The following is a 288,103-nucleotide window of genomic DNA, read 5'->3' as shown; positions in this document are numbered from 1 at the left end:
TTTTGTGCTCCAGTCATAGGTATGACTAGGAGAGACGATGCCTGTGGGTAGATTTTAAATAGGATCTTCTATCAGATATACATGGCTTGCTCAGATCGGAATGTTCTCTAAGCCATTTCTGCTGGAACGCACTTGGGTTTAATACCTTCCAACGACGGTGTTTCCAGTTTGAACTTAGAGTCACTCAGTGTCTCCTTCCTTTCATAGAATTTGTTTTATTATCTAGGTTGGCATCTGCCTGCACCACTGTATTGCAAAGTCCTGAAAAAGCAACGACTTGGCCTCCATTGTCTTTTGTGTGACATCCAGCCCTCTCTCTGTAACGATGTTCCCTGCCGAGGGCCATGGAGGGTCCACCCAGGCAAATGCTCACCCGGGATACGGGTCTGGTGAGGAAGACCAGATACCAGGGGTAGAGACCAGAGGATGCCAATGTTGAAGCCAGATAAATAGTCTGACCTGTAGTGCCTGGTCGGGAGGTTGAGATGGAAACGTGGGAAGGAATGGAGCAGGGAGAACCTCAGCCGTAGTGGAAGTGGGTTAAGGCCCAGGAGAGGCAAAGCAGAACCAGACATTTATACTCCACAGGCAAACACTTATCTTACAACTCCCTCAATAGAAACTTCAAATGCTGCCAGTCTCACTCTAGTGGTTACCATCTTGTCTATGTACAAGTATTCATTAATTGTTTTAGGATTTTTTTTTTCGTATTTCAAAAAAAAAAAAAAATGAGCAGAAAATGGAAAACTGCAGTGTACTTATTACAGGAACAAAAAAACACCAGTCTTTTTAAATTGTTGCACAGAGCCGCTCCATAGGCCAGAAGTGGTGACTTTAGCTCAGCCTACATTTTGCTGAACTCAAGCTGCTCAAGCTAGGGTCCAGTTTTGAAAAGTAAAAACAAAGTTTAAAAACATAAAAATTGCTGCAACAACATCTTCAGAATATGTTAGTAAAAATAACAGTAATTAAAATTTTAATCTGCTTAGTTCTCTTGTATAACAAATTTCCTTAGAGCATGTGAATGTCTTCGACTTTCAGATATTTGAATTTCAAAGGTTTTCCAGAGATTTATTACATAAAATAAAAGTAGGGGCTCAGTGTAAAACTTTACAAAACCTGAAATATCACTGTATTAGGCCAGTGGTCCTCAACCAGGGAAAATTTTGCCCCAAGGAAGATAGTAGGAGGTCTAGTGGCATCTTTACTTGATGACTGCTACGTCCGATGACCATGCTCAGCCCTAGGGCTTCACGATCTTCCACTGGGTGACACATACCTGTACTCCCAGCAGCTCAGGAGGCTGAGGCAGGAGGATGCAACTTCAAATCCAGCCTCAGCAACTTAGTGAGACCCTAAATAAACAATAAAAAGGGCTGGAGATGTGGCTCAGAGGTTAAATGTCCTAGGTTCAATCCCCGATACCAAGATAGATAGATAGATAGATAGATAGATAGATAGATAGATGGATGTAAGGCTCTTCTTACCTTGCAAACATAAATATTTTTAAAAAGAAAAAGATCTTCTACTAGTTCTCCCTATAAGGCAAAGCAAGAAAAGGCCCCTTCGGAGAAGTTCCTGGGGACATTGGGCTTTCCCTGAAGTGGCACGGATCATTTCTTCTCACCTTTCATTGGCCGATGTCAGTATCTAGGCCAAGGAGGGTCACGACATGTAATCTAGCTGTGTATCCAAAAAGTGGGGACACTTAATGATGTCCTTCCTCCCAGCTCTGCCCCCACGTCTTGTCTCTGTGTCTGACAAAACATTCCACCCATGGATGCTTAATAACAATTAGTTAATAATATTAATGACCCAAAGAAACTGGTATTAAAATAAGACAATATTTCCTTTTTTAAAAAAAATAAGAACTAGAAGAATCAAAAATTAATAATCAATATGGGAATTTGAGGTCATCTATAAAATTTATTTGGGTGTGCTTCACAAGAATGAAATTTAATAGTTGTATAACTAGATTTTGTGAGCCCTATTCCTAAAGCACAGGGGGTATGTATTACTTCATGTTTATTTCATACTTTATATTTTAGTTAACATAACCTATCTTTCTTTTCTAATTCAGTATTTCAGTCTTCATGAATTTTTGAGTTGCTTGAATTTTTAAGTAAAAATCTTGTGGCATTTTTACACAAAGAACAAAATCATTTTACAAAATTGATGTGAGATCCAGTAGTAGTTTTCTATAAACATTCTTATCCACAAGAAATGCAAAACAGCACCCATGATCAGCAGCATAATGTCAGTAGTTTGACCTTTTGATATCTTTGAAGCTTCTTTTAGAAAAAAAAGGCAGGGAGGGTTAACTTATTACACCAAATCCCAAATGTCAGCACTCCAGAATCTTCCAGGCCCAAATGAATGTCTATTTCCAAAAGGGAGAGGTCTAAGCCTATAACACCAACAGAAGGTAAGTCAGATGACCAGGCCACCATCATGCCATCCACCTGTGCTGACATCATTCTGAAATTTACACCTGGCTTTAGGTTAGCGATGGATGGCATATTGATCAAATATAGCCTGTTCAACACCATCAATTGTCTACTTCCCCTTCATTCTTTTCTGGCTGCCAAAGTTCCTCTCACTAGTGGATTACGTATGATACGCTAAGGAGTCCATCAATAGTAGAGAACAAGGTGTAGATAGAATGTGGTCATGATGAAATGGCTACATTCCATTGCAGAGATGATCAAAATACAGGGTGCCTCATAAATATTTCTGACTCATTTGCTTAGAGGGATGGAGGTATTTATAGTTTGGAAATGTATGACAGTTAAAAAAAAAAGCATTACAGTTTATTCTGGTCTATCAAGTAGTCTTTTGTTAAAGTAGTTTTATGGGTAGGTTTAGAACATTAGTAATGCCATAAATGCCATCCAGCCCGTCCGGGTTGTTTGGGGCAGAACTGTTTCTCAATGAGCTAACTGCCTCTCACCAAAGATACTGAGTTCTATTCAGAGGTCCATATGTGACCTTGGTCCTTGTCTTTTTGAGATGAATAATGATAGTAATGGTAATGGGAGGAGCTTCCTTTATTTAAAGAATTTCAATGAAAGGATGAAATTTTAAAAATTCTCTAAGCAAAACTTTTCGGTTTGATCAAGGAACTGAATCTATCTCGATTAGCAGGAGAATCACATTGCATCTCATGGAAATACCAGGGGAGACCCGTAGAGATGTTTTTCTATCAGAATCTCTTTGGTAGAAAGTTTACAACATACTCTTTAAAAATTGTATGGCCACTCTGAAACGTGGAACTCTATCAAGCACATCTGTTTTGCGTCCAAATTAGGCTGGAAACTCCTTGATACAAGACATGGCAGTTCCGCTTTGGAACCAAGTGGCTTGGATCTCAGTAATGGCTCTGTCCCTCATCAGCTTTGTGGCCCTGGGCAAGTCACATAGCCATCCTGGGCATCCTCTCCTGCTCTGTAGAATGAGGATAACAAAAATACCTCCTTTGTGAAGATTAAGTAAGTATTACAAATAATGTTCTGCACATTATAATCCCCTGCAAGTGTTGGCTCCTGCTGTGACCATTGTCCCTCTGTCTGGTCCACACAAGGGTCAGCAAAATATTGCACCATAAGAGGCAGTTGGCATGTAATTATTGAATAAATTGGCCATCGTGTATTTTTATACCGTTGTAGAGACATGTAGAAATATGGGCAGGATCAGAAAGAAATGTGTGTCCAGTTCATTAGAAATAAAACACTTGCTAAGTAATTAAACCTTAATTTTCTCTTATGTAAATGGTTCCAAGAATATTCTTAGAAGATTGTTACATATTTATAGCCTTCTAAGTAATCTGTACTTCATAAAGCACAATAGGAACCAGGTGAGACTTTTTTGCTCACAAAAAACAAAAGCAGTTTAGGCAAGAGAAGTTTTACCTATTGGCACTCACGGTCACTCTGAGGTCAGTCACACAAATGCTTTGGAAGCTGGAGAAAACTGAAGGAGTGAGGCAGGGGCTCCCAAGAGCAGCTGATTTTGAATCTCAATCTGTCAATAAAAAGAGTCATATGACTTAAAAAAATCTTTGCAAGAATTAGGAGCAACACAGGATGAGCAGTCGAAAAAACATCAGGCATTCAGTAAATGGCAGGTCTTAATAATCTGTGAGCAATGACACTTGAAGAATGACAGCACTGGTTATAGGTGTGGTTCACACACTCCACCAGCTCTGCAGGTGTCCTGCAGGGCACAACACTGAGCTGGGGGTGGGGTGGGGGGGACAGGGTTGGAAAGCATACTGTGTTAAGCCTTACAATTGTTAAAAGACAACGCATTTCCTAGACAATACAAATTGTCAAAGGTGACCAATAATGAGCAGAAAAGCAGAAACAAAGATCAATATTAAAAGAGAATGTGGCCAGGCCTGCTTCATCAAACCCTTCAGGAGAAGCAATAACACAGTGAAAAACTCAAAACTATCTTCCACAACAGATGCTTGATAAACACTAGGTACCTCAGTGGGACAGTATGGTACTTACAAATTTTTAAATCTAGAACCCAGCAGATGGGTCTGCATGACACAGTTTAAACAAAATTGAAAGGCACGTGCTTTTTGAGTCCAGGCCCTTGCATACCAATCTGTGCCCAGCTGCCCCACCCCAGCAGATACAAGACATGGCAGTTCCGCTTTGGAACCAAGTGGCTTGGATCTCAGTAATGGCTCTGTCCCTCATCAGCTTTGTGACCCTGGGCAAGTCACATAGCCATCCTAGGCATCCTCTACTGCTCTATAGAATGAGGACAACAAAAATACCTCCTTTGTGAAGATTAAGTAAGTATTACAAATAATGTTCTGCACATTATAATCCCCAGCAAGGGTGGGTTAGAGAGTGGCACAGCATTGGTGGCTTCTGCAAGCTAGCATTCCTCTTCCTCCAAAAGGACTTCTGACAGTGACCTTCATGAGGAAACTATGGTGATCCCACAAAGCCCTGTTTTCTCACACCACCATCAACCCTGAGTGTCTAAGTTCCCGCATGAGTCCACAAGTCCTTGGATCCTCTGAATGGTTTGCTAGCTGGTTAGGAAGCCAAACACAGAACTTAAGCAACTTCTTAAGAAAGGTGTGTGACTTGTGGTGTAATTTTTATCAGTCCTCAAACACAAGATATTATCTGTTGTCTGGTTTTCCCTTCCACAGAAGAAATGGAAAAAAGTACAAAATATTCGCATGTAACAACTTTCAAAGAAGTGAAAAAAAAAAATCTAGGTTTCAGTTCAGTTCACAAAACTAGAAAAGTTTTTATAAATATTATCACGAAAAATCAAAACTACAAGTCAACATTTCCAAAACTGTCATTCACAAACCCCTGTTTCTAATACATTTAATGGATGGTTTACACAAAGATTTTATGATTAAGTGTTTTAAAACAATACTACAGAAGGTTTCCTTTCTTGAAGATTCCTAATATATTTTCACATATAAGGTTCTGACAAGTCCTGCAGTAAGGAGAGCAATTTAACCAAGAATTTCCCAAGCTTATCTGACTATAAGCAATTGCTCCATAACGTCTATAAACTGAAAATAAGAAATAGTGAAACAGCAATGACCAACTTAATTTGGAAACATATCAGCTTTCATGAAGACAACGGATTTAGACCACATCTTCTGCCCCAAATATGAATGATGAATCTGTAATATCTCTCGATAAATCCAACAGATACTTATATGATTCTCCGCATGTACACTTATGTCTTGAATTACTGTTCAGCTGTTTCCAAGTGTCTATTACTTCCTTAGTGTCATTTATATTTCCAATTGATTTATTTGTTTTTTTCCATTGGCTCCAAGAGTCACAAAAATTCAAAGAGTTGGAACTTGCCCCAGAGTAAAAAGGTCATCATTGTAGGGTTAAAAAAAAAAAAAAGAAAAGAAAATTGTTTTCTGAAATGTCTAAGCAGAGTTTCCCCTATCTTCGACATCCCGGTACAGAACTACATGGAGTAGATTGGGTTTCCAAGAAGGATTATCAGGCTCATCTCTACCCTCTGTAAATAGCCAGTGGATCTCACAAGACTCTTGTACAGTTGGTTCTTTACCCCACGCCATAGCTTTGGTGCCTACCTGCTGGCAGGGAGGGCTTGAACTGCAGGTACTTTCTGGGGCCTTCTCAGAGATGCCGATGAGCATTGCTTCCTGACCCCAAAGTGAACAGCAGCACAGTCCACCAGATGGCTGGCCTTTGGCAAAGGAAAGCATCCATTATGCAAAACGTACTGCACTATGAACATCTTGGAATGAAGCAAATTGAAAGTTATCAAATACTACTACCTTCTATGCACAAAAATTCTGGGAGAAACAATCTAAAAACATTTTGAAATGCAACTTAACTTCAGTTATACCAAGCCATGATATTTTAATAAAAGATATTGAAAAATGATGAGTCCTTACTTACTAGAGAAATAGAATTATTGTATGTCATATATATATATATATATATATATATATATATATATATATATAGTTTATTTATTTGATATACAGCCAGCAAAACTTATAAAATTAACCAGCTAATTTCCAAATCTTGTAAGAGGGCTTAATATTAAAAATTCAGTATCTTTAAAAGGACATAATAATCTCAGCTGAATTTCTCCTTTGGCTTGATTAAAAACTGACAGAAGTTACTAAATTCAATTATGACCCCCCCCCCCAAAAAAAAACTCTAATATTTAGAAAAGTGGACTTTCCAAAGTACAGTATGGACTCATTAGCATAGTTTAGGGTATCTCTTTGAAAGTTGCATTGTTTGTATTGTTGTTATTTTAATCACAACATGATAGTCATAAAAATATCCACTTACATACGTGTTCAGCTACACTATTTCTTAAACCCAAATCAAGCATTTTAATTTTTCATTTTAATGGAGTTAAAAAAGGCTAGCATGCTAAATCATATACTATTCAAAGACATAATAATTATCACAGCAGTATCATATTTTTTAAGAGATACCCAATATGTTAAAAGAGGGTTTGAACTTTGTAAGGATATTTGCAATAAGTAGACATAGCCACTTTTACCCCAGAATCATAGAATCAGTTCTATTTATTTTAAAAAGATAAAAGCTACTAGACACTAGGTCAAAAAATACACTGAACTTAATAAGTTAAGTTTTCAGGCTGCCAACGTTCACTTTTCCAGAGGAGTTCATTCTACTGGGGACGCCATGCAGACACTGGAGGATCTCACTCCAGTCAACAGGAAACCATCCTGTCTTCACCTGTCCAGCGAAAGCTCAGAGGCTTAGACAGTGTGAGGAGGCTCCCTGGGAAGGCTGTGAGGAACAGCAAATGGGAGACCAAATTGGAAGGCGGACCAGGAAGAGGAAGAGGTTCACCTTGACCAAGTCCTCGGCCGGGCTTCAGTGGACCCTACGGGGCCATCCAATAAGAGGGCCCTACAGAGTCCTTCTAACTTGAGGCCGGGGGACCAGGCAGGCCACCAACCTGCACATGGCCTGTCACCAGAATGTGTACCACCCTGTGGTGGGCAGGGTGGAGCCTGGGCCAGCACGATCCCTTCTGGCCAAGGCAACGTCTGGGGAGGGACCCCGCTGTGAGCTGTCAGCATGAGACAGGACTGAGGAATAAGGGGCCACAGGGCGCATAGCATGCCCACGGCCAGTCCCTAGAGTGGGATCTGCTACCAACCATGAGGGTGAGCCCAAGTATTCCTAACATTAGCAACAGGCAGTGAGAAACCCATTCCAGGCTGCCCACTCAGGGATGTCCAAAGAAATGCCATCATGATGGAAAGCTGGAGTATAAGCTCGAGAAAAAACGAAGTAGGTGGAATGCAATCCTGAGACAACTGACATCTGTGGAAGTCTCCGCTTCGGTATGTACTTAGATCCCCCCTAGAAACTCACACAAACCACATGGCACCACGCACACCTTACACACCATGACCCCTCCATCAAGAAAATCTAGTCTAGCAATAGCTCCTGGTGAGAGAAAGGACATCACTCTGCCGAATAGATAGCAGGGAAGCTCTTTCCATTCTTCCTTTTGCTCAGGTTGGAACTAAAACCACACTCTTGAGATAATATGAATACAATACTTTTCATTCCCTTCTTGTTAGAGTGTGCTTGCTACTGAGAAGTTCCTGCTTCCAAGCACCAATCCAAATGAAATATAAAATGTCCACACCTTTTTTTTTCTTATTCCTGTCTTTACTGCCTCTCAACTAGAATGTTCTGCCACCATCTCATACCGAAAATGGCTCCTGCCTGCCTCCGCACCAAATTTACTGAGAGTTTTTTCCAAATTATCAAGACAGATAAGATAGACACGTGATGTTCTCAGTAAATCCCTTCAAATAAGCCTGAAAGCAGAAAACATTAATGATTTTTAGATCACAAGTACAAAATGATAGCAATCCAATCTTTTTTCCTCCATTTATCTATCGCTGTCCAGTTAGATTGATTCTGTGTCTTGGCTGCCGTGAATAATACTTCAATGAATATTGGAAAGCAGATAACTCCCCAATAGTAATTTCATTTCCTCTGACTATACTCTGAAGTGGGATTGCTGGATCATGTGGTGTTTCCATTTTTAAGTGTTTGAAGAGCCGCCATACTGTTTTCCATAGAGGCTGTGCCAATGCACATCTCTGCCAGCAGGGCACCAGGCTCCCTCCTCCCCACTTCTTCACTAATCCTTGTCTTATCTTGTTGGTAACAGCCTTCCGGAGTTGTATGAGGTGATAGTCCACTGTGATTTTGAATTGCATTCTCCTGATAGTTAGTAATGTTGAGCACCTTTTCATATACCAATTGACCATCTGTGTTTCTTCTTTTGAGAAATGTCTGTTCGGTGTCAGCCCGTTTTTTAATCGGGTTATTTGGGTTGGTTTTTTTTTTTTTTTTTTTTTTTTGCTATCGAGTTTGAGTTCCTTAAATATTTTAGATATTAACCTTTTATAAGATACATTCTTTGCAGGTATTCGCTCCCATTATGTCAGTTGTCTTTTGATTGAGTTTGGCACAATTTGGGGTAGAATTGTAGGTGGAATATAAATCATGCATTTCTCTTTAGAAAACTACTCTTTTTTTCAAGGCTGAGAGTTTCCAAATCATTCATAGACCTAAAACATATTGAAAAGGCTATTAATCATGAACCATATGGTTTCAGAACAAGAAAAAAACATTAGGTCACCTCATTTGCCTACCCATTTACAGGGAGAGTGAGGCAGAAATGGGACACCACTGGCCAAGAACATAGAACTTACTAGCAGCCTCTGCCCCACAAGACCCCCATTCCCCAACAGTGCTCCTTGTATAACCAGAAGCTCCACCAACATTTCAGGAAGTTTCAGTCTGTTCTTGTTTCTACCTTCACTGTAATTAATTAATATTTAATCTGGTCAGAGACTGTGGATCCTAAAGTCGTGGTCAACACTTAAGCTGCTGTAATGTATTGTATACAATACAGGAAACTATAGCCAGTTTTCACATATTGGACAAACGTGGTTTTATATTCTGTATAATCTATAAGGCTGGCAAATGGGGGTACCTGGTCATAAACTTTAAATGCATGAAATCTAAGTTCTTTATCTAGGCTCCAGGCCATGGAAAGAGCTGGCTCCAGGAGACCCACGCTGAGGGAACTGGCAGCTCTGAGAGCCTCCAGCAACGTTCTGCCTGCAAAGCGCTTTCTAGCTTAAGAGGTTGCATGGCCCAAAGCCAGCACTGAACATATAGCTCAGAAAAATTAAAACCAGAATGAAGTTTAGAAATCTGTAAAGTGTTTTCAATGTCTGGCTGCAATTTTCATTGTGGCTTTTTCCACTTTATTCAAAACAGAATTTTGTGTTAGGGTTTTTAAAGAAGGAGGAGGGTGTTCATAACCATATACCGTCCTAAACCCCAAAGCTCTCTCTACTTGTTGCTGTTTGCTTGTATTCTGAATCTTGCCAGGAAATGCATATGTGTGTGTGTGTGTGTGTGTGTGTGCGCGCGCACATGCTCATATTTCACATATTTTATGTATTATCTATGGCTGATTAGCTCATTCTGTGCTTATGAAACCAAGGTTAAAAGTTCATTTGCAACAAGAGTCAATTCACCTTTCACTCTGATCTGTATGGTATTCCTGGATGATATTCCAGAATCCAACTAGTCACCTAATAAAAAAAAAAAAAAATACAAAAGTGAACAGTCCTGTCCTGCTTCTGCATAAGTCATCTTTCATCCAGAGGCCAGGCACATCTTCTTTACACAAAAAGGCAGAAGCACGCACACTGCTTAAAAACCAAGTACATTCCAGCCCCAGCCCTCAGCCCCCATCCCAGGATACAGTAATGGGATGAAAGATCTAGTCTCTCCTGCCTGCCATCTCAGAGCTCATTCTAAATTCCATTTCTTCTGGGAAGCCTGTTGAAATTTCCGCTCATCCTGATTTCTTTCTTCTCTGAGCTTCTGCTGCACTTAGAATGTGTAGCTGAGTGTCAGTCCACCGACCCAGGTATAGCTTGCTTCTGTTTCCATCACTCCTGCAACACTCCTGGCCTCCTTTTCCCCAACTGGACTGCAAATGCTTTGAAATCGAGACATTTTCCTTATTCTCTGTCGCACATACTTGACAGAGCGGTCACTCTAATGCCACGAGTATCATGGCTCCTAAGCAGCTGAGACACAACACGTAGGGAAGACAGAGCAGTTTCAAATAAAATTTTGACTGAGGATTTTGACCAGCACATATAAAATAGTAAGTAATGTTGTTACCAAACCAGGCCTGTTTTGCCTGCCGCATGTTATCCCCATCAGCGAAATCATGAGCTTTGCAAAAGAGAAAGATCTTACAAGTTGGTCAAGCAGGTGGAGACAGGCAGCAAGTCTCAAATCCATCTTCCTGAGGACTGGGTTTGGGGATATTTATGGCTGAGGCCTGGGGACAGGTGACTGGGTCACACTTCATCAACTGCTACCCTCAGTTGCCATTTTCTACAATTCAAAGCTTAGGAACAATGCTGGCACCGCCTCAGAGACGCAACTTATAGTCAACTAAGAGCAGGGAGCAGAGAGCAGGTAAATTCTAGAGGGTCAGCTCAGAAGCTACAGGGAGGGTTATCCACGTTTTCCTTCAGTTTAAATATATTCATACATCAATATTCAATTCATAGTCAGTACATAACATCAAGTAGGAAGCACAAATTATAATCTCCACATATGCACAGGGGAAAACTAGATACTAAAATATGAAGTTCAACCATATGAAATTGGGTTGCTAGAGGATGTTCCACTCCCATAAAGTTCATATGGCTACACCTAATATTAATCATGCTTGTTCTAGATGCAGACATTACAGGTGGATTAAAATAGCCTTGATATTTCAGGGTGCTTTTCTATTTTCCTTTAGTGAATATTTTTCAATTAGAAAAAATTAAATTCATCTGATTTCTTGAGTATGCTAATAAGGAATTTTGTTTTAAAACCTGTGAAAACATGGCTCAGTCACAGAAGTCTGGCATCCAGCCTCCCAAAGACTTGCTCCGATATGCTACCTTCGCTCGGGATGAGCCTCCTGAAAAAGGTGCTCGTGGGTGTCTAACCCCCTCTAGTGAGCAGACTGCAAACCTGCAGCTCATTCCTGTGATTATTCTTTGATTTGAAAACAGAGGACCCTGCTGTTAATGCCGGCATTGTTTCTAAGTTTTTAATTACAGAAAATGGCAAGGATAATTTCCTAAAGGAGCTCAGTTTTAATTTTGTCCTGAAACAAACGAATCTGGTGTTTCAGTTATTAATAGATCAAGCCCTTGCCTTTAATTCAATTTAATCACAAAGACTCAGAAGATAGAACCTCGGTGTTTTAGGACCTCAGGGTTAATTGGGTCTTCTGCCACCTTTGTAACTTCAGTGCAACCAGGCTCAGGTACCTACTGACCCTGTCACAGGGACGATGCCATGTGATAGGCAGGAAGAGCCAGCTCTTACAGTCTAGTACGGGAGGGTTAGGGGTGACTTCAACGCTACACAATGGAGTGGGGGGGGCCTGTGCAAATGGCTGTTAATGTGGGTGTTTATTCAGAAATGGATAAATGTCCATCACTGCAGAATTTTAGTGTGGAGTGTAGCTGAGACCACCAGTTGGTCCTTGGCACTTTATTTTTTGTTTATTTATTTTTTAAAAAAATAATGATAATAATAAATGACAGTGGAATGCATTACAATTCTTATTACAATGTATACAGCACAATTTTTCATATCTCTGGTTGCATATAAAGTATGTTGACACGAATTCGTGTCTTCATACATGTACTTTGGATGATGATGTCTATCACATTCCACCATCCTTGCTAACCCCCTGCCCCCTCCCTTTCCCTCCCACCCCTCTGCCCTTTCTAGAATTCATCAATTCCTCGAATGCTCCCCCTCCCTACCCCACTATGGGTTCTTGGCACTTTAATTAAATGTTACTCTTCTGCTGAACTTGCGCCGTAAGTTCAGATGCACTGTGCAAATTTCAATTTGATGAAACAAATAAATAAATGAATATCAAATGGTATTCATTCATTTATAATTCATACTTCACTCGGTTCCTAAATTTATTACCCACTGTCCTCTGGGTTTTAATTGCATCTGGCCAAAACTTTGTGGACACATTCACAGAGTCACCCTTGCCAGGAGGGTCCTGCACCGCAGTCCTCACATCCCTAGCTTCCCTGACGCTAGGGTTCTCTGAAATACAAGCCTCAGTCCCCAAACTCCCACCTTTCCCACTTCTAATGGTTCCATAGCCTTTACTTTGATCTTATTAGATGTAATTCACTGTGCTTCTGATATAGAGGAATTAAAATGTGTTAAAATGGGAAATTCCCTGAGGAAAGTGGATAATCTCAAAAAGGAACATGTGTCTGTTTGCAAGTAACTCTAAACCAAGGCAGAGTGTTAAGTGCTCCCTCCAGGGAGCAAATACAGCTATGGAGCTCTGTGGAGGGAGTGCGGTCATTCCCAGATGACCTGAGGGACAGGAGACACTTGATCTTGGTCTTAAACAATGACCCAGCTCAAATCCTTTCTCTGCCCATCCCCTCTCCCAGTCTCCTCTGCAGCCAGCTTTCTTTCCCTTTCCAAATGCCTCCTTTCCTGTCACCCACCACTGTGAGGCCGAAGCCAGGGACTGGACAGATACCAAGGGTGAGGTGGACCTGGGAAGAGGGAAAAAGGACAAAAGAGCCACAGCCAGGAGAACAGAAAGACAAAACTTGTCGTGTGCAGACAGGACTCCGACAGGGACAATGGAAACCTGTGTGACGTCCTTCTCTTAAGGTGTAGTTTGGTGCAGGCCTGGGGTGAGGGTGTCAGGAACATCAAGCAACCTATGCCAAGACATTTATGTGCTTAGGGCTCAGGTTAAGTATGGCCTTCTTTCTGCTGAGCTTTAGGGCAGGAAAGAAGAGCTTCCTGCAGGTACCCCCTGATCGCCTGGCTCAAGGAGGGGGCCAGCAAATTCCAAGCTGTGCACCCAGGCTCACTTGATTTGTATCATGATGTTCCACATAGACTGGGAGAATAGGAGAAAAGCCACCCTCTTCAAGTAGGAATAGGTTGGAATTTTTCTTGAATATCCCTATTAACTTCCTTTCATATCAGATAAAACCATGGAATAGATCTAAACAAATAGCCCTTCAAGGACACAGCACCACCTTACACCCTTATAAAACTACAGAAACCCAAAAGGGTCAAAACACGTGGGGAATGAGCCAGCACCCTTCGGTCTTTGTTGACACCACTTTTCCTCCCTGGTCCCTGCCTTGGAAGACACCCTGGTCTTGACCCCTCCACCCTCCATACCCTCAAATTCTGCCCTGAAGAAAGCCTTGGACTTAAGCCTTCCAATTACTCTCCAGGTACCATTGAATCACAGTCCTCAGTTTCTTGACCTGTAGAATGGAAATAATGACGCAGCCATGCCCGGCTTGAGTTCTGAGCAGTACTTTGCTGAGAAATTTTACTACTGTGTTGTTGCAGAGTAAGGCCATCCACAGACACCAAAGCCACTGCCAGAGTCCCCGGTCACCAGTTTTTGTGATCGCACTGGAAGGATTTCATACAAGTCACTCAGAATAGCAGGCCTGCGTTTATCAGAAGGGATAGGAAAAGAAAAAAGGGAACACTCTCAAGGGAGAAAGAGAGACAGGAGAGGGACAGCACACCACCACCCACCCACCCCTGCCCTCCTGTTTTATTGGAAGTCCCAGGAAAGTCCCAGAGTCCCAGCCAGGTCCACCTCTTGACTTTTGACAGACATCAGGGTTGCATCAGACTTTCAAGTCTTTAGTGAGCACGGCCTTGCCCTCTGAGTGAGGGATTTCACTATTTATGTGTAATGCAAACCATCCAAGGCCACTCTGGGACACCCAGGCCCTCACTGTCAGGTTCCAATTGGAACTTGTTCTTACAGATCCTGTGTTTGGGGAGCTTTGCTTATCATTACCCTGTCTTCTTGAGTCCTGGAATCTGGACTGCATAAGGCCACAGAAGCCCCTCCCGCAGGGTAACTTGTGTTCTTCTCATGACAGGGAGGAGCTTTGGACTGTTCTTCTCCTGCAGAGAGTAGGCTGCCACTGAGGAATGAAGCCTATCCTTTTGACTTAAGCCTGGGAGGTTGTATCAGTCTCAGGAAAACCACCCTTCAACAGAGAGCAGGTGGGGTCAGCACAGTGGGCCTGATCCACAAAACCACACCCAACCTCAAATTCCCACCACCTGGCTAGGTCGGCCACCCATCAGGTGCACATCCTAGAGAGTCCTTACACTACCCTGGACATTGTGATTTAATCTAGAGACGATGAGATCAAAAGACGCAGTAAACACAGAGGTCTGAGGCTGCTGAGGAACATGGATGCTCTTTTACAGTACATTTTTCTTTGTAAGTAGGAAAATACTCTAACAAAAACATATAGTGTTGTAAATACATAACCAGTAGCTCTGTGGTGTAGTATCATTCATTATCAAGGACCATGTGCGGGACAAGCTTTCTATGCTCTGTCTTACCTGGCCAGTGGTTCCTAGGTCTGTTTATCTCAGCATCACCACAAACCTGTGAGTACTGGGTGGTGCTGTGTTTTTTTGTTCTTTGTTTTTAAAAAAGAGAGAGAGAGAATCTTTTTTTTTTTTTTTTTTTTTTGGTAGATGGACACAACACAATGCCTTTATTTTTATGTGGTGCTGAGAATCGAACCCAGGTCCTGCCTGTGCTAAATGAGCGCTCTACCGCTGAGCCACAATCCCAGCCCCAAGGTGCCATGTTTTTACCATGGCTGGGTGGCATTGCTGGATGGTAGGAAGTTTTCAGCTTCCTTGTAACCTCATGGGGCCACCGAAACGCCATCATATGTCACAGGACTAGAATTGCCTTACAGAAAGGTTGGGAAGGTGACCTGAGATGGTGTTTATAAATTCAGTGAGAGGCTCTATGTCCATGATTTTAAGTGATGTGGCCTGTATGCACTTGGAAGAGTCCAGGGCACAAATGCTCTTCAGCCCCTTCTTTGCTTTCTCCCTGGTGTTGTTATGATTTCTACTATTGTGTAAGTTAAGAATTAGCACGTGTGAAAGTGATTTATAAGCTGTAAAAAATCAGAGCAAATGTGGTATTACTAATGACTTATTTACTCCAAGGTGCTATCCCTTGCAGAGATATTTGTACTTTATTTGGAGACAAAGTCTTCAGCTCAAGTTCATGCTATAATGATGCTAATTCACACACTTATCCAGTGGGTTGGGGAAGAGAATATAGAAAATGGTAGACAATCTCTTCGGTGTACCCCAAGGATGGAGAAGAATTTGGAAACTAAAGCAACTTGCTATGTAAAGGAAACAGAGCAGTTAGTTGGAGAGAGAAATTGGTCTGAATAATTCCTCATAAAATAGTATGCTATCCTTGATCTTAGCCCAAAGGCTGAGAAAAGGTTATTTAGGTTCCTCAGTTATAACCAATGTAATGTTCTGTAAGAATCCTTAAAATGGGCAGAGCTCTGCGTTGAACAGGAACAAGGCATATATGAGAAATCTCTGTGCTTCCTGCTCAATTTTGCTGTGAACTTAAAACTGCTTTTAAAAATAAAATGTTTTGGACAGAGATGTGGCTCAGTGACAGAGCTCTTGCCTAGCGTGCTCAAGGCCCTGGGTTTGATCCCCAGCACTGTAAAATAAAGGTAAAAGCATAAAATGCTTTTTTAAAGGCTGTATTAGTGTTTGAACACCTCAGGTCCCTGAATCTGTACCATCATGTCCTTGGCACAAGTGTGCAGACTGAGGACAGCCTCAGTCCCTGGGTGCTCTGCCTGCCTGCCTCTGGCTGTGCTCTCCCACCAGGCAACTGGGAAAGGACGGTTCTCATCCAATATGAGGATCAGAATCATTCACTATCATAGTGCTGATATTCTATGCCCAGAAGTGGAGGAGAGAGAGCAGATGCAGCTGAGCATGAATCACGTGCTAGACGGGGGCGGAGGCCTCCCTATTCCTACCACTCCAAGCACCACACTCCATCATGGTGACGTCCGGCATTTAGGTTGGGGTCTAGAAGAATGTGAGTCCCTGCATAAGTAGCTTTATAGGCTGTTTGAAGGTGGGGAGGTTCAGTAAATTTTGCAACCTTGATAGTTGCCAATCAGGGTTGTAAATATTGCAATACTGATTCCAGCTGATGGCGATGAAGAACTTTCTGCTTCCTGTACATGGGTAAGGAACCAAGGGTACAGATCATGCTCTAAAATAACTCCAGCAGTTTTTGTTCCAGGGTAATTTATTAAAAATACCAATGTTTAGATACAAGAAAATAAATAAGGCTCTGGTCCTTCTCTTCTGAATGCCATTCATTTTTGTCCTCTTTTTTTTTTTTACATAAAAAACCTGAAAGCCAATTTTAATTTATTTGACCCAAAATGTGTTCTGCTCTGCTCTGAAGAGGATGCAGCGAAGCCTGCTGAGAGGGATACAGACACCAGGACATGATGCCCCATGAGGCAGAAACCGTGCATCTAGACATCCATGAGGTTCATGCACCAAAGAGCTCAACTACCAGGTATTAAGACGTGATGTTCCAAAAAGACCTGCTTACTTTTTTCTTAGCGCATTACAGTTATACATAACAGCAGGCTTCATTCTGACCTATTAATAAATGCATGCAGCATACTTTTCTCTGCTTTGGTCACCAGTTAAGCACCGTCCTTCCTTCCCCCACCCATCTCATTCCTCTATTCTATTAAGACCTACTTACTTCTGCCTCTAAATCTGAAGGCAGTGAGCGTGTGTAGGTGGGGGGACTATATATCAGTGATCCCCAGATCTGACTAATGTTTCAAGTCCCTCTTCCAGATATCCTGATTTACCAGACCAGGATAAGCACTGCCCATGTGAACCTGATCATCCTGGTTTCAAATCTAGGATCTTCTGATGACATTTTATGTCCGTTTCAGTTCCAAGGTCCTCATTGCTGTGAAGGACAGCCCAGAGCAATAGAATCCGTTTCTGCTGGGCCACTTGTCTTCTCAGCTGTCAGAACTGAGAGTCCTGAGAGTTTTGAAAGTGATCTACTTGGAAACAGACATGGGTAATTTGAATGCATATTGTGTACACATACGTAGACAAGCATTAGTAATATACACAATCCAGGGTAATAAGATGCTGTGAATGCTGTTTCCAAAAGATATTCACAATTTCAGTCTTTCAGAAAGCAACATGTGGTAAGAAGACTTTTGAAGAAGCACATTGACATTTATAATCATCACACAGAGAACCACATCATGCTTCATGTGGCTGATCTGCTTTGGCTGGAGCAACTAGAACACAGAGCATTGTCATGTGTCTCATGTCCAAGGAGCCAGGGTGACTAGGAGCCAGCAGCACGTGCTCCGTAAGGTGGATGGAAACAGTTGACAACACTGTCAAGGGCAAGCCTCACTCCAGGACACAAGCAAAGTATAGCCGATACCTTCTTGTCGTTGCTCATGTCCGTATGGCCCTAGGTCTCTGCTTGTCAATTCAAATCATTCCTTTCCCATGGATCTCGTACTTTGATCCTTATGCAATTTTCTGAAACTCTTTGGGGAGAGTAGCTTAATTTATTTCAGAAATAAAAATAATAATTTTCACCTACTGGCTGTGAGCAGATGTCTATTTGCATGTAAAGCCCCACAGAATCCACTCCGGGGATATGTTGCATTTATATAAATTGTAGAACAGTGCTCTTCAGCCCCAGGACCCTCCTTCGGGTTTCTGTGGCCATCTCTGCTAGCACCCTTCTTAACTTCTTTCTGTGTGAAGCATTCCTGGTAGACACTGGTCCACAGGCTGTGTCCTCTCCCCAGGTTGGACAGAGGGACTGTCAGACCACAGGACTGGAGCTGACATTGATGTCAGAGATCTGAATTGTCACCCTGACTCTCCTCCTTAGGGGAAGAGGACACAGGACAACAGAGAAATCCACTGCTGGGCTTTGAGCCCACCAAACAAGCATTCAGATGGCTCCTTAATTTGGACCTGAGCTTGGCACACTGATGGATTCCATAGTCCCTGGGTGTTCCACCAACATTGGGTGTTCCACTGTGGAATCAGGTCTATCATGATGGGAAGGTCAATCTGAAGCCTCGGGAAGTGCCTCCCTCGAGTGAAAAAGTAACTCGTGGCAGGGGATGGCCGAGGCCAGTGCCACTTTTGAGGCTCCATGGGATGCAGGAGTGGTGGTCTCCATCATATCTTCATTCAAGTCTCCAGTCTGCCCCTGCAGACACCAGATTCTCGACTAGACTGCTGAAGGCCTGTCCACGTCATAGCACCCCCTGCAGCTGCTGTGCCAGATGTGGTGTTTTCTAGGCAGATTGACACAGCCTCAGGCATACAGTATGTAGCCATTGATTTGTCTAATGCTCTATTCCAATCAGAAGAGGAAACCATCTGCTTTCCGTGCAGCGGGCAGCAATGCATGCTGATGGTTTGCTCCAGAGCAATGTGGACTTCACTGCTGCCAGTCACAACGTCTTCCAAAGACATCTGAACCACCAGACATCCCACAGAGCCACTTGATCTAGTATATACATGACATTGTGCTAACTGGGTGGGCCAGTTAGGGGTCCAGCCTGCTGGAGACCTTGGTGAGGTTCATGCATTAAGGAGAAGGTAAGCCTGGCAAAGAGCCAAGGAAAGGGCTGTGTTGGTAAATACTTGGTTGTCATGTCACACGACTAAACCAGTCCGGGTCACTCCAAGTGAATTTGGGGAATAAAGACCCAGACACAGAAAGTACCTTTTCTTTGGGTTCAGTGACCACTCCTCAGCTGCTGCTCCCACAAGGGGGGCAAGGCAGGCAAGAAAAAGAGCAAGGAGCACGTGCTGAACCCTTTAATTGGGGAGAAGCCATTCAGATGAGTCAAGGTCAAGTTTCAGGGAATGGAGCCTAGCTTCCTGATGTCTTGCTGGTAACAGATTGACTGATATCTAGGAAGGCCACGCCCATCTCATGCTGTATGGGGATTATAGGCAGAGCAAGCAAAGAGACCCTTATGTCCCCGGCCCAAACAGAGGGCAGCATTGGTTCAGCGCACCCTGTGTGCTCAGTGTTCATAGTTCACACACCCAGCCCGTGGCTGGCTTGCCAAATCTCCACATTCTCATCGCTCAAGGCTAAGGGACACTCAGCTCCTATGTAGCAGCTCCCAACACTTGATAATTGGTCAAAGTCTCCGGTGGTGAGGAGCATGTCCATAGGTCCTCTCCAAAGTGAAAGACAAATGGTACACGTGACCCGGTCTGCCCTGTGGGGTCAGCTTTCCCCTACTGTAACCCACACCTGAGATAATCAGCTTGCAGAGAGAAAGGGGCTATTTGGGCTTACAGTTTGGGAAGTTTCAGTCTATGGTTGGCTGGCCTGTTGCTCTGGGGCATGTGGAAGAGCAAGGGGCATGCCCCCATTGACCTAGGACCCCCGCTAGGCTCCACCCCTTAAAGGCTCCGCCACCCTCTCAAGCTGAGGACCACACCTCTACCACAGGTCCTGTGGGGACATTCTGGCTCCACACAGTAGCCATCCTGAAGTCGGAGTGGATGCTTTTGGTTCTGGAGGCAGCGTGCTCCACATGGGGAAGTCCTGCTCTAGCCCATGTGCTAGATGACACGAAAGGCCACCCAGCTGGAGTGGGGCCCAGGGAAGGAGAGGGCTCTGTGCAGGTGCAGGCAGGGGCAGCAAAGAGCCTTGCCACTCGGGCCTCACGCATGGGAAGACCCTATGGTGGTGGGAGAAGAGGCTGTGGGTGTGCAGAGCTCAGAGGGACGAAGACCACACAGACCAAGGTTCTGGAGCTGGGCCAGGCCACGTGCAGGGAAGAATGTGGCTCCTGCGTGCTCTTGGGATCCAGGAGAGGAGGAAAGCTTGAACATGGGGCACCTGAGCACCACCCATCCCAACCACCCAGCATAAGCCTGCATCCCCTCAGAGGCACAGAATCTGACATAAAGTGAGTCCAGCAGCAAGTCATCACGTGAGGGAACCGCGCATCTGGCATCAAACATGAGCAAGGTCAGAGGCCCCAGCAAGTCTCAGGAACAGATGGCTCCTACCCCAGCCCTTGTCCACCCCATTCCCCCTGCTCCAGTCCACAGCCACATGTGATCGCATAGGTGGAGCTGACCACCCACAGGGCGGTGCAGTGGGCTGGCTCAGTAGGTGGCACAAGCCAAGGCTGAACCGTGGCTCTGTGACAACCTCAGTCACAACAGGCCTTGAAAGAAAGGTCCCAAGTGCCCTGGACGACATCAGAACCAGGACTCAACCCAGCCCTTGGAATCAAGCAGCAGCAATATCTAACCCACGCAGAAGTGACTCTTATTTAATTGACCAATGCCCAGGACAGCATCGTTGTCACAGATGTGCATTATCTGGCAACTGCTGTCCTTTCCTGCCTGAGAGTCAGACAGCTGAGTCACCCTCCAGCTAATTGCAAATGATGCCCCTTAGAAGCCCAGATCCCTTCAGTTTCTAACCCATGTCCTTGCTTGCGGGACTGGGCTTTTGGTCTCCCCTGACTCAATACAGAATAGGCTTGCAGACACCACAGGCAGGTCAGGAGGCACACTCCCCACCGTGCCCCCAACTCCCCCATACTCCCCCCCCCCGCAAGCCTCAGCAACCAGGGCAAGGCCTCTTCCCCTGTCAGTGACACCAGGTGAAGGAGATGGAGCTACCTTAAGACAGCCCCTTTGGCAAACTGACTTAGAAGGGCATTCCATGCCACACGGAGGCAGAGGCTGGTCCTCTGGATCATACCCTCCAGCCTCAGCACAGCACTTACTGTGAGGGATCCCAGCCAATCAGCTTTCCAGTTATGACTTGATTTCACTTTACACTTTTGGAATGCTCACTTTTCAAACCCAGGCGAATGGACAGGCGACACACAGCTTTGTGTCAGGTTGTTGCTCTGTTAGAGGACTTCGTGTCTGACACGGGCTGCTTCCCCAGTGAACCCCTCCTATCTGACCCTGAGGGACAGCATTTGACCTTTCTGTAATCCATCCAAGAGGCTGTGCACCCCACATGAGGAGTTCAAGAGAAACTCACAGGTGAACAGAATCGTGAAGTTCATCTAGAATACTCTTTATGTTTTGAAAATTGACAATCTGTTTCCTAACTAGAGGCTGAGATTTCTGCAAGACTCTTCAGCCAGAGGGCAGGACATACTAGAAGGAGTACCACTATGGCAATTCACTTGGCCAAAAAGAGGTCATGGGCTAAATTAGTTAGCCTGCCCCGGAAATGCAATCCCCTGTCTCCCACGATTACTACCTCCCACAAAGCCTCAGCTCTTTTCTGAGGTCACTGACCCTCTGTTCTGTTTTTGGTGTCCCTCTGGTTGGTTAAAGCTGCTTCTTCTTGTGTGTAGTATCAGGGTCTTAACAAAAGAATTCAACTCAACTATGCTAGGTTCTTAAAATGCAGGGGTTTTTAATTCAAGGACTTTTATTATAGTCCTTGGAACACATAGCATGCAAAAAAAAAAATAAAATAACAGATCAACAACTACAGGAAGCAGCCACAGAAGTGGGGGACAACAGGAAAGAAGTGGCATCTCCAGTTGCTCAGAGCAAGGCGCCCCTGGAGGCACATGCCCCAGCAACCTGGCTGGAATCTAGCTGTGCCACACAGGTAGCCCTGATCTGTGAAGGAACTGCTACGTAGTGGCTGCTGTCAGATAGTTCTAACAGGAGTTATTACTCCTGAGAAAAATAGTGTCTGAAAAGAAGCCAGTTCCGTAGCATTGTAAGAAAGTTCAATTTTCCCTCTGAAGTTTCAGGGACTGAGTCTGAAACAAACTGTCAACAGAGATTAATAGAAGAAAATGCATAAAAATGTGTTTGTGTGCACATGGGCACAGAAGCATACAAAATAGGAAAATTAGAGACAGGCCAGATGGTTGAAGCTTAAACAGCTCTTCCTGGGGGAGAGGGGGAATACTCTGCCTAGGGGAAATGGGGCTTTGTAGGCGATCTTGAAGGGTTGTAAATTATCCCTGGGGGAATTGAATGGAACAAAAGAACAAACAGCAGCCTGGGACAAAGTTTCCCTGGGGTCTGAGCGTAGAGGTGATTTCCAGTCTCTTCTGCAGCAGTTAATCCTTCCCAGTTAATGAAATTCCAGTCTCTGGAGTGAAGGTGATGTGTGATCCTCTCTGGTGGATCTAGTCACCACAAAGATAAGGGAACTTCAGAGGCAGCTTCTATCAGGGCTTCAGACGGGAAAGCAAACCCAAGGAGCTTGAGATGGAGGGAAAGATGAGGAGGCCTTAAGTCTGAGACCCTTTCTCCAGCTCAGCAAAACACAAGCAGTAGGTCCTCAGGTTACCCACGAATTCTGTTCGACTTGCCCAGGAACCAAAGTTCCCGTAACCCCCTTCGAAGGTTTGCTCATTGGCTGGAGTGACTCACAGGGGTGAGGAAAGTACTTTACAACTACTGCCCCATTTATTATTAAAGGAACAACCAGATGCAGAGGGCACAGTACAGGGAAGGGGTGTGTCACTTCCAGACCCTCTCCCTGCACACTTGGAACTCTCCCAGCAATCTGGAACTCTCTGAACCCTGTCCTGCTGGGATGCACTATGCAGTTGTCACTGTTCATTGGTGACAACTCAGCCTCCAACCCCTCTCTGTCCCCCAGAGGCTGAGGTGGTCTGAAATTTTCTGCCTCCTAGTCCTGCGGTTGGTCCCCCTGGCACCAGCACCTACCCCTGATGCTATCCGGGGCTCCCGGCTCTTAGTCATCTTTTTAACTGTACAAAAAGTCACATTAATTCAGAGATTCCAGAAATTTAGGAGCTATGTGCTAGCAAACAGAACAAAGACCAAAAATATGTCTTTATTGTAATTCATATTAATAGCAACTAAAAACCTTGTTATGCTGATAAAAGATCATTCTGCATACTCATTAAAGCACATTGTGGTAGTAGGCAAAACTTTGTAACCTGGTTCTAATTACTGCATGTGATTAAAATAATAAAAAATCATTTCCTCGAAAACATTCTGTAATTGAGATTGCTCACTCAGCTCTGACTTATTCTGTCCCAACTTGTCTGAACTAGTAAGGTTCATGTGAAGGGCAATAATTCTAAACCATTATAATTACACTGATTTTGTTCAGACTTGTCCATACTAATTTGACTGGTAATGGCTTTTGTCATGGCTTTAGGTTTTATTAACAGTACAAGTTGCTACTATTTATGGAGTCAAGAGTCTACCAAGTAACTTATAAACATCTCATTTCATTGTCACACCTTATCTATGAGGCAAGTATCATTGTTCCCATTTTAAGGATACAGTAGCAGTTCTGAAAATTTCTGTAATTAAATTCATGGAAGTTTTTCAGGGATTACTCTGATTTTTAACAGTAACCTCTGACTTCTGTGCCATTATAGATATAAAATGGAATTATATTAAAAACAATCCAGCCAGGTGCAGTGGTGCACCCCTGTAATCCCAGCAGCTTGGGAGGCTGAGGCTGGAGGATTATAAGTTCAAAGCCAGCCTCAACAACTTAGCGAGGCACTAAGCAACTCGGTGAGATCCTGTCTCTAAATAAAATATTTTAAAAAAGGCTGGAGATGTGGCTCAGTGGTTAAGCATCCCTGGGTTCAGTTCCCAGTACCAAAATAGTAATAATAATAATAATAACAATAAAATAATAATCCAAGCCTGGGGCATTGGCACAGACTCGGGAGGCTGAGGCAGGAGGATTGCCAGCCTCAGCAACTTAGTGAAGCAGAAGCAACTTGGTAAGACTGTCAAAACAAAAAGGGGGCAGCTGGGGATATTGCTCAGTGGTAAAGTACTTCAGGGTTCAATCCCAGAACAAAAAAAAAAAAAATTAAAAATAAGAAATCTAAAAGGACACCAGGCAAAAAAGGTCCTTTCCAAATGGAGCACAGGGAGCATTCTCCTGTGGTGGCCATAGCCCCCTGTCTGCCCTTCCCATCATCCCTGTCTATTCTGCTGATTCCTCTACTGGTTATGAGCTTTGTTTTCTGGCTTCTCTGCATGGCTGCTGCTGTAGGTTGAATCTTGATCCCCCAAAAGACATGTGAAAACTCCAACCCCCGGTGCTTCCAAAGGTGACTCTCTTTTGAAATGAGCTTGTTGCAGGGGAAATCAGTCAAGATGGAGACAAGCTGGAGCTTGTTTACTCTGACTCACGGTTTCAGAGGTCCCGTCCATGGTCGGCCCACTCCATGGCTCTGGCCTGGGGTGAGGGGGAGCATCATGGCAGAAGGCCATGGCACAGAAACACCCTCCACTCTCGGAAGTTGGGAAGCAGAGAGCGCAAGGGGCAGAGGCCTCGGGGAAGATGCACCCTTCCAGGGCAGCCCCAGTGACCCTCCTCCAGTCACACCCACCTGCCTACGGCTACCACCCAGTTGGCCATTCATACTAGGATGGATTTACTAGGTTACAGCTCTCACACCCTAATCATTTTTCCTTGAACTTTCCTGCATTAACAGGAGCTTTGGGCCATACCTCACATCCAAGCCATACGACTTATGTCCTTGTAAGAAGAGGAGAGGACAGAGACACAGAACTCCGAGGGACGACAGAGACACACCTGCAGAGAGGCAGCCGTCAGCCCAAGACCTCTACAGACAAACAGCCTCCACCAGAGGCCAGGAAGGGGCAAGGGGGTCCTGTTCGGCTCTGGGACACCTCCGTTTCTTTCTGCTAGCCCCCAGAACTGTCAGAGAATGCACTTCTATTGTTTTAAGCCACTCAGTTTGTGCATGTTTTTATAATAGTCCAGGAAACTATCCAACCTAGTCATTTGGATTGGGTGTTGGATATTGTGGGATTTTTGTCATATTCCTTTAAGGAGTACAGGACTTTGTTCTAGCATGTGGTTAAGCTACTTAGAAACAGTTTCACTCTTTTGAAACTCGCTTTCAAATTTTCATCAGGAGAAACAATTAATCTGAGGCTATCTTAGCTCTGCTAGGATGGTAACACCTCCTTTGAATGCTTCTCCATGCCCAGGTCTTACAAGCCTCCCCATCTCTGGCTGATGGGACTATCAACACAGCCCAGAAAGAGCTCAGGGGTCTCTGAAGGTCCCCCTGGCCTCCATAGCACCTCTTCTAGGTACACAGGTCAGTCCTTAGCCAGAGAGGAGGGAGGGCCTATGTGCATGTCTTGGAACCCCGCAGAGCGCCTTCTCTGGTTTTTTGTCTCATAAATTCTAAGCATCTTTTCTCCCCAAATTCCAATTTCTGTCTCAAATCAGCAAGATGTCGGGGCAGTTTGGGTCCCCTTCTGCACTGCAGCCTGGAAGTCACCTGTAGGCCAACCTGGATCGTTGGGGGACTCTTCTATCGGCAGTCCTTGCCTGGGAGGTGACAATCATCTACTGCCTCTTTCCCAAAGCCTGGAAACCTGTGTGGCCCTCCCTTTTCATTTCATTATTTACTGGTTCAATGAATCCAGTCCCTGTTACATTATTATAGCTGGAAAGAATGTTATTTATTTTTTAAGTAAACAAGAACATGATGTTTTGAGGAGTTACATGGTTTTCCTTCTTAATATCTGGAGGGCACATCATGCCTTCCTACTGTACACTAATGTGTCACATTTCAGGCATTTTTTTGGCACCAATACATTTTGCTGTGAAGTTTCCAAGAAAAATAAATCAAAAAATTAAAACAGAGCCTGGTAGATCAGACCCAAGGAACCCAATCTAAATAAACATCATGTGTCACTGATGACTGTCAATTACAATCTGTTGGCAGAAGCCACATTCTGTTTTTTAAGTGATTTTATCAGTCAAACAGAATGACAGGCTTCCCAACAAGATGACAGGTGCAAATTTTGTGATTCTCATTTTTTGATGAAAATGCCTCAAATTCTTCATGTTCTGGTTATAACCAAAGCCAGGCTGGTGCACATACAGATATGCATTGGCCAAACATTAACAAGCATCACAAAGAAGCTCCTATAAATTCCGAGTAAGCTCAAGGACATTCCTGCACCCTGGATCTCTAAGGTTTCCTGAAAGTTCCCTTGTGTCAGTCACAGTAACACTCCAGAAGCAGGATTCTGTTTGCCTTGAGGCTGTCAATCAGCCAGAATCCTCTTAAGCCAATGGAGCAGGAGACCACTTAGGGGCTGAGCTGAGGGATACGGAATACGGGCTCCCCTGGCTTTTACCCTGTTCAAGCAAGGGCTGTTGCCAATGCCCCAGTCAATGCGACCTTACATTTCACAAAGGAAAGCCCATTTCTAACATTTACAATAGGACAACAGGTGCCCATTTTTCTCAGAATAGCACAGTTCTGACATCCAGTTCTCGGGCTGCCACAGCCTTGGTCTGATCAAGATACAGTAGAGATCCATGGTCACCAAGTCCTGCATGGGCCACTGCATTCCAGCAAAAGCTGACCCCTGTGACACTGATTAGGGCATGACTCTCCCCTTAGATTTGAAACCAGGAGTAGCCAGCATACACCAATTTCATAAAGGGGCTACGTCAAGGCAGATTAGATGTCTTGAACTCATGATGCCCATTAATTGGCACTTCCACTGGCAAAAAGCACATTTTCATTATACCAAGCACCAAGAGAGTAATTTCTTAGAAGAATTTTCTTTTCCTTTAGTTATTTTTTTCTTTCCTTTTTATGGCCACACTACTGATCTATTCTTAGTATCATGTAACACGAATGTGGAGGACCCTGGACATCTCCCATGAAGACAGCAAATGCTATGGTCCACGGGTGTCTCCATCTGGATAAGTATCCCCAACATTCTGTGTGCTGAAGGCCCAGTGGACAGACTGCAGTGGTAGTGGGAGGGGTGGAGCCTAGTGGGAGGAAGTGAGGTCACTGGGGGCGGGATCACAAGAGGTATTCACCCCTCCCTCTCCTGGGTCTCCTGTCTTCACTGAGGTGGGCCACTTCCTCCACCAGGATCTCTCACCATACTCCCACTGCCTCACTATGACTCAAAGCAGCAGGCAAACTGTCCCTGGGCTGCAACCACCAAAACTGTGAGCCAAAATCAATGTTCCCATTTTCTAAATGGATTATCTCAGGCCTTTATTAAATAAAGGCAGAAATATCATACCAGTTTTTCTTAAATTTAAGTAAGTGCCCCTTAAGTACTTAATTTTTTATTTCTGTGGAAAGAACTAAGGGGGGGGAATGGCCTTTCTACAAAATCATAAAACTATTAAGCTATAAATTATAGAATAAGAACAGAATATCATATGTCAATCACTTTTATTTTTAAATGCTCTTTTGTGGGAATAATTTATTGAATGATTATGTTGTGAATATAGAAAAATTACTTTGCTTTAAAATGCAACAATGTGTTTTTTATAAAAATGGTCAGTTACAAAATATTATTTTGTTATATACTGTTTTTTTATTTTTGTTTGCTAACATGTCAGAGCCAATAGTTAGACATAGACTTCAATGTAAAACTTATTGATTATACATGAGTCAACAGTACTCCCCACAGACACCACTGCCAGGTATTATTAATCCATAAAATACTGCTCTGTCAAGCCGTGTCATCTAGGGAGAGTTGTAAGAAGAAACTCCCTTGATTTTTTTTATTGGGTTTTGTTAAACAATATTTCCAATGTTCATGACCTTCAGAGCATAAGGTAACCAAAATGTGCTAAAAAGGTCTTTAATCAATGTTTATGGCAGCTCAATTCACAATAGCTAAGCTATGGAACCAACCTAAGTGCCCTTAAACAGATGAATGGATAAAGAAAATGTGGTACATATACACAATAGAATATTACCTAGCCATAAAGAAGAATTAAATTATGGCATTTGCTGGTAAATGGATGGAACTGTAGACTATCACGCTAAGTGAAATAAGCCCCCCAAAAACAAAGGCTGAATGTTCTCTCTGATATGCAGATGCTAACATACAATCAGGGCCAAAGGGGAATGAAAGGAAGGGAGGGGGAATGAGAAAAGGAAAGACAGTAGCATGAATCGGACATACCTTTCCAGTGTAATGCCACATCGTATACAACCATAAGAGTGGGAAGCTATACTCCATGTATGTATGATATGTCAAAATATAATTCATCCAACATGGTCCCCATAACAACATCAAATCTCATAAAACATGCAGTCTATGCATCCGTTCACTGAGAAGACGGACTAAATTACTGTCATTTCTAAAATCAATGTAACTTTTTAAAGTTTTGAGATATAACTCACATGCCATAAAATACACTCAATTATTTATTTTTTTTAATTTGTATTATGTATTTAATTTTTTTCAGTTTTGTTGGGGTATTACTGACAGATAAAAATTACATTGGAGGTACACAATATGATTTTCACATTGATTTCCTAAAAGATTTATAATTTCATTCTTCCACATGTGGATATGGGCTTTATCTATCTAGATTTTCCTCAATGCCTTTATGTTTAAAATAATTAATGATAGGTGTATACTTAACTACTGCCATCTGGCTTTTTTTTTCTGAAATTTTTGTAGTTTCTTCCTCTTCCTGTTTCCATTGTGATTCATAGATTTTTATGTGATGGTGCGCTCGGATTCTTTTCTCTGTCTCTTTCATGTATACGAGGCCTTTTGTCTTTATGGTAACTGTGAGGCTTATATAAAACATCGTAGAATTATAATGGTCTCTTTGAAGCTGACACGACTTAACTTTGATACATTCAAAAATTCTCTATCTTTACTTCCCCCTGACACGCACATACACATTTTATGCTATTGATGTTCATGCTTTATATATTTTCATCTTGTGTATTAAGAAATTGTTGTAGGTATAGTTATTTTTAATTCTTTGTTAAACTTTTGTACTTGAGATAAAAGCACACCAGTGTTACAGTAACAGAGTATTCTGAGTTTGATCATATATTGACTTTCACTTGGGAGTTCTGTACTTTCATATGTTTTCATATTTATAACTTAACCATCTTTATCACACCTTTGTTTCTAAATGATGGCTTTGCCCAGCATAATAACCTTGAGGGACCAGGTTTTGTGTTGTTTTTCTTTCAGTGCTTTGAAGGTATCTATTTTCTCCAGCTTTCAAGATTTCTATTTTTTTTTAGGTTTTAATTTATTATATTATTATTTATTATAACATCATTTCTTACAACAACATTAACCAAGGGAAAGAAATAGGTCTTTGCTTCGAGTTATCTTCAATCCAATCATTGGATGGAAACAAAATATGTGGTTTCTCAGAAAATATTAAATGTGTAATCAATGAGAAAAGTTGGTCCATCTGAAGATTTGAGGAGCTTTGAAACTCTGATATTTAACATCAAGTTTAAAATACAGTATTTAATGCCAATGGGAGAGTTGCAACAACTTCTGAAAATTTCCTCTTGGATTAGAGTGACCTGGCATGAGGATGGAAAAAGAAACTGGAAAGGATTGCAATAATCAGAATATTAATCTTAGGGGTCCTCCCACCAGAAGAAACAGGAAATGTCTTTTCAGTTTTGTGATCAAGTTATTTAAAAAAAAAAAAACACAGTATTAAAAAAAAAAAGCACAGCATAGACTCACAATCTCACTTCAATTGAGAAATCTACTAACAGCCTTACAGATTAATCTTGCATGTGACAAATCAATTATTGCTTGCTGTTTTCAAATTTTCCTTTGTCTCTGGCTTTTAACAATTTTATGATAATGTGCCTAAGGATGATCTTGGGTTGATCTTGCTTTGTATCCTTCCATCTTCATGAATCCAGATGCCCTTGCCCTTCCTAAATTTTGTGAAGCTGTCAGCCATTATTCTCTGAGTTTTTGCCCCTTTCTCTCTCTCTTCTCCTTCTGAAATTCTTGTAACATATACATTGCTCTCTCTGCCCTTGATTTTTGTTGTTATTGTTTCTCTAAATGGATAATTGCAAATGTCCTATTCTCAAGTTTGATTTTTTCCTATTCTGTATGATCAAGTACATGGCAAAAACTATTGAATCTCACAGTTCTGTCATTAGACTCTTCAGTTCCAGGACTTGGTTTGACTGTCTATCCTGTGCCACTAACACACTGTCTTGATGACCATTGTCTTGTAATTCTTTTGCAATCAGGAAATGTGAGCCCTCCCGCTTTGTAATTTTTCAATATTGTCTTAGCTATTCTGGGTTCTTTATAATTCCATATGAATTTTAGAGTCATCTTTCTACAAAGAATTCAGCTACTTGTTTTAAAAAGATAAGTAGCCAATAAACTACATCATACCTCAACACATGAATGACATTTTAAAATCAGGCACACCGACTCCACAGAACAGGGTCTTTGCATTTGGGGCAAGGGCATATAAGAAAATGGAATTTTTTTCAACCAGGAAGATATAGTGCCATAAGACAATTTAATCATGTCTTCCTGGACAAAGGATTAACCTGTAAACAATCAGGGAAATGTGCTCAGATGCTGGGGGTAAAGGCCAATGAGGATCATTTACACTCATTGTCTCCTCCACTGCCCCAAACCCAGTCTCCTCACATAGGTCTAATGCAGACAGTAGATGTATCACTTAGGAATGCTGACTCCCACCAGTCACCTATAATCCTATTGACTCAGGAGGCCCAGTAGGAGATGGCAAGTTCAAGGCCAGCCTCAGCAACTTAGTAAGGCCCTAAGCAACTCAGCAAGACCTGTATCTATTTTAATATTTTAATAAAATATTAAAAAGGGCTGAAGTTGTGGCTGAAGAAGTGCCCCTGAGTTCAGTCCTGTTACTGAAAAAAGTGTGTGGGGGGGAGGCTGAAGTAGCTCAGCTGAAGGACACTTGCCCAGCGTGTGCTAGCTAATTTTTACCTATATTTTAAAACTTAGAGATAACATTGAGAAATAACTTGAATGACCCCATGCCTCTGATATACATAGTTGGGGAACATTGTATTTCAGGCTCTTCTGTCTGGTCTTCTTCAAGGAGGTAGGGGGATCACTACCCAAAATACTTGCTTAGCAAAAACAACCTGCATTTCTCATGATCTGCCACTAGGTGGCATACACACACCTAACTAAACCTAGGGATTTCAGGGAGAAACCAGATCTGAGGTGAAGAAGGCCTTGCCAGGTCAACACACCCTTGGTGACAGAGATGGAGGAAGGCAGGGCAGCTGCAAATCAACGTCCTTTTTACTTTCAAGAAATGATTGAGAATATTATCACTTTGGCCATGGTGCAGTGTATTTAATTCCTAAGGTTGTAACATTACAATTAACTGTGCTGCTTAAAACAATAAAAACCCATTATCCCACAGTTTTGGAGGCTGGAAATCTGAACTCCAGGTGTCAGCAGGGTCTTTCTCTTCCTTGGGCTCTGTTCAAGGTCCTTGATGGGTTCAGGACACACTATGCCAAAACAGGGCACCGTGGCATTTGTGTTTAAATTGCAGAAGTGTTTAAAGTAAAAGCAAAGGCAGTTCTATTTAGGTGCAGAATAGATTTGCAAATCAGGACATGGGCTCACCTAGACCAGACCAGTGTTGCAGCAAAACTGGGCTTGGACTTTCATTAAGCCTAGCAATTAGAAACTGACCCCACAAATGGGCCTCGTTATCATAACAAATACCAGAAGTAATCAGCTTACAAAGAGAAAAGGTCTGTGTGGGCTCCTAATTCAGAGGCTGCATCCCAGATCAGCTGGCCTGGTTGCTGGGGCTATAGGGGCACATCATGGGGGCAGGGCACTGATAAGCAAGACCACTCACCTCTTGGCTGGAGACAAGAAGGAGAGAGAGGAAAGGGCTGGACCCACAGCCCCTGGGGGGGGGGGAGTGGGCACACCCCACTGACCTGAAGAACTCCCACTGGCGCCCCTCTTCAAGGTTCCCCCACCTTCCAGTCACACCATGCTGGAGACCTAGACAATGCACAGGCCCTTGGGGGACTCGAGATCCAAACTACAGCAAATGCTGGTCAATTCTGTCAGTCACTGGAATGTCCACTTCAAGAGCTAGTCACCCTGGTACTTGTGAAGCCTCGAGGCACGGTTGGGCTCCATGGGGCGACTGTGGGTGGGGCGTGCTGTGGGGGGGCGTGCTGGGGGGGTTGCTGGGGGGGGAGGCAGGCTGTTCAGGGGCAGGCTGTCTGTGGGGCAGGCTGTGTGTAGGACAAGCTGTCGGGGGGCAGGCTGTCTGTGGGACAGGCTACCCCAGGCAGTCAGATCTCTGAGGCTCCCGCAGGGCTGTGCTTTCTTGGTTATTCTGCAGCCATCCTGATTTATTGGTATTAGAAGATCTCTCTTCCTCTCCTATTTGCTCCCTAGAAGCAGGTTAAGACCCTCGTTCCAGAGATGCCCTCCCTACCCCCAGAGAAAGGAATACCCAGGGCACAGAGAACCTGAACAAGCAGGCTGGCCACACGGGGCCCCGCTGGGCACCTTAGGTCCTGCTGGCTCCTCCACTCTCTGCCTCAGCCATCTGCCTTCCACCAAGCCTGGCACAAAAATACTCGGGCGCACCTCTCCACTGTCACATAAAACATCAAATTAATGTGTGTTTTTCTCTTTTTAACTTGTCTTTCATTATCAGTGTGTAGGGAAGTTTTAACTTCACTCTTATTACACTGGAGTTTGGATAATTTTGATCTGTGAAATGAACTGACAAAATTCAGATTAATAGAAAAAATACAAATTCATTCCCATGCATAAGGACGGGCGCCCGGCACAAAGTCAGACTCCCGGGCAGGCAGGGTGCTGGGCCTGACATGGAGCTAGCACAGGCACAGGGGTCCTGGGTGGGGAGGAGGCAGAGAGGTTGGGGGAGACTGGGGAGGCTGGGGAGCACATGCCCAGCTAGCAAGCGATGAGATGCAGGTGAGGTCTCCCGGGTAACAACCACCTCAGGTCGTCTCCGTCTGGTCCTCGAGCTTCTTCCTATGAAAAAATCTTTCCTTGGCAGATAGAAAGGTCTGCTGCACCCAGTGTTTGCTAACACAGAAAGAAGAGATTTCTTTTCTTTTAAAAAGGGCAGCCATGCAGAGTTAGGCTGGTTTCTGCAAAGGGCTGCAATTTCTCTAAATAACCAACTTGAAATATGCCAAATAAATACATTTGGGTGAATATTTTTATCACCCTCAGATGCCTCCACCATACACCCAGAGATGGGTGAGGGAAGCTTTTTCCCTACCCCGCCTCCTAGCTACCGGTGGGTGCCTGCACCCCATCTTTCCTGGCCTCATAGCCACACCTTCCACTCTGCCTAGGTCTTGGTACAGAGGTCTCCTGTCTCATGTGACCTTCTCTAGGACATCAGCCATTTGATTTAGGGGCTGCCCTCATCTTCACTACATCTGCAACAGCCAGGTTTCCAAATAAGGTCACCCTCTGAGGTTCCAGGTGGACGTGAACTTGGGGGAACATCTGTCTGCCTCAGGGCATTACTGTGAGGATTAAACAAGTGCAATGCACTAGTGTCTGGCAAATGTCATTATTTATTACCATCATCATCATCATCACCATCATCATCATCACAATCATCATCATCAACACCATCATCATCATCACAATTCAAAAGTGGGGCTGGGGATGTAACTCAGTGGTGCATACCAGCATGCACGAGGCCCTGGGTTCGATCCTTTGTGTATGCACACATACACACACACACACACACACACCCCAAGTGGGGCCTCATACTTCATGCTTCACACCAGAGCCTGAATGAGGAGCTGTCTGGTAGCACATCCACGCTGTGAATGCTCCTCCTGGAGGACCTGGGCCTCTGTTTCTTGCCCTTCTTCTCTAGGCAAGGCCCAGGGCCCAAGAGCCTTCACTTTGTTCTCAAGCGTTGCATGATTTTATTGGATACATGTCCAAAAAGGACTTGGCGTGGCGGCATCCTTGTGTTCACCCTTCACCATCTTGGCCCAGAGGAGGTCTGGGCCACAGGAGCCCAGGAAGCAGGGGTGTTTGGGTAGATGATGGCCAGGGAAGGACCAGACGCAGCTGCCGTCCTCTCCCCTTGATGGAGAGGCAGGTGGAGTCTCTGGAGGGTAGCAGAGGCTATGCAGAACAATCCCACTTGGGGACAGAAACCACCAGAGCAGCAGGTGGATAAAAGGACTTGCAAAGATATGTGGAGGGACGGCCAATGGCAGCTGGATGGCCCACGGTATCCAGGCAGAAGCTGTGACTAAAGAAGCAACGGTTGGGGAGAAAAGTCTCATCCAAGCCCCCAGGTGGTGGAGACACTGAGCATCTCTACCAGGTGCCCCCAAGAGCAAACGCTGCACCCCTCCATGGACCCACTCTGGCTTCTCCCTCCCCTATCTCAGCAAAGTTTCCACCAGCAAGAAGCAGGGGACCACTGGGACCCATCCTTTGTCCTCAGGAGAAGTGCCTCTGCCTCTTCCCATTGGCTACTGGGTGAAGTCCTGGGCACAGGACACAAGGCCTCCACGGTCTGAGCCCTGCCCACCTGTCCATCTGCCTCTCACTCCTAGAAGTCACTTACCCACCCTCTGAGGGAACAACTGAGTGAACATGTGGGTGAATAAATAATGCATCCCCACAAACCCGGAGGTGAGGCACTGCCAAAGGAGCCAGATGTTTTCACAGACCTGTCAGACACCACCGCTGAGCAAAGCACTCTGGGGCTCTCTCATTAGATGGGCAGCCGTGGGCTTCCAGGATCCTGTCCCCAGGGAGAGTGAACATTGTTCCTGTCTCTGTCCTGGGACAGCATTTCACACACTGGTATTTGTTACATGATGAGATTTAAGTTCCCAGCCCTGGGGTCTTCAGGTCTGCATTTTATTCCAAGTCAGGCTACAGATGTGAATCCTGATGAGCTGCCTTGAGTAGGGGAGAAGCAAAAATAACTGATATGGACTTCTGTTCCCGTCTTCCCAGCAAGATCCCCAGGGCAGGCAGCTCTAATGCAGGGGCAGGACCTAGGACAGGGGCTGAAGCTACATGGGAGCAAAGTGCAAGGAAAGGAGATGGGCAGGAACTGGGGTTCCTGTTGCAAAAGTCTAAAAGCCAGATTCCAGGGAGGGTGGCCAGGCCAGAAGTCATCAGAAAGGGATATAGGGGCCAGGGACCTAGTTCAGTTGGCAGAGTGCTTGCCTCACACACACAAGGCCCTCAGCTCAACCCCCAGCACCACAAAAAAAAAAAAAAAAAAAAAAAAAAAAAGCATTTGGGAGGAAAGTAATGTGATTAACATATTTACAGATTAACTTATTTTACAAATATTCCTCTGGCTGCCATGTGAAGAATGTACGAGGGGCAAGAAGCAATGCAGAGAGGAAAATATGGAGGAGGACAGAGTTGCCTAAGAAGGACAGGAGGCTGGCATGGCTGTGGAGATGAAGTGGTGGAACTCTGCAGGGTCTCCCTGTGGACTGAACTGTGTCCCTGACATGGACTTTTGGGGGCCTTGGCCCCAGGGTAATGGTGTGTGGAGACGGGTCTCCTGGGACGTGACTGAGCTTGAGTGAGGTGACAGATCGGAGGAGTAGGAGGTGCCAGATTGTTACTACCAACCCCACCAGCCCTCCCAGTGCACAGAGGCAATGACACCAGAGCCCAAGCAAAGCCCCCAGGGAGAGGACACCTGTGGTGTGACATAACAAGAAATGTGTGTTTTTGTCCCAAGTCCCTGGCACAGAGCTCAGAAAATACTTAGAACTTCTGGAGCCGTTCTGGAGAGGAGTGATGTTTGTAATTCACAGGTCACTTTCCACCACACCTGAGTTTATGCTAATGAGGTGACCCCTGGAGGATGGCGCTGGTTGCCAGGGTCCTGGTCACGTGATCAGAGGGCTGGCATTTCAGTCCGGTCCTGCTCCTGTGGAGGTCCAGCTGTCAACAGTGGCCAGTGGTGTGAGCCACTTGCCTGTGGAAAGGACCCTCTGCAGAAGCCCTGGTCAGAGCAGCTGAGAGCTTCAGGGTGGTAGAGTGTGGCATCCCCCAGCCCCACAGGGAAGAAGCCCTGCGCTGGGCCCTTCCAACCTCACATGCATTCTCATCGGCCATTCATCTCTCGACTTTGTAACACCCTTTGTAAGTAAGAAACTGATGAACACAGGTGCTCACAGTCCTGAGTTGTTAGAGCAAATTACAGAGCCCAAGGAGAGAGTCAACGGAGCCCATTTGTATCCACGTTGGACAGAAGTGTGAATAGCTGGGGATTTGCGCCCCGTACTTGGCATCTAAGCTGGGGACAGGCTGGTGGAACGGAGCCCTTCACCTACAGAGTCAGGGCCAGGACCTGGGAAGTAATGTGGGCTCTCAGCCAGACTCCAGGACCCAGCAGGACTGGAGAGCAGCCCCTGTGGAAGACCCACAAGAGTTGCGTGAGCGAAGGATCAGTGTCTCCTGTTAGCACCCTTTGCAGTTTAGCTCAGCTGACTGCAATTTAATTGAGTTCAATCCTAGGATGCCCAGTTGGATTGGAGACTCGCTTGGTGTGGAAAACACATTTGGTGTCAGAAGAAGTGTTATGTGCACAGAGAGTCAGGGCTATCTTCTTAACTGCCATCTGCAAGTCAGAAGAGAGCCCTCCAGAGACCAAGTTTGCTGGCACCTGGATTTTGGACTCCTAGCCTCCAGAGCTGTGAAAAACAGGGTCAGTTGTTCAAGCCACGCTCTCTCTGGTGCTGTGTTAGGGCTGCGAACCCTAGCACAGGCCTGTCCTGAGGGACCACACTGTGCCTGACATTTGGGGAATGCAGTGTCCATACAGAGAAGCCAAAGGGGACACACATAGAGCTATAGACCTCAGCATGTGAGAAAATCCCAGTACTTTTGGGTAAACAGGCTTATGGATAAAAGGTGTGCTGAGGGCAGGAGCCACAGCGAATCATGGTGGCGTGGAAGAACCGCAAGGAGCCCTCATGGGGGTGGGCCAAGCCGACACAGTCTTCCCCAGCCTGCCTCCTACCCTAGAAAGTGCAGAACTGCCATGGGGAGGTCCCCAGTAGATGTTCCCATCTTCACTGAGGCACATTCTCTGTCTCTCATGTTCCTTAAAGAGGCATACAAATCTCCCTACATGGAAACTTTCAGTTCCTGGAGGAAGGTAGAACAGAGGGCTATGTGTGGACGTGTCACTGAGTAGAGAGAACAGGTGACCTCCTGCTCTCAACAGATGGGTGCCTCTCACCTGTCGTCTCCGTCCTGTCTGCTGATGGCCTGAGCCCCAGGGGATGTTTTCCAGCTACTTACATGGAACATGGAATCCCAGAAAGAGAGCCATTCACCAGCATGGCATGGCTAGTTAATGACAATAAACGAGTTGTCCTGAGTGCCATCCAGAGCTGAGCCTGGACACCACTCTGGTGTCCACCCAGGGTGAGGACACTGCCTCCCCAGAGATGCACCCTCAGCCAGACTCATCCAGCTTCTAGGGATGGGCCACAGCCATCTCAGTGGCCACGCCCCCTCCCTGGCCTTCCTGCTGGGCATTTGCCACCTAGGTTCTGGTCTCACTCTCCTCCCCCAGTGCTCCTCCCCAACTTTCAATAGTAACGTTATCTGTAGCTCTTTACTGATGACAATGCTGCCTAAATTCTGTCCTAGTGCCCTCCTGTAGTTGGGGACAACATGGCCAACTCTGTTGTACAAGTGAGGGTACTGACACACTGTGTTTTAGAAAACTGTCTGCACTTCATGTGCTGACCTGGTGGCCCCCGTGTGTCTGACCTTGCCTCCCGCCCAGTACTGCAAGTGCAGGGCGCCTGTCCTCATTCACCCTGAGCTGCTGGACCCCGCAGGTGCCGCTGTCTGCTCCCTTCCCACCTCTTCCAAATACACCAGTGCCCCTGGCATCACGAACTTCCACCGAATGAGTAAACAAGCTTCCAATGAGTGAACGAGCTACCAGCATAGAAAACCAGGGAAGACTCTTCAGCATTACTCCTGGGGAAACTTACCTTCCAACACAACAGGATGATTCACTTAAACCTAATGGAGGATTTTTTGTTGAGAAAATGTTTGTTGTCTTCGTTTCCCTTTCCCAAGGCCTTACTAGAAACGCCAACCAGACCTTCCTCCCTGTACTGGTTTGGAGGTGCAGTGGGAGTCCAGGAATCTAAGTGTTTGAGCAAGTGTGTGTGTGTGTGTGTGTGTGTGTGTGTGTGTGAGCGCACTCGGGCACGGGACTCAGGGGCAAGTGATAGACAAGGCAACTCTAGAGAGAACAATTCCAGCCAGCCGCCTCCCAGCTCTTTACCACTTGCAAAAGTGGATACAAAAGCAAATATATTCTGAAAGCTTTGCTTCCAAGGGCAGAGAACAGATTCCAAGATGACCAGGACAGCCTCAGAAAACAACTCCTGGAGGTCATGTGGCCAAGGATCTGGATGCTCGTGTGTTTTACAAAAAGCCATCATCCCGGCCCGGAATGTCTCTCTCTGCATATCTACATGAACAATCACTCCAACTTCACCTAAATGGATCCAGGGCAGGACTTCTTAGAGAATTGCACTGTTGATTCTTCATGAAGCCTGGACAAAAGCCTCTCAATTTTGTTTCCCACCACCCCCCTTTATGGATAATATGCATCTACTTATCAGAAATTAAAAAAAAACTATTAAAAAATACTCTCTGTTTAAGGGATATTTACAAAAGCATTTCAATAACATGGGGTTCACTCGACCCAAACTGGATGGATCAGACTGAATTCCAAAATCATTTGACAGAGATCAACGGATTTAGATACAAACCTGCCTCTTTCACCTTGGCCACTCATTTTTGGTTGGATCCTCTTTGGTACTGGGCCCCCTACTTCCCATCCTCTTACCCCACTTCCTGGGTTGAGGAGAGTGACGTACAAGTACAGAGAGCTATCTGTCTCCTGCCACCCTCTGTTAAGGGACATCTGGATGTGTCCCTGGGGTACAGAGACTCCAGGAGTTAAATGCCACCACCACACACTGCAGAATCTGTCATCTAGATCGCCTTGGGGAATTGGGCCAAGCTTCTGAAAAATAGGATGAGATTGTCATTTCTAGGGGCCCAAAAAGCATGGTCACTGTTTCAGAGTGTTGTTTAGAACATGCAGAAGTGACATTCCTCACTGCCATCCTCCTACCACTTGCCACTCACAGCCTTCCCCAGAGGAGGTGAACTGTTGGTTGAAATGCCAGGTTTGGCCTGCGGTCAAGGTTTTGTTGAGCTGCCCAGTATGTCATATAATCAAATTAGTTGCTATCGTTTTAAAATTTAGGAAAATTTTACATAAAAAAGATTGGATTTCCAACTCCTCTTAAGAAACAGTAAGGTTTTCTAATACCAGGACATGTACTTCTGAAAATGTTACTTTTATTGCTGATTGGAAAGCCACCTTTATTTGTCCTTAGTTTATAAAATATGGTGCATCTATGCCTGATTTATCAGTTAAAAGCATTTTCACGGAGCTGAGCTGAGGGTGTCTCAGTGGTGGAGGGCCTGCCTGACATGGGCAAGGCCCTGGATTAGATCCCCAGGACCACACGTGACATAAAGTACACCCGGCTGGTGTTCACAGCTCATGCTTTGTCTTGCAGCACCATAGGACACGGAGTGGTACTTGTCTCACTGTCTCAGAACTTTCTATTTAAGTCCCAACACTGAGGACATCCAGTGATGTCCTTACTTCCCAAAGAGAAACTGCTGACGCATTCCATGGAAATTACTGGGAGGTGCAGCGTTGCTCCCTACAGGGTCTCTCCCCACAGCATCACTCCTCACAGTGTCATGGCCCCTTGGTCCCATGGGGAGAGGGCAGGCAGCCAGAGGGAAGTCAATCAAGCAAAGAGGCAGGGAGGGGGTCAGGCACCTCCACCCCCTCAGACCAAGAAAGTGGGAGCTCAGAGAGCCTCTGCTGGAGATTTTAGGGGTGCTGCAGGGAAGGGATCCTGGCACCAACGACAGACTCTCACAGGCTCAGCCCTCCAGAGAGGAGCACAGGGAGGGAGCAGCTAGAACTTGTCATGTGTCCTCTTGGGCTTGGGAGCATCATGAACACAGAGACTGGGCGGACTTCTCACCTGGACACTTATTCAGGCACGCAAACGTGACAGCTTGAGCAAAGAGGCCACCTGCACTGTCCCCACAAATGCTCCAGGCCCCAGGGTCTAGTTGATGCTGTGGAAGGTAATAGGATCTTCCTTAAGATGGAAGCTTACAGAGAACCCCAGCAGCAAGAGCTCGAGGAGAACTAGGTAATGGGGACACAGCAGGAAGCCAGCCAAATAGGGAACTGACCAGAGCTAAGCAGCACAGAAGCCCAGACCCTCACAGACAACCCTCCAGACAAAGCCTGTCTCTGGACGTCTCTCACCAGAGGGGGCTGAAGCGGAATGGGTAGGGGGAGCACACAGGGCATTGGCTTCCCTCATCCCCCAGAGACTTTCCCATGTCGGCCTTCCACAGATGCAGTGGCCTTGTGCCCCAACAGGGGACAAGGACATTCCAGAGGCCTGACATTCCCAAAGAATTCCTGTTAAGCTCTGGTTCCCAAATCCAGACTGCCTGCTGCCAAGAAGCCTCTATGTGAAGCTGAGAATGACCTTGACACCAGGTGGTGCTGCAGGGCTGAAGAGCAAACCCACAGTAGTACAGGCGCCCGTGTCCTGCCCGTCCATCTCCCTGCCTGACGATGAAGGACTCAGGGTGCGCTGGCCCTCTCTTCTCGCCCATCAGCTTCAGGAAGCTGCCCTCTCCAGCTCTCTTTGTTCCTGCCATATGACACGGTAGAACTTATCAGCCCCAGTGAAGATCCTGAAGGATCCACCTGGCAAAGAGTGGTGACCTTGAGGCCACCTAGATAGCAGGCAGGAGACGTGTCACGATGCGTACCTTTGTAAAATGCACAGTGTACTTCCTTGTCTTTCTGTTTGTTTTGGAAATTGAGAGATTGAAGATTGCTAGAGAGTTTATTCATGAAGATGAGAAAAGTCTTCAGACCTCAAGTGACCACTTTATGGTTGGTAGTTGATAACAGGCTGCTTTTCTCTCTGTGCTCACCTCCAGACACACACCTCCACCTCCACATACTTCTCTAGGACCCCTACCTGGGAGGCTCTTCTCTAGTACATTTGGAAAATTCTAGCCGTCTTTGCTTAGACACCACCTTTTCCAGGATGCCTTCCTGCTGTAATTACCCACCACTCTAACCCCTCAACAGTACGAGCCCGGACTCATCTTCACCTTGGCCTTGCAGTACTTCAGTGCTGATTTTATCTCTTTGTATTATAACATATTTATTAGGTTATATATCCATCTCTCCAACCAGGCTGAGCTCCCGGAAGAAGGTATTTTACTTTTCTCTATTTCCATAGCACAATATCAGTTGCATTAATGAATTAAAAACCCTAACGTTTTGAGCTGATTCTCTCATATTTTTTATGTCTCCTTTGAGCGCCGGCAGAGTAAGAGTTTTAGGGAGTCCACGCCTGCGCTCATGGGAATGAGCTGGGAGGCTGTCGCTGGGTTGAGCTCCTGGATGTCTCTGAAGGGAAGACAAGAGAAAGGGAATCTGCTTGCCAACAGCCCTCTGCAGGTGCAGAAGAGCCCCTCCTGGTCACAGGGCTGAATCTGGCTCTCAAGGCACTTAGAGGAGACACACAGTCGCTGGGTCACCCAGTGGCCTCCAAGCAGAAGCACACCTGACTTGCAGAGCCCTGGATGTGGGCCTTGGTGGCCTCCAAGCAGAAGCCCACCTACTTGCAGAGCCCTGGAGATGTGGGCCTTGGCTGAGTTCAGTGGGAGGCTCACCCACCTGTGTAGAGGGACCCGGTGGTCTTGAACACCGCCCCTCCTGAGCCCAAGAGGGCGCATCAACTCTATGGAGACCAACAAAGCAACAGGATTGAATGTAGTGAAATCAGACGGCCCTCCCACTATGGTCAGGCACCCCATGCATATTCCCCATCCCCACCCAACACACTAGAGGAGCTGGAGGCAGAAGTGGGAGGCTGGAGGAGGAGGAACAAGCAGATCACAGCCTACCCTGTGGACTTCTCAGCCAGGGCTCCAGTGCAAATGGGTGGAGGTTGAAAGTGGAGTTCGAACTCAACCACTTAGCACTAAAAGGTCTAAATCCTCATGACATTTGCCAGGGCACAAATAAGTCACTGATGGCAACAGTATTTTTTTTTTAATATGTAGAAGTGACTGCTATGGTTTGAATATTTGTATCTCCTCCAAATGTCATGTTGAAACTTAGCTGCCATTGTGGTGGTAGTAAGAAGTAGAGCAAGTTATTAAACCGTGCGGACTCTGTCCTCATGAATGGAATGGTGCCTTCTAAAAGGGCTGGAGGGAATATTCACCCCTTTGTGCCTTCTGTCCTTTCTGCCATGTGGGACAGAGACATCCCCTGCAGAAATTTTCGCAACAGGCGCCATCTTGAAGCAAAGAGAGCGGCTCTCATAGACACCAAACGGCCGGTGTCTTCATCCTGGACTTTCTAGCCTTCTGAGCTGTGAGAAGTGTATTTCTATTGTGTGTTCGTTATCCAGTCTATGATGTTTTTAATAACAGCACAGATAGACCAACCCAATGTCCAGACAGCAGTGTGGTATATGCAGGATGTGGCATAGCTGAGAAGGTTCGAGAATGGAAAAGGGCTTCATGTTTACTCCTATGGGTTCAACGCTGCTTAGTCAGTCAGCTACATGTGTTAAGCACAGCCACATAAGGAATAGCACAAGAATGTGCAGTGGGACCACTGGACTCCTGCAGAGGGCAAGGGAGGCTCCCTGGAGAGGTGCCATGAACCGGGTTCTGCAGAGCTCATCAAGGCAGAGGGGCTCCTCCCTACTAAAAGAAATAAGAGGATGTGGGCAGAGGTTCCACTGTGAGTTCCCAGGAGAGGAAGCTTGAGCCCTGGGTAGCGCAGAAGGAGGGCATGCAGCACAGGGAAGCAAGGTTGTGCAGAAGAGGAGGGGGGGGCTAGGTGGGCTCTGTTTTGAGAATGCTGCCTAGGACATACCCAGGTGTTGAGACCCTCGGTTCCCTGGTAGCCTCTGAAACCCAAACCACCACCTCTTGGGGAGAATGGGAAAAGTCACAGGTGACTCTCAGACCCTTTGCGATACCAGCAGCTCCCCGAGCTCCAAGGATGGCAGAACCTTGCTGCTGCTGTGGGCCATGAGACCTCCTGTCAGTCAGGATGCTCAAGTGCGAATCCTCAAAAACTCTACCCACATGGAGGAAACCACAAGGGAATTGTCAACTCGCCCAACTAGGAAGTCAGTTCTAATCTAGCAGTTCGGCAGCTTCTCAGGATGCTGAGGGCGAGGCTGGCTCCCGTGCTGCTTCAACCAACCCAGCTCCATCCTGAAGAGAGAAGGTCTCAGTGGCACCCTGTCATGGAGGGCCTCAGATTCACCCCTCCGGCGTGGGCTGAGGGCGACTCCAGCCTGGGTCAAGGGGCAGAGGAGTTGCTGAGAGGGCAGCACAGTGGCAAGTCCTTGGGTCCTTCCCGGGCTGTGCTTTTGCCTTTGAGGCTAGGGACGTACAGTTGAATGAAAATCATTTGGCAGCAGAAAGCAAACTGAGTAGACAATCAATATTTGTTCCCTACAGACTCGATTAAAGGTGTTTAGTAGGGAGGGACGTGATTGAATTTGGGTTTTGAAGTCATCTGGGCTGCAATTTGAAGTTTACAAGGGAGGAGCACACGCAGAGGGGCCTCTTTCCTAGAAAGGAGGCCTTGGCTGTATTTGAAAGTAAAATCCTGACCTTTGATGTGCTCCTTGGTGCTTATATAAAAACTTGAGGCTGTCAGGGAAGGAAGGTAAACATTTTCCTGATACTGTCAAACATCTCTAAGTATAATTGATGTGCTTTCAACCTATTAAAACCAGAGTTCTGAAAACCGTCCTGTCAACACGGGTACAATGTCTCATCTGAAGAACTGCGAATAGGTCTGTGTCATAACTAGAGCTGCAGAACGTTGACTTGCCTTCAAATGACATAAATTCCTCAGCTCCTACCTGCACTTAAATGCATAACCATTCATACACAGTCACGTGCACACCTGTGGACTCACATGTATTGCAACCGTCTGGGAAAAGCAGCTGCCCATGTTCCAGCTTGTCCTGCTCTGCTGGTCTCAGCTGCTCTGCACAAGCTACCATCTCTAGAAGGACGGGCATCACTAGCTTCCTGGGAATCCAAACCAAAGAAAAATGTGAGCCTGCATTTTGACCACTCTATTGAAAGAGGAAAGGGTAAGGGTGATCACGTATTAGTGACAGAAAGAGCAGGACAATCAGGAAAGAAGTGGAGCATCCCCAGCAAGGCCTGGCGATCTGAGCACGCGCCTGTCTCAGCCCCAGCACTGATGCTAACTGGCTCAGCGACTTCAGCTAAGTCCTGTAAACACCCGTTTCCTCATTCAGGGATAACAAGTCCTTTTCAGAGGGTCTGGGCGTCGGCGGGTGTAGACCAGATCTGTGCAGCCTGACAGTTCCCGCCCTGGCCATCCAGGCTTGGGTGGTCACATCCACCTCTGTCCTCAGCACAGATTCCCCAGAGGGAAAGCCTCTCAGTACAGCAGAGAGGGGCGAGCAGGAAATATGTGGGGCAGCTCTGCGTCTGGTTTTCGGTGATGGACCAAGAGCTGCAGCAGCATCTGCCCTCGGAGACTGGCTTCTCCTGCCGGTGCCAGGTCACAGGACGCTTGGTGTGAACAAAGAAGACTCTCTTATTACTGTCGGAATTTGTCATCCTTGATTTTTTCTTTCTTTTATGCTATGGCTTGGATAAAATTTAGCAGGTTAAACATGCCGATGTCAAATAGCAATTTGGCTCTGTTACAGTCTTCAGCGGCAGCCCCCAAAAACCTCCAGGAGTATGTATGAGCTGGGGGTTCTTCTGTCTTTGCTCTTTGAACCTTTAACACAGGTTCCCAGAGGTTTCCACATGGCCCTTCGTGGTGGCGAAACCCTTTTGTCACCTTCGAAATGCAAGTGTCCTCTCTCCCTCTTCATCTGTGCCCCGCGCTGTTTGCCAGAAAAGCTATCATTGTCTGGAGGTGTGCATTTTTAACTTGTGCAAATGGAATTATGCTGTTAGAAAAGCAAAAGATACACAAAATTAAAGGACCAGCCCGCCACAGCTCCTGTGCCACTCAAGGTAACAAACTGACCTGTGGTAAGAGCTTCCTGTTCGACCTCTTAAGAGTCACCTCCTATTTTAACAGGCTCTTCTGTCTTCAGTGCAAAACTGGAGTTGATACAGTTCCTATTACCTGTGGGATAAATAGGTAATGCCAGCAGGATGGCCCCACAGGCCTCGCTCCCAGCCCCCTGGTCTTCTTTCTGGAACCTTCCATACACTTTCTTTGATCTTCTGACCTCATATTTTTTTTCCCATTAAAATAGCACCAACTCATAGAAGTCTGAGTTCAAAAAATACCAAGAAACAGAAGCAACCCCTTTATCTTCTAGATTTTCAGGTGCATAGAGATGAAATCATTCCATATAAACAATCATATTTATCTTTTTACTTTTTCCCTAATACTACAGCATCTGCCCTTCTCCAGCGACTGCCTGGTAAGCACCATGTAAAAGGGCCAGACGACTGTCCATCACATGAGGATTTGGTGGTGCGCCTGGATGCTCAGCACTAAAACTGCTTCTGTCCACTGTGGTAATGGAGAGTGACCAGCGCACTCAGGGCTTCTCTGCCGTCACCCGTCATGTCTCGCAGTTTAGCTCAGAGTTCTGGAGATTTCTGTCCGTGTTTGTTGTTCTGGGGCCTGTGGCAAAGCAGCACATCATGGCGGCAGCATGTGGTGGCAGAACCTTGCTGCTGCTGTGGGCGATGAGACCTCCTGTCAGTTAGGACACTTGATGGTGCGAATCCTCGAGTTGCTCACTGCACAGTGACCAGGAAGCAAAGAGAAAGAGGAGAAGGTCGGCACCCCATAGTGTCCTCCCTGAATGACCTAAGCCCACACCAGGTCCCACCTCTTAAAGGTGCCCCCCTCTTTCGATAGTGTCAAGCTGAGGACAAAGCCTTTAACTCCTGGGCCTTGGTCTTTTCACATCACATCTTGAAAGCGTTCTGTCTTCTGACTCGTTTTTTTCTTCCCTTTGAAAGTTCTCCAGCTTCTCTATTGGAGACCCAGGTTGGAACTACCAAGTTCTAGGAACATGCATAAGAGGAACTTAAAAAAATAAATGCATTGTTTAATCCCAGAAAATTGGGTATTTTTAGAATGCTCCCAAAAATTCTCATGAAGAAAGGGAATGGGCTCAATTGCATCCCCCCAAATTTATATATTCAAGTTCTAAGTCTTGATACCTTACCAAGTGACCATGTTTAGAGAAGAGTCTTCAAAGAGGTCCTTAGTTTAAAATAAGGCCACTGGGATGGGACTTAACCTGATCTGAATAGTGTCCTTTTAAGAAGAGGACATCAGGACACACGTACAGAGGGTGGACCAGGTGAGACAGGAGGGGTCCTGGAAGAAGCCGACCCTGCTGGCCCCGATGACCTTGGCCTTGTAGGTTCCAGGTTGTGAGGAAGTGAAGTCTGTGACACCCAGTCTGTGGCACTCTGGTCACAGCCCCAGCACACCTGTACAGAGGACATTCTGCCACAAATATGACAGATCAGTAGTGAGGGATCTGCAGTAACAAACTGCCTAACAATCTGTGGAGTCTCATCTGTTTGTTGTATTTTTTTTCCCTTGTGCAAAGAGAATGTTTCTGAATGCAAAGTTCTTGCCGTTCAACCTCAAGACATTTGACATTTTAAATCTGTTGATTTGTCCAAGTGCATTTGAATATCATAAATAGAATCTGTTAACAGTTTGCTCATAGCCTTTGCTTTTGTATTTGTTTATCCTATAAGCCAGAGGCCCAGGGGATCAGGGGAAGAGGAGGTGGACCCCACGTGGGCACCGTGCCTTCTAAATTGCTTGGCTCTCTGACGACCTGTGCACCCGCTCCCACTACCAGAGGAGTAAGAGCGAGTTCTGAATCTGCAGCCATTCTGTCCGCAGGGCTCCTTGTGGCACTATCACAGAGGTGCCTCCCCTCTTGGGCAGTGACTTCCCAGCTTTGCCAACACCTCCCTTCTCCCAAGCCTTCCTGGGAGTCATGCTCTACAGCTGCCACCACAACCTTCTAGGGCCCTGTGGGACCCATCTGTCCCCAGTCATATGCCACCCAGGGAAGAGACAGGAGCTTTCTCCACCTGGCCTTTGCCTGGTTAAGGTAACATGATCTCCAAGCCAAGGCCACCGTGGGGCTTCACTAGCTGCTATAATATTTAGAAGGAACAGGGAAAAGAAATTTCCAAATTTCTTTAAAATAGCAACATAGGTATAAAAGTGGGGCATGCAATCCACAGAGAATGTAGTGAACATCACACATACAGACTCAGGTGTGCTAAAATACATCACAGGGTGCTTTGTGGTCCCAGTCTTGATACTCTCTGTGCCCACAAAGAGGGCCCATGACAGAGGAAGTTGCCTGTCTGTCCCAACAGGCACTCCCAGGATGGTGGGCAAAAGGCCCCTCCCTACAACTCTGGAGTAGTTAAAGAGCCATAGTGGTCTGTCCCAGGCCACTTGGCCGCAAATGTCCAAATTACCATCATGTCTTGGTAAAAGTCCATCGACTGAAACTCCTTCCTTTATAATCCCACTCATAGGATTTAGCCATAAAAATCAAGGTCATTTAATCAAAAAATAATAAATTCAAAAGATGGTAGGCTAAAAATGTTTTAGGATTATTGGGATGGCAATGTAACTATTCAGAAAAAAATAAAATTAAACAAACAAGATGTGGGCACTGGAGGATGACATAGACTGATTTCTGGAAGTAAATGGAGCAAATTCAATGGACTCATCTTAGCATAGAGCCAAGTCTAGGAATGTGTGACAGAATTTCCCATGTCTACACTAGGAAGAAGGAGCTATTGTAACCTGCACCCCACCGACCTGGAAAGACAGACATGTACATGTGTGTACATAAGCTTTAGTACATTTTTATAAATTTGCACGATTTATTACTGTCATGGTGAGTGCTGGGGATTGAACCCAGGGACTCGAGCATGCTGGGCACAGGCCCGACCACTGAGCTGACCCCAGCCAGATTTATGCAGGTTTTACATGAGCCTCTGCGTGTGAATGAGAGAAGCCTTGTCCCATGAACGCAGGACCAGGAACAGGCCGGGGGTGGCAGGTTGCCAGGATCCCACGAGACGAAGGCAGTGGGGACCCAACGCAGCAGCAGACGTTTCACATCTGGGTGGGGTACTGGGAATGGAGGACACGGACACCTCAGTGGCAGCTGTGCCACGTGTGCTGGCTGCTCAGGCCTGGCACAAAGCTGAAATGAGCCCGCAGAGAGATCTGCAAAGGAGCTGGGGGAAGAAGAACTGGTTTGTTAGTGGAATAAGATCATGTAAGAGTTTCCTCCTGCAGGATTTCTCTGCATTGACATCAATGTACAAGACATATTTCAAAACTGTTTTAACAGACTCTCCAGCAGTGCCAGGCACTGGTAGGTGAGAGAGCACCATGCGTCTGTTTGTGGCATGGAGTAGAAGGGGGTCTCTGGCAGCAGGGTGCCCTGGAGTCCACCAGCCAGGAAGGAGTCCTCTGTTGCCATTCGTCACATTCTGATGTCTCCTGCCCTGTCCTTTCTGCAGCATGGTGTCAGGGCAGGGACTCCCACATGGACGTCTTGTCCCTCTACCACCTTGGGCCTCCTCCCACCATCCACCCTGCTGTGCCACAACCTCAGACTGTGATGTGGCCCTTTCTCAAGTCCAAACAGCTGCTTCCGTCCAGGGCTCAAGCCCAACTATGGGATAGCAAGTTCCTTCTGTGGTCCTTTCCCTTGCAAAGGCCAAAGCATGCCCACCAGCAATGAGGGTCAAGTGCTGGTTCTACCAACCTGAGTAGCCCTCTTTCCTTCCAAAATGCCTTGACACAAAAATGAAGACTAATTCAATTACACTCCTCCTGGGTTTTATGTCGATAGCAGGAACAACGAGAGAACAGTCATGCAGCAGGACCATGGCTGACTGAGAGCTCTCACTAATATTAAAATTCATAAAATACATGCAAATTTTTCATTCAATAAATATTCATTGAGACCTGCCACAGGACTGAGCAGTGACAGAGCTGGGCCAGGATCCAGGTCTTGCCACTCCCCACACTCTGCCCTTTCCCCAGGCTCCTGTGGGAGCAGGGGCTGCAGTCTCCAGGGTTGGACAGTCTGCAGTCAGCACACTTAGGCAGCTAAGTGTTTTGGCAGCTCCCAGCTGTCCTTGAGGTCTGAGCTGCACAGGGCAGCCCCCCCATGCACCCACCTCTCCCTTTGTTTCCTATTTCCATACATTTAGCTGCATCTAAAAAGCTCCCCCTGGAGGAATATTTTCAGCGACTGTGCTTCTTCACACTTTGAACTGGCTTCTCCTCCACCTGCAGCCGCCTCTCTCCCCTACTGTGAAAGTGACTGAAAACAGCATGAGGCTGACAGGTTTTTGTATGGAGACCGGACACAGCATAAGAGAATGTCTGCTAGATATTTTTCCTCTTCTAACACAAGGCACCCAGCGCATCTCTTTATTATCATCGTCATTATTGCCGTCATTGTTCACCAAAAGCTTTTGTTATCCAAAAAGGTAATTCAGACCTAGGGACTCTGTTCACCAATTGTCCTCAAGTGGAGCTCTCCCAGGGAGAGATTTATACCCTAAAAATACCATTAAGATGTTTTGTTGAAGAACAGAGTAAGTGAAAAATGGATTCTTCTGGTTTTCTTTGCATATTTGAGTTTATTCAGCCCATAGCATTTTTTTTTTTTTTTTTTTAGAAAGTGGCAGGATACCTACCTTGTTTTGCTCATAGGGAAAGAAAAAAATCACAGGAGGGGGATGCAGGGCTTTAAAAATAGAGTCAGTGGCAGAAAGAGACACATATCCAACTCAACCTCATTGTCACTGTTAAGGACAAGATCGCTCATGACATTTATTAAAGACAGCAGGCAGGCTTCCCTCAGCACCGTGGTGGTAGATCAGGGGCCATGCAGTGGGGTTTGCAGCTAGGGAGAGAGGTGTGCTTCACCCTGAGCACAGCAGGGCACAGGAGCATTGTGTAGCCAAAAACAGGGGCGCAGATGGTCACAGGTTGGAAATTATCCAGAGAAACCTCGGGGGAAGGGCTCCCTTATCAGGATTCTCACTGAAGAGAGGCCAGGGTGATCAGACATCGCAGGGGAGATGGGAGAAGATGAGGAACTGGCGCAGAGGAGGGGATCCAGGCTACGCTGGCTCAGCAGCTTTCTTACTAAAATGAGACTGTGCAGAGATGAGCAGAGATCCCAAAGTCAGGGCAAGTTGAGAAGCATTCAGAGGAGCCTGGTTGGAGGAGGAGGTTCAAGGACAGACTCCTTTACACCAAGCCAAGAACAACACGTGGGCAAGAGAAGATCTGGGAGTGGACCCCTCACTGATGGGTGGACGCCTCCCTGATGGGTAGACACCGTGCCGGGCACCAGCACATGCTCTGAAGCAGAAGCTTAAGTGTCAGTCAGCTGTGCTCTTGTGAGTACTGGGGGGGGGGGGGTGTCCTCTCCGGGAATCTCTGCAAGATACCTTGCTTGGAAAACCATTCCTCCCTCAAGAACCCATTTGCATATCACCTCTCTGGTCAATGTCCCCCATCACCCAGAACTGAGTGCTTTAATCACTTGTGGAGCTTTTAAAATCAAACCCCAGGCCTCCCATCGGTTCTCAACACTGATTTCTAAATGTACCCAAAAGATTCCAGAGATCAGCCGTGTGGGGGACTCAGTCCCAGAAGACTGAGTGAAAGGGCACAGCACCACAGGTAGGACAAGAGCCATCTTCCTCCCTCCAGGGGGACTGTGTATAGATGGACAGACATCCAGAGAATGCTGAGGGAAAGAAGGACATTCTGAGCTCGTTCAAGATTGGGAGGAGCCTAAAGAGATATTCCAAGTTTAGACTGGCTCCTCTGGGGACTGAACCCCAGCCCTTGCTCTAAGGAGCCCCGGCTAGGCTAAGGAGCAAATTGACTGCAGTTAACTTCTGGCAGATTCTCTTTTCCCTTTGCACATTCTCCCCATCTTTCCCTGCTTCTCCAAAGGCTCTTGTAGGCCGGAAGCTCCCCCTTGGGTTCCCAAGTCCCAGATCAGCCATCCCCAAAGCCCACAACGCCCGGGCCTGAGCAACGTGCACACCAACCTCGAGGCCCTGTGCATGCCTGCGCTGACTCTGGGCAGGGAGTCCAACCAAGCACGGAAGCCAGTTTCCCGAGGGCCAGGAGACCTGAGTTGGAGGTGCACGTGGCTGGTTTCTGGCTGTGCAGAGGCAGAAGCCCCCTGAGTCCTGGGAAGCGTCCTCTGTCTGTCAGCGGCAGGTGCTTCTCACCTCCTTCCGCTCCCCTGCCGTCTGGCAGCCTTGGAGTCCCACAGGTACTTTCTCTAAGAGCCATTTGAATCCATAATTCAAGCTCAAGAGCACTTTTGATGTAAAAAGGAAGGACGATTAAGTTAGTTTTATCGCCTTGGGCTTCACCAGGAGAAGGGACCTGGGGAGGGAAGGAGAGACTGCACTTCTTCCTCACAGTGATGACATCTGCTGCTGGTAAAAAAATGCCCAGGGCATGGCCTGTCCCTGAGGTTCCTCCTAGACATGAAAAGAAAACAGCTCTTTCCCTCCTCAGTCTGCCAGGCCCTTTCTCCTTCTGGAAATAAGCTCTCTGCAGCTGGGCAACTTGACAGGCAGTCCTGCTACAGACCTCGGCTGTCACAGGCATAGTGCAACCATCGGGGCTCCAGGGCCAAGTGGAAGCATTCAGCACAGCACGAGGGACTCTGGGCAACGTGAGGGAGCATGGGGTGGAGCCCCGCAGGTGGGTCTCAAGAATCTGTTTTCACATGAAGAAGTCATGGCTCTTTCTACACATGAATCTCACCTTCTTAGAAAAACAGCAGGGCAAAAGCAGATGTACCTAAACCAATGTTGAAATCCTGACATCACGCACCCTCCATGTTCCCAGCTGTCCCCTTCCCACATTCGCTAAGCTGAGCCAGGAGGAAGTGTAGGAATCCTGCAGTGGGGCAGCCCAATGACTTCTCCTGCACCCCTGTCACAGGGCAGACCCTTCCGTGATCCTGTAAGGATCACATAGCTCCCAGAGCCCTGGTCTCTGAAGTCCAGTGTTTTCTTGAAAGATTAGTGATTTGAGTTAATTTGCACTTTGCTGAGCATATCATATTCCAAAGGGAGAGAGTTAACCACGTAGCAAGTGCCAGCAATGGAGTCCATCAGAATTCTGCAAAGATACTTGCTGAATGGCCAAGGCCCCTGTGTGCCAGGACACTGTCCTCAGGGATTCCAGCCACATCTGCAGTTAGTCATTTCATACCCATCTCCCTGCCACCTGTTAACAGCTGGCTGGACCCAAGAGGCTGATCTGATCCCAGAGCAGTTTTTTTTTTTAAGGCAGCCTGGTTCAGGGACACTGCCAACAGGCTCAGTGGTTGAGCAGATCACATCTCCATGCTTACTCCACCTGAAAGCCCGGCACTTCATATAGGAAAAGAATTACAATTGTTAAAGGGAATGAAAACATTCCGCTCACCAAAATAGGTAAAGTTTGTGCCTAATCATCAGGGGGCCAAAAAATGAGTTTAAAAAGAATTGATATTTGTTTTACTTTGTAAAGCATTAAAGTGATCATCACAGGGGGGAAAATAGAACTCTTTCTAGACTCATTTTATATATTTTGCTTTTTTATTCTTTGAACCTCTTCAATCTCTGCTGCATGTATCTTTTACATTTATGTTATCGAGTTAACAACACTTAACAAGTAAGACCCACCCTCTTAGTTCACTTTTACGTGTTTGCTGACTGGGGTACAAGGTGCTGTAGCAGATCTCTGGAGCTTACACATCGTGTTTCACTGAAACTGGATATGAAAACTTCCTAAGGCATTGAGTTTGAAACTCAGGGGAGGGAGGGCGAGTGTGCCATACACATTTTTTGATCTATATGTCAAAATCTGAAAAAATACACAGAAAGGGAGCAGGAAGTAGAAGGCAGTAGAAGGGAGGGTCAAGAGCAAAGGCGATAGGGTGCCTTGAGGCATGGAGCTGGAGCCTCCGTAACAAGGCAGCAGAGAAAGAGGGACAGCAGACACCTGCCTGCACTTGTAGCATCATCTGCAGAAACTCCCGAAGCAGTTACTGACTGACTTCTTCACAGAGAAGAAGACCCTGAGCTACTGACCTTCAGTTTTTCTTGATCTCCTGAAACCTAAGGAGCGTAACTGAAGCAGTCAGGTATCATCACCAAAACCCCAGGCCATGTGCCCAAAGGGGGTGCGCAGGATGCGTGTGTGGTTCTATTGAGAGATTCAAATCAAAAAGAGCTTTGAGATGAAGGACACAACTTTGCAGAAGAACGTGGGATAAACTCTGGAAGGCAGAGCTAGGAGGCACAGGTGAGCTGTGTCATAGCCAAGCCAGCTGGGGGAGGGGGCCTGGAAAGGAGACTCAGGAGGCCCCCGCATGACATTCTGAGACAAGATTGACAGGTGGAGAAGGGTCAGAATTGCTTCACAGGACACAGGAAGAAACGAGAACAGAGCATAAGCATTATAGTCAATATTAGATAAAACTTTCCCCAAATCTGAACTTTGTCAGAAGATGGGCCGGTCCATCCTCACAGGTAATGACTTGTTACCTGTGAAAGGGTCCAAGGAGAAACTGAATAGTGGCTTGGAAGTCATGATTTAAACCAATGCTGAGGAACCTTCTGAATTCTGAGAATGTCCAGAATATCTTCTACCCTCACCTTTCCTCTGTAGAGAACACCAGCTCCCCAGGCTTATAAACTGAGTAAGTTAGCTTGGCCTCTCTGGCAAATTTCCTGACCCATACATTGAGAACTAATAAATAATACAGATGTTGTGGGCTGGAGATGTAACTCAGTGGTAGAGCATTTGCCTAGCATAGGTGAAACCCTGAGTTTGATCCTTAACACCACAAAAAAAAAGTTATTAATTAATAGATGTTGCAAAGACTAAATTCAATATAGCATTTAAAATAATGCTATACAGAAGAAGTACTAGATATATGTTGACTGTTGCTGCTAAGAATCTGTTCTTCAGTTGGCTTCTAAGTGCTCATTGTCAAACCAATTCCAACAGCGAGTAGAACACGTTTTTTGTTTGTTCGTTTTGGTTTGGGTTTGTACCAGGGATTGAACCCAGGGGTGCTTAACCACTGAGCCACATCCCTAGCCCTATATTAAATTTTTTATTTAGAGACAGGGTCTTGCCGAACTGCTTAGGGCCTCACTAAGTTGCTGAGGCTGGATTTGAATGTGTGATCTTCCTGCCTCAACCTCCTGAGTCACTGGAATTACAGGTGTGAGCCACCACCATGCCCAACTTTAAACACATTTAAAGGAACAAAGAGGTTCATTCCCAGGGCTGTGGTCAACTTCCCCTGCTGGCTGGTAAGTAGCTACCTGGCACAGCCTACTCCCGGTGGAGCTCACTTCAGCTAGAGAAGCAGGTAGGCTCCAGAGAGCAGATGTGGCTGCCAGGAACGGACGAGGCCGAGCCATGCTAGGAAGGAAGGCAAGAAGTCTGTCCTTGGGAAGCCACCAGGTCCTCAGGCCACCGGTGAGGTGTGCAGGCCACCCGAGTAAATCCTTTTCATGCAAAGTGGAGCAGGACTGACCACAGGGAAGGATCTCTCAATGTTCCAGGTTTGTTGCTGTTATTTTTACAGAAAATGGAAACAGACTAGCCCTTTGACTGGGGAAGCGAAGCCCCTACAATGGTTAAGTCATGTGGCTTCAATTTAATTATCTATTCCATTTCTCTGCAGCAGCCTCAAAAATTAAATTTTTGCTTTCCTGATAGTCAATTCTACTTCAAGGTAATAAGATCACATTGGTAAATGAAACTAATACATAAGCTAAAAAATCTCATTGTAGTCAAAGATATCCAATTTCCTCAGCAAGCCTTTAGTAGCCGGAGATCTTCTAATGGGCTAAACGAAAGGAAACCAAAGATTAAAGAAGACATTAAGAAGTGCAAATTATACTGCTCTTGAGCTTTCTGCCCCCACGTAGTAGAATCTTCTTGCTTGGGCTGTTTGCTGTTCAGGGTAAGCTTGACTATTCTTATAAAGTCTTAAAAATTCCCAAATCTCAGTGACTTAACATGACAGCCATTTACTTCTCTGCTTATTGAAGTCCAGTGCAGGCCCAGCCATGCCCTGGGGAAATGTTTCCTCCAGGCCTGGAGGCTCTGCCCACCAGGGTTTGTGGACACATGCAGTGGGGGAGAGAGGGAGGAGCTCTTATGTCTTCTTATTGCTTCTCATTAAAGGAGACACATATCCCTTGATGACCATTGGCCAAAATCAGACATGTGGCTTCAACTCCCCTGCAAGAAGACAAGGAAGTGTAGGGGACACTTGGAATAACTGAAGAGTGTCACTGTCCCTCTGCAAATGGAGTACACAGTTCCAACTGCAGTGAATGACCTCAGATGCCTTGGAAATCCAACTTCAGACTGATGCAGGTACTACAGCGTCCACATTCCAAAGTTCTAGAATTTTTAACTGGGCATAGTCAAAACTCATCAAAGGCTTCCTCATGTGGAGAGAGCACCTTAGCGGTTGGATGAAGTGTTACAGAGAGCAAATCAAGCCCCAGCTTTTGCAGAAAATGAAAAAAAAATCCATCACTGCTCTTGTTGAACTTGGTCCTGCACCATGGATGGGGCACTGTGTGTGTGAGCCCTTTATCAGGTCAAGATCATATTGCTGACATGCTTTGTCTCCCCCAAATTATATCCACAGCAAAAAACACGGAGGCTTTTCCCCCACCATAAGTATTTTCCAAGAACAGTGCAGTTTTGAAAATTGATCACTTTCTAAAATAAAGATGCACTGTATCTTAGCACAAGGTGTTTTGTTTTTCTCTCTTTATTTTCTTTTCCTGAGGTTAAGTGAATAGAACTTTGGAGTCATTTCTGCCTAGGGGAAGAGAGACCTTGTTTTCTTTCCTAGTAGTGTCCTGCTGGTTGTTCTTGAAAAAGTCTTCAGGCTTGGAGTGGCACTCAGAATAGAGCATGGTCACAGCCTGAGGGAAGAGGCGTGGGTGACTGAGGAATGTGAAGTCACCCTACCAGCACCACAGCCGCCACTTGCTGGTTTTCTCACCTCCCTGTGCTTTATGTCTGAGCCGTGCTTGCTAACTTCCAGGTCCCCTGCAGTGTTCATATACTCACTGAATGTCCAGCACCTTCCTACCTGACTGCTGCCCTCATCCTGGACACCCAGAGCCCAGGTGGAAACTCATCCAACATGGCGGCTCCCACCTGGCTGGCCTCCTAGGCTGCAGTTACCTTGTGAAGATGCACTCCACCTCTATCACCCAGGCCAGTGTGGCCTGAATCTGTGAACACGTAGAACAACTCTACTGCTGGAGTTTAAAGCCCTGAATCTCATTTTCAAGCACAATTTCCAGTTATAATATTCTCACTCTATCCAATCCTGAGCCCACATTTGCACACTGATAGATGCATGGCAGGTAGCAAGCTGCTGTGTCTGCGGGTATTTGGAAAGTGGCAGGATGGTGCTCTGTCAGGGTGACTAAGTTCTACCCTGTCCTTTTGAAGAGATATGCTATTTCCAAAAGTGGAGGGACTTGGAAGCTCGGTGGCGCTCACCTGTAATCCCAGTGGCTCCCGAGGCCCAGGTAGGAGGATCGCAAGTTGAAAGCCAACCCTCAGCAATTTAGGGAGGCCCCCAAACAGCTCAGTGAGACCCTGTCTCTAAAACAAACACAAAATAGGGCTGGGTATGTGGCTCAGTGGTGTAATGCCCCTGAGTTCAATCCCTGGAACCAAAAAAAGAAAAAGTGGAAGGACTTTAGAATTCAAGGACATATCACGACTGTGACTTAAATACCTGATTCTCTAAGTCACAGGGGCCTTCCAATAAACATTCCACTTTTAAAGAACTAAAGTTCCAAAATTTCACACTAATTGATCACAAAATAATAAAAGGGATAAATACTAAAAAAAAAAAAATGTAGCATTGGCTGAGAGAATCGTGTATGCCAATTTAAATAAGTGACCACTGCTATGGCCAGTGCTTTGCACACACAAGTGCAATGTCATGCAAGAACACAGAGACTGTCCACATTAATGCAGCAGCCAATCTATGGAAGGAAACAGTGTTGCTGAGGAAGAACAGGTAGTGTTTAAGCTGGGACTTTTTAAGGCTGTATCATCCTCAATTGCTGAGATAATCTGTAACTTGCCTTGATTTTTAGAATCTCAATTTAGATCAGATTCAATCAGAAGAACTGTATTAGTCATAACAAAAAAAAGATAATGCAAGATGAATAATCCTGAAATTGATATTTAAGTGAATGCACCAAAAAGCCAAAGAGACTGAACAAACGTGTGGCATCTGGAGTCTGTAAACAGCCATCCCCAGGCTGCAGCGTGGAAAACACACTTGCCTGGAAACTCTGCATTCATTTGACTTGGCGGTGTGAAGGCTGGTGATCCACCACTGGGTCATTTATGTCAAACCCTGACAAAATGGATCTGGGCGGCCACAGCCAAGGGTCCTCGCCCACCATGACCATGATGAGAACTTTCAAGAACTCTGAAAATCAGGTCGGCAGGGGACCACTCCACCTTGCACAAGTATTGCTTCTATGATACCACCTGACCACCAACTGTCCATGCCAACAATGGTGAAACCAACCTTATTTACCCTAATAACCAGGGATTATGGTTTCAAACTACTAACATAACCTTCGGCCTTTTGCCTTTAAAAGCCCTGTCTTCTCTGCCTCCTGGGAAATGCCCGTGGTCCCCCATGGTATGCACATCCCAGACTGCAGTACCCTGCTGTGCCCAAGAAAACCTAATGCTGTGGAGGGTCCGTGTCTGTGGCTCATTCTAGGGGGATGGGGACTTATTGCTCTTTCACCTTCATGAAGGCAGACAGTCATTAACTAACCATCTTTATTCAGCCAAATGGGATGATATTTAATGAATCAAAGAATTTCTCAGACACTGGTTACCAACAGATAGAATCAAGGGGTAGAATGTTAGAAGAGTCACCAGGAAATCTTAGGACAACCTAAGAGGAGCGCACAGTGGTTTTTGTCTTCCTCGGTGGAATAAAAGGAAGTTCATAGATCACAACCAGCACTTGTAGGCCAAGTTACCGGATCTATGCACCTCTTTTCCTGAAGGTAAATACGCTGCGGGAGGTGAAACGCAATGCCTGCTGCATATCTTGCCCCAAGCTCTCAGCAGGGCTGTACTAACTGGCTCTCTATAATTCTTCCAGAACAGCAAAATCTTCATCCCCGCTGTCCTGATGAGCTAGGAAAGGTTACTAGTGATACACACAATGGACCCAAAGTTTTCTTCTCTGAAAAAGGAGTCGAAATACATCCACCCACCTCTCTGTAAGTCCTGCTCCCCATGGGAACAGTGGTCTTCTTTCTGCAAGGGACAGGGACTCCATGCAAGCCCCTTCTGCTACATCCCATCACCCAGCCAGCTCTGCCACCTCCGATTCCCAGACGAGCCACTTCTTAAAATTCACATTGACAGAAAGCTAGAAGCAAAGGAGGGAAAAAAGGATATGTCTCAACAACGCATTTGAGAGTAAAGATAGGGGAGACAAATGCTTTGAACTTGAGTCTTGAAAGGTCCCTCTCACTGAAAAGAGAGGTTCAGGGACTTCTACCCTTCGTTTCAGAGATATCCATAATTTTGTAAAAGTCCTTTGGCACCTTGTTCGGTGGATGAATGGACTGGCAACAGCTTTCTTGCAATTCAGAAGCGTGACACATGTGCTCCTGTGGCCATTGTCACATATGGCCACCAAATACTAATTAATGCAAGCATTTAAAAGGACAGGAAATGCAAGGAGAACAGCATGAGCATTCCACAAGGTCAAGATGGTCTTTAGCCCTGAACTGACTTCTTCCTCTCTGATCCTAACTCAGGAACAAAGCACCTTCATCACAGTTTTGGTTTAATCCCCCTTTAAAAAATAAGGGTAGAGCTCTTTTAAACCTGAAAAAAAAAAAAAAAAAAACTGGAGGATGATATTTCAGTGTTTGAGGGCCGTAGAGAACTAAGCAGGTATAGAGCTGTTCAGATGAGGGGGAAAGAGTGTGTCCAGCTCATTAGCTTCATGCAGTACACCCACTGTGGCCACAAAATCTTCAAGAAAGTGATACGAGACTAAAAGCCAATTCGAAACCAATGTCACAGGGAAAAATAGTCTTTAAATAAGTTGAGTTTTAAAAGGAGAATAATGATACCACTGTCTTAGAAGCAAAGCAATATTTAAAAGATAGAAACGAGCTGGGAAGAGTCTGCATTTAAAGTGACTGAACTATTTCATTTCAAGTAAGCTGGTGGGTTGTTTATGCAAACCATTAGAAGTTGCCTGGAAAATATGAAATTCTAAGAAAGGCAATAATACATGCTGTGTGATGAATTATACAAAACCTCTGAAAATAAAAGAGCAGAGACAATACAAATTTGAGTTTCGAAGTTTAAAAAAGGAGAGGTGACATCCTTGATAGAAGTCATTTTAATAATGGGTCTTTGAAGTCTGTATTAAAAATACAATAAGCAAGTCATCGTGCTTTGGAATGCGTAAGCCCACCTAGGAGTCCCTCATTAGCTGAGTGTACCAAATGGCACAGAAATGATGTCCATCCCAAAGCCAGACAGGGGAGGAACCCAGTGCTAATGACTGCCTGTCCCTAGCCCCGTGGAGCCGTCTTTGTGACCTCTCTCTTGATTGCACTGGTCTGCTCTCCAAAAATACAAGCCAGATGCCCACGGGTTCCAGTGTCTAATTGAGCTGCACTGAGCACCAAGTGACCTGGAAATGTCTCATCTAGCTTTTGTCAGAACAAATTACTGGAATATTCTCGTATCCCCTTAGGGATTGATCTATGATTGAATACCAAGGTTCGTGCAAAGTGACGGGCCACAGCTGACACCCTCTTCCCCGCTTGCAAGGGCTCTGGTGTGCCACTCTGCTGTGGGGAGGAACCAGTCCAAACTGGCAGGACTCATGGAGACACAGCATGCGTCCTGAGCCTCTGGCCCCCCAAGGGCTCCTTGTGGTGAGGCTCGCTCTGCCACTGCGTCCAAGTACCCACCATGGTGCAGAGCACAAACCCAGCAATTCTAGTATTTTTATTATCAAGTGGCTCTCATTTCACAGACATTTCATTCGTATATAGGGCTCACAGAAAGAAAGCAGACAATGGGGTTTGATCTGGGGAGACATTGGTGTCTGGTAGCACAGGCTCAGCCTGTTGCCACCTCTTGCCTCACCTCCTGCCAGGGCCCTGACGTGGGCTCCAGGCTCTCAGGAGTCTCTGCCTGCCCCTGTGCTTGCTCACCTGCAGACAGGCCTGTGGACATCTGCATACCTACTCGGTCTTGCTATTGTCCCTTGGATTGTGCACGGAGGGTGTCAAGCACAGCGCAGTTCAGCCCAGGCTCACCATCACCATCCAGGTGAAAGGCCTTCTTGACTGATTTTTATATTTTCCCCCATCCTAACTGGCCCACACACTTTTTCCCAGTTGCCCATTTCTTTGACTCATAGGTATTCTTATTAGTAGTATTTTTATTGTTGTGTTTATTACTACTATTATTATTGTACAGGGGATTGAACCAAGGGGCCCTCTAACACTGAACTACATCCCAGCCCTCATTATTATATTTTTTTTTTGAGATAGGGTCTTGCTAAGTTGCCGAGGCTGGCCTCTGATCCTCCTGCCTCAGCCTCCCTGGTAGCCAGGATTACAAGTGTGTGCCATGTCATCAACTCATAGGCATTAATTCTAATGTGTTTAAGGTCTATGCCTAGATCCATATGTGTCCTAGGAAGCATTTGTGAAAGCGATTTCAATTTACATAAATAATATTGGGCTACACATGCCAGTTTCCTCCTATTTGTGCCACTCTGGTCTACCAAGAGCCCTGCATCTGTACCATGTCTATATACATAACTTATTGGTCTGTCTCTCTAGAGAACCAGGACTAATAAGTGTCCTATAATTCAATTCAATTCTGACACTTGTGTTAGGGCAGATCCATGGGTTATTATTGTACTGGGGACTGCCAAAGCAGTCCCATACACTGTCCCTGCAGGTCATAGGTCTCCAGCTCACCCACAACTTCTGCTTAACTTGGCTGTGAACAGAAGGTTCCAGTGAGCCCTATATATGTACCCCTATAGATGTACCTAGGACAAGATCAGGGAGGGTTCTAAGCACAGCACCTTCTGCCCCATGGAGCTGGATGAGCCCCCTTCCCACCACATGGCTGTGTGCACCAACCTAGGCGCCCCTCCAACCCTGTCATTTAGGAATTTCATGGTGGCCGCATCACATAGGCATGACTAATTATGAACTAAATCTCCTACTCCTCTCTGCAGGGGGCAGAGCACAGAGGTGCTAAAAGTACAAGGTTTCTTGTCATGGCTTGGTCTTCCTTGTGACCAGTCCCCACCCAGGAGCCCATCAAGAGTCAACTCATTAGAAGAAAAGATACTCCCAACACCCAGGAAACTCCAAAGGACTGAGGAGCCCTGCATTCAGAAGCCAGGCTCAAAGGACAAGCAAAAGATGCACCCAGCACCCCTGTCACTCAGGAAGTTGCAAGGGCTTCAGGAGCTCTGACCAGGAGCTGGGGACAAAGATAAATATAAATGTATATTTTATATATTGATATTATCATAGCACAGTATCACAGGCCAAAGCAAGCGTCTCTTGTTTTATGCTCAACCTGTATGCATCTTTACTCACTGATGAACATTGTAATTACTTTGTTCTGAGTGCATCTATAAATATAATTATTTTCAGTATTGAATTTTTCCACTTATTAAGCTCACTCAGATCACAGGCCTCTTGGTGTTCAGAGGTTTTTGGTTTGAGCTTTGATTTTCATTCAATACATAGTTTGTCAGGGTCACCATTTTTTGCTTGTGACTTTATTTTGAAATCATGTCTATGGATGACAACACACACCTTTTACTAGCACAGAACTGGAACCAGATAAACCAAGTGCAACATTACATTTTTCTTCTCCCTATTCTTAAATATAAGAGTATGTAAAAAAAATGCTTATATCTTTAGATTGTAAGAGTTTGGTGTATGTGACTATTTTGCCACCTATTTCTTTTGGATGTTTGTTGATGTTGACCTCTACCAATTTCACAACTGGGGTCCATTTTACTGGACACTGAGGAACAGTGTTGAGCTACCTGATGGAGATACTTAGGCATGGAGACAGGGAGCACCAAGGGACACTGGCCTCAACCTGCCTGCTGAGCCTGCCTGGCCCTGTGGGCTGGATTGTTTTCTCCAGGTAGGTTTTGGTTCCAGGACCCACTCTCTCTCTTAGCTCCTGGCTCCCCTCCTTCCTGGCTTCAGCTAAGCCCACCCCATTCCCAGGCTTCATCCCTGTCCCTGGAAAAATCAGCAGTGCCCAGGCCCCAGGCCCGTGCTCTGCCCAGAAGGGAAGCAAGGCCCTTCAGGTGTGAAGCAAGGTTGGCAGGCTCTCCTGAACCCTGCTGCTGGCTGAGAATCAAAGCATCTCCACTGGTGGGGAGACTGGAGAGAAGCAAGTCCATTCGCCCAGGAATACGAGGCTAAGGTCCAAGAAGCTGGGGCCAGTAAGTCAAATGAGAGGTGGGAAGGAACCATCTGCTTACCGTGCAGAGTAAGCAAAGAGCAGACGTCTGAGGAGACAGGCAATGGGATGGAAATAGAGTTGAAGTGAAATTCTGAGGGATTGTGTGACTGCCCGGCTTTGCCCGTCGTAACACAGAGTGATGTGGGGGGAGGTCATGTCACCTCAGAGGGCCTCCCTTGTCCCAGCAGCAGGTCCAAGTTCCTACAAACTCAGAAGGTGTTCTCATGACCCCAACAACCTCTCCCACTAACAGACACACAGGGAACTCAGCCATTTGCTCATAATAGAGACTCAATAGTCTACATTAAACATTCAAGGGCAGCCTAATTAGGAAGGCAGTGCAGCTGTGGCTATTTTTGACATGACTCCAACACCCTTGAAAAATGTCCTTTGGTCTGCCCAGCCCTGGTCCTCGCTGTCAGTGTTAATGTCCTTTTCTGACCTCAGGAGAGCAATGGCGGTACATGTTTTCAAATTCCTCACTGGCCTCACAGAATAATGTGAGTAGTTAATACACTTTACTCCACGTACAGAAAGTTTTGGGTTTCAGTTGGTTTCTATGTAAGCTGAATTGGATCATTTTCTCAAAATCATTTCTTATGAGTTTTCGTACTGAGGCGCAAGGAGGAGGGTGGTTTCCTGAGACAGAATGGTATCATCTTCTGGGCCTTCACCAGAGAAAAGCAGAAGGCTGGTCTTAACACTTCTGGAGTCCTTTCAGTAGCCTGAATCCCATGAGAATAAAGCTCATTTTCTTCCACATACATCCACATAGAAGCATAGTAACATCCTTAGAAGTCATTCCCTGAGGATCAACTCACCCAATAAGAAAATTGCTATTAACTTATAGAACAAGGAATATTACCATGACTAAGTTACTAGTTCAGAAACTCTATGCATCTTGCAAAGAAATAAAATAGAGTTCCAAGTAGGATCATCTCAAATGCCATTGACCCAAACAGTTGGTGCCATAGAAACAGTGCAATTTCTATCCTACTGTAGATCAACCACTCAGTAATCTGAAGTGGCATTGAGAATAAAAGCATTTGTTTTGTTCTTTTATTTGGGTACTAAAAGCACTGAACAAAATCATGCAAGAAGAGCATCCTTTGAGGATGAGAGGCTGGACTGAGTACATGGTTGGTTAATAAAAATAGTCACTAAAACGAATCCCTGTTGAGAACAATGGTATGTGCTTCCCTCTTCCATCTTCTCCTTCTCTGTATGTTACGCTATCAAACCGAAATCAAGGACTAACTCAGGTCTATTTTTACATGATCTAAAGAAATATAATATTTTTAATATTATAGAACCTTTCCCCAGGTCATTAGTGCTTATTCATTATTTAAGATTCTTCTATCGAATACATTTTTAAATATACTACACATACTTCATTGAAGAAAGCACTTCAGAATTGAGTCAGTTGAAATAACTATGTACTAGGATGATTTAAACTCACCCTGATGAGTTTAAACAATATACAATTTGATTAAAATTAATTAATTCTCCAAAAGATCTCAGCAATCTAGGCGTAAAATTCTGGCTTTGATCATCACATCCAAAATCCAAGTTGTATTTCCGTTTATTGTCTCCATTTAAAATACTTCCTACACAAGTATGTTAGAATAACATGGAGTGTACTGTAATAAATTGTGTGGGTTTAGACCTTTTGAAATCCTTTATGTGCCTGTGATTTCAGTTACCTCTGGCTTATAGTTTGGCCATCAGAGTTAATGGGGCTTAGGCAGAAATTCTAATCCTGTTACTTATAAAATATGCAACTTGAGGCAAGTTACTAGGCCTTTCTGAACCTCAGTTTCTTCAGCTATAAAAGCAGGGCAATTGCATGTCCATCCCTCGGGGCTGTAGTAAGTCCTAAAAGCCATCATAAATGAAAAGGCCTGGCACAACACTAGCCACAGGGGGCGAGGTGGAGCAGTGCTGGAGCTGCCACCTCTGTCCACTCTGTCCAACATGGTGGCGTGGGCAGCACCTGGGTCCTAACTGTGCTTCTGCCACTTTTGAGCTATGTGACTTGGGTAAGTCACTGACCTATCCTGAGTGTTTCCTGATTTGCCAACAGGGTAGTAAAATCTCCAAGTATCTTACTGCAGCCCTAAAAGGGGCCGGGGCAGGCGCTGCAGGTGGGCATGGGCAGCACTGCGTCCTCCTAAGATGGCACTACCATGATGATCAGGCCCAGGACTCACCAGCTGGTAATAGTTAAAGGCCTTGCTCTCCCACAATTACCATAAAATGGCATTCCAGAGCTTTCTAAAGGAGCAGTACTTCTCTCCTCCCACCCTGTGCAGTGGCAGATCCCTGTTCCTAACCCTGAATGCAAAGCCCAGAGGCAGAGTCTTGAAAGCACAGCCCTCCTCCCACCTGGGAGATCCTGAGCCATCCCTTTGGGCTTTGTCCAGGGTTCCTGGCTACAACTCCGAGGCCCTGTTTCTTCCTAAATGACTGGCACAGTAATGGTCACATATTTGACCTTCAGTCCTTGGAGCCAGAAGTGGCTGCAGAATGGCCTCTGAGCAATCAAGGCAAAGTGTTGAGAGCCGCAGAGGCAGGGCGCCCTCTGAGGGCGAAAGCAGGAGGGTTAGAAGGGTGTCCCCCTCGTCCTGCTCCTGGGCCACCCTGAACTTTCCCCAGACAACGTGGACTGACTTTGATCGGGACCACCAGGCACAAGGGGCCGCTGTTCGGCCAGCTCGGGCCCTGCGCAGAACCCGCGACGTGAGCAGGTCCGCACTCATTGCAGCCCGTTCCTCCAGCGCAGCATTGGCGCCGGTCCTGTGGCGCTGCCATCGGGCGTTCCCTTCCAGGTCCCTTTCTGCAGGGAGAGGTGGCCCAGTGACCACCTGTCCAAGTGCAGGAGGTGAATCCGTGCGCAGGAGCCTCCAGATCCGAGGAGAAAGGGTGGCACGAGTGTTGAGAGCCATGGCCAGGTCAAGATGGTGCCTGGCATTTTGCCAGAAGGGGGGCTCCTGCTCCGCCCCGCTACTTTTGAGTTCTCGCAGAGTTTCCATTGAGTTCCCATGGAGTTTTTGAGAGGTTCCCGTGGAGTTGGCATGGGTTGGGGAATAAAGTTCTCCCTGCTTGAATCTACAAGTGGCTCCTGACCTCCCGGTTTTTGTGCCCAGCCAGACTTCGGCAGCAAAGGTCTTGTTATTTAGGTGTTTTGGACCACAGAAAGAAAAACCTCCTCTGACCTTCTGCCCTGCTTTCCCCGCCCCCTTTCCTCCTAAAGCCAGGCCAGGGAAGCTATAAATATAATATTCCCCTGCTTTTCTGTCAGAGCTGGCTGTGGAGAGCAGTGACTTGGACCATAGTCTTTGGCTTCCTCTGAGCTGTGGCTGTGCTTTGCCCTGGGAACTTTCTGTGCAAAGGTGCAGGATGAGATTGCCCAGGAGCTATGGTGATGCAAAGGTACAAACAATAATGGTCTTGATCTTGATCCCAGATACCAGTGCCAGGAGGTAGAGAAGTCTGAGCATAACAGGACATCCTGCAAGTGGTGTGATCTTCAACCCTGCCTGCCTTGCAGAGACTTTCCCACAAATAACCTTTTGTGCTGCCCCAGCTCTAAGTCACTGTTCCCCCATCAGAGGTCAGTGTCCCACCTGGTCCCAGCTTTCTCTTGTAAATGTTTGTGTGTCTTTCTTAATCCCCCATGGCCCCTCTCCAGTTTCTTGGGTCCAGCCATGCAGGTCTCAGAAGCTGGCCATAACAAAATTATCACAAGATCCCTGTTTCAGAAGGGTCCTGTGCCCTGGCCAGGAGGAGGGAACAGTGCAGAGAGGGCGGGAGGAATCTGATCAGTCTGGCCTTGCTGAGGTTCCCCACAGTCTGCGACCCCTCCATCCAGTCATGTGTCCACACGGTCATCCACCCATTCCTCACAGTTTGGGACAGCTGGATCTGGGGAGGTCCTGGAGGACAGTGCGTGTGAAGAGGGCGTGGAGGCTCTGCACCCCTCTCCCCATACCTCGCCCCTATCATCTGTCATCTGTTGCCTTTGTAATGTCCTTTATAATAAACCCATAAATGTGTCTCCCTGTGTCGTGAGCCTTCAAGCCAATTAATCAAACCCAAGGAGGAGGTCGTGGGAACCCTGACTTACAGCCAACTGGGCAGAAGCACAGATCACAAATCAGGGTTTGTGGTTGGTATCTCAAGCTGGGGGATGGTCTTGGGGACTGAGTCTTCAATCTGTGGGACTGACTCTCTCTCCCCTTGGGCAGAATTAACTCATAGTAGAGGGCACCCAGCAGGTTACCTGCTACAGGACTAATTACTCACCCACTGGTGGGGAGACCTCTCCATGCCTTCCAGCCACAAAGTGGTCCACGAGTGGGAGAGACCGAGTCTGAGCTGGTTTGCTTTTCCTTCCTCAGACAGTGTTTAAATGTCACTTTGGAGACTCTGTTATCGGGAGACTTCATTTAGCCTTTTTATCATCAAAGAAAAAGCTTCTTAAAGGGTTTAGCCTTTAACGGAAGCAAAACAAGCCAGACTCAGCCTCCTCTTCTAAAGGATCGAGGATCCTTGAGCAGGTGTAAAGGGAGGAAAGGCGAATTTAAAAAGACACGTTTCCTTACCCTGACGGCAGCGGCCTGTGTCCCGGTGTCTTAATCAGAATGACTCAAGCAATCAGTCCTCCAAGATGGACTACCCGGTGCCACGAAACTGACTTCAGCAGGTAAGCAGATACTGTCAGCTCAGGAGAATGGGCAGGTGTGAGGCTGGGGTCCCGTGGAGTGTGGGCAGAACAGCAGAGCTCTGAGGGGAAAACCAAGAGGTCGGCCAAATCTGCAGGTGACGTGCGTGTGCTGAGGAGCCACTGACCTGCCTGGCCTGACGGGGGAAGGCAGGGGCTGCAGCAAGGGTCAGAGCACCCACCGTGGGGGATCACAGTGGGTGGAGAGTTGAAGAGGGGCCAAGCTGCTATGGGTAAACAGAGCGTTCAGTTCAAACACAGAGCAAATGGCAAAGGTCATGGTCAAGCAGTTTGAAGTCCCCACAAGGTTCTGCTAACATCTAACCCTTCCAGAGGGGAGACTGACCTCCAGCCAGCTGCCCACACCCCACACATGGCACATGGTGTATTGATATGGACTGAATTGGGTCTCCCCCAGACTGATGTGTGGAAATCCTTACCCCAGAGTCTTAAAATGAGACTCTATTTGGAGATAGAATCAAAATAAAATCAAATAAAATGAGACTCTATTTGGAGATAGAATCAAAATAAAATCAAATCAAGGTTGCACAAGGTTAAGACCTAGCCCAAGATGACTAGCTGCTTTTAAGAAGAGGCCAGGCTGCCTCCATGCAGAGGAAAGAGTATATGGGGCACAGTGGGGTGGCGCCATCTGCACCAGGAGAAGCCAGAGAGCTGACACCTTGAACTTGGACTTACAGCCTTCAGACCTCGAGGACTTTCTGCTACCCTGGCAGTTTGTGGTGTTCTGTTCCGGCAACTCTGGAAAGCCAGTGCAGATATGCAGGTGGAGCTGATTCAACCTCAAAATACCAAGTTTTTTAAAAAATTTTTCTATAGCTCCATTACAAGTAATTTCAGAATCTGAGCCCCTTTTCCTCCTACCCCAGGAGTGGAGAACTTAACCCCCAGATTACCTCACTGCCAGCTGTGGGGAAGGGCCTGTGTCCACCATGTGGGGCTCTGCATGAGCTGCCACAGGCCACCACCTGGACACACCAGTACAGAACTTTTCTTTCCTGCTTTCTCCCATGTACAAAGCCTGGGAAAGGACAGTTCCCTCAGGAAGTGGGGTGCTGGAGAAGTGTCACCCCACTGCTTAAAATAAGGACAGTGCCTCACCACAAACATGCACACATTCACAAACATGCCAACACACACACTAACACACTCTCATACTAACACATTCACACACTCACACTCATACATACACACCCACACACACTCAAACACATTCACACTCACACACAATTCACATGCATTAACACATAGTCTCACATACTTGTATGTGTATGCTCACACCCACCTTCACACTCTCACACAAGCATGCACACCAACTTTGCCACACAAACATGGACATACAGTCTCTATTCTCCCACATGCTAGCACACTCACACACACACAATCACAAAATTGTTACTATGTAGAGTTAATGAATATGTGGTGATCATTTCAAAATGTATACATATATCAAAATATTACAGAGCTGGGCTGGTTAATTTTGTAGTTAAGACTCCAATTAGAACTGGTCAGCTTGGGCCAAGGTGACTAGAGTTGTCATGGCAGTGGGGACCTGAAAGTCTGATGTCATCCTGCCATCAGTCAAAAGTCGAGGTGACCTGGGTGGGGCCCTCTGGAAACTTCTCTGAGATCCCCAATAAAATTGGAGTACAGGAGAAGGACAACTCCACAGTTGTCTCTGGGAGGACCCACTCTCTCCCTTGAAAGTGTCCCCTTCCCTTTTCTCCTCCCTGCAATAAACTCATGCCTGCTACTACTCTGAGCGACATGTCTGAAACCTTTCTGACTTGATTACAAGAATCGGGGTTTGAAGGGGGGCAGGTCTTCCTGCTGCCTCAGTTTCCCAGAAGGCCCCAGCTCTGTAACATCAAGCCCCACCTGACTGACTTGACATTCAAATAAGATTTTGGACTTTAAACTTAAGAGTTGGTGCTACAGTGAACCGACTCTAGGGGACTGCTTGAGATGCAATGATTCTCACATACAAGGAATGTGTGAGTAGGGAGCCGGAGTGGGCTGTTATGGGCTGGACATCGTGTCTGCTGGGAGTGGTGAACGAATCCTTTCTTTGAACTGATCCCTGGACAGAGCTGACCCCGCTCCTGGGAATTTCTAGGTGAAATCCTCCAATTGAAAACTGCCCAGTTGATGGTGGTCTCTGTTAATAGGGAGAGTTCCATGCCTGCCACAGAATTCTTTAGTTCATAGCTTTGAGTTCAAATGCCAGCTCCCAGGGACAGAATCAGGGAGAAAGGATTCTGAACATAGCAAAATAACGACAATGTTTCACCAGCACCGCTTCTCCTGAGCCTGCTCACTTAACAGCGACCCTAGACCATGAGCTTCTTGAGCCTGCACAAAGCTCCTGACATGGCACATTGCAACCATAGAAGAGCTACAAGAGTGTTTCTAGCCCTGTAACTTTCTAGTGCACAAGAACAGTGCCTCTAAAGTCCTATACTTCTTGATTATGAGACCCTATGTCAATAAACTTGCTGGGCCAACTCTTTAGACTGTGTTCCTCCATCAGAGAGCAGTGTTCCACCTGATCCCAGCCTCTGGTCCTCATATGTGTGTGGCTTTTTCTTAATCTCTCACCACCCCTCACCGGTACCTTAGGTTCAGCTGTGAAGGTTGCATGCAGCACGTGCCCCCCAACCCAGAAAAAAAATCATATTTTGAAGCCCTAACCCCAGCATGATGGCATTTGTAGGGAGAGCCTTTGGGAAGTCATTAGATTTAGATGAGGTCATGAGGGTGGACCTCAGCTGCTCGCATTCTCTCTCTCCTCCATCCCACCCCACCATGTGAGGACGCCGGGAGGAGATGGTTACCTAAGGCTAAGAGGAGGACTTTCTTCAGCAGTCAGCAAGCTTAGACTTCTCATCCTGTGAACTGAGAGAAAATAAATGCCTGTTGTTTAAACGCACTCTATTTTACTGTTCGACATTTCGGTACAGCAGCCTGAGCAGGCTAACACAAGCACCTGCTGGGGACTGTCAGAGATGCAGACTCCAAGGCCCTGCCCCAGGCCACTGAGTCGGAAGCTCTGGGGCCGCTGTGCAGCAGCCCATGTTTTAACAAGCCCTCCCAGGTTTATGGTGAGGCTTCTAAAGCTCAAAGCATAGTTTCTATTCATCTATCGTCCTCCATCAGGAATAATTTGGAGACTTTTTTCCCTCCTAAGATTTCAGCTCTGGACTTCTTAGAACTGAAAGTGCTCCTTACTCTGCTCTCAGCAGGGTCCCTCTATTCGACATCAAGTTCTTGAATATGAAATGAGACTGCTGATGTAAAATGTGCTGAATTGTTATACCTGCTTAAAAATGCCCCCCAAAAAGTCCATCAGTATGATCTACCTGCAAGATTTTCAGACACATCCTCTTGTTTCAATTTTTTTTTTTTGCATTTTCATCTCCTTTAAAATTATGGTGATAAGTTTTTACAAAGGGTTGCTAAAAACCACATTTTAGAAAGACATGTCTCTTTGATTTATCAAATTTGTATTCATGTAGGCACAAAATTCATAAGGGAATCTGACAACGGCTTATTGCGTCAACCTCTTTCCTTGGCTTCCTGGGAGAGTCATGTCTCCATAGCAATATTGAAATAGGATGAGTTGAGAAGGAGCTTTGGTATAGAAATAATAATTAGTACTTGGTCAGTCTCCTTATGTGCTCCATGAGAAGGGCAGGAGAAGGAAAGGGGTTTTCCTAATCTCCTGGAGGACAGCTTTGCCTGTGCTTCATGCTGCATGCAGCTATCACAGCATTTGAAGTTGGTAGGACTGTCCCCCTTTAATAAATTTTAAAAGGTGGGCAAGGACAGCGTACATGTCTTGCTGAGGCCAAGCCTGGGGTCTATCACCTAGGAACCCCTCCATTTCCCTTGAGCATCAAGTGTCCTTGCACCTGAAGAAGCAGCACTGCACCCTTCAATCTGACCCCTGGGGAACACGGCCAGATGGCAAGAGGCTCCTATGGAGTGTCCAAGTCTCCAGTCCAAGTGTGTCCACATCAGGCCACTTCCTCCATGAAGGGTCTCTACCTCAGCCTCAAGATGATGCCCGCAATCCTTAGCACACTGCAGATGGCCTTTCCCAACTTGTCACCCACCCATATGGTCAAGTCCTTCTGATGTCACCCCCACCAGCTCTGCCTTCCTAAGGCAGCCTGTGCCTGGCCCTCACCAAGCTGCTGCAATCCTTGCTCAGGTCATGCTTCTTGGTGCTCCACCCCCCACAACCTCTTCCCTTTCCTGCCCTTCCTGACCCTTCTATTTAACTAGCTCCTGCCGGTCCTCCCAGGTCTGCTCTCTGAAGCTTCCCTCAATGGCCACAGCCTGAGTGGAGTACATCTCTGAGGTGTCCCCACTGTGTCTTGTAGCCCCTTCTATGGTGGCACAGAGAGGATACTGGAATTGTATGCTTTACAAGTGCTGTCTCCCAGCCATGCCAGCCCAGGATTGTGATGTGGGCTGTGGTTTTCTGGTGCTGGCTCACTGGGGCAGGATCTCCCGCACCTGGAAGCTTGGGTCCTCCTGGGAAGCAGCACATCTGCCCCTAAGTAAGTTCCACCTGCACCAGGCCTGAAGTCCCGCCTAGACACCATGAAGTCGCCTCCCCTAAGCCCTGTCCAGCACCACTTTCCACTGCTATGGCCCTGAGGCACCCAGCCCACCCTCCAGGCCTCGCCTGAGTATGCCCAAGTCTACCATGTGGAGCAGCCCAGACACACTCCCAATGGCCACCAGCCATGTCTGCGTGAAAACAGTCCCTCATCTTATCTGGCTTCTCACTTCAGCATTGCCCACTGCCAAAGCTTCAGGCACTGGTGGATGATGAGGTCTGAGCTCTGTTCTCAAAGTCAGCCTTCCACTTTGATGACTGTGAGACCCCAGAACGTGCCACTCCAAGTACATTGCTTTGGTGTGTTTCAGGAGGGTTATTCAGAGAAATTGCAGGCAAAAATGGCTCTAAAAATCTGCTCTTTTGTAAAAGAAATTTACATCTCCCTTACATTAGTAGAGTAGGCAATGGATGCCAACAGAAGGTTTTCCTCTTCTGAGCTCCCTCCCCCTTAGTTGCCTGACAACTTGGGAAACACGCAGGAAGGACAGACTGCCTGAGGGATTGTTATCTGTGTGCTAAAATGAGCTTGTTCCACCTGCATGCCTCCCCTCGACCTCCCACAACTTGCAGCCACCAGTCTCCTGCCCCTAGTCCTTTCTCTAACTTGGAACCATGTTCAAACTTCAAATGTCTGACCCGTCTTTTGAAGTCTCCTGCTTTGTGTGTGGCTCCCTGCCTTTGCGCATAATGAGTTTTATCTGGTTTCTTCCTTCTGTTTACCTGTCTACTGCAGGTTCAGTTCAGAGACTAAGGTTTATTTTATCAAAACTCCAGAGGCAAAAGAGGAGATTAAAACTTCCCTAACTGATTGAGGTTATAAATTTAAACAGAGCTTGTCCGGGCTCTTTATTCCTTAGAATTTCTTCAGTAGATTTCTCGCTTCCACGTACAAATAGACTCCATGCAGTCCTATCCCGCCAGTTATCACACTGGCCCAGAAAGTACCAAATCCCAATTTAGGCTCAAAACCGGTACCCCAATACTGTCTCGTCCACAATGCCAGGCTGGGGTAAAAATGATCAGAGAACGTGGGTGTTATTCCTCTAAATTGAAGATGGTGCCATAATTAAATCCCTCACAGAATGAGAAAAAAAATGCAGGTCTTCCAGATCCCTTTTTATGTAAAAGAGAGACAACTCAGGGCTCCAGCGGCCCACGTTCTACGTGGGCTCAGGCTACAACCTGGGCTTTCACCTGTTTTCCTTGTCGACCTTCTTCCTTCTTCCAGCCCAGGAGGCCAGGCCTACCGAGGCAGGGATGGCGAACAGGGCTGATGGAGTCAGCAGAGGAACACAGCAAGCCACTGTGTGGTCAGACAGTGGTCCACCTCTCTGGAGAAAAGCCTTTCCCAGCTCTAGCCATTCCCAGCACCCTCCAATGGCTACACCCCCTCTGCATCTGCTTAGAGTGCTTATGTTTTGACAGAGTTGATTTGGACTCCTAGAAAAGACATAAAAATTTGACCTTTGATTTCCAAAATAATCGCTTTTAAAAAAAAAGAGAGAGAGAGAGAGAAAGGTGCTTATCACCAAAAATCTTTCTTTCCCTTCAAAACTAGTCTTTGCTAGATCCAGAATATTCTGATGAGTGTCTATCTAGGAAAGTCCTACCCAGAAAGTTCCACCCTGTAGTCTGAAACCACAGACTGTAGTCTGGGGGGTCATCCACTAACAGACTAGTAACCACCAGATAAAAGTGAGGCCAGAGAACTCTGCGGCAGGGTTCAGGAAGGGCCTTTCCCCCAGATATGGAAGGCCAGTGCCCAGCTCTTAGAAAAACAAGCACATCTCTGGAGCCAGGAGTGCACTCGTTGCCATGGTACCCGCCCAGCCAGAGCCTCTGGTGCTAGAGAGATTTCACAGAGACCTGGTCCTCAGAGCCGGCAGTGACAGTAAGAGTCACCCACTGATGACACACTCCTCAGCAAGAAAACCCCCTCTGTGATGCCAGGCTCAGGGTAGACTTGACAAGAAGGGAGCTGCCATGGCTAACTGCTGTGTGCCCTTTAAAGCTGCACAATTCTTGATCACATCTGGGGCCATCAGACCCCATCTATGGAACACTGAGAGGGGGCACCTCCGTGGGTTGTCCCCCCAGTACATACTGGACTCTTCTCCCCTCCCTGGTTTTGTTGTGTTTTCTTTGTTTTTTTACCTTTAGCTCATTGAGGCACTATCTTTTATTTTCTTGGTATGACCTTAGCATCTATTTATCCAGGAGATGAGGAAATCAATGTTCCAAGATGTATGTTACCTTGCCCAAATTCTCAGGGCTAGTAGATGAGGGATCCAGGATTTGACCCAGGGCTGTCTGGTTCCAAATGAAAGCCATTCCCTGGCCCAGCAGCCTACAGTGCATCCCTGGACTCTATTGTGTCCTGGGTCAATTAGGAAAGACTTGGGCTGCAAGTAACAACAACAATAGAAACTCAGCTTCTCAGACTGTAAAGACATTAATGTAGACACAGGCAATTGCAAAACTGGTTCCAAAGCAGGATAAGGACCTGGCCTCGTCCCCTGCAGTTCACGACCTTCCTCATGGGATCCCTGGTGGTTGTTGGAAATGCAGTCTCCAGGTTTTTAGTGAGCATGTGCAGATCCAGGGCCCAGGAGCAGCTGCACAGAAAGACAAGGGGGTAGAAAAGATCTACTGCCACGTTCTGACCGCTCACCAGGGAGTGAAGTCCTTTCCAGAATCCCGCCCTGCCCCAGCTGGCTTTCTCTGAAGTTCCACTGGACAGAACCAGCGTAATGCACTAGTCTGTGAGAAACAAGCATTTGGCTCTTCAGACCTCTGTGGTGGAAGGAAGGTAAGAGGAAGTGACCTGGGAAGGACACAGAGTGGCCTCACTCTCACGTCTGTCCAGTGTCTGCCTGGCCTCCAGAGAACCACCACTGCCCGGCAGTCCCTGGGGCCAGTGCTCACAGCCTCTTCAGTGTTACCCTAAAAGCCTCCTGGCTAAGGTCCCCGCCGTGATCATCCCTGAGGTGGGAAGAGCTGGCTTGATCCCAGCTGGTCCCCCTCACACCCACCCATCATGCGTTTACCACATGCCCTTGGCAAACAGTGTGTTCCTTTCCCAGAGTGGGCACAGGGAAGGGATTCCCAATGAAGACACAGCAGAGGTTTGCCATGGTTGGATAAGTGTCCCCCTATGTCCCCTGTGTGGATGGCCTGGTCCTTAGCCATGGTGCTGGTGGGAAGTGGTGGAACCTGTACAAGATGAGGCCTAGTGGGGTGTCTCCTGACCACTGGGGGTGTGACCTGAGAGGGGACACTGGGACCTGGCCCCTTCCTCTTTCTCTTGTCCTTACCTTGAGGCCGCAGTCTCTGCTCTGCCATGTGTTTCTGGTAATGACAAGCTGCCTGCCACCAGGCCCAATGGCAGTGGGTCTACCCAGCCTTGGACCAAAAGCTCTAAAACTATGAGCCAAACTGTTCTTCTTCATAAGTTGATTACCTGAGGCATCTTGTTACAGCAGTGGAAAGTGGATTCACACAGGATCAATCATATTCCTTTCTTTCCTTCCCTTCCCCCAGCTACTCACTTCCCCATTAGCCACCCCAGGGCCATTTCAAAGGAACTTTCCACATGAGCTAAATCCCAGATGAATTTGAAATGCTATTCCTTGTCTGGAGAGAGAAGTAAGCAAACACACACAGACGCACATTCATATAGACACACAGTCGCACACAGTGGACGAAGACCCGCACACAGACCCACACACAGAGACACTTACACAGACAGACAAGACACACGCTGCTAAAACCAAGAATAAGACTGAGATTTCCTTGCAGACTTACAAACGGACTCCCTGGGAACTCAGAGATTTTCTTTGTTTCTTTTTAATATAATCTATTTCAGATTTATTGACTCGAGAAATTAAAAGATTTTCCTGTGGGACATTTTGTGCTTGCCACTTCATAAAGTCCCACACTCGGAAACCTCATTTGGAAAGCCACGGGAGGATGAGGAATTTATTTTCCATTGGTAAACAAACTGGAATGAGGCTGCACAGTGGCGCCCCTTCTGGGCTGCACTCGCAGGTGGTGGTAGGAAGTGACCCGGAGCTGACAGGCAGCATCCCGACAGGCAGCCTGCTCACCTGCCAGCTGCCAGCGGAGCCAGTCCCCACAGACCCGTCCAGGGCGCTGAGCCTCTGCCTTCTGCCTGTGAAGGTGGCTGGCTGCCCTGCTCCCAGCCCAGGCAGCTGCAGCAGCAGGCCATCATCCCTTCAGTCCCGGTCGAGTGGCCCCTAGCTCTCCTTTTAAAATGACAGACAGGAAAGCACCCCTGACGTTCCCAGCCCTCCTCCCGTTGTAGAGAATAAACACACAGCAAAGAATCCAGGAGTGGGGTTTGTGCAGGTGACAGGCACAAGTGCCTGGACAAGACGGAGCAAACCTGGGTCACAGGCTGGGGGTCGCAGGGAGAAGTGCAATTTATTTTTCAGTAAGAAAACACACTGGTTTGGAGGAGCCTGGGTAGAGCGAGCTGGAGCAGGGAAGTGAAACTCCAGCAGCAGGTTAGACCCCAGGGGGCCGGATCAGCAGGCGGAGACAGACCCTGGATTTCCATCATGCTTTTTGTTCACTCATCAACACGGTACTGTGTGTCTGGCTTGTGGAGCACAGTCCTGTGGCATTCGGAGCAGAGGCAGACATGGTCCTTGCCCCCCAAGCTTCCAACCTGGCAACCGGGCAGATTTCACACAAAGAATCACAGGGAGGAGTGTGTGGCTTGAATTGTGATGAGCACCGCAAAGGAAAAATACAGGGCACAAGAAGAAGGTGCACACAGCCAAACAGAGGACGCAGGCAGCGCCTCCAGGGAAGCCAGGATCAAGCCCAGGAAGGACGCAGGTGGGGTGCAGAAGTGGAAAAGGCTCTAGCAGAGGGAGGCCAGAATGGGAGGCAGGCTGGAAGGCCAGGATGCAAGAATTCACACATTTCAGGACAGAAGGAAGGCCAGTGTGGGCAAGAATGGCTCCAGGCAAGCTGTTGTGGCTCAGAAAACAATCCCACTAAGTGTGAGCTTGACCTGCACTGGAGGGCCTGGGAAGCCATCCTGGGGTCTCTCCAACCTCCCTTCGCCTCTTGCCCCTTCTCCAAGCACAGAAGTCCCCTGATCTGACTGAAGCAGGTGCTTCCAAAATAAATGCATGGTCTTGGCATCCTCCCTAACACCCCCTTAACCAGGGAAGATGAGCTCACAGGAGACTAAAAGCCCTCCACCCATTTCCCGGGTCCTTCTGAGGACTGCCACCAGAGACTTCACTGCATAGCAGGGTGACTTCTGCTCCTCCTGCAGTTCTGTCCCTGGCCTGTCTGCTATTTGTCACCACAGCCCTCACAGCTCAGGATCCCTCCTGCTGCAGTCTGTTCTTTGGGCCCATTCATTGCTCCTGAATGTCACTTATAACCCTCAAACTTCCGAAGCGGCCCCTTCTCTGTTCCCCTATGAAGAAGGCATTTAAGCCCCAACCATCCCTCCTTTCTTTGAGTCTTGCCTTTGATGTGGACATGTACACATTAATAAATTGCTAATCTGTCTATTGTCCGTTTATTTCAGCAGACTTTAGCCAACCTTCTTAGGAAAAGCTTGCACTTCCTACAGTGCATTGAACAGCAGAGGCTTTTAGAGAGAATTCTTCCCTTGTTCAGTCCTCAGCCATTTCCACGGCAGGAGTGTCCCACTACAGTTCATCAGCTACCATGCAGGAAATCACTCAGCTCTGAGGGCACATCCCCTGCCTTGAGCCTTGAGCCAAGTGTGAATTCATCCTGGAAAGTAATTTACAGGTATTAGTAGAGAAAGCACAGCTCAGAGCCGACTGGGGCCATTCAGATTGCTGAATACAGCAACACGTCATCTTCCCAGGGCCTCCCTGAAATCACACACTGTGACCACAGCAAATCCAGGTGCAGGGGCTGGAGGGACCCAAGCAGTGGCGTTCACTGAAGACACCAGGTCTACCTGGAAGATGCCGAAGACGGCTTGTCCCTGGCTGGCTAGCCCCCCGCCGCCCGCCCCCCATCGTGGACTGATGGCATAATGTAGGCTGAGACCCAACATTGTCTTGGCTGTCCTGGGCCTTTTGGTTTCCCTTTACTTCTGTGACCTAACATTCTTGGAACTAACAGATAAGCTCCTCAGAACGTAAGGCTAAGCTTAACGGATCTCCAACCCGGAAGCTAAGAATGCGACAAGGTCACACCTGAGATCCGCAGATGAGAGTCCCCCTGCCTGCCGACCAATGCCCCATCAGCACCTGGTGAATGTTTTGGCTTATGAGTTTCTTTTATTTGGTGACTATAAAAGTCCACGTGACCTCTTCCATGGTGAAACAGGTCACTCAGGGTCACTTGGATCAGTGCTCCTAGGCCATGGTCACTCACATTTGGCTCAGAATAAATGATGTTCTCATTTCCTTTAAAGCAGAGTCATTATTTGACACCAATAGCAAACACTCCTTCCTTTCTCCTCCAGCTGCAGACTATTAACAGCCCCAGGCAACCTGGCTTGCGGCTGTAAGATCTCTTCAGTTTTATTTTCTAATATCTGGGAACAGTTTGTATAAAGTGAGTTTTCAGGATCCTAATTGGGCCAGTCACCTATTGTCTGTTTTATTTGAAAGCCCTCCTCATTGACAGAAGAGGAAAAGATATCTTGCTTGGCAACTGTAATCCTGGATGCTGCTTAGAGAGGCAATGAGCCACCCCAAGGAACAGAGAGCCTCCTGAAGTCTCTTATATGCATTGCAAGCTCGGAGCCAAGGGATGAGCAGCCCACTAGGAAACACGGGATAACCTCCAGAGAGAACATGCTCATGTCCATCAAGCAAAAATGGGCAAAAGATTATTCATTCCTTGCATTTTAAAATCTAGGCACAGGCTTGGCATTCAAGGCTTCAAAAGAAATCCACTGCCACCACCACCAATTAACTTCTACTAAAATGCTAATGTGGAACTAGCTGGAGCACTTGAGATCTGGCTATCCCTGAAGGGAAGCTTCCAGAAAATGCAGAACAGCTCTGGGCAAAACAAGAAAGTGGACAGCACAACTCTTGCCAGAGTTAGGATGAAAGCTCCAGTTCCAAGAGCCCCCATGGACTGGTCCAGCCACTTTTCCCAAAACACCAATTGGGGAGCAGCATGGGGTCAGGAAAGGAGCTTTGTACAGCATGGCCACACTGAAGAACCGTGCATTGGAAACAGCGGTGACCTGAGATGTGTCTTGGGGGATACCTACAAGAGCTTCAGGTTTAAATGGGAGAAGGAACAAAAGTGGGGTGCATAGTTCAGCAGTCTTGGTCTAACTGGGGCTTGGTAGAGCATGTCTATGCAAGAGCCTGCTGGGTCCTGAGAAGTCAGTGTCCACTTCCCACCATGAGATGATCGCTCCTGTTCACGGAGGTAGCCTCAGTTCTGATCCTGTCACTACAGGAAGCCTTAGGACTTTTCTCCAGAGAAAACCATATTTGGCAGAGAAAACCATATTTGGCCTTTCTAGGGTCTCAATTTAAGGATATGTCAAGTGTTAGCAAAAAGAGGAAGAGCTTTGGTAGAAAGTGAAAGGAAAAGACACTTTCTTAGAGCAAAATGCAGATCCTTGAGAACAAGAAACTCCAGGGCACGTAATTAGGTGGGGTGTGTCTAATCCAAAGGGGTGGACTTTGGATTAGAAATAAAGAGCAATACTGTGCATCCCCATTTCGGTCCTGGCTAGCACGTAGGTGTCAGCTCACATCAACATCTCTAAGCCAGTAGGTAGGTGACCAGGCCATGGGCCCATAAGGTCATGGTCCAAGCAAGATTAGCCCTGAGTTTCTCGAGGTTACTCGTCTCTTTCTGTCTTGTTTCTGCTTTGCTATATCCCAGAGAGCTAGAAGCTTACAGAGTAGCCCACAGGCTGTTGGTGCACTGAGAGTTGGTTTCCTTCTGTGACCCAGGCTCCTTTGCTCACAGCCCATGAGTTACACGCAAGCAGCCCTCTCCGGGTTCCAGCAGGGGCTTTGCTGAAGTGGTGTTTTTCCTATAATCCTAAATTTCGATCTCAATCCCGGGGTAATTTCTCCCACTTAGAGACTGAACCTCATGAGCTGATCTGTCTTCAAGGCACTTGTCTTGATGCTGTCAGCCTGGAGAGGGAGATTAGCAGCCGCAGGTGACAACATGGCTTGTAGGAGGTGGGGGCGCTGCTGCCCCTTTGCATGGCTTGCTAATGCTCCTTCAAAATTGTTGGTTTCTGTTCCAGCTCACACCCTCCAGGGAGGCTCACGAGGACCAGGGAAAAACTGCCAAGTCACTCTGATTCACCCTTTTCATGTGGCCTCTAGTGAACTTGCTCATTCTAACACTGAATTCTCTGCCCAGAGGTGTTCCAGCCCACTTCTCAGAGCGTGGGACATGCAGGCTGAGCACAGGGACCCCAGGAGGTGGAGTCTCTCCTGCAGGAGTCCATCAGAGCCCCTCTGAAGGCCCCCTGGGTTCAGTGTGGGAGGCTCTGCTCTGAGAACTGCGGGTAGCAGACTGTCTTCCTTCTCAACCCTCCCCCACTGGTGCCCATGGGCCTTGCCCTCACCAAGGGGCTGTGTGAGGCCAGGAGGGTCAACAGAGGAGCCTCACCCTGCTCACTGGTCCTCTCTCCTGGTCTTCTTCAGCCACATTTTAAATGCTAACTTCTTCTCCACTCCAGAGATCCACTCATTTCTGCACGGTGGTCTCCCATGTATACCCACGTGGTTTGTTTTTCTGTTGCTAATTTTTGTCACTGGGGTCTGTCCCAACCAGGAGTGATGGAGGATACAGAGAAGCCATGTGCGGGAAGCCACATAAATGTGTTGATTTGAAATGCCACTAAAAAGCCATGTAGCAGTTTTCACCTTGGCTTTGCCCTTTACCTCTCTGCCTGCGCACCCTCTATCTCTCGGGCCCTCTGCTCCTCCACTTAAGTTCCTTCTAAATTATGTCTTTGGGGCCTTGAGCTTCTCTTATTCTTCCCTTTCCTCCCTGTTGGTAGTTTTTGTTCTCTGATTTTACATTTGAAGATTTTCAAAATTATGAAATCCCAAAAGTTTTTGGGATTTGAGCACAAATATTCGTCTAGTAGATCCAAGAACATTCTGAAAGAAATATAGTTTCATTACATCCAAGAACACTGAGATAACCACAGTTGGAAAGGGAATAAGAAAGTCTTACACTTTAATGGATCTGAGTTGTAATTAGCCTATTCATTGTTTGGATGCAAATTCAGACTCACAAAGAGATGAGCATTTCCCTTGTTTGTGCTCTTAATTCCATTAGCAAATCTTATTTTCTTAGATGCAGAAAGTCCCATTACAGAGTAATATTCATCACAAAAAATAATCCCAGGGTCTCCTATGGTTGCAAATTTTAATCCCTGGGACTGGCCCAGTGCTTTGCTGATGTGATTACAAGAAAATTTCCACACACAGCAAATTCGTGCAGTAGACACTGTCAGAGTACAGGTGTTCCTGTAGATCTCCAGCCATGATCCAGGGCAATGGTTCCCAGACCTGAGCCCATATAAGAATCTGCCCCTCCCCGAATTCCTGAGTCAGTACATGCAACACTTTATGATTTGCATTTCTAAGAAGTTCCCAGATTAATCTGCTTTGCTGATCCAGGGATCAGGCATGAAGACTCCTGATTTAAGGGACTGGAACTAACTGGAGTCCAGTCAGCCTTCCTGCACTGACACGCTGCCAATTTAAGCAATCCGTAATGGGAGCCAAACCCCTATTGTTGGAAAACAGATGATAACCAAGGTCAAGTTCATGCTAGGGTACAAATGATTGGCATCAGCTGCCATCATATTTCACCTTGAGAGGGATTTAGGGGAAGGAGGACAACAAGAAAACAGAACCACCAAGGTCAAAAGGCCAGGGAGAACATGAACACTACAACTGCACTCACACCACTGAGTCTCTCCCCCACACAGGAATGCTGGGTTTTGTCATCTTTAGGTGAAATGAGAAAGGACATCTGAAAAGTCAGGGTATGCTAGAAGATTCCAGAAGCTTGGTGCCCCAATCTGTCGGTGCTCTGTAGCTGCCACCCATACAAGGAGCACTTACACATCATTCTGCATGTGGATCTCTCCCTTGGCGATGCTAGAACCAGAGGATGGAGTGGTATTTGAAAAGAGTGTGTTTTGGTTTAGCTGGCAAATGCACTGGAAAGAGGTTCACTGGTGCAGTGGGTTCCCAAAGAGCTTTAGCTCCTTAGCACCACTATACCGTATGCACTGAGCACAATAAAGCAGTTGAGCTGACAATAATTAGGTTGCTACCTCTCTGAGGAACAAGGGAGGAAGAAAAAGGCCCCTGCTGATGTACTAGCTTGGGATAGAAGGACCTGTGCAGAGGAGGATCCCACAGGCTTGGAGCAGGCTCCAGAAGAGGGCTGAGTCCAGACAGGATGTCCATTGTCCAGAGGATCGTTTGAGCCCCCCAACCCCCAAACCCTCGCTTTCACTGGGTGCAACAAGAAAACCAAGTGGTCAAGACATGTGGGCTCAGAGACAAGTGTGGCCCCAGAGAAGAGCTACAGGGGAAAGGAGCAGCTGGGGAGCAGAGGTGTAGACGGGGAGAAAGTCACTACTCAGGACACTCTCTAGGGTCAGGGCTGCATTGCACCTTTTGTGGGCAGTTCTTAGCTAATGACAAAAATATTTAAAAATGAAAGCAAGACTTTCTACATAGGTTTAGTCTTTCAAGTAACTCTTTGGTTCATTTGTAAGTCTCCTAATGGGGGAATAGAAATGTACACACTATAATAAGCCTCATTTATAGGTTGATTATCTAGAATGCCCAGGAGAGTGGTGAAAAAAGCATAATTTCTAAACCAGATGCTAAGAATGCAGCTGCCTCTGGGAAGACTTTCAATGAGAATGTAGGCAAGAAGATTCAAGTGCGTCACATGTAGATTGGTATGGACTTGATATTCCTGCAAATATGTTTCACTGTGGTCACCAGAATGAGATGATTACTAATGTAGAGGTCAATGGTGTATTCACTACTAGTGATTGTATTAAACTATCTTGGGTTTATGTCAAAATAACTGATTTAAGGCAGTATACTATTAATATTCAAAAATAGGCTTCAGTACATGAAGAATACATAATGCATAAAACCGAGAACATGAGGGAATCGTCATACAACATCTACAAAGGGTCCGAGAAGGCAGCGGCTTTCATCTGAAGCTCTGGTAACATGTGCAATGGATTTGAGTTGCTGGGGGGGGGGGGCTACAGGGCTGTACAGATGTGTCCACTGACAGCCTCCTTCTCTAATAAGCACTGGGCCATCATGCTGTCAGAAAAGTGAATCTCTCTCTTAATATTCTGAAGCTTGTAATTGACAGGCCTGCTAAAATCCCCCAGCTACTCAGGCCCTTTGTGCTGTCACATGTCCCTACAATGCTGCGTTCTTCATCAAAATGATTTAAAACCCTCAGGCTTAACTGCTTTCATGTCTTCATTTCCCTAAGAAGGTCCTCATATCATATAAAAATAGCAAATATATGTTTATGCTTTCCTCTTGTTAATCTGTTCTTCAACATTGTGCCTCAGCCTAGAACTCAGGAAGGTGAAGAGAAGTTGTTCTTCTTCCCTTACATAACGGAAGCCCCTAGAGCCACTCTGATAAGCAGTGCTGTAACATTCTTTGTGCTTTCCCTCTTTTAAACAGTGGCGGCTCTGGTGAGAAGACCAGATGCTGGGAAGATGGAAGCATTAATGGATGGCCATTGGAAAACACCAGTAGTTGGACAGCATCGGCCAAGTTCTGATATAGGGGATAAGTTTGAATGATAGGAGAATCAGAAAAATTCTTCTGATTTTGTACAACTGATGTGTGTTGACCTTGGAAAATACATTTTTGTATGATGTTTTGTCATTATTGACATATCACTGCTGTATTAGTGAATAATCCTGGTATTAACGGGGTTGATGAGTTGTAATGGAATACTATAATCAATCTCAAGGTCATTAGAGGTGATAGACTCAATACCACTCCTATTAATGGTCCAGGGCTTGTGTTTTCTGTATGGTAAGTATACATTCAGTGAATCCTGGGACTTTTTTTTTTTTTTGAGAGAGAGAAGGAATTTTTTAATATTTATTTTTTGGTTTTTCGGCGGACACAACATCTTTGTTTGTGGTGCTGAGGATCGAACCCGGGCCGCACGCATGCCAGGCGAGCGCTCTACCGCTTGAGCCACATCCCCAGCCCGAATCCTGGGACTTAAGACAACTACTAACTCAAACTATAAGAGGTACTAAAATAATAAGTACAATGGAGAATACCAATGTCTTACTTATAGCAAGACTAATAATTCTAATTAGGTGCATTAATTGTCCATCTGTAACATTTACTGTCACATTTACTGTAAACTGCATGACAAGAAAGATTAGTTGATCACCAATATAGGACTGAGTAAAGCAGATGTTCCTTAGTAGAACATCCACCATGAGAGTTTGATTTTGTAATGGAATCCAGCACTAACGGTTCCTACTAGGAGCAGACTGCAGTTTGCATGGCTGTTGTAATTTCAGTGGTTGGGGAAAATGTCTGGTTTGGCACTCCAAATAAGTTTGTAGTCACAACAACTAAAATAAGTGACATAAAAATTAGAGATCGAGTTTGTCCGCAGGGGCTATAAATTAACTTTAGTAGACTTTAAGGCAATTAGACTAAGCACTGCTGGAATATAATTAATTAGGCAGTTGTTAATAAGATGACTTGATGAGAGGATTAGAGTTGTGGAAAACATAATCAAGATGACAACAGGTAATTCTAATATTGTGGAGTGAAGAAGGAGGCGAATACATGTTTGTTTATTTAGTAATTCCTCAAGGGGCTTGATGTTTTGGTTATTTCAAATATTTTGAGTGAGGGTGATAATGGAAAATTGGAACCAGAAAATTTTAATGGAAAGTTTCTAAATGATGTTAGAATTACTGATAAGATGGTGATAATTTCTGGTTCTATACAACAGAATAATATATAATAGGGTTCTATATTTAATTGCGGCACAGAGCATCTAATTAGAGCAATAAAAACTCTCAGTACTTAGCTGAAAAGATGAATGCTACACGAACTCCTCAACGGACATATATTATTAATGCAGATCAGCTTTTCAAATATTCTGTGTGTGCTATTTCAAGTGCTAGACATTGAATCACAATGTCAAAACACTGCCTGTTATGGTTTGGATATGATGTGTTTCCCAAAATCTCCTGTTAGTGCAGGAAAATTCAGAGGTAAAGTGATTGGATTGTGACAGCTGTAACCTAATCAGTCCATCATAATTTGAATGGACTGGGGGTAACTGTAGTCAGGTGGGGCGTGGCTAGAAAAGGTGGGTTACTGGGGTGTGCCTTGGAAAGGCTCACTTTCTCTGCAACCCCTTCCCTCCCCCATTTCCTGTCCACCATGAAAGGCGCAGCACTTCTCTACCTCTCCCTTCCACCATGATGTCTTACTTCACCTTGATCCCAGAACAATGGAGTCAGTCCCACCGTGAACTGAAACTGTGAGCCAAAATAAACTTTCCCTCCTCTGAGTTGTTCTTGTCAGGTATTTTAGTCACAGCAATGCAAACCTGACTAACACCGAAATTGATACTGAGAGTGGGGTTGTTGCTGTGACTAACCTGATTGTGGGTTCACAAGCTTTTGGGGTTGGTATGCAAGAGGAATTTGGAATAGTTTAGAGATGCAGATTGGAAAAGCTTTAAAAATGCTGTAAGCAGAGCTTAATAGGTGATTCTGGTAAGAGTTCAATGGACCAGAATGCCAATAGGAATGTGGAATGTGCTCATGAGATTCCAAGGGGAAATAAGTACTTTATTAAGAATTGGACTAGAGGCCACTTGTGTTACATTCTGGCAGGGAAGTTGTCTACATTTTGCACATGTCCTGAGACTTTGTATAAAGCTAAATTTAAAAGTGATGAACTAGTTAACCTGGAAGAGTAAATTTCAAGGCAGCCCAGCATTTAGTAGTTGGCATAGATAAACACCAGACCTTGGTGTTTAGCCATGTTTACTGTGAGAATAGGAACTAAAGGTTTTTGTTACTATTGCTCTGTAGTAGACCAGAAAAATGCTTGTAAAACTGGAGCCAATGAAAATGTGCTAGTTAAAGAGATTATGGTGACTAAAGAGATGCTGAGTACTTTGCACAGAGGCAATAGAACAGATGCCAGGAGGGCATCTCAGGAATTTGCAAGACCACACTCACCGCAGGCTTAAGGGTATAGAAGGAAAAATTCCTTTGAGTTAAGATCATGGGGGTGTCCTAGGAAGTTGTTTCACTGTACTCAGCTACCCAGGCACTCAGGAGCCCCTGAAGTTGTGATCCCAGGAGAACCAACTACAGCACAAGACCTTGGTGTTATCCAGGAGGTACTGATTCTGCAGGAGTGCAGGATGCTGAAGTTAAGGGGTCATGAAGGTTTCCACTGAGATTTCAAAGGAAGGCCTAGGAGGCCAGGCAAACTGTTGTAGGATTGGAGTCCCTGCAGGGTGCCCCTGAGGGTCTGATGCATGAAGCCATGAAAGTGAAACCAAACTGGAATGGAGATTCCAAGTATTAAGAGGTACCAGTAATGTGGACTGTCTGACAAGAAAAGGTGCTGGCTGCAGGCAGAGCCAGGCCATGTGAGGTACAACTGGCAAGAAGGGGGGCCACCTGAGCCTTTTGGAGATAACATCTCCCAGCCATGTGTCCTAGATGCTATACATGGAGTTAAGAGACCTGTTTGCCCCACTGAGTTTGGCCTTGTTTTGGCCCCACCCCTTCTTGCTATTTCTTTATTCCTCCCTTTTAGAATGAAAATGTTTAACTTGATTTTGATTTTTACATGTGCTCATGGCCAAGTGTTTGCCTTGAATCTCAGACAAGACTTTAGACTTGAACTTTGGGCACTGCTGAAGCTGAGTTTGTTTTGTTTTGTTTTGTTTTTGTGCTAGGGATCAAACCGAGGGCCTCACAAATGCCAGGCAGGTGGTGTAGAGCTGAGCTCTATCCTCAGCCCCAGTGATGGAACTGTTAAGACTATGGAACATTTGGAGATGAACTAAATCATTCTGCATTGTGAGATGGACATGAGTTTTTGAGAAACAGAGGTGGAATGTTATGGTTTGCCTATGAAATTTCCTCCAAAAGCTACTACATTAATTCAGGAATATTTATAGGTGAAATGATTGGAGTATGAGATCTGTAACCTAATCAGTCCACCATGGTTTGAATGGACTGACTGTGTGCTAACCATAGGCAGATGGGGCATGGCTAGACAAGGTGGATTTCTGAGGGCTGCCCTGCAAGGTCTCCTTCCCTGTATCCCCTTCCCCCAGCCCTGCTCCTTGTCTTTCATGAATGCAGCAGTGTTCCTTTACCCATGCCCTTCTGCCATGGCATGGCCAAGGTGAGGGCCTCACCTTGGGCCTGGAGCAATGAGGTCAGCTTGCCATGGACTGAAAGCATGATCCAAAATAAAGTTTTTTTCCTCTAAATTGTTCTTGTCAGGTATTAGTTTCATCCATTAAGTACAAAATTAATCCAAGAATTCACAAAAATAAAAACATGAAAATTAAAATATTCGTAGGTAACATTTATTCTGAACTTGATGAGTATCCGTTGTATTTATGGAAGATGATTTTGCACATAATGAAACATAATTATGAGGGTGCAGTCATGGAACCAAAGAAATTTTTCTGTAATAGGAGAAGATGTGTCTTGAAACTATCGTTTGAGTGGGTACACCCTTATAGCATAAGGAATTTTAAGCAATAAATCATTTTGACAAAGATATACAGTAACTTTTCTTAATAACTTACCTGTTTAAAAAAAAAAGTCATAGTGGTATCAAAACCAATTTGGGGAACTGAATTCTCAAGGAGCTAGGTGTTTGAGTGTTTTGAGCACTTCAGCTTTTACACAGGCTGGTTCTTCACTTTTTTTTTTTTAATATACTCATATTTATTTATTTATTTTTATATGGTGCTAAGGATCGAACCCAGTGCCTCACCCATGAGGGGCAAGTGCTCTACCACTGAGCCACAGCCTCAGCCCCGGTTCTTCATAGTCTTTTAACGTGCATATATCATGTTTTAATCACATCCACGTCCCTATCGCCCCCTCACGTCTTCCCCTTATCCTGCTTCCCTAATAGACTCCTTCTCCTCTTCTGCTTTGAGGTCTTTTTTTTTTTTTTTAGTTGTCATACATGAGAGAAAACATACTTATTCTTCTGTGTCTGGCTTCTTTTGCTCAATCTCCAGTTCTATCCATTTTCTGGCAAATGTGATTTCATTCTTTATGGCTGGTTCTACAAATGTTTGATATACTAGAGGAGTGACCTCTTGCTTTCAGGCAAATATTTCTCCAGTTATAAATATCATTAGGAATCTGTTGTTGGTGAAATAGATGCTCTTGTAGATGAGTCAGTGTGTCTTGTAGTAGATGCGTGTAGAGGACACATACTACGAAGTCTGTGTATTAACATGGCATACCACAAAGATTGAGAAGTATATCAGGGGAAGAGGTATATCACTACTTAAGACTATCACTGTAAAGTGGCTTCTGGCTCATGTAACATGTAATTTACAACTTGAAAATAAAGTTAATCGGTCCACAAAACCATCTAGACAGAAGGTAGTGTAACAGACAAAAACTTCCTATGTATTGCTGTGATATTAATGGTACGTCACATCGGCTGGGCCACAGTACCCAAATATTTTGTCAAACACATCTAGATGTTCCTGTGAAAGTATGTTTTAGATGTGATTTGCATATTTAAAAGTAGACATCAATAACCAGATTACCCTACATAATGTGGGTAGGCTTTATCCAATCAGTTGACAGCCTTAGAAAAAAGACCAAGTCCCTCAAAGAAAGAGGAGATTGGCCAGTCAACTGTCTGGACTAGAGCTGCAACATCAACTTCTGTCTAGCCTCCAGGCCATCAGCCTCCTGGCAGGGCAGTTCAGGAATACAGGCTGCAGTTAACACCGCAGTCCTGAGGTAGATTGCTTCTCCTATGAGTGCCACAGATTTAATATACTTGCTGGCTTGACATTCATTTTTAGGTCTGACATGAGTCTTTTGGAACTGAGTTTTAACTCATCACTTTTGGCCACATGAAAGCGTGCTCCTCCTGTACGGTTGTGCGAGTTGCATTATTTCCTCATTCCACTGAACCAAAACCTAGTCCATCCCACAGCTGCTGACCACAGTGAGATTTGGCGGTCAACACCAGAATCATCTGGATAAGTCTCTGCTTTCATGCATGCTTTCTTTAGACCAGCCAGGCCACACACTCCATGGGGAGGCCTAAGGGTAACAGGTCTTCTCACTCTTACTCCTGCTCCCCTTCTTTGTGGAGCACCCAGCAGCCCAAGGCTTCCCACTGGCCCTCCCATTGGCACCCTCAAGTCATGCATTTCTGCTTTGTGTGTCTGGGCCTCAATTCCTCATTGTGTCCCACTCAACCATCACATCCAAGCCTATTTCTATCCCAGTCAAGGCTCTCCCAGAGTTCTGCCATCCTGGCACTTGGCACTCTAAGCAGAAGACCTCAAGCTCTCCACACAACAGAGATAAATCCCTGCAACAGAGAACTTCATGTTTTGCTCGTAAGGCCTTCTAGTTGATGGGCTTAGGCTCACCCACACTATCAAGGGTAAACTTTACTTAAAAATCATCTACAAAATATCTGCATGGCAACTCTGATATTAGTGTTTGGTTAAATAACTGGGTGCTATACCCTCATTGAGTTGACACAAAACTATCATCATAACCACCAGCATAAAAAAGAAAAATAAGGCCTAAGACTTTCAGTATGTATCAGAAAGTCATTTCATAGTTTTTCTATGTAAACTCACAACTTAGCTCAAGAATTTTTCCCTTTTTTTAGGAAAACAAGGGTTATGTAGCAAATGTGAAATATGCTATTGTGTTCAGGACAATTTCCTTGGTAAATATCTGATGTTCATATAGAATACATTCTGAAAGTCCACTTGATGGTTTTTCTCCATTATTATTGTATAATCAAAATGTTATTTTGGTTTTCTCCCAGCCATCTTGGAGAGTCCACACCGGCTCTTCAAGACCAGCTTCCAGAAGCCTGGTGACACCTTCTCTGTCTCTGTCCTGGGCACAATTGCTTTTCATTATCCCATCATTTACTGCAAGACTTTTCTGTATCTGTCTTTCTACCTGGTAACTAGAGCCAAAAAGGACAGGAGACAGGTTTCCTCTACTGGAGTCAGTGATTTGTCTTCTTTCTCTTTCTTAAAAAAAAAAAAGAAAAGAAAAGAAAAAAAATACCAGATGCTGGACACTTCATAAAGTAAAAAGATTTATTTGACTTAGGATTCTTGTGACTGGAGAGTCCAAACACCATGGAACCACGGTGTCTTAGTGGGGTGGCCTCGCTTTATAACAACCCACTCTCATGAAAGCTAACTCACTCCTCCAGACCAGCAGAAATCCCTTCCAAGCACAGCGCCCCACGATCTCATCACCCTTCACCAGCCCCTCCTCTTTAAGGTCCCATCCCCTCAGCAGCATCACACTGGAGACCAAGCTTCCTGCACAGAGGCCTTTGTGAGACACACTCAAACACATCCAAACCTCAGCAAATCCTACCCAGAGTTCAGATGTCTCCCCTGTCAGATGACACCCAGACCCTCTGCTGGGGTCCACCTTTGTCTCCTGGGGGCTGGACCAAGACGCATTACATTTCATTCACTTTACTTTCTCAAAAGCACTGTCTCCAAGTAAACCACTGCAGAGAGTTTCACCATGAACTTGGCATCCTCTTCATCCCCTGTAAGGCTGAGGACCTATTCTACAAACTGATCTTTCCTGTGGGTTGGCACGGGCATTTCAGTCCACAGGAATACCTCTCTGTTGTATTTCTGGACTCTGAACTTGCCAAAGCTATTTCACATGTACATTTACACTTGACCTTCACAAGCATGCTCTGTGAAAATAAGCAGAGTGTACATGGTCGTCCTACTTTGCAGATGCAGAAGAAGAAACTCAGAATTCGCAGCCACTAGTTGAGGACCTTAGCCAAAACTCAATCTCAGATCTTAGGACACCTAGCCCTGTGTTCTGCACACTATCCCATGTCCCACACTGTCTCCCAGTGCTGCTCGCTCTGTTAACCATTCCCTGAAACTGGGCAAGGAGCATTCAGCCAGGGATGCACACTGACAGCAGAGCAGCCAAGAGAGAAACACCAATCAGCCAAGACCATCGCAGCTAAGGTCAGGTGCTGCTGGAATAGGACACTCGTGCACTGAACGTTTGTTTTTTATTCTCCCTCAACTAAAAATTCCTTTTGTTTTCCTAGTGTCTGTCAAGGCACACTGTGGCCTTCAGGAGATGAGCAGAAGTTGTACATCACTATCCCCAAAAAAAGAGACCTCAATTCTGACCATGTTGGTAAGGAACGACCAGAGCCTGAATTTTGTTTTTACAATAACTAGAATCATAACAGTGGGGGAGAATGAGAAATTTACCTACTCCAAACTAAAGTGAATTCCCCCAGTGCTCTCCCCTTGTTTTGATGTCATGATTTCCCTTCTAATTGATCTCTTCCTGAGTCTGCCCAACACCAGGACTCCATATTCACCACCAGCATCAGCTCCTCCAGTACGAACTCACCACAATCCCTCCCCAGAAACTTCCCTTCTGTGCTGTAGAAACACAGCTAGAGAGGAGAAAGGGTGAATTTCTTCCCCAGAAATCTACAGTAAGGTATTCTTTCCCCCCTGTTTCAATTTTAGTTATTAGAGAAAAATCATCTCAACCCATTCAAAATGAAACCATAAGAATAAATTCATGGAAAGAACACTAATGAATAATAGGCATTATCAAAGAAAAATAAAATACTCTAATGATCATTCCTTGCTTTTAGCAAGATTTTTTTTTTTTACTCAAAAGAAAATTTTAAAAGTATGTGCTTTGCAAAGCAGAAGTGATTCATCTTAAACCTCCAGGGTGAAATGACCCATACCATTTTATCATTTCAAATGAGTAGCCATGTCTGAAATGATGATAAAATGTCTTGGTGAAGCTAAAACCCTAGTGCACCACAGGGAGAAGTCCTATTATTTACCCTTACATCCAACTGTCCAGCATTTTTCCATCCTTTCACCTCCTATCTTTTCCCAGTTTGCCAGAATGAGACTCCTTTATGAAAACAAGTGGTCAGATGTGGGCAGGTATGCCTCAATTTGCTGAATATGAAAGATGATCAGTAGGGGAAAAAACTCAAATATCTACTTTGAACCCCTTGACACCCACTCTCCACAACTCAGGATACTGACCGTGTTGGTAAGGTATGACCAGAGCCTGAATTTTGATTTTACAATAACTATGATCATAACAGTGGGAAGGAGAATAAGAAATTTACCCACTCCAAACTAAAGTGAATTCCCCCAATGCTCTCCCCAATACATTGTATTTTGCAACCTTCTTACATAGGCAATTTAGAATCTTACAGGGATTATTTTTCTGTTTCTCCTTTATTCCTGGATAAATCCAAGGTTTGCTGGCAATGAATTCTCCTGATTATTGTTTGCCTAAAAAAGTGTATTTCACCTTCCTTCTCTCTGGTGATATACAGAATTCTAGGCTGGCAAAAATATTTTGTGGAGTACTTTAAAAACATTCTCTAATTATTCTCAGCTTTTATTATTTCTTTTGAGCAGTCTGCTGTCAGTCTTACTGTTGATCCTTTGAAAGGAATGGGTCTTTGGTTCTCTGTTTTTAAGGTATTCTCTTTGTTTTGGTTTTCAACTATAGTACTATGTTACTGAATAAAGTTTGAAAATTTTATTTCATGGAACTAATGGAACTCCATGAATCTATAAATTGTTGTACTTCAAAGATTTTTGAAAACTCTTAATCATTAGATCTTCAAATATTATTTCTGAACATTTCAATTTTAAAACCATTCAAGAAAATAAATACTAAAGAAATATACTTAGTTTTAATTCCTTACTTTTTATTACATGGGTTATTACTCGTGTTGGTACTCATTAACATTTTTCTCTATTTTCTTATTTTGATGCCATGATTTCCCCTTCTGATTGATCTCAGGAAGAGAGTCTTCTCAACACCAGGACTCCATATTCACCATCAGGATCAGGACCTTCTGCTGTGACAATAGAGGACCTGGACGGAGACACCACACACTTACCACCATCTTCAGGACCTTCTGCTGTAACCATAAATAGAACTAAAACATGTTCTAGCATACTCAAGAGCTGTCATAGAAATAGTTGCAATAAAAATGAAAGTCACACTTATAGTTCTTTCTGAGAAAGCTCGAAGGGTCCATTATTCCTAAGAAAAGGAATAATAAAATGTGTAAGAAATAACAACCATCTTTAACTCAGAACAGTACTCATTGTTTACCATAAAAAGCCAGAAATCAAGAAACAAAATTTCCTATACTTAAAAAGGTAACATTGTAACCCCCCCAAGTGTCTTTTAAAACTTCTATGGAAGAGGTGCTTTTGCAACATATGAAAAATTTATAAAACTGCAATGCGAGAGAATATAAACCCTACATTTCTGGGTTATTGATATTCCGAGGAGAGCTAGGTTCACTCTGGGCAAGTACATACAAGGTGGCAGCCGCAGCAGTGTTCACATTTATTTAAGTAATTTCTCCCCCTTAAGGAAAATACTCTGCAACAGCATTGGGGCAGTGAGGAAAAATTATGCAAGTTAAAATGACTTCAAGTACAAAAGGGCTTGGGAACTCTCGAGAAGAAAGCATGCATCACTGAAACCACAGCTTAGCGGCCCTGAGGACACCCTTCCCCAACAGGCAATGCCTGCTCCCCTGGCCCTCAAACATGGGCCCAGCCACTGCTCTGCTGCTGTTCTCAAACATGGCCCTCCCTACCTCAGAAAACGAGGCAGAGCTTAGAAAAAGCTGAATTCATCCTGCAGACTGGAGGTCGAGCTGGCAAGGGCTCGGGAAGTGGACATCAATGCCTCCATAGAGAAAAACATGGGCAAATTTAGTACAAGCTTTCCTCATTGACTCATCAGGAACCAAAAATAATTTTTCCCTTCCTAGTTTCTTGTTAGTGAGCTACAGAGCCCCTTGAATATTAGTATTAACTATCTCCTCCAATTATACATTAAAATACGAAATTGTTTTAGAATTCCTAGCTCCCTGCTATTGTCTCCTCCATGCTCTGCTTTCTGCCAATAAGCATAGCACATTAAACATTAAACATTAACTGAGAAATGAGAAGGTTTCTCTTGAGCACCCAGCACAGTGCTGGTACTCAGCACAACTTCCCAGGACATGAGAGACTCAGAGTTCCTTAGAAATCCAAAAGAATGGCAAGGTCTGGATATAGTAGCCACTAGGAAGCAAGAAAAATTACTGAGACTCATCTCAAGGTATGTTTACAGCACCAGACTTTTAGCACAAAATGGACAAGCAGAGGAAATACTGTTCTTCTTCCTGGACAGAGGCAAGAATGGCCAGACTGAGATTTTTTTTTTCTTTCCCCTGTGATGGAAAGGCTTCTTAGCAACTAACATTTCCAAAGGTTTTGTTGACCACTGTTGACTAAGGGAAATTCTGAAAAGGGCAGTCATTGAAACAAACCAAATGGCAAAATAGCAACTTCATTACATGTAGCCATTTGGATTTGGATTTTCACTGAAGGTTATTTCCATCATCTCCCCTTACCCACCCTCACAGCTCTTCCTTCCCTCTTCCAGGCAATAAAATTAGTTGTTTTCAGAATATTCTGCATGAATATTTTTCTTTCTGTGAAGAAAGGAATTGAATAAAATATTATAATTGACAAATCTCACTTGGCAAGAGAGTGTGCACATAAATTACCATTTTTGATGAAAGCCCCCAAATCCTTTTAGTTTCCCACTGAATTCACTCAGTGTTCCGTGTGTGGATACATTCAGAGGAACAGTGCGCTTTGAAAGTGCCTCTCTTCATGAAGGCAGTTTTAAAAAATAATTCCACAAGATGATTCCAGCTTAAGCCTCCTTTGAGCTTTAGAGCTTAGAAATAAGATCCAATCATAACCACCTTCTCCTAAAACGGCCCAGGCAAAAAGCCCGAGGGAGAAAGGACCCAGTCCCTAGCCCATAAGTGAGGTCATTCTGCTCAAAGAGAGTCTACACTCTCTCTGTGGACATCATAGACATCCTTGGAAACAGTGCAATAAAAGGAACAGGGCCTGGATAGGACTTGGGAGTGGACAGAACCACAGTTGAATCCAAGCTCTTCAGCAAGGTCAAATCACTCTTGACCTTGCTCAGACCATTTACCTTACCGAGCTTCATGTTATTCATGAAGATTTGCCTCCTGGGATGTGTGAGTATGTGAAGACCTGCTGGGGCCTGTGTCCTTTCCTTCCCCCACTCCCCAGCCACGGCAGGCTGGCAAGCAAAAGAAAAGACCTCCAAACTCAAATAATGGTTCTTAAATGACACCAGGTCTCTGAAGCTGTAACCATGTGTGTCGGAAAATACACACACACACACACACACACACACACACACACACACACACGTTCCTGAAATTCTAATGTTGGCTTCTGGTGGAAAGGATAAGCAGTCCAGTCCAGATCCAAACTGTCTTACTATCATCCCACGAGACACACCGAGTCCAGAAGCATATACAAAACAGACCCTGTCCTCAGACCTGCCTTCTCCTGGGGAGGGCCTTGGTTCCTAACACAACCACAGAGCCACTACCTCAGAGATGGCAGAGACGCCTCCTCTTCCTCTGATTCCACCTCATCTTCCCCAAGGATACTTGGTGCCCAAAGTAACTGCTCTTTAATTTTGCACTTTTAGAATAAATGTTTTTGTTTTGTGCAAGGAACCATCCCTGCACACCATCAAACACCATCTCAGCAGCTCTGGGGCAGAATAGTCTACTGGCAGAGGCCAGGAGGGAGGAAGGAAAGAGGTTTTCATAGACGACCTCAGGTAAGACACATTGTTTTCTGTAGTGAGCACTCACACTGCCCAGAAATCCTGTGGGCCTCTCCAGTGTGGTTTTAGGCAGTTTTCACCAAGAAGAAAGGGTGGAGAGATGCATCTTGCTGTGCCCCAACCATGGAACCTTCTCATAGAGGCGAGGTTCCCCCTCAGCCCACTGGGGTGTCTCCACAGACCCTTTGTCTGCACTGTCAGTCCTTAGACTTGTTACACAGGTGTCCAGGACCAAGAGTGGGTGTGATCTGAGGACTGCTCTGTCACCAACCCACTGTCATGCACACTCACCATCGCCCCACCTTCCAGTATACCATTTGCAATAGCATGTGAATACTACTGGCCCCAGATTAAGCTCTTTGTAAAGGGTTCTCGTTGTTCTTACCTAGGAATGGTGGACACCCCCATACATCTCAGGAGGAATCATGGAGCCTCCAACTCTCCACTCTGGGGCCAGCAGACTCACTTTCCCAATGTGCATCTCTCCCTGTGCCTAGCCAGAATCATGGCGGGCACTTGGCTTTGAAATCCAGTCTGCTAACCGCCCCGTGGAACATAAGGTCTTCCTCCTGAGACATGGAAGATCCTCCCTCTATCAGCTCCCAGATGAAGAGCAGGAGGGTGTGCCGAGCCCTGGGTTGACCTGATCTTCAAGTAAACTTTATTAACTTGAAGAAATCCAAGCTGGCGTGTTCCATCTGCATGTTAAGTTCAAGTCACGTTTAGTTCATGTCTATTAAACGTCTAGCTTGCTGACGCCTCTGTAGGTGACAATGCATTTTCATCCCTAATGATTGAAACTCCCTTGGTGGTAAATAGCTCTCAAAATTTCTTCCTGGATCAGAATGCACCAAGAGAGAAATCCTTAAATTGCCAAGATTTTATTTTTCCTGAACTACATTGGTATGAGTTAGGGAGGGGTTTAAGCCTCTACTGCCTCCAGTGTCTTACCAAGATTTAGATATCTACCCCTCAGTCAGCGTGGATGAGTTCTGGGGGCTTGATTTCCAGATGAGCTACCTCTGGGAAAATATCCTCCTCCTCGAGTGCAGCAGACCCACTAGCCTCATCTGTCACCTCACTGACCATCATGAGAAGTGGAATTGCCCTGAGAACCCCAGGCTCTCTCCACCCCTCGTGACTCGAGTCATCATGCACCACCCCAGCACTAGGGGGCACTCTTCACACAGCCCACTTCTGGAGCTGAACCATCCAGATGCTGGCTTTCCCCTTCCTCCACTGCCCACAGCTCTGAGGCTTCCCTGGAGGATTTGCCCGCCCTCAGCCCAAACGTAGCAGTGAGGAGCCTAGCCAGACAGATCTCTCTGCAGCCTCTGGGCCTCTGTCCATGGCCAGGCAAGCCTCCTCCCTCCTGGCCTTCTCAAACCAGGCTCTGATTTTCTTCAACAGGAAACAACATCGTGACTCCTTTTCCAACAGCCTAAGGCATTCAGCACCTGCAGCATGGTGTATTGATCTACCTTCACTGGTTTGTTGACCTTTAAAAGCCTGCCTTCCTCCATCATCCCGGTGTTCATTACATGTACAGAGCTAGGAAGGGGAAGGGGATGGAGGAAAAGCACACCCTTCCACTCGCAGGATCTTGTTCACCATTTTAAGACATACGCTAACCACGTGTATTGGTTTGTACAGCTGCTGTAACAAGGTACCACAAACCTGGTGGCTTCAACTGCAGAAATATTTTGACTCACGGTTCTGAAGGTCAGAAACCTGAACCAAGCTGCAGAGCAGGCCTGGTTCCTTCTGGCAGCCACAAGGGAAGGAGCTGTTCCAGCCACTCTCCTTGGCTTGTAGATGGTCCTTCCCCTACGGCTCCTCACACATCCCCCCTTGATGAATGCCTGTCTCTGGGTCCAAGTCCCTCCTCTGTAAAGACACCATTATATGCAGGTTGGGTGCACTCTAATGACTTCATTTTAACTTGATTATTTCTATAAACTACTCCTTCTCTTCAAAAACTACTTCTCTTCAAAAACTCTTCAAAAACTCCTGCTTCTTCCATTGTCCTTTGAACAAATAAGGTCACATTCTATAGTATTAGGGTTAGGACTCCCTCCTAGGGACCACACAGTTCCACCCATAGCACTGCTAATTTGCATTCTGTTCAAGAATCCTGAAGATCTTCCTGCTACATCCCTAAGACTCTAGTGACAATTAGAAAAAAATCTGATTCTTATACTGAGAGTCAATCAACAACAAACACGCAACAAAATGTACTCCCACCTTCAAACACGCCTTACTGATTCCCTGATGTCTGTAATTACGTAGACTACAAATGTGCTCCTATTCCCAATTCTAGATTAGATGTGGACTCTGGCATCCTAAAGCTCGATGTTCAAATGGATTAATTTTTAAAATGATTTCAGTGGTTTTCCAATTATTACACTGATAATATTATGCATACTTATGGAAATATTTTTGAAATTTATTAACTCTAATGAATTAACAACATGTGATGAACGGATTGAGTTGCCAGTAGGAGCAAAGCTGCACACAAAATGAGCTCCGCTCCTGCCAATGATTTTCTGTTTTTCATTGCCTGGACAGTTACCAGTTGCTTCTGGATCCAACCAAGACCAGGAAATGACCGTTCATGCATGTACCCACTGGAGCTTAGGGCTGAGAGGGCTATGCTGCCTTACTGACTTTTAAAGTCATATTTAGTAGGAATTGAAAATTTTCACCTGCTATAGAATTGTATTCTTCAAAAACTACTCCTTCTTCCATTGCCCTTTAAACAAATGGCACCATCAGAAAAATCAAGCCAGACAAGCCACAAGGCTTTTAGAAGGAGAATTGGTTTTACTCAGATTTGAAATTGGTTTTACTCAGCTCCTCAAGCTGAGTCTCAGAAGATCCTGGAACTACCTTTGGCTTTCAGCTTTCAAGGCTTGAGAAAACCTAAATCCCACCCCCCTTCCCATCCCCACATCCCCTATTCTAGGAGGATATTATTATCTTTTCATAAAAGTCTATTCTTTCAGTTTTCCATAGAAACCTAAAAAATAATTCTGGAGATTACTCTGAAATAAAAGACCAGTGATAAGAATTGATGCTGAGAAGCAGCAGGAGAGTTTTTTCTTAACCTTTGGGGGGACAGCCTGAGCATTTAGTGATCCAGTGATTCAGGAAGGGCAAGGCCACCTGAGCCTCAGGTAGCCTGAGCCTTTGGAATCAGGTCAATTCTAGGTGGTGAGATGGGTGGGGTGCAGGATACCCCATGCACTCAATCAACAAGGAGGCATCTTGGAATGTCCAATATCACATTGGGATTGACCCCTTGGTGCTTGTGAGGTATGAGGCTGAGACTTGGGCAGTCCAGTCACCTGGGTCCTAAAGAGCACCCTTATTTCTACCCCTCCACCTCTACTCCGGCTCCCCATCCCCAGTCCATACCTCCTACTTTTCTGGGTTGCTCTGTGGACATGGTCATTAGCGTCTCCATGGTCTGGCATCCACTTCTTCCTCTGGAAAGTTACAGATGATGCATAGCATTTAGCAGTTATGTAAGCAATTTAGTCACCTGGATGATTTGGTGGGTGGCCTTTCAAAGGGAATGCTGACAGCACAGAGACACCTCCTCTTGGATCAGGGCTCCATGGGTTCCGGGTTCCCTCTTCACTCCCTGTTTCAGAGGAAACTGGGAAGTGAAATTGGATCCCCAACATCTCCTAAATAAGCAGATCACCCTGGGTTCCATGACCAGGTTCTGTCCTCTTCTGGTGCTCTTCCTCGGATGCTTATTTGAAGTTGGGGATTGTTTCCCTGTGGTCCATGGCCCTGGGACTGCTGCATGAAACATCGGAGCTGACTTCTCATTGACTTGCTCCTTCTCAGTCAGGGAAATGGGGACATATTTCTCATGGGCACACAATCTGTGCATTAATTTAGAAGCCAGCAAGTTTCAAAAATTAGCTGTGCTGGGGACGGCATGTTTGTAGTGAGCAGTTGTGCTCCTTTCAGGTTTTTTTCTAATGTCTTTGAGTGATACGAGCCACTCTCGGTTCTTGTTCTCATTCCCTGACCTTCTAAGGCAAGATGATGAGCAGAGCATTGTGAATCCCCAAGTTTATTTAACTTGTCTAGAGCTTCATTCTTGATGAAGACATGAGTGAGAAGGAACGCCAACCTCAGAGAAAGGAAATGAAACAGACAACATGGGGACTCACATTCTTGCAAAAAAAAAAAAAAAAAAAAAAAGGTCTGATTGCCCTTCCACAATTGCATACAATTTACACCATCACACACAGAACACTGAAAACCCATTCCAAACAGCAACCAACCCTAAAACTACTAAAATGCAACACACAGCATGGAACACATCCTTCCTGCCTATTCTTCCTCTGCCCCCCTGGTACATCCCACTTGGTATCAGAATAAAGAGTATTCATAAGATTGCCACAGATGATACTCTTCATCAGATCTCACAGGGAAGTTCTGAAAACAATGGAAACAGACACAGAATTTCAGTCAGTAATACCAATGGAATTTCAGAGACATTTAAAACTTTTATGGGGAGAAGACAACATTAAATCCAGCAGTTTATAATTAGTGAAAGATCTACTACTTATTGTTGTCTCATTTAAGAGTAATTTGTATTAATTACAAAATACTTGGCTAAATCATGATTTTCACATAAAGTTATTTCACAAAAAAAGTCAGACATAAATCATATTATTAAACATTCTTTACTTAGATAGGAATGTGAATATTTTTTCTTAGTGATATTAGAATTTTTAAAAAATTGATCTACACAAAGGTTAATTTAGATATCCACCAGCATCAACGAAAATCTTTTTCGTTCCTAATCACTCTAGTCTTAAAAATAAAGATGTTCTTTATCAATATGATGACTGAAAAGGGGTATTTTATTGTTTTATTTTTAATTTCTTTGATTATAAGTGGGAAAATGTGCTATAAATTTAATGACTATTTCCTTGGCATATATTCTTATTTGGTGTATTTACCTTCTTCTGATTGACTTGTAAGAGCTCTTTACACATTAAGGATAACATATATATTGTATTTCATATATAGCACTGATTTTTTTCTCTTAGTGGATTAATGTCTGTATATTTTAAGTATTGTTAATATCTTGAAGATAAACTTTTTCATTACGTCTCCTATGGTTTGGACCTGGAAGGTGCCTGTGGTTCATAGCTCAAGACTTGTTTGCCAGCTAGTGGCACTATTTGGAGGTATGATAACCTTAAAGAGGTAGGGCCTAGGAGTAAGGGTATGAGTTAATAGGAGGAAGGCCTGGGTTTGATCCTCAACACGACAAAAAAAACAATCAAAAAAAGAAAAGAAAGAAAAAATATGTAGGGCTTAGGGGAGGAATTGAGGTGATGGGTGCCAAGCCTCTGAAGGGAGGTAGGGACCCTATACCTTCCTCTCTCTGCCCCCTGCTGACATGAGGTGAGTAGCTCTGCTCTACCTTGCCTCAGGCCCCACAGCAAGGCACCAACCAACTGTCCACTAAAACCTCCCAAACTGGGGACCCAACCAAGCCTTCCCTTCTAATAAGTTGCTTACTTACCTCTGGTATTTCATCACAAGGATGGAGAGCCAACCCACACAACTTCAAATCTATTTCTTTTACCTTATTGTTTCTACCTTTGATATTTGGCTGAGCTGAGACTTTTCTGCCTTGAATCTATATAGATATTCACCTACGTTTTTTTCTGCCATTTTATGGTTTTATTTTTTATGTTTTACCTTTAATCCATCTGAAATTTATTTAGAATTAAAATGCAAACGAGCTACCTGCTCTCCCCGACACTCCCATATAGTGAGTTGGCCGCTGGTCAGTGATTTATTAAATGAGTCATGCTTGTAATATACACTTGACCCTCCCCATGGCTCCTCTTTAAGAAACCAAACAAAATTCCTCCTCTGAGATCCTTCCTTCAGACCATTCTACAATTTCTATTGTTTCTGTTTTGTTTTTCCTTTGACTCCATCATTATCTGATTGGGATTACGTTACATGTTGGATTTATATGAAAAAGGAGCTTGGGGATTCCACAAAACTGCATCTTCCCTTCACCGGCTTTCAGATCCAGTCTTTTACGCCCTTAAATAGTCTAGCTTTCTTAGGTGGCACTGACTGAACTAGCCTCACTGTTGGGGGTGGCTCTTTGGACTCAATGGCTTTTCCCTAGGACTTCCTACTGGAGGGATCACTGTGGAGAAAGGTGTCATGCCTGCTCTTTCTGTCCGCTCTGCTCCTGAAGATATGCACCTTGGGAAAGGACTGGGGCTGTGCCTCTGAATCCCAAGGGACTGTTTCTGTGGCTAGCTGCCAACAACGACTAAGAGAAATGGTACATTTTCATGGAGACTAGTGTCAATAGGACATGTTTGTTCCCATCCTCCAGGTTAAATGTGCCTGTGGGTCTGGCATCTTTGACTTTGGAGAGTCCTAGGAGCTTTGTGCTGGACCCCTGCAATCGGCTGCAGCACTGAAGAGAGGAGCCACTGTTTGCTGGGACACATTTTCTGTGCTTGGTTTCACCATCTTCCTGAGTTCTGTTGTTTCCGGGCTCCTGCGCACATTACCCCATGTCTTCAGTCCAGTCTGGGAGTCACTCACAGGGTATTGACCTGCTTCTCTGAGATCGAGCCTTTCCTTAGTGTTTTTGTTGTTTTGTAATTATTTTTTGTTTTCTTTGCTTCATTTTATTTATTTATAAGTTTTGGATGTTTTTATAAAACCAGTTTCCAAAAGTTTAAAAATACATATGAACTTATTTCCTATCAGTACTCCCATCAATGGTTTCTTACAACCTGACAGTAAGTGTGAAGTCCGGCACACCTGAGAGGAGGATCGTTTTCATCTCCCTTCCACCTAATGCTGTGGTTCACCCCCAGAGACCAGGAGGAGAAGAGTGGTGGGTGGAAGGAGCCCCATCACCTTCTTCTGGTCCTCGCAGGCACCAAGGGGCGGAGCACATACTATTAATAGAAGAAGACAGAGCAGGCTTCCTCACACTGCTTCAGAAGGCGGGGAATTTCATGATCCATGCAGTGCCCAGGGTCCTCCTGCCTGACCCTCTCACAGCGCCTGGCCTGGGAGTCCTGGTGGCCAGCTGAGTTCCAGAGCCAGTCTACACACTGCCTGTGCTGTTTCTCAGCAGGTGGGAAGGGGTGTGGAAATTAAGGTGTCTGCAATGATCTGGGAGAAACAGGAATAAGAGAAGGATTCTTCCAGCCACATTGGAGAAGCGAGTTATCCATTGTTTGGTGGGAGTGGACTCCGGCTCCAGAAGCAGGTGGAGATATAAAGTATATTCACACTGTTTTTCCATGCAGGCTTTGTTTCCAGAATAAAAGACAGACACTTTCCTCAGACAGCTCCATTTGCTTTAGATTTATTTGATTTATTTCCAGTTTATTATAATCATGTTAAGTTTTAGCTATTGATTGTGTTACAAGTGTATTTTCCTTTGATGATTTTTAAAAGTGGGTTAAATGGGAGTTATTAGACAACTGCCATTTGAAATAGGAGTCCCTGCTATGATCTCTTCTATGTTTTAACTGTTATTAAAGCCTCAGAAAATGTGTATAATCCTAAACTACAGTATTCATTTATTGGCCTAGAGTCTGAGAACTCGATTCTTTGGAGAAGAAGCCAAGTTTTAGTTTGCCTTTTTATAAGGGAAAACTTTCACCATCAAGCCCTGTGGCCTCTCAAAAATGGCCTATGCTATTGAATATGCATTCAGAAAAACTCTGTACGGCAGAAACTTCTGTTAAATTGTTCTGAATCTAGAGCACCATGATTTCTCAGCTGATCCATCAAGGAGAGGCCCCGCGGTCACTTGAAATGGGACCTCGTAAGTGCTCGGATGTTCTCAGGAATCAGCTGCTGTGACTGAGCACAACCAAGCTGTGGGGACTGTGGGCTGGGTCCCATGTCACAGAGCCAGTGAGCGGTGTTTCCACGTGTGGTGAACTGACAGTTGTCCACTTGGACATGGACAGGGGGCTGCCGTCCCTGTCTCTTGCTCTAAGCCGACAGAGCCTGCCTGTCACAAGGATGAGAACAGCACATGCTTCTTTGTGGCTGGGGGTGGCCACATCTCCCAGTCCTGTTTGGGGAAGGCTATCATGGGCCGTCTAGGGAAGACTTTCCTCCATGATAAAAGAGAGAGAAGATTCATCTCACCTGATTTTTAATAAATAAAAATAGCAAAGCAATCCCAACCTTCTCTTCCTGCTATTGGATGTTGCTGTGAAGGGACATGACACTGGATGCTGAGGACATTTTATAACAGGAGGGTGTCCTGGAAAATTGGGGATGACTACAGGAAGGAGAGTGTAGGGTGGAAAAAGCTCCCCATCCCTTCCTCCTGTCACCAGGGTCACGGCTGATGCTCCTGTAACAAGACAGGTGGACAAGAGAAAGCTCAACATGCATTTGATAAGAGTTTTATGTGACACGGGGACCTTCAAAGCAAAGAATCAAAGCCACAGGGGAACATGTCTTTATTTTAATTTGGTGGTTCTGGGGTTGACCATGCTCTGCCCCACAGCTCCACCACAGAACCAAACCCACATGCTTTTCCTTTTGAACATCAAGATTTGCTGTCTTCATAATGAAACAACAGACCAGGCTTGGAGTGAGTTGCTCTGCCCCCTCTCTCCTCATCCCCTGCACAATCTTCTTTGGAGTTGTAGCCTTTTTTTTTTTTTTAACTGGCTTAGTCTGCCCAGCATGATGGCTCTGTCCTGCCCTAGCTCTACCTTCTGTGTGCATGGGAACCCTGGCCTTTCTGTACCAAGTCTCTCTACAGGGCTGGTGCCACCAGCTAATGCCACCACACTTCTCACGAACATCCTGAGGGTTTTAGGAGCGTCCAGCAGGTGCAAGGGAAACAGACAACAGGGCTGCAAAACAGAAGTTTATCTCTTTTTCAAGATTTTATTTTTGAGCCAGGGTCTCACTAACTTGCCCAGGCTGGCCTTGAACTTGTGATTCTCCTGCCTCAGCCTTCCAAGCAGCTGGGATTAGAGGGACATGTGTGTCACTACCCAGAGGCAAAACTGACTGTTTTCTGCTTAGATTCCATGGAGTGGGCAGCCCTGGGGAATGGGACAGAAGGGGCCAACCTGGTGGTAACAGACCGAGTGGGAAACCCAGCAAGGCCTGGGGCAGGACCCCTCAGAAATGAGGGCAGGCAAAGAATTTGTCTGTGGCTAGCTCCTAGACAGAAAGGCAGGCAGGAAGGGTAGAGTCAGAGCTCTGCCCTTTATGGCTGGTTCTGGCTTCCACAGGGGTTCTGGCTTCCACAGCCTGCCTTGGAGAAGAAGAATTCTGGGAGTTTCTACCACTTGCTTAGGAGGAGGATGAGGAGCTTGAGAAGGAGCTTTGGGCATTGTTTTCTGAGCCCCAACAACAGGAAGCACCTGAGTCTTTGGGTATTTGCTGACCCACTGTAACAACCTTGGAACTAACTACCCACAGACCAGGGGCTGGTTCTTACCTCTGGTCAACAATGTCCTCACCTCCACTTGTGGAAACACAGACAGCGCTTCTTACCACGGATGCGACATAACCAGAAGTGTCGTGTTGTATTTGGGATGTGACTCCTGACTGTCCTTCCCCTGCAAGGTCATCATGGAAGGCTGTGTATTAAGGGATCTCCCCTAAGATCCAAGCATCCCGGGATGATGAGGCAGTGCCTACAACCAGCCGCTGAGGAGAGCTGCCTGAACCCTCCACAGGCTCAATGAATGAGAAAGACACTTCTGCTGGGTAGAGCTATGGGCGGATTATTACCCCTGCATGATGGAGCCGTCCTGGCCAACTCCACCTGTGTCCCTTAAGCCCCCTTGAGCTTGATATTCTCCTCCTGGTAGCTGAACACATCCTACTTGCTGCAGCCTGCAGGGCCAATTGACATGCAAACAATTGCTTCCATAAAAGAGAGGGTCACATTCAGGGTGAAATGACTACCTACCATTTTTGCCTGCCCAGCCTCCAGGCTCCTTCTTGCTACAACATTCCAATTTTGCTGAAGAAAACCCCTGGAGCAGACCTGTCAGACTGTGTGTGTCTTCTCAGTACTTGCTTCTCATCAGGGAGGGCTGCTCACTGCAAACCCCCAGGATTCTCTGCTTGAGAAATTTTGACTGGATGTGATAGCACAGTAGGAGCCCAGAGTGCCCAGGAGTTAAGCCCCACGAGCCCTCAACAAGTTCCATGAAGAAACGGCCCAGCTTCTTTGCTTAGTTGAGACATCTGCCAGGCATGCTCAGCCTGTTTCACGGGGAGCACCAGCTGCCTGGAGTGAGGGCTGGCTTAGGAAACCCACCCTCTGCTGGCTCATCTCCCCATTCCCCCACTTACCGTTCCTGGGACCCCTCTCAGATGAACCACATGCTCTTGAATCCTTGCTCTAGAGTCTGCTCTGGGGAACTCAAAGCAAGAAAACATCATCCTCAAATGGACCCAATCCTTTGGGGACTGTCATTCAGTCTTGGCTTCTGGATCTTGAAGAGAACTACACAAAAACTTCCTCAGAGGTTTTCTCAAAGGATCAGCCCATCAGTGCCCTCTGTGTGGACTTCCGCAGCCCCCTCCTTCACTGTCTTTTCTGAGCCAGATTCTTCAGCCCACTCCCCCATTCCATGGGTTACTCCATATCCTTTCAACAAATTCATTTTGGAATAAGATAGCTAGAATTGCTTTCTGTGACTCGAAGTAAAAAAGAAAAAAATAATAATGAATATAGATGGTATGTTAGACCTCTTTTAGCTATAAAGTCTTTTGTGATGAAAATGAATGAATTCTAAAAGATAAAAAAGCATTAAATGCTATGCATTTATTATGCATAAAATGAAATCCACAGAGATCACTTTAAGGTGCCAACATTTTCATGTTTCTTCACATTTTACTTGAAATTGTGTCTCTGGCAAAGATGTCTGGGTGACATTCTGGCACAAAGCTCATGAGCAGTCATGGAGGAGGAAGAGAAAAGCAGCCTGGTGGGGAAGGGTCACTGTGGGAGGGAGGGTCACTGTGACTGCCCTTCTTGCCTCATCTTGCTTTGATCCAAGGTGGCCACTAAGTTCCCAGTGTCCAGCGGAGTGTCTTCAATTAAACATGCAGGAGTAAAAAAGTTCTTAAGAGATTTATAAGCAAAGAAATCTGTAATGCTGTAACCATACAGAAACTCTGTTTTTTGCACTAATCCTACATTCCTGAACATAGGAATTCCTAGGGCAAAGCTGTTTAAGTATACTTTTAAAACAGGTTCCTAATACCCAAATCTGGGACACTCCAAGCAACAAAATAAATAGAATAATAGATTATAGCCCAGAAAATAAAGCATCTATTCATGAATCCATGGTGATATAAATAAATAAATTTAGTAGCATTCTAAACAAAAAATATAGAAGTAATTATGAACCCATAAAATCCTTATTTGGTAAACATTAGAGTGATAATAATCCCAATCAAGAAGCATTAGTGGACACTAAAATTAGTAGGTAGAAGTGTAATTAGCATCAGCCTATCAAAGAAGGCCGAATGTGTTCTCTGATATCCAGATGCTAATTCACAATAGCGGGGTGGGGGCTAGGGAAGAATAGAGGTACTTTGGATTAGGTGAGGGGAGTGAAAGGAGGGGAGGGGTGTGGGGGAAGGAGGATAGTAGAATGAATCTGACATTATTACCCCAAGTATATATATGATTACATTACGGGTATGATTCTACATCATGTACAACCAGAAGAATGAGAAGTCATACTCCCTATGTAGGAGGTGTCAAAGTGCATTCTACTATCATGTATAACTAATGAGAACAAATAAAAATATTTTTAAAAGATTAAAATGACAAAAAATGAAGTGGAATAATGGGAAATGGGCTATTTACATAGTCTCAACTATCTTATCACAAGATACCAAATACAAGGAGAAAATATCCATGTTATAGTCGAGAAACAAGGAGGACCCTGCTTGTCATCAAAGTTAGTTCCACCAGTACTGAGACAAAATGGCCTCGTGAGCCTCCTGACCTGAGGTGCCAAGAGGACGTGACATGACTGGAAAATGGGGTGCCCAAAGGCTTCGTTAAACATCACTTATGGGGTATCCATGTGCGTATTTCTGGATAAGGTTGGCCTCTGATTTGGTGAACTCTATGCTGGCCCTCCCCAGTGGGGGTGGGACTAACCAGAAGAAAGGCTAAGAAAGAACTCTTGTGTGTGTGTGTGTGTGTGTGTGTGTGTGTGTGTGTGTGTTCAAACTAACAGTGGCCTTCTCCTGCCTTTGGGATCAGACTCAAGACCAGAACTTACACCATGAACTGTCCTGGTTCTCAGGACTGCAGAGTCACACAGGCGCCTCCACCGACAGCTTTCCCGCCTCCTGGGTCTTCGGACTCCAACTGGGATGGTACCATCAGCTTTGCGGTCTGCACCTCTCTGCATCATGAGTTGCACAAGCCAATTCCTTATAATGACTCTATCTATCTACCTATTATCTACATATCATCTCATATTGGTTCTGTTTCGCTGAAGAAGCAAGGCTAATAATTACTCTACCAAGAAAAATTGACTCTGGGCTTTCTAAAATTGGTTCCTAATCTGGTTACGTTTCAAGAAACTAACAAGGCTATTTCCAGCAGTAAAGAGAGCACGGACAGTCCATAGCATAATGTGGTCATAGAGATACCCCAAATCTCTCCACTGCATAATCCTACTCGAGCAGTCTAAGAGACAAGGAGCTGGGTGACTACATATATGATTCTTTTCAACATTTTTGGAAACATAAAGAACATAATGAAGTTGACTGATTGCTCCTATTATCACTGGCAAAATAGTAAAAGAAATGGATGAGTTCGGGGATTCAACCTCTAACTTCAAGGGATACACAAATAACCTTGAAATTCAATGTGTGTCCTGCAGGAGACCCTTATTTTCTAGAGCCACAGGACAAGGATTCTCCCAAATTAAATGCAGAATCCTTCATCCTGTGATGAGCTAAACTCCATACAAGTTGAATTCCCACAGGGCATCCACCAGTAGAGTGAGGGCATTGAGCGGGGAATAAGGGCATCCCATTAGCTGGAATGGGGACAGGTGGGAAGGTTCTGATGAATCTGGGGACACTGAGCCTCTAAGCCCTGGTAAGCTCTCTTTGCTCCTGGAAGAGCCCTCCTGGCCCCATGGAAGTGCACTGCCTTCAGGTATGTGAGACGTTGGCCAACGGTGTACAACATGAATCTGGCCATGAGGAGACAAGAGCTAAACAGCACTCTTCAGAACCGTCAAGACCACGAGCGACAGAGCCTAAGGTCCATTCAGAGATGGGGGAGATTGAGAAACATGTCAAGTGCAAGGTGGAGTCCTGGATGGGAATTTGATCCAAAAGGGGGCGCTGCTGGGAAATGGGTAAAATCTGAATGATCCCTGTGAACTAGTTGACAGTGGTGTCCACGTTGATCCTGTTTCTGATCCTTGTGCTGTGGATGCATAGGACATCAGCACTTGGGGAAGCTGGGGAAGGGGATGTGGGAATTCTTTGTACTATTTGTGCCATTGTTTTTTCTTAAACTGTTTCAGGAAGAAAAGTTCAAAATTTAAAAATAAATAAGTCACACAGGCTGGGTGTGGTCGTATGCACCTGTAGTGCCGGCTGAGGAGGCTGAGGCAGGGGAGTCACAGGTTCAAGGTCAGCCTGGGCAGCATAAGCAACACAGCAAGACTGTGTCTCAAAAAACTTTAAAAAAAATAAATAAATCACACAAATGTGTACTGAAATACCAACTGGAGGTAGAGGACACGTGGAGGAAATGAAGGTAAAAATATTCAAAACACTGAGTAGGCCTTCTAAAATCATACTTTGTTCTCAAGCTGTGATATCACTGTAAATAACAAAATGGAAATGAAAAATTAGATGTGAAAAAAATCACAAGGCAGCACAAAGAACAATGTAAAATGACCACTTATTCAATGCATAAACATCAAACAATTCAGAGTGAATAACTGATAAAGAATAGGTTTGAAGTATTAAAAAATTGTAAATTGGAAATAAGAGAAGGATTTTGATGTATGAGTTATTTCTTTTCTCTGTCAATTTCCAATAATAAACACATAAATAAATATGTATTTCTCTGTAGATGAATATGGATATTCTGTTTCTTCTAATAAGTATGTATCTGCCCATAACTTATAAACAGAAATTTTTCTGTATCCCTACGAGTAGGAAATGGTACATAATATATATAATATATATTATATATATTATATTTATATATAATATAAATATTCTTCACTTTCCACAAAGGAGTAGGCTTTCTCCAATTTTGCTTTTCAGTGCATGGGCTATCATTTGTTTTCCTGACTCTGACAGAGACTCATGCACAGTCTGCAGGACATTCAATGATGTAAGCATGAAACGAGGGTGGACAAGTCCTAACAGATAAGTAAAAGAAATTGTGCACAACTCAGAAAACTTGTGGAAAAAAATTGAAATTGTATTCCAAAGAGAAAGAAACTGGTATGCACCTGTGGTCCCAGCTACGGGGCTGAGGCTGCAGAATCAATTGCACCTGCAGTTTGGGGCCAGCCTGGGCAACATAGCAAGTCTCCATATCTTTTTTGTTTTTGTTTTTCAGGTACCAGGGATTGAACCCTGGGGCACTTAACCACTGAGCCACATCCCCAGCCCCATTTTAAAAAATATTTTATTCAGAGACAGTGTCTCACTGAGTTGCTCAGTACCTTTCTAAATTGCTGAGGCGGGCTTTGAATCTGTGATCCTCCTGCCTCAGTCTCCCGAGCCTCTGGGATTACAGGTGTGTACCACCGTGCCCAGCTGGCTCCATCTCTTAAAGAGAAATTGATGAGCCCAATAGTCAGACAATAGTTAATAGAAAGAAGACATAATAGGATGGCATAAAATGACCATAATAATAACAGAATATAGCAGTAAAAACTTCAGTATTTATTGTATAAAAACCACTATTAAGAACTTTGCGTGTTGGGCTGGGGAGTAACTCAGTGACAGACAACTTGCCTACCATGGGCCAGACTGTGGGTTTAATCCCCAATACCTACAAAAAAAAAGAGAAAGAACAGATGATTAAACAAGCCAACTGGCTCTGCTTCCCCTGGGAGATGAAGCTTCTAATTTATAAGACTACAATGTCCTAATATGTAACTAGTCCCCAGCAGTGGATGCTGTCCACCAGGAGATGATGGAGTGGGTGTGGTGAGGTGCTGGGGGTGGGGGTAAGGAGATGTGGGGCACAGAGCCCACACCTCACCCTGGCATTGATGCTGGGTGCAGTCACCAGAGGGAAGGATTCTCCGAGACACCAGAGTGAGCTCCCGCCATGCAGACCTGTTCCCAGGATGGACTGCAGCAAGTGGGATGATTAGAAAATGGTCCTGCAGGCAGAATTTGACTTGAACTAGCATTGGCACCAAATTGGCAGCTGGGAGAAGGGTCAGTGAAGGACAGAGATTCGAGTGCTCCTAAGTGTGGGTTTAGATATTTTTAAAAATCCTTAGTTCATATATTCTGAAAACTTGGGTTCCAACATGCAGGGCTCTCTGGGGAACAGAGACAGAACAGGAAAAACAGCATAGTGGAAACATTTGAGAAGGGTTTGATCTGGGCACAGCACTGCAGGTGAATATGGATCAGGGTCCACTGGAAAGCTACAGCAGCTGGGGGCAGTGAATTAAGACTAAGTGGAACAGGCAGAGCTGTGTTTAGAACAGGCTTTGTTTTCTCATTGAGCACACAGAATATTCTTTACTTCCACAAAGGAGTAGGCTTTCTCCAATTTTGCTTTTCAGTGAATGGGCTACCTTTTGTTTTCCTGGCTCTGAAGAGACTCAGGCACAGTCTGGAGGACATTCAGTAATGTAAGCATGAAACAAGGATGCACAAGCCCTAACAGGGAGCCTGCAGGAGGGGTGCGGAATGGCGAGCCGCAGAGTGGATGGGCTGAGAAGCTGGCTCTGGGCCCACAGCTGCCTTTGACCTACAGATGCTGCACCAGTGAGGTCAGACCAATTGTCCAAGAAAAGCTGAAGATGCACGTTGTTGTGAAAAATACCTCGAACTTCTAATATCTATTTGAAACTTTTAAAGTCCTTGGAGACTTCCTTCTTAAGATGCTTGCGTCTTTTGTTGGGTGGTGCTCCCATGTTTCTTCCTTACTGGGTTCTTTTCTGCTTGTCATCTAAAGCAAGGGGTCTCAGCCCCCTTCTCTATTCCATCTGCACCGTCCAACTGGGCAACTGCACCTGATTCCACTGCATTAGCCACCTGGGTGGGATGTCCAGACCCACATCCAGCCTCACCTCTGCCAGGCTGTCAAGTGGACATCTCTGAGGAGACATCTCATGGGAATCTCAAATTATGTTCCCTTGTGGCCAAGAGGGGACTCAAGATTCTACGCTGACCTACCCATTCCTGTCCTTCCCATTTCAGAAAATGAAACCACCATCTACCAAGATGTTCACACCGGAAGTTAAAAAAAAAAAAGCCCCAGGGCTGGGGTTGTGGCTCAGAGGTAGAGTGCTCACCTAGCATGCATGAGGCACCAGGTTCAATCCCCAGCACCACATAAAGTAAAATAAAGACATTGTGTCCACCTATAACTAAAAAAAATAAATTTTGGTTTTTTTAAAGCCCATTTTTATATGGATGGTGAAATTCTATGTTTCAAGTCCTCTTCCCATTCTCAGCCACTTCCCCCCTCTTTCATCTGGAAGATCCCTACTAATCCTCCGAGAGCTGCCAGGCACCGCTGCCTCCAGGCAGAGCTGGCCACATAACTCAGGAGGCCTACAGCCCAGCCCGTGGGCCAGGGGAAATAAGTACTTGGTCCCTGATTTGGGTTTGGGTAAGAAGCCCAAGGCAGGGGAAGCTGCAGCTCGGCCTTCCCCAGGACCTCAACCCCACTGCCAGGAACTGGGGACAATGGCAAGGTGGGCCACTGAGAACTAGAGGGATTGGGCAGCTCAAGGTGGGACTGTACACAGGTGAGCAGGGGCTCCAGGTGCAGGCACCTGCTCCACTGTCACACTGGATTTCACTTATAAAACACAAATTCAAAGATAAACCAAAATATGTCCAAGGGAGGCCAGAAAGCACTAAGGCCCTGCACAGGTTCCTCTGACAGGGCCCTGGGCACACCCTTGTGTCTGGTCTTGCCTCTAGGAGACCTTCTCTGACCAGTCCCCACTTGAAGCCAGTGCCCTCTGGGCTCCCCGCTTGCCCCAGGCCTGTGTTCACCGCTGCTCTGAGCATGTGGTCTTCACATGATCTGCTACGCACACACTTCACAAAAGAGCAACTTCATCAAGTTAAGCGATTTTGCTAAATCTTTTATTTCCTAAATCTTAGTGTTGAAACTGCTTTGTAGTGGTCTTCAAGAAGCGTTAGATGACCCGACTGCCACACTAGATGAGTTGCACTCAGCCCAGGTTGACCTGGCCCTGACAACACTCCCCTCTGCAGCTGCCTCCCTTGCTCCGAGGCAGAACGCTCAGCTTTGAGTCCACAGTTGCTGCAGTAACTGATGCCGCTGGCTGGGGAGGGCTCTGTACAGCCCCATGGGCAGGAGAGCTCGCCAATCTCACACTGGCCAGACAGTACCCGAGCTTGGACAGTGGCATTGCAAAGGTTAAGTCCCAAGAGCCAGGTATGTGAACATACTACAGAGGTTGATGTAATGACAAGATCCAGAGACAGCGGACTCAGCCAGTGAATTGCTTGCTTTTCCCCAACAAATGCTGTTGTTTTCCTTGGCTCCCTGAAATGTCCTCCAGATTGGGCAACCAGCTGTGTTTGTTCTGAAGCCACAGGCAGCCTGGCCACTCTCCACCTCCTATATTCTCTCCCTCCTGCCTTGCCTTCTCTGCTGCATGGACGCATCTCCCCAGATGGCCTTCTCCAGGAACCCCAGGCCAAGACTGTTGGTACCAGCATGGGCAGTGACATCTGCTGGCACCCTGTGTATGAGAACAACTGAAGTCTCACCAGTGACCAGCTGGGCGGAAGTGGGGCTCTAGGGTAGGCCTGGGGATGTCCGGTTGCCACCGCCATGGATCAGCAGGAGGTAGTGACGATGAAAGGACTTTTGCAGTGGCTGGCTATTTATGATGGCCTTGAAGTCCCATAGCTTTGGGGCACTAATTGCTATGTTCAGACAGTCTGTGAAAGCCAGGGATGACTCTAGGCAGGTGGTGGGATGGATTATGAGTACCTCAAACAGGAACCAGAGAAACATCTGTGGGATAAATCCTGAGGACACGCAGCCAGGGGAGTGTAATTAAAGCCAAATAAGAGAATTTACTAAAATGGATAAGTTGGAACTCTGCATCCAGCCAGGACACCCGTCCTAATAGTTTGTTGAGATGAACTGTTGAGGCTTGGATTCATAACGGTTCATTAAGTTAAGGTGGAAATGCCAGAGGCCCTGGATAGGAGAAAGGAGTCAGGAAGCTCAGGGGAAGGTAATGAACACATGGGGCCTTGCGACCTGTGTTTGTTCTCCAGGGGACCAAGGACATTCCCTTCTCTAGAAATTCACTGATGCCTTGGGCTCCCTGACACCCCTGGGGATATGGGGATCGGCCAGGCTGAGGCTAGATGGCTGCAGTGACCATAATGAGCTGTGTGGCCAAAAGGGCAGTCAAGGTGCTTTGTCCCAAGGTGCCTATTACACTATAGTGAAAGGATGGTGGTTTCCCAGAGGTGACAAGGACAAACAGCCTCCTCAGCAGCAGTCCTGAAAGCACGTCCCACCCACGACAGCACTGGTGTCATCCAGGAACTTGGTAGAAAACAGCCCCACCCCAGACCCGCTGACGCAGTGTGTTTGCCAGCCCTTTGGGGATTGGGTGCACGCTAGAGTTGGAGGACCAGGGTTTGGCTTGGTTTGTACAACCAGAGATAACAAACAGAGGGGACTAGGTGCCCTGGAAGGCTGCCATTTCCAACTCTTCCCTGGGTCTCGGCCCACAGACCCAGAGCTCACGGCTGGGAGCGGAAGCTGGCTCCTGGTGACGCCACCATAGCATGCCACATCTGTCTCTAATCCTGGCTCACATGGCCAGTCAGAATTCACTGGAGCAAAGGCAGTGCCTGGACTCCTTGAGGATGGTTGCAACCAGGTCACAGCTGGTGCTATGATGACGGGGTCTTCCAGTCAGAAACGAAGACTCCTGGGCTCAAGTTTGCTCAGATGCTCCGCCTGATCTCAGGCCCACCTGTGGCTGATTCTCTAGTCTCCAAATGCACAATGGGGCAGGCATACTCAGAGGATGGCCCTTGGTTTCCCAACCTCTGAATGAAGGATTGTAATGATAGGAAGGACCCGTGTTAGCCTTTTAAGGTGGTGCCCCTCCCTTCAGGCCAAGTCAGTAGATCAGAGAAATCTCACTTCCCAGGAATGCCTTCTGTTTTCCTTGGTCTCAGTACCAAGAGAGACTTAAGGGGTTCAGAGATTTGATTCCTATAGTCCCCTGAGTCATTGCATCTACCTGGTCTCTGCAGAAAAATAAAAAAAAAGGATTGTGATGGGTGCCAGTGGACCACTATGAACCTAACCAGGGGGCCCAACTGTGGCTTCTCTGCTAGATATGAATTTTATTGGAGCAAATCAACCCCACCTCTGGCACTTAGTTCAGGGCCATTACATTACTGAATATTTTATTCCTGATTCTCCTCAGTAAAGAGAGTCAAAAGCAGCTCACCTCCATGTCTGCAAGGCCAGCCCTCGCCCTGTGTCTGTGTTAACACTCCTGAATACAGTAGTGTATTTGTCGTCATTGATCCCGTCACCTTCACATTCCACGGTGCTTCATTCAGATGGACAGAATGGTGCTATGGTGACCGGGTCACTATTGTGAGAAGGAAGTAATACACTTAGAACAAGATTCACGACGTTCTGAATATACAACAACAAAAAAAATGGTTTATTGGCTTGGACTTCATATGGCCCCTGAGATGTGAAGCACTGACTGGTGCCACTGCCTCAGTTCACAGCTGTGGAGCCACAGAAAGTCCCTGCAAACAGCTGATGGAGAGGGGAAGCTCTTGAATCCAATGAAGACATCTGGTGAGACATGCTGGGCTTCTCCAGAAATTCATTAAATGCGCCTGGCAGCAAGGGGGCTCTTAACAACAAATCCTCTGCATGTCAACCAGCCTCTCTTCTTGGTCAACCCACTGCTCACACAATGGGCTCAGGACACAGCGTCAAGATCCCACAGCAGATGGAAAGGCCAGGGCTCCAGGGCCCAAGGGGCGGAGCTAGGATGAGCCCCTCTCAGGGCCCACCACGACAGGTGCTGAGCGTGCACTCCCTCCCTCCAGCCCTGTGTGGCTGCCTACAGATCCACACCAAGTGTTTCCCTGAAAGGAAAATTGCAACTGTGTTGCTGGAACATCTCCAAGCAAGAACAGAACTTTTTTTTTTTTTTAACCAGGGGTTGGACCTAGGGGTGTTTAACCACTGAGCCACATCTCCAACCCTTTTTATTTTTTATTTAGAGACAAGGTCTTGCTAAGCTGCTGAGGGTCTCACTAAGTTGTAAGGCTGGCTTTGAACTGGCTTTGATCCTCCTGCCTCAGTCTCTTGAGCTACTGAGATTATAGGCGTGCACCACAGTGCCCAGCCAAGAGCAGACTTTCTGGACTGGGGGTTTAATTGAGACTGATGGTCATGAGGAGCTGTAGCTGAGTTGTTGCTAGGAGCAAAAATAAGTTTGCATGGCATATAGGACTTGCGGAAGTACTGCTTGGTGATCTGTTCCTTATGGGGGTCCTAAATGGGCACTCACAGCAACTGTCATATGCAAGGAAAAACAACCAAGGGTCCATGTTAGCCTCCCATTGCTATGACAAAGTACCTGAGATAAATCAACTTACAAGGAGGAAAGGTTTATTTTGGCTCATAGTTTCAGAGGTTTCCATGGCCACTGGGCCCAGTCATTTTGGTCCTGTGGTTGCACAGCATATGATAGTGGGAATGAGGGTGGAAGAGGCCTCACAGCACCTCATGGCCGCTGGGAAGTAAAAAGACAGAGGAAGGGACTGGGCCCATAGTCCCCTTCAAGGGAACCCAGATGACCTCACTGCCTTCCACCAAGGCCCACCTCCTCAGAGTTCCACCAGCTCCCCATAGTGTGATAGGCAGGGACCAAGCCTTCAATACAGGGACCTCTAGGGGACATCCAAGATGCAAACTGTTAACAAAGAACAGGGGGAGGGCAGAGGGAAGGTAAAAAGAGGGGATGGGGACTGAAATCGGGTTCCATGCATGTATGATTTGCCAAAATGAACCAACCTATAATGCTCTAAAAAAAAAAAAAAATCCAAACTACAGCTGGTTTCACTCCATCACAGATGAAGGACTGAGTCAAGCCACTGGGAAAGCCATGTAGAGCCACAAATGTGTTGGCCAAGGGTGTGGGAGAGCTGATGGGTGAGGACGAGGGGATGGTGGGTATCAGCTGGGACAAGGACCAGCCGCAGCACTGGGGGCTTGAGCTGGTTGGCATGGCTTCCTGAAAGGCTGAGCCTGACCCCTACCTGGAAGGACTGGCCCAGTGCCGTCCCTCTTGAGGAAGTAGTGAAAGTCTCTTGTTCTCATAAAAGATCTGGGACACCAGAGGACAAAATCAGACTGACCCGAGAGATACAGTTGGACCAGGTCCTCTTGCCCCTACTGGGCCCAAAACTCAGGGTTCTCTGCCAGGCTTTCAGCCACTCTGCTGTTCCTACAGCCACTGGGTCCCAGATGCTGCTGCTGCTGCTGCTGCTGCTGCTGCACATGGAGGGTCCCCAGATACAGCCTACCCTGAGCTGGCAAGATGGTGATCTGGCAAGGGTCTCCTCTCCCAGTAGCTGCCCGGAAGGCCATACACAACCTGGGGAGATAGCAGCTGGTGTCATAGGACGGACCACTCCACCAGAGGAAGGAGGAGGAGAGGACACTAGGACCATCTCTCACACGGCTTCTCTGGAGGTTCCTGCACCTCCCAACAGCTGCCTGGCTTTGCTGTAAAGCAGTGGTCACCTCAGTCACTCATCCCCTTGGTGGTCCTCTTTCTTTGGACATCCCTCCTCACCCCCAAGGACCTGTCAGCATGTTAGATTTTGTTGTAGACACTTTCTCAATGACCCTGGTTAAGATCTTAGCTATTTTAGTCCAAAAAATGAGTGATGCATGGGTGTCATATACATAGCAACATGCCTCTCTCCTCCCCATATTTTCAGCGACCATATATGCTATGTTTCTGTTTGGACGTTTGTACCAACACCAGTATCTTATTTCTCAGTACCTCCACCAGTTGGTGGCTTCACAAAGATGAGTCCTTCCTGTCATAATCCTAACACCCAGCTGAGTACCTGGCCCAGAGCAGATGCTAACTAAATGCTTATTAGAAGTCTTCAGAAAAAGCAATGGTATGCAGGGAAAAGAGGACTCATATAGGAGCTGGAATAACTTTGCTCAGCTCTTTCCTACCTGCCCATGTGATCCTGGACAAATCACAAACTCATGGAGAATCTATAAAACAAGGGTAACGTCATCTCCTCTCAATATTGTAAAGACTGAATGAGATGCAATGTATTTAATAGCCTCTTTATGCTGCAGAATGTTGTACAAATATCAGCTTCTGTTACCATAAATTACTAAGTAGACACTAAATTAAAAGGGGGGTGGAAACAGACTTGGAGACCAGAGGGAAATATGAAGAGATAAATTCAGTCATTACACACAAAACTACTGGGGGCAAGATCTCGTGCTTCTTCCTCCTTCCAGGCATGTAACCAGCCAAGATATCAGCGTGCTATTTTTTCTTTCTTGCATTTTCCCTAATTTTCTTTATTCATCAATTTGTCAGACATTCACCAAATGCACATAGGTACCAGCTATGTCTTTAGCCAGGAAAAGGGCACACGCATGGGCACTGCCCTGGGAGGGATGAAATCTAGTGAGGAGGCAGACACGCAAGGATTGATAATGGAGTGGAATCTGGGGCTTTGCAGATGCATTGGAGGACCCCAAAGAGGACTGAGCAATTCTGAATGTTGGGTGCCACTGGGGAAGAGGAGGTGATGACCAGGGAAGGCTCCCTATGGAACGGGATCCTCTGGGGTGGCCCTTGAAGAATGCAGAAGGTAAAGAAGAAACATGCAGACCAAGGCAGGAGCCACCAAGCTGCAGAAGTCACCAGGCTGCAGAAGCCAGGTAAGGGCTCCAAACAAAGACCCCGTGTGCAAGGGTAGGGACGTGACTCCGTAAGGGACCATGCAGCCATCTTCAGTGGGAAAAGATGGTCATATTTACACTGGAAAACTTTGCTTCTGTCCTCCATGGACATTGCTTCTGCTGCAGACAGCTCTTCCAGCCCGGAGAGGAGGCACAGGAGGAAGCTCTGGAACTCCACGGGTTCATCTGAATCAGACCCTACTGAGAACAGTGGCTCCCTGGGCTCAGAGCTCTCAAAGTACAACCATTAGAAGGCCTGTTAATACCTTGATTGAGATCTCACTTTTGTGATGTCCTAGGGACTGGGAGAGTCCCATATCCATTCTTCAAACAAGTGAAAATCCTAATGAGTCTAATCTGAACATCCAATGCTTTTATTAAAATTTCAGCTTCCTTGCTCCTCTAGCTCATCCCCAGAGGATTAGCATGGAATCACTTCCCTTCCTACGTGTGATCAGGAGAAGAAAGCCACACGTGTGGGTGACAAGCAGACATGGATGCAGAACTGGTCTGACACCTCCGCCATGTGGCCCCAACCACGTATGTGATAATCATTTTGAGGCTGGGTTGGCATCCCAACGTATACTAGATTTCTTTTCTTTCTGTTTTATTTTACTTTTAAAAACAGAGTCTCCATTGAATCAGAAAAAGCAGTTAAATTCTGTTCCTTTGCAAATGAATTTCAACAACTTTCTGTCAATCTCTTCTAAAATAAAGATACTTTAGGAACAAGACCTAACGATTGAAGTTTAGGGGCTGAGAACCCCCCAAGACAAAACTAAGGGCTCACTAAGGGCATAGCAGTGAGTCTCTCTTCCTCTCCAAGACATTCTTGTCCCAAGCAGGTTCCCAGGGCCTATTCAAATAAATGACCCCAACTTGGGGAAAATCAGTGGGGGTCTGTGCTCTCCCTCAACTGACTCCCCCATCACAATGTGCCAGATACTAGATGTGCCAAGGACAGCATCTCTCCCCCCTTCCCCATGTGCCCCCCACCCACCCACCATCATGGCCACCACCACCTTGCAATGGCAATACCAAATGCAAAAGGACTCATGACCTACAAATACGTTCTTCAAAACATAATGGAAACACTGAAACTACTGCTTAACACTGTGCTCTGTAGTGGAAGTTCTCTATGCTGCTACAAAGACACAGGAAGGAGAGTATGTCCCCTTGGGTGCTCTGGGTGCCCTCTCAACACTATCACGTCAACTTCAACTGTAAAAACAAAACAACAACAAACACCAAGTATTTAAAAATCTGCTAACTTTTAATCATATTTTCATGAATTCCAGGAAGAACATCATTGCAGTAATGTTACAAAAAAACAAAGAGGGACATTTGAACATGCAATTTTAAAAAATGGATTCACAGTGAAAATAATGTAAGTCAGTACTAAAATAGAGTTACTTGGTTTACTGAAGGGAAAAGGATTTTTTCTCCTAATAATCTATTCACTTGGATTTTATTATGAGAATTTTTTTTTTCATGAAAGCTTTGAGGAAGTGTTCGATTTGTGCTACTATTGTTTTCAATCTGATGGAAGTCCCTCATTCTGGAAGCCATTATTTGCAATCTATAACTTATCAGAAAATTCATAAGTACGACAAAGAGCTTGGCAACGGGGTTCTTGTTACATACAAAGCTGTTAGCAAAAATATGTAACAAAATTTTTGTAAAACAAACCATTTTGTCCCTATATACAGAAGTTTTGCTGTCTTCCAGCATATTCTAAGGGGGGAGGGGCTTGGAAGCAGCCATGCCCTCTTTGAATTCTCCTTCTGGTTGGGGTGAGGAAGTCTTAAAAGACAAAGGGAACTCTTTTAAACTTCTTTTAACTGAATTATAAAAATGTATCTGGGTTTCTCAATGTAGAAAGAAAAATGATAATGGCTTTGAACAAAGAATCATCCCTTTGTAGTTCACAGTCTCAACGGACTCAACAGTTAAAGAGAGTAAAACGAACATCTGACACAATCTGAGGACACAGGAAGGGCATTTTGGGAGTCACAAGCACACTGTAGCCAGGCTGCTGGGGTTTCACATCTAGGGCATGCACGCATCTCACAGGGCACAGTTCACAACACCTGAGGGTGGGCAGCGCCTAGGTACCCCGGAATGTCAGGGAGTCTACGTACAAACCCACACACAGGGGGACATAGGAAGTCAAGTGGAGACCAAGGTACAAGTTTAAAAATACACTGGAAAGTCATTTCAAAGCCAGGGATCACAGAGGTGAACACGCTAACGTTCTGCAGGACACCTGTAAACATTGGAAATGCAGCTTTGTGGAATTCACAGTCTCAAAAGAAAATAAATCTCTGGTTTATCGTCATTGCTTGGCTCAGTCTGCAAAACAGAACTATCTGAACAAAACTGGTCCACGTAGCCGTGGCGCAGGGCCGAGCAGGCCCCCTCGGGGATGCCGCGGCCCTCCAGGTCGCCCCCATGGGCGCTGCGCAGGTAACCTGCAATGTAGGAGCCCGTGGAGTGGCGGTTCCCGGCCGGGGCAGGGGCTGCAGGCTTGCTTCGGAGCAGCACTCCACCCCCTGGGTGGCCGCTGGGGCTCACCACCCTCTGCCTGCTGGCTTCCTGCTTCTCCTTGGCACGGCTGGCGATGTTGCGCACTCGGCTCTGACTTCTGGATGACAGTTTTCTGACCAAGGCTCTGGGAAACGCACTGGAGTCCTGCTTTGAATACAGCACCTGGCCGCTGTCTTCTTGCTCAAAGGACACCAGCTTCCGGAGCTGCTCCGTGAGTGCATCAGAAGGCCCCAAGGGCTCTGCCTTCACGGTTATGCCCTTCTTATCTCTAATGCCAGTTGTAATGAAACTCTTGCTAATGCACTGATACTTGCTCTCAAAATTGCAGGCAATGTCCTCTGATGTTAAATCTCCCAGACTTTTGGATTTGCAAGGACTTGGCAACTTTGAAGCAGGCATGGGTGGACGTGCTGACTGCTGGGACACAGGGGCATGCACATCTTGAACACTGGGCGGCTGGGACACCCAGACAGGGTTCATTTTTGCATCTGAATTTGAGAAACAGTTATGAATAAAGCCAGCACCCTGGTAGGTTAGACAAGAAAGACTTCGATTTTTGACCTCTTGAATGTGGTTGACTATTTCAGGGACAGAAGGGTGGAGAGTCTCTTTGCAGTAGCCATTTCTCAGACCTCTCTGACAGTGCTCCACCACACCCTGACTAAACTTCAGTTCTAACGGGGAAGCCAATTGACCTGTTTCCTCTCTCCTACTTTCATAGGTTGTTGGAGACAGGACTTCGGTCTCCCCATCAATTTCCACAAGGCTGCTCTCTCCAGAATTCACACAGAGAGTGGGGTCGCCTATTACGTCTCCCAACGTCAGATCAGGGGAAAGGACAGGGCTGAAGCTCTTCAGTGGTCCCCAGTCTTCTCTGCCAGTGGGACTTCTTGGAAACCAGCCATGAGGAGCATCAGGGGACCCAAGCAGCTTGCCCTCCATGGCCCTTGTCCTGGTTGTACCAGCAAGGTCATCCTCTGGTTTAACTTTAGAGACTGGAGCACCTGCTGCCTTACAAGCAACTGTCGCCAGTCTGGTGATCTCAGGCCCCGGGAAGGCGATCAGTTCAGGAGATGAGCACAGGAAGGATGACGTGGGCTTTCCCCTGCAAAACCCAGGCTGGAAGGGTGTTTTGAGGCCCTGGGGAGTTTGGCCTGACGTCAGGCTGTTGTTGGGAAGATGGGACGCTGCTGTGAAGGTAGTCTGATTACTGGACTCATCAAACTGGCCAATCAGGGCTGAGATGGAACTGCCTGGCTCATTGTTGTTTGTTAAAGTGACATTATCAATAAGATGGGAAATGTCACTCTCCTGCAGAATGGCAGTTGAGTGTAACTCGGGGACATCAGAACAGAGCGCGGAGACATCCGACAGAGAAAAGGAGGTTGTGGCCCTGCCCCCACCCCGGCCGCCCTCCAGGCTCTTGATCTCCAGGGTGCTTTGAGAAAGGGTGCTCCCCCGCAGCGTGCTTCTCCTCTCCCCGAGGCCCTCCGTGTCCACCCTTCCTCTGGTTTTCACACCACGCACATCGCCACGCTCGTCTTGTGATGGGTGAATGGCAGGATCTGGAGCCAAACGCTGCCTCGGGGAGAGGGACTTGCTGGGACAGTGGCTCTCCTGTCCATCTCTTGTCAGACTTGATTTGCTTCTCCCACCTGTGGGATCCCGCGCACCTAGCTGCTCTCCTGTGACAGACACGTGGGCAGCAGAAACAGTGGCGGCCCCTTGGCTGGTGTCTTTGTGAAGGAGAGCACTGGAGGAGGAGGACAACTTTTTGTTGAAATTTGGAAAATGTGGGTCTTTTATACTTGCCTTCTCCTTTCTTCTGCCGTCCTTATCCTCTGCTGAATGAAACAAAAAACATTTTAGGAGACACGCATCACTTTATGTACGACTTGCAAACACGTTTGTCTTGAGACAGACAAATGAAGAATGTAAATCTGTTACACTGTGACAATATCAGTATGGATTGCATAGGCTTGCAACAGTGTCTGTGTGATGGATACATGGAAAATATACTGATAGGAACTCGCTGCCGCTTCCCTTTGAATGTCTATTACATCAGCCAGGGATGTAATATGCATTGTCCAAGACACGTCAATGAGTTACCGTACTCTCATGGTGAGGATTACCTTCTGGTGCTTCCTATTCAGATTTGTACTACACAGAAGCATGGCAATAAAAACAGAACAAGACAGCTCTGTTAAAAAAAGCATTGCAGTACCTGTAAGCAAGAAGCTATAAGCTTTCAAAGTCACACCTGTATCAGCACAGAGTCACAAACAGCAACATTTAAAAACCACCTTGGCAAAAGATGTAATTTAGCCCATTAATTTCTAAGACAAGTGGAAGGTACAGTAAATGCAGGAAGCTATGAGGATCTGTCATAAAAATAAGGAAGTGTTCATCAATTCTATGTCATTACTAATATCTGATATTTTGTTGGTCATATTTTTATTTCTAGTAAGCAGATATTATATGGTGTTCTCCCTTAAGAATGGTAGGAAGATGTCAGGCACAGAAAGGAAAATGGTAAAAACCACAGTTCACAGTAACCTGGGACCTCCTTATGGCCAAGACAGCATTGAGTGAGTAATTATATTTCATCATACTTTCTATTTTGGTGGAGAGGAGGGCACCAGGGATTGAACCAGGGGTACTTAACCACTGAGCCACATTCCTGGCCCTTTTTTATTTTGAGACAGGGGCTCACTATGCTACTAGGGCCTCACTAAGTTGTTGAGGCATGCTTTGAACTCACGATCCTCCTGCCTTAGCCTCCAGAGCCATGGGGATGACAGGTGTGCACCACTACAACCAGCTTGATCATACTTTCTTAATGCCTTCTAAGACTTTTAGAGTCACCATATTCAAGAGACAATTTAACTTCTTATTGAATATTTTCCTGAGAAATTCTTTATCATAAAAATTTCTAAACCCCCCAGATTATAAACAATTAAATATCCCAGGATGTCACTGTTCAAGATGGTCACTGTAGCTTTTGCAAAGGGATACAATAATGTCTGGCATTCTGTATTCACTTAGTGTTTTTTGCTACAATACAACTTGAATCACTGAATGACTAGGAATTGCTCCAGATTGCCATAAGCCCAATACATAAGACTAAGTTATATAACTATTTTGAAATGTTGCTTTCTAACTCACCTAAATGGTATTAACATCTCAATTGTAGTATAAACAAGGTAAAATATTACCCATTTCTATTGAACACAATTTTATCTTCCTAAAGATAGGGCTTTGAAATAAAGTTTACAGGACATATTTCATCTCTTCTCTGACTCTGCTCAAACAAAACTTCAAACATTTAAACTCTCTTTTTCTCCTTCAAATAAATGGTTCAAGAATTGGTTTTTCTCCCTTGAATATCTTACAATAAAAACTGACATAAGTAAAATGAGAAAACAGAACATTAAAATTAATTTGATAAGAGCAAAGGGTTTGCTAAAGTAATCAAGTATCACTTTCTGCTTGTGTGAGACAATTCTGATTTAACTAAAATATATTTGTTCCAGAGATATCAGATGGATGTCATTTGGGAACCTTAAGTTACGTAGAATGGGATAGAGAGTCACAGGCACAAGTCAAGAGCTCTTTGTCACCTTGAAATACAGTGAACACTCTTTATCAAGTTCTGGAGATGAATCTGTAATGCATTCAAATTAAGGAAAAGATGGTAGTGCCTGACCCTTATGCTTGTGGAGCCTATGACTAGGCAGGAGCCATAGTCAGGCTTCCATCTTGGTCAATACCCAAGATCAGGGAGGTAAGATCCAGGAAAACATTGCTTCAACCACCTCTGGAGGAAGCAAAGATTTTAAATGAGGAGTTAGTTTGCTTTTACCATCTTGTTTTCTTTCCCCATAAACACTTTCAATCACAGAAATTTGTTTGTGGTGGGGAAAGTAATACAACCATATTCAACCTCAGAAGAGTCAATATAGTTCTATTCAACCTCAGAACCACCAGTACCTATGGTGCCACCTGGAGGTGTTGCCTCCCTCTGTCACAGACCCACAACCTCCAGGCCACCATGTGATGGCTCCCATGGCCTTCACTGTCAATATCAAATGGCAATGCTATTGTAGGGCTTGAGGTGAGGGGGACATAGCACTTTTACCACTGTCCTCCCCAAAGTGTGAAACATACCAAATCATCTACTTTTCAGTATATTGCACTTTGTATGCAGAATGTCAACCCTGTTAAGATGGAATAGAGGCTGAAATGCAGGGAGAGAAACTAAAGCCTCTTACCCAGAGAGTTGTCTTTCCCATCAGGGTCTTTTGCCGTTTCGGATGCAGACAACGACAAAGCCCCCAGGAGACTTTTATCCACGGGCATAGAGACAGGGCGGGCTTGCAAGCTCCGCGTGGTCCTCCTCAGGACGCCATCCTGCTCTCTTGTGGCCTCCGACACCAAGTCCTTGATCTCCACCACTTCCTGGAAGCCCATCTTGCTCTTCTTCCTGCCTTTGGCTGGGGCGCTGGCCGTGCGACGCAGGATTCTGTCTCCAATCGATCGTTTCCGAACGTACTGGGTGCTGCTCTCTGAAGAGCTGTGCCTGGGATTCTTATTGAACAGCCCCTTCAGGCCCTGCAGCTGCCTGTTCTGAAGACACAAAAAGGACCCACCAGAAAGTCAGCACATGTGATCACACCAACCACTCGCTTTTGAAATGACAGCTCCATGAAAAATGAACACAAAACGAGGTTTTACAGCCACTGAAGGAAACTCAAACCAAGAAGACAGCCGCTCACAGCAGGTATGCACAGGGGCATGCACATCCCGCCAGCCTCACGTCTGTGGGGGAGGCAGCCTCCAGCTTCACCAACCTCTCCCAGGAGCCTCCTGCCCAGAGATGCGGGTGGGAAGGTTCCCACAGTGAACAGCCTGCCACAGACGTCAGCCGCCCTGAAGCAACAGATGTGTGTTTCAAAGTGGGAAGCGGGAAGATGGAGTGACGTGAGGAAGCATGCCATGTGACCGCCCAGAGAGAAAACAGGCCCGCAAGAACAAAGACCATGCGGAGCAACTACCTTGGTGGCTCCTAGAAAGTGCAATATAGTGTAACTGGGGTTGAGGATCAGAGGGCTCCACTGCAGGGAAGAACAGAGACACAACAGAACACGGTCTGCGCTCATTCCAGAAGACGAAACCAGAGGACAAGGGAGAAAATGCGCAGGCTTCTGTCAACCCTTCTCCCAGCGCCGTGGTTTCTTCCCTTGGGTTTCGTCACAGTGACGGTAAGATTCATCACAGTGATGGTAAGACTAGCCACACTGCTGCGTAGTCGACACGCTGGTAGCTTTCTAAGGATAACAGAAGCCACAGGGGCCTCTGAGCAGTCGCAGGCCACGCTTTCTGTAAAGAGGAGCACTGGACACACCATGGCTCTAGCCGGTGCTCTTTCAATCCCTCCAAGTCTCGTCTGGGCCTGAAAGTCCACCACGCCAGGCCTCCATCACTGGGAACGACCCAGGGAACTGCCTGTCAATCTGCAGGCCTCAAGTTCCCTCTGCAAATGAGGACAGCAGCAGCTGGAGAGAACTAAAATATACTCCTGGGTTCTTTTAAGTACTATGGATGGTTTCAAATCCATTTACAATTTTTAGGTTTTCAGTTAACACCGGCATCAAATGAACGCATCCTGCCTAGGACTGGCCAAGGTCCCAGCCCAGTGAGAGCAGGTGAGGCATCAAGTATCCGAGACTAAACATTGTCCCCTGCAGCTGCCTGGGGCTTTCTAAGGATTAAAATGAAATTCAATAAAATTTACCACTCGACTGATTACCTGAGAATTCAACAGGGCCCTCAGGTGTAAGGAATGCACGCCTGCCCCTTAACAGTGGAGATAGCAAGGGCGGGTGGGGACAGGGCTGGGACAGCAGGCTGGGCTTCCCCACCATTTTCCATTAAAGAGCAGCTTGTCAAATGTGCATGTTCCTCTGGTGCAATCTGCCAGTCAGTGACTTTGTTCAGGACCACGTTACTGTGGCTTTAAGACCCAGGGTCTTTCTCACCTTTCCATAGATTTCATTGATTGTTATGTGGACAAATATGGATGCTTCTGTGAGTCCTTCCAAATAGACATGCCGATAGCCTAAGGAAAGCAAAGAGAGTTGTCACCTCTTAGTGGAACTTGCATTTGGCTCTCCTAGAACTTGACTGCAGTTCTTTACATTTTGTGAAGCACAGTAACGGTCACAGTTATCTCATGACACATACGCCATAGGTCCTATAAACCAGGTCCCATGTTAAATCTTCCAGAGAAAAAGGAATGGTCAGTACAGAGAGAAAAGGCCACTCATACCTACCGGGCACTAAGCTGCTGAAGGTCACAGTCCTTTGTCCCACAAAGTCTCGCCCAATGGGATCGTGATCCCATACCAGGAACCGAACCAAAGCTATTTCCGGCATGTGCACTGTAAATGTCAGGGTTTCTTCCCACACGGGGTTAAATCCTCAGAGAAACAGGGAGAGAGAAATCAGAACAGCTGAGGGCTTTCCTGGAAACGAGTGGCAGCATGTCTGCAGAGCAGACACTGAAAATTGCTTGCAATGGTTATTAGAGCCGTGAAGATGACCAAGCCATTCCAGGATGTCCTACTGAAGCCAAGCCTCGGAGTTGACCCGACTGCCAGAAAATAATGGGTAAGAAAATTGCCTGTAAATGATCATATCAGTTCCATTAATCTCTGATGCCCAACTGTAGGGGAAGCACTTTAATATTCAGAATGCTTCAGTAAGTTCCAAAATTGTAACAGTGATCTGAGAATATTTTAGCAAAAACAAAAAAGAATGTTTCCTCCCAAGAAAATGAGGCTTCTCTCCCACATAGTAACCACCAAAGACCTTCGCATGAGGTTCTTTGTAGTTAACACTGTTACACACATACTGTCCCCCTTCATTCCTACAGAAACCCTCAAAGAGTGGCTGGGTAGGATCTGTGGTTCCCAGCATGGTGATATTTAAGAAGTGGGGCTTGGAGAAAGGTCATCAGATCATGTGGGGTATTGCCCTGGGGAAAACCTGATGTTGTTCCCATGGGACCTCGGTCAGCAACCTAGAAGGCTGGTATGAAAGAACAAGCCTGGCCCTGCCCTGCTCTCCTACTTCCTGTGCTCCCCTATCATCTGCCCTCCTCTCCTACTTCCTGTACTCCCCTATCATCTCCCACTTCTGCCATGTGTTCCTGCCATGTGACACAGCTATTTGGACTTTTGCTATTTGGACTTTCAGTCTCCAAATTTGTGAGCTAAATAAACCTCTTCAAGTAATGAGGCTCAGGCATTTTGTTATAGCAATAGAAAACAGACTATGACAAATACTAAAAGGCAAAAATACATTTATTTGTTGGTGAAATCCTCTCAGATAATTATAAAAACCAATAGAAACTTAAGTACTCTATTAGTTTCTGGTTTTTCCTTCCAAAAAAGTGAAACTATGTCTTGTTAAATGCATGTATTCAGGAGGTATCAACCACTTTGCCCTATAAAAAACCTCAAGCTAATGAAATAATTATAGGCTAAAAATCACTGAGAGGCTCCTCCTGAACAATAGAGGAGATTCTCCTTTTGCTAACTTTGTAATGACCTCTCAGTTACATCTGTGACTAAGAAAAGAAAGAATAATTTATTGAGCACTGGTAGGAAAATACAGGTATAGGAAGATGGCTTTCTTAAGCATGTTACTTGATAAATAAGAAGTGTGACCTGCTCTTAACTGCCACCATCAAGGTCTCCCGATGAACCACAAATTCCTCAAATGTTTGGATGAACGTGGTTTAAAAATTATTTTAGCATATTCACAACTAGAGATTGAGAAAAATAAGTATGTAAAATGTTTACCCAATGGATGAACAAACACATAAAATTTTAGACTACAAAGAGAAAAACTCTTTATGAGAAAAACGTGGCCCGTAGGCCACAGCACACATTGGGGAAGTAAGCTCCCAGCACACGCTGGGCTTATCTTTAGTTTCACATCCCCACAAACTAAACTAATGGCAATTGCAGATCCTAGGAATGTGCTGCTCTGCTAAACAGGAAGAATTTTCTCTTTCCAGGAAGATTCTAGTTCTAGAACATTCTTGCCACGAGTGAGCCCAGGTCTTCCCCTTACCATTGTCATCCACCACTCGAGTCTGATCTTTACAGCAGTCTACTGGCAGTCCGATAATTTCAACCTCAACAAACGGGTCGATGATCTACGAGTGCAAAGAAAGTATCGATAAAAACAATACATGTCAGGCTGGGGCTGTAGCTAGTGATGGCGTGTTTGTCTCATGGGGGTGAGGCCCTGGGTTTGGGCCTCAGTACCACATCAAAATAAATAAGTAATAAATACAGATATTGTGACCACCTGCAACTTAAAAAAGAAGTACATGTCGATTCGAGGGCTCGTTATTTGGGGAATATTGGCTATAATGTCCACATCTCAACAGTAACCAATTTTACTAGGCAGTTGCTAGGTATAGCAGAAGCAGATACAGGAGGCAGGAATAACAGAAAGGATGCTAAATCATTGTTAGGTGATATTTGCCAATGTTGCATACACAATACCCATGAACCTACAATTTCAGCCCAGGGTCCATACCCAAGAGAAAAGAGGTTTGCCCAAGGACAGATGCTCTTGGTGGCTGTATCCCTAACAGTGGAGCATTGGAAGCCACCTGGATGTACCATGGGAGATGACTCACTGTGGAATAGCCATTCAATAATGTTACACAAAAATTTTAAAACAGAACAAAATACTGCCTTGTAGACATAATGGTGGAAAGTCAGACGTAAATGAGCACTTACAAGGAGAATCCGTTTACATCAAGTTGTCAGTAGGTAAACCTGCTCTGTTGCCATGGGGCTGGTGTTCACTATGGGGTTGGGGGAGATGCCAAGGTGGGAGGTGGGTGGGGGCTTTCTAGGCCCCGGATGTACTCTTGACCTGGGTGGCTTAGAAACCCATTAAGCTGTCCATTTATATATATTCACAATCAATATATATATGCCTTAAAGAAGTTAAATTGATTGTGTATTTTAAAGTATTAAGATTAAAAAAGTTAAAGTTTAAACACGTATGCACATCTCATCTGCTGCACACCCTCTGTCCAGGTAGGAGGCTGCTTGCTGGTCCTCTGTGAGTGCTCCTCTGTGGGGCAGGTCCTGGGTGATGAGCAGGGAGGAAACAAAGACCCAAGACCAGGGGGAGCTGCTCTGGGAAGGCCTAACGGAGCGCCCTGGACGCCCAGGAGCATTTAGGAGCTCTGAGAGTGCTGTTGTTGCGGGAGTCTGAGGGCAGCCGTTGCGGGGACCAAGGGCTGAGCCATGACAGGAAACAAGGGGACTAGGCTAGGCACAGTCCTTTTCATTTCTAAACACAGGATCATAGTTCACTCTTCGTCTATGACTTGTTTTTTAGGCCACCATGTTTCCCCTTGAACAGAGCTTCGTGGTAACCTGGCTGCTGGGATTCTGGAGGACCTAACGAAAATATTTCTGGCCTAAGAATCCAGCACCGCAGGCCTGGAGAGCTACCTAATGCCTAAGACGGGGGCTCCGGTGCTGGCTTGGGTGTGTCCTGTGACCATGAGCTCCAGCTTCCGCGTCTGTGAGCCTGAGAGCCACGTCTACCAAATCCCCTATAATCAGGTGAGACCCCCACAACACTGGACTCAGACAAAGGGAGCAAGGCTGGGGAGACTCCAGAGGCAGAAGTCCCCGGAGCCAGTGGCTGCAGAGATGTATGCTACACATGGGATAAGTGTCCCACAAAGGCCCCAGTGTTTAGAGCTTGGTCCCCAGGGAGACGCTGCAGGGAAGTGGTGGGACCCTTGATGAGGACTTTGGCGCAGGTCCTTAGGTCACTGAGGTATTGCTTGGCAGGGGGCTGTCCCTGCTCCTCCTCTTCCTTTTGGTTTCCTCCTGATAAGGTGAGCAGTGTCCTTATGCCAATTCTCCTGCCAGGACATGCAGCCTCGACAGAGGCTCAAAGCAGAGGGGCCAACCAATCACAGCCTCCTAAGACTCAGGCAATAACAGGATGACATCAAATCAAAACGCTTCTTCACAGCAGGAGACAAAAGCATGAACAGAGCCTAGAGAACGGGAGATCCTCAGATAGGGGATTAATATCCAGAAGACACCAAAGAACTCAGAGAACTTAACCGCCAAGACCAGAAATTCCAATCTTTACATGGGCAAATGAACTAAAGAGACACTTCTCAAAAGAAGAAAAGACATGGCCAACAAACATGAAAAACTGTTCAACATCTGTAGCAATCGGGGAAATGTGAATCAAAACCACACTGAGATTTCATCTGACTCCAGTTAGAATGGCAGCCCTCAAGAATACAAACAATTTGCTGAGAGAAGATGTGGAGGAAAAGGAGCACTGTAACACAGCTGGTGGGATTGCAAATTAGCACAACCACTTTGGAAATCAGCACGGAGGTTCCTCAAAAGACAAGGCATGGACCCATCATATGACATAGCTATAGCACTCCACGGCATCTACCCTGAAGAATTACAGTCATCATGCCACAGGGACACATGCACACCCCTGTGTACGGAGCACAGCTGGAATGATGGACCAGCCCTGGGAGGAAGGACGAGAGCACAGGAAGGGCCAACAGGTGGGGAGAAGACAGACCAAGAAGGCCAGGATCAGCTGTGAGCGTGTGACCCTGTGGAAGGAGGCTGTGGTCACAGAGGGCAGCATTTCCACTGGACCACAGAGGTGCCGCAGGAGACAAGGAGCATGTGGCTGGCAAGAGGTGAGAAGTGTGGGAGGATGGACTGGTTCTTGGATGGTGGCTCTGTCGGCAATGAAACCATGTACCTGGCCTCATTGCCAGGGTCAGTCTTGAACTCCGGGAGAGCTGGCTATCAGGGACTCAAGCCCCCAACATAGGCACAGTCCAACAGGCACTGTGTGACGTGCCAGTGTGTCCACACCAGAGGAGCTGAGGCCGGAGCCCACCTATGAACACGGCTGTGCGCACACGCCCAACTACGTTTCAGAGGAAACACCAACAGGATGGAACAATCTCACCACGAGCCCTCGACCACTCAGGGCCCCCCCGGCTCACCTCACCGCGGTCTCCGAACATGGAGTCTGGAGGCTTGGGCAGCTGCTGTCCACTGATCACTTTCAGGATGAGCTGCTTTTTGGGGTTGGCAGGAAGTGGATCGCCAGAGAAAGGGTTGAAAGTACCTAGGCCAAGAGAAGCAGAGGCCAGTCAGTGGGAAGAAATACACAGAGTCAAGCTCACAAAACAAAGAACCAATATGTGCAAGTCATGAGTGTGTCCTAGGACAATAGAGCTATCACATATCTGGACTCAGCTTGTGCCAGAGGCTGTGCCAGCTGGGTCTCATCAGAACCCATGCCCAAGAGGCTCTGATGGCCCAACAGGAAGCCATGACTGCAGTGCCACCAGGGTGCGCAGGAAGAGGAGCCCTCTCATGTTGTACACAGCACAGCAGGACAACCATGTTGACAACATAAATGAATATTTCAAAATAGCTAGGAGGCGATTTTGAATGTTCTCAATACAAAGAAATAAGTCTGAAGAGGCAGATATGCCTATTACCCTCATTGGATCATTACACACTGCACCCCATCAACATGTACAATTACTACATGCCAATTAGAAATAAAAATGATTTTTGAAGCTGTGTTGCACAACACTGGGGTCTCACAAGGGCATCTTTTGACAGAGTTCACCTGCACTGAGAGACACAGCTGAAGTTCACGCCCACCTTTGCACATTTGCTGGGGCTTGAGGACGTAGCCGCAGTTGCCATTGGTCTTGAACTTGGCGCGGTTCAACTGCATCATTCGCCCTTCAGACTGGTAGTTGAGTGCCACTGTGTAAGTTCAAAGTTTGAGAGAGTTAGGCAAGGCGGGCAGCAGTCAGAGCACAGAGCACGGCTCTAGAGGCACGCACCTAGCTGGCAGCCCGCATTCCAGTAGGGCAGAGGGTTGAAGTTACTGGAGTCGATGCGGTAGGCCGAGGGGTAGATCCTGGTGAGCTGTTTTTGGTTGTAGATCATGAACTGCTCGGATTTCTGCTGGACCACCTGATGCGCTCTCGTTTCACTGAAGGATAACACATTTCCCGTGGTTCCTGGTGGTTTTCAATAAAGAAAATAGAAAAGTGAGAACTGCAGAAAATAAGCATCCCTCACGAAAGACTACAATTTCAGTGTTCACGGAAAGCAGTGAAAAGGCAGACTCCCCCTGCTCCGTGAAGAACCTTAGTCTTACTAAATTCAACAGAGTCTAGCTGCAAGGAACAATTCGTACATCGTGGCACCCCCTAAAATCAGACCAGGCTCAGCCACCCCACCCATCTCATGGGCAGGTCTGGTTAGAGTCAGAGTAAAGAATGTGACACACAGAAAGGCAACTGAGGCAGGCAGCCCAGGTAGTACAGCTCTCGTCTGTCATGTGAACGGTCACCACTATGACTGGCCAAGACTCGGCTACTGTCACAATGGTAGGTTACAGTCTGTTTGCATATCACGTGAGGATGCAGTTCACTCACTACACATGGAGAAACCACAGGACAAAATTAAATCATCCATGAAGGCAATTTTAAACCAAAGTCGATTCATTTAACACCAGGGTAGAAGGGATTCCTGGCTAAGAAAGACCCATAAAATTCCATTCCTCTGACTCTTGCCAATCTAAGGCCAAATCAGAACTGTGCACTTGGTATGGCACCTGTCCATATCTGGGTCCCACGTTTTCCCCAGAATTCCATCTTCCAATAACACATGGCTACCTGGTGAGCATGAGAGGTAAGAAAGAAAAACTATTTCTAGATGCATGACTCAAACAGATAAAGACCACAATGGAGAAATAAAACTACGTTCCTAACTTATTCCTGATAACCATGGACATTCATTTAAAAGGCACGTGTGAAACATGCACTAACTGATAACATCCAGGGTCTGAGAAAGTAAAGGAAAAAGACCATCGAGGAAAAAATCAAAGTTGAGGTTTAAAGCTGATTTGAATAGAATTTGGAAGCAAGAAATAATAATGGAAAAAGGACGATCAAAAGGCACTGAAAAGAAACACAGTTTCAGAAACAAGGATGATCATCTACGTAGCCAGGCTTATAAAATGAAAACAAGACAGGTGAAACCAGGTGCCACCTTTCCCAAGGTCTCTGTGTTGACTATCATGGAAGGTTGGGGTTGAGGGCACTTCGAGTTTGGGGGTCATGATGAAGTAAACCTCCACATATGCCCCACCCTTTCTTCTCAAGCCCACATTCTGAACTGTGTTTACCATGCCCTATCACCGCTCCTTCACGAATCTCCAAACCCCATCCCTGAACTGACCACTCCTATGTCTTCTGGGCCTGTTGGAAAAGGGCAGCCCAGAAGGAGACCCATAAGTGTCCACAACTGGACAGAGATAGAAGGTCCTTGAAACCAGGAGATGAACTCTGGTCTGGCCGAGCCAAGTGGGCCTGAACCACAGCTAGACTGGACATGTTTGTTGGCACACACGGCCCCTCGTACACCTGCTGTCCTCAGGGTTACTAACAGAATTGTGTCATTTTGCACAAGGATAAGCTACACATTATCTATTGCTCATTTTGTGGCTTTAAAAAAAAAAAAGACAAAAACAGCTGAAGTTTAAGAGCTAAACAGCACCAAAGATTATTTTCCATTCAGCCAATAGGTTTATGTTCCCCAAAGGCAATTACCTGAAAGATTCATTCTCTAAGCCAAATGTACCTTTAACTTCATTCAACTGAGTTTATTTTTGAGCTGCGGGCAATTTTAAAAATGTGTATTCACTTGCTGAGGATCTTAAGGTTTCTCATAATCTCACATGTGAAATCAATTTAAATCTTGAATAGCTGTCACCATCTGAAGAAGGAATCAACTCCAAGAGGAAGAAAGACAATTTCTAGTCTTCAAATAGAAAAAGACAGACTCATGGAGCACAGCAGAGAAGAAGTCATGGATGATGAATCCTGAAGATTTCGGGGACCCAAGACTCACCACTGAGCTGCTGAGAAACTGGAGACTCTGATCTACCTTCCATTTTCACTAAAATCAAAATTAGTTTGAAGCACCAAGTGGCCATAGGTTATTTCAATATGCATTCCATAATTCCATGGAATAGAAGACAAAGGAAAGAAGCAAGCAGAAGGCAAATCAAGGGTGAGAGAAGGTTGTGACTAGCATTTCTCAGCTTAATATGGCAACTGAGAAATTTTAAAAAAGAGTCGGTCCTGCTGAACTTTCTGCTTTGTGTGAAAACTTCAGTCTATGGATTAAACTACTTTAATCAAAGTCAAAACTTCCAGTGAAAAAAATGCAGGGCCTTCCAAAGTGCTAGTTTAGCCAATTAATTTGTTATTTCTTCTGGTCACTCACACTCAGAACAGCCACCTATGACCTATTCTTCCAGGCTGGGTCTCCCCAGCATCAGGGAAAGGCCCTGCCCTCACACACTGATCTTTTTATAATACTGAAATCCTCCTTGGCCCTGTGGGAACCTTCTCTGCCTGCCTGCGTGTCAATCAGGCACCACCATTATCAGGACAGCCCTCCACTCCACGGGAGCTCAGAACTATATCAGCAATCATTTTCCTGACACTCAGATCAGATTCTACATAGTCCCAGGAATGTGCAGCAATGATAGGATTAGCAAAGAATTAATTCAGAATTGACAAAGAAGGGTCAAGAGTGTTTCCACGGAACGGAATGAAAACTCTCTGTCCTTACCATCGTCCACTATGTCCTGGGCGGCCACGGAGTTTGTGTAGACCACCAGGTCGGAGAGCTCCCGGCACAGCTTCATGGTCTTCCTCCTGCGGCCCAGCCTGTGGAGCACACACCCGCGGTCCCGGACATGTTAGAGCTGCAAAGGCTTAACTATGGGTTCCCCCACTTTCTCTGCTTAAGAGAACAAATAAGGACCTTGCCTGGTCCTGGTGGAGCCGAGAGGAAAACCCAGCGTATCCCAGCTGGGTGCCCCTCCCACCACATCGTCCTGCAATGTGTTACCCGCGGCTCTGCCATCCACACCAGCTTCTCCTGCGCTGGTGGGTTCTGTTGTGAAGGGCTTGGACCCCCCCCCACCCCACACACCTGGGGTCAACTGCAGGGAGGGCAACAGAAACCCTGCACTGTGGGCCAAAGATGATACATCTGAAGGGGAAGGCACGGCCATTTCCATAGTGATGGCCTTATAAACATGTAATTACAAGTCTTTTTTCTTTATACTCTTTTTTTTCTTTTTTTCTTTTTGGGTACCCAAGATTGAACCCAGGGACATTCAGCCACGGAGCCACATCCCCAACCGGTTTTTTATTTTTTATTTTGAGGCAAGGTCTTGCTAAGTTAGGCCTCTCTAAGTTGCTGAGGTTGGCTTTGAACTTGAGATTCTCCTGCCTCAGCCTCCCAGGCTGCTGGGATTGCAGGTGTGCACCACTGTGTCTGGTTTCTTCATATTCTTTAACTTTCTTAAAACTATGTGAGGTCATGATTAGAACTTACAAGACACCTCATGTATGCATTCTGCATCAAGGGAGGCTCTTTTTAGTCTTCATCTCGAGACTAGACCAGGTTAATGGAGTCCCAAAGGGACACCACCAGAGACGCTCGGGCTCTGGCAGCTGTAATGCGCAACTCCACAACTGACCCAAGAGCAGCATGTGGCATGACTCCAGGTGATGTCCACCATGATGTCTCAGGTCAACATCACGACTGGTGTGGCTCAACACTGTCCCTCCCCTGGCTGTGTTTCAGAGGTAAGCTTTCCTCACTCCTCTGTTCAAGAACATTTATAGCAGAGGTCTTCTGAAAGGTAATGTTATTTGCCTTTATCCTTTACTAGTATCTGATTTCTGTTCCCTCAGGGAACATACTCGTAGGATCACACACACTTTCTCTGATCTTACTCATTAGTTACTATTTTATGTGTAGATATCCTGTTGGAGCTCAAATATATAGTCTAATTCAGCACTAAAGTTTTATATCTACAGGTCCCTGTGCTTTTAATTTCAACTTTCAAAATAAAGATACAGACATTCATGTATGTATTCATTCTATCTGGCTATGACACAATTTGCATTCCTTCGTGAAACTTGTTGTATAAATGAAACACCAAGAAATCCCATATCAGATCATGTCACAATTTGGGTTCTGAAAATATGGTCATTTCACTCATCACAAAGATTATTGGCAATAATAATTTTTAAAAACTGATAGCTCCCATTTTTTGAGCACTTATTTTGTGGGGCCAAGGCTGACTACACTATGCACTTAATCATTCTAATGTCCCTAAGAGAGAGACACAAACAAGGACCTCAACTTGCCCATGTGAGAGTTTGGAGGAACGGAAACATGACATCTGGCGAGCTCAGGTCCCTGCCTCTGAACATGAGCCCAGCACCCGTCATGCCCCTTGTCTCCAGTGGCAGCCCCTGTCCACTCATGTCCATTCCCCCTTCTCTGAAGATGCCTTTCCCCTACAGTGGCCACAGCTAGCACTTATCACCACCTCATTAAAAGCCAGGTCAGGTGACAGGTTCCCTGCATGTGCTGCTACCTTGAATCCAGTTGACCTCCACCTTTCACCTGAGCACCACGCCCTGGGATTCACTCCTCCAGACACACACAACTGCACAACCAAGCTAGCAGGATAGAGGGCCTCCTACCTGTACAGCTGGCCAGGATTCTGCTGAGTGTCCTCCTCGTCATCAGTGCTGTAGGATTTAGACCGTGACTTTGAGGTTTTCTGTCAAAAATAATCACAGTAAACTTAATAAACTTACCAAATGAGGTGCATCTACAGCATAAAGGAAAATGACTGGAGAGACACACACACACACACACACACACACACACACACACAGGGGCTGGGGTTTAGCTCAGTGGTAGAGTGCTTCCTAGCATGTGCAAGACCTGGGGTTCAGTCCTCAGCACCGAATGCACACCTACACACTAACTTGGAGGGAAAAAAACTGACCAAATATTGCAGCTCGCTTCACTGTAAAATAATAAGCACTATGAAATAATAAACTATATATATATATATATATATATATATATATATATATGTATATAAAATGATGCAGGACTGATGATTTTGTGTTCAGAAAACTAATTTCTAAGCCACATAAAACTGAAAACTTAGGAAAACCTAATCAGTCATGTATTTTGAAGTTCTCTACAAGGGTGAGGGTCAAAGTTGCAATATATAGTTAAACAATTATAAGGGGGAAATTTTGTTTCATGTAGGAAGCCCACTATTGATTAATGAGTGATAAAAGGCAGTTTGGGCATTAAAAAAAGAAAGAAAAAAGAAAAGAATAGTCACCATCCCTGGCTTTGATCAGTGCACTCCAGCAACCATCCAAGTCACACTATTGTTTGGAGATCATGACCCATTTTATTTCCAGTAGCACAGTGAATACTGCTGGCCCAGGATGCAGGCTGAACAGCTCCAGATGTGACATAAGGTCTTCTAGGTGGATCAGAGCTCAAACACAAAGCCTTTGGGGTACCATGTGGTTTCATCCCCGCCACTTCAGGGACAGCTCTAATCCTTAGGCAGCACACAGTACAAGTGATGGAGAGGGACCCAGTAGTCGTGAAAACTTTGCCATCAAAACCAAAAAAGCTTCCAGAGACAAAGGTAAGAACTTCAGAGTGCTCTGGACACCTGGAAGGGAGTCTATCCCACATGCCACGACCACGTCAGTTTCCAGATTTTCTCATACCAAATAAAAGAGGCTACATGGGGTACTCGGCCACGGCCACACTGACAGGGACAGGCTGGCTTGGTTGGAACTTTCTTGGAGTTATTTATGCCTGAGCATGTCTGGACATGGGGCGTCCATGTGCAGCGTCCACTCTCGCGTCCAGCTCAGCCCTCAGCTGTGCTCTAGATAGCTGCCTTCCCTGGCTGCCTCCAGTGTCTCTAAGGCAGGCGTGGCAACTCCTGTTTTACAGGATTACAGTTGTGGTAACTGAGTGAGAGGACACAGAGGTCATCCTGTAAGCCACGCAGACGAGTTTTCAACGCAAGAGGAAACCCTTCACACTGATCCACACAGTCCTGGGGACAACTCTTCACACTCGTGACTTAGATGTGCTAAACCCTTACATTATAGTAGCTCAAGTGCCCCCCTATACACCCATGTTGGGAGATCATCTTAATCTTAATGATATGTTGTTTTCAGAAGTGAAAAAGTCTCAGGAGCACTTCAAGTACAAGGTCAGCTGGGGCAACTTAGCAAGACCTGTCTAAAAATTTTTTAAAAAATAGGCTGGGGATGTACCTTAGTGAAAGATCTCTTGCTTAGTATGTGCCAGGCCCTGGATTCAATTCCTAGTAACTAACACACACACACACACACACACACACACACACACACACACAGTGAAATGAAATATTCTCTAATTCTATAGATAAAGGTTAAGCTCCCTTAATCCAAAAATCAAAAATGCTCTAAAATCTGAAATGTTCTGAGTGCTGACATGGCACTACAGGTGGAAGATTCCACACCTGACCCCACAAGATGGGGCATAGCCAGGACATAGGGGCACTGAAAATACTGAGTAAAATCACCTCGAGACCTTGAGTATACAGTGTACGTGAGACAGGAATGGATTTCTTGTTTAGACTTGGGTTCCATCCCCAAGGTACCTCATTATGTATATGCAAGTATCCCAAAATCCTCTCTCCCAAATCCTTAATCCAAAATGTTTCTGGTTGCAAGGATTTCAGATAGAGATATTCAATCTGTAGTTAGTAATCTGAGGTATTGCAATAATAAATCTGTAGTTTTTGTTATAAAAAATAAAAAGCAGAAATGAGAAATGAATCACCAATGACATATAACATCTGGAGATCTGATGATATCTTTTTCATACTTTCAGTTTTGATGCATCAAAACTGGTTATTCCCCAAACCCATTTTTCTAAAATGGTTTTTCCAAAAACCCATTTTTCATATTACTTTTTTATTTAATGTTTCCATGTTGAGGTCTTCAGAGAAATCATCTTTCAATGGTTGTATAATTGCAAATTATGCAAATGAATCGTGGCTTACACAGTCTTTATGAATGAATATTTTGGCTGCCTTCAATTTGGGGTTGTCCTGACTGATTTGTCCAGCCCATTAACAAATCACCCCACTGACCGGCAGGAAATCCCAGTATGACATTTCTTACAGGAGTAGAAATGGGCTCCCAGGAACCCTGGATGTAACTTGCAGTTCACAATCCCATAACTGATTTCTTGCACATTTTTTTGCGTTTTCCGTGATATGTAACATGCATTTGGGAACACACCAGTCCATGAGTGCACAAAGGGAAGCCACTCCTGCAGGGACATGGACCATCGCCTGCCCCAGAGGCAGCCCAACCCTCCGATTCACCATCAGATTCGGCTGAAGCAAGGAGGCCCTGGCTCTCCTCATCCTACCCCACAGGGGCCTGCCTGGTTCTGAATTCCTGCACATGGAATTGAGCTGTGGTGCTCTTGGGCCTTGTGCTTATGAAGATCCTCAACTTTTGCAGACAGTGTCCTTTTCATGGCTGTCAAGTACTCCCTAAGGTGAAGTTGCCCCTCCCTCATCCACTCTGCTGTGGATGGACATTGGCCTGCTTCCTCTCAGGACTATTTATCACAAATAAAGCCCCCATAAATACGGGTTCTGTATCTAGACCTAAGCCTGACAGTGGGACTGCTACATGGCGGTGCAGCGTCAGCACACACTATGCAACATGAGAGCCTTACAAACACGCACGCCCACTGGCAAAGCAGAGAGCCTGGTTTCCTGGCCTCCTCACTAGCTCTTGGTGCTGCCATCTTTGTGTCACCTTGCCCTGCGGGCGTGAGTGGAATCGCACCATGGTTGAAACTTGCATTTCCCAGATGGCTGAGAAGGGAGCACCTCTTCCCCTTGGCCATCTGGACAGCTGCTTGTGTGAAGCGTCTATTGAGGCCTTTGACCCATTTTTTCAAAATGAGTTTGCCTGTCCCTTTTAGTGATTTGTAGAGACTGTTTACATATTCAGGATAGACTCCTTTCTTGGATACGTGCATTCAAAACATTCTTCTCTAGGATGCAACCTGATAACAGATGTTCTTCAGTTTTAAGGTAGTTTGAATTTTGATCTTTCCCTTTTCTGGGTCCTATTTAAGAGAGCTGCACCTATCCCAAGGCCACCACAATGGTCTCCTGCCACCCTTCAGAAACTTCAAGTTCACTGAATTCTCACTCTTACTCCATACCTTGTGCTTTCCGAAGTTGGTCATGAGGGAGCGCCCATGCGACTTCTTTCCACTCTCCTTCACATCTGGATTCTGAGTAAATAAAGGCATGACACAGTTACCACCTCTTCTTTTTTCGTCCTGAGTTCCAGCAGGAGGGCAGCAGGACCCTCTCCCACAAGTCCTACTCATTTCCTCCTGCTCTGCCCCTCCACTGCCCCCATGGGTCTGGCACTGCTGCAGAAAAGGGACGCTGTCATGGACGCAGCTGGGGCCCACAGCTCCCAGGCTCTCAGCAGGGACCCTGTGCTGGCCCTCACAGTCCTGTCCACCAGACTGTCCACAGTGCAAGTGTGAATGCCTCCTGGATGCCTGAGTGGGGACAAAGCGTCTCTAGTCAAGAGGTTTAACTTTGGAAAATGACCAAGAGTCTTTAAGAGTCAAATCTGTTGAACAAAGAAAACGGTCACACTGAACACAGCTAGGTGGGATTTTAAACACTAACAATAAGTGAAATGCAAGCATATCTATGAGGTGATAGGCAAACAAACAAACAACAGCAATCCTAAGTAAACCACGGCAAAGCTTCTCTGTTCATGGAAATGATTCCCTTGGCAGTGATCCTGGGAGAGAGCAACAGGTTAACCACTGGACCCTGAGCAGGCGCAGTTCAGAGGAAGAAAGGACCAGATACAAGAAGTTCCTCAGCCTGAAGGAAAACCTCATTCTTATTTTCCTTCAGGGTCTCAGGAAAAGGAAAAAGCACAAGCAGAACCCTACATGGCCTAGTGATGGTCCAGACAGCAGCGGCTGCTGGCTCACTGTGGCCCTCGGAGCATCCACGGCCGTGCATTTAAGCACGTATGCATCTGGCACAGACGCAGGTCTCCACAGCACCCTGTCATTACGTGCCACACAACCAGAACAGCACTGGGAAGTACCCGAGCAGTGCTAAAGACCTCAGCTCCGCACAGTCACGGGGCTCCAGGAATTGTACGTGTCTTCTGGAGCCCAGATTTAAGAGAAAGAGAACCATAAAACACCAGGAGATGGGTTCTGTGCATCTCTGAAACGTGAGGTTCCCTTTCCATTTTACCTGATGGGAAGTTTTCCTTAGGATCTCTTCGATGAATTGAAAAAGAAAGATGGGCTTCATTTACTTCTTCCAGACCTGTGGCTCCCTTTCCAGGGGACATGATCAAGTTGGGGCAAAGGCTTCCCTCAAAGCACATGGGGAAATAATGGGCCCAGATGGGCAGCGTGAGTGCACTAAGAAGCAAAAATCAAGTGGGCCAGCCAATGTCACTTTACAGGCTCTGGGTGGCTGAATATAGATAGCTGGAGAGGACATGGCTGAGCAGTTTCACTATCTATTGAAATTTTAAGAAAGCCCAAAATTACATGAACTGTAAGAGCAGCAGCATCGCAGCTGACTTTTGGGTGGCTTGCCCAGACCCAGCTGCCCTCTAACAGGAAGCAGGGGAGGAGCCGAAGCTGCCTCAAGTTCCAGGGTAAGGCTATCCTGCACCCTAGCCACATTTCAGGAAGGACACTTACCCAGGCCTCAGGGACTGGCTCAGCACGAACGCTGATCTGTTGGTTGAGGCAGGTACAGGGCCTCACCCTCCCTGCACACGGACCCAGGGCTGCTGGCAGTCACCCAGCAACCACTAGGGAAAGGGAGCCAGACTTGGGGTGACAGTAATGGAGCAGGCGGAACACAAAGAAAGGTCCCTGATGACACTGCTGAGCCTCTGGATTGAGCCCCCCGGGGCCACTCTGCCAACAGACTTGCCAGGCCCCCAACCCAACATCTCCCTCCGTCTTCTAAGGCATTTTCAAGCAGGTTTTCAATGGAAGTGAAAGAGGCCTGAGGAACACCTTGGCTGAAGGGCTAGGCTTCTGTAAGGTCTGGAGGGCCACCAGCAATGCCAAGTGGTCCCGAGGGCCAAGCTGGTGGCCCTGCAGGGTCTTCCTCCTGCCTGGAGCCCTGCTCTCTGGAGGACAGGCAGCAGAAGCAGGGAGGGCTGTCAGCAGTGCAGCCAGCCACAGGGAAGCCTTCTGGACCACTTAAATGCCCCCAAGAGCCTGCAATGACATTTAGAATCCCACTGTCCCTCTTCCTTGCCCACTTTTGTGGTATTTTTTTTATTAGGAAGCATAATAAATATCTCATCCAGGACTCAATCATTCAACAACTGTTCACAAAGCTCTCCCTAGGTCCCAGATACTAGATAGGCCAGGAAAATAACAGTTATCAGGACTGACGTGGTTCCTCTCTTCACAGAATCTACAGTCTAGACAGGAAGACAGGCATTAAACAAATAACTGCAAATGTGCAGACAAAACCCTCAGGAAAGAAAAGACATCCGATGACTAGGAACAAAGTAAAGGGGACAGCCAGTCAAGTCCCAGGATCCAGACAGGACTCGCTAATCACACTGAGGCTGGGGTTGGACGTTCCCTCAGAACGTGAGGACAACCGTAGCACATAGAGAAGGTGTGGCCAGAGTGGCAGTGAGGAAGATGATGGGATGAGGACACAAGGAGATCTGAGACTGGGCAGAGCAAGGACACAGTTATTTGGGACCCCCAAAGTCTGATTAAAGCATTTGCAATTTATCCCAAGCCACTGAAATGGCATAAATCAGATTTGCATTTTTAAAACATCTTGCCGATTTCAGAGCAGAGGTGAGATCAGCGGGGCAAGAGGTCCAGGTGGGAGCTGAACTTGTCTAGACTAGGATATAACCTCGGAGAAGAGAAGTGGGCAGGAAAAGGGCACGTTTCCGAAGCGAGCTGAACAGGGTGGGTGCGGCTGCGTGGGGAGGAGCATGAAGGACGGGCACTGCCCTGCTCCCTCACCGGAGCCCAGGGACTCTGGGCTTGTCCTCAGGGTCCAAGGAAGCAGTGTGGGACTCCTCTCACCCCCACCTATCCACTTTTCCCTGTTTCTCAGGTCATTTTGGAGTAGGGAATTTTCACTGCTCAAGAGAAAGGAGGATAGAAATGGGAGAAGTTGAAGAAGCATTTTCACCAATCACAGACGAGCTGTGTCTCCCGCAGAAGAACAAGGGCAGGAGGAAGCCGTACCTGCTTCAGGTGTGCATTCAAGCCCTCGTGGGTGGCCCTCAGCAGCGCCCTCACGGTGAAGCTGTCAGGATCTTCTTTGTCTCGAATTTGGGATTCTTTCAACAGTGACTCCAGTTTTTTCCTTATAAAAGATTCTACCTGGTGCTCGGTGGTCCCGTTGTTCTGCAAAGGAGGTAACACATATGATTCCCCGAGGCACAAAACCAAACAGAACACGTCCTCGGTTTGTTTTTGTAACTTCATTCTCTTAGCTTCCTGGAAGAAGCTCCGTGGTACTGTCTGGATCCTCTCCCAACAAATCCTCCAGCAGTCATGACCCCTGCTTATTAAAACTTGCTCCCCAGGTAACTGCATTCAATCCTCAAGAACCTCGTGAAGTTTTATTATGTTTCCATTTCAGGGATGCACAATCTGATGCTTAGAGAAATTAATCAGTTACTCAAAGTTACAAAGCGAGTCACTGAAGCAGGATTCAAACCTCAGGACTCTGAGCCCTTCCTGCTGGGCTTTCATGCTTTCAATAGAGGGAAGGCCAGGGAAATTTTGGAGACTAATTTTTCTAACCCTACATTGGTACATTTGAGCAAAAACAAGATTTTTAAAACAATTTCTTCTTTCCCTGAGGGGAAAGGAATGCTATGGACATTTCCAGAGTTGAGGGTTATTCTAGGATAAAGTTTGTTTCCTCTCCTGCTCCCAGTAGCTATAGAGAACCCAATGCAAACTTGTGCTATGATCTGACATAATTTAGGATCACATTATAGGATCACAGTAACTTCAAGGGTTTTGCATAACAAATCTATGCCCGTATCCAGATGAAGACAACCCAAGACTAAGACCTACCCACCCAGAGTTGAGGAAAGGGGTCCTTCTCCCCCAAGAACAATTCCTACATTTTTCACCAAAACTTTAAACTGTTTTACCCACTGGAAAATTTTTCCCAAGAGACCATTATATTTGAACCCAGTAGAATGGGTAGCTCTCCAATGATGCATTCATGGAAATGCAAAATCCTGTAAAAAGCAAAGTCATACAAATGCTGTGTGGGGGGACCCCACCTAAGTTAGATGATTAAATTAATATCTCAGCACACCCAATTAACAAGGCCCTGCACCCCACTGGACACCCCCAGGGCCTCAGGGAGACAGAGAGAGGGAAATAGCCAACTCTTGACATCAGAAGTGAAGATCCCATTGTGCTAGGGAAGCCAGCTCCCCAGACATCCCATCTGGTCTGCACAGATGCCTACAACAGCAGACTACTAGGCGCAGGCTCATGGAGTGGTGAGGGGGGAACATGGCATTCCTGGCAAAGGGGCCAGGTAGGCCTCCAAGAGAAGTGGGAATTCCACAGTGGGGGAGGGGATTTACGTGAGCAAAGCCACTACATAAACACAAGCAGCACTTGAGCTCCCCTGGACGAGCATGATGAGTGCAAAGTCCTGGGGCAGTGGAAGGGCCTGAGAGCAAGAGGTGTGGAGCCCCTGAGAGCCGCAGGTAGGGGAGTACCCTGGAGGGACTTTGGATATCATATGGATGGGGCAGCATGTACTCAAGAGGAAGCACGTCTGTAGATGGGGCAGGAACCCTGGTCTGCGGCGGGCCCTGAGCACTGAGGCTAGGGTGATACAGGTAAGAGAGAGCTGGGGAGCAATGTCCACTTTGTGTAAAACAAATATGAACTGCTGTGTGCCAGGGAAGAACCACCTCTGCCAGGCATCCCCTGGCATGGAGAATCAGCCGCCACACACCAGTGGATCTCACACAGGTCCCAGGGGCATAGTGACGGGTGCAAGGGTACTCTGGACATACAGAGGAAAGGCAACTCTCACCTGCCCTGTGGATTCGGGGCAGACTTCAAAAGCAGAAGTCACCTGAACCAAGCCTCAAAGAGGAGAGGATTCATTTCCCAAGGCTACTGTAACTAATTACTCCAGCTTAAACCAACAGAGATGTGCTTTTTCAAGTTGGGAGGCCCAAGTCTGATTGAAGCTGTGGGTGGGGTAGGGGAGCTTCCTTCCCCATCCCTCCAGCGTCTGCAGCTCCACACTTCCTTGGCCTGGCAGACAGCCCCAGCCTCTACCTCTGCCTCCTCATGGCCAGCTCCAGTGGGCACCCTCTGGCTGCATCCTTTCCTCTTCTTAGGAGAACAATGGCCACTGGATTTAGGCCCCCTGGGTTAATCCAGCATTATGGCATCCCAAGGTCCTTAACTTAATTACATCTGAAGAAGCCCTTTTTTCAAACAAGGTCTCATTCACATATCTTTTGTACCTATCTTTTGGTGGTACATATCAACCTGCTACAATGAATGGGAGTTGATCATGGCAAAGGATTCGACAGTATTTCAACATGAGCAAAAGCATGGAAAAAAACAAATGGTATCAATAAAAACAACTAAGAGAGAATCTGAAACAAAGAGCCACAGAGAACCAGCAGGCTCAGCTCCACGTGAACCTACAGAGCCAGTGTTTCAATAAAGCAACTCGCACAAAATATTTCATCAGGTTCCCAGTATATACAAGTTATGTTTATATCAGACTAGTCTATGAATAGCACTGTCTTCAACAACAATGTGCATGCCTCAATCTAAAATATTTTACTGTTAAAAAATGCTAATGATCGGTCTGGGTCCTTAGTGAGTCAGGATCTCTTTGCTGGTGTTTGGCTGCTGACTGACCAGGCGTGGTGGGGGGGGGTTGCTGAAGGCCAGGGGTTGGGGAGTGTGGCCATTTTTTAAAACAAGACAGCAGTCAGGTCTGCCACACTGATTGACTCTTCCTTTCATGAAAGACTCGAGCGTAGCATGTGATGCTGTTAGATAGTATTTTACCCACAAAGGAACTTTTTTCACAATGGGAGTGGATCCTCTCAAACCCTGCAGCTGCTGTATGTTTACACCTGTTCTAGTTCTTGGCCATCATCCTGCATCTTCAGCATCTTCATCAGGAGGGGATTCTGCCTCCACCTGCCTTGCTCACCACAAGAAGGAACTTCTCTTCCATTCATGTTTCATCATGAGCCTGCAGCAGTTCTGTCCCCTCCTTAGGCTCCTCGTCCATTCTGCTTCTCTTGTTATTTCCACCATCTCTGCAAGTTATTTCCCCCACTGAAGTGTTGAACCCCCTAAAGCTCTCATGAGGAATGAACTTGGAATGAACTTGAAAACCTATCTTAATGCTGATTCTGAGACCTCCTCCCACCAGTCTTTTAAAAAAAATTTTAAAAGTTTTAATTTGTTATATGATAACAGAATGCATTATAATTCATATTACACATATAGAGTACAATTTTTCATATCTCTGGTTGTACACAAAGTAGTCACATCCTTCGTGTACTTAGGGTAATGATGACCATCACATTCCACCATCTTTCCCTATTTTCCCCTTTTTCTCTAATTGCTAGAGATTTTGAAGATTTTTTTCATATATTTGTTGATTGATTACATTTCTTCTTCTTCTGAGAAGTGTCTGTTCAGTTCCTTGGCCCATTTATTGACTGGGTTATTTGGTTTTATTGGTGTTAAGATTTTTGAGTTCTTTATATATTCTAGAGTTAGTGCTCTATCTGATGTGTAGTAAGAATTTGTTTCCAATTAGTAGGCTCTCTTTTTCCCTCCCCTTTTCCCCTTTGCCCTATCTAGAGTTCATTTAATCCTCCTATCGTATTATAAAAAATATACCCTGCAGCATATTATGAATCAGTCTCCTTAAATCAGAGAAATCTTTGTCATTTTTTTTTCAGATTGACTTATTTCACTTAGCATTATATTCTCCAGTCCCATCCATTTACCTGCAAATGCCATGATTTTATTCTCTTTTACTGCTGAATAATATTCCATTTTCTTTATCCATTCATCTACTGAAGGGCATCTAATTTGGCTCCATAGTTTAGCTATTGTGAATTGTGCTGCTATAAACATTGATGTGGCTGTGTTCCCGTAGAATGCTGTTTTTAAGTCCTTTGGGTATAGACCGAGGAGTGGGATAGCTGAGTCAAATGGTGGTTCCATTCCAAGTTTTCCAAGAATTCTCCATATTGCTTTGGAGAATTGGCTGCACCAATTTGCAGCCCCACCAGCAATGTATGAGTGTGCCTTTTTCTCCCACATCCTCACCAACACTAATTGTTGTTTGTATTCTTAATAGCTGCCATTTTGACTGGAGTGAGATGAAATCTTAGAGTAATTTTGATTTGCATTTCTCTAATTGCTAGAGATGTTGAACATTTTTTCATATATTTGTTGATTGATTATATATCTTCTTCTGAGAAGTATCTGTTCAGTTCCTTGACCCATTTATTGATTGGATTATTTGCTTTTTGGTGTTAAGATTTTTGAGTTATTTATGTATTCTAGAGATTATGCTCTACCTAACGTGTGTGGTAAGATGTTCCCAGGGACTGGTGTTATGGCTCAGTGGTAGGGCACTTGCCTAGCATGTGCGAGACCCTGGGTTCGATCCTCAGCAAGGCATAGAAAAAAATAAATAAAATAAAGGTATGGTGTCCAACTATAACTAAAAAATAAATATTAAAAAAAAGAATTTGTTCCCAATTAGTAGGCTCTCTATTCACCTCACTGATTGTATCTTTTGCTGAGAAGAAGCTGTTTGAATCCATCCCATTTATTGATTCTTAATATTAATTCTTGTACTATAGAAGTCTTATTAAGGAAGTTGGGGCCTAATCCGACATGATAAAGATTTGGGCCTACCTTTTCTTCTAATACACACAGTGTCTCTGGTTTAATTCCTAGGTCCTTGATACACTTTGAGTTGAGTTTTGTGCATGGTGAGAGATAAGGGTTTAATTTCATTTTGTTGCAGATGGATTTCCAGTTTTCCCAGCACCATTTGTTGAAGAGGCTATCCTTTCTCCAATATGTTTTTGGTGCCTTTGTCTAATATAAGGTAACTGTAATTATGTGGGTTAGTCTCTGTGTCCACTATTCTGTACCATTGGTCTACAAGTCTATTTTGGTGCACAAATGTTCTTAATGGCATCTTAAACAGTGAGTCCTTTCCCGAAGGTTAACTTACTTGGCCTAGATCCATCAGAAACACAACGATGCATGGCAGTGAAACACTTGTAAAATGTACTTCTTAAAGAATAAGAATTGAGAGTCAAAATTACTCCTGACCCACGTGCTGCAGAACTGATCTGTGCTGTCAGGCATGAAGACAACACTCATCAATGTACCTCCCGTTCAGAGCTCTCGGGTAACAGGTGCATCGCCATTGAGGGGACACATTTAAACCATGCTGCAATCAGATGGGCTGCAGTGTCAACCAGGCATGGACACTCCACGTACAGAGCACAGTAGAGTCAATTCAGTACAATTCTTGGCCCCTGGATTCTCAGAAATACAAATGAGCACTGGCTTTAGGGCCAAGTCACCAGCTGCATCAGCCCTAATGGGTGAGCCAGCTTGCCCTCTGAAACTTGCAGCCAGGCACTGATTTCTCTCTAGCTAAGGAATCCCCGGTGGCATCTTCTTCCACACTGGAGACCCACTGCTTGGTGGAGCCACCATCCCAGGCCCTGGTCACTGGCTCTTCTGGAGGCTGTGCGGCTTTCATATCAGCACTGCGGTTCACCTGCCTTTTATGCTGCAGAAACAGCTTCCGTCCTCCAGCCTCACCAGCTGCCTCTGCTGGCCTCGGATTCTCTGCAGCTTCCTTCCTCTCAGCCTTTACAGGGCTAAAGAGAAATGGGGCCTTGCTCTGGCTGAGGCTCTGGCTTAGGGGACGTCGTGGTTGGCTTGGTTTTTCTGTCCAGGACACTGAATCATTCTCCATGTCAGCAATAAGGTTGCTGCTTGTTCTTATCTACGCGTCCATCTGAGTGGCACTTTTCATTTCCTTCAAGAACTTTTCCTTGCTGACTTTGGCACAAGAGGCCAAGCTCTTGGCTGTCCTGGTTTTCCACATCTGCTCCCTGAGCTTTGTCATTTCTAGCTTCTGATTTAAAGTGGGTGACATGTAACTCTTCCCTTCCCTTGAACACGTGGGAGCCCCTGTGGGGCTATTAATTGGTCTAATTTCAATACTGTGTCTCAGGGACTAGGGAGGCTCAAGGAGGGGCAGTGAGCTGGGGAGAAGTAGGGGAAACACACACATCCATCAGTCAAGTTCACTGACTTATATGGGAGCAGTTCAAAGTGCCCAAAACAGTTACAATAGACACATCAAAGACCAGTGGTCACAGATCACCATATCAGACATAATAATAATGAGAAAGTCTGAAATGTGGGAATTACCAAAATGCCACCCAGAGACATGAAGTAAACACATGATGTAAAGAAAATGGGGTTCAGAGACATTCTCGGCGAAGTCGCCACAAGTTTCAACTGGCTAAAAAAACAAAAAAATCTGTGAAGATCAATAAAATGAGGCATGCCTATTTAGAAAAAGCAACTGAAACCGTGTACCCTACTGTCTCACTAGGCACTGTCACAAACAGTACTACATTTGAACAACCAGGCGCCCTTTACAGTACACACCAGGGCAGCCAAGACTCAAGAGGACAGAGAAGCAGGAAGACTCAGCCATACTCATCTAAACCTGCCTTGTGGCTGAGCAGAGCCTGGAACCTGACACTTCTGTCGGACTCGTGTGTGCTTCACCATTCAATGCTGCGGGGATATAAAGAGGGTTAGAGAACAAGGTGAATTCTTGGGTCAAGCTAATCCTGCACAGGTGCGTGTTTTAAGCAACCTTGATTCCCATCATGAATCCTTGGCACACTTTGCAAACTCTCTGCAGGAAACACAGGCCAACAGAGCCCAGGTCTCCAACCCCCATTGCATTTGCTCAACTGACCAGAGCCCGGTGGGGAGCGTGGGTGATGTGAGGCCAAAGGAGAAAGCATGTGAGCACCTGGCGAGCCTGGTAGCACAGAGGGTTTCCTTCCCCGCTGGGGCCTTGCAAAGTCGGACAGATAAGGAGATGTGCTGCGACACGGCAGAGGCAGAGACCCTCCTTCTGTCAGCAGAGTCAGACCGACTAGGGCAGGAGGTAGGAACGCGCACTGCTCCCCCTCCACACCTTCCACACACGGGGAGTTGCTGAAGGAAAGATCTCTGCCTGTCCATCTTTTTTCTTCCCTGTGATTTTCAGCCCCCCACCCCCACCCCCCCCAAAAAAAAACTACAGTCATGGAGAACAAACAACCACACGGCTGGGCTTCATTACTGCATTGTCATTCCATCCCGGAACCCAATAGCACTGCGGAAAGAAAGCGGAGACAGACACTTGACCTTGAGACCCAGCGACCACAGTTGAGAGCTGTGTATCACACTCTTGTCCCCCTGGCCAGTGAGGGAGATACGGCGCGGCCACCAGGGGCGGAGGGAGCAGCCATTTAATACAGTCAAGGGCAGTTTCCATCCGAGAGGTAATCAGGGTTCCCAATTTCCTTTTCTGAGAGGTGAAACTAAGCTAGGAATCTGTTTGCCACGAATCAAGCAACTGAACAGGAAACATAATCTTGTTCTCTCTCCAGCACGGAACTAAAGCATCGCTTGAAGAGCAGAAGGTGCACCTGCTCCTGACCCAGAAGAAGCAGGGAAGGGAGGGCCCAGGTCAGCGGGTGCTGGTCTTCACCGGGCTGCTTCAACTCCGTGCACAGGGAGCCCCCAGGGATTATGCGGAAGTCCCAGGCTGGGGGACTTCTTTTTTTTTTCTTCTGAACATCCAAATAATGTTTATATATATTCTACCTTTTTTATTGGAGTATTATAGTCATACATATTGATGGAAATTTGTTTACATATTGTTTATATTTATATTTTATTTTTATTTTTGTAAGTGCACATAATACAGAACAATAAAATTTGGCCAATGTCACTCACTCCCCAGCATGTCCCCCTCCCTCCCCACATCTCACCCCTTAGTCCCTTACTCTACTGATCTCCCTTTGATTTTCATGATATCCCCCCCAACTTTCTTTTCCTTTCTAGCTTCTACATGAAAAACATGCTGAATCTTGATCCTGAGTTTGGCTTATTTCACTTAATATAATGGTCTCCAGTTTCATACATTTTCCTACAAAGGACATAATTTCACTTAACATAATGGTCTCCAGTTTCATACATTTTCCTACAAAGGACATAATTTCATTCTTCTGTATAGCCGAGTAAAACTCCATTGTGCATACATACCACGTTTTCTTTATCCACGCATCCATCAGTGGACACCTAGGCTAGTTCCATAGTTTGGCTATTGGTGAATTGCACTGCTAAAATCATGTAGTGTGATGACTTCAATTCTTTAGGATAAATACTGAGGAGTGGGATATCTGGGTCATTCGGTGATTCATGCCTGGTCTTTTGGGACACTCCATACTGATTTCCATAGCAGCTGTACTAATTTACAGTCCCACCAACAGTGTAAAAGTGTTCCTATTTCTCCACATCCTCTCCAGCACTTGTTATTATTTGTATTCTTGATGGCTGCCATTCTGACTGGAGTGAGATGAAATCTCAGTGTAGCTTTGATTTGCATCTCCCTGATTGCTAAGAAGGTTGAACATTTTTTCAGGTATTTGTTGGCCATTTGTATTTCCTCTTTTGAGAAGGGTCTGTTTAATTCATTCACCCATTTATTAGTTGCGATGTTTGGCTTTGGGTGGTCCCAGAGTGGACATTTTCAGTAGCAAAGACCTCATAAACTTGAGGTAACCCACCCCCTCAGTGAGTGCTGATTAAGTTTTAGACCAACAAGATCCACGATTCCTCTGAAAGTAGCTCAAAGCCTGAGAGGACGACTTAGGAAACAAGATGGAAGGTTTGGCATTTGGAGTGGATGCTTGTGCCCAAGAGGTCAGCTGAACGCAGGCTCAGAGAGTGCAGGGAAAAAATACTGAAAAACTCAGCAGAAGAGGAAAAGAGCCAGTGATGGGTGGGAAGTCCGTGAGGCACAGCAACACTGGAGTCCTATAAGGATGGATGGTGGAGAGCTGGCCACCCTGAATCAAATCTGTGGGACTACTGTACTGTAGGTGAAAGGAAACTGCACCCAATGTCTTTGAGCTGCGTGATCCCTGGGTCTCTGACACAATGCCTTTAGCTTGTGGCTTACAGATCATAAGCCAGATTTTCTCTATGGCTGAAGCTACAAAATAACACGAGGAAGAAGCTTCAAGGACTCAACTAATCCAACAACAGAAAGCACTTGTTGCATGAACAAAAACCTCATTCTGGTTAAGATACAGTCCTGCTTCCGACTTCACCTGTTAAGATCCTCCTCGTGTACTGGCCTGGCCAACTCTTCACTCCTTTCTAGTCTGTGGTCCAATGTCTCTTCTCAGTGAGGCCTTCCCTGGATGCCCATCTCCCATGTCCACACACCCTTTACGTGCTCACACAGAGGCCTATGAGCTCTCATGCAGGCACGCCAGTGCACACCTCCCCTGGGCACCTAACACTATTCCACATGCCCCTGTCTAGTCGGTCCTTCCTCCATGAATGTGTGACCCACACAAAGCAAGGACTTTGGCCTGTTCTGTTGATGGGTCTGTCCCCCAACACCTGCAAAGGTGATAAGTGTACTTCCAACAGGAGATGCTCAGGAAAAATACACTGAATGCACAAAGAGTCTTATATAACCTCATGAGAACTGTGTTGCAGGCACAATTGCTGACCTCAAATCTTTATTTATTGCAGCAATTCAGATCTCACTTAGAAATCTAATCACATTCTTAACTAAAAACTGAGGTTCAGACCTTTCTACAAGGTAATTTTTGGTTCACGTAAACAATGCACATTTTGTACAGAAATATGATGGGGCATAATTCAATTCACTGCCCCAGAAGACAGCTGAACTCTCTGCTAACAATAGGACTACAGACGGCCTGATTATAAGATAATGTTTTGGCTTTCTGAACACAGAGTTGCCTATCTCCAAAGAGCCTCAGAAACAGAGATGGAAAAGGTGAGTAAAGATACAAAGCTTTATATATTTCCACTAAAAAATGTTGATTTCTTTACAAATTTTCCTTCCCAAAGGAAAATACGAAAAAAAGACAACTGTAAATCTTTCCATTTAAGGGGCTGTGTCCACTTTCATTTAGGCCAAATGAAAGGATCGCACTTACCTTTATGGAATCATGTGCTAAGCTCTCTACTGGAAATCAGCTAAAGGACCAAACATGAGGGGAACCCAGATAAGGTGTGTGACCTTAGAAGAAAATGGTACAGCAGGGCAGATTTAGGAGCGAAAACAACCAATACTGACAGTGTTGTGACAGTAAATTTCCTCCACTCACTTTCACAACCAACAGCATTCCCTAAACATGCGACATGGTTGAGCCTCTATTTCCTGCTTTTGAATGATAGAGTGGCTGAGGCTGGCAACCCAGGGACCTGGGAAACACTGTACAAATAAAACACTAAGAATCAGAGAAAGATCCAGTTTCTGAAATAAAGCTTAAAAAAAAAGGCTAAATTATCCAAGTAATTAATTATAAAAATTGTTAGATAGAAGATCAAATAAAAAGCTATCTAAAATATTAACTGCATTTCAGGTGTGGAAATCTGTTCAGATTTTCTGTGACCATCACCCTGTTAATGAGGAATATAAAACTGAGCTAAATATAAACTATTAAAGGGCAAAAGATGAATGCAAATAACAATTCTCCTTTTTTTATTTCAAACCGATCTTCCCCAATTCACCCCTGAAAGTGCATAAAAACCAGGAAGGCAGTGTCTACTGAGACCTCAGCTGCTACTGAACTCTTGTCCCTTTAAAATAATGCCAGGTCCCCCTTGACCCTTCAGGTGAGGCATCATGGTGAGTGTGGTCAAGAAGAAAACAGCCTACTGCTAAAAATAGAACGCATCAGGAGAAAGCACAGGCAATTATCTGTTTTTCTGGGGGACGACACAATAGCCCTGATGTCTAAAGGCACGCCACTTTCCTATAGAAGTGAAACGCTAGGTCCTGCACCAGCCTGTGCCACTCTCGGCCCGTCCTGGCAACCAGGTGAGTTACAGAAGGCAGAGCAGGGCGCATCTCTGAGCCTTCCACTCCCTGGACCATGTGGGTGAGTGAGGCTTTCCTGCAAAAGCAGCTTCTTGATCTCAGAAAGGGGTCTGAAGCCCCAGGCAGGTGACTAGCTATTCTGGGCCAAATTGTTTAGGATGTGGCAAGTCACATTCAGCCAGGAGCCCAGGCCTGGAAGGGGTGGGAAATCTTCTGAGCGACAGTCCATTCTCTTCAGGAGGAGAGGGCCCCCTAGAGAAGCAGGCCAGGGCAGGTAGGGTTGTGGCTGGCCCTGACCAGCAGTGCAGTGGGGCTAGAAGAGAGTCACAACTCACCTATTTCACCAAAGACACTGACATTACAACCTGAATGTGACTTTGAACCGTGTTGCAATAGGACAGCCTTTGCCTCTGGAGAGGGTCAGGTGAGTGCCTCACGTGCCCTCCAGTCCTGAGGCCTAAGGACCCTTGCTCACTCACTAACAGGCCACGTGGGCACGTGTCGGACATGGAGGAGTTTCTGCCTTCCCACACCATGAGGCCACGCTTGTGAAGACTGACTCAGAACCACTCTACCACAGTGCACCGAGGGTGACACGGCCCAGCCATCACTCACACACTGGAGCTTGAACTTGCACTCGTCTTCAATTTCATCTGCACTGTCCTCGTCAGAAACTTCCCCTTCCTCTGCATCATCCCCAAGGTGATAAGGCAGCTTCTTGCCCTGAAACAGATCAAAATATCCCATTTAGAAATGAAAACAAATTTGCCACAGGCAAAAGGCAGAAGCAACATAATTATCCACTGGCAAATGAACAGATAAAATGTGATTTACACACACAGTGAAATATCATTCAGCCTTTAAAAAGATTGCGATTCTGGTACATATTACAAATTGGTTGAACGTTGAAGGCAGGGTGCTAAATTAAATAAGCCAGACACAAAAAGGCACATATTGTATGATTCCACTTATCAATAATAGTCAGATTCATAGATACAAAAGTGAACAGTGGTGGCCAAGGCAGCAGGAGCAAGGCCGGGCCCTCGTTGCCAAAGGGCAGAGAGGTTTAGATTTGCAAGTTGGAAAGAGTTCTGGAGACGGGCTTACACAATGATGTGCTTTTAATGTGGCGGAACTGTTCACTTGAAAATGAGTGAGATCGTAGGCAGATTTTATGTTATGGGTTTTTTACCACAATTTTCAAAAGTGCAAAATGAAAATAAAATGAAGTATCTCAGGCCAACCATCACTTCAGACTCATCAGAAGGAAGACAGTTTGAATTGGAGGCAAAATAAGGCAGGACAGGACTTCTAGGAAAATGCAATCATACACTTTCAATGAAATGAAATTAATTAGGGATATTCTACTAAAAAAAAATTAAAAGAATCAGAACAGCTTCTTATAAAGGGCAGGTGACTGATGGCAAAAAGCCACTGTGCACAATGGCTGGCTTGATCTCCAGCACCGTGACCTTGGACTTCAGGACTAGGAGCAATGACATCCACTGCTCACCATCATCCAGGGAGATGTTTTATTGATGCGCCCAAAGGGATAAGGCTGAGCCCCCAGAGCAGCTTGTTCTCCTGAGCAGGTAGCAGGTGCCCTCGGCAGTCACACACAGTTAGCAAGCCCCTCTTTCCCAGAACACAGTGAGTCTCCTGAGGGGCCTGAGCACAGCTCTCAGGACCAGGCCATCCCTGACTCACTCGGAGAGCACTCCAGACACCAGAGGCTCTGGACAAAGGAAAATCCACACTGGACAGTGAGACACTCAAGTTGTAAAATGGCATCCATCCTAGAGGACCCACGAGAGACGGGCTCCAGAATTGCACTTGGGCACCAAAATCTGAAGATGCTCAAGCCCTTTATATAAAACAAGGTAGTATTTGCACATCACCTAGCACAAAATCATCTCTAGGTTGTTTACAATACCTAATACAGTGTAAATGACATGGAAAATCACTCTTAAAAAAATGACAGGGGATGTCTGTGCACGTCTAGGACAGAGACAACTTTTTCAAAGTAATTTTGATCTAAGGTTGGCTGAATCTGCTGATGAAGGGGGCCAATACATATACACAGTATGGCTGCAGAGCAGACGACCTCAAATACTGCAGCTCATCAGTAAAGTATAAAGAGTTAGAGGGAAATATAATCAATTGTTAGAATAATTATCTCTGGGTAAGAGTATTATGAGTGATCACAGTTACTTTCTCCTTTTCCACACTTCCTAGTTTATATTCAGAAAAAGTAAGAGTAAATTTTAAAAGAACAGAAGCAGGCTCCTAGGGATGGGAAGAGGCTCAAGCCCAAGGGGCCAAGGCCCCCAGTGTCCCTGCTTCCTGGGGTCCAGGCCCCTCCTCACCTGGGTTAGGCTAGATCTAGTGACCCACAACACAGAGGAGGGGACCACATGTCACTGTGGGATCAGCTTGCTGCCCCGACTCTGCCTTCCCCTGGCCTGCTGTGCTGGCTCCTCTCTCAGTCTCTCTATCCCCTTCCCTCTCTCCCCCACCCTCACTGTGCTATGGAGAGACACACGTGGCAGGACAAAGGCCTCTCGCCAATGACAGCCACTCAGCCATCTTTGAAGAAGAGCCTCCCCCAACCTAGTCTTGAGACACCTGTGGCCCCAGCGGATGCCCTAGGGACATCCTCAGGAGAGGCCCAGAGCAGAGGGCCCAGCTAGTCACAGCCAGGCCCCTGATGAGCTGCGGTATTTGGGGTCATCTGCTCTGCAACCGCAGATGCCTACAGTCCTGCACCAAACCTGGGCAGAATGAACCCAGCGAAGGTATATTCTTAACACAGCCCGGGGAGCGGTGGCCTTCCATCCCACCATCCACAAGACGGACAACGGGAAGATGCCAAAGAGGCTGGCCGGCCCTGCCCACCCCACAGCCTCCTCCCTGACTCTTCCGAGAGCAGTTGGCCTGAGCCTTAGCAGCTCCACTTCCAAGGCAGCAGGTACTCTGGCTGGAGCATCTGGATAGGGCGCCCACATTCCAGGCTAAGAAAGGCTGCAAAACAGAGGCCACCACGGCTGGCCCCTCCAAGGGGACTCCTTCACACCCAGGGAGGGGCTCCCTAAACACGGAGGGCTGGGCCTTGCCTGGCAGCCAGGCACTCTCTCCTCCCAGACCCTGCCCAGGCCGAGGCTGACCTCAACCCAGCCTCTGCCCTTCACAGCTCAGCCCACTGCCCTCTGCATCTACCCTCCCCTCCTGGGGGCCTGCTGCCCAGCCAGTTCTCAGAGAAGTCTCCACCCTCTTTCCCGCACCCTCCTCCATACCAGAGCTCTAGACCTTGGGTACTTTGCACTGCCACAGTTTCTAAGCTGATTAGATAACTTATGTAATTAAACTAAAATAAATGCTCACAATCAAAATTATTGAGATTTGGAGACTTAAATTTATTTTCTTCAACTTAAAAAGGGGCATTTAGAAGATTAAAAAGATGGGGAATAGTTTGTGTAATAACAATTACAAGACAGCCTAAAATTTCAATTACAAAACAGCCTAAAATTTCAATTACAAGACAGCCTAAAATTAAGGCATTTATTTCTCTTTTTTTGGACCAGGGGTTAAACCCAGGGGTGCTTCACCACTGAGCCACATCCCCAGCCCTTTTTCTGTTTTATTTTGAGACAGAGTCTTGATAAGTTGCTTAGGGCTTCACTAAATTGCCAAGTCTGTCTTTGAACCCACAATCCTCTTGCCTCAGCCTCCCTCCTGCTAGGATTACAGGTGTGTGCCCTGGACTCAGCTAAAACATTTATTGCTGTATATTACTTCAGGTCTTATTGATGTAGAAGGCTTCTACAATACGAGTCTCTTTTCCTTTTATTCTAGGGAACATTCTCGAACAGTAGCTATAATCATATGGCAGCACCAGAAATAAGGTCCATAAATTAAGTGATGGTCAGCTCTCCCCTGGAAAGGACAAGAATCAACACCTTTCATTTACTCCCCACCACCTTTCACTCAGAGTCAACTTTATCTAGGGTACCATGGCAGATATCAAGAGGGACCTCCACACAGGACATTAGAAATGTGGGGACAGCAATTTCTCTCTCTCTTTCTCTCTCTCTCTTACACACACAAACACACACACACACAAAAGTGATTACTTATCAAGCAGACAGGAAAAAAAGCAAAAGGACATTGTTCTTAATGTCTCTTACCAACAGTGCTACTCCTAAAGGTAACTCAAGAATAACCTTCGGTAGAATCTTGTGTAACTTCGTGAATCTGATCATAGACCAGAGGAGAAGTAAATGAGAGTGACCCAGGTGTCTCCTGCATCCCTTTCTGATAATACTCTGGAGTCAGATTACTTCATCCATGCATTAAGGAAATACTTCCAGAGACAGGAGCAAAGGCCACCTCCTGGCTTCCAGTTACCTAGCGACGTGAGTCACACTCCTGAAAGTGGGAAACTGGGACCGCAGAGCAGTGGTTACTTTCAGCAATAAAATCCACGAAAAGTTGCTAAGTTTGTTATGATCTTTGTTCAAAAGCAACTCTTGTTACCTTTTCAGGATGTGTGTGTATGTGTGTGTGTGTGTGCATGTATTTGTGTGTTATATGTAATTGCACGTATACGCATGGTTGGAAAGTGTGTAACAGTCACAACTTGTCGACATACTGTGACTACCCTGCCAGTGAGTGCCACAGACCTGCCTCTGGTTCTCCTGGTGCCCATGTGACCCACACTTCAACTCGTGCAGAAGGGACCCAATTAGTTCACATCAAATACCCACTTAAATCCCACCATCAAAGGAAAGACAAGAATCAAATGGGCTCCCTCTACATCATCTCCTGACTCCTGGCTGAAGAATATTGAGGAAACACAGAAACACAGTACTACAAAGGTACTGTGTTATTTTCTAACCCAGAAATGATTTTTTTTTGTGAGTTTTTTGGTTTTGGTTTTGGTTTTTGGGTGTTTTTTGTTTGTTTGTTTGAGGCAGGGGGTGGGGTTTACCAGGGATTGAACTCAGGGGGACTCGACCACTGAGCCACACCCCCAACCGTATTTTGTATTTTATTTAGAGACAGGGCCTCACTGAGTTGCTTAGCGCCTTGCTTTTGCTGAGGCTGGCTTTGAACTCACAATCCTCCTGCCTCAGCCTTCAGAGTCACTAGAATTACAGGTACAGGTGTGTGCCACCTTGCCTGGCTCAGAAATGGTTTTGTTTTGTTTTTCAGAAATGGGTTTTTAATGCAGGAGTTGGCATTAACAAGACTTGGGCACACTGGCCCGAACAGACTTCCCTCCTGTGCCACTTAGAGCTTTCATTCAAAATGCATTTGCACATACAAATGATTGATGACACCTCTTTAATTGGTTCTTAACCTTTAATTTTCCTTTCATGGATAAAAAACAAGCTTTCTAAAGAAGCACACTTTACATCTTTCCCTTACAGCCCAGTTAAAGATTTGCCTGGAAAGGCATAGCTACTCGACTTCCCTACTCCGGGATGACATTCAGTGTTTGGTGCACACTACTTTCAAGTACAGGACCCCATTTGAATATTAACAACCTAGTACTCTCTACTTCAATTTTATCTCAAAACAACACAATGGTCCAAAGTGGTTTTAGAAAAAATATTAAATTCACAAGAATGGGGCAAAATCACAGAATGAGGCTGTGGAAACGCAAAGCACTGTCCCATGGTGTCCTTTGCATGGACTGACGGCACCCATCGCAGGTGATCTATTGGTGTCACTCATCCACCCACTGTGCCTCCACACAGGCCCATCCCGTGGGGGCAGGATGTCTGGGCCTGCTCCTGCAGAAGCCGGTGTGTCTCACTTACATAACCAAAACTGATCAACCATGAAGACGGGTTTTTTCCTTTGACAGACAGCTCCTGGAGCTTGAAATGGGAGAAAAGCATCTGAATGAGATGCTTTCGGACATGGCTTTGAGGAGCCTTGTCCTCTCCCCCATTCCTCCCCTGTGTGAACACTTCCAGACTAAAATGGTGCACACCTGGCTCGAGGTATTGAGTAAAAACCAGCCCAGCACAGGTGGTCAGCCAGCCCTTCCTCGAGAGCATGGCTATAAACTGAAATCAAGTGCACGTTCAAGCAGGGCCATCCTTCCTTCGAGTGCTGCTGCACTTATTATCTCCCTTTTAAACCGGGGTTTAGTTGATGTGAGAACCAGCTCCGTGGGTCATCAGGGGTCTGCCTGCAAACCCTGAAGTACTAACCTTCACTAGGATCTTCCCCTTCAGACTCTGAGGGCTGGGGAGCTGCTTGCCCTCTCCGGTGTCCACAGACGACAGGTCCAGCCTGTCCTGGAAGATTCCCTTCAGGTACTGAGCGATCTTCCTCTGCTGCTGGATACTGCAGTGGTTCTCAATAGACAATATAACGGGGAACCTGGGAAATGGCAACAATATCAGAGACAGGCAAGGCAGGGATTGGTGAAAATGGTTCTGTAGTCATTGTGCTCTTACAATCCTGGCGACATGGCCTGCCACAGTGGTGACAATTAAAATGTTTCTAAAAGGGGAGTTAGACATGCATTGAACAAATTCTCCTGAGCAAATGCACTTTTCAGGGGATAATGGCTGAACAAAAGACCAACCCACGTGGGATGACTTGATCTAATATTCTGCACCAGGGGAAAATAATGGTGGGTTTGCTATGTATCTTTTAAAAGAAAAAAAAAAAGGGTTTTAAAGAAATGAGAAGCCTAAGGAAAGGAAACTCACACAATAGAATTTTGTATTATTTCTTCAAAAGTCTAGACATCAGCTAAGCCATCATTACATATCAGGAAATGCAGTCATTTCCTCTTAAAAAAAACATAATCAGTTCTCAGCTTGAAAATTACTACTGAGCATAAAATAAGGTGATAAACCCTTGTGTTTTATAGCCTCTTATGTCAGGCATCTCAAAATCCTTTTTAATAGAATTATATGTTGCTCTTTTACTAAGACAAATGGGCAAGCATCATTCTCCACCATCACACGGGTTTCTCTACAGATGTTGAGCCCGCATACAGTGACAACCCAAGGACAGCCTGGGGGCTGGTGGCCATGGCAGAGGGAGCCAAGGCTCACTGCTGAACTGCACTCCTCTCTCAACATTTTTCTTTTCTTCAGAATGAGAAATTCCTCTGAAACTGGGTGTGGTGGCGCACACCTGTAATCCCTGCAACTCCGGAGCCTGAGGTGTCGAGCCTGCACAGTTTAGTGAGACCCTGTCTTAAAATAAAAAATAAAATGGGCTGGGGTGCAGCTCAGTGCAGAAGTGACCCTGGGGTCAATCTTTAGCACAACACACAAAAAAATTACTTTGCTTTCAGATTTATTGATTCTTTTTCTTATTTTGTATCTCCTATTTTTAGAAATAATAGGCAATGTTTTTTTTCCTAGAGTATACCAGAAATGTTTTGGAGGAGAAAAGAACAAACAATCCTGAGATGTCTTGCATTCACAGCAGAGAATTTAACAATAACATTTTAAAGTATCAATCTGTTTATTAAAAGCCTGTATCAGCTCATGCTAGAGTAAGACTGTGCTTTTCAACAGGAGATGAGATGATTTTGTGTCCCCTCCCATAAGGGACATTTGTCAATGTCTTAGAACATTTTTGTGGGCACAATTCAGAGGGTGCCACTGTCATTTCATGAGTAGAAGCCATCCTACAATACACAAGACAGTGCTCTACAACAAAAAAATCACTCAGCAGAAACCCTGGTGAAGAGATGTGGCCACAAGTGTGAGAAAGAAAAGGAGAAGACCCAATTTTTTAAATGTACTAAATAAGAGTATTAATTTTTTTTTAATTTAAAACACATTTCCTACAAGGGTTCCCAAGTTGCAGTGAGCAGTCACAAGGCTGGGGAGTCCTCCAAGGTGCTCAGGAAGCGTGCTGGGAAAGCATGGCTACTCCACTAGGATTGGCAGAAGTCAGGGTTGTGGAGAAGACCGGTTGGAGCTTACAGCTCAAGATTCTTGCATGTAGAAGACACCATGAATTATACAGCAAGGATCTCATATTAGAATAGCGTTTTAACCTCATGGTTAATTAATAAGACCAAATATTAAAAATTTTAAAGGCTACTAACTTCCAAAATATTAATTTTATGCAACTGTAATTTTAATTTGCTTCTTTAATTCAAAAACCATTTCTGGTCTGCTGGTACATTGCAGGCACCAGCTAGGCAACAGAGAGTGAATAAGAGGTGGCTGACACAGCGCCTATTTCCCTGAGTTCAGTCTCATGGCAAGTCACCAACCATTGTCACAGGCTGTTAGAAGACACGGCAGAAATAGGCTCAGGGTGCTAAATACAGGGAGAAAGAAGATTCTATCATCTGGTGGGTCAGTAGTTTGCCAGAGGGACAGTGCATAAGTGACCCTGCAGGACAAGGAAGAATCCAGCAGGTGGACAGTGGGGAAGGGAGTCCAGGCAGAGAGATCTGCACTCACCCAAGTGCCAGGCCTGTGGGGGAGCTAAGGGCTGGTCCCTGAAGGCACAGAGGGCAGGCAGGGGTGCCAAGCACAGTGAGGAGTTTCTGACGGAGGTTTAGGTGAGGATCACAGTGTGCGTTACTTCCAAAGGAAGACTAAGGCATGGTGCAGAGAACAAGCCAGCAGGTAGGGTGGCAAGGCAGGGCACGGATGATCAGGGAGCAGAACTGAGAGGAGCTGGTTGCCAACAGAAGGACTGGGGGGGTCCCGGCCCAGCTGCTAACAGGCAGAGCTGCCCCAGAAAAAAGGAAATGGAGCAGGGGCAGAAGGAGCTGCTGAGTCCGGCGAGGGCCATGAGCCCGAGGTGGCTGAGTCTCACCTTCTGCACTGACAGGTAACTCCAACAAACACTTCCTATGCATTTTCCACATAAATCTTGGACTTAGGAAAGAAGCCTGGGCATATAATTAAGTAAACATCCAAAAATAAAAAGTAGCACCCAAGGAAAGAGTGACTGTTAAGGGAGCAAGGAAAGGGAGTAGAGGACCAGAGGCCAAAATAGGAGGCTGCACTGGCCCTGGAGAGGAGGCGACGGCGTGGGCAAAGCTCGCACCAGGGAGGAAACGCCACTGTCAAACGCCAATCAGCAGCACAAGACTGTCGGCCCCTGGGGACGTCAAGGCCACCGGTAGTTCCGCAGACCTGGATAGCAGGTCACACCAAAAACATAGATCCTGCACAGTAACTGGTTCCCAGCCTTTACGCACACCTCACACCCTGGGTTCACAGATTTACAGGTCGGTATTTGCAAGGACAAGTTCAAGGAGGCCAGATGGAATGGGCAAGGAGTAAACTGAGCACAGGAAACCAGAGACTGAACCCTGTCATCTCTTGGTAACACCTGCTGGGGGAGGAGAAGACCAGGTGGAGGCGACGAGACCTGGAGCCCAGGGAAGGGCGCTGGCTGGCTCTGCGGCTCAGCCCAGGCAGTGTGGCAGCAGGGGAGCCTGGGTCCCAGGCCTGCAGTACTTACTCGTTCTTCACGAAGGCATGCTTGTTAATGGTCTCCACAACGTCTCGGAAGAGAATTTTTGAAGTCAGAGTGTAGCCGTGGTGTACCACTGGCTCTCCATCAGGGCCATCCCAGCAGTCCACTGCCAAAAACAGAACCTCGCATCAACACACAGTGTCTCTGGTACCTACAAACATTTCTGGAAATATCAGACATGTTTTCAGTTTGTCATTTGAAAGTACACCCATTGCAATCATGATTAAGATTTCAGATAGAGAGATGGGTGCTCTGGTGTGTTTATCAGGACAAAGAATCAAAGATAACACATGGTTTGTTGTTAGTTAGTGCTTATAGTTTACAAAGACACACTCCTTTTCAGTCCAGCATTGACCAAAAATTTTGTGAGCAGGTAATGCAAATCTTGCCAAGTGTGCCCCAAGAAGTGATCATTGTTAGCAGAAATGTCCGAGTTTCTTCCCCAGGTTTCTGAGGTAAGTCACAGTGACTCTCAAATTGCTAACAAGGCTTTTCATGATTGCTCACTCATGAAAAGTCTTGTTTCCATTTGACTTACTCCTGTTTTATTAATTGTACAGTAATAAAAAGTAGCACTGACTCCGTGAGTTCAAATCCTCAGGTTCTTCAAAATCCATGTGACTACCTGCGAACGATCCAAGCATTTGAATCTTGTGAAACAGAAACAACAACTGCACTTCCTGGTGATGACAGTCCCCATAAGGTGGCCATGACGCCGCGGGCACAGGGTAACTTACATCCTGGATGTCACTGCCAGCTGTGCATGGAGGATAACGCTGGTTCCCGGGAGGAACTGCCTCCCTGACCAGGGGGCTTCCCGTGCTTTACCTTGGGCCCGAGGTTGATTTCCTAAAACTCTGCTTTCGCCCCATCGCTTATGTGCTCAAAAGCCTCCGTGGCCCACTGCACAGCAGTGCTGAATATGGCATGGCACCGGCTGGGAACCTGGGTCCTACATCACTGCTTGGCAGACTCGCACCTGCTTGGGCTCCACGGACACAGGAAGTAACCTCAGCTGGTGGAGCAGAGAGGAGCTCTGAAGGAGCTTGGACCACTTTCGAGTCCCACAAGTCACTTGATCCCTCCTGTTCCCTCACAGCCATGCCCTTCCAGTCAGTGGACTCTCCCCAGAGTCCCTCCTGCATGCCTCTGTGGTTAGCTGAAGCCCCTTTCACTCGGCTTAGCCAAGCCCATTCAAGGCTGAACTGGGCCACCCCACCAAGTCTCCCGACCCTCCCTTATGGCAGCAGGTCACAGACACAGACACCAACCAGAGCCCGGCAGTCAATAGCACCTGAACAGCAGCCCGACAGGAACCAGGACTACACAAGGACACAAGGTAACTGTGCTCTCAGCACTAGATAGGAGAAAGAGTCCTCAATGGCAGATCTGAGAAAAGTAAAAAGTCTAGGTTTCACTACTATAAAATTTCACAATATTTAGATATTGGCAATTAACTCACTTTTAAAAGCATAATATGGACTAAACACACACAGTCTGCAAGCTGGGTTTGGCTAGTGGAATGGCACCTCAACTCTGTCTTCTGTCAGGACCACATAGGACCCCCACACCTGCCCTCTGTTTCAGCAGAACCTATCCCACGTCTGAACCTACTTCCCTAGGAGACGGGTGACAGCTCCATTTTCTTTGCAGCAGTCAAAAGGCTCACATGACCATAAGGTGACAGTGACAACTTATCCTAGGTGTCAGCTGCACTAGTCAAGGATGGCCACTGTTGAGTCAAAGAGCAGTCGAGACCTGGGTATGAAGACATGCTTGGGTGTGACCGACATCTGAATCGGCAGGCTCTGGGGGAAGCAGATGACTCTCTGTGCGGTGCATGGGCCTCATCCAGTCAGCTGAGGCCTTACTATGGCACTTCCCACAGATGGAGAAATTTTTCTCAAGGCTGTGGCACAGAAACCCTACCTGTGTCTCCAGTCTGCTACACTTTGGAATTCACAGCCATAACTACCAGGTCAGCCCTGCCGGTCTCCATCCTGCCAGTCAGCTACACAGGCTGCCAATGCCCACAGTCATGTGAGCCAACCTCTTCAAACCAGTCGACCAATCCCAATTCCAACCTCTTTCTCTAAACCTCATCTAAACTGCATCTCACGTTGGTTTTGCTTCTCTGGGCAACCTTAAAGTCACCTGTGTAAATCCACTGAGCATTGGCTGCTCAAATGTCTTCCCCAGGGGTGGGGGGGGGGGTGGAGGAGATAAAAGAAGGAACTTCCAAGGTCACTGCACAGGAATCCTGGAAGCAGAATTTAAGGATAAAGAAGCTGTGGGGAAGACCACTGTCCTGTCCCATAGTGTCACAGTGCCCTTGGGGCCTGTAAATGCATCAAAGACAGAGGTTGATTTGTTTTGTTATGTGCTGGAGATTCTCCAATGTATCTCTGGATATAGGCATGGAAAGAACAGAAGTTTAAAGAATATAGTCATATGACTCATAATGGTGTTTTGATCAATGACAGACCAGCTATGCAATGGTGGTCCAGTAAGATTATTAAAAAAAAGTTTTTTAAGTTCTCCATGAAACAGCACACCATGTTACACTGGCACAGCCTCAGACATCCAATGTCTACTGCATCTCTTGATTGCAACAAGAGGCCACTCTGGATGGTGGATCAGCACCACTAGGGATATGTTTTATATGGTTTGATGAACACATTTCCCAGAACCTATCCCATCACTAGGTGATGAAAGATGATGAATAATTTCAACAACTTTCTACATGATTGACGGTCCCATCTTGGGGATGAATGGATATAACAGGGTCCTCATAAATAACCTCGTGTCATTCCAAACTCCATGTGAAGGTGCAAGTCGAAGCCATGCCTGACCTGTTTTTCACTTCATGCAAGAGAGCTCCTAAAACCACAGCCATCGGGAAAGAGGGAGCGCTTGCTAGCTCCATCACACGGGCAGAGTATCCCCCATCAATAGCAGCAGCTCTTCCACTGAATGTCTGACTCCATCAACTGTCTGTCAAACGAAGATGACGCCACTCCCGAATAGCACTGAGTCTGAACACACGGGATTCACCGTCAGGTCCCCTGGCCGCAGGGTGTCCTGCAAGGGTTAATGCTGCATGGGAACACCCTCCGCCTAACTCTCCCAGACACACATGGCTACCACTAGTAACCCCAGAGACATCCTGACAGAGAGCTGGTCATTTCTGAAGCCAAGCTGCCAACCCCACAGCTTTTCATAATGGAACTTAGAGACGTTCCACCCTGGTAGGGTTCCCCGAGATAACAGGAAGAGTCATAAACCGATTACAACAGAACGCAACACTGGCCCCAGGATGAGAGCGAAATCCTTGGACAGAGCATCCATGTTCATTAAGCAGCTCGGGCTATGAAGCAAGGGAAGGGAGGCCAGACCAGGAATGGCACCTGCTGGGTCTGCTGACAAACCCACCTCACCACCAAGACTTACTGGTCTCCCCAAGCCCCCGAGAACCTTGTTGCCACTGACATCCTGGGAAACACAATGTTAGCGAAACCAAAGTTTGAAAGAATAGCGACCCTTCAGGTTACAGTACCATGAATCATTACTCTCTATTTTCTCTATTATACTCAGCAAAAGCTACCTCAAAAAACAACCTGTGGGACCTGAAATTTTCAATCTATGACCTGCCACCTTCTATAAACCAGGTCGCTTTAAATCCCAGTTGTAGCTATTTAAGAATACAAACAACTTCAGATCTGAGGCAAACAAAGTGCTCCTGGCTGTAAAATACACGGATGTCCCCACCCAAGCTCTAAGTGTGAACTGAGATTTTCAGAACGTGGGACTCATAGAAATTGTACAGAGACCACACAGAGATCGTGTGGCCAAGTTTTTAGTCTGTGGGGAAGTCCAAACCTCAGGGGCGAGGCGCAGTCAGGACACAGCCTACTCCCCCTCTTGTGCTGCGCTCCACGCTTTTTCTAGCTGTCTTCCAGGACCTGAGGGCCCTCGCTCAGCCCTTAGCCAGGTCACCCAGGGATAGCTTCTCCGAGAGGTGCACAGGCCCCTGGAGAATAGCAGAGCTGAGGAGTATGAGTAACTTGGGTTCAAATCCCAGCTCCCAGGCTGCAGGAACCTGAGTGATTCACCCCAGGTTAACATCCTGAAGAAATGGTTCCATACCCCACGGGGGTGTTGTAGAAAGTAAATGAGAACATGTGTGAAGCACTTAGCCAGGACCCAACCCAAAAGGGACAAATCAGAGCAGCTCCCCTTTCCCTCCCACAATACATTCAAATCTAAGGTGACAACCGCAGTGTCCAACAGGAAATAGAGCAAGCAAAAAGTCTCCCAGAAAAATGCAACTCTTCTTCCCAAGAAAAACTTTCCAGGATAGTAGTTCAACTTTCATTGTCCTGCTACAGATCATTCTAATAGGAAGAACTGCTCTGTGCCAAGTTCTGGGAGGGATGTGTGGTGCAGATTGGTGAGAGAGACAGAGCACTCGGGCGATCACATCTTTTAAAATTGCCCCACAGCTGGGTGGGCATGGTGGAGCATTCCTGTAATCCCAGGGGCTCAGGAGGCTGAGGCAGGAGGATGGCAAGTTCAAAGCCAGCCTTAGCAAATTAGGGAGGCCCTAAGCAATGTGTTCTCAGTTTCTTTCTTCATCTCAGGAAGAAAGAAAACCTAAGAGCAGGCCCATGTCCAGCATCCTCCACACACAATCTCCACGCCCCCATTTTAGCACGGTAAGACAACTGAGAATGCTAGCATGAGGACTCATGTGGAACTTACCATAAATTTAATAATCAGAGAAGTCTCATTTCTCAATACCCCCAACCAGAGCTGAAGGATCAGAAGTTTTGATTTAGAGTAAGGAGCCCATCATAGCAACGTGGTTAGATTTAAGCAGGACTCAGGTTGGGACAGGTAAGAGAAGAAAAAATAAGGCAGGCATCTGAAGAACCCAAAGAGCAGAGAAAACAGGGAAAGAGGATGCAGGTTCAGCAAAGCTGCCAGTCATCCCATGTCGACCGTCAGTCATGGAGTCACTGAATGGTTTCCGTTCTTGGCTCCAAGAAATGGCGCAATTTTAAGTGATGGGCATCATCCGTCCATGTGAATCCAGCAAGGGCCATGTGCTGGACACCTCCATGCCTGTCAAACATGCAAACCCCACCAAGTGCTGGGCCAGCTAAGGCAAACAACTGGCTGAGAGCAAAGGTCACCTCAAGACCTTTTGCTGCTGAAAGGTGTGTCCCCGTATTAATATTTTATCAGCATCTTCATTATTCAGCCACTCCGGCTGCTCAACTGTCAGTCACTATTGTCAGTCAGTATTTCCTGCAACAACATGGTCATAAAAACTAAAGCTCCAGAGCACTCATTTTGTAGAGGACCTAGTGGTTCTGTGTGTGCATAGTGTGTAAAGCCCGCCTAACTTTTAAACATGTTGATTCACCCTGATAACATTACTGTCACCTTCATAGCAAAAAATCCCTCAAGCTAGCAACTATGTGACAAAGACAGCTGCCCAGCCAGTTAGCCAGCAGGAAGGCTCCATGCTTTCTTCACTTCCCCCTCTGGCCCCCAACTAGAGGACAACCAGTTATCCTGCTACCAGCTCCCAGGTCACCTCCACCACAAAGCAATGCCCCTGGGCTCCAGGGCTTCTCTACTCCATCAAGAACAAACACCCTTTGCCTCCAGACCCTTCAGGATTCTCCCTCCATGGTCAGGTTGCAGTTAGTCACCAGCTTACCTTGGTGCACAGCCGCCTCTGTCCACAGATGCTCCGTGTGAACCACAGAAGCATAGGCATCCCCAGCCTCTGCTATTACCTGCGAACAACTGACCTACGCTCCCAAAACTCTCCTCTGCCAACGATCACTTTACCCAATGCTGCCTCCCCAGGTCTTTCAAGCACCTTTCCTATAGCACGCTTTTTGTACATCTGGTTTTTACCTCCAACCCACCATCAGTGTCCCTTGTGACTTAAAAGCCCCTGTGGCAGTCCCCTCAGCCCTGACCATGACCCCCTCAGTGCCACCCATCCCTCACCCTGCTCTATTTCGCCAGGACAGCTTCCCAGTGAACAGACCAACAGCTCTAATGGGCACCAGGGTGTTTTAGGTCTGTGGCAGCCTGATCAGAGGATGTGTCCCCAACCCCGTGGGGCCCAGCCAGCGGCACCTACCCTCCACACAGCGGCAGCCCTCCTGCAGCACCCGCGCATACATGTCCACCTTGGACTGGGACAGGAGCTGGTCGCCGGTCAGGTAGGTGTTGTGGGAGGAGGCGATGTAGTAGTTGCAGAGCGGCTGGTCCATGTCCTGGTACACCTCGTGGTGCAAGGGGTTGAACACATCGCAGGCAGGACTGCGCATGAAGTTCGTGAAGCCTTTAAAGAGAGAGAGTCAGGCGCTGGAATCAGAGCAGATCTACTGACCACTCCGCAGACCCAGACGGGTGGAGGATGCTCTCAGCAATGAGAGTAGCCTCTTCGGCAAGGCTGGGCCCCTGAGCGATTTGCCTGAGGTCACAGAGTGCCGGAAAATGGAAATGGGACCAGGGGGAGCAGCCTAGAGAGCTGTCATGGGTGGGGAGAACCCAGCAGTCCTCCTCAGTGCCAGAGACCCAGGGGCCCTTAACTGGCCAGCAATAGATAGGGGAGAAGTTGGTCTGAATAGCCATCAGGTGGCCTGTCAAAAGCTAAACATAGTCTGGACTCAAAGAGGGATGATTTGGGTGCTAAACTGGTCTGAGAAAAGGCTGTTGATGGCTAGCACATTTTATAACTCTGAGACAGTGCTCAAGGATTCCGCAGACATTCCCATCACTTTCCTACAACCTCTCAAAGTGTGAGAGGCCTGCAAATGCACGAACAAGGCACAAGTAGCCCAGAGGAATGATTATTAGGGTAAATTCATTCGAGTCTTTGATGATCATTTGGTGAAATCAGATCTGTCAGTCTTCTCTGAGACTTAAGACTAACGCTATGTCTGCCCACTGCTGGTCCACCTATCTTCCTCCTGACTGGAAGGTGAGCAGTCAGAGAGGGCTGGGAGCTAAGAACAACTTTCCAGCCATCCAGGAAGCTGAGGCAGGAGGATCACAGATGGAGGCCAATCTAGAACACTTAGCAAGGCCCCACCTCTTTAAGAAAGAAAGAAAGAAAGAAAGAAAGAAAGAAAAGTAAAAAAAAAAAAAAAAAAAAATTAAAACCCTTTTGTCCACACTGACCCCAGGTGCAAGGGAAACCAGGAGATTGGCAATAAGATATGGAAAGCCCAGCCATGGCTCCGGATGCTCATGGGGTCCCTGGTAGTCTCTGGGATTATCTGCTCTGCTCTAGCAAGCCTCCTCTGGGTTCCCACCAGAACTCATGTCCCCATATATTTTAAATGCACATGACTTTCAGATATGGTTAGCTTATTTACACCATGTGTACAATTCTGGGAGCCGATTCTGAGTGCATAACTGCAGCCTATTATTTGAGGGGGCCTCACTTCCTCTACTATACAATGAGGTGTATTAGCAAGATTTTCGGTTCCAACAGCTTCCATACTGCCACAAATCAGGAAAAACAAGTCAGTTACTAACATTTTGTAAAGGAACATGTTTACTTTCAAGTCACTAGTACTGTAGATTAGGTTTTTTTAGGGCCAAATTTCCCTTCATGTAATCACTGGGAATGAGACCATTTCCAAAATTCAGCCATTTGAGAAACACCCAAATATCTCTTGGCACGCATCATACAGGGTGGCATCAGTAGGCTGCCTGAAGTGGCAAATGCTCATAGGCATTTGAAAGAGAGAGACCAACAACAGGGCAGCTGCTCTGTAGGAAAATGGGTGCTTTGTGGGGTTTATTTGAATCATCTATAATTTCATTAACATCTCCCAATTTCTTTTTCCTGAAAATTGTTCTGGAATTTAACTCAGCAGATTGAATCAAGAAAGGAGAAATTAGGACTACTGGTTGCTTTACCTTCTATGCCAAGAACATTTTTCGCCTTATTTTCTTCTGAAACTTCGAACTTCTTTATGATGTCAAGACAGTAGTCTGTTGTCACGTTGTTCATCTAAGCAAAACAGAAGGTTAGCAAGGTTCTTGCGACTTCCCGAGGCCCATCCCTCCAGGCTACTACACAATGAGGTCTGATTCCTGCAGCTCTCTGGCTACAGTGCAGGGCTGAGTCCTGGGGGGTCTATTGGTGGTTGACGTTGTTTTTGGAGAATGATCATGATCTCAACCTTCATACCCATCTTTCGGATTTAATAGGCAACCACAGTCCTACAACTATGAGACCAAGGAAGCATAGACTAAAATCAATAACCAACGCAACTCCGCTGCCAAAATCCTGCTCACTATGCGGCAGCCATTGCAACACACTCCTCACACCAGCCCTGAAGCCTGATCATCATAAACACGGAGGAAGAAATCTGCCCTCTCCACAGCAGAATGGGACTCTACGGTTGCACCTGTGTGTGTGCAGGTACTGTGGTCATTCAGGAGCACAAAGGTCAGCAAGAGAAAAATGAGAACTAGTGGGGGCACCAGTGTAAGACGGGGGCCAGTGCCTGGGCTGGGATAGGGGTATGTTAACCACAGCGACTTCATGCCAGTCACTCACCCTGGCCAGGGCTGGCCACGGGGCAGCCCTGAGGACTAAGGGAATCAACAAGAGTCGAACCTGTTGTCCTACCAGTGGGGGCAGCATGTGCTCTTATCATTGAGTCTCTCTCAAGGTCGCAGCATAAACATCACACATTGAGCATTAGAAAAAGTAAAACTCTTCAGGAATAATTTCTCTAAACCAAAACACACAGAACGTCTGGGTCTGGGGTGCAGCTCGGTGCTAGAGCACTTGCCTCCCAAGCTCAAGGCTCTGGGTTTGATCCCTAGCACTGCAAAATATAAAAGACAAGAGTGGTATTTTGATTTAAGACCCATCCTGCCTTACAATCTTCCCTTAACACTGACATTTCAAAATACTAATGGAGAATGAGAGAGGAGCTGATCTTGTGAGCCAGTATTTCATATTATTTCAATTATATTTCTCATTGTCACTAAGTCAATACTTATGTTTTGGTGAAATCTAAGTTTTCCTAAATAGTCTAATAGCACTGAAACTGTTCAGAGGAGAAAGAAGCTGCCATGTGGCTAGAGTCTCCCAGTGTGAAAGGGAACACAGCATCTTGTCCCCATTTGAATGGGACAATGGCAGATGCATCCTTCAAGTAAAGTTTATCTTCACCACTCTGCCAGGCAGGGCACCTGAAAAATTCCACAAATAGTGGAAATTGCAAGTGACCTGCCACCACAGACTTAGCAGGTATGGTCTAAAATGTCAACAATGTCTCACAAAAGAGAAAGAACCACATATAAAAAAATTAAAATGAACAAGAGAGAGAAAGAACCAAATTGATCGACCAGTGCCGTGAGAAGGCTGTTCACGTTCTGTGAAGCCATGTATTCAGGACTACAGGATATGGGGACTATGAGGAGCCAGGGGATCCAAAACCACCAATCACAAGCCTCAAGCTGGGATGCAGAAACGGCCAGTGAGCAGAGAATGTGCTACTAGTTGAAGACACAAAGCAGAGCATGGTGACAAAAAAACAACCTATTTGAAAAATTCATCAATTCCATGAAAATATTAGCAAGCATTCTGTGAGTGCTCAGAAATGTCTGGACACTGCACAAGACATACTAAAGACAATACTGATGAATTTCTAGCCAAATTCAAGCAGTAAGGATTGACGCTTAGGGAAACATGGTAAAACCCCTAACAGTGAGAGGTGAAGTGTGAGCCCCACTCAGCTCCCAACCCCTCCATCCTCTCTATCCGGGGCTCCTTTAAATAGCGTCTTAGCAGCAAACTCCTGCAATCACACACTTGAATGCTGAGGCCCTCCTGGGGCTGCGTGGCAGGTTTGCACTGCACTGACAAGTCAACGGAGGTCAATGGCTGCTTGCATTCTTCATCTTGATTTGCCTCCTGGGTGGCAGGGTGACAGGACATAAAGCCCCCTCACTGTACCCTATTTCCTATGGACTTCATTTGGAATTTTGTATGCTATTTAATATCCAAGCCACCTGCTGTCTTCAGCAACTGGAGCTAAAAGACAAGCCTAAGGTAATGTTTGATTTAGAGGATTCTTACATTTCCATAGTGCTGTTGAGGCCCTGAAGAGCTTTCACACACACCATCCTAAACAGTTCCCACAGTGATCTTATAAACCTAATATTTATCCCCATCCACAGACAGAAAGCCGGTTCTGAGCAGGCTGAATGTTGCCACCAAGACACAGAACTGGGAGAGGCAGCCCCAACAGTCAAGCCTGGACCTTCTCAACTTCAAGCCCAAAGACTTTGCTTTTTCATTAAACCTATTCTGGTTTTTTTCCTTCTATTTTTATTAAAAACATGAAATGCTTAATTGCAAAGATGACCGTTTTTTTCAATAATGCTAAATTGCCTGAATCTTCCCTAAGCTTTTGAACTTCTTGCAACTTTTGAATAAGTTACTACACTTTGATGTTTTTCGTTACTCAAGACTGATCTCTGTTCTCTTTTCCTTATTCACTGTTGTTGTTCAATGTCGTCTACAAGAGACAACAGCCATTGGTCCTCTTGCTAAAGGTCGGTACACACCAGATGGGCAAGGTGTAGCAAACAGTCATAGATTGATAAAATATCCACATTGTGATGCTAATATTTTGTGTGTGTGTGTGTGTGTGTGTGTGTGTGTGTGTGTGTGTGCGCGCGCGCTGGGGATTGAACCAGGGTCTTGTGCATGTGAAGCAAGCACTCTACCACCTGAGCTATAATCCCAGCCCTCTGATGCTAATTTTTAAAAATGTATATTTTAAATTTATTTTTAGTTGTAGTTGGTCACAGTACCTTTATTTATTTATTTGTATGTAGTGCTGAAGATAGAACCCAGCACCTCGCGCATCCTAGGCGAGCACTCTACTGCTGAGCCACAGCCCAAGCCCTGACGCTCATTTTTATCCCCAGATTTCCTGTCAGTTTTCTTGCAAAACTTTCCCAGTGAGTGCAAATTATAAAACAAATAGAATTGTTTGTAGAGGAGTAAATAATTATATTCCTCAAGGCTATGGCTCTTCTAAACACAAAATCAAAACATAATTTGCAAAAGAATTTTAATATTGCTAAACTTCTAAATTTATTTTTATCAAGGAAGCTTATCCATGATTAAATAGGTCAAAACTAAGATGCTTATGACTACAAGCAGAATACCCTCCTACCCGCCAGAATCACTGCCCACAGGCAACAAACCAACCTCTCTTTCAGTTCTTCACATTACAAACTATTGCATTTTATGCTATTTTCTGTTTTATATACTTCAAAACTTATCTATTGGCATCTTGTTGTGTTATATATTATGTAACATCTTTGGCTGACATAAATAAGATCATCCTTGGGGCCCGAAAACTTTCTCCCTCTGTCCATCTTCCCAGTACATATAGCATAATGTTTACTAAATAAAATAATCTGGGGTCTGGATGATTCCAACTACACAAATGTTGACAGTGCTGAGTCTTTATGCACTATGGCTGTTTCTTCTTCTTTTTTTTTTTTATTATTTAACTCTTACAATTCCTATTTGTTTGGTTATTTATTCATTCATTTGAGGAGCCGGGGATTGAACCCAGGACTTTGCACATGTTGGGTAAACACTGTACTACTGAGCTACAGTCGCATTTGGTCAGTTTTTAATGTATCTATCACAAATTCCTCCAGATTATTCTGATGATCTTTCAGTACTTTTCCCCCCATAACCAAAGGCAGCCAATGATCCATGAATTCCTCTTTCCTTTGGTAAAGGTCCCCTTCTTCGGGCTGGTTGCATTTCTGAGCTCTACCCAGCTCTGTGCTGACTCTATTCTGCACCCCTGTATGAACGCATTTAGGAAGGAAATTAATGTATGTTTGATGTGTTCCGGGTGCTTGGTGCATACTTACTCTGTGGCTTCAATTCCACACACACCTTTTTTTGATGGTTTAGTGAAGCAGAAAATTCTAGGTTGGAATCATTGCTTCTGTTTAGGGCTTTCCCGGTGCTGGGTAGTTCTTGGGCCACTCTGACCCCAATCCTTTTCACAGGACCTGTTGTTGATTATATGTTTGGTGAGTTTTGTTTATTTGCTCTTTCTGAAAGTGTTTAGAATCCCACTTTACTGCTGACATTGTGAGACTTCACTCTGGTTTGCCTCAGGGGATCTTTTCCCATTGGCTTTGAAGGGACTCTGTTTGGCGCCCATGTATCTAGAGATTCTTACCTTTCCTGCTAACACTTTTTTGTATCATTTGATAATTTCCTTGCTTCTATTTTCTCTAATCTTTTTCCTTTTCACATTTCTTTGTTGTTTGTTCTACTTTCTCAACTTTATCTTACATACCCTTTATTAAGTTTCTCTCTCTGCTCTTACACTTTTGATTTCCAAGGGCATATTTTTTTTCCTCTGAATCTTCTTTTTTCTGTAGTATCCTTCTTTTGCCTATGGCTATAATTTCTTATCTCTGATGATATTAATGACAGTTTTTTAAAGTGTCCACCTTCCTGCATGCCTCTATTTCCACCAAGTTTCTTGTTTCTACTTGCTTGCCTTAGTCTGCCTTTTTTTGGTGGGGATGGCGGGGGGGGGGGGTGTGCTACGGATTGAACTCAGGGACTTGTACATGCTAGGCAAGCCCTCTACCAACTTAGCTATGTCCCCAGCCCTAGTCTGCTTTTAATAGTACAGGATTTCCTCAAATATGTGGTAGGCCTTGGCTTTTTAAAACCCATCTTTAAAGCTGTCTATTTTAAAACATTGAAAATCAAGTCAATAATTTATCAGAAGATGTGTATTTGTGAGCATCTTTATGGAGCAGTGGGCTCACTGTAGATTTCTCTGGTTGGCCTAACTTATTGGGAGATTTCTGATATACAGTAAGTATCTTTAGGAAGTTGCCCTGCTCAGCTTAATGTGCTAGTTTCCTAGGGTGCGGTAACAAACTACCACAAACTTGGTGGCTTACAACAACAAAAACATATTCTCTCCTAGTTCTAAGGAGTCCAAAGTCAAGATGGCAGCATTACTTCCCCGGGGCCTTCCCAGGACAGCCTGGGCCCTGCTCCCTCCCAGCCTCTGATGGTGGCCGGCCCCCCGTGGCTCTCCAGGGCTTAGGCTTCCTACCAGTCTCTGCTCCCATCTTGGCCTCCTCCTCTGTGTGTGTCTCTCCTCTTCTAACCCCTGTAAGGATGCTCATCATTATCATTAACTTAATTACATCTACAAAGACTCTATTTCCTAGTCACATTCTCACAAATCCTTGGACAGATCTTTAAGGGCCACTAACCAATCCAACACAGCTCCTAGTATTTCCCCAAGAAAATGTTTCCAAGTTCCTCCCTGTAAGGGAGGCCTGAGGGTTCCTCTGGGGCTGAGTCCTAGGAGAGAGCCCCGCTCCCACGCTCCAGTGTCCTTGTTCATTCTCCTTGGCATTCATTCCCTGGTCCTGTGAAACTCACCCAAAACTGGGCCTTACAAGGTCCACTGCTTCCTGGATCCCACTGCCCAGGCTGGCAGGCGGACTGGACTGCGTGGTCTGCTGCCCCCACCTAGGGTTATCTGTGTAACAGCAGGCTCTGGTCCCATGAGCAGGGTGGTGCAGGACGGCCCACCTGCAGGTCTGTGGCTGTGGTCTGGGCCTCTTTTTCTGTGTGGCCTCTTGTTCTCAGAGAAACCAGCCTGGACAGCCCCCCAGCTCTCACATGGGAGAGAAAAATCCTTGAGGCCCAAGCTCCAGAACTCCTACAGCATGATCACAACTTATTAGTCAAAGCAAGTCACTGAGCCAGCCCAGAGCCAAGGGAAAGGAAAACAGAAGGCACTTGTGGATGGAGGACAGGCAGAGTCACATCACCAGGGACACACACGGGGGTGTGGGAGCTGCTGTGCCATCCTCACAGTCCCGGTGTCCTCGGTGCCCATGACCAGCCATGCACAGCCTCCTGAGCCCAGCTCCTCCTAGTCCGCCCTCTTCCACTCCTGCTTTTGTCTTATGCCACAGGGGCAGAGTCACCCTGGGCAAGGGCAGGGGAGAGGACTGGTACCCTGACCACATCTCCAGCCCATTTTCACCCAGCTGCTTCATCTCCTGTTTCTTGGAAGGTCATGCAACTCTGACTTTTGAGCTTTCCTGGAGGTTCCTCTGGACAAAGAGTTGCTTCATGGCTTCTCACACTACGGGCTTGAGTTCAGGGACCTGGGGCCTCCTTTAGCTCAGACAGGCTTTAGGATCTTGCTGCTCCTCTCCTGTTCTCTTTGTCCCTATGGTTTGGAATGGGGTGCATTTTTGGATAATTTCACAGGGGAATGGTGAAACATTGATACATGAACGATCATGCCATCTGCAATGGAACCAGACAACTACCATCTCTATGCACCTCCCCAAGCCAGCAACCTCCAGTCCATCCTAAAATTAAACCACAAATTTCTCCACATTTGAGTCTATGACTGTTTCATAGACAATGTCATTTTAGAACTATAGCCAAGGCAACAAAACAATCACCAGATCTCAACTGCTTTAATTTCAAATAAGAAAAGAGATGCAGAAATTCAGAAAAGGACATTTTAAAAAATGCTTCCATCACGAGGAAAAGCAGAGAGAGAGAGAGAGAGAGAGAGAGAGAGAGAGAGAGAGAGAGAGACCGACCTACCGACCAACCAGCACCATAAGCGGGGTAGTTATAAGCAAAGAAGAGTTTGTAATTATTTCTTAAGAGAGGTTGGAATGACCACAACCCTTAGAGAAGGGTAAGGAAAGAGAGGACACAAAGACAGGAATAACTGCATCAGATGGATTGAGGAAACATTTTAGAAGAACACAAAGGGGCAGCTTTTTACAAAAGAGTCATGTATAGATCTACATCAGGCACATCCCAGCACAGAGGCCTCTTGGCCTGGGAACCGGCACCTCCAGAAATCCTGGCACTGACCGTCCATGTGTGTATTTCAGATGACAGCTGGCAGTGTAGAGGCCACCTCTGGCTCCCAGGGATGGAGGCTGCATACTTGGGAATACCCTAGATGGTACCTCGGCCTTCCTGCCACCTCGTCCTTCCTCCTCAGTCCACAAGAAGCAGGAGAAGAGAAGAGAGTCCACGTAGGGAGCTTGCCTGACTGTTCCTGCATCCCAGATTGAGAGACAGGGAGGATTCCCCTTGGCACAGCCACATTCTAAGGGTGAAAGTCCTAATTAAACATCAACTGCACCTGTCACAGGCATGGATTCCATTTTCAGAGAGCTCTGGTAGAGTAAGAATCTACCCCGGGGCCAATGTTGACCTCACTTGGCTTGGCAGCCGGTGCGGCCAGCGGTGGTACTTCATCTGGCAGCTCAGTAAAGCTGGAGGAGCTGAACACTCTGGGGTCTGCTGGGATCTTACGCCGTCAGAAGACAATTAATTCCTGCCATACGACCATCCGATTGCCTCAGATTTGTCCCATTGTGAAAATACAGTTTTAAAACGCAAAACTCATCAAACTCTTGGCTAATGACTCTCTTGCTGCACATTAGACTGTGCCCACGTGCAAGTAGCTTCAAGCTAATTTAGAAAATTAAAGTAAAAGTAATTATCTGCCAGGGGGCAGATGCCACAGAACACTAGCTCTGTTTTCCCCAACTAAAATTTACTCACAGAATGTCAAAATAATCAAAAAGAAGGATAAACATGTGCCCTTAGCAAGTGACACCCACGGCTGATGTTCGAATGACCTGGGGTCACCCAGCAGCCAGAACAGGTTGAGGCCAATGGCTGAACACATTTTAATTCCTCACATTGCTGCACTGGGAACGTCTCCACCACAGGACTTTCACATTCACTGCCGCCACCACCTGCAGCTTGATGTTGTGAGGCAAGAGAAGCAGGAATCAGCTCCCCTTTGTACAGGTAAGAAATAAGGCTCAGGATCAGTGATGATCCCGACGTCCCTCAGGTACTACAGTCTACAGTGCTAGGTGCAGGTCCTTCCTACAGAGGAGCAGAAAGGAAGCCAAGGCAGAGCCTCCGGGCAAAAGTATTTTCTTAATTTTATCAATTACTTCATTCCCATTTCTATCTCTCTTACAGCTCCCTTTGCTAATGGAGAATCTCTACCTTGGCTGAATCATCAAACCATAATTAAATAATTGATTTTGATAAAATATTATTAACACTATCTGGTTCAATCCTTAAGAAAGCAATAACAAAATTCATAAAAATCAAACCTATTATTCCTAAAATATGTGATTTTAGTAATAAAGTAAAATACTGACAAGACTCAATCCTCAATCCAGGACTAACTGGATATCCAGCAATTCAGTGGGAGCTGATACCACCCGCCCAGAAGTGTGTGCAGATGCCACCACCCACCCAGAGTCAGTGTGCGGTTGGTCAGTACAGAGACAGCTCTTGGGTCTTGAGGAACCCCCCACTGCAGATGCAGATAAAAAGGGGCACTCTGGCTGCCCGTGTTTCCACCTGACTGTCAATTTGGAGGTTCTGTCAATGCAAAACCAGAGGCAGATGGTAGTTCAAAAGGTAAAACCAATTTTAATCAGGAACTGCTGGGATGGCGAAGGCCCCTCAGTGTGGAGCCGGGCTCAGGCATGACTACAGCAGGGACAGGTGGAGTGCAGAGGAGGAGCCGGGCGGAGGCCAGTGGGTACAAAAATCACTAGAAGCAAAGGAGGTTCTGGCTCAACAGACCCAACAGGAGTTCTGCTGAAAGCAGACGGAGGTGATCGGCATCACCTGATGGTGGCAATGGGATGTGATGGGCCATCCCTGGTGGGAGTCCCGGCTGAACTGACTCACAGGATGCCTGCTGTGAGCCTTGAGGACAAGGCCCAGGAGAGCAGCCTGGCAGAAGAGGCCCGAGAACACTGTCCAGATTTAGAAAGGAGATGGTTTTCTTTAGTCCCTCATGTCCCCATCAGGTGCAGGGGTTCACTAGAGGGACCTGCAGAGCTGGGAAGTGGGGGTTGGGGAGGGAGGTGCTCTGCATGCTGTTGTCAATCCATCATGAAGAACACAACTCAGGAACAGCCAAAGAGGGGCATGCACCTGGCAGTGGGGGCACAGGGCACAGCATCCATGCCTCTCTGACGACCTGCCTCCCAGGACCTTGCTGTGCTCACCAAGGCAGAAACTCCCCAAGCCCAGTGGGGCAGGGAGGGGGTGCGAGTTCATTATGCAATGATAGATCATCGGCCATTAGTTAATATAGCCAGCCTCCTCCCTACCTTTCAGGTCCTGGGGTGGTTCCTCTGCCCCTGCTCCATCATGAAGCTATCTGGGAGTCCACAACAGCTACCTCCTCAGCACGGGCTTGGGTCTGGTCCAGAGGGGCTCATAAGCAACAGAAGATTCTCCCACCATACAGGAAATCCCAAGGGCTCCAGCAGCCCTTGGCTCTGTGCCAAGAACGAGAGACGAAGACCAAATAGATTTTTTACTATGCCATACGACAGATGTGGGGGAGTGGGCAAAGGAGAAGTAATTTAGAAGAAAAATATCCCAGTCATGTGTAGAAGAGATGGGGTCCAAGAAATGCTGCCAATATACAGCCTCTCAGCATTCGAGAAACAGCACAGCAAGAGGGTCTCTCTGGCCTCCCCAGCCCCCTCCCCTAATAATTATGCTGTATTGTGTAATTGGCCTTTGACTCCCCTGGAGCTCATCCGGAGACCCTTGCTGGAGAAAGGCCCTTCCTCTACCTAGAGCCAAGACACAGAGACACCAAGGGGAACCTGCCAGCACCACCCAGAAGATCAGACCCTCTGTCCTGTGGTCAGCTTCTCCAACACTGCCCACGCTTCCTCACACCTACCATAAAAGCACACAGGTCCCCGTCTCCTCGGGCCTTCGTTTCCTTATGAAGCTCCCTGTGCCATGTAAACTTATTAATGTGTACACTTTTCTCTGTTGACCTGTCTTTTGTTGTACAGACTCAGCCCATGAACCCACCATGTGAGGGGTGAGATGTGAAGACAATTTTCCTCCCCTGTGTGACTTATAGCAGATGTGTGTAGGGCTACCTGCCCCTAGAAACCCCAAGTGGCCCCTTGGAAGTGGCTGGGCATGTGCTATTAAGTCAAACGTCCATTTGTTGAGCAGTGGATCCAGCAGGCAACACATCAAGGCTTTCCATCTACATCTCTTTAATACTCACACCCAATGAGCAAAGGCAGTAACATTAACAGGGCATTTTATGACACCAATCAAGAAAGAGGTTCTGCCAGCAAGTCACAGAGTGGCACAGCTGTGTGTCCAATTCTAACACACAGTCCAGTAATAATAATAAAAAACCCATTCACACCAAAGCAAATGTTAACCTGCTTGAACAGAGGTGATTAGCACCACTGATAAAGGGAACAAAAGAAACACAGTCTCAGAAAACATGTTTAATGCATTTACCTTTGGGGACTGAGGATGTCAAGAACAGCTTTAAAACTACTTCCTACTTGGGTACAGCCATCTCTCCAGTCAGAGCTAACACTGCTGTGCTAGTGGCTGGTTCTTGAAAGCACTTACAGAGCAGAACCCTGTGACAAAGTGGTCAGCATCGGTCTGTCCCTGCTGGTTCTTTGTCAGTAACCCCACCGGCTCCCTCATTCTAACACACACACACACACACACACACACACACACAACACACACACACACCACAAAAACAGGACAGAATGCACACACATTTTCTGTATTATAAATGGTCTTTCAAATAAAGTCCAAAAAAATATGTTTTAAAAATATACACAGAGAAAAATACTCAGCCCTGCCATCCAAAGAAAGGCCAATCAAGCCAACTCCAAGTTGCCATTCTGTGGCCACATTAGCACCAAAAATGATTTGCTTAGTAGCTTATGATTCATTCACTGCTTTCTTCATTATAAAATGAAACAAATATTTTGTGTTCATGAAGCATTGATGGAGATACATCCCAACACCATGAGAAGACCTGACCCTGCATCTCGCTGGTTAACAATACAGAGGGCCATATGTGGGGTTTTTTTTTTTCTTGCTTTTTTTCATTCTTGCTAAAGCAAAAAGTTGGAGAATTTGATCACCAGATTAATCTACACATAGAAATAATTCAAAATTCTGCACTGAACTACCACAAAGGTGCTTATCCACCTCAGCCAGAGCAGAGTCGGAATCGGTGAGACCTTTTAGCCACTTAGGGATCTAGAAGCTAAACCTGCAGGTCAGGATATGAATTTTGATAGGTTTGCCTTTGGCAAGTATGACTGATAATCTTCTGGGTTAAGAAGGAGAAAATTAAAGAATGTTAAGAGCTGAAGGACCCTGGGATGGAAATCACTTCAAAACCTCAATTTAATTCAAATTAATACCAAAATTAAATGAGCATGACTTCATGCATATTAACAATGTATTACTAATTAATATTTTCAGTATCTCAACAAAGGTACTTTTTAAAAGCAAAAATGTCCAAAACCACAACATTGCATAATAATTATTAAAATTTTATAATTATTATCAATTAAATTATAGGTTTTATTTTGACTCAAAAAGGGAAAACCCAGCAAATCTTAAGAAATATGTGGTTTTACTTCTTAGCATTTTCTTTCCTCTTCTTATAGACTCTCAAAATTGTAAAATATCAAAAAATGTGGTCTTTTTTTTGAGCTCTGAGTGTAGGATGGGCCCACTCCCACAACTGAGCACAATGCCTAGGATACACATAAGTGCTCAGATAGGGTGAGGATTAACCTGCAGGTTACCAAGCAAACACCCACTCGAGCTTGACTTCTAAGCAACCCAACCATCCTTGGCCCTCAAAGCAAGGAACTCATGGAAAGGACCAGGTGCACCCTTGGTTGGCTGTGCTTCTTGGAGCCAGTGACAAGTGACCTCCAGTCTGAGAAGACTGAGCCAAGGTTCTAGTCACTGAGGTGCCATGGTACAACCGTGCTCTGGTTCCCAAGAAATTCCTTTAACACCCAGAAGTACTGGAACCAAGTCCCCCAGGGCCTGCACTGGGCCTACAACCAAGAGAACTAAAAGCCTATGCACACAAAGACCCACGCACCCATAGGTGATGGTGCCCCACCCCTTACTTCTGATGGCTGACCACCATGTGGAGGCTATACCCTTGCTTACCCCCCATCAGCTGACATGTGGGCTCTGTTTCTGGGCTGTTATGAATAATGCCACTATGAACAGGTGCACAAGTTTTGGTATGGATTTGCATTTTCAAGAGGAACCTTGAAAACATTATGTTGAATGAAAGAAGCCAGCCCAAAGGCCATGTGTTCTGTGAGACCCTGCTCACAAGCTGCCCAGAATGGGCACCTCATTGAGATAGGAAGTACTACGGGTTGCCAAGGTCTGGGAGAAGAGAGGAACAAGGAGGGGCTGCTGCTGGGATTTCTCCTGCAACACTGAAAACACTGAATTCTGTGAACATAGGAACAACCACTGAACCAAGCATTTCATAGGGGAACACTACAGTATGAGAACCAGATCTCCATCAAGTTGTCCCTTAAAGAAAGGGGAGCCCCGGCACAGGCTGGGGGCTTATTTGTGCAGGTGCTTAGAAGAGTCCCTTCTACCAGTTACCCAGTGTGATCCAGATTACTCAACAACCTTACCATTCCAACAGAGTCACATGCCTGTGACTGCAAACCAATCAAGGAGATAAGAAGCTCTTATACTAAGACTACAAGCCCATAAATCTAAAGAAAATTAAAAGTAAATCTCATCAACTGCAGTAAACCCAAAACCTCCCCCCAAAAGGCTAATAATATAAAATGTCAAAACCCTTTAACAAAATATTCATTGATTCCTATGCTTAATAAGAAGCAAATGGAGTTTGAGGATATATTAAACAGCACTGTGAAAAGACTAGCTGTGTGGACCGTAATTCAGCCTATATAGCATGGAATTAAAACATTCCAAATTAAATATGTTTAGGAATTCCCTTTGCCAACCAGGCCTCAATTTACTATCCTTTAAACATGATCAAACGTTTAAATTATCAATGACCTATTATAATGCTAGCTAAGAACTGCATCCTAGTTCAATAGCTAATAATTCATATTCAGGCTTAGCTATATTAGTATAAATATAAATTTACATTATTAATACAAATGTATACTAACATAAATATATAAAATATAAATTATGCTATGGATTTTTCATAGTAGTAACATAAAGTACACATTTCCATTAAATCTAAAACAATGGAATGTTTAATTAACATTCATTTCTTTGTAGAAAAATACGAATACCCTTACTCAGTATGCTTAAGTTAAAAATCATCTAACCCAGTGTTCAATTTATCACTTCCTCTCTTAAAGCATACTAGAATGTGTGAAATGATTCTTCCATGCGATTTCTGTGGGCTGGTGACATTTACCCCCTCTATGCTAGACTTAAAACACACCGAAACCCAGCTCCAGGTGAGAGCCATGTGTCTCACAATCATCTTTAAATGGACATTTGATCAGCAGCTGAAGGATACCTTTTGCTCCACCTTCAAAAACTGGGCCAGTTCCTCCACGGTCAGGTGGTCTTTCTTATCACTGTGGCTCAGGAGCAACAAATAAAGGTCTCGTCTCAGTGACATCATTCGGTAGAAAACACAGAATTCCTCGAATGTCAGCGTTCCCTGGTTCTCATCCGTGTCGGCTTCCTGGAAAGGGAGCAGAACAAGGGGCCAAGTGAGAGCTTCAGAGTGCAACTTCAGCGCAGGAAGACAGCACCAGTGCTCCAGGACCCACACTCACGCCATGGGGTGACATGTTGTCTCCAAGCACCCTTGGAGCTCCCTCAAGCCGACTCTCAGCAGGCCACCAAGAGAGCTTCACCAGTTATAAAGAATCAACCTTATATAAGCTGAACCCAGGGGTACTCAACCATTGAGCCACATCCCCAGCCCTTTTAAAAATTTTATTTAGAGACAGGGTCTTGCTGAGTTGCTTAGGGCCTCGCTAACTTGCTGAAGCTAGCTTTGAACTTGTGATCCTCCTGCCTCAGCCTCCTGAGCTGCTAGAGGTACAGGCGTGTGCCACCACACATGGCTACAAACTCATTTCTAACCACAGAAAACTTATAAATCAACAAAGAAAGCTATAAACAAAGTAAGACAAAATCCCCCACACAGAAGCAATAGAATATTTTTACAAATAGGACATGAAACATACAGAAGTGAATAAATGTCCTATATATTAAAACCTTAGCCCTGGGTTTAATCTACAGTGCCACAAATTAAAAGGAAGGAGAGAGAGAGGAGACACCACATTTCCCTTCTTTTTGGACAATATATTACCTTCCTGTTCACTTGAAATGGATAGTCATTGCAAAACTTGGCTATTGCATATGACTTATCTGCAATGAGGCCCTTTGGAAATTAATTTTCTCATAGCGTAGCATTGTCTTTTACTGACTTAAAGTTAACAGAGCTGGCTTCTGCCCTTAGACTGAGGACCACACCCCAGCAGGATGCTTCAAGGACTTCCTCGGTGGCTCCTCAACAGGGCCACATGTCTCTTAACACGGATGCACACTAGAGGGTAGGAGCTCAGCACTGCCAGACTTCATGGGAACAGACAGAGAGCTCTGCAGGGCTCAGACAAGTGCTCTCAGTACTTGGTCTTTGCTGTCATCCTCATCCTCACAGCATCCCTGAGAGGGAGGCTGAGGAGGCAGCCCTGTCCTCCCAAGGGATTTAATGGAGGGCAATTCATTAGAGTCAGGAAGAGCACTTCTAATTACCCCCTAAAAACAACAGCAATGAAAAACCACCTGCAGAATCAAACTGAGTGTGTGTAAAGTGCACAACGCTCTTTTTCTCTGATGAAGAAAAAAAAAACAAAACAAAATAACCCAGACCAAGCTGTGTTTGCTTCCAACCAAATGGCCCTTTGATGTACCCTAGTACATGGGTACATGGGTAAGCCCAGCAAGTGGCCACGTCGTACCTGAAACATCTGCCGGACCTTCCTTCGGGGCAGGTTGACGTTCAGCTTGTGCATCAGCTGGTGTATCTCCTCGATGTTCAACAGGCCGTCGCCATTCTTATCAGCCTCCTCGAAGGTCTGCTTCACCCACGTGCAGGAAGGTCAAAGAAAACACTCGGGTTCCCCTCAAAATAGAAACTGCTCTATCAGTGGCTTAGCACGACCAGGTCTCAATGAAAGGGCTGGGGATGTGGCTCCATGGTGGAGATCTCTGATTCAACCCCCAATACCATAAAGAAAACAAAAAAATGCAAATGACCTGCTGTCACAGATACTCGAGAGGACAGTCATCAGTAACGTGGAGAAGACCTGGAGAAGAGATCCCTGATGGACCATGCAGACCAAGATATTCCCAGCACCAACAGAGGACCAACCCCCACAGCAATGGGAGAGTCAAACTGGATGATTCCAAGACCTTCTGTCATCTAATCTCATCCAAATTAAATATTAAAACTTTTCTTGCAAAAACACAATATGTCATCAATTATAAGAGAAAAAACTACTTTCTTGTTCTAATTCTGCTCTAGCATTCCATTCACATTTCCTTAAGTAAATGCCATAAACTCAAAATATTTCCACAGCTTTAATCATCATCTCTCTCTCTCATTGCATGGCCAGTTTTCCTTGGTGATGCCACCTGGCTTAGGGCACAGACCTTGTGTCCTTATTAGCACACAGGCTGGAACTGGATGGAGTTCTCCGCACAAGAGGCACAGAGATGGCCACAATGGGGACAGCCAGTGTGAGGGGGCTCCATATGCTGGGCAGGGACCCCTCCACCATGAACCCCCACATAGCAAACATGGGCCTGGCCTTCTCCTGTGCCCCTCATCCACCCTCACTACCTTCACAACACTGCTGGTACCAGATTTCAGCTCTCTTCTCAGTCCCAGTCCTACACCAGCCCTGGCACAGAGTCTGTCCTCCACGCTCAGGCGTGAGACCCGGTGGAGGAGGAAATGCGAGTTTAGACAGACAGGATTCTATCATATGAGCTGAGATTTGACCAGAGCCTCCCTGGGATGAGCCTTGGATGGCTTTCCATAGTGGGAAAGCAAAACAAATGGTAAAATGACCACTTCCAGTTAACTTCTAGCAGGGGGTTTAAACACGGATGCCTCACAGTTGTCGGAGAGTCTGTTACAGACAGCAGGGTGGTATGTGTGCTGAGAATACCAAGCCAAGCTTCAGAGTGTGAAAGGCGATGAAGAGAAAAGAATGAAGGCAGTGGAGAGGAACCAGAGGACCCGAGCGAGGGCAGGCAGCAAGGAACAGCAGGCGGCTGGACAATCCGACATCAAGCGGTGACGCTGACGGACACATTTCCATTTTGACCCACAGCATTAACTCGGCTCAACTCGTAAGGCAGCACACCTACATTTCTTAAATGATTCAAATCAGGGCTTTGGAAACTGAGCCACAGTAAGAGAGAACAGAAGCCCCATCACCTTCCTTCTAGAGTTTAGGGGAAATATTTCAGGTTGTGCTCCTTTTACACCATTTTTAAGTAGATGCAGGAGCCCAGTCTTTTCAGATTTGGTTTGTCCTTGCCTGGTTCAGGGGGTCATCAACTGAGTCAAGAGGAGAGTAGTCAAGAACCTAAAGGGAGAGCGGTCAGGGTCAATGGCTAGCAAGTGCCGAACTCGTTTCTCTGTGCACAGGGCCCACTCTGTGAGCTCCACTTCTCTTCATGGTAGATATGACATGGCTCTGCCCCCACAACATTCAGCCAGAGCACAAAAAATCACTTACTGGGTCCCATGACCCAGTATTTTCATCCTTTAATTCTCAAATTCTTTATCAAAATTTCTCTAAGACTTCTCCAGAAGAAGGCAGAGATGGCCACACCCTGAGCACAGGCTCTGCAAGGACTCAGCACCTGCCACATCTGGCCTTGGCCACTGGCTGAGGAGACCTGGGCTGATATGGCAGACATAGTGGACTCAGACCAAGAAACATGCCCTCGTGCTTTTCCCAAGCTGACCCACCTGGAACAGCACTCAGCACCCGTCGAGCCTCTGTTCCTCTGTCTGTAATGTCAGGAGCACAGCTGGATGATCTCAAGATCCCTTTATTTCTACGATTCTATGGAAGGAAAATCCACTTTTCCAGTGACAGTCACACTGAATGCAACTGCAGGTGTGGTGCTCCGTATCTCCTAGTAATAAAAAGGAAACCCCGAGCGCCCAGAAAATGCTGGAGCAACGATTCAGCCAAGCACTCAACCACTCCAAGAGGATGAACAGTCATTCTGCAGAGAAACCCAGGGGTAGAGCTGGATGGAATGGATTATGTTTCCCAGAAAGAAGCCGGAGGAGACTGTGCAGAGCCAAGGGCCCCATTAGGCCAAGTGGGTGGCTGCTCCTCTCCAGGGCCCAACCATAAGTCTTTATAGACCATTTGATCCTGGTTACAAATGCTGTGCTCAGCCACTGTCCCGTGAAAACAGCCTTATAAACAGTACATATGTGAATGTGCACAGCTGGGTTCCAATAAAACTATTTATAGACACTGAAGTGTGAATTTTAAACCATTTTACATTTCACAAAATGCTCTTCTTCTTTTGCTACTGTTCAACCATTTAAGACCCATTAACTTAGAAGCCCCCCAAAATAGGTGATGGACCAGGCGCCGTGGTACACACCTACAGTCCCAGCTACTCAACAGACAGAGGTAGGAGGATCTCAAGTTCAAGGCCAGCCTCCGCAACCTAGTGACACTCTGTATTGAAACAAACAAACAAACAAAAAAATAAGTGCCAAGGATGTGGCTCTGGTACAGTGTGTGGCATTGCCCCAGGCCTGGCATGTGTGAAGCCCAGGGTTCTGTCCCCAGTGTTCCCCCACCCACCCCCACACACACACAAAGGTAATGGGTCAAAATTGCCCTGTAGTTTGAGGGAAAAGAATAAGGCTCCATTAGTCTTCAGGATGCCTGAAGCCTTCTAGGCTCAGGACCTCCATCCTGGCATCAGGGGACACGGTGGGGAAACATGGAGGAGAAGGGCCTCCCTCGGGAAGCCCCAAGGCTAGACGCCACACCACAGTCACCTCCATCAGTGGGGAGGCTGACAGCTAGGACTTCCTATCTGAGTAGGAAAGTAAAAAATTGCTACTCCTGACCTCTCCAGCATAATGACTTCATCTATAAAGTGCCTACTGTGTGCCGGGCAGTGTTCTGAGGACGTGGTTTACACCAGTTGGTTCCATCTCCACAAGCCTGTGCCGGGTCAGCTCTGTGACACATCACAGGGGCAAGTCACCCAGACTCCACAGCACATGGCAGAGCAGGGCTGGACCCACAGCACAGCCCTGGGGTTGAGCCCCCACCCTGACGCTGCATCACTTCCGACAGACCTGAGCACCATGCAGGCTCCACACAGTGTGGCGACTGCAGAAACCACCACTTCCTGCTGTAGATGCACAGGGCTTCTCCGTCAGCCATCTGCGCCCATCACTCACGGTATTCATTCACTGGTGAACGTTCTAGTCCTATGGGAAGTCTGACCATAAACATCCTGAATCTCTCCTCCTCAATTAGTGTAGACTGTCTAATGGAGGACATCATTCCATCATTAAGATATCAAAATCTGGGGCTGGGCTTGTGGCTCTGTGGCAGAGCACTTGCCTATCATATGTAAGGCATTGGGTTTGATCCTCAGCACCACATAAAAATAAATAAATTAAATAAAGGTATTGTGCCCATCTACAACTAAAAATTTTTTTTAAAGATACTAAAATCTTATCAAACTTGGAAAAATCTGAACAAGAATGGCTCCCTGTCTCAAGATAACTTTCCCTGTTTCGAGAACAACAGTTTCGTTACTGAACAATAGTTTCTACCCACTAATTTCTTCTTTCCTCTTTTTCACCCTTCACAGACACATCAACTGCCTCCAAGTCTCTCATGACATTGTTCCTTATGACATCTGGCTGTGCTTGCTGTTGGATACTTTCCAGTCTTAGAATCACCACCCAGCACAGTGAGAAGAGGCCCATCCTACAAAGTCATCGCAAAGGTCAGGACCTAGACTTCTCTAAGTGACCAAAGGCTCTGCAGATGTGCCCTTGATGGCCTCAGAACTGTGGCTTCCCCATTCCTTGCAGAAGAACCCCAGCTGTGCTCAGGCATCCAAGAGCCCTATGGCTTCATGTGGCTGGGAACTGAGGGGGACGGGTGGATCCCACCTCAACTCAGCCGTCCTCAGGACTCCTGGTCATCAAGGTGGCGTCTGCTGAGGCTGGGTGTCCTTAAGGAATTTCAACCCAAAGAACAGATCACGGCAGACTGAGCGCAGCAGCAGATTCCCCGTGTTCCATGAAGTCTAGCAGGGCTTCACACAGCGAAGCAATGGATGCTCATTTGTTTTGCTTTGAAACAACAGTTCTATTTCACGGGAACAGGCCAACCTGTGGTAGAGTTTATTATGGTTTTAAATGATTTGAGTTTTTAGATTCTCAGATTTGATGTCTCATGACAAATATTGACAGATGGATGGAGTTGGAGAACACAATGCTAAGTGAAGTTAGCCAATCCCCAAAACCAAATGCTTTCTCTGATATAAGGAGGATGATTCATAGTGGGGTAGGGAGGGGGCGCATGGGAGGAATAGAGGAACTCAAGATAGGGCAGAGGGGTGGGAGGGGAAGAGAGGAGGCAGTGGGTAGGAAAGATGGTGGAATGAGATGGACATCATTTCCCCAAGTACATGTATGAAGACACAAATGGTGTGAATATACTTTGTGTACAATCAGAGATAAGAAAAATCGTGCTCTCTGTGTGTAATGTGAATTGTAATGCATTCTACTGTCATATGTAACAAATTAGAATAAAAATTTAAAAAAAAAGAGGTGTGAGAAGCACCTTTGCTTCCTGGACAGGGCTGTGCTTGCTGCTGAAGCAGCAGCAGCTCCTTCAACCAGAGCTGGCCAAGCCCACATGCTGAGGGCACAGGACCTGGGAGGGCACCATCGAAGACCCCTCACTTGGGAGAAAACATGTGCCCTTGATCACGTCCAGCCCCATCCTCGAAGCCCGTGCTGCCTGCACCCTCTGGCGGCCCTGCAGATTCTGTTTTCACTCATTTGTTTTTGTACCAAATGTTAAAGGGTAAAGGCTTAAACGGCCAGGTGGAAGCCCAGAAAGTGAGTCCTACCTTTGCACTTCATGCACTGTGATCCCACCTGCATCTACTGTACACCGTGAACACCAATGGCTCAGTGCTCAGCCACTTGGGCCTTCACAGCTGGGGCCCCTCCTTGGGTCTGCTCAGCAACACCTTGAGCCAGGCCTGAGCAGCACCAAGCTCTCACCATGCCTGGGAAAATGAAGCCAGACGCCTGTGACCTCAGGGGTAGCCACATCTTCTAAGGCAAAAGGGCAGAAAAGGGAGCCAAAGAGGCCAACTGACCCACTTGTCCCTTTACAGACAGGAATGTGAGGCCAGAGAGGCCATGCCACATGCCCAGCCCCCAGCCAGGAGGGAGCTGCCTTCAGAAGACCAGGTTCAGGGAGAATTAGACGTGTTCTTGTTTCTCAAGCAGTGTTGAAAGGGTAAGTGTTGGAAAGTAGAAAATAACTTCCAGGCTGCAGTGTGGCTCAGTGATAAGAGTATTTGCCTTCTTTTGTGTGAGGCCCTGGACTCAATCCCCAGCACTGAGGAGGGAAGGGTGAAGAAGAGAGGAAGGACAAGTAACTTCCTCCTGAGAATCAATCAGTTCAGTTTCAAAACTGAAAGTTAAAAAGAGAAAAAAGTCAAAGAAGCTTAATGCCTGCTATATATTGGAACTCAAAAATATCTGTTAAATTAAACTAACTTGATGACCAAACAAGATTTTCTCTAATCCAAATCAACCTAAAAGTTACACGTAACCAACACTCAAAACAGGCAATAATATTTCATTATTGTGAAGCCAACTTCAGTCTCTTTCAGAGAATTCTGCCCGAGTCCTTAGAGCCAAGTCTTTGTGGCTTTACATGTGCCTTGGCGGAGGGTGAGGAGGAGAGAGAAGGGTGCAGGGGGAAAGAAAGGAGAGGGGCTTCAAGCCTCACAGCCTGGAAGGAACAAAGCCAAGTCAACCAGACAACCCAGACACACATGCACAAAACTCAGAAATGAAGCCCTGGGAGGGAGGAAGGGGTGGATAGGTTCAAAGCAGGGATATACACCATGGAGCTGTCACCATGAGACCCATTCATCCACTCGATCACAACAACAGGCGCAGTTCTAGGAGGATATTGGTCGTGGGTTCTCTGCCTCTTGGCGAGGGAATCCTCGTCACTGATGCCAGCCATCAGGTACTTGAGGCCCGTGATCCAGGTGCGGGCCTCCTCGGGGTTGGAGGTGACAAGGTCCAGGGACTCCATGTGGTTGCCATGGTAGATGGTGAAGCAGCAGCTGGGATCGAAGCCCCCCTCCGCCTGCCGGTGGAATATTTCAGACTGGCGGCCCTCGGTGACTTTGTAAATGGAATCGATAAGGACTGGAGGGAAACAAGACATACCATCACATAGCAGGTGAAGTCAGTTACTGAAACAATTGAGAAATAAGAACAGCAAAATCATTTTAGAGAGAAAAAAAATAAGCACAAAAAAACTTCACTGCCTGCAATTTGTGGTTTTTAGTTCAGATACTGAATGCTGGCTCTGATGTCTTCTGTAGGGAAACTTCTTCAAGTAACACTTTTCTGAGATTTTTTTTTTTTGGGGGGGGGGGGTACCAGGGATTGAACCCAGGAGGACTTACCCATTGAGCAGCACAAAGCCACATCCCCAGTGCTGTTTTGTATTTTATTTAGGCACAGGGTCTCCCTGAGTTTCTTAGGGCCTCACTAAGTTGCTAAGGATGGCTTTGAACTCATGATCCTCCTGCCTCACCTCCTGAGTCACTGGAATTATAGGTGTGTGCTACTGCACCCAACTTCTGAGAATTCTTGACAATGTCCTCCCTGAGCAGCGACTCAGGATGAATTGAAACTTAGAGTAGAAAGATCGATCTGCCCATAGGGCAAGAAGGCTGGTGGAAAAGAAGGCTGATGATATGCCAAGGCTACAGTTTATCTAGTTATGGACAGAAAGCAGAGGAAGACCCAGAACTGGCTGCTGTTTTGAAAAATGTGTGAGAGGATAGAAAATAAAAAGCAAAGAAACTTACTGGCAACTAAGTAGCAAGCTAGGAATGCTTGGCATTGGTAGAAAGAACCCAGGGTGGTGGGGGTGGAGGAGGGGGTGGAGAAGTAGCACCCCAGAGGAAGGGGCAGGAGAACACAGAACTAGGCCCACCCCAGGAACGCTGGACAAGCCATTCATGCTGAACTGGAGAGCTCAGGAGGGAGGATAAGTGGAGATAAAGTTGGAAAGAAGTCAAAGGCTAGGTCTTGGAGATTCCGCTATTCAGGAATACAGTGGCCCTGAAGCACTGAAGGCTTGGATCAGAGAAGCAGTGGCCAGGATAACTCCAGAATTCTTTGTTGTTGTTTGTTTATTTTTGGCTTGCTTCTTTATTTTTAAGCAGAAACCAGAAGCGAGGCACATCCTACCACCTGCCCATGTGCACCATCAACTCCTCGCTCTGTGTGAACAGCAGGATCCCATTTAACTCTGGTATCCACTCAACCCCAAGTGACTCACAGGGAAAGGAGCCTTGGCTCAGCCCCAGGGAAGTCCTGGCAGGTCAAAGCCACTGGGGCCCCATTTCTACTTCCTGGGGGGGTTTAGGTGAGGGCATGCCAGCCAGTTCTTCCTGAGCAGACATGCGCAGTTGCGCAGTCTGTTTTGAGGGAAGGGTCTGGAAAGGGTTCTCTTTCCCTCAAGAGGCCAGAAGAGAAGGTCCCTTCTGCCTCTTCACAGTCACATCAGGTCGTAAGGCCTGGGACAGCTGAGGCTACACTGCTACTGCCTTAATGGAGAGAGAGAGAGACCAGTGCCCGCTGCCCAGTCCTGTCCATCTCTGGACTTCACAATAGGTGGGGTGATAAACCTGTTTATCAAGGGAGCATGATTTAGACAAGATCTTATTACTGACAAACACAGAGGAAGCCAGCCTGGTGGAGACTGGTTAGGAGACAGGGCAATTGGCACCTCGAAAGGCAAACAGGCTCTGGACCAAGGAGTTGCCATGGAAACAGGAAGGAGGGCTGATGAGAGAGAGCCATGTCACAGGACTCAACAGGACTTGTTGCTAAGACAGGAGTGGTGTATGGGTAGTTCACTTAGATGCCAATCTGCCTGGCCATGAGGGTCTCCAGGACGCTGGTAGAGCATTCTCTGGTGTATTTGTAAGAGGTTTCATGGAAGGAAGTGGTATTTGAATCAATGGTCTGAAAAAGGAAGAGTCAGTCTCTCCCAACATGAGAGGGCAACACCCAATCACTGAGGGAACAGAAAGGCATAAGAAATGCACATTCTCTCTCTCTCTTCTAGAGCCGGGACACCCAATTCTCTCCTGTTCAGACATCAGAGCTTCAGGGCCTCAGGCCTTCAGACGCTGGGTCTTGCATCAGGGTCCAGGCTCATGGCATGGGACAAACTGAGCCATGCCACTAGTTTCTGGTTCTCTAGCCTGCAGATAGCATATTGTGTCATTTCTCAGCCTCCATAAGAAGGTGAGACAAATCCCCTAATAATCATCCACCTACTTGTCCATCCATTCATCCATCCATCCTTCCTTCCTTTCACCCACCCACCCATCCACCCACCCACCCATCCTATTCATTATGTCTCTCTGGAGAAACACTGACTCACACAGTGTGGGAGAGAGAAGCTTTAACTAGGAGTCAGATCCAAACAATTTTACTTGATACCATAAAACAGTGCTGTTAGTTGGGCATGGTGGTGCATGCCTGTAATCCCAGCAGCTCAGGAGGCTGAGGCAGGAAGAATGTAAGTTCAAAGTCAGCCTCGGCAACTTAGCAAGGCCCTAAGCAACTCGGGGAGACCCTGTTTCTAAATAAAACATAAAAAAGGGCTGGGGATGTGGTTCAGTGGTTGAGGGCCCTGGAGTTCAATCCCTAGTACCAAAAAACAAACAACAACAAAAACAGTGCTGTTAATTCATTAATCAGTTTACTGTGCTCAGAATACAGCAATACACTTTAAAGCTCACTGGATTTATGACATCCCTTCCCTTTTATAGGAAAATAAAGGTATGCAGCTATAAAAATCTTACAGTGTACTTAAAACACACACACACATCATACCTCAACACAGAGGAAATGTTAGCATTTACAATATTCATGGATGAACTTTTATGGATTCAAATTCCCCAAAGAGAGTCATCCTTTATGGACTCAATATCCATAACCAAGGTATCCAAAAACTTGCAAAACTTTGGAAGTTTCACCAATGCAAAGCTCCCACAGGGTCCAGCCCACATTGCCCAGGGTTACCGTGTCCATCCAAGCAAAGAAATCAAAGGCTGCCTTTACTTTTTGCCCTCTCGCTCTTCCTAGAGGGTCGCCACCGGAGGCGGGTCCGGTGCTCATCCAGGTAAAAGAGCCGAACAAGCCCTTTGGTCCCACGCTTCAGCTTGATCATCTGAGTCCCGGACTGCATGACACTCATGCATCTTTCAACTGCAAAAGAGATAAGAGCAAGGTGAGCTCTCATACAATGCCCAGCACACTGGTGTCCAGACCCTACAATCAGAGATACCTCTACTTCACCCCCAAAGACTTTGAGGCCCAGGAGACAGACTGGGCAGAGGTGATCTGAAAAGAGACTTGGTAAGGAACTGGCAAGTTCCTTGTTAGTTATAGCCACTAACAAGCCTTGTAGACAAAAATAAAATTCTATTTCCAGGTAAGTAAGGCATTATTTGTATTGCAGTCTGTTTTTTGGTATAAGACTGATGACCCCTTAGATATACTAAAGCAGGTTTGCAGACATGTTAAATCTGTGATTTTTATACATCCAGTTGTAAAAGCACCTTGTAATAATGTGGCCAATGACATTGTTAAAATTAGACAGTGGTGACACAGGATTCATGTTATTATGTTTTTGTGCATATTTGAAAACAGCTAAATAAGTGTTTCAATGTAATCACGAAGCATCAAGTTTTCACAAACAACAAATGAATGAAAACATTTGTTGAAGCATTTAAACTGCTAAGATTTTTTCCTTCTAGAGGAATAACTTGGCACTGGAACTCAGGCAGCATCCAAATCACTTGCTGTCAGAGGCAAAGCTGTCATTTAAACCCAGCCTACTTTGGGAAGAACCTTGCAGAGCGGAGACATCTGCTGTCCTTGCCCACTCCCCTTGTTTGGCAACATTGGCCCCCTTTTCCTGTGCCACCGCTCCTCACCCATTTCACATAGCTTTGGTGGGCTGTCAATCACCCAGCTTCAGCTCGCAGCAACTCTGACTCCCTCACAAGGGCAGAAATCCTGAGCAGATCACTGAACAAAAACCAGAAGCAGTCATTTCTACAAGAGTGCATTCAGAGAGGTTCCTGAGGGGCCACCTCAAAATACCACAGGTGTCACCGGTCCTCTCCCAAGAAGGTCAAACGATTACACTTCCCCCTGACTCTGCAAGTTTTGCAATGGTCTTCCAAAACACTCCTTTTTCATCAAATCAGGTAGAAATAGAGCACTCCAAATATGAAGTGCCAAACATCCACCTCCCCCAATGGATGCTGTTGGAAGCCACATGAAAGAAGCACAATAAACAAACTTTGGCAGCAATGGACTCCAGCTTTCCTGACTCAGTATGTTGCCTTTACTAGGAATGATGACCTGATCCAAGCTAAACCTCAATGCAGGGGGAACCCATCCCAGGTAAGATCAGCACATCCCTAGATGTCCACCCCAGGAAGAGTCTTGTCCTCCCTTGAAATCGGGGAGGCATGAGCAAGCAGAGTGCCAGGATTTAGCAGTGCAGGAGCATGATGCACAGGTCACCTTCACTCATCCCATCAAACACTCAAGTCACAAAAATATTGCTTAAGAAAACTGCAGGAGCATCTAAAAAGAAGGAGGGAGGGAGGGAGGGAGGAAGGGAAGGAGTGATTGAGTGAGGGAGGGAGACAAGAAGGAAGGGAGGGAGGGTGCAAACAACAGTCAGGGTAGGTAAGGAACGACTAAGTCAGTCCAGAACTTGGGGCCTGGTTTAAAAGGAAATGCTAATACCTTTAGGACACTTTCCCCTTCTCCAACCTGTTACCAAGGTTACCTGACTCCTGGGAATTGTTCCTCCCTGCAAGGGGTTGTTAATGAATGCCCCCTGGGCTCCTCCCTTGCTGCCTGTACCCTGGGGCAGCTTCTTCCAGCCCTTGGATCACTGTACCTTTTGACCCACCTTTTGGTCACTAGTCAGGTAGGCAAGATAAGAGGAGGAGAAGGCATAAGAAAGACCCCCTCCTCTGTGGAGGAGTCTGTCTCTGTCTCTCTGTTCTATCCTTTAAATGAAACTCTTTGCTCTTACATCAGCATTTCTGGGGTGTTCAATCTTCACCCTGGGGAATGGGATTCAGCTCTGATTCTAGTTATCCGTATCAGAAGGACTTAAAGTGCTCATTTGCATGCAGAAAGCAACTTAAGATTGGTTTCCCTTGAGTCTGTAAGCATCCCCCACTACACCAAGTTGGTTCAGGCAACAAGCACTCCAGGGTGGAATTCTGAGCTGGACATCTCCCACAGGCAATTAGAGTGAGGAGTGGCATCAGGACAAAGCCACCCAGTCAAGCCAAGGCCAAGGCCCAGAAAAGCCCTGGACCTGCCAACACCCGACAGCAGTCTTTAGCCCTAAACAGACAGTTCCCAGGGCAACTCCCTGTGGTGAGCAAAGGGCAAGGAGCCTTCTGGGCAGATGACCCAGAACTTAGTTTGAGAGAATGAGCATCTAAAAAGATAGGTACTAATGGCCTTTAGAACTACAGCTGGGAGAAAACTCCAGCTGTTCCACTTAGGAGCTGTCCTCCATGAGCAAGTTACTTAACCTCTCTGGGCCTCCATTTCCTGATCTGAAAGAGGGATCTTGATGTCATGTGCCCCCTGGTCGTGGTGAGAACTGAATTAGCTAATTCATGACCGGAAGCATGGTCTGGCCGGTCCACTCTACAAACGTAGCTGATCATGATTGAAGCCCTAACCTTCCACGTGCTGGTGTCTGGAGATGGGGCCTTTGGTAGGAATTGGGTTTGAGGAAGTCAAGAGGGTGGGGCCTCAGCAATGGGACTAGTGTCCTTGCAGGAAGCACACTCTCTCCCTCTCTGTCCCTCCCTCTCCCCACCTTCTCTCTGCCACAGAAGGACATGGTAGCAGGAAAGCAGCTATTGGCAAGCAGGAGAAGAACCTTACCCAGAACTTCAGAGGTATCAGCATTGGCCTTGGACTTTCCAGCCTCCAGCACCAGGAGAAATGAACAGCCACTGTTTTAAGCCGCTCAGCCTGTGGTGTTTTTATACACCATCTGAGCCAAGACATGACTGCTACAGGGTATTTTATTATTGAAATCTTCAAAAATAAACATCAAGTCAGAAGTAAAGTCAGAAATATGAGGCAAAGCCCCAGAACAGAAGCCAGGAGGCTGGGACAGGGAGAAGTGCAACCATGAGAACAATGAAGACTGTGGACAGGAAACAGAAGAGCAGCAGAGGTGAGGGAGCAGGCTGGCCTCCATATGGGGAAGAGAGACTACAAGACCCACAGGACGCAGGACCCCAGGGGCTGAGCACTGTGAAGCTGTGGGCTGGGGACATGGTACAATGAGGCTTGATCCACTGGCAAGGAAGACGTTTCTGAGCAAAGGACTGGCTGAATCAAGACATTGTTCAGGAATAAGTCTCTTTGGGAAGGAAAATAAATTGCTCAAACCAGCATGGAAAACTCAATTACTACACCATCAAGATCTCACAGCAAAGACCGCCTGTGTATCTGGCACAGGGTCCTCTACTGAGTTCACACTTCCCTACAGTTTGGATAAATGTTCCCCAAAGACTCAGTGAAAGCTTGGCTTCCAGCCTAGAGTGCTATGATTGGGAGGTGGTGGGCTCTTTAAGAGGTGGGGCTTTGGGGAAGAAGCTAGCTCATTGCAGGCATGAGCTTGGAGGAAACTATGGGCCCTGGTCTCTTCCTCTTTTCTTCATTCCCTAGCTTGTCATGCAGGAAGCTTTGCTCCACCATGATGTGCTGACTCACCACAGTTCCAAAAGCAATGGGCCAACTGACCATGGACTGAAATCTCCAAAACTGGGAGCCAAATAAAGCTTTCCTCTCTTTAAGTTGACTTGTCTCAGGTACAAGTTACAGCAGAGAAAGCTGGCTAACACACTGCCACTGCTTTCCTCTCCCTTTCCTGGCTCCTTTGCTTTTCCCTGAAAGAGAACTGCTATGGCCACCACACTTCAGCATTTCAACAAGAAAAAGCACAGTGAGGCAAGAGGAGAAGCAGTTACTTGAGCTAATAAATGCCCCTTCCTGTTGGCAGGCAGCACCCAGACGAACCCAGCATCTTAGAAAAGTGGAGCTCCATCCCTCATTAGCTCCATCTATATCCCACTGACTCAGCCTTGAACGCCCAATGGCATTCAAGCATCACCCACTGCTGAGGGCTGGCAGGTAGGACTGTGGTGCAGGGTCTGAAGCCATGTGTCACTTAAATTGTTTATGTGACTGCTTTACACTGTCTCCCTAATTGTCCCCGCCCCCCATCGCAGAAAGTCTTATGGTTAGAGTCAAATTAAAAAACTGAATCCAATGAACTTTTTAGAATCATCTAACCCATTTCTCTCTTCCCCAAACCTTGTATAAAGTCCCTTACAATGGCAAAGCTAGCCAAAAAGGGAGCACTGTCGATCGTCCTTTGTAACTCATTCTAGCAGGTAAAAATCAGCAACAATGCAGTCAAACTATTCTTCCAGTCCCCTTTAAATCACTTATATCAGCTGAAGCCACTTTCCTCAAGTTCCACCTCCAGGATAACAGCAGTGACCACTCTGTATAGCAATCCTCAAGCAGATAGTAAATGACAAGGAAGGTTTCACTCCAGGTACCCCAGGGCAGGGGTCCAGGGGCTGAGTGTGGCCTGGCCTCATCACACAGCTTCTAGTGCTAGAGGTTCTCTGCCAGATGCAGGCCACACGTCACAGCAGGTACTGATAAGTGCACAGTATATGAAGCCCGTCCTTCCACATAGTGGCTTTAATATTTTGAGAAAACAAGCTCATTTGGATACAATGGAGCACGTCCAGGACTATTAGGAGCAAAACAGCCACCATCCCAGCACGAACAGGCTGTTTTTGCCTGTGAGCTCCAGACCTCCACGTGTACGCTAATCCGCTGCCCTGGTTGGAATCGTGATATTTAAGCCACTTGGCACCCTGCCTTTTCCATCTGTATTATAAACAGCTTTCCATGTTTTCACACAGTCCTAATAATTATCTTAATGGCTGCCTACTGGAGCAGCATAAATAGTTAAAGAGCAGAGCAGATGAACCGAGGACCACATTCCTAACTTTATTACACAATTAGAGTTTTAAAACTCTTACCAGAATCTCAGCTGTAAAACAAAAGGCATAACAATGTGGTCTACAAGGCCCTGAGACTCCAACTCTGTTAGAGGATTAAATCAATCCCTCTGGAACAATCAATTTAAAATGAGTAGAATTTCCCTAGGGTCATCAGTTTATTAAATCCCTCAAGCAGAAGATTATATATATAAACATGTATATACACACACAGAGACACACACACAGATTTACTGATGTATAATTTAGATGTGATATGTCACCTGTTTTAAGGTACAATTAATTCAGTGATTTCGGCATATACAGAGGGTGTAACAGTCTCGTTCTAGAACATCTCCATCACCCCACAAAGGAGCCTCGTGCCCTCTGGCAGTCGCCCCTATTTCCACCCATAGCCCTAGACAGCATGGACCTCTGTCCTGACAGACGCCCTTCCTGGGCACCTCACGGAAGGGAAATCGCACAATCTCTTGGGCCAGTGTCCCTGGCTTGGCACAATGTTTTGAGGTGTATTAGTGTCAGTATTGTTCCTTTTCCTTCCTCCTCCTCCCCCACATCCTGTTGAACCCTTCCACTGGCATTTAGGGCAAAAATGGTCCTGAGCAGGAGACTGCGAGAGAAAATGATGTGAACATGCGAACAACACAGTGCTGAGCAGCCCCGTGAGGAGGGAGTCTCTGAGGACGGGCTTGGAGTCTCCAGGAGAGGCCAGCAGGGCACATGTGAAAGAGCAGGTAAAAAGTATGCGACCTTGGTGTGATGAAACACTGGGATTTCTTTTCTTTTTCTTTTCTTTTTTTTTTTTTTTCCTGGTTCTGGGGATTGAACTCAGAACCTCATATGTTAGACAAGTGTCTACCTCTAAGCTACATTCCTAGACCTTTGCATTTTTTATTCTCAAACAAGGTCTCACTAAGTCATGGAAGCTGGCCTCAAATCTGCAATCCTCCTGCCTAAGCCTCCCCAGTCACTGGGATTACAGGTGGCCCAGGAACTTTTTAAAATATGCAAACAACTACTTATCATTACAAAAAGAAACATAAGAAGGATAAACCAGAAAATGATGACTCTGGTTGCCCATAAAGAAGGGACAGAACACACTAGAAAGGTAAGGGAAGAGGGAAATCTCTCTTAGTGTCCTACTTACTTAAAATTAAATTAATAATACCATGAAGGGGGGTGAAAACAGCATGTAAGACATATATACAAACACAGAAAGCAATCTACACACATGTGTATAGGCGTGTTTACATGTTTGTGAGTGTGCTTGTGTACTTCATATACTTCCTACCTCCATCCTCTGGAAGGGACAAGAAGCAAAATCACCCCTGCTGCAAAGGTCACCTTGAGACAGATTTTCACACGCAAGGTCATGGCCACGCCCCATGCCTGTTCAGGGACACTGATCACCAAACTGCATTAGCAAGCAAATATTCCTTTGCAAGAGATTCTTCTCAGCAAAAAGACACAGGGAAAATGTGAATTGATTTCCTGCCAGACTCCGTGGATTAGAGTAAATCTGAGTGACTTAAAGGGATCAGCTTCTGTGAACAATTTCATTTCTATGTGGAAAGAGTTCCAGATGTGTCTTGAAAGGGAAAGGGAACTTTCCCAAACCAACAGATGAGCAGCGAGGGTGTGTTTAATGCTCAACACAGGCCAAAGCCTGCCTGGGTACCTGGAGGAGCTGCAGCCCGGCTTACAGTCTGTTGTGACCTAGATATGAGGCGTCCCTCAGAAGCTCATGTGTGAGACAGTGCAAGAGGGTTCAGAGGTGAAATGACTGGGTTATGACAGCCTTAACCTAATCAGTGCATTAACCCCCTGGAATGGATGCCCATAGGCAGGCAAGGTGTGGCTGGAGGAAGGGGGTCAGCATGACCCTGGTGGGTGGAGCCCTCTCTCTGCTTCCTGGCCATGTCCTGAGCTGCAGTACCCCTCCACATCCTTCCCCCATGATGCTCTGCCTCACCTCAGGCCCAGAGTGGTGGAGTCGGCCATCTGTGGACCAAGACCTGAAACCATGAGCCAAAATAAACTTTTCCTCCTCTTCGATTGTTCTTGTCAGGTCTTTTGGTCACATTGGCGGAAAGCTGACTAACACAGAGGCACTGAAACAGGATGACAGGGAGAGGGCAGAAGGAGTTCATCCTGCTGCTGTGTTCATTTTAGAAGAGCAGGAACACCCTCTTTCCCAGCCTCAAGGTGTCTTCCTCGCAGTTCTGTGACCTTAGGAACCAGCTGGTCCAACTTTCACTATGCCATCTTTCAAACACCAAGTTCCTGTTCCTGAAAGCCACTTTTTAAAGCTGATGGATATGTGGGTGTCCCACTACCTACATTAATTTTCTAGGAGATCTTCATATACAGTGTAACTGCTCCCCATGGTTCACCTGAGGCCTGACCTGGCAGCAGCCTGACAGCCGACTGTCCACTTGCAAATGATGCTCACCAACATGCAGGAGCAGCTCCCCTGTCCAGCAAGGGCTCTTGGGGAAGAGGAAGCACTGTAGCTGCCTGGTTTTCCTTTCCTCGTTGCCCAGTTTCTCTTGTAGAGAAGGTAAGAGTGTTGTAAAAGCTTTTAGAAACAAATTGGTAGCTGGGTGTGGTGGTACCCACCTGTAATCCCAGCAGCTCCGGAGGCTGAGGCAGGAGGATTGCAAGTTCAAAGCCAGCCTCAGCAAATTAGCGAGGTCCTAAACAACTTAGCAAGACCCTGTCACTAAATAAAATATAAGGGCTGGAGATGGGGCTCAGTGGTTAAGGGCCCCTGAATTCAATCCCTTGTACCCAAAAAACAAAAAAAGAAACTAATAGGTTAACAGTCACATTTTAGAATTTATCTGCAAATCTTATTTATATGCACACAGTAGGTATGTTTGCAAAGTTAATGAATGAACCCAAGGGAATTTAGGTCAAAGAAAGGGTAAAATGAATAAACAATTTTTAAAATGTCACAAGCTTTATTTTTTGAAGCCTTCCATGATAATATTTTTTTCCTTTTAAATAAGATCGACTTTGTATATAACAATTGATTCTGTTCCATAATTGTTAGCCCTGGGAAACAAATGAAATACTAAAAAGAATCCATAACAATATAATTTTCTATGTTTTATTTAATATTATGCTATGGGGACAATGGATATAAATTAATTTTAAGTACTAAATATAGTTCCATCTAATATATGAAGAGTGCTCTACTTCAACAAGATTAGAAGTGAGTGTTACTGCCAACCTATAACAAGATTTGTAATGAACAGTATCTTTTCTAAAAGACCGCAGACCCTGCTCCATCATTTATTTGGTGATATAAAATTTTACTGGATATTTGGGAATAAAATTCTCTAAACACAGTAAATACTGGTCTCTAGGTACAGGGAATCTGCATCTAGCAATGCTCTGGACAGTTGTCGCCCTGGCTGCCCTTGAAGATCAGCTGGAGACTTTCACAAAGCCCAGCACAAGCCAATTAAATCAGCCGTCTGCTGTCTATGGGGTTAGCCTCCCAGGGTCCTGCAGTGCATCCAGAATTCACACCATCAACGTGGATCACCTTATTTCTTCCTGATAACATCTCTGTGAAGTTAGTAGAAACAACTAATTGCCCCTCAGTGAGGAGTGAATGTAACAGACTCTTATCTAAGGTCACAAAGCCAAGGAAACACAGAGCCACGACTTGAAACCAGGTCCCTGGGTCCTAGAGCAGTGCCCCCACTGTGTCACTTCATGTGACATCCCCCTCCAATCCTGACTGAGCCACTAACTGGCTGATCACTGGAGAGCCTTTAAAACTGTCTTCCCTCCAAATTTCTGATCTCTAAAAATATAAGAAATCAGACTTACTTGTTCCTAAGGCCTTTCTACCAAATACTAGGAGTAGGTAATATACCAGGTCTAGCTTTTAGGAACTTAGGGAGCACAGTGATACCACGTCATGGGTATGGATGTCAAGATAGAAGGGAATATGTGAAAGTTCACTACATGTGTGTGCTGAAGTGTCACACTGTATGCCAGCAACATGTACAATTCATATATGTTTATAAAAAATTAAATAGAAAAAAAGTATGTGAATCAAATCATAATGGAATGAAATTAGAAATCAATGATAAAATAAAAAACAGAAGCTACTCCAACACCTGGAAACTAAATAATATGGTACTGAATGAAGAATGGATTGTAGAAGACATTAGAGGGGAGGTTAAAAAATTCTTAGCAGCTCAATTCAAAATAGTTAAACTATGGAACTAACCTACGGTTCTTCAATAGGTGAATGGATAAAGAAAATGTGATATATACACTCAATGGAATATTACTTAGCTTTAAAAAAAAGAGAGAAATTATGGCATTTGCCAGTAAATGGATGGAGTAGAAGAATATCATGCTAAGTGAAATAAGCCAATCCCAACAATACAAAGGCTGAATGTTTTCTCTAATATGCAGGTGCTAATTCACAATAAGGCGGGGTGGGGGGCACTAGAGAAGAATAGTGTTACCTTAGATTAGGCAGAAGGAAATGAAGCGGGGATGAGGAAGGGTTGTAGGTATAGGAAAAATAGTTGAATGAAACAGACATTATTACTGCATGACCAATATGATTCTATAACATACATACTCAGAAAAATAAGAAATTATATCCCATCTAAGTATGATATATCAAAGTGCATAAATGCATTCTACTGTCATGTATAACTAATTAAAACAAATTTAAAAATTAATTAAAAAAAGAAATTCTTAGAGGTACATGAGAACACTGATAAAACACATTGAAATCTCTGTAATACTATGAAGGCAGTACTAAGAAGAAAGTTCATCACATGGAGTTTACTCCTTAAAAGAAGAAAAAGTCAACAAATAAATGACCTAACATGACATCTCAAATCCCTTGAAAAAGAACAAATCAATACCAAAAGTAGTAGAAGACAGTAAGTAATTAAAATCAGAGCTGAAATCAATAAAATTGAAACAAAAGAAACAACTGAAGAAAATGACAAACAAAAAGTTTATTCTTTGAAAAAATAAATAAAATTGTATACTCTTAGCCATACTAATGAAGAGGAGAGAGAAAACTCAAATTAATAAAATCCATGATGAAAAAGGAAATATCATGATACACTACAGAAATACAGAAGATAATTAGAAAATATTTTGAAAATTTGTACTCCAATAAAATAGAAAATCTTGAAAACATCAACAAATTTCTAGAGACATCTGATTTACCCAAACTGAATCACGACGATATTCACAATTTAAACAGATCAATTTCAAGAAATGGAATAGAAGATATCATCAAAAGCCTAAAAACCAAGAAAAGCCCAGGACCACACAAATTCTACAAGACCTTCAAAAAGAAGAACTAATACCAATAGTCCTCGAATTATTCCATGAAATAGAAAAAGAAACACTTTCAAACTCATTCTATGAGGCCAATATCACCCTGATTCCAAAACCAGACAAAGACACATCAAAAAAAAAAAAAAAAAGAAAACTCCAGACCAATCTCTCTAATGAACTAGATGCAAACATTTTCAATAAAATTCTGGCAAATTGAATACAAAAACATATATAAAAGGTAATGCATCATGATCAAGTGGGGTTCATACCAAGAATGCAAGGTTGGTTCAACATACGAAAATCAATAAATGTAATTCATCACATCAATAAACTTAAAGATAAGAATCACATGATTATCTCAATAGCTGCAGAAAAAGCATTCAACAAAATACAGTACCCTTTCATGTTCAAAACACTAGAAAAACTAAGGATAATAGGAACATATCTCAACATTGTAAAAGCTACTAATGCTAAGCCCCGGGCCAACATCATTCTAAATGAAGAAAAATTGAAGGCATTCCTTCTAAAAACTGGAACAAGACAGGGATGCCCTCTTTCACCACTTCTACTTAACACAGTCCTTGAAACTCTAGCCAGAACAATTAGACAGACAAGAGAAATTAAAGGGATACAAATAGGAAAAGAATTCAAACTATCACTATTTGCCAATGACATGATTCTATATTTAGAGGATCTGAAAAATTCCATCAGAAAATTTCTAGAACTAATAAATGAATTCAGTAAAGTAGCAGGATATAAAATCAACACCCATAAATCAAATGCATTATAAAGAACTCAAAAAGCTTAACCCCCCCCCAAAAAAACTCAATAGATAAATGGTCTAAGAAACTGAACACTTCTCAGATGAAGATATACAATTAATCAACAAATATATGAAAAATGTTCAACGTCTCTTGCAAATAGAGAAATGCAAGTCAAAACTACTCTAAGATTTCATCTCACTCCCACCAAAACGGCAGCTATTAAGAATACAAACAACAATAAATGTTGGAGAGGATGGGTAGGGGTGAGGTACACTCATATACTGCTGGTGGGCTGCAAAGTGGTGCAACCAATCTGGAAAGCAATATGGAGATTCCTTAGAAAACTTGGAATGGAACCACCATTTGACTCAGCTACCGTTCTCCTTGATTTATACCCAAAGGACTTAAAAACAGCATTCTACAGTAATGCAGCCATGTCAATGTTTATAGCAACACAATACCCAATAGTGGAACCAACCTAGGTGCCCTTCAATAGATGAATGGATAAAGAAACTGTGGAATATATACATAATAGAATACTATTCAGCATTAAAAGAGAACAAAATCATGACATTTGCAGTAAATGGATGGAGTTGGAGAATCTTATGCTAAGTTAGCCAAACCCAAAAATCCAAAGGCCAAATGTTCTGATAAATTGATACTGATGCATAATGGGGGTGGGGGGAGCATGGGAGAAATGGAGGAACTTTGGATAGGGTAAAGGGGAGGGAGGGGAAGGGAGGGGGCATTGGGGGGGAAGAGGGTGGAATAAGATGGACATTATTACCCCAAGCACACGTATGAAGACACGAATGGTTTGACTCTACTTTGTGTACAACCAGAGATATGAAAAATGTGCTCTATTTGTGTACTATGAACTTAAATGCATCCTGCTGTCATGTATAATAAATTAGAAAATATAAATTTTTTAAAAAAGATATTCTCACAGGGGCTGGGGCTGGGGCTCAATTGCAGAGTGCTTGCCTGGTGCATGTGAAGCACTGGGTTCTAGCCTCAGCACCACATAAAAATAAAATAAAGATATTGTATCCATTTGCAACTAAATATATACATATTTTAAAAGATAATTTCCAAGGTTTCTTTTTCCTTGAAGTTCTATAGATTAAGTTTTACATTTTTGTCTATGGTCTATTTGAGTAAATTTTTCTATGTGGATAAAAGTTCATTGGTTATTTGTAAAATAGTTTTAAATTTTTTATTCTTGACACCAGCTTTGTACATATTTATAGATTATAGAAGAATAATCTTGTGCATGTGTAAAATGTGTTATGTATCATCAAGTGTTGTAGACCATAGTCACCTGCCGTGCTATAGAATAGGAAAAAGATCGTTTTTAATCTATGAAATGTCCACTTGTTCCATTAACCATGTTAAAAGATGTGTCCTCTCCACTGAATGACTTTTTTATCTTTGTAAAACATAAGTTGTCCCTGAGCCCACGTGTCTATAATTTGTTTCTGATCCCTCTTTTCCTTTGATCTCACTGTTTCTATGTCATACCACACAGTTTTGATTACTATAGCTTTACATTAAAAATTAAAGTTAAGAAACACTGATCTACAAAAAGAAAAAACTGTGAAATTTAACAATAAAGTAGAAAATGGGATGCAGAATAGACAAATGAAGAAGGGAATAAGAACTAAGGGGAAGGGGAGAAGGAGGCAGCCTCCTCCCTGAGCCTGGCCTCAGGGAGCATGGTGACAAGGCTTGATGGCTCTTCATGACTATCTCTACACACTTCTTTCCCCCAGTAGAGTGTGGCTGCTGGGTGGCTGGTAGGTTTAAATGAATTATGAGAACTCTGTTCAGCACATTTAAAAATTTAAAACCTGATACTAAATAAGCAATGTGAGGTATTAAACCCACAACACCCCAGTAACTGGAAAGCCACCTCGTGTCCCAAAGTTCTCAGCTGTCTCCTGGGTGACACTGGAAGGGACCATTTACTCAGCCCCTTCAGCAAGTTTAACCTTCCCTAAAGCCAGTAAAAATATTTTCTCTTAGTTCTACAAGAACTGTTTTATCAAAGCCATAAAAGTATTTCTACTGGACTTGTTAAAAAATAAAAATAAGGAGTTCGCCATACAACACACCTACTTCAACAACTAATTCATGGGTTGGGTGGCAGCTGGATCAGGATGAACTGCTGCAGCTGGAGATGCACACAACTCTGAGGAGGCACTCAGGTCCCCACACAAACCCAGCTTCTCTTAAAGCAGCGGCAAGGTCCCAATCCTGGCTCCATTTAAGACACTCCTAGGCCATATCTCCAGAGACAGCCATTGCCTAAGAATCTGCACTTCATAATAACCCCCAGGTGTTTCTGGTGTAGGTCTGGAAACCACAGCTGTGGGCACCAACACTGCTCACCCTCCCCAACTGGCCTGTGGCCAGTAGATGCCAATCACAGTTCCCCAGGCATGGCACTGGGCCTTAACTGGGTCCACTTAAACGAAAGAAGTAAGGGCCTACAGCTCAGGTGCACATTTGGTCACTAGCATAGAATCCTTCCTGTTACTGACAAGCTGTGAAAACCCTCAGTTAGAGCAAGGGTTAGGAGATGTGGAATCCTGGCATGTGTATGATCACTACCCACGGTTCTCCCCAGGTCTCCTCGGGGGTTGCTCCACGCCACCCCACAGATCTGCTCTATCTTGCACAGAGCTGCCGACTAGAGCAGGGTGCTGGCTCACTGTGAGCCCTGAAAACCAATCCCCCCATATCCAACTTCACCCACTCCCGAGGGCAGCTCTCTGGGAGGCGAGACGGTGCGCATCCAAAACACAGACCAAGCATTGGGCGAGGTCGTCACTAATTCACTTCTTAAAACCCCTGAACCTTTCCATCTACCCCTCTGTCCCCAAAGGGAGTGCTTATTCTACACTCCCACAAATTCACCTGACCCAGGGGTGCCCAGTTAGTAACTCCAGCCCTTGTTTCCCTCACTGACTGCTGGTTTCTAGAGTTGATCCCCTTCTCTGAAAACAGTGACTATAAAATAAGGGGGAGCTTCGATGGTTCTTGTGCAAACTGACCTAATTGTGTACACAGATGTCCTAATTCTGTGTGCCACTAGAGCTCTGCACCCACAAGTCAAATAACGAAAAATGGAAGATGTCACATTTTCCCTAGAAAACAATCCAGACTGTCCTTGTTGCTCTCGGTCCGATGTCCCCTGGGGGCTGAAGGCAGCAGAGGCAGCCCACTGCACTGAGGCCTGACACCTTCCAGCCCTGCTGGCTGGGACTCAGCTACTGGCATGGGCTCCTGTGGCAGGTAGTCATGTTAAGATAAACCCCCCAAAACACAAAACCAGGCTCCTGTCTGCTCTGTGCATGGGCAAAGTGCCCCCACCAGGCTTACTGTTTCAAACATCACTCATCCTCATCCAAACCTTTGTCCTAGTGTCATAGGCCTCCTTTAAAACACCACAGAACCCATAAACACTACTGAATGCCTGCGTACGCATCACAGCCTGTGTGGCATTCAGAGTGGGCTGTATCCCAAATAAGTAACTGCAGGTCCTACAATCTTTTAGAAAAATAGAGAATCTAAAAATAGGAGAAAGGGCAAAACACACTGAAGACTTCTTATATGCAAAGCATGCACATGTAATCAGGGCAGATGTGCCCCAAGTTCTCCATTTAGCCAATCACAGAGGAAACACAGGGCCAGCAACCAAGATTTTGGAGTCTCTCTGAATTAAAAATGATTACACACGCCAAGGTACACTCCGTGGACACTCACATGCTTCCTGAGCTGCATGGCTGAGCACCTTGCAGGGCTAGAAGTGTCCAAGCCCCCCCCCCCGCCCCCGTCATTAGTGGAATCTCTCAAGGAAAGCAGAAAGGGAAAATGTCAGGGAGGACAAGAGGAGGTCAGGGAGGCATTCAGAGAAAGGGAATGTTTGACACAATGGAGGAGGGACAGGAAAGACAGTGGGGTTGGGGGTGCACAGGGGCAGCCACCTTAAAACTCACAATGTCATACACTGACAGGGCCAGCTAGTGGGACACTGGGCACACATTTCAGCCACTGGAATAGACACACTTGCAAACACACAAGCAAGGCCATGTAGCCAAGTCTGTTCTAAACCTCCCAGAGCAAGGATTCCTACTTTCCCCTAAGGCAGGCGAGGACAGGGTGCCAGTGGCAGAGGATGTTGAGGTTACGGGAAAGCAGCTCGGCAATAAAATGAAAAGCCATGTGGGGCTGGGATATGGCTCGAAGGTGGAGCCTTGGTGGCCTGTGCAAGATCCAGGGGTTGGGCTCCAGCACAACTTTTTTAAAAAGTCATGGCAGATGAAGTTGGGAAGCTCGTAAAACTGAGCTGGGTGGCATTATTTGACTCCATCTGGTAACATGTATCTAAATTTAAAACAAACATTCATTTTTGGCTTTGCAATCACAATATGGGGATTTATCCTGTAGAGATACTGACACAATGAAGCAAAATTATACATATAAATGTAGATAAACAGAAAAATAGTTGTTGTATGAAATATGATATGTCAAGAGCTATGTAATGTTTTGAACTAATAATAAATAAATAAATAAATAAATAAATAGAAAAGAAAATAGTTGTTGATTGCCACCTTGTTACAAATGTTTAAAAAGAAACTATAAATAGTCTAAATGTCCATGAGTCTCAATTAAATGAATTATGACTTAGCCATAGAATAAAGTATTAGTGAAAAGAAGAATCCAAAGACCTGGATTTAGGTCCTAGGAGCACAGGTCAGTAATATAGCCATTTGGTCTGCCAAGTTCACTGAGCCAGTTCTTGCATGTGTTAAAAGAAGGAATTATGAAGATTGAGTGAGATGACATATAAAAAGTGCCCTGGCCCACTTCTCCACACACATTACACCTTCAGCAGACACAGGTGTCTCTGCTTTTCTCTGAATGCCATCAGAGCCCAAAAAGCAGAGGAGCTGGAGCACTGGCACATTCTGTGGCACTGAGAAATTCTATGGCAGGACAATAAAACTGCTCCTGAATATTGAGGAGCTTGAGCTCCTACCCACCCTGAGCAAGGTGGCCCCATCCCAGCATGGATTCCAGTCTGCAGGAAGGTGACTCCATATGTAACTCTCAAGCACCCCACTCTGCCTTTGAATCACCATAACAGCTGGGGTTGGGGGGGTGTTGTCTAGTTGTCTAAGATGTTAAACCTGATGGCAAGCTTAAAGCAGCTCCCTCCTGCCTGGGCATCTCAATGAGGCTCCCACAGGCCCTAGTCCTAAACCTGGAGCCCCTTTCTCCATCCTTCACTGTCTCGACTCTTCATCTGAGTCACAAGCCACTCCCACCACTTCTCCCCACCAACGTGGCACCCCCTCTCTCCATGCGAGAGCCAAAGGGGTATTTTCTTTCTTTTTTTAAATAATTTTTTATAGTTGTCAATGGACCTTTATTTTACTTATTTATATGTGGCACTGAGAATTGAACCCTGTGCCTCATACATGCTAAGCAAGTGCTCTCCACTAAGCCACAACCCCAGCCCCCAAGGGGGTATTTTCAAAGGTCAACTGGACTTTCCACATCTCCAGCAGCCCCCACAGGAAATGGAATTAACCCGACTCCCCACAGAGGTCTGCAGGTCTCCTCCGACCTCCCTAGGTCTCTCTCAGAACAAGCCTCCACAGGGTCCCCACAGACTCTCTGTACTGGCAGTTCCTTCCTCTGTAATGCTTTCTCCTCGGAGGAGAGAAGGTCTTACTCCTCTTGATATTCAGGTTTAATAAGGGATTTAAAGGACAGTACCTGTCCATGCGATTTTGAAAGCCCTGCTGGTAGCCCGCCATTACAGCCGCTCCATAGGACAGAAATGTCTTTTCTCCCACACTTCCCTTGCCTGGAACAGTGCCTGGCCATGATAGTGATGCTGACATTTCTGCTCCTGGGGCTAATGAATTTATGGCACCCAGGGAACAGTTCTAAAGGAGCTCCCTAACTCCTGTCTGTCACTGGCCCATGAAGAGAATTTAAAGAATATTTTATGGGGGCTGGAGATGTGGCTCAAGCGGTAGCGCGTTTGCCTGCCATGCGTGCGGCCCAAGTTCGATCCTCAGCACCACATACAAATAAAGATGTTGTGTCCGTTGAGAACTAAAAAATAAATATTAAAAAAATAAAAATTAAAGAGTATTTTATGGTTGAAAGTTGGGATGAGGACTGATCTATCTCAGGAACAGTGAATTTCAGCCTTTCAACCTAATATTTGACAAAGGGTCAATAAAAACGGTGAAAAATGGGAACTACTAGCTTCAAAGGTAACCAAGGCATCACTTCGGCTAACAGGAAAGAACACAATAAAGAGTGTTTTATTAGCCAGTCAGAATGCAGAGAGGTCAGCCAGTTGGTTGGGAAACTTTCATCCAAACTATCTTCCCAAATCCAAGTCTCAGCCCAGATGAGACCCCTGAAGCAGGTATGGCTGTCAGTGAGGGTCCCTCATCCACCAGGAGGAGGCGCATTAACAGCCTCCATCTTTCTGACAACTCCCCCCACCCACCCATCTGCCCCACATCGCCCAGCTACACTTCCTTTCTCTGTAGTGAGCCACACCAAGGTGAGGCCCAATCACTGCATCCAAAAAGAACAAAGATCAAAAGGCTTCACCCCCAAATCCAGCGACTATTATTTCTGGATTCCAGATTACAGGTGAGTCAAAATCCTTATTCACTTCACACTTCGCCATTTACTTTCTCCAAAAAACAAGTAAGATGTCTTAAATTAAAAAATAAACTGTTTTACTTTATAAACCACTGTTATGGTTTGGGTATGAGGTGTCCCACCAAAGCTCCTATTGGTGCAGGAATATTCAGAGGTAACATGGTTATGAGAGCTGTAACCTAATCGGCCCATGCTAGTTTGAATGCACTGACTGGGTGGTAACCATAGGCAGCTGAGAACTCTGAAACCATGCACCCCAAAGAATTTTCCCTCCTCCAGATTGTTCTTGTCAATTGTTTTGGCTGCAGTGATGAAAAAGCTGAAACAGAAATTAGTACCTAAAAAGGGGTCATTGCTGTGAATATTGTGATCATATGGTTCAGAAGCCTTTGGGGCTGATTTGCAAGAGGAATTTTGCAAAGTTTAGAGATGCGGACTGGAAAAGCTTTAAAATTTTACAAGCAGAGATTTATGGATGATTCTGGTGGGAGCTTTGAAGACCCCAATGCCAATAAGAACGTGAACCATGCTCATGAGACTTCAGGGAATTGAGTACTCTGTTGGGAATTGGACTAGAGAACATTCATGTTATATTCTGGCAAAGAACATAGCTACATGTTGCCCCTGTCCTGAGACTTTGTACAAGATTTAATTTAAAAATGATGGACTAATTAAAGTGGCTGATAAAATTCCAAGGCAACACAGCATCTGGTCAGTGGTGTGGATGTTGTATGCAGGTTTTAGTCAGGTTTATTGTGAGAAACTGGAGCAGAAAACAAAGCTAAAGATAATAAAAATTTGCAGTTTGGCCAGAAAAGTGCATGTAAAGCTAGAGCCAAGGAAGGTGTGCTTGTGGAAGAGTTGGAGTCCCTAAAGAGACACCAAGTACTTTGCACTGAGACAATAGGAAAAACATCTGCAGGGGACCTCAGGAATTTGCAAGATCACACCCACTGAAGGCTCCAGGCTATAGAAGATGATAAAATTCTTTTGAGAACAGATCGTGGGGGCACCCTGCTCACTCGAGGGCCTAGGAAGTTGTTTTACCATGCTGAGCTGCACAGCAACTCTGAGCCCATGGCAGACTTGATTCCAGTGGGTCCAGATCCTGCATAAGAAGGCTGCAGACCCTTGAGTCATCTATATGATGCCAACCCTGCAGGAATGCAGGATGCTGGAGCTAAGCCGTCCTGGAGACTCCCATTCAAGATTTCAAAGGAAGGTCTGGGAGGCCATGCAAAGTGTAGCAGACCCTGAGAGGATGGTGCATGAATCCCTGAAGATGAAGTTGGAATGAAGGCCCCAGGAACCAAGAGGTGCCAGTAATGGGGACTGAGTGCAAAAATAGCTGCTGGCTGCCATGAAAGCCTGGTCTATGAGCAGCACAACCACAAGGTCAAAGAGGCAGTACTGCTTCAGCCCTTTGAGAGCACACCTCACAGTGAGTGTCTTAGATGCTGTACACGGAGCTAAAGGATGTGTCTGCTCAACTGAGTTTTGGTCTTATTAGGGTCACATCCATCTTTCTGTACCCTTATTCCTCCCTTTTGGAATGGGAATATTTACTCTTTGCTATTGTATATTGGATTTTGTAACTTGCTTTTTGATTTTTACAGGGACTCCCAGCAAAAAGTTTGCATTCAGTCTCAGTTTAGACTTTGGGGTAATGCCAAAACTGTGAGGACTAGGAGACTCTTAGAGATGGACTAAAAAGCATTTTGCATTGTGAGATAGAAATGAGTTTTGGAGGGCAGGGACAGAATGTTATGGTCTGGATGTGAGGTGTCCCCTAAACATTCCTGTTGGTGTAGGACTCTTCAGAGATATGACTACCTTATAAGCTGTAACCTAGTCAGCCCATGCTAGTTTGAATGAACTCACTGGGCACTGTAAGCAGGTGCAAGGTGGCTGGAGAGGGTGGGACACTGGAGATGTGCCCTGGAATGGCTGTTCTTCCTGAAGCCCCTTCCTCCTCCCCTCTCTTTCTGCTTCCTGACCCCACCATAAGCTGAGCTGCTTTCATTCTCCACTGGCCCCTCCCCCATGATGTACTGCCTCACGTCAGGCCCAGAGCAATGGAGTGGGCCACTGAGAACTCCGAAAACGTGAGCCCCAAGTAAACTTTTCCCCATCCAAGTTGTTTTTGACAGGTATTTTGGTGGAAGTAATGCAAAAGTTGACTAAAACAAAAACCTAATATGTGTTTGTCTATATGAAATAAGAAGAACTGAAAAGGAAACTTGAAAATTTAAAGCCCAAAACTAGGATGCTTTCATATGATTAAGCAAATTTTTAGAATTTAAAATATTCTTTTATGGCTCCCCACAAAAACTTGCCCCAAGGTCTAGTCACAGGACAACTATGCCCCAGTCTGCAGCTATTTTGAATTTCTGCAACTGATTCAGCTCTCCAGTTGCTGATAAATACTGTAATCAGAGTTCTTTCCCTCCAACCAAAGCAGGGAAATTGAAACATCAGGGTTTATCTCCATGTGTCAATTGGCTTTCTGTCCCTGTGACTAAATACTGGAGAAAAAGGACTTAAAGGAGGAAAGGTTTATTTTGGGCTCATGGTTTCAGAGGTTTCAATCCATAGTCATTTGGGGCCTGTGGTGAGACAGAAAGTCATGAAGGGAGTGCAGGGAAGAGCAGAGCTGCTCATCTCATGGTGGCCAGGCAGCAGAGAAGAAGGGCAGAGGGACAAAATATCTCCCAGAGCCCACCCTCCTCCAACTAGGCCCCCGACAGTTTCCACCACCTCCTAGCAGCAGCACATTGGGGACCAAGCCTTCAACACAGGAGCCTTTGGGGTGCATTTCTGATACAAGCCACAATATTCCACAGCCCAGATCTGAAAGTTGAAAGAGTAATAAGTAGGTCTACATCTTCTTGAAGTCTCAGGGAACATCTGCTCTGTGCAAGGTTGGTGTTATGCTAATGCCGGGGGAAACTTTTGATGCATAGCGCTGCTGCAGGCACTGAGAAAACCATTACCACTGCTGGCCACTGAGGAGCCCATCCCTGGGTCAACAAGGGACCTGGAGTGAGCAGTCAATGTGCTCAACAAGGATGGTTTAATGTTAGAGTCTGTAAACAAGTCAAGATGGCGCCTGGCATTTTGCCAGAGGGAGTGGTTTGTGAAGTAATGCCAGCAAGCCATTAAGTGTGGAGATTCCTTATTGGCAGCAGTTTAACGGAAATCACACTCGGACCAGCATCATTCCTTCAGGTCTTGGAAGGTGGGGGAGCCGAGGCTCTGAGCTAAGCCAGTCTGGCCAGCTGATCATCCAAGGCAGCTTCCAGTGCCGTCACAGTGGCCATCGGCTCTGTCAGAGGCAGGTGTGGCTTGACAGGGCCATGCCAGCAATGGGTAATTGTTGTGTCTGAAAAGAGCTGTTCCCAATGGCTGCAGCCACCCAAAGCTACAAGAGGAAAACCCATAAACCCAGCCAACTGATCCCAGGCACACGGGACCCTTTTCCAGCCAACTTGAGCACACACTGCTCCCTAGATCCCATCTCAGCAAAGTATCCTGTGCTCTGTATGTCAATGGCTCTGCTGTAATCCTGAATTTAGAATTACTCATGGAAACCGAATCAAGTATCTGTTACCCTCTAAAACTATCATCATATCCATGAGGAAATCGGCTGTAAAGCAGCTTATCTTTGGGGATTAAATATTCCCCAGTCCAAAATGCAGTTTTTAAAATACAATTTTCTGCCTTTTGTTCTATATTCTGGATTACTGGGCCTGAGTCAATTCAACTGTGTCTCTATAAAGCCATGTGCATGTAGGCACTTTAACATGATTGATCACAAAAGATTTTTAATGGGGCTGGGGATGTGGCTCAAGCGGTTGCGCGCTTGCCTGGCATGCGTGCGACCCAGGTTCGATCCTCAGCCCCACATACAAACAAAGATGTTGTGTCCGCCGAAAACTAAACAATAAATATTAAAATTTAAAAAAAAAAAAAAAAAAAAAAGATTTTTAAGGTCTTGAAGATATTGGGAGGGGGGACTTCCTGATGTTCTGATGTTTGTCATTGGATGGGAACCTTTTCTTTTTTCCATTGGTATTGTCTTTGGGGGGTTTTGTTGCGGTTTAGTTTTTTGGTGCTGGGGATCTAGGACCTTGAGCATGCTAAGCATGAGCTCTCCCACAGCATTACACCTATAACCAGGGGAGGTTTTGTTCAAGTTATATTCAGATTTTTGGAAATCACCTATTAGTAAACTACAGAGGATGGGGTGCACAGGTCTGCATGGCCAAGGCAATCACATTAAGGAAGTAATCCCCGTTTGAATTTTTGATATTAATAAAAAGCTCATTTTCAAATTGCCAGATGCCCACATTGACCTCCATGCCCTTATTCCACTTGAGACAAACATACATTCTTTCCTAGAAAAGAAAAACACTTTCACTTTTATGCTGCCCATGAGGTTGATGGTCCCCATGAAACACATCATCCCTTCCGAGTGTAACAACTTGTTTACTTTTCCTCTTTTGCTCTAGATTCAGCTGTTCACGCCAAAAGGGAAGGGGAGGAGCCACGCATCTGAAGTGTCTGAATCCTACTTGGCTCTGTGCACTGACTTAGACACTGCAATGTCTTCCTATTAGAGGGAGTTTAACAGGAAAGTGCTATCTTCTCGTATTTCCTTTAGTATTTTCTTCACTACTTTTTTGGGGGTGGGGGTACTGGAATTGAACTCAGGGGCACTCGACCACTGAACCACCTCCCAGGCCTATTTTGTACTTTATTTAGAGACAGGTCTCACTGAGTTGCTTAGCGCCTTGCTTTTGCTGAGGCTGGCTTTGAACTTGAGATCTTCCTGCCTCAGCCTCCCGAACCGCTGGGGTTACGTGCGCCCAGCTCACTGCTTCATTTTTCCTCTCAGCACTCATTACCTAGCACTTAACATATATGCAGATATACACCTTTCATACATATAAAATGCTATCATCCATTATCTTCATGAATACATACACACATACCCACATAGCACATGCATACACACTCTTACTTGTTTTTATTATGCCCGTCTCTCCACTGGAATGCAAATTCCATGAGAGTAAGAATCTTTATCTGCCGTTACTATATATCTCCCATACCTGCCAATATTTAGCAGGAAGTAAACACTTAATAAGAAGTTGATGAATAAATCAAAGGATAAATTATAGCCATGACTCCATCTTTTTTTATAACTTGAGGTAAACACACACTTAAAGGCTTATAGACTAAAATCCGTATCATCTCCAAATTCCTTCAAGTTGTCCTCACAGTATTGACAGCTAAGCCTGATGCAGACTCCCTACTGCTTACATCCGTGGGTGGCAGGAAAATTTGCTTTTCTATGTCAAGTTTGCTTTTCTATGTTCAAGTTGCTGTGAAAATAATTTCATAGATCCTTACAAAACTAGTTATACTAATTTCTTGAAATCAAAACAACTCAGAACAGAATGCTTATGATAGAAAGGGAGCTGAACAGTAAATCCAAGAGCCAGCCAGATCCCTCAGCACCTGCGGTGTGTGGGGTACACCTGGCCCTGAGCAGAGGCACCACGTGCTCAGTCGTCAACCCCCCCCACACACACACACACCTATGACCACGGAAGGAGGAACGGGAACTAGCCAAGGTATGGCTGGGAAGAATCTGCCCCGGTCCCAAGGCCAAGGCAACACCACTTCCTGCCTGGGTACAGGGCTCACATGCTGAGCCAGGGCCTCAGGTCCCCAGGATCATAACAGGGAGTGGGGCTGGGTGCTGAGCTCAAGGGGAAGACAGGGCTGAGTGGGGGCTAGAGGTGGCTCACGTAGAGGCTGCATGGCGGCAACATGGCTGCAGGCTCAAAGCAGGCAGGAGGACACTGGTGCCAGTAAGCGAGGCCAGCAGCGGGCAGAGACAGGCCCGGCTCCCCACCACAAGCAAACCTCATGCCAGAAAGAAAGGACTGGCAGGAGTCCCACGAGTCCTGCCTCTGTGACACCCTCCTAAATGGCAGCGGGGACCGGAAGCCCGGTGCTCCTCCACTGCTCTCTGCTTCTTGTGCAGTCGAAATAGTCCATGGAAAAGGCAGTTCTGTGTAGGGCATGGGCTTGGGCACTCGGGTCTCAGGCAAGCTACTGGACCTCCCTGGACCTCCTTCCCTTCAGTAACCAGCGTGAGGATAATACCTGCTTGGTGGGCCTGTGATGGCCGCTAAGGAAGGAAAGCATCCAGCTCAGGAAAGACAGGGAAGTTTCGGGAAGGGGCAAAGCACTCGGGCAGCCATCAGAGATGGGGGCACTTTAGAATACGGGATGTCCACAAAGTGGGGAACACCCAGCCACAAAAGGAATGTCCTGCTCACACGTGTCAACAGGGACAGCCTGGAAAACCCACCAAGGGACAGCTCACGGATGGAAGGCCACGTTGCAGGTGACCCCAGGTATATGAAATATCCGGCTGGGAAACCACCGAGGCACAAGCAGGTGAGTGGCTGGGCTGGGAGGGAGGACAGGGACTTGTGGGGCTCCCTGTGGGCAAGGGCTGTGGTGGCGGCTGCACTCACAGCCACTGGCTGCGCCTTCAGAAGGGTGACAATGGTGGGTCCTGATACAAGAGAGTCACCAGCTAACAGGAAGGAAGGAGGAGAGGAAGGGAAGAGGGGAGGAGAGAACAGCAAACAGAGATGAGGGACATAATGGCAGACTCCTAAAATGCCATTTAATTAATAATAATTTTTTAAAAACTAGATCCTCCCGGCGACATTGCAGCTGCACTCACTGGGCCACACGAGCACCCCTTCCTTCCACCACCCGCCACACCCTCCAGCCCCCGCCCAGTGCCCAGGGACAGCTCTCCTTGTACAGGTGCCGTACTTCAAGCCCTGCTGCTGCTGGCTTCCTCCATCAGAGCCCTTCAGCAAACCCTGGAGGCCAGAACAGCATGCCCAGGAAGAAGAGCAGGATGTGGTGCCTCCGTCAGGGCTTCCCTTGGCTCCCACAACCCAATCTGCAGACTATTGAAGAGGAGCACATAGTGCCCTCGCTGTCCACACTCAGGAGGTTCAAGCTGAGGGTGCAGCTCAGGGCAGAGCATGTGGGAGGCCCTAGTTCAGTCCTCAGTACCAGGGAAAAAACAACTCCAGCTTGATTTATCTCCTACACCCGGAGGTTAGAAATGCCCCATGTCTCAAAGCGAAAGCAGCCTTTAGGACCACAGTAACCTCGTGCTTTTCCTGGGCTGCAGCACGAATCCTAGGGATGTGCCTTGCAGGCTTTTCAACTGTAGTCCAAGAGCGACCTGATGAGAAGCCAAAGGTTAGGGAAGAACTACACACAGGGCATGGATTCTTAACCCTCCAGCCAATTACCGAGTTTCCTTAAAAACTGGACTTACATGAAAATACCCACTACACTGAGGATTTGGCCACAAGTGAGGGAAAGACAAAGTTCAAATCCCTTAAACAATAGAGTTGTTTAGCTCCTAAGATGAGAACTCAGGAAGGCAGAAGATGGGAGTTTATTTAGCAGTTCAATGTCTAGTAAAAATTCAAGTCCTGTCCTTTCTGCTCCCCCTCCCCAGCTGACACCACCAGGCCACTCAGCAGCACTAAGCTCCAGGTCCAGGATCACTATGATGTATCTTTTTCAAGAGGAAGGAAAACATTCTCATCAATACCCCAATTTCCCTCGTCCCCCGTCCCTACCTACATCAGCCATTCAGCAAGAACCTGGAATAATCAACCTGCTCAAGGCTGCCCCCACCCCAACTTCCCAGGAACAGGATAAAGCTGTGATCCTCTGAGAGAAAGCCGATGTCTGCTGTTCAGGAAAACAGGAGTGATACAAGCCACAAGACAATCTGGGAGTTCTTTACCTGGAAACCTCTAGGTATGATTTGACTTTTTCAGCCCCCACAAAATGTGATTATTTAGTTGGTCCTAATGCAAGATGCAAGAGAAAATCCTTAGTGGGAGCAAAATGTCACAACAAGGAGTGGCTTCAACGTTCCCATTCTTTCCTTCCAACAGGAAAATATCCTGGAATGGCTAGCATGCCCTCTTCTCATGAAAGGCCCCAACACCCCCAAGAGCATCCTGCAGGGCAGACAGGGGACACAGGGTCTCTGCAGCTGAGAATTCTAACAGACTCTAGCTGAAGCCTGACACTGAAGAGGGTGCATAAGAGGGTGCAGGGGTCCTGCACCCCACCTGGGGTGCACGGCGGGAGTGCTTTCTTCTCCTTGTTTACTTCACTCTGTTATCATTACGCTGCTCCCAAGGGCTTTTTTCTTTCTCCAATTATTCATTTTAAAAACACAAATTCAGGTACACCCTCCTTCCGCTGCAAAAGAATGTGTTGTGTTGTTTTGTTTTGGGGGAGGGGAGTACCAGGGATTAAATTCAGGGGCACTTGACCACTGGGCCACATCCCCAGCCCTATTTTGTATTTTATTTATAGTCGGGGTCTCACTGAGTTGCTTAGCACCTCTGGCTTTGAACTTGTGATCCTCCTGCCTCAGCCTCCTGAGCCGCTGGGATTACAGACATGCCTGATGGAAATGTGGTTTTAAATATTCAACAAGCAGGCACCCCAAAGCTCTCTTTAGGTCTCCCACCTTCCACTCACATCAAACCCAAGAAAGGCTCTAGTGATTTAACCCCATGACTGAACTGAAAAAACGCAATGCTACATACTTTCAACCATGCACACATCCCCTCCCAGTACCAGTACCCCCACCAGCTAAATATGACCTAACAGAAAAGGCGCCAAACTCAGATGCTGCTCTGTACACATTGGACATGCAGAAGAGCTGACTTTGCTAATGGCGCCTGTGCTTCTTCCTGAAGCAGCCAGCTGTGGCTTCACGTTGCACTTGGGAGACAGGGTTTCTAATTTTTCTCTTTGCATCTGAATGTTTATTTGTGAAGTCTTGAACTCTGAGAAACCTCCAACTCTACAAATTATTTGGGCAAGCTGCCGTGACCATGACCTTGGAGTCTCCAAGGTTCCAGGCTTTGAGAAACCCGCGTCCAGTTATTTAATTAGCACCAAGTCCCTGTGTCACGCAATGCTGCTGTTGAGGGAGTGCTGTTTCTCTGACATGTCTATTTTCCTAGTTAGTAACTACTAACTAGAATGAGCAGAGCCTCTAAATAAACCAGAGGCATCTGCACAGGCAAGGGATGAAAGGGTGTGATCCGCCTCGATACTGGAGCAGATCTGAGCGAAAAGACTCAGGAATAGAGGCTCATGATCCTGGGCAAGCAGGTAAGTGCATCTTAAATACGTAAATACTAAGTCCCCAAAAGTAAATTAGAGTTGCAGCTAGATATACTTACATCCCATTCATCTCAATTTTATATTATTTTAAGGTCTAAATGATCGATGAATATTCAAAAGATGGATGAATGAATGAAATCCACAGGATAGCCCACCTGGTGGGAAGGTAAGTTCTTCGGCATTTAGCGTCCCACAAGTAAACCATGTGGACAGCTCTCCCAGTCCTCGGTACGGAAGACAGGGCCCTAGTCTACTGGAAGACACCTGAGATCCCAGTGCTTGGGTAGGGGACGCAGGGGTGGCCAGGACAGGGCAAGAGGTACAAGGAGACTGTCCAGCCCAGCACGGAGAAGGCAGAGAGATGGTGGAATCTTTATGTGACAGATGACTGTGCCTTTGGAGGCACTGTCCACAAAAAGGATTTGCAAGACTCTGGTTAGTTCCCATACAGTGAGTTATTCATAAGAGAGAAAGACAGGCCCTGTCCTCTCCCCAGCTTCCTGCCTCAGATGACATCTCTTCCATACTGTTGGCCATTATGAAGCCAACCTACCACGAGGCCTCACCAGAGGCAAAATGGATGGGGCCACCCAATCTTATACTTTTGGCCTCCAAAATAATGAGCTAATAAACAAACCTCTTTTCCTTATACCCAGCCTCAGGTATTGTTATAGTAATAGAAAGTGGACAAGGGCACTGTGCTTTTACCTGGGACACTTTAGATGCTCCTACCCTGCAAAATGGCAGCTGCCTTCACAGCCCCTCCCACCCATGTGGCCTCTGCAAGGCTTGAGGGGCTCCTGGGCAGCCATTGTACTCTGGCCCACCAACTTTGCTCTTTCCGAACCTGCAGTGCAGCCCAAGAAACCAGTCTCTCTGCTGGCCATCTACAGGAAAGACGTCCACACTAGGGAGCTGTGGGGTGGCCACTTCCAAGCATGCCAAGCCGAGAAGGACCACAGGGAAAATGACAGGGAGAGCCATGGACATTGTGGTCAGGCAGTGAGGACAGCTTGTGCTGTAAAGTCTGGTCACTCTGGAGTCCCTCGAGATGACTCAGTATCCAGGATGTCTGAGTAATAAAATAGCAGGATGGAATAAATTTTGAAATGGGAGAGAGGGAGAGAGAGGGGGAGACAGGGAGGGAGAGAGAGAGTGGGAGACAGGGAGGGAGAGAGAGAGGGGGAGACAGGGAGGAAGGGAGAGGGGGAGAGGGGGAGAAAGGGAGAAGGGGAGAGGGGGAGAGGGGGAGGGAGGAGAGGGGGAGAGGGGGAGGGAGGAGAGGGAGGAGAGGGGGAGAGGGGGAGAGGGGGAGAGGGGGAGAAGGGGAGAGAGAAAAGGGGAGATGGGGAGAGGGGAAATCATAACAACAGTCTGGACTTCCTCTGAGCCAGAAAGGGTCTGCAGCAGAGCAGCCCTGGCTGCCAGCAGAGAGGGGGAGATGGAATCAGGAGCTTCTGTGGTAACTGAGCAGCCTGGGGTCCCGGGGAAGTGTCCGCTGCTAATGCACAACCAGCCCACTGGCGGATTTCGCCAGATGGCCACTGCTCTTAAGAAGGGCACGCTTTACGTAACCTCTCTAATGTTACATGAGAATTCACTCTTTGTCGCCTGGCATGAGTTATTACATTGTTAGTCCCAAGTCTCCATGACTGTGTGATTAAATCACTAGGACTCAGACGAAGGCACCAGGGAGGAGCCAGCACCAGCAGTACCTGCATCACCAGGGGAGATGGCCCTGCCTCCATGGCTCCACGGCCGGGGCCCAGCGCTGCGCCCTTACAGCCTCTCAGAGCACATTTCCACCAAAGAGCGACAAGGTGACACTTGGTGGCAGGTGCTTTGCTATCTCACAAAATCATTCTAAATCCTTTATGATGTGGGATCTCTACACTTCTAAATATAACTGAATATTGGGTGAACTGAGGAGTAGAACGCGAGGCAGTGTTGAAGGCCGTGGCTGGAACGTGTGTTTGAAACGGACCTTCAACCTCTGTTCATTAAAAATTTTCACAATTCAAGTATTTCTTATAACCTGCTTATGTTGATTTTTTTTCCTTAGACTTAAATAGTTACAATTGTTACACTGTCTGTATTTATGACAAACGCAACTAGCCCCTCATGATGGTTAAGCTACCCAGCAAAACTCAAGTGAAGGCACTTGGGTCCTGCCAATTGAAAATCCATACTAAAAAAAAAAAAAAAAAAAAAAAAAAAAAAAGATCCTAACTGCTTTTCTGGCAGAGAAGTTATTAAACACAAGGCCAGAAATTAATATTGTTTAATCTGTCAGAAATCTAAATAAAAATACGAATTTATGAATTCAGACTCACCAGCTGCTGAAGGTTGGCATAACCAAGAAATGGGTCCAGAGAGTTACAGCAGCGAAGGTGTCACCATGGTAACAGAGGACTGAATTGGCCAACTCTAGAGGTGCACCCACAGCACCTGCCCACAGGGCCTGGCCTGCCCAAAGCCACTGGGCAGCAAGCCCCAAGAGGTTCGCTCCTCACCAGCCCTCCTCACAGCAGAAGGCCCCACCCAGGCCCCAGGTGAGCCAGGCCAGTTCCCAAGCAGTGCACAACCAGGGTTGGGGACAATCCCAGCACACAGGCTCGCTTCCCAAGGCCCAGTGCCACCCCAGGTTAAAATCACAACGCTCTTGGGTACAGTGAGAGGCCAAACAAAAGAAAGCACCAGATCCACTGTGGACTCTGCCATGCTGCCCCTCTGTGGCCTGTGCGGAGAGGACTGAGGACTGAGGGCCTGCACCTGGGTGGTTAGTGGTAGGTGTCCATGGGCAGAGTGGGGGACGACACAGCATCTGGCCACACCCTGCCTATGGAGCTCAGCAAGGTGCCGACTAGGGAAGCAGGTGTCCCTCCCCAATGTTGATGCCATCACCCCATCCTCTGAGGGCCCAAACAGAGCAGGAAGGGCGAAGAAGGCTAAACCATCTGGCCCCTCTGTTCTTCCCTGGACCACAGCCTGGGACTGGAGCCTACAGCCCTGGCCTTCCGGTCCCGGGTTGTAAGGACAGATTCTGGGTCTCCTTGGCCTCCATGTGAGCCTGCTCCTTGTAATCAATCTCCTTTCACACAGAAAGGTTCGCTATGAAGAACTGGCTGAACATCTCTACCGGTTCTGTACTGCGGAGGACCCTGACACACTGTTCTCTGCAGACAGCCAGCTTTAAAGAGACAAATGGACCAACACACGCCCTCAAGCCTCCTGTGCCAAATGACTTGCAATAGAGTCCTGGGATCTGGAGATGCCGGCGTTCCCAATGAAGGGTCTCAGGAACCCCCACCCCCAAGCCAGGATGAACTACCAGTGCATGAGAGCCAGGAGGACAGGCCACTCCATTCTGTGTGACACACAACCTAGACCTCATGTACATAGCACCCCCTAAGTACACCAAGGGCAATCTCACAGCAGACAACAGGTCAATATACCAACAACCTGATCATTCAGCCAGGATCAGCTGTTGGGTTTTCCCTATTAACATTGTTAGCTTCCTTTACCAGAAATTTAAGAAAATGCATGAGCATGTATGTCCACCGGCAGCCATTTTTCTACATGGGCACATAGGGGGTTAGCCAAGCTGTAACTACCTGACCTGACCTTAGTTCACCGTTTTATGAGAATATGGTTTGAGGATCACTGATCTAAAGCTCTTTTTATCCCAGGGATTAAGCTAACAGGTTCCTCTAAATAAATTCTGTCTTGCATGCTAATTTTGGAGAATTCTGCCTTTTCACTCTTGTCTCCTAGGCATCAAATTTGTGTCTGGGTTTTTTAGCTAAGTAAGGAATTAGAAATAAATGTAGAAGACCAAAGATTCTTATTCTCTGCTTCAAGGAGATAAGGCCTTAGAAAGCAAAAACTGCCATGGTAATTAGCTAACCAGACAGCAAACACCAAATGGATCCACACATACACACTCGCCAAACTTCCAGACAGCGCCAGGCACTTGGCTGCAAACGGGAACTTCATCCACAGCATTTCAATCTCTATGGGCATTAGAGGAAAATAAATTCTGCTGGTAAAACAGTTCCCAAACAATGGGATCCTAGAAGTCATCTTTTTTTATATATACTTATTTTTTAGCCCTCAGCGGACACAACATCTTTATTTGTATGTGCTGCTGAGGATCGAACCCAGGCCGCACGCATGCCAGGCGAGCGCACTACCGCTTGAGCCACATCCCCAGCCCCTAGAAGTCATCTTGTAGAAAGAAATATTCATTTCATTGTTATTTTATTGTATGTTTTCTTAAAGATAAGAGACAAGCGATCAGAAACTCACATTTTCCAGCTCTGTGGGTTACTGATAACAAAGGTGGGTTTAGTAATCCACACTCCTCACAAGAAGTAAAAGAACACAAGATGCCGTTTTCCTGTGACAGCCACTGTTCCTTGCTTACCCAAGTTCTATTCCACCCTATTCCTTACATGCATTCAGAGACCATATGTCTGGCTTTAAAACATTTCCCAGCATCCCTTTGCACATTGTTATGTGACCCAATCCTGGCCAATGTGAAGTAAACAAAAGTACACAAGTGAGTTTATTTGTAAGTTATTTCAAAAGACACTGTGTCCTTGACCCTTCCTATAATCTAAATGCAGATTTGATGGCTGGAACTGCAGCAACCATGTTGGAATCAGAAGGCTTCCTTGAAGATGAAAGCTAGTCCCTTTCCTCACACCATACTGCTTAACCATCACTAAAGTCAGAAGACAGAAAAAACCTAAGAACTGAAAGGGCCCAGAGTTTCCACACCCATCCTCAGCACCTCCTGGAGGATTTTCACATTAGAAAGTGAATCTGTACCTTGTTTAAGGCATCATTATTGGATTTCATGTTGAATAAACCTGAACTTAATAGCACCGCAACCCCCATGGTATTCAGGCCCCAGAGAGCCCACCCACTTCCCGGTCACACCAGCCTGCATTCCAGACACTATCTCTGAACAGCCTCCCCAGTCAGATGGTCCACATGACCCAGAGTGACAAGAGTGACGAGTGGCTCCCAATACTAGGCCAGCATGGGCCTTGCAGCTCTCATTGAGTTCTGGAGTTGCTCCTCCCTAGTCAGCGTCCTGAGTCCGCGTCCTGAGGACACCCCAGCAGCCCGGCGGGGACACCCCAGTAGTCCTACGGGGACGCCCACACCAAGAGGCACAAAAGCCCCTCCTGGCAGCAATGCCACCCCTTGTTCTCACGCTCAAACCCTTTGAAGGCTTCTGTCTTTAAAAACTGTGAAACGGCACCTTCAGCTCCCATCAGACCCCTCTGCCCCAGGGTCCAAGAAACAGACCTTCCTGACACTCCTCCAAAACCAGAGAGGGCGAGCCAGCTCCCTGGGAAAGCAGGACCCCGTGGAGGGCCAACCCTGGCTCAGCAGCCCCTTCCCACACGGTCCCGTCCACAGCCCAGCCTGGCCCACGGACCAGCTCACACCCTCTGTACCCTGACAGCTCTAGGAGGTGACCCAGGGACACTGTGTGCCTGGGCACAGTGTTTTGCTGGGCTGGCTTCTGGTAAGTAGCTCAGGGAAGCGATGGATGTGGGGACGAAACCATCCACACCAGTGGTATGTCCACAATTCTAGGGTGCTCCCTTCACTGACAGAGGATGTCCACTTCCCCGGCCCTGGAGGGCAGGTGAGCCTCAGTGACTGGATTCTAACATAGGCCATGCCACCAGAACAAAGGCTGACACAGCCGTCCACCCTCCTCCCAGGGAAGGGGCCAACTGTATGCGAACCCCACACCACAAGGGGCCTGTGCATTTGCTTCACTTATTCAACAGGCTGAGGATGCAAAAGCCCAGCTAGAGGAAGTTCATGCATTTTAGACCCAAGGTCACCAAGGAACACGCTCTCCCTCCAGAAAACTACACATCGGAGCTGCAGACAACTTAAAGGGCTCCTGCAGCACTTCAGCTGTCACAGGACAGAAGACCCTCGACTGCCACATGCAACGTCACCCTCCTCAGAACATTCCCAGGGACAGGACCATCCAGCCAGGGAACATTTCCCAAATCTCTTTCTTCCAAATTCAGGGCATTGTAGATAGATCCAAAGACACAAGTAACAGAAAATCTGCAAAGAAAATGCAGTTATTAACAAAGTAGCCAACTGCAGAGACCCAAAAGGAAGGAGAGACATCCACAGAGCTGTAGGGAAACAACAGCACAAAGGCCCATGGTGTGAGGTGACGTCCAGGTGGCCTGGCATGGAGAGGGTTTTAACTGGGTAGCTGCAAACAACTCCATCCTGCCACCTTCCTCTTTAGCTCCCAAGACTCTCTCAAAGTCTTTTAAAAATAAGTCAAAATTTAAATTTCTTTAAAACCTATGAGATAAGCGGGAAGGATGAGGAGCATGCACAACAGGCATTTCACGCACCGGGCAAGCAGCGTTGGGCACCCAGCACGTCCTCCCTGGCACCGAAGATTCTGGGCTGAGAGCAAACTGGGTCTTATGCAGGGCCCCTGCTCCCTTCCCCTTCTCTGTGCATTGGGGAGTTTTCACAGGGTCCTGGGAAGGAGCACAAGTGTGCCTTTAATCTGCCACACTCACCCAAAGGCAATAAAAAAGGAATTTGCACATGTATACAAATTGGAAGCCCAGAAGACTGGGAAATGCGACTCCTGGATCGAGAGGGAGAAAATACACCATTTCATCAGGGTGTAGTCGTCTTAAAAGGCCCCAACCCTAGGAACAGCCAGACTCTGACCCTAAGGCCACAGCTCAGGGATTTAAATTTCCCAGCTGCAGGAAGTACTGGGGCAGTGCTTCAGGGGCACCTTGGTGACCAACCTCAACCTCACAGTCCTCCAGTGAGGTTGAAGACAAAGACACAAAACCAAGCAGAACTGTCACCAAAGACGCTGGCAGCAGGGCTGGGGTTGTGGCTCAGTGGAAGAGCAGCTGCCCATAAGTGTAGGGCCCCGATTCCATTCCCAGTATCCAGACAGGGCGGGCAGGGGGGCTGGCAGTGTTGTGACAGGTGGGACCATTTACAGGCTCGGAATTTTATCAGCTTCTGGTCTCAGGGCCTCCCCAGTGGAAGGCCTCACACCCCTTGGGAACATCCAGCTTCCAGCAGGGACAAGGGGCCACATTGAGACCTCCAAGGGCCACAGATGTTCACACACTCCTAGGTCCCATCTTTCAGCAGCTCAACAACAAGCACCTACCACATGGGAGATGCATCTCCAGGTGCTAAGGATACGACAGCGAGCATGACAGACAGATGCCCATCTCCATTCAGGGGTGCACTACTGGAAATGACAAATGGAGCACAAAGCATTTCAGGACATTTGTCATGAGTGCCACAAATAGGTGCAGTGGGACCTGACATAGCCTCAGTTCTCCAGGGAGGCTTCTCTCTGGAGGTGGCCTTAAGTCTGAGTTGTGCAGCTGGCCAGAAACCAGGGGGGGACGCAGGGCAGGAACAGCCCACCATTAAGGATGAGCACCATGGCAAGAGCACTGTGGCCATGCCCGGCCAGCACACAGGGCCCCTGAGGCCATGCGCAGGATGCTGGGTCTCATCCCACTGAAAAGCCCAGGCAGGCCACTGACCTAAGGAGCCTGATGAGCCTGGCCTTTCTGAAGGTCAGCCTGGGGACAGGCCAGGAGGTCAAGAGTGTGCTGAGAGGACAGGGAGACCCTGGGCACACCAGGGGAGATGAGAGCAGGATGGACCTGAGAGACGATGGGCTGACACCTGGGGCTATGTCCAGCCAGCAGGCTTCAACCCTCTGCTCAACACTGACTTAGAGACCACTTGAGGCTGCTTGAGGAAGGGGAGGCAGGAAGCCCTGGGTGGCCGCTTCAGCCCGTCTCCAGTGGCCCTGCATCCTTCGGGGCCTCAAGTAACACAGAATGACGTGGAAGTTTATTTCACATACTTCTATACTATTACACTTTCCAATGATGTGCATAGATTAATACTGTAATTTTTTAAAGCCAGTAAGAATATTTTATCATGAAACCTGGAGCAGATACTGTTATGAGCAGGGGCTCTGGGGGCTGGGGAACCGCTCCATTCTCACACAGCTTTGATCTCCTTCTGCTTCAATATGAAGTTGCCACACGGTCTCTTGTGGACATTAACATGAGGACCCCTGTGTTCCTCTTCAAATGTTATTCAGAGGCAGATGAGACATTCCCATTATTGTCTCTGAAGTCATCCCCAGGGGTGATAAATTATCTGGGATAAACTAAAAGAAAACCAGAATACCCACTGGCTTCCATTTTTCAAGTCCTAACTCCCTGGGCTCTCCTCCCTCCAGGGGACTCTAAAAATATGCAAGTTCCACCTCCCAGCCATGGACCCACACTGCCAACTACGCAAGACGAGCTTGTTAATCTGACTTTCTTGGTGAACATAATGACCAAGTCACCCCCAAGGTGCAGGAGGGCAGAGCAGAATGGGCTGTGGCACTGATATGACCTCTCATCCGCCCCACCTCTCCATTTCCAGGCCTTCCAGGAGCTCTGGGGGGGGGGGGGCAGACAGTTACCTTTGATCAACCGTGCTGCCAGGTCCCTCCAACAGCTCTGCCACTCACCTAAGGCACCTAAGGCACCAAGAAGGCAGCAGCAGCCAGACACCAGATCACTAAGGTCCTGATCCCCAGAGCCCAGAATCCCGCTCCAGGTCAGCGCAGGAGAGCACTCTGTTCTGCCACATGTCTGGGGCCCTGTTGAACACACTTGCATTTTATGTGCCAGTTTGAACACAGCACATTTCAGGATCATTAATTCACTGGGGTTTAGTGGCTACCATCTGTCACTCACAGCCCTCACCCACCCTCCTCATCAGGGTGAGCCCCAGGGCTACATCTTTGCATGTACATAACACAGGAGAAGGTTCACCTTACAGCTGTGTCCTCAAGTGGCCTGTGATGTCCTTGGCAGTTCCTCCCACAACATCCACATCCTGGACCCAAACTTCCTCTTCAAATCCCTTCTCACTCTCAGCGGGTCATTTTGCTTCCAATGCCATCAGGACAGGGACATTCCTCATCCACTGACTGTCCTCATCTATGCCCACATTCTCAGCTTCCTTGATCTCCTACATCAATTTGTTTTCTCTCTACTGGATCATTCATGACAACCTTCAAGCACACTATCAAAAGTCCCTTTGAAAATCCCACACCCCTAGAGAGAGGTGGCACACACCTGTTGTCCCTGTTCCTCAGGAGGCTGAGGCAGGAGGATCTCTTGAGCCCTGGAGGGCAGGGCTGCCATGTGCGATGCCAGCTGAATGAACATGTCACTCCAACCTGGCAAAACAGTAGGACCCCAGCTCTTCAAAGTCTTCCACCCCTCTACCCACTTGCCTGTCTGGCGGCCACCCCACATCTTTATGAGAGTATTTTTCAGAAAATATTCCTCCAAACCCGTCATCTCTCTCCACTTCTCTTCTACTCTCTCCTCAGTCCATTCAAACCGGGCTTTGACTCCACGTCTCCCCTGAAACCCTGCCCATCAAGCAGCTGTGGAGTCCGGCCCTCAACATGAGGGGGCATCTGACCCACAGCCCCACCCTTCTCCTTGGCACAGCACCCCTGGCTGCTGGGCTGTCACATCCCCTGGTGGGCAGCCCTCCTCGGCTCACTTGGCTGAGTGATGCTCATTTCCCAAAACTCTGAACCAGAGGATCCCAGGACAGTTCTGTGACCTTCCTCCTCCTTCCTCCTTAGTGACCCTACAAAGATGATTCTAACATGCCTACTTTCCAAGCCACACCCTCTCTCCTAAGTCCTAGGACTGAAAACTCAGCACCTCCGTATCTCATACATCTGTCGATCTTAACATGTCCTAAGGATGGTTTCTGTCCCTGACACACACACTGCTCCTCCCCTGGCCTCTCCGTCTCAGAAACGACATCACCAGCACCAGGTTCCTTCTAAATGGTTCTCTTTCACACTCCACATCCAGCCAACCACAAGAGTCACTCAGGTCAACCTTCAAAACATTCTAAGTCAGATCACATTCTCATCACCTCCCAGCTGTCACCACAGTCCCTGTCACCATCATTTCATGCAATAATACCGTGATGGATCTCCCTTCGTCCTTCCAACTCATAATAAGCCTGTCCTCCGTGGAGCAGTCTGCGAGTCTCTAGAAGTAAGACCCTGTCACTGCCCTACTGAAGTTCTACAATGGCTTCTACTTACCGTCAGTACAAAACCTAGAGCCCATGGTGGGACCACTGGCTGCTTCTCTGGCTCATCTGCTGTGGCTGCTTGCCCTGCCTGGCCTCCTCGACACCCTGCACATGTTACTCTTGACCTGTTACCTTACCTTTGTGCCTGCTGTCTCCTCTTCCTGAACACGCTTCCTGCAGACAGTACGTGACACCCTCACCTCATTCGGGCCTCTACTCAAAGGTCTCCTCTTAAAAATATCTTCTTGGATCCTTCTAGCTAAAATATTCACCTTTAGTTTCTGTTGCACTTCTTTGTCTTATTGGATCATTCTCGCACTTTGAGAATCTTCAGATAATCGGAAAGTCTGAATGCAAATCTCCACGTGCCTCCACTGAAGGATAGTAAATAAAACTATCCAACCCACACCCAGAGCCAAACTAGAAGACAGAAAGTACCACAGATTTCAGTTGACATGTAAGTAATGAACACAAAACCCAGCCTAGCCAACCCCAGGATCAACTGCATTGGAGATGAAGAAAGACGATCTCTCCCAAAGGGCTGGGGTATGTGCAGCTCAGTGATAGCTCACTTGACCAGCATGCACGAGGTCCTGGGTCTCATCCCCAGCATCACAAAAATAAAAAGAGCTGAGTATAGTGGTATACACCTGTAATCCCAACAGCTCAGGAGACAGAGGCAGAAGAATCACAAGTTCAAAGCAACTTAGACCCTAAGCAACTCAGCAAGAACCTCTCTCAAAACAAAAATAAATAAATAAAAATAAAAAAGGAGTGGGGATGTGGCTCAGTGGTCAAGCAACCTTGGGTTCAATTCCTCGTATGAATGAATAAATAAATGGGACAAAAAAAAATACTTTTAAAATCTCTGCCTGAAAGAAAGGGTCCCATCCAAAAAAACTATTAAACCAAGAAAACTTTCAGAAAAGAATCAAAATTTTAAAAAGGAATAAAATTACTAAATTTTAAAATGTAGATTATCGGGGGTAAAATAATTAGCAAAATAGACAAAATATATTAATGAACCTGCTGGAAAAAATGAAAAAACAAATTGATGAGCTATAAAAAAGAATACCATCAAACAGAAGATATGTTTAAATATCACAGACAATATTTCAACAACTCAAAAAAAATGTAAATCTAGACAAAAGGGATGATTTTCTTAAAAAAAAAAAAAAACTATTTTTTCCTATCTGACTCCAATATAGATGATCTTCAATAGTTCAATTTTTATAGAAAAAACAGAAAATTATACCCCACTACCCCTACCAAGACACTCTAGATCAACATCATTTTAAGAAAAAAAATCTATAAAAGTCTATAAAGGAAATTCAAAGAAAAGTTCATCCTATACTACTTATGTAGAAAAAGTACATTCTTTTCATGAAGCAGATATAATATCTAAACTTGATTACACAAAAGATTGCACAGAAAAAATACAAACCTCACGTTTAAATATTGATGTTACATACACACACACACACTCTCACACACAGCAATCACATATAAAATAGTACTACATTAACAAGTGAATCATTTTAGGAACTCAAAGATGTTTCTTCTTTGGGGAATATATTAATGTAGTTCCCCATTTTACTAAACTTAAGGAGAAAAATCATGATTATCACCAGATATTAAAAAGGTCTTCAGAACCTTCAAGAGAATTTAATATCATTTATGATTAAAAAAAATTCAATAAAGTAGAAATTGGCCTTGGGTTGTAGCTCAGTGTTAGAGTGCTTGCCTAGCATGCACAAGGCCTTTGGTTTGATCCCAGAAGTGCAAAAAAAGAGAAATTGATGGGGCGGCGGTGGTAGTGGTATGCGTGTCTGTATGGCTGTGGGTCCCTCAGACATAAAGCCAGCATCTTAATAGGAAGACACTGCAGGCATTCAACTATGGCTGGGACTAAGGACAGAATGTCACTATCTCTATCTAACATTTTATTAGAGGCGGTATTAGTCAATGTAGTCAGATAAGAAAAAAAATGCATAGGAAATGGAAAGGAAATAAAACTACAACTATGTAGATCATGCAATTGCATTCCTGTAAACACTAAAATAAAAAGAATTTATAAAGATAGATAGAAAGTTATAAAATTAACATGCAAAAATAAATAACCTTCTATAATTATACAGTAACCAGTAAGAAGATAGTAGAGAGAGAAAAACCTCACACAGAAAAAGAAAAAAAATGCCTTTGAAAAGATGTTTCTGCAGCTAAAGAAGTTGGTCCTTACGTACAAAGAAAAATAAACATGCAATAGCAGCTTGGAAAAGGGACTTCGTTCAACAAAGATGAAACAACCTACCCAAGACCAAAAAAAAAAAAAAAAAAAAAAAACCCTGACCCAAATACATGACACAGTCATCTTCAAGACTTTGGCTATGGGGCCCCCGAGAACTGTGAGCCACAGCTGCTGTGGTGGCCACAGCTGCTGCCCAGAGAGAGTGTCCAGAGTGCAAAGCAGAAGAGGGTCCAGAAAGAGGACAGTGGCCTTTCTGAGCTGGAAAGACAAGGCTGGGAGACCAAGGTGATCCAAGTCTATGGGACAGGCCCTGGAGAGAGGCAGCCCATCTGGCTCTGGAGAGACTGAGGGGGCTCCCCCTCCTCTGGTCAGTGCCAAGCACTGCAGCTAAGTCTTGATACATGAGAAAACTCCCAGGGTCAGAGAGGAACCATCCCAAAAGATGAGTGGAGACAAAAGCTAAAGCTCAGAGATTAACTTCACAATAATAATCATGACAAATTGTTTCTAAAATACTTATTGAATTATAAAATCTGAAACATACTAATCAAGAAAGTGCTAAGATGTTCCCAATTATCCTCCATTTACTCTTTAAACTTTGCCAGGAAAGCACAAAGTGAATCATATAATAAAGGATATTCTTTAAAATAATTCAAAATCACTTTTAAAGAAGTTTTGCTTTTGATGCTACTATTTCCAGCTGTCCTGACCCAATGGTCAAATAATCCTATTTCTAAGGACAACTTTCATATTTAGAAAGAAGTAGTCCCACAGTTAATTGTGCTCTTTCTCCCTGGCTTCCTGCCAAAAACAATCACACTTCAATCTTGCAGCTTCTCCTTCAGAAGTAATTAAGAAGTTAATTTTACTTAGAAAACATAATGACCCAGCAGACTGTAAAATCAACTTAACTACTGACATGAGCTCAAGATGGAGAGGCAGCACACATCCCAGGATGAAGCCCAAACAGTGTCCCTGGCCACCACACGGCCACCATGGGGAGACATGTGAAGTGGCCCACCCATCAGTCACTGGGAACCAAGCCTCACAGCTCTTTCAGACCCTCTAGAAGTAGCAGGCATGCTGTGCACTGGGCACAGTGAATACCAGGAGGTCAGGATAGATGGGGACAGTGTCCCAGCCCAGGAGCCTTCCCCATCTCAAAGCTTTGGAACGTTCCCTTCCAGCACCTGGCCACACACAAGAGCTGATATGTCCACTCACTCCTGATCCTCTACCAACGCCAGCCAGTCAATAGCAAAATGGAACTTCCGCTTCATATGACACTGTGATGTCGAGTGCCCACCTGTGGCTTCTCCTGCTCAAGGTGGAAAACGTGTCTGACGTGAGCTTGCTGCCTAGACTTGTGAATGTGAGTGCCAGGCACTCTCTGGAAGGGACAGATCTTTTGACAAGGCACCCACTCCCGGATCACGAAGGCAACTGCCTGCTCTGGGTAGTGGTCGTCAGTGCCCAACAATCTGAGAGTCAAACTTTCCCTAATCCAGCAGGCTCGTGGCCACCCTCACGCTCCATCTTGGGGGGAACTGCATTCTTTTCGAAAGTCAGCAGCCCTTTTACTAACCAAGTGTCCCTCCAAGTTGACTCTCGGAGAGGATTCTGGAATTCAGAATGCTGCAGAAACTGAAGGCATCTGTCATTGAGACAGCGACAGCAGACCAACCCAGGCTGCTTCCAGCCAGCAACAGGGAGTCCTGCAGTCAGGACTTTTTGGAGTGAGTAGCCCTTGGAAGCCCTGCGCACAGCACTACACTACAGAGTGAGGGAACATACAAAGAAAACAGCACTATTCTGCCCTGAGAAGGAGACACTTATCCTAATACTCTAACCCTAAAGTTGTCTAGCTCAACTGAGCCTGTACGTGAGCTAGATTATTTCAACCACCAAGAGCTGAAAATAATCCCTTATCCACTTCCATATTGCCCTCTGCAATTCTTCCCTGTCTTTGGTGCATTTGGATTTTACATTATCAAAAGAAAATCAACAAGCATCCTTTTAAAAAAAAATTGCTTGTTGGAAAAGAACTTGACATTCTTTTCCTATCGGCCTTAGGAAGACTGACTCCCCAGAAGTCTCTGCAGGTCATTGAATTTCATATGAAATTTACTGAATCACAAAAGTCTCATGTGCTTTGCTCCACAGTCATGGAGCCCAAATCCCTGTCCACCTTCCTGCAGCTTTAATGCGATGCCAGATGGAGAGCTGGCACGTGAGAGTGGGGAATGCCGTATCTGCTGAGTGCCAGCCTCACCCACAATGGAGGGACAGGGTGAGCTCTGCAAAGACCACAAAACAGGCTTCCCTACCTGAGCTTTCAGCAGGTGCACATAGTACAACCTCCTTAATTTTCAGCTAATGAAACAAAGGCCTTCAAGTTCAATTAACTGGGCTCAAGTCAGAGAGAGGTAGAGATTAATCTTAATCCTGAAACTAAAATAAGAGACCAAAGATCATGGAGAATGAATTGCAACTGAATGCCTTTAGCCCCAAAGAGAACTCTGAATTGTTCTAAATTGATGTTGGTCTTCCTTTTATTGAAGTTAACTAGAAAAGGTATTAAATCTTTGTTTCCAATTCCAAAATTCCCCAAGTTTTAAAAGTAAGCCATCATTGAGCACCAACCCCAGGTAGAACACTGTTATGGATCTAAGGGTATCACGTGGAATGATCCCTCTTATACAAATTTTTTTGTTCTTTTTTCCTTTCTTTTGGGGACTGCTCTATGGATGGCCAATTTCTTAGGAGTGACTCATTCTAGCATTCTCAGTGGTTAAATTCTAGCTAGGTTTTCTGGGTATATGGCTGGTGTTTCCCGCATCCTTTGAAAACCCAACTGCTCAAAACAAAAAGACAAGAGAAAGTAAGCTACCAACATGTATGAAGTAAACACAGCAGTGAAAACACCTTTCCTATAATTGCAATTAACCAGCAAAGACTACACCTTTGGTCAGATTTGGGTAAGTAAGAAACTGCACAAAGAAGTAAATCCTGACCCAAATCTCAGGTCCACTACTGCTGGAACCCAAGCGCTCCCCTCTCCTCTCTCCTCTTCTGCTCCTCCCCAACCTTCCATACACTGGCCCATGTATTCACTCTCCTCTCTCTAAAGGTAAGAAGGGACCTTCCCACTTGTTTTGTCTTCTCCCAGTAAATCGCATGTGCTTCAAGCAGACACATGGCTTATTTAACCCTCACTGTGCAAGATGCCAAACAGCTCCCAGCAGTTGGTGCATGCAGCTTAGTGAGCCTCTTCTCCACCACATAGCGTGCCATCTCTGCACACAGAATGCGGGACTTGTGCTGATTGGCAAACCAAGAATTTATATCAGCCAATCACTGGAGGAAAAGGGATACTTAAAGTACCACTGTAAGTTCAGGCTATTGTGTCTCCAATATTATCAAGGACACAAACATTATCCAGCCAGTGAGCTTGAACTCCCAAAGCTCTCTTGGGCCAGCTGTCCTTCACTCTGCCTTTTCATCCCTGAAATGATCACTCACTACATATTTACCAGCCACAATGGGCTTAACAGCAAGGCACCACACAGTCTAGTGACTGTTCCAATTATGAAGATCAGAAGAGGCATGAGCATGCATTCAGAAAAGAATCTGGCAAAGGCAGCACCCCAGAGGGGACTCAGCCGGGGACCTGATTATCTTGGCTACTTGGCAAATCAGAGTGGGAAGGAACCTATGGTACAATCCACCCTGGTGAGAGGCATCTTTCCTACTGAAGTGACCTTCAGCCATATAATATCTGAACCCAGGGCTCTAAAAGGAGATTTTCAGTCCTGGCTAAAGATTCCCTGAGTTCCTGCTAGGTCTCAGACCCTGTGCTAAATGCCAAGTGAACAGAACCTCAGACACTCACTCCATTGCAAAGGATAGCAAATGTTTTCCAAAAAGACCTGGGTAGTGAAGGTCTTCAGTTGAGCTGGGTATTGAAGGTTTTCAGTTGAGCTGGATAGCAAAGGTTTTCAGTTGAGTACCACAATGTCTCTGCGGTACTCACTTGACTTTGTACATAGAGCAAAGGCAGCCTCCAAAAATATGCCAACTACTAACCATGGCTGTGTTCCATCAAAACTTGTTTATCACATGGTCAGCTGCCAGATCTGGCCCACAGGACATCATTCACCAAGGCCTGGTCTAGCCACATGACAGGTTCGGGTAAAAATCAAGTGTAAAACACTGAGTTGTGAAGCCCGTCAAAGCACTTGGGTGACACTTCACAACTTGTGGAGCTATGGGTTTGGTTACATAGTATCTAGGCAAATGAATAAGTATACAAGGCTGAAAAGAAAAGAACAAGTAGAAAATTCCATCTTCACACCAGCCCTGGTAGTAGGGAGGTCTTATCATCTTGATTTCAAATGGGAAAACTGCGCCTTAAATAAGTGGCTTCCCCGAGTCACCATCCCAAGTCTAGGCATGGAACGAGTACCCCCTTGAGAGTAGAGACGGCCATGAAACCCACTTCTTCTCCCTCCAGGGTTCCCAGTGGGACCGCACTTCCCAGGATCCTCTGCGATCAGGGAGAGACTCATGGACCTTGCTCATTCAGATTTCCTCCCCCAAATCCGCTGCACAAGATTCTCTACTTTCTTTTCCCCTTCATCCCCAGAGGATGTATCTGGCAAAGAAAGGAGGTCTTTAAGAAAGAAGAAACTGTTCTTAGCCAAGCTAGTGAGGCGGCAAGCAGCGGAGAGAGGCACAGAGAAAGCAGGGAAGAGGGTAGGAAAGGGGACTCCAGAGAGGTGAGAGCAGTCTGCCACGCACACGCCCGACCTAGGAGAAAGGAGGCTGGGCCACCTCTGGAGTCTCAGGTCAGAGCCGAGCTGTGAGCCACGCAAAGATATTTCTTTATATGTCCTGATTTGCAAATAGCTTTGATTTTTTTTCTAATTATAAATGTAAGGCATGCCAATTATACAAACAGGTATGAAGAAAATAAGTCAAAAATAATCCCATAGTTAAAAGTAACCAGTACTAATATTTGAAGCATAAACTTTGAAGCCCATTTTAGATTTCTCTTAAGAACTACGGAAAATGGGAATACAATATTTTCCACTGAATGGAACCATAGGCATCTTCTCATGTCAATCCACACAGAACTTCACGTGAGCTGTACCGCGTGGTGTAGAGGTGCATACATTTTTCTAAAGTCAGCTGCCCACTAAGGTATATTTAGGTATTCCCCTTTTCTTGCTATTGCAAAAAGAAAAAAAATCCAATAAACTTTGTTATACATTTTTGTACAAATGCACAAGTACTTTTGTGGGACTAATTTCTGGAAGTTGAAGTGCTGAGCCAAAGGGACTGTCCACCATCAAGCTGCTCTCCAGAAAGATGATGCTATATTCATTCAGATGCCCACCAGCAGCAGTGTAGAAAAGCACCCACTTTCCCACAACTTTTCTGACATGCAGTAGTGTCTTATTTTTCCCTAATTCTTTGCCAACTCAGAAGGCAAAATAACTTGTGTCCCAATCATTCAATTTTTGGAAGCACAGATAAACCATTTCTTACTCTTCTTGTATTTTCCAAAAACATCCTCTCTGTTCTAGGGAAGAATCTGAAGACATTTGTCATCTTCGGCAAGGTTCCAGTTTGCTTATACAGCCATGCTGAATAGCTAGACACAGAGCCACTTTTAAATTGGAAAGACTTAGCATAACAAAGAAGTCAGCACAAATGACTGGATATTAATTCTCCTCAAGGAGCATGGGTATTATGGGTGAGCTGGGATTATCAGAGTACAGTGGATAATCTGTTTCTGCATTTATATATTCTAAATAATAACCAGGGTGCCAATGAATTCAGCCAAGGCCTGAAGTCATTGCTTCCTTGGAGTTTTTTTCCATACCTTTATCACATGCTTGACTTCTTTGGGGTTTTGGTTACATAGTAACTAGGCAAATGAATAAGTACACAAGGCTGAAAAGAAAAGAACAAGTAGAAAATTGATGCTGGTTGTCCACCCTGAGAGAAAAAGCATGAGACACAGGCAGGGAGTATGTGGAAGACACACCACAGCCAGCAGCTATCCCAAAGGCCGCGGGGCCACTGGGCAAGGCCTGCTACACACACCATCTCATCTGTGCTCACAGGTCTTCCAAACACATAAAACCTGTATTTTTTACATAAGAAAACTGCACATCAGAGGCACTGACCACACGACTGGCTAAAAGCTCAGCTGCTCTCAGAACTTCGGCTCATCTTTGCTGTTATTTTATTCCAGATCCTATAGTCTCACCCACTGCACCAAAGCACAGGGGAAGTCCCGAGTTAAACTCCCAGCACTCTCCCTGGCTCTGTCTGGTGTCCCTCTTCTCTCACTTGACAAAACAAAGACACAGGTGAAAGGGAAACAGATACATACCTCTTGCTTCTATTAAAAAAAAAAAAAAATTACACAGATTGAGGGGAACTGGGGAAAGAAATCCGAAAGCAAAAAAGGAAGAGTTCCTGGAGGAGCAACCCAACCAATAGGAGAGCAGACGCCCAGAGCAAGAGGAAAGAAATAGAAGCAGAGCAGAAAGGCCCAGTCCTTGACCACGGCCACCTGCGTCCCTTGTGCTCGAGCTCTCCACCCACCAGGGCAAGGCCTAAACCTGAGGTTCAAAGGTGAGAGACTAAAGCAAGCTGGGCACACGTACACACCAAGATGGGACCCAAGGACTGGCCAGGCAAGTCTTCACCCGAGTTTGAAAATTAAGTGATAAATAAAAAACTTTCCAGCACCCACTGAAATGTGTTTCCTCCTACTTATTATGCTCCCGTGTTTGCCTTCTCTCATTTTCTTAGTTGATTTTCTGGCCTCTTTATTTTTTCAAACCATCAATGAGAACCTGAGGAAAGAAACGAGTAAATAAAAATATTAAAATGAGAAAATAAGGAAGGTATAAAGTCATTGAAATGAACCTCGGGGAGGGGGGATAGTAGAGGATAGGAAAGGCAGCAGAATACAACAGACACCAGTATGGCAATACGTAAATCAATGGAAGTGTAACTGATGTGATTCTGCAATCTGTATACGGGGTAAAAATGGGAGTTCATAACCCACTTGAATCAAAGTGTGAAATATGATATATCAAGAACTATGTAATGTTTTGAACAACCAACAATAAAAAAAATCTCCAAAAAAAAAAAAAAGAAATGAACCTCAAAATCTCAAGTTCAGGGGGTGCTCTCTACATGGGAGGCAGCTGCTGGGGTCCATCTTGCATTCAAGAGCAGAAACAGGGAGGTGGGGTACACAGCGGCCCACGCAACTCACTATTCCACTCTTCTTCATTTATATGTAAAAACCCAATTGGCTAGGAGACCCGCAATAATGACATGACTCTTCCGTCCACCGATTGTGTGCCACACACACACACACACACACACACACACACACACACACACACGTGCACACACAGCCCTGGCAGGATGCAAGACCACAGGCCAAAATATCGACTTGGCATTGCCTGAGGAGTCAGGGACACAAGAAGGATTTAATTTAGGATTTAAAACAAATCACTGTTGCTTGATTTAAAAATAATAATAATAATAATAATAATAATAATAATAATGGAAGAACTTAGACACGAGGGAGAATGTGCAGATGGAAACTGTAAGTGACAGGAGCACAGCTCTTTGTCCCTTCTTTTCTCTGCCAACTTCATATCTACATTCGGGCAGGGACAGAGAGGAGGTGCCTGGGCCCTGCTTGCAGATCCTGAGTTTTGTCTTTGAATACCCTCCCTGGGGAAAGGACAGTCCATAGACCTTAAGGAAAAGCTAGAAGCAACAGGTCTCCCAACAGACAAAAGCCTCTGCCCCACACATCCCCGGGACTCGTCTCTAACAGAGCGTCAGGGGCAATCACTCTCTCCTCCTCAGACAGCCAGGGTAACTCTAGCTCACTCAGGGTAGCTTCTGTTTTGCTGACATGTCATCGGAGAAGTAACGGATCATCTGTCAAAGCCTCAAGGACCAGGGTTCACGGCCTTCATACGCCTGAACCAATTTCTCAAGTAGATCACAGGGTCCTTTACCTCTGACTGCTGGACCTACTCTTCCCAGCACCTCTGGGCTTTCCCCCAAAACACTGCTCTATATCCCCCGTCTACTCTAGAGTGCTCCATCTCCTTCCTTGCTCCCTGGTGCCAGCCCAGCTCCTCAGAGGGAGGCCCACTCACCACGCTTACCCTATGAAGTCCACCAGGCAGCTGCCTTTGGTCTCCGTTCAGCTCAGGAAGAACTCAACAAGGGAATGCCAGGCCCTCAAACGCAGAGGGAGAAGTTGAGTGAGACATCTTCAGAGGGACAGCAGACCACCTTGCAATCAATTGGAGATGGAGATAATACCTGTACCCGCCTCACAGAGGCATGACAAAGACTGCCAGCTGTGAATTCAACTCCATCATCTGCTAAAAAAAAATCTCCAATATCTTTCCTTTCGTCTGAGGCAGAGTCCTGCGTTAAAATAGCTTGGCAGGTCACTTTGCTCTGGTGAACATTTATATATTCACAAGAATGTGAAGTTATGTAGTTACAACAATGTAAACTTGGTCTCCTAATAACTTTTTTTTTTAAAAGAGAGAGAGATAGAGAGAATTTTAATATTTATTTTTTAGTTTTTGGCGGACACAACATCTTTGTCTGTATGTGGTGCTGAGGATCGAACCCGGGCCGCACGCATGCCAGGCAAGTGCGCTACCGCTTGAGCCACATCCCCAGCCCAATAACTAAACTTTTAAAATCAGCCAGGCATGGTGGTACATGCCTGTAAATCCCAGCAACTTGGGAGGCTAAGGCAGGAAAATCACAAGTTCAAAGCCAGCCTCAGCAACAGCGAGGCGCTAAGCAACTCAGTGAGACCCTGTCTCTAAATAAAACACACAATAGGGCTGGGGATGTGGCTCAGTGGTTAAGCCTCCCACCCCCAACGTTGGATCCCTGGTACCAAAAACAATTAATTAATTAAAATCAATCTATGACCAAAACATGGAAATAATTATGAATACAGAAAAAATGGGGAAATTATTATACTGAGAGAAGTTTGGGGTAAAAAGAAAAAGGACTGGTAAAGGGAGAGCTGCAGTCCTAGGTGAGGAGTTCCAGCAGGCACATGCAAGTGAGGACCTGGTGGGGGTTCAGTGGCCGGGGGGCTCAGTGGTCGGGTGCTCAGTGCCCAGCACCAGAAAACACATGAACCATTAGTGACAAAGGCACCCATCAGAGTGGGAATCCCACAAGTCAATCCCTCAGTGGCCATAGGAGAAAATCTAAGGTAATATCAAAATCTAAGGTAATGGCAGTTCAGCAACCAGCAGCCATTGAGACACAGGAAAGCCACATGAACCCTTCAGAAGGGAAGGTGAGCAAGCTGAAAGTACCCTATTTAGGACAGAGATGAAGAAGGCTAAGAGGAAGAGCCATAGATTTTGCTGCAAGTTGTTCTATACTGTTATATTTCGATTTCATGACTGTTTTCCTAATTTAAAAATACATAATTCAAAATATTCACAATGCAAACTTATCCAGACATAGGGCAGACCAAGAGGCACTGCAAAGCTGGGGCTGCTCTGATCACGTCAAAGGATGCCAGTGTGGACTTGAGAGCCCAGAGTGTGCTCATGAAAGGCCACAGGGCTAACAGGCCGGGGTGGACATCACCCGTGCCTCACCTGCTGCTGTAGCCGCCTTCTGGTCTCCCTTGCTCCAGCCCCACCCTCCTACTGTCTAGCTCTAAACTGCTGTCAGGGAGATCTCCCTAAAACTGAATCTGATTAATCTCTCCCCAGCTCAAAACTTCTGCCTCCCACATACCCCCCACCACATTTTTAATAATGTCCAAATCCCTTCCTCTGGATTACCAAGTCTTATATTATAACACCTGGCCTTAGCCTACTTCTTCAACTCCAATCCTGGCTTATCCACCTGATCTAATCCTCCTGTCCTTCAAGGTTCAATACAAACGTCAACTCCAAAAATCCCATGCCAACTCCTCCACACTTGAGGCCCTCAGATGAGCCTCTGTTACACATGAGCCTAAGATAAGCCTGTGTGTGCCCAGACCAGGAGTTACTAACAGGGAAGCAAACACTTCCATTCGTCTTCATATCACCAACTAGTACCTTGTACATAAAGAAGCACTACATCTCTGTTGATTGCACCGATTAACTATTGGTTAAGAATACCACAAGAGCTAAGAATTTAAATGATACATCAATGAAATCACTGCATCAGATGTTCTCCTAAAGAGCAAAGATCAATGCAACTGAAGAGAGAGAGTCTAGCCACCAGGACCTGGGGACCGGAGGGCTCGATTCTCCCGTGGGTCCATTGTCTTCCCGAAGCTGTGCAGCCTCTCCATGCCCGCTGCCTCTCCTCATAAAGGAAACAGACTGCTATTTTCCTCCTGCTGAGCTCTGGGGCTTGCTCCTACATTGACATTGCCCTTCCACAAGGCATTCAGACACAGTGTGCAGGCATGTGGGCTACGCTGAGCCATGGGGAGAAGGAGCGGCAGATGGTACCCAAGTGCTAGGTCAAAGTGTTTTTTATTGGCACCCCAAGACAAATACACTTTCCTTTCAATGAAAGTAAATGAAATGTACATTATTCTAATTTCTGTGACTATATCATCTTACATGTCTATAAACCTTTTTCATCATCCAAATGCTTTCAGGGTCTACCAAGAGTTCTTTCCACAGCCCTGAAAGACAAGCAAGGAAGTACTGTCTCTAGTTCTAAATAGAACTTAAAGTTTCTGGACATAAAAAGGATATGAAAGCACTCGTCCTACCTGCCTCGAGCTTCCTCTGACTGTAGATTTTATGTTACAATTCAAGTCCTTAGATTCTCTCAGTATTGTTCTAAGAATCATTGAGATGATTCTCCAATCCTAGCTCAAAGATTGAGCACAGGACACTAAATTCTATGGCAAATAATAACAAGAATAGTTACTTTCTAAGATATACATAAGACAAAATGTAGAAGCAAATACATAGTTCACACTAGAGGCTACGCCATCAAAACTTAAGGCTTCTTCTCTTTGGTCTTCCTGCCTCTGAATGAACATTTCTCAACTTTTAATTCAGTCACCTGAAGCCATTTCCATTTATGCTACTGTTTAACAATGCAACTGAGACGTCATGAAGAGTCAGAATCTATTCATTATACATATTCTGCATCATTTAAATAGTCCTCTTAAAACTGACCTGGGACTCAAAAATGTTTCTTGAAAAACAGTCTTGCTACAAGACTGAGATCATTTTAAAATGAAGATGGTCAGTAAAGGGAGTTTTTTACTCAGCAAAATAAATTATTAAAACTATTCAAAGAACATCTATTCTGTAAAAATATGAAATGTATGCTCAATTTGGGAGGGGAACCTCTAGTAAGACCATCTGGATGTGAAAACATCTACCTTGAAATAAGACGCCTTACGTTAGTTGACTTTGAAAGCTTATGACAGAAAATAAATTCCATAACATTAATGGATGAGAAATTAAGAAGAAGCCAATTTCCATAACGTTTAAGAATTAGAGCTTTGGGCTGGGGTTGTGGCTCAGCGGTAGACGGCTCACCTAGCACGTGTGAGGCACTGAGTTCGATCCTCAGCACCACATGAAAATAAATAAAATAATTTTTAAAAAAAGAGAAGAATTAGAGCTTTAACTTTAGTCATAAAGATCACATGAGGTGGGGACAGTGATTTAAAAGTCCCTGTCGGCGTTACTTTCATGAAGGCTAAATCAGGACCACCCCACAGCAGGCTATGCCATTCAGTTAGCCCCACATTCTGTAAACAAGAGTTCCTGCACACATTTAAAAACAAAACCCTCGACAGGAATCCTGACCAACTGCCCACCGAGTAAACCAGAATCTACCCTACACCTGTGGGAAAGCTCCCTCCAGGCTTAGAGAACTCAGATTTACTCAGGAAATCTCAACCATGGTGCAATCTATATTTTTTGAATCAAAAGCAAGCATCCGTGTTTGCCCTGCGAACAACACACTGACAAAGGTACCACGAACCAGCAGCAGCCTCCAGACAGCTCTCAGCTGGAACAGGGATGTGATAAAGTTACATGTGAGCAGACACATACAGTAAGCAGAAATGACAGACGAATCTCAGTTTGAAGATAAGTTTAGCAGACATTTTTTGACATGTCATTTATTCTGTCTGACCAGGCAGGAACATTTCTTATGATGCAAGAACAATCTCCATATATTTAAAATTTCTGAGCTCCTACTTTAGGATGTTTCCTCTCAAGCTCCTGGAGCCAACAGACCCTGGGACATGACACACAGCTGCTGCCTCCATTTTATCTGTGCTGAATGCCTGTGCCATTCCATCTCATAAAGCTAATTATTTCACTGTCTGTGACCATCTTTAGTTGATACAAATCAGGAATCATTCTCTCCAGATTACTATAGAAAAGTCAAAATCCAACTTTATCTATCATTATTCAAATTGAGTAAGACTTGACAGTGTTTAAATTACAACCCAGAGCTTATGAGTGTCAGACAAATGAAATTTTGAGGCACGTCTGTGTCCTTGACTTATAACCCAAGAATACAAATGATCTTCTCACTGACCACTTTACTATAATAATTTCAATCCGTCAGCATGCAAATTCTACCATGATGAAAACGCACATTCACAAAGGACAAAACACTTCTGCCTCATCAAAACCATCTTGTTACCTTTTCATTTCAGATGGAAATGTGATATCTCAAATACATTGTCAAGAATTCAAATAATATTTAATTAAACATGAAATAAGAAGTGTTTGCCATCGTTTACCAGAACTATCACTTACCTTGAAATCGGTAGCATGGGTCTTACCTTTTTCTGGACTTAAGTTTTTATACACTTCAAGGTCTGCCATTAAATTCAATACTGCTACACATCATTAGCCAGAGCGGTAAAATCTCTCTTTACAGGCAGAGCCCTTTTCTGATACACATCTCCAAAAAGAGGGGAAAAGGCAAAGAGATCCTTAGCAGCCCCAAGAACTTGGCTCCTGCTGCCCTTTACGGCATGATGAGATCTTCACAGTCCGGGCTTTCCAGCGTGGAGGGAGGAAATCCATGAGATGTGACTATAGAACTTTGTCCCAAAGTGAAAAGCACAGCCAGATGAGCACACTGGCAGCATCTGCTCAGGCTGCCGCTGCTGCTACCGTGGGAACGCAGGCGCGGTGGCTACTTGGGGAATGAGATGTGCAGGCTCAGTGCAGCGCGAAGCCCTCGGGCACCATGCACATTTAATGTCAGGGAAGTGTCCGTCTTAAACCATCAAAGAACCCCCACCTCGGAGGTGACCGAGACACGGATTACCGTAGGAGTGACGCAGGCTGAATGCAGCAGAGGAAGATGCACACACCCGAGACCCTCGGCGGCACACAGAGGCGCACAGGCACGCAAGCTCTCGGCAGAGCGCCCGTCCATCACCTGCACACACAGCCCGTGCAGAACCAGCCGCGTCCGCCTGCAGGCTGCCTCGGTGCCGCTCAGGGTGAGCCCGAGCTCTGGCTTTGCCTCCCCATTCCACACGCAAACACAGCAGGGACCACAGAAAAGGCAGGAATATTTCCAACTTAGGAGGAATGAGGTTATAGTTTCAAAACCTTTCTGCAGCGAAGGCTTCCCGGGTCAAAGACATCACACCTCTATGGGAAGGTGAATAGCATGACTGGGGCTGGGAAAAGCCCATTGTCAGTAAATCCCCTAATACATTACCACTCTGTTTTCCCTAAAGTATATAAAAGCTTTTTTTGCAAGTTCAAACAACTTCTTTGAAGAGGTAGGTAGATAGACAGGTAGGCACATATCAAAGCTATTTACTGGCATCTTGAGTTTAAACACTGTAACTAGGTCTCTCCATCCTGATCATTAACTCCCTCAGGGACCCCTAGTACCATTATCTTCTCCCCACCATCAACTGATCCCACCCATCTGTGGCCCCTGGGACTCCCAGCACCTCCACTCTGCACAGGCCAGGGCCAGACTTTATCCATTCCTGCAGACCCTCAGCCCAGATTGCTAACCCACCCCTCTACTCCCAGAAGCCAAGTTCATCCCCAATTCCCACTCACCTGTTCCCCAATTGCATAGTGCTTCCACCAGTCTCCAAGCCCCACTATTTACCCTTAAAGTTTCCTGAGAAATTTGAATTTCCAAGGTATCTGGCTGCACATAATTATAACACCATTCTTACAAAATTGAATGTGATATGCATACATCATACACACACTCTACTAAAAAAAAAAAAAAAAGATGCAGTTAAGAGTCGAGAAGTCCATCTGCTCAAGTTCAAATGCTCTCTCTACCACCAACTAGCTGAGTAACTGGGCAAGTCCCTTAAACTCTCTGCTCCTTGGTTTTCTTATTTGCACAGGGGCATACAATAATTCCCACTTCAAGTGTTATTGCAAGAGTTTAGTACACATGAAGCTCTCAGAATTACATTATATATCACTGTCATCTCTAATATTATAATTAGCCTTTGGTTTGGTTTGGTTTCTTGGCTTAGCAGTGTTGGAGGTCAAACTCAAGTCCTCACACATGCTGTGCTAGGCAAATTCCCCACCAGTGAGCTACATCCCCAGCCCTTTTTATTTTGAGATAGAATCTCACTAAGTTGCCCAAGCCAGCCTCAAACTTGTGGTCCTCCTTCTTCAACTTTCCAAGCAGCTGAGATCACAAGCACGTGCCATGCCCCCAGCTTGTTATCAGTCTTGAAATTTTTAATACCCATCCAGAAAATCAGTGGACTTCATTGTTTAATCTCTGCTAACCAATAGTCTGAACCAAATAGCACCCAAAATTTAACTGAAATGTTTAATACTCCCAGGTAATTTTATACAAAAAGACCATGGTGTTTCCATAACATAAAATTAATAATGGGTAAGAAATTTCTATTTCCTTTGGCTGCCCATAATCAAAGATGTCCAGAAAAGCAAATGGCATCTTTAGCTGACAGCCCACTCCCCTCCGAGTAAGAGATGGAGATCACAATGCTCCCAAGGGAGGATTGGAAGGCTTTCCTTCTCAAGACCCCCTACTCCAATCTTGTGATACCACTGCAAGAAGGGTGGAGAAGGGTCATCCCTTGGCCACAGGAAGTAGTTTTCTTCTCACAGGGTCTTCAGCCCTCTCTCCCCGCTCACATGAAGTGTGCCTGGAAAGGTGGGCTTGCATCTGATATGCAGCAGCTCCACAGCTCACAGCTGCTATCACTGAGGGCCAACCCCCGCAGCCAGGGGAGCCTTCCAGGGAAGGAGGGCTCAGGGGGTAGGAGAGCAAGTTCTGTTTTGGGGTGGGAGGGTACTGGGGATTGAACTCAGGGGTACTTGACCACTGAGCCACATCCCCAGCCCTATTTTGTATTTTATTTAGACACAGGTCTCACCGAGTTGCTGAGGCTGGCTTTGAACTCACAATCCTCCTGTATCAGCCTTCTGAGCAGCTGGGATTACAGGTGTGTGCCACCACACCCAGCAGAAGGCAAGCTTTTAAAACAATGGCATGGCCATGAGTATGCATTGACCACCAAGGGCCACTCATGAATTTTTGAGAGCTAGAAATAGCTACTCCTTGTTAAATATTCAATGGTTCTACAGTGATAATCTTCTAACCCAAACAGCCTGAGAACTGACGCTTCTCGGCTGGAATCCATGTTTGAAAATGTTGGCTTTTTCCACATTAGCTCCAGCGCCGCACCTGGCGGGCAGCAGGGACCCTACAGACCCTCATTAGCCCCCCTTAGGTTTACTATGGAATGGCCTCCCCCAGTCAGGCCACAGGGAAGAGTGTCTGGGTTCAGCCTCCATGTTCACAAGGAGTGAAGAACTTGACTCCACCTGACAGCATTTCCCTGGCCTCCCTCTCCCGAGTTCTACTCCAGGTGCTCAAGCAAACATCACAGAGGAGCAAGAGACAGCAGGGGCTTGAGGGCATCCAGCGCCAGGAAGAAGACCTAGACTTTTGTAACCTCACTGTATCATCTTGAGGACAAGATGGGCAGGGGTGCTGGATAAGGTAACACGGTTAAATCTGACTTTCACATAAACAACAAATAACTTTTTGCGTAAGTATCTCTCATGTGATATGTCCCATATTTGTATTTGTTGGATCTGACGACCCCTCTAAACATCAAAGCCTGGGATTGTAGTGCCCGACTCACAGGATAAATGAGTAGGTAGAGGCCATGGGCCTTGCCCCTGTGCCCAGACCAGTAAATATTCAGAATATAGAAGCAAGGGAGCAAGTGACAGCTGCCCCAACTATTGGTTTGACATAACTTCATTTAGTCAAGTCTGGAGTGAAAGGTTCTGGGCTTCCTTCTTCCAGACCCACCTTCGCCAGGTTTAAACCCGAACAGAGACCAACACAGTGAAAACATGGAGTGCCTCAGCCCTTGGGACTCCCCAGTGCAATTAGAAAACCCACTTATGAACGTGGCAACTATGTTACCCCAAGATGATCAGAAAAGCCACCATGTATCAAACACCTCTGTGAAAACAGTCTTCTCTGATCTTCATAAAAATTCTGCAAGACTGTACATTAGTATTCATATTTTAAAGGTAAGGAAACAGGTTCAAGTTGGACAAGATGTCCAAGACCACGCAGTTCTGATAGAACTGGTATTCAAACCAAGCTGGGTCTAGGCTCTTCCCGCCAGCTCTGTCTTTGGGTGACAGGAATCATCACCAGGCTGCAGGCCTAATTTCAGAATTCTTCCGACTCTCTGTCACAGAATATACCTGCACACTGCCAGAAGCTGTGAGCATCTCTAGCAGGGATCCTCATAAGGAAAACAGTCCATAAAGTCATGACCCCAAGTCTCCAATCAATTTTTAAAGCACAGTCACTGTTTTTACCCTAAGACACAAAGTAAAGCAAAAGCACGCAGCAACTCTGCCTGGGCCTCACCGGCCACTGTCCTCTCCTGAGCCTGTACCACAGCACCGCACTCAAAATGAGGTGCCCAGGTAGCCATGGACAGCACAGGAACGTTCACACAAGGGTAGAGTACAGACTTGGAGCAAGAATTGTCACATGAAAAGTCATCAGGCAAGATGCTGAAGACTTAGAAAAATGATTAGTTTTAGTGAATGATCATCATTAGAACACTATCCTAAAGAAACCATCAAAAATACGCAATTCTATGTACACAGATGCTTCCTTGGTATTTGTCACAATAATAACAAATCCAGATGCCAACAATCCAAATGCCTATCGGTAGGGAATGACCAAACAAGACGCACACACCCTTGGGAGCAGTGTCTGTGACACTGAGGTTACCTGGAGGACATGGGACACGCTAGTGAAAGAAGGAAGCCGCAGACTAAACATGCAGCATGACTTCAGTCATGGAAACCTGTGGACAGATGACCTAGGAAAATACATGGGAAAGGTAGTCAATGGTCGTTTTGTTTTGTTCTTGATAATTGACTGTATTTCCATTTTTAGAACAAGCACTTACTTCTTTTAACTCAGGAAAAAAAGTAACATCATATTCTAAAAGTACAGCCAGTTTAGTCACACTCAGCTAGGAGGTGACAGCCCTCCCACCAGTGTTGCCACAGAGGAAAACTCTGAGTATCATGGACACTCATGGACCACTACATCCCAGACACTGTTCCCAACGCTGCCTGTACCTTAGTCAATGCCTGTGGTGCCCTCTATAGTTTCAGATGTTGAAACTGAGGCAGAGAGAGGTTAAGTGACTTCCCTGAAGTGGCCCAGGAAGGAAGTACCAGAGCTAGACTTGGATTCCCCAGAGTCTGGTCCCAGCATCTTCACTAGATAAGGTATTGCTATATCTTGGATCTGAAATGTCCCTCAAGGCCCAGCATTGAAGGCATGGACACCAGCATGTAGCACTCTATCAGGAGACAGTGGAACTTTCAAGAAATGGGGCATAGTGCTGAGAGCCATAGCCAAGTAGGAATGACATGTGGCAATTTCCTTGTCAGCCTACCCAATGTTGCTTAGAGGGAGGACTCTCCATTGTGGAAATGGGCTTGCCTTGGACCCAGGTCATTTGCAATGACATTGCATGAATGAGAGTTTTGATTTGAAAGGTGACCTTGCTCAGGGATTAGGGCAGATCTGGGTTTAGGGTGGATCTGGGTTTAGGGTGGATCCTGCTGGGAATAGGGCGGTTCCAGGTTTAGGGTGGATCCTGCTGGGAATAGGGCATATCCTGCTGCCTCAGGCGCCCGCTCCTAGAGTTTCCGTTGAGTTCTCGCGGGATTCAGAGGGTATTTGGTACCAGAGCCCGGTGGAGAGTGTATTTTCCCCAGAACGTGCGTGTAGAGTGCCAGTGAGAGTTCGTGAATAAAGAGTTGCTGTTTGAATCTACAAGGCTGTGAGTGGCTCGTGATTTTGTGCCCAGCCAGACTGCGGCAGCATAGAGGGAGGAATCTAAGACACTAGGGGACATATCCTCAAGAGATATTAGGACCTCAGCCCCTCCCTCTTTGCCTCCTGAACCCCATGAGCTGAGCAGCTTCCTGTGCCACACACATCCACCATGATGTTCTGCATCCTCCCCGCCAGAGGCCCAAAGGCAACAGGCAAGCTAAGGGCTGAAACCTCCAACACTGTGAACCAAAATAAACTTTTCCTCCTTATAAGTTGCTTGCCTTGGGCATTTTGTCACAGTGCTGGAAAGCTGACTAGCACAGGTAAAATGAAGATATTGAGCATTGCACTTACAAACTTCAATCTCTTTTAACATCTGAAGTCTCATAGAAGCCCCCTTCAAAAAAAAAAAAAACAAAACAGAGCTACCAGAGCTTAATTCCTTTTCAGAAGTTCACTGTGTACTCAACTACATAGGAAACGCCAAATTCTCAACATAAATCATGTAACTAATGTAGCTAATGTAGCTACACGAACATAGGAAACCTCAATGAGAATCCTCCAATGTGCACACAAATCCAAAGAGTTGGATGCAGGGAAACTCAGAGTGGATGCTCCAGAGAACAGTTCCCAGGATAAGCGAGCATGCTTCCACCTGTAAAACTGAGGGTACCAAGCCCTGAAGCAGTGTCCTGTCTGTGACCTGTTGCTTATTCCCAGACTAGTGTTCCAGATCCTTCTGGGGACACTGAGCATGGGTCCTTCTGTAACTCCCCTGACCATCTATAATAACTAGCCTTCCTGAGCAATACCTGGCTTGCGGCAGGGGCAGTCCCCTCCCATTACCTGACCTGTGCAAATCATAGAGATAGAAAAGGAACTAATGGAAGAGTCAGAAACATTAGCCTGTCTACTGATAATCCACAGGATAAACAGAAATCTGCTCTCAGTTTATATTTGCAATGGACTTAACTCAGTAGATTAATGCCACAATCACTGTAAATGTGAAGTTAACTGGATGAAAGAGAGCAGACTCCCAAATCATTCAATTCAAACACCACCAGCACACTGGAGGCCTGTGAAGGAAATTGCTCTCGAGAAGCTCAGAATCCCCGACACAACCATACCAGGGAATTGTAGAACTTTGGTACTAAGCTCCGAGGTAGCAAGATGGAATGCTACTGAGAGTGCATCTTAAAGAGGTTCAGGTACCCCACAGAGGGGGCAGGTGGCACATGGGCCACCCGTGCAGCAGAGTTCCCTCTGGGGCTCCTCAGAGCCCTTACAGGAGCACATCCTTCAGCCACCCTGCTCTCCTGGAGGAGGAAGCTGAGCCTGGGGTCTCCTTCAGGGCTTGCCCCACAGTGAAAACCAGGTACTGGCAGAGGATGACCTGAAACTGGGATTCTAACTTCACCACAGCATTCTTTCCCCAACCCAGGCAAACGTGCTAATGTACTAGGGTCAGCAACAACCAGAGGCCAGACGACAGAGTGTGACCAAACACTGGAGCTGCAAACCCAGCGACCATGAAGTTCTATTTGGGGGCAGCTGCAGGCCGGGGGGGGGGGCAGTTTCCAAGGTCACCTGCTGAACAAATGCCAAAGGAGGTTGTCCAGACCCCAGGCTCATCATGTGCCTGCTCATCACTGAAGAGAGGGGACCACCCATCCCAACAACATGGGACACGCCCTGCAGGCCATGCACCTTTGTCAAACAAACCAGTTTGGACTTCCCCTACACGCACCAGTACACAGTAATTGCTACACCTGTTTAAGCATCCGACTCTCAAAACACAGTATTACCCATATTTATTTTGCTGTGTTCTGCAGGACAGAGACGAGGCCCTCATAAGCCTCACTGCCCCTCTGTAATGATGTCTCATGGATGATTTATTGATCTCCCCCTTCAAGACTCTTGGCTTTAAGGTAAAATTTTTTTCATTACTTTTTTTTAAAAGACCTGACTGCTTATTGATCATGTCACTTTAAATTTTATAGGTTAGCATAAAAATTTACAGGCACATCACCACCAATGATGAAGCTGTCAATATAATTGAAGGTAAAATCCTTGGTAGGCTCTGTGTTTGATCTCAGCTCGAGCAAACCGTAAAAACCACAGAGACCTCACGGGCAAGATTTGACTCACAGGCCCTGTAAGAAACCGGGAGGTTGCAGCTGGTGGCCACAGAGAGAACCTGAACGGCCTTGGGTGGAGAGTCGGGAGTGTGAAAATGACATGATGTGGGGCCTGTGAGTTCCCATCCACACATGATAAAAAAACTCAGCCTCCACTATCTGGATATCCTCCATCCGTTCTCATCAGTGTTAATTATAACATTATCAGGGAGGAATTAACCAGAGAAAGGTAGACACAGGGGACTCCCTAATGGTTTTTGACAGTGACATATATTAAAACAAATATCTGCCCTGAGGGCTGAAGTTTTAATTAGATTCTCAGAACTTAAGTATTCACATATTCAAATTTTCCCCAAGCGCGCTGGGATGTGGTTTTCCCCTGGATGGGGAAGACCTTCTTCCTCTTCCCGGGAGAGGGGGGTCTGGACACGGAGGGTAGAAGTCTAGGAAAGCCTTGCCCTCCTGCCCCTAGGACACCAGCTGAGGGTGAACACGGCCTATACAGCACCCACCCACGGCAGATCTGATGGCTTGGGACAGGACACTTTGCCAGGAGTCTAACAAAGAGTAAATGACATGATCTGCCCAGCTCATCGCAGCACAGCTTACAGTCTGCCAAAAGGGACCACAGTACGAATTGGAGGCCACGTGGCCACCACAAAGCAAACCTGCCTATCTGGAACACTGCCCACAAGACTGGCCCCCGAGGAACATACATAAAGCTAACCACACGGGTGGGCAGAAGATGCTGGATTATTAAACACCTTCCCCTCTGCAAAACTCTTCTGAGTAGGAGGAGTCCAGGATGGCACAGGTCCCCTGAGCACATGCTCAGTACCCAGAGAGCTCAGGCCAAAGACACAGCCATCTCTGGACAGTCCCTCCCAGCTGCCAACGTCCAGGTGCCTCAGGACCAGGCCACCCCAACCCCAGCTTCCGCCTCCACACCACTGAGCAGAGGCCTCCTGAGGGCAGTCCCAGGCCTCTGAGGGAGCTGGATGACCATGACCCTGGAGGATGGGAAGAGAGACCCACCGTCCTCGAAATCCAATCCTACAAGGCCTGGGGAGGATATTTCAATAACAAAACACAACCTTGAGGGGAAGAATGTCCAAAGAAACAGGCAGGATGGGTCAGCCCCTCTAGAAGAAGCCAAGAGGCCACACTGACCCTCTGGGGGCGACTTTCAGTGTGTCACAGCTCACAGTTCATCACCAGAGGCTGGACTCCTGACCTCCATGGCTCTGCAGGAAGGAAACATGGACTCCACTGACCCTGCCTGATGAAACGAAGGGGCTGGCTCCAGCCAACTCCTGCCCAGTATCCCCCTCCCTCCTGAGTCCCTGCCAGCTTTAGCTGTTCTGCAACCTGGAGCCAGCTACGAGGAGGCCAGAGCCAACATCTGACAGGAGATGGTGACTTCCTGGCATGTGCTGGAGCCTAGAATGGGTCAGAAGAACAGAGAGCCGCAGGAGGTGCACTCACCCCCACTAACTCAGAGTTCAGACCCCAGGTAGCTCCCGGTACTCAGGAGGACCTGGGGCACCAAGCAGAACCCCAGGCCCCAAGGATTACAGGGGGACTCCAAAACCTGGGTGTCTGAATGAAACCAGTTGCTGGGATTATGATATGTGGAAGGGGAAATGAGGGAATGAGACCACAGACAGCCTTTCTCTATAAACCAGGGGAACACAGACCTGTGAAAGCTGCTGATAGACAGTCTCTCAAGAAGGATCAACTTACTAAGGTCTTCCAAATGGCCTGCTAGTTAATGTTTCAGCCAGGCCTTTATGACAGAGAGTGCCTGCGGTGCCCGGAGAAGGCAGATTTCCTTGGGAGAGAAAGAAATGGCACGTCAGTTCCCAGTCCAGAAATAACTGGACCTGGTGGGCAGGAGGTGAAGGGCATGGAGCTGCTGGAGGTGAGGAGACACCAGCAGAGGTGAGATGAGGAGGAATGGAGTTAAACCCTGGGTTCTCCCCAACACAAGCCGAGCGACTCTAAATCTCTCAGAGCCTCATTTTCTTCCTCTACAGCAACACCTGCAATGACAGATGCCAAAGTTCCTGGCCCAGCATGCAAGAATCCTAGGCAGGACCAGCTCTGTAATCTGGTTGGGTACAAAATGAAAACACAGCCCTTCCCACCCCACTCCACCCCACCCCACCCCTGCCAAACACAAAGAGGGCGACAGCAGAGGAGCATCAGAACAGCCACCTATGCCCTCTCTACCCTGAGGAATGGGGGGTTTAGAAGCCTTCACAGTGACCCATGTCTGTTACTTTCCTCCTTCTCTTTCCTTCCTGATCCTTATAGAAACAAGGACCAACTGAAAACCTTCCAAAAATAAAGGATTTAAGGAAAAAAAATAACTAAGGGGCTTTAATGATGTTCAATTGACATAAGTTGATGATTACAGCAAAATTATATAAGAAAATATGCCTGCATTAAGAAATGCACAGTGAAGTATTTAGGGCAAATGGCCATGACGTATGCAGATTATTCTAAAATTATTCAGAAACAATGTGTGTGTATGTGTGTGGGGGCACATGTGAGTGTAGAAGAGTGTGAGTACATAAAGAAAATGAGGTCTGGGGATATAGCTCAGAGGGTAGAGTGCTTGCCGAGCATGCATGAGGCCCTGGGCTCAATCCCCAGCACCACAAAAAATAAAATAAGTAAAGCAAATGGAGCAAAATTATCCTTAAGCCAAGGTCCTGCGGGAGCTGGAGGGGAGGGAGGAAGGCAGACAGGATTGTGAGCTCTCCATACTCAGGGCCACTTGAGCTGCGCTAACTGCTGCCTCCCAGCAGGAACCTAGGTCAGTAAATAGTCAACGCAGGAGAAAATGGCACAACACCCCTGCTCACACTCCTGGGAAATGAGGACTCAGGGGGAATGACTGAGAGTTAGGCCAACGCCTGGGAATCAGCAGGAAGAAAGCAAAGAAATCTTGTGACTTCATGAACACAGGCACATGGTGCAGCACGGTAGGGACCAGCACCTGCTCTGCCCAGGGACTGGGTTTTCAGCCCATACCAGTCTCCAGGGCAGACCCACCTTAGACCCTCCTGCTAGCCTTCCCAGGCCTCAGGGCCTTCGCTGATAAAAAATGTCAAATAAAAAGGTGGCCACTAATCCAGTCACCAAATACTAAGTCATGTCTCCCGTTCTCTAGAGCTTTCATGCTTGAAGGGAGCTCAGAATATTTTCTTGAGGTCTTTACCAGTCCAGAAAATTCTATAGAAAAGCCATAGGCCTTTTTATTAGAAAAATAAGTTTGGTTATAGTATAAGCACTCTCTAAAATACAGCAAGTGCATACTGTCTTAAAGGTGAGAGTATATTTGAGATATCCTAAGTTTCTTATCTTTAAAAAAATATATACCTGCACACATAGGGCAGAGAGATACCTGGAAACATACAATAATCATATTGATTTTAGCTTCAAATTTCTTCTTCATTGATAAAATCATTCCAGTAGCAAGGATTTCAAGAATCTAACGAGGCTCAGTAGATAGCAAAGACATTTTTGAAAGATTGAAATCCTTTCTAAAGCCATATATTTATCAATGAGAGAAATAACTGTGAAGTGTAGACTAGTGATGACTATTAAAATTAAAACATCAAAAGTACTTTAATTTTCTGCTTCATTAGTCCTCATCAATTAGCACAAAATGGTTACAATGGCCGATTTTATTAAAGACCTTGGAGAAAAGAGGAAAGGATTGCTTCTTCATGAATAATAAAGGTAATAAAATAGGAAACTAATAACATTTTACCACCTTATATAAATTAATTTAATTTAGAAATAACTCAGTACTATGACTTATGCCAAATTTGTTCTCAGCTGAGAAAAAAAATCATATATTACTAGTATCAGAAACAATGTGCCTACAGTTGTTAGATATTAACATGCCTCAAACACGGCCTCAAACACAGGGACAAGTGGAGAAGTGGAGGGAAAGTATCTGTCCCTGAAGAGCAACCATCTTCCAGCCCTGTCTGACAGCCCAGGAAGATCTGGACACTTAGGTTCTGGGAGGACCATAGAAAAGGACTGTTTGAAAGAGTGTCCTCAGAGGCCATGATTCTGCAGTGGTACAGAGCAGCAACTCGAGAAATGAAAAAAATGTTGTGAATGTCCTCTGGGTTCATGGAATTGATGCTTCACCAGATGATAAATTTCCAGAGAGTGAACTGGTGGCTGGATTTAAATGCCACGTGGATTACAGTACTCTGTAAAGGGCAGCACCAACTACGAAGGTGCTAAAAAGTAGTCTTTGTGTGGAGATGCTGCCTCAGGGACCTGCTGCTCTTGGTGATAGGTCCCAACACCTGTCCCCACGGACGGTCAGGCCTATGGCAGCTCCAAAAAGGATACCTCTCACTCACCTGGCCAAAGCGCAAGGCCCGAGACACTGTCATGTAATATTCCAGCACTAGAAAGAGCTCACCATTTCTGATAATCAGACGCATAGAGATTTGCAGGAGTTATCCCATAGAAAATCCTCTTAGCATTTCAGAGTGCTTAGCTCAGATCAGGAAGGCCAGTTGGCTTGCATGATGGCTTTTGGAATTAACTCTGCCAGCTGTCCCTTACCTTCTCATCTACAAAAGGAGAAGGGTTCCACGAGAGGGTTAGAAAGGGGCAAGGAATAACACTATTTGAAACATAACGGAAGCTGAGGGCTTTGTTCATAGGAAGAGGGTACACAAATGTACATGCACATGTTTCCAGAGGTGTCACAAATGCCCTCAAGCCCAGCCGCATGCTCTGCTCATATCCCTTCATAGGATGGCTTCTCATGGCATTGGTGGTTCTGATATGCCCCATGTCACTGCAGCCAGAATGCTGCCGCTTTCCCTTACTGCATCTTCCTGTGTTTCAAACACGGAGTATTAACCCACTGATACCCACTGATTAACGAGGTGCTAACTGCAGGCAGGTAGGATGTGGCTGGAGGAGGAAGGTCCCTGGAAGCTTGGTGAGCAGAGCTCCCTCTGCTTCCTGGTTGCCTTGTCCTGAGCTGCTTTCCTCTGCCACACCTTCCACCATGATGTCCTGTCCCACCTCGGGTCCAGAGCTATGGAGTCAGCCAACCATTGACTGAATCTCTCAAACTTTGCCCTCTGATCCCATCCTTTTCTCCTGTTTCCAGGAGAATAGGGACTAACTAATCCTCACTTAGAAAGACTCACACCCATGCCCAAATGATCTCATTCATACTTAACCACCCTGGTCTTATTAAAATGCATGATGATGCACGCCTATAATCCCAGCAGCTCTGGAGGATCCCAAGTTCAAAGCCAGCCTCAGCAAAAGCAAGGTGCTAATTAACTCAGTAAGACCCTGTCTCTAAATAAAATACAAAATAGAAAATAGGGCTGAGGTTGTGACTCAGTGATTGTGTGCCCCTGAATTCAATTCCTGGTACAAAAAAAAAAAAAAAAAAAAACGCAGATTCCAACTGAAGAGGTCCCTGGTAGAGCTGAGAGTCTGCATTCCTACCAAGCCCCACGACCTCTATAGAGCCAGCTCCCAGCCCACCCTTGTTTTTTTTTAAAGTTTATTTATTTATTTTTAAGTCTAGCAGTTCTTTCTTTTTGAGAGAGAATTTTTAATATTTATTTTCTAGTTATTGGTGGACACAACATCTTTGTCTGTAGGTGGTGCTGAGGATCGAACCCGGGCCACAGGCATGCCATGCAAGCGCGCTACCACTTGAGCCACATCCCCAGCCCTCCCAGCCCACCCTTGATGTCCTCTCTGCAGAACTCTGGCAGCATCCATAGATTCCTGGAGCTCTCCTAAAACACAACACTTTTTCAAAGTGGATAAATACAGTTTATAAATACCCTCAAGGTTATGTCTGATAACCTCCAAATGGTGACACTGTTCTCCCAATTCCTACATTTCATCTTCGTTTCTGTCTCAGTTCTTTAGTTCTTGTTCCGTTACTAGCTTTAAAAGAAATTTATGTGATATAACACCATGTCACAATGGTGGGAAAACACTGGATTTTGGAGTCTAGAAAACCTGGGTTTGAACACCACAATTTAACAATGCAATTGATATGAAACTTGTAAACAGTTTGCTCTCTAAAATAGTCTTGTTGGCCAGGTATGGTGGCGCATGCCTGTAATCCCAGCAGCTCAGGAGGCTGAGGCAGGAGGATTGCAAGTTCAAAGCCAGCCTCAGCAAAGCAAGGCACTAAGCAACTCAGTGAGACCCTGTCTCTAAATAAATACAAAATAGGGCTGGGAGGTGGCTCAGTGGTAGAGTGCCCCTAAGTTTAATCCCTGGTACCCAAAAATAATAAGATGGTCTTATTGGAGATTTAAAAGGGTTAATGCTGCCAAAGTGGCTAGTCACAATGACAAACTTGATTCAGCATCAACTCCCAAAGGTGCCTAAGAACATTCAAAAATGTCCACTGACTCCTCCCAACAAGATCTGAACATATTGTCTTAGCATCAGCCCCGTTCCTCTCTGGATTGTCACAAAAGATCCTATATGCCAAGAAGAGGAGGTCATGCAAAGGAGAGGGATCTGAGACGGGTTGATCTCTCCTTCACAGCTCTGAGGCTACGAGGACAGGAATAACAGGGATCAGCTGTCTCACGGGTACCATGATGGGGGCAGACCAAATGTCTGTACAGGCTAACAGAAAATGTGCGAGGCTCTCCAAGGCTCCGATACTGCTCACTTTTTCAAAGTGGATAAATACAGTTTTGTGGGAGGCCATCCTCGCACGTGATTTGAGTTACCTCCCTGGCTGGGTGAGAGACACTTAGACACAGCGGTGTCAGAGCCTTCCCCACCCTGTCCCAGGTATGAGGGCTTGTCGTGTAGAGGCATGCCTGGCCACTGACCCGAAGCCCCAATCATTGGCCCTGACCTTGGGATGCTGCTCCCCTTAACCTTCATTGGATGGGATTTTCCCTTGAATTTTTTGTTCCCCAATAAAAGCTCACTCCCTGGCGTTCTCTCTCTCTCTCTCTCTCTCTCTCTCTCTCTCTCTCTCTCTCTCTCTCTCGCTAGCCTCTTCTGTAAACCTCGACACCACATTATGTGGCTGGAGGCGGGAGCTAGGAGAAGCTGTCTTAGAGCTAGGAATAAAGGTAAATGAGAGTCTGTCTCTTTAATTTAAAACTCACTAGCAATTTTTTATGCATCGAACCTTCTTTTATGAAGCTCACACGCTGGTCGCATGGCAGACAGTTTATAAATACCCTCAAGGTTATGTCTGATAACCTCTAAATGGTGGCACTGTTCTCCCAATTCCTACATTTTATCTTCGTTTCTGTCTCAGTTCTTTAAATGACCCCATTGTGAACTGTGTAGTCACCACTGCAGTTTGATCAAAATACTACAAACAGGTGTTTTGCCGTAGGTGGTAAGAAACTTCCCAAAGTGTTTCAGTTCATCACCTGGAGGCCATGGATAATGCCATGAGGTCATTTGATGCTCAAAGACTGAGCGTCTCGTAGCAGATCTGCTACCGCTTCACACATCCTTCAAGAGTCAGTACAAAACAAGCCATCGTCATGGAAAATGACCACTGTCCAGTATATAAATTCAAAGCTCTGTTGAGATGATTGAGCTGTGCTGGTCACCGCACGTCTGGGGATTTTAGCCAGCCAGCACTGGAATCACCTGGGGACTTCTAAAAACTTCCCCATCCCCAAACTATGCCCAGACCAACAAGAGCAGAACCTCTGGGCTGGGATGCAGGTAACTTTCCCCTGATGGCTGATTTCAACGGGCAGCCCTGGCTGGGGTCCACTGGCCTAAGGCATTAATTAATCGCCAAGCTCCACATCTGGAGACAAATTTCTGCTTAGCTTGAAAACACAGACCATGAAATCCTGCCCCTGGCACCGTTTCAAAGAACAGTCATTCTCAGATACACACTGATGTTCCATTTTGAGTTGGCCGGGAGTCAAGTAGGACGCTAAATAATAAATGTGCTCGTTCTTCTTCCTTTTAATTGGGCATATGCCATTATCATCTCCATCTAGTTAAGAAAAATCTCCAGACACATACCAAGAAACGAATACAGGCAAAACAAAATTGGAAGAAAAGTTTTCACAGATGCTGAGCCGGGTGCGGTGGTACACGCCTGTAATCCCAGCAGCTCGGGAGGTGGAGACAGGAGGGCTGCAAGTTCAAAGCCAGCCTCAGCAATGGTGAGGCACGAAGCAACTAAGTGAGACCCTGTCTCTAAATACAAAATAGAGCTGGGGGTGTGACTCAGTGGTTGAGTGCCCCAGAGTTCAATCCCCAGTACAAAGAAAAAGTTTTCACAGATTCTACTCTTACCCTGCCGGGGTAGGGGCCAATTTCTCAGCCATTTTGCAACCTGAAAGGTGGTGTCAGGATGGACTCTCCTGTTGCTTGAGGTCCTGAGGTGAAAGGATTACACACTGGCTACAGTTTGGTTACAAAGCTAAAATAAAAGTGCATCTCTCTCTCTTTTTTTTTTTTTGTACCAGAGATTGAACCCAAGGGTGCTTAGCCACTGAGCTACCTCCCCAGTCTTTTTGTTTTTATTTTGAGACAGGGTCTTCCTAAGTTGCTTAGGACCTCACTAAATTGCTGAGGCTGGCCTCAAACCTGCCATCCTCCAGCTTCAGCCTCCCGAGTCACTGGGATTACAGATATGCATACCATGCCTGGCCATCTCCTTAACTTCTGAAGAAGCCCTCTGCGGCTTAATCACTCTCATCATGTCCCCCTAGCCCTCTTGCTCCTCTCTGAGATAGCTGCTGCTGCCTGTGCTCTGGTGCAGGTCTCGTCTAGCTGTCTGCAGTAAGAATCACCAGTCAGACGGCACTGACTTCTGCAGCTAGAAATGTTCAGAAACAGGCAGCAAAGAATTTTAATAGCATGCAAAACACCACAATTAAGCAGCTTTTACTAACACTGCTATTTTGATGAGGGAAACCTCCAGCTTCAGAGCTGAATAAAATACCATCTAAGCAACAGGAAAAGTCTAGGCGCTATCATTAAATGATTTTAAAAGCCGAAGAAATTCTTATATAGAAATCAGTCTGTCCTTACTCTACCTGAGGTGTTCTGAATTTATGAAAGTCTCTCTAAGGCACACTTGGGTTCTCAGAGGCGCTCCTCATTTCCTCCTCCACCTTGGGAGGAAATGGCTGATGGGTCTTTTTCCTGGGCTCTTCAAGAGAAGGAAGGAAGGGGTGCAGTCTGAGAACAGAGGACTCCACAGCATGAGCTTAAAACCCAGAGTCAACAGAGGGCAAGAAATGGAAATGCTAGATACTTCTCAGACAGCTGTTCAGCTGAAAGCCTACTATAAGCAATGCCCGTATCCTATGTCCTGGAGACCATCACAATACCCTCTGCCCTCCTGGAACTTGTGGGACAGAAATGGAACTAGCTGTCACACAACTACTTGTCCTTTGGGATAGCAACATGCAACAGGCAGCCCCAGGTGTTGAGAGGAGGCAGCCCAGAGCCTGGCCTGGTCTGGGAGTCAGGAAAGGCTCCTCTGCAGAGGAACTTGACCGTGGTACTGCAAGGAGGGACTGCAGAGGTGAGTGGAGCCAGGAGCCAGGAGGAAGGGCAGGGCAGGGCAGGGCAAGGCTGAGAGATCTGCAGGAACCCAGGGAGGCAGGAGCTCCGCTCCACCGGTACTGAGCCCAGGGTCCCAGAGGACATGGTCAGCGTGTGCAGCTGGAGGGCAGGTCTAAGCCAGGCGCACACTGCTGTTCCCAGTGCATGCAAAGCCGCTGGGCCAGGGGCCTCTGACTGTTCCTTTGAAAGCAACTGTTTACATTTTGTAATACACCAAACTCACTTGCTAGAAGGAAGGAGCCTTAACAGTAAACATGTCGCAGGTCTACTGGGATGACTTTAATTATACAGCTGTTGGGATGAACTGCAGCTTCTCATCTTTGTTTAGGTGGTGGGGGATAGGAGGTGTTCATGATTACAAATGCAATCACTAACAATTACCACCTTGGTCCAAGGAAAAAACTCCAGAGCTTTTGTGTAACTTAATGAAATAATTACGCTGCCCTGGAAGACCCTTGAATCTTCTGGTGGGAAGATACTGCTTCTCCTGTCAATCTCTTAGGCACAGGGTAGGAAAGACAATTGGGAAAATGAGAGCGTGGAGGAGAGTTAATTATAATTATGGAAATGCAGCTTCAGGAACAAAGGCTTAAATTTGCAACACAGGTCTAAGGAGAAATCATTCTCATTAAGAAACCACTTAAAACGTGAGAAGTCTGTAAATCTGAAGGAAACGTTGACTCTATTAAACACATTATTCCCTCTTTCTAATGGAGTCATTAGATAATCGATATTCCCAAGCAAAGAGAAATCCAACACTCAAGGATCTTTCTGTTTGACTGACTTCGCATCATCAAGGGCTGCAAAGAGAATTGGAGAGTACTGGGCAAGCCCGGCCAGGCCTCTCCAGAGGCAGTGGGCTCGTTCCCACGACGCAAGCTCCAACTCTGAAGAACAACCTCAGAGCTCCCTGCCTCCTGGGCTGCCCGCACGACCAGACTGCCAACTTGCCATTTGGCAAGCACTCTACAGAGACTTCATCCCCTGTTCATGACAGAATATGAAGGACCTTGATGTGGAAAGCATGACAGAGAGATCAGAGGAGATGCAGTTTCCAGGCAAGTCCTCTCCCTGCATCAGATTCCTGATTTAGAAAAGAAGTCGGGGCATCGAAATAGGATTTCCATGGATGAGATCACTGCTCAGTTCTGATCAATCCAGCTACATCACCTTGCAAAAGAAGACCCAGTGAAGAGTATCCTTAGGGACATGAAGCCACCCTGACCTAAAATGCTAGCTGACAGCTGCCTGGGCTGGCTCTAGAGAGTCCAAGGACACCTGTTGGAGAGATAAGGGAGATTCCATCCACTCAAAATCACAGACTGAACGCCATTGTGTGGGCAACATCCGGGCACCCAGGGGCCCAAGTGCTGGCTGGCACTCTGAGGAGAATGGAGACATACAGCTCACCCCAGAGACAAGCAGGGGAGAACTACAGAGACTTCATAAGATGGAGGCCTAGGGGCTGCCCCCAATGACAGTGAGAGAGGAGACTACAGTCAGGGGTCTAGGGAGAAGAAAGGGTGTCCATCCCTACAGCCCTGGGCAGTCCAGAGCTCTGCAGGAGAAACAGGAGCTGAGAGGAAGGCAGGGGGTGGGACAGCTGCCTCAGTGCCTCCACCATGCGCTAGACAGATGGACCTGTGAATAGAGAAGGGGCCAGGCTGAAGGGACACAGCAGGTCCTTTCTCAAGAGTCATCGGTATGCAACCCTATCCACAAATGATGAAGGTTCTGACCACTTTGCCACCAATGACATGCCAGCAGGTGTCCAGGTAACATGGGAGAAATGTGCCCCTGCCTCTCCATCCCTTGAGGAAGCTGGGCCTTGAATTCCTCTTGGGGGAACAAATAGCAGCCCCTCCCCCAACACCACCAGCCAGCTGCTGCCCTGGGGTGGGGGGTACTGACTTTTAGATTACGGTTTTCAAAACGAATGGGACCTCAATAACCAAAAGTAGCCAGAAAGTCAGTCTCCCTAAGACCGCGCCATGAGGCAGAGTACTTTGAGGAGCCTTCACTGGAGGAAAAGGAAAGAATTTTACATATATACCATGCCAAGTTTAAAATGCTCAATAAATGGAATGTCAATCACAGAGAATGACAGGGGAAAAAGGAATAAGCTTTAAATTTTGAAATATAAACAGCATCCCTGAGGTTTTCATTGAGAATGTTCTACATCCCCAAAATATCAAGGAAGAGCATGTGGTCCCAAAAGATGACAGAACAAGCAGGGTTCAGCCAGCTCATGTGAAAGGTCATTTCATGTTGTCCCAAGCTCAATAAGAGTATTCGGTTCTGCCTCTGGTGCTATGTGGTTGCTGTGACACATTGTGTTTTTGTGGTACCGCTCCTGTTGGGCTGAGTGAACATCTGCGACTTGCCTCCAACAGGGGAAGCAGTGTATATCAATAAATCTGGACACTTAATTCCCAGCAAGTTCTCCAAATATCCTCTGTGAAAATGTAGGGTGTCAGGAGCCGTCTATGGGTTGCATGTGGGTCACTATGCATGGAAGCCTCGTGGATAGAGACATGTGGTGTCTGGGAGTGACCAGTGGACACTTCCTCTGGTTAATATGAATTGCCCAGGAACAATATGAATCCCTATCTGGCTCTGCCATGGCCCACACAGCATCTGAGATGGGTGTGACCTGCCAAGATGTCAATCAACCTGCTGACTGCAAGATAACAGGAAGCCAGACTCCGCCCTTGAAACCTTATCCCTGCCTTTTGTAAATATATTTCTGAGTATTTGTTTTGTTATTCATTAATTACTTGAGATTTTAAGTTTTAGGGTGGCTTACTCCCTCCTGGGCAAAAATTAAAACCCCCAATGAGACACTGGCCATCAATCCTCAGATAGGTGAGGGCTGGGTTTGTGGTTCAATGGCAGAGCACTTGCCTGGCATGCATGAGGCACTGGGTTCCATCCCCAGCACCACATAAAAAAAAAACTAAATAAACAAACAAACAAACAAATGTAGAGTGAGCAGAGTAAGTAGAGAACAAAAGCATTTCTTAAAATTTTAGCACTTAGCAAGAAGAACACCACACCCAACAGCCACTCAGCAGGAGGGCAGCCCGAAGGTGCCAGGTGGGTCAGGCCACACCTCCCAAAACTGGGAAAGGACACCTGCCCTCCAGGCTTTCTGCCTTGGTGACCATTGCTGGGCCTGGGGCCACTCGAGGGCAGGGATGAGAAAGGAACCTATTGGGCAAGGCCACCTCCAGAATTAGTTCCATCAAAACTCAGAAACTTTAACATACTCAAGTGCCTTTTCTTTCCTGGGACTTGCTTTCATCAGCTTTTTTGCAGCTATGACTAGAAGACCCTACAAGAACAATTGTAGAGGAGGAGAAGTTTCTTTAGGAGCTCATGGTTTCAGAGGTCTCAGTCCATGAACAGCCACCTCCATTCCCCAGGGCTCCAGATCTGGCACAGGGAAGCAGCTCACATGGTGATCAGGAAGCAGAGAGAGAAAGATCTCCATTTACCAGATAGAAAATATATACCCCATAGCCACGCCCCCAATGCCCACCTCCTCCAGCTAAACCCCACCTGCCTCCAGTTACCACTCAATTAAGCCCATCAGGGATTAATTCACTGATTGTGTTAAGACCCTCACAACCCAATCCTTTCTCCTCTAAACCCTCTTGCATTGTTTCATACATGAGCTTTTAGGGGACATCTCACGTGCAAACCATAACAAGACTATTTTCTTTCTTTTCTAACCATTTCTCTGAACTCTCCCTTGTAATTTCCTCCCTGCAGATAACACCTGAGTCTGCAGATAACATCTGAGACAAGGATGCTCACAAAATCCCAACCATCTTACATAAATAGGAATTCTATATGCATAGGGATTTCTAAACCTAGAAGAGAATGTTTATAAAGTTACTAGTTGGCAAGCTAGGCTCTGACCCGTCAAGAAATGCTACTCTAGCATAAAACCTAGTAATGGCCCAAGCCCTAAAGCCAGCAGGCTGCTAGAGTTATAAATGGTAATAAACTGGCCTAAATTAATTGGGACTCAAACTCACTTGTCCATAATTTCATGCTCCCTTTGTGTTTACAGCCAGGATCTGGGCTCCTTCTCTCTTCTTCCTTTGAGGGGACTTCTCCACTCTTCCCTTGAATATACTCACGTTTGTCCTGAAAACTTGTGTGTCTGCCCTGGCTACCAGTCTATCCATCAGCAGGGTAAACTATGACCAGTCCTAAACACACACACACACACAAACACACACACACACACACACTACATCTTTATAAAGAGAAATGGAGTTTGTTTGCCAGTGCCACACTAACTACAAAGTTTGCAATGCAAATAAACAAACCCTACCCCCTCTTCACATTCCCACATTCCCACATTCCCACATTCTCATCCTGATGTGACTGCAGAGATTTCAAACACTGATGCTAAAGGGAAACTTTGGAATCTGGCACAATCCTTCTTGGCCAATAAAAAGTATCCCTTTAATTAATTAACTAAATCACTTGGTTTCATTAGAAGTTGGTCATGAGGCAAAGTACATGCAAGGCAACTTTTTGAAAAGACAAACTGTGAAAATATTTCATCACAGAATTACTCTTGCCTTCATCCCCAAGAAATAGGAGACACTCATGATCCAGTCCAAGATGTTTTCTAGTAGAGACTGGTGGCAGTCATTCAGAAGCATTCACATGACAACATGACAAGCAAAAGAGGTAAATGTCAACAAGTTGGGAAGGTACTATAATAAACTTAGAAGAAATTTTCCAATATCACAATTATAACCAGTGGTGCATGAAAACAAATATTAAGTCACTTCCGAGGGGGGCTGGGGATGTGGCTCAAGCGGTAGCGCGCTCGCCTGGCATGCGTGCGGCCCGGGTTCGATCCTCAGCACCACATACAAACAAAGATGTTGTGTCCGCCGAGAACTAAAAAATAAATATAAAAAATTCTCTCTCTCTCTCTCCTCTCTCACTCTCTCTTAAAAAAAAAAAAAAAAAAGTCACTTCCGAGGATATGCTATTACGGTGCTCAAATGTTTACAAAAGCTGATATGCACAACAAATTGTGCATATTAATTGCAAGTACACAGATAATCAGTATAAGAATCAAGACCACATCCAAGCTTGGGAAAAAGAAAATATTACAATTCATTACCATGAAGAGAAGAGCTGAGGGAATAAGCAACTTTCAACCAGAATAATTCATGAACAGTGTACACCACTAAGGCAAAGTTTATATTGCACCAATTATTTTGTGCCCAGGTTTCTTCTCTATTACAAACACATCAGCAAAATAAAAACCAAGTAGAAAGAGAAAAAAACGGCAATTAGTTTCTTTGACAGGTGCAAATCCCTTCAGATTCAACAGGGTCCCTAAAAATCTGGGCCACAGGCAGACAATGGGAAGTGAGGAGATTCCTAATTCCTAACAGGTTCTTCTCTCACTGAATTCAGAACTAAGTCAATTTGACCAGTTCATCTCCACCAGCCAGCAGGCATCTCCCAGCCTTTCCAGAGGTCCTGCCCTGCCTTAGAAAAACAGTAAAGATGCAAACTATTCCCAGTGGGTGTAACTGTCTCTTGAGGGGGTTTGAGGGAAATTCTAAATTCTCTCCAATGAGAACATACCACTTCTTTACTCTGAAAATGAGGGTAGGAATATGCGTTCTGAACTGCGAGACCATATAGGAACATGACGTTCTCATCCTTACTCTTATCCTTACTCTTATTGATCATTTTACCCCAAAGCGCTGACTTCAATGTTGCTCTTTTCTCCTGGGAAATAACTTAAGTGTAAGAAAAGAAACCTGGCTAGCACAGCCTGCACATCCAGGTCTGCACATGCCCTTGATCTTGTAGGGAAAAAGGCTTGACTGAGTGGTAACTGGAGGCAGGTGGGGTGTGGCTGGAGGTGGTGGGCATTGGGGATGTGACCATAGGATATATATTTTTTCTGTTTATAATGGACAGGGTAGTGTTTCCTTTTATTTAGGTTCTATAAGGAGAGGCCCAACATAAACTAGAAGCCAGGTTAGGGTCAGGATGTTCACCTCCTGCTCTAGAAGCCCCTCCAAGAGAAGTGACATGTCTCTTATCTCAGAAATGTTCTAAAGTACTCGGCAAGGATATAATCACTATAATTCCCTTAATATAAAGTTAACAAGACTGCTGACAAGTGTCCCCACGCTCAGGAAGCTCCCACCTTCACAGGCACAAAGGCCTGCAAAGGTAGGGAAGAGCAGAAGGCAGTATCTGTCCTGATGACCGCATCTGCTGGGGCACAGAAGTCCTGAGCGATACTGGACATTGTCAGAAAAATTTAAAAGCTACTGTGTGATAAACAGATAGAATCATAATTCTAATTGGCTTTGATCCTTTTGATCTTGAGAAAATTTACTGGTATCTCTAAGTCCTTTCAGAAGTAATTCTAGAATGTAAAACACTACTAATTCTTATTGGAAGGACTATGCTGCCCCCTGGTGTTTAGTGAGAGGTGCTCATAAACATTTCAAGGGAATCTTGGAAATTACAACTAGAAAGACCCCCAAAACTCACTGTGACCAAGTGCTTATTTCACAGAGGAGAGAACTGATTAAATAATTTGCTTGTATAATTCAGACACAGCTAGTAAATGACACAGAAAACATAGCTCAAGATAGAGTAAACCTCTCGGTGTGAATTTTGGTCTTGGTTGGTTTTTGTTGTTGAGCTTTTTGTTGTTGTTCTTGTGAGGGTTTTTTTGTTTGTTTGTTTGTTTGTTTGTTTTGGTACTGGTGATTGAACCCAGGCATGTTCTACCACTTAATTACATCCCCAGCCCTTTATATTTTTTATCATGAGGCAGGGCCTCACCAAGTTGCCCAGGCTTGCCTAAAACCTGCAATCCTCCAGCCTTGGCCTCCAAAGTCTCTAGAATTACAAGTGGCTGCCACTGTCCAGCGTTAATTTCTTTACTGAAGTAAAAAGGCAGCCTGAAAAAAAATAACAGTGGGAACAGGCACAGTGGCATGGGCCTGTAATCCCAGCAAATAGGAGGCTGAGACAGGAGGCTCACAGACTCAAGACCAGCCTCATCAACTTAACAAGACCCTGTCTCAAAATAAAAAGGATTGGGGATGAAAGAACTTTGGGGAGTCAGGCAAACCAGATTTGAATTTCAGATCACCACTTCATGCTCTCCCCAAGCTTCAATTCCTCCATCCACAAAATGATAAAATGGGATGAAGAGCGACTTGCAAAGATGTTGGTTGGAAGGTTCAATTATCAATAAGCTCAAGGTTCTCATGTAGAGTATCTGTGATATGGTAAGACACTAACTGGAACGTAACTGTCAGAACACATTAAAGTGTTCTCAAGTTATAGCCATTGAAATTTAAATAATAAAAACAATAATGACTTTAAGACATTAAAATCTGCACCTTTTTGAAACTAGAATAAAATTAAAATTATGCAAATAAAGCTAGTTCTCCTAATTTCTGTATTTCTTCAATTGTCATACTTATTCTTTTTTTTTTTAATACAAAAGAAGTTAAATGTGGTGTGGTAGAGCACGCCTATACCCTCAGCTACTCAGGAGGTTGAGGCAGGAGGATTCCTAACCTGGGGATTCAGGGTCAGTTTGGGCAACACCAAGAATTGCCTCTTAAAATAAATGAATGAATGAATGAATAAAGCCACTCGAACAGGGAATACCCCAGGATAGCCATGAGTGGGAGAAAGGAAGCCACAGAGCAAGTTGAAGCAGAGCCCACTGCCAGGCACAAGATCGCAGTCTCCTGCCAAGGGCGCTTCACCCCAGCGATGCCAAGGGCGCTTCACCCTGACAATGCCAAGAGCACCCGCCTGGAAACAGAGAGGCAGCAGTGTTGGTTTCAGCCTCGAGGGTAACTATTGATGCCAACTGAACAGCCACTGCCCCTCTGCTCCCCTTCCTCTCCCTGTGACTTGAAGCCACCTCTGCCTGGAAAGTCCTGTATCAAAGTGATGAGAAGAATGTTGAAAAGCACCATAAACGCTAAAGCACCAAATAAAGATAAGTCACCTTTGTTATCTTAAGCTCGATTTAAAGCAATACTACACATTAAATCTGTCACCAAATTGAGGGGGGAAAACCAACCCTAGAGGGTTGAAGGTGACTTGGATCACAGGATTGTCAAACAGCACCCTGCACCCCTGCAATCCCTCACCCCCTCTGCAGGCCACAGGCTTCTGGTGATTGCTCAAAACTCTGGCGCCACATAAATCTCTGACTCTTAAATAAATGTCACCGAGGGCATCCTGATAGTGGGATTGACTGTACACCACCACATAAACAGACCTCAGCAGGGGAAAGGTGAGTCCTCTAAGTGCCCTGCAAATGACTGATACCGATCACTCCCTGAGGACAGCAGAGCGCAATATAAACTGCTCTGCCCTGCTTTAACAGGTGGCTGGACACACAAATAGGTGAGCTGGGCTGGGGATGTGGCTCAAGCTGTAGCGCGCTCGCCTGGCATGCGTGCAGCCTGGGTTCGATCCTCAGCACCACATACCAACAAAGATGTTGTGTCCGCCGAAAACTAAAAAATAAATATTAAAATTCTCTCTCTTTAAAAAAAAAAACAAATAGGTGAGCTGGCTTTAACAGGTGGCCCTATACACAGACAGATAAAGCTTTCTCTCCCTCTGCTATTTCGGATGTAATCCAGGGGCACTCTATCACTGAGATGTAGCCCCAGACCTTTTTGTTTGTTTGTTTGTTTATATATATATAAATAATTTGAGACTAGGTCTCACTAAATTGCCCAGGCTGGCCTTGAACGTGAGATCCTCCTGCCTCAGGCTCCCAAGCAATTGGGATTAGATAAAGGGCCTACAGATAAAGCCCCACAGCACATCAATAAAAATAAGTGGATTTTTTGTAATTGGTCTCAAACAGGTGGCCACCAGCACTGCTTAAGGTGTGAATTTGGAAGACACACCATGTTGATAATAAGCACTGGCTGATGATCACAAACGTCACCTGAACCCACACCATGGGCTTAGCAAAAATGGCCCCAAACATCAGAAAGAGTTGGCAGTGTGGTAGGCAGGGAGGGCCTGGAGAATCAGCTGTCAGGGACAGGGTGGGAACCCTGAGGCTGAGAAGGGCCACAGCAACACGCAGGGATGGTGGGCACCGCGGGACTTTCTGGGTAATTAACCATAAACAAGTTAACTCGGGCGCTGGTTCAATCCAACAATGGTCCCATATTTGCATCTAGAATGCTGGAATAAAAGCGCTGTCAGAAACCAGGCGAAGACCCGCAGACATGAGCGCCGAGGACAGCTCACCATGAAACACGCTGTTGTCCACCAGAAAGTGCCTGCGGTAGCGCACACAGCTCCGCTGCTCCGTGTTCCAGTAGCTCATTGTCAGGAGACGGCTGGCACAGCATCAAAACCAGCTGTCCTGTCGAGGGAAACAGAACAGGACACGATGAAGGGGACCCGGCCACACGCTCTCACGGGGAGCGCACATGCTGACCTGCTCAGGAGGCCCAGAAGTGAGGATTGGATCCCACAGGACGTTTCCCACAGTCTTCCCAGGGCCAAGCGTGTCACCAGGAATAGAAATGGCAACTCTTCCAACAGCACCTTTCAGGGCTCAGAGCCACTGCTGCCTCCCGGGAAGATAACTCCTCAGGAGCAAGTTCCAGGATAGTTTTGCGGGATCCGAGACCCAGTCCTATCCAGCTTGGACCCAAACTGGCCAATGCTGGTGATTTCAGTTGAGGTGGGGAGGTTCTCAGCCCCCACCCCTGAATCCTGTGCCCCGGGTGATCACTGTATGGAAGCATTAGAACCATCACGGCCATCTGGCCACGGACAGGCCAGACACCTGACAAAATCTGCTGCCTCTTCTGGGCTTATTGCAGCATTTCCCAGGATGGCCAGCACCTGGATGAGCCGGTGTAACCACAGCTGAGCACAGGCCTCAGGCACAGTGGTCCAGCAGGCTGCTCCTGCCTGAGAGGCCCACCTCCACAGACACAGAGAAACACCAGGCTCACTACAGCAAGAACTTGAACCCAGCGTCCGGCCGGTGAATAAACTCCTCGGAAAGAGACAGCAGAACCTCGAACAAGGCCCCAGTTGTTCACAGGATTTGGTGAAGGAACTTTGTAGAATTCCAACCTCCTTCCTGCTCACAGGATGAAACCAGGCAAGGTGATGCAGGACTGGAGAGATGGGAAAACCACAGGTGAGAGCAGGGTGGAGTTCTGTGAAGCGCTCCAGGGCGAAGCCACAGCTTAGTTTAGCACCCTTCATTTGTTAACGCCCAGTGAAGGCTCACAGCTGCTCCTTAGCTCCCAGGATCCTCCTAACCTTCCCCTGAGGGATCCAGCGACAGCTAGCCTGACCCACCTTTCTTCAGTCTCCCCTCCTGGCTAAGTCTGGCTACTCATCCTACTCCCTCAGGCTGGGGGAGACTCACCACCGCAGGGAACCCTCAAAACCAGTAGCAGAGCTGATACCCTGGCACTTGCCCATAATCTCAGCAACTCAGGAGGCCGAGGCAGGAGATGGCAAGTTCAAGGCCAGCCTCAGCAACTTACTGAGATCCTCAGCAACTTAGCAAGACCCTGTCTCAAAATAAGAGCAGGCTGGGAATGTAGCACAGTGGTGGAGTGCCCCTGGGTTCAATCGCCAGTACCACACAAAAAAGAAAACGGCTGATGACAGAAATAACCCCACTTCTGCTCTCTCCTTAGCCAATACGCATGCTACAAAGACCTCTTCTTTAAAAAGTAGTTCTAGCAGAAGATTAACATTTAACAGGGATGAGAGGTGGGAGGGAAAGGGAGAGAGAAGGGAAATTGCATGGAAATGGAAGGAGACCCTCAGGGTTATACATAATTACATACAAGAGGAAGTGAGGGGAAAGGGAAAAATAATACAAGGGGGAAAAATGAATTACAGTAGAGGGGGTAGAGAGAGAAGAGGGGAGGGGAGGGGAGGGGAGGGGAGGGGAGGGGGGATAGTAGAGGATAGGAAAGGCAGCAGAATACAACAGACACTAGTATGGCAATATGTAAATCAATGGAAGTGTAACTGATGTGATTCTGCAATCTGTATACAGGGTAAAAATGGGAGTTCATAACCCACTTGAATCAAAGTGTGAAATATGATATATCAAGAACTATGGGGGCTGGGGATGTGACTCAAGTGGTAGCGCACTCGCCTGGCATGCGTGCAGCCGGGTTTGATCCTCAGCACCACATACCAACAAAGATGTTGTGTCCGCCGAGAACTAAAAAATAAATATTAAAAAATTCTCTATCTCTCTCTCTCTCTCTCTCTCTCTCTCTCTCTCTCTCCTCTCTCACTCTCTCTTAGAAAAATAAAATAAAATAAATAAAATAAAAAATAAAGGACCTTACTCAATTTTAAAAAAAAAGAACTATGTAATGTTTTGAACAACCCCAACAATTAAAAAATAATTAATTAATTAATTAATTAATTTAAAAAGTAGTTCTAGCTATAAAAATAATGCAGTTAGGACTGGGCGGTGGAGCTCAATGGTAGAGTACAGGCAATGTGCAAGGCCCGTGGTTCAATTCCCAGCACAAGAAAGAAAGAGAGGTAGGAAGGGAGAAGTTGTATATGATCATTAATATAAAAACAATATCAATGCCAGGCATGATGGTGATACCTTCAATCCCAGAGAGGCAGGAGGTTCACAAATTCAAGGCCAGTCTCAGCAGCTTAGCAAGGCTATAAGCAACTTAGGAAGATCCTATCTCAAAATTTTAAAAAATTTAAAAAGGAGTTGGGGTTGTAGCTCAGTAGTTAAGCATCCCTAAATTCAATTCCCAGTATACCCTCCCACCCCAAAAATCACAATACTAAAATTTACCAGTTTTTAAAAGTCAGAAGTCCCTTCTTCCCTGTTCCATGTCTCTCTCCTAGAATGACTACTTTTGTTTGATGTGTATCATTATAGCTCTTTTCCTATGCATTCATATATATATATATATATATATTGATACAGATAGGATAAATAGATCTGTAATTTTGAAGGCTTCTATATTTTGAGTAAGAACACCTTTTTTTCAAGAATTGGCAATAATTTTCAGTAATAACAATAGTCACCCACAGCTTATATAAATCACAAATCACTTCTTATAGGAAACTACAAAAGGTATATTTGTGATTTACATTAGAAATTGTTCGATTTATGTGGAATTAAAGAGAAACCAATGTTGGTCGTGCCATTTTTCTATATTAACTTGATCTGGTAGTTTGTCATTTTTATTTTGCCGTGTCTGCTCATTGTCATTCAAGGAACACTGTAAGAGAATCAGAAGATGAATCCACAGCACACAATTGTTTACAGCTAGCAAAACCCATGCATACACACAACTCTACCTGACCCTTATTCATCTTGAGATGTGCTAGAAAATGGCAGAAATGGGGCTTGAAATTCTGTCTTCACATTTCAAACCTGTGTTCTAGTCAGGATGAGCCAGAAGGAAGTAAGCTGTTACACGATGTGGTAGTTCTACAAATCCTTATACACAAGATTTTAAAATTTAGGTTCTACCTTTAAAAGGTAGAACCTAAAGACACCTCCCTTGACTAAGGACTGGACTCAGTAACTCACTCACAATCAAACCCTCCAAGAGGAGCCCTGTGATGTGTGAACCCTCCAAGAGGAGGAGAAGGCACACATCTGCCAGATTCCCAGAATGCGGGCCCTGGGCGAGTAGCCACAGGAGGTAAGGAAGCCCAAGCTTAAGGTTCCAGCTCACAGAAGCATCTGGGCCCTCCCACAGCCAGCATCAACCCGAGAGATCTTCACGTGTATCCCCCCAAAACTCACACTGAAATCTTCATGTGAGTCGGGCACAGTGTCACCTGCCTGTAATCCCAGCGGCTCGGGAGGCTGAGGCAGGAGGACCATGAGTTCAAAGCCAGCCTCAGCAAAAGCGAGGCACTAAGCAACTCAGTGAAACCCTGTCTCTAAATAAAATACAAAATGGGGCTGGAGATGTGGTTTAGTGGTAGAGTGCCGCTAAATTCAATCCCCAGTACCCCCCCTCCCCTGCAAAAAATTAATCAATCAATCTTCATGTGATGGTACCAGGAGGAGGGACTTTGGGATGATTGGGGCTGTTGTCTTGGTAAAGGGAGCCCCAGAGAGCTGGCAGACATCTCGTACCACATGAGGACCTGCGAGAAGTCAGCACCTGTGGCCCACAGGAGGCCCTGCCCTCCAGAACTGTAAGAAGCATCTACTGTTCATGAGCAGCACAGTCAATGGCCTTTACTACAGCAGCCCACAGGGGTCAAGATGACACAGAATGGGTGGCCTTGTGGACAATCCTGACCCAAGTCCTCCAGGTGAAGGCTCTGGTGTTCGGGACAGAAAGAAGCCATCCTTTCTGTGCCCCTATGGAAGCACTGAAAGTTGGTAATCACTGCTGTTTACGACGCCAAGAGCTGGAGCACCTTACACCACCGTGTTAGTAATGAACGAGGTAACGTCCCTTTGTACAGCCAGTCAGGGTTGGGACCAGCAACCCTTCAGGCACCAAGGTGGCTAATACTGAGACAGCAGAGAACTGGCTCACAGCCAGGGGCCAGGCCCTCCAGCTTGAGGTCTTTTCGTTCACCCTATAATCACTGCCCTTTTTGCTAGGGGTCTCCTCTTCTCTTTCCTTTTCTGCAGGGTCTCCCTATGTTGCCCGGGCTAGTCTCCAACTCCTGTGCTCATGCCACCTCTCACCGTGGCCTCCCAAGGCTGGGACCACAGGTGCACACCATCATGCCCGGCAAACACAGCCCTTTTAAGAGGTCGATGAAATGCCACTGCTTCATGAAATGCCCCCAGGAATCTCTCCCTCCAGCTTATCTAAAATTACCTCATGTATTGAACTACATTCTGTCTCCCAATTATTGAGGACCTACTATGTATCGGGAACTATGACCAGTGAGTCTCGGCCTCGACCATACATGAGAATCGCCTGGGAAAGCCAGTCACATCAGAAGCTCTGGTGGTGCAGCTGGGAGCGTACCTTAGTGGTAGAGCGCCTGCCTAGCACTGCGGGAGGCCTGGGTTCCATCCCCAGCACCAGGAAAAAAACTCTTTTTTTAAATCTCCAGGAGTGGGGCACAGGCATCAGTGGGTTTAAAAGCTGCACTGGTATGGGTGCGGTGGCACACATCTGTAATCCCAGTGGCTTAGGAGGCTGAGGCAGGAGGATCGTGAGTTCAAAGCCAGCCTCAACAATTGCAAAGCACTAAGCAACTCATGAGACACTGTCTCTAAATAAAATACAAAATGGAGCTGGGGATGTGACTCAGTGGTGGAGAGTCCCTGAGTTCAATCCTCAGCACCCAAAAAAATAAAATAAAAAATAAAAATAAAAAAATAAAAGCTGTACTAGTGATTCCAAAGTGCCCAAGGCTGAGAACCACCACTGAACACCTCACCTGCACTTCTCGAAGACACTCTGCTGGGCAGATTTTAGGAACAGGGCTCACAGTGTTTACTGGCTGTATAACAGTATAAAACTATGAGTAGCAGAACCTGTGGCCTCCAGGCTGTGTGCCTCCTGACTGTAGCCAGCTGTAGGTCTTCCTCTGCGCCAGTGTTCGCTGTCCAGGGTTGAAGCACTACAGCCAGCCATGCACACACTGCAGGCCCTCAGTGGACATCATCAGGTGCCCCACTTCCTGGATTTGCCAGGTGGAGACTGGTGAAGGATGCACTTGCTCTGGCCTCCTGAATCAGGGCAATGAGTTCAAACTTTAGAGACAATGAAGGTAGAGGCTATGACTAGGATCACCAGGGGAAGAGAGAGTTGCACAATAAACCCACCTGAGCTTCAGCCAGATTTTCAAGAATCAGGGCCCAGTACTCACTAAGGGGAAGCTGCCCAAAGGAATGTCAAACCTCAACTCAGATACCAAGTGGAGTGAGTGGTTGTGTGATCGCACCTCGGAAACTGTTAGCGCTTGCAGCGTGGCTGACCAACTGTCGGAAGAGCAGATTGCAAAACTCAAAGAAGCTTTCTCACTATTTGACAAGGCTGGTGATGGAACTATAACAATAGAGGATCTGGGAACTGTAATGAGGTCTCTTGGGCAGAATCCCACACAAGCAGAGTCACAGGACATGATTAATGAAGTCATGCTGATGGTAACGGCACAACTGACTTCCCTGAATTTTGGACAACGGGATGGCAAGAAAAATGAAAGACACAGACAGTGAAGAAGAAATTAGAGAAGAATTCCATGTGTTTGATAAGGAGGGCAATGGCTTTATCAGTCAGCAGAGCTTCACCTGTGATGACCAACCATGGAGGGAAGTTAACAGATGATGAGCTGATCAGGGAAGCAGGTGTTGATGGTGATGGTCAAGTACACTATGAAGAGTTTGAACAGATGATCACAGCAATGTGAAGACATTGTACAGAAGGCATTAAATTTCTTGTATAAAACTGTTTGTTTGCATTTTCTTTGCAACTTATCTGTAAAAGATTTCCCCCTACTGTCAAAAAAATATGCCTGTATAGTAATTAGGACTTCATTCCTCCAAGTTTTCTTCCCTTATCTTGCTATCATTGTCTTGATACCTTATTTTAGAAAACTGACCAAGTAACATGGTACATGTGGCTTACTCCGGGTATATCTAAGCCCTTCTGCACACCCAAACTTTAGATGGAGTTGGTCAAATGAGGGAACATCTGGTTTCCCTCTGGGTTAGGCCTTTTTTTTTTTTTAAGAGAGAGAGAATTTTTTTAATATTTATTTTTAGTTTTTGGTGGACACAACATCTTTATTTTATTTTTATGTGGTGCTGAGGATAGAACCCAGTGCCTGGCACATGTCAGGGAAGCACACTACCACTTGAGCCACATCCCCAGCCCCAAGGGTTATGCCTTTTTTTAAAGTAGTTTTCTTTAGAAATTGTCAGCTTGTTGTTGTTGAAGTATGGAGTTGTAACTCTGCATGAACTGGGGACAGTCAACAACATACACTTAAGAGTTGCACTATTGCAAAATGGGTGGATTATCCAGGTACTTGTACACTATTTTTTTGTACTGCTGGTCTTGTACAGGAAACATTTTCTTTTATTGTTACTTGCTTTTTTAATTTTGTCTAGCCACTTAAAGAAAACCTGCTTATGGCATAATTTGCCTTAAATCCATTCCAAGTTGTATATTTGTTTTCCAATAAAAAAAAATAACAATTTACAAAAAAAAAAACCTCAACTAAGCCAAACCTCTCAAGGTGTAGCCAGAGGGAATCTGAGGCCCAGAAAGGATGTGTCTGTCCCTCATGAGTGACTGCTGCTAGCTAGTAGATAAACTGGTGGGAAATCCACCATCGCCAGCCCAAAGCAAGGCTCTTCTGAATGTTTCCATGAACAAACAGATGACAGGGACTTCAGATGCAACTTCCAATATGAAGTTGATTGTCAGTATTCAGGCAAAAGCAAAGATGCTTTTAAATGGGTTACTTTTTTTTTTTTTTTTTTACTTTCTTTTGGAGCTTACAAAATACTCCAGGTCCTAGTCTTATGAAGTAAGACTCTATAAACATTTATAAATAGAACATATAGATTTATGTTCTTTTTAGAACTTTTAGATTCCTAATCCTTACAATGATTTAGGAAATTAATAACTTATAATGACTAAGGAGGTGGGGGTGCAGAAACAGCTGGTAGTTATTAAAACAAGTTTTAAAATTAAAATTAAAATTTAACAACAAGGTTAAAAGGACTTTTTTTTTTTTTTTTTTTTTTAAAGATGGGGCTTCACTATGTTGCCCAAGCTGGCCCAGAACTCTGGGCTCAAGTGTTCCTCCATCCTCAGCCCCCATGTGGCTAGGACACCTGAAGTGAGGCTCCCATGCCACCGTGCTGGGGACCCCTACCACGGACCTACCAAGTTCTTTTACTTTTTCTTTTTTTCCAACACAATCGAGATCTCCTATTTGAGTCAACTCTTTTTGCTTAATAATTGCTGATGTGTTGTGTCAGTCTAGCCATTCAATGAACATACTTCCAACAGAATATAAAGGTGATTCTAAAAAGAAATGTAATCAACTCAAAGATACCACGTCCCAAAAATTCTAATGTAAGAATGTAGAGAGGATTCATGGACCAAAAGTATCTAAGAAGGCTCATCTCATAAATGACCAGTAGCTTCCTTCTATTTTTCTTTATTTTTGTCATTTTTATTTGTAATTACATGATCAAAATTACCAATGTAAAACTACAAGACAGGAAACTGGGGCCTGTGAATAGTAGCTACAAGGAAATACTAGAAATTCCAGGATGTCACTCCAAGAGGATATGCACCAGGTCCAGTGGCACGTGCCTGTAATCCCAGCAATTAGGGAGGCTGAAGTAGAAGGATGCCAAGTTCCAGGGCACCCTCAGCAATTTAGCAAGGACCTGTCTCAAAATTTTAAAATTAAAAAAAAAAAAAGAGCCAAAGATGTGACTCTGTGGTTAAGAGACCTTGAGGGCTGAGGATATAGCTCAGTTGGTAGAGTGCTTGTCTAACATGCATAAGGCCCTGGGTTCAATTCCCAGCACCACCACCAAAAAAAAAAAAAAAAAAAAGACCTTGGGTTCAATCCCTGATATATATATATATATAAAGTTTATTTTTAATTTTTTAAAAACACTCTTTTTAGCAATAATGATCATAAATAAATTCTTTCAAATCACTACACAGAAAAAAAAAATCTTTCACACCCACATCCACTTAATTTAACTGAAGTTCCGCAGTGGTGGACACCTGTGGACTCTCAACAGCTCCATCTCCTGGCTCTGGTCGCTCAGGTGGTAAACTGGAAAACTGCATCTCAAGCCAGTGCAGAACCTCCCAGCCACTCCACACCACTGAACCAGGCAGATTTCCCTGTGAACTGTTGGGGAAAAGAAATTTCTTTCGGTTGGACTTGGAAGTTTTGGAGAAGTACACCTCAAAGCCTAAAGCCCTTGGCCACAGTCTTATCAGCACAAACGAATTAGCTGTATGAGACGGGATCCACCCAGGAATGGAAAGAAGCCAAGTAACACATGACGCACACCTGTCGCTGCGCTCTTCTGCCACCTGAGCCAGTAGGCTCCCTTCTGTGCTTTGTTTGGCTTTGTTTAAGCCACATGAAGTTCAGTTTTCCTGCATCTGCTACCAAAGAACCCTGACCCTTGAAATATGTCAGTAGAGCAAAGTGTAAAGAGAAGTGTGTGGAGTGGACTTCCGTCCTGGTTTCAACTCTGACTCGATGACGACCTGGGGCACCTTCCTAACTGAATCTCTGAGTTCAAAATATGACTGTGTTTCCTGGACCTCCCTAGAAGCGTTCTGCATTGGAGATCTCTGTTCTATGAAAAAGAATTCCCACCCCTGAAAAGTCACTTACAGCAAAACCCAGCGGCTGGTCTTCAGCCTTGGAATTCCTCTTGCTGTGCTTCAACGTGGGCAATCTGTGCTGCTTAACAGGAGCTCTGTGAAAGGCTACAGCTCTGTGCAGGTTGCATGGACGTCTCCAGACAAACTGAGTTCTGATAGTGTGCTGAAGTAAAAGGAAATGGGAGACTCTTAAAGTAGAGGGATTTTTCTTCCACACCTTGTCTGAGGTCTCCGCCTCCTCCTGTCACACAGGTGGCGTTCTCCTCTGGCTCCCCTCTGCCATGACATCCCTACTCTCAGTCCTCTACAATCTTCTTATGTATCTTCTTATGTATCTATCTTATGTATCACTGATGGCTTAGTCACTATTTCCTTTTGCATCTTTTTTTTTTTAAATTATTCAACAGGTGGATTGCTGCTCAGTAGTAGAGCACTTGCCTGTCATGCACAAGGTCCTAGGTTCAATCCTCAGTACCATAAAAAAAATATAAATAAATTAACATAAAGTTACACAAAAGGCCTGTGGGTAACACATTATTGAGCCTGAGCTCAAAGAGAATAACAGGAACCAGTAAATTGCAAACCCACATCTACTGATGCCAAATGCACTGTCCCTGGTCCAGGACTAGACTCCAGGTCCAATGCCACTTCCTCCTTAACCTTCTGCTTCTCTGTGGAAAGGGCCTGGACTTGTATTACTATGACAGACAAGTCGCCAACTCTGCTATTCAACCCAACTCCACTACGAACCAAGGAAAGGAAAGAGGGAAACAACTCCATGAAGCATTAATGACAAAACACATACTTCACCCCTCCAGCCAGGAGCCCTGAGAGTAGGGACTGCAGTGAAGTGTCTGTTCTTTGGTATCAGATAGGAAGAGGCAGTCTTAAAATGAACTTTGAGTGAATTGGGGCTACTCAGACCAAGTTCAGAAACAGCAAGGCCAAGTTTATCAGCCAGACATCACTGTAGAAACCATTTGAGGGGGCTGGGGCTGCAGCTCAGTGGTAGAGCACTTGCCTTGTGAGTGTGAGGCATGAGGCTGGATCCTCAGCAACAAATAAAAAATAAATAAAGAGAGTGTGTCCAGCCAGACCCAGTGGCACAAGCCTGTAATCCCAGAGGCTCAGGAAGCTGAGACAGGAGGATCACAAGTTCAAAGCCAGCCTCAGCAAAAGGGAGGAGCTAAGCAACTCAATGAGACCCTGTCTCTAAATAAAATACAAACTAAGGCTGGGGATGTGGCTCAGTGGTTGAGTGCCCCAAGTTCAATCACCTGTTCAAAAAAAAAAAAATGTGTGACCA

At 45.9% G+C, this 288,103-nt stretch overlaps 1 protein-coding gene and 1 pseudogene across 3 annotated transcripts; one reads left to right on the top strand and one right to left on the bottom strand.

Annotated features, from left to right (window-relative positions):
• Positions 1-122,093: 122,093 nt before the first annotated feature.
• On the bottom strand, positions 122,094-277,793 carry Plch1 (phospholipase C eta 1). Of its 3 annotated transcripts, XM_026392934.2 has the most exons (23): positions 277,715-277,793; positions 198,724-198,870; positions 195,537-195,780; positions 189,260-189,389; positions 187,801-187,971; positions 174,245-174,338; positions 172,452-172,655; positions 166,274-166,394; positions 163,027-163,198; positions 157,421-157,528; positions 145,825-145,986; positions 142,753-142,824; positions 139,167-139,246; positions 137,230-137,327; positions 134,424-134,603; positions 134,236-134,343; positions 133,563-133,687; positions 130,601-130,685; positions 128,794-128,940; positions 128,500-128,579; positions 127,516-127,575; positions 126,733-127,087; positions 122,094-124,305 (listed from the first exon to the last, which is right to left on the bottom strand). In XM_026392934.2, the coding sequence occupies exons 1-23, from the start codon at positions 277,791-277,793 to the stop codon at positions 122,213-122,215; spliced, it is 5,115 nt and encodes a 1,704-aa protein (XP_026248719.1). In that variant the 3' UTR covers positions 122,094-122,212. The 3 variants fall into 3 exon arrangements, with proteins under 3 accessions (XP_026248719.1, XP_026248720.1, XP_026248721.1); XM_026392935.2 differs by lacking the exon at positions 127,516-127,575; XM_026392936.2 differs by lacking the exon at positions 127,516-127,575 and having other exon boundaries at positions 122,094-124,302.
• A 5,706-nt stretch (positions 277,794-283,499) lies between these two features.
• Positions 283,500-283,831, top strand: LOC113185719 (calmodulin pseudogene; annotated as a pseudogene).
• The last annotated feature ends 4,272 nt before the right edge of the window (positions 283,832-288,103 follow it).

This window comes from Urocitellus parryii, chromosome 2 (assembly GCF_045843805.1).
Source record: "Urocitellus parryii isolate mUroPar1 chromosome 2, mUroPar1.hap1, whole genome shotgun sequence".
In the NCBI taxonomy this organism is placed as follows: domain Eukaryota; kingdom Metazoa; phylum Chordata; class Mammalia; order Rodentia; family Sciuridae; genus Urocitellus; species Urocitellus parryii.
This window is presented reverse-complemented; position numbering and strand designations above follow the sequence as displayed.

Bases quoted from the DNA above. Each gene is read 5' to 3' on its own strand.
- Plch1 (XM_026392934.2), bottom strand. From the start codon at position 277,793: ATGAGCTACTGGAACACGGAGCAGCGGAGCTGTGTGCGCTACCGCAGG. The intron at 189,390-195,536 runs ATATCCTCCTAG...ACCTTCCTGCAC, and splicing joins AGGCAGAGAACCCACGACCA to GTGGGTGAAGCAGACCTTCG. The intron at 172,656-174,244 runs GTAAAGCAACCA...CTCTCTTTAAAG, and splicing joins AAATGTTCTTGGCATAGAAG to GCTTCACGAACTTCATGCGC.